At 38.1% G+C, this 288,358-nt stretch overlaps 5 protein-coding genes and 1 non-coding gene across 19 annotated transcripts; 3 read left to right on the top strand and 3 right to left on the bottom strand.

Annotated features, from left to right (window-relative positions):
- Window positions 1–12,983: 12,983 nt before the first annotated feature.
- RCHY1 (ring finger and CHY zinc finger domain containing 1) lies at window positions 12,984–28,780 on the bottom strand. Of its 2 annotated transcripts, XM_036852777.1 has the most exons (9): window positions 28,557–28,776; window positions 23,530–23,649; window positions 23,161–23,276; window positions 18,291–18,369; window positions 16,776–16,820; window positions 16,607–16,665; window positions 16,492–16,518; window positions 15,414–15,534; window positions 12,984–13,638 (listed from the first exon to the last, which is right to left on the bottom strand). In XM_036852777.1, the coding sequence occupies exons 1-9, from the start codon at window positions 28,644–28,646 to the stop codon at window positions 13,510–13,512; spliced, it is 786 nt and encodes a 261-aa protein (XP_036708672.1). In that variant the 5' UTR covers window positions 28,647–28,776; the 3' UTR covers window positions 12,984–13,509. The 2 variants fall into 2 exon arrangements, with proteins under 2 accessions (XP_036708672.1, XP_036708673.1); XM_036852778.1 differs by lacking the exon at window positions 16,492–16,518 and having other exon boundaries at window positions 28,557–28,780.
- An 11-nt stretch (window positions 28,781–28,791) lies between these two features.
- THAP6 (THAP domain containing 6) lies at window positions 28,792–46,502 on the top strand. 3 transcript variants are annotated; one of them, XM_036852779.1, is made up of 5 exons: window positions 28,792–28,881; window positions 29,807–29,909; window positions 31,682–31,889; window positions 34,822–34,947; window positions 46,160–46,502. In XM_036852779.1, exons 2-5 carry the CDS (start codon window positions 29,830–29,832, stop codon window positions 46,412–46,414), a joined length of 669 nt encoding a protein of 222 aa, XP_036708674.1. In that variant the 5' UTR covers window positions 28,792–28,881; window positions 29,807–29,829; the 3' UTR covers window positions 46,415–46,502. The 3 variants fall into 3 exon arrangements, with proteins under 3 accessions (XP_036708674.1, XP_036708676.1, XP_036708675.1); XM_036852780.1 differs by lacking the exon at window positions 28,792–28,881 and adding an exon at window positions 29,073–29,337; XM_036852781.1 differs by lacking the exon at window positions 34,822–34,947.
- A 35,772-nt stretch (window positions 46,503–82,274) lies between these two features.
- Window positions 82,275–115,106, bottom strand: CDKL2 (cyclin dependent kinase like 2). Of its 2 annotated transcripts, XM_036854000.1 has the most exons (14): window positions 114,690–115,106; window positions 112,147–112,345; window positions 107,933–108,127; window positions 104,721–104,899; window positions 103,191–103,303; window positions 101,863–102,002; window positions 99,568–99,656; window positions 97,598–97,733; window positions 96,294–96,592; window positions 95,600–95,693; window positions 91,276–91,399; window positions 90,940–91,046; window positions 85,399–85,485; window positions 82,275–84,393 (listed from the first exon to the last, which is right to left on the bottom strand). In XM_036854000.1, exons 2-13 carry the CDS (start codon window positions 112,312–112,314, stop codon window positions 85,420–85,422), a joined length of 1,710 nt encoding a protein of 569 aa, XP_036709895.1. In that variant the 5' UTR covers window positions 112,315–112,345; window positions 114,690–115,106; the 3' UTR covers window positions 82,275–84,393; window positions 85,399–85,419. The 2 variants fall into 2 exon arrangements, with proteins under 2 accessions (XP_036709895.1, XP_036709896.1); XM_036854001.1 differs by lacking the exons at window positions 82,275–84,393; window positions 85,399–85,485; window positions 90,940–91,046; ... (2 more) ...; window positions 96,294–96,592; window positions 97,598–97,733 and adding an exon at window positions 99,071–99,294.
- Window positions 115,107–128,159: 13,053 nt separating this feature from the next.
- Window positions 128,160–196,080, bottom strand: G3BP2 (G3BP stress granule assembly factor 2). Of its 6 annotated transcripts, none has more exons than XM_036852749.1 (12): window positions 195,872–196,039; window positions 144,387–144,505; window positions 141,950–142,031; window positions 140,997–141,170; window positions 140,372–140,462; window positions 139,549–139,651; window positions 138,855–139,035; window positions 137,765–137,863; window positions 133,504–133,606; window positions 132,139–132,267; window positions 131,459–131,577; window positions 128,160–131,122 (listed from the first exon to the last, which is right to left on the bottom strand). In XM_036852749.1, the coding sequence occupies exons 2-12, from the start codon at window positions 144,479–144,481 to the stop codon at window positions 130,853–130,855; spliced, it is 1,446 nt and encodes a 481-aa protein (XP_036708644.1). In that variant the 5' UTR covers window positions 144,482–144,505; window positions 195,872–196,039; the 3' UTR covers window positions 128,160–130,852. The 6 variants fall into 6 exon arrangements, with proteins under 6 accessions (XP_036708644.1, XP_036708643.1, XP_036708641.1 ...); XM_036852748.1 differs by lacking the exon at window positions 195,872–196,039 and adding an exon at window positions 149,808–150,016; XM_036852746.1 differs by lacking the exon at window positions 195,872–196,039 and adding an exon at window positions 149,615–149,738.
- Window positions 196,081–196,221: 141 nt separating this feature from the next.
- On the top strand, window positions 196,222–285,239 carry USO1 (USO1 vesicle transport factor). Of its 5 annotated transcripts, XM_036852442.1 has the most exons (26): window positions 196,241–196,477; window positions 222,597–222,683; window positions 222,761–222,825; window positions 229,844–229,920; window positions 231,864–231,875; window positions 241,362–241,462; window positions 242,208–242,310; window positions 242,510–242,565; window positions 247,010–247,130; window positions 253,868–254,046; window positions 260,199–260,339; window positions 262,169–262,257; window positions 262,654–262,808; window positions 263,421–263,632; window positions 265,286–265,306; window positions 270,830–270,940; window positions 271,284–271,402; window positions 271,556–271,737; window positions 272,004–272,125; window positions 274,628–274,766; window positions 276,876–277,039; window positions 278,015–278,104; window positions 280,567–280,665; window positions 281,954–282,061; window positions 283,436–283,651; window positions 284,200–285,239. In XM_036852442.1, the coding sequence occupies exons 1-26, from the start codon at window positions 196,412–196,414 to the stop codon at window positions 284,287–284,289; spliced, it is 2,925 nt and encodes a 974-aa protein (XP_036708337.1). In that variant the 5' UTR covers window positions 196,241–196,411; the 3' UTR covers window positions 284,290–285,239. The 5 variants fall into 5 exon arrangements, with proteins under 5 accessions (XP_036708340.1, XP_036708337.1, XP_036708338.1 ...); XM_036852443.1 differs by lacking the exon at window positions 231,864–231,875 and having other exon boundaries at window positions 284,200–284,769; XM_036852444.1 differs by lacking the exon at window positions 265,286–265,306 and having other exon boundaries at window positions 196,242–196,477; window positions 284,200–284,769.
- On the top strand, window positions 236,553–236,625 carry TRNAE-UUC. Its single transcript has one exon. It is a non-coding gene; the product is annotated as a tRNA-Glu (tRNA).
- Window positions 285,240–288,358: the final 3,119 nt, after the last annotated feature.

The following is a 288,358-nucleotide window of genomic DNA, read 5'->3' as shown; positions in this document are numbered from 1 at the left end:
GGCACCAAAATTTACATTCCAGCACTGGTGCTGCCGGCTACCCAGACTTCTACCTCCACCCCTGACTGCTCACCATTCCTCCTCCCTCCTCTCTTGCCCATTCCAAAATGTATAAGGACATAGCAGCAGATTACACTGGCCATATACTCTTGAAAATACTCCACCTTTACAAACCTGGCCCAAGGAATACAAATAGGCAGATATGAAATATTGTGGTAACAGACATGCTTAATTAAATTTTACAACTGTTCAAAGACTGTGCATTCTTGATGTTGGCTTGTGTCATTATTTTACAATAGACAATAAAATTTCTCAATGTCAGTATCCTGGGTAAGTTCTTACTTTTAAGTACCAGGTAGAAAAAAAAATCATTCTGTACAAAATATTCCTGTCACCAGAAACGTTGTAGCACCCTCTGCTGTCAGGAAACAAAGTTTAAGGTACTCTGGGTTCATTTTCCCTGCAGGATTCTCCAGCATCCTTGTACCATAGGCTGCCAATCATCTTACCCAGATGCAAAAGCATAAATCAGAAAGGGGAGGAAAATCATGGGGCTTAATTTGGGCAAGATAGTAAAGGTAAAGAATGAAAATCCAATCAGTGTATGTAGCTGAATGGTAATAAGTAGGAAAGGGAAAAGGGAGCCAGGTAGAAAATCTCAAGAGGTAGCAGATATCAAAGACATCATAATATAGCAATCTCTGTCTAAACTCTTTACGTAAGTAAGGTTAATCTCCACAAATAACCCATGAAACACAGAAAGGTTAAACAAGTTGCCCAGGGTCACATAGCAAGTAAATGGCAGAGCCAGGATACAAATCCCAGCGATCTGTCTCCAGAGTCTGTGTCCTTAACCACTCTGCTCTACTGCCTAAGAAATAAATATGACTACTGGGGGTAGGGGGTACGGGGAGAGTTACTCCTTTAAATGTAACAAGAATTATTATTAGATATTATTGCTCTTATCTAAAAGAAAACTGATTGTCGGGAAAATTACTTGCCCCAAGCTAAGCAGAGAAATTAGGAAGTAATCCAAGTCCCCTATCCATAATAAAACCATTCTGAAGTTTAGAAGATTCTTTCCCTCCTAAATTTAGGAACAATTTTGTTGTTTTGAGAAATCAAAATGTATTACGATGACCCCAAAAGTAATGTCTCTCATCACAACCTCACTAAAATCTATCAGCTGCTTTTACAAAGAGAATGGATTCCCCCTATAACAAGTTCAAGGTCTACACAACCAGACTGATTCATCCACCAACCAACCAATCAGCTGAGCAGAGTCACTCAGAGTGTTCCAAATCCAAAGGCTGGTTCACTTGCCAAGGGAGAGAAGAAAAATACCTTTCCTCATAAAGGACAAGGCAACCAGTTCCTGTCTTCCTCAGTGGAAAAATGAGTCTAACGGGTCTGGGGCAGAGTCAGAGGGATGTCCAAGGGGTTAGAGAGCTCTGGGCTGCAGGCTGAATGGAAAGGACCACATTCCTGGTGCTAGAAGAACCTCATGGCTGTGAGGCCCTCTAGGCAGAGCAAGGAGCAAGGCCCAATCCACCTGAGGCCATTTGTCCCTGGGCAGACTCCCAAGCCCTCCGCAGCCAGAACTCAGATGATAATGGTAGGGCCCAGACTCAGTTCCAGTCACTGGAGACTTGGGGATATTGCTACAGTTCACTGGGAGCACATGCTGGAGATCACCTCAATACTGCAAACAAGAAGGATATGAGCCTTGATGTCTACTGAGGGCCCAGTACACACAGGCACTATTTTTAGTGCTTTAGACTTTATCTTATTTAAACCTCACCACACGAACCCTATGAGGCTGTCACTACCACCTTTATTTCACAAAGAGTAATATGTCTGGGAAGTTAAGAACTGACCAAGGTCACATGCCAGTATGTGTTAGATTAGATTGACAGAATTTGAACTTCTGTCTCTCTGCTTTCAAAGTCCAAGCCATTTCTATTTTATCAGGCTGCTCACAACAACATACAATTCATGATATTGGGCAACTAACTCAGAGTTGTTTCTGGCCCTTCCCCAAAAATTTTAGACTAGCCTAAGAGCCCAAATGTTTGGATATACAAATACACCTAGATTGCAATGCTCACTATGACGTTGGGGAGTACAGCTTAGAGAAGACACTTCTTCTATTTACTCCTCCATGTTTCCCATCTTTCTCCCATATTCCTCATGTCTCCCTTCTCCCAACCCAGATCATCTCTCTTGGTCTGTATGTCTTGGGTTGGTGTTTATCAAAGGGGAACAACACTATTTATTCCGGCCTCCAATGCATGTGCATTATACAGAGCCTCAGAGGAGATAATGGTGCAGAAAATAACAAGAAACTTTCCCTTTGCAGGGCTGCATAGAAAGCTTGGGCAAGTAAATTGAAGTTTGCTGGGCTTCAGTTTGATCAAGCAAAACCAGAGTAGGCTGCACTATATGGTCTTCCAGGTCTAAAGTCTATGATTCCATTATTTTTTTAAAAATCTGTTTATCTTCACAGTGAAATAGCCCCAAAGAAATACATCAACTCACAAAGAAAAAGGTCAAAAGGAGATAGATTAATTCTAACAAATACTGCTCTTTGCCTAGAATATCAACATGATTTAATTAAAAAAAAAAAAAATAGTGCCCAGACTTACTCCAGCCAGCACTGCTTCACCCTCAAGATGACAGACTGGAAGGTAGGCTTTGCCTGGTGTCACAGCCCACCATCCCTGGAGGTCAGGCCAAATTTAGAGTCTATAACAGGAAGAGGTTATTTATCTCATCCTCTACAAGTTCCATTTGGCCCACAGTGTCTGACCAGATTCAGACTACCTTCCATCCAGTGGATGCCAGGACAGCAGGGCTATCTCAGGGTCTTTGCAACAGGGCTTCTCCATATTCTTTCCTCAGGTAATCAATCCTGCCCCCTTTGGAAGTATTAAGAAAGCCTCCATCCTTCTCCCCATGGCTTCCCCATTCACCCTACCCATCAGAGGGAGTTACCTGATAGTGGTGAGATTTGGGAGTCATTGCACATGCATGGTGAGATTTGGGGAAAAGCCATTGCACATGCGTGGTCTAAGCCCTTTCTTGGCTCTAGCCTTGTCCCCAGCAGGGCAGAGACTCCCCTGTGGAGTAAAGCCTGGCATCAGTGACTGTGTGGGTAAATTCAACTTAGAATAAGGAAGAGAAAACTCAATTTGGCCTTGGTTCCAAGCCTCAATCTCCTTTCCAGCTTTAGCAGCAATATCTCACTCCCATATTTACTTCCAAATTGATTCAGAACTTGATTCAGAACTCTGGAGGACTGTAACTCTCTAGTGCTTTAAGAGAAGGCACAGATCATATTAAGTTCAATATCAGGGACTGTACAATTTGCTCTAAAGGAAATTAGAATTCAACAAGGAGGTTAAAGTGTAAATAATCTAAGCAATGCAGACTGGAACAAATGCCAATCAGAGATTTCAAGTAAATGCTGTTGTGATGCCCAGTGGGAGGTGGCGAGAAGGGGGCGGGGGACCACAGTCCAGGGCAGTTGTGGATGGGTCTCCAAAAGAAATCTTTTTGATATTGTGACCAGACCGGGGGAGAATGTCCAGAACTGTCTTTTCCTTTCAAGTTTCTCCAGGCTCAGGCAGGCTCAGTTCCTCGGGGTCTCCACCACGTAAGAGGATGAGGAGCAATGGCTGAAATCACAGCAGCCCCTAAAGAGGCTAAAGGAATGTTTATCATACTTAGCTCATTCTGAATTCTGACTCTAGAAAAACAGAATGTGCAAGATGGTAATAAGGACAGAGTGAAAACTGGACAGAATAGCTGAAAGCGGGTGGGTGATTAAGGGAAGTTTTGACTCCAATTTGAGTATCATATTGTTTGCCTCTGGGGGAGGGGGGCAGGGGGAGTGCGACCAGCCTGATGCTTTGATCCTGATCAGAGATTTACAAGAGTAGATGTTTGGCATGCCTAAGCAACAAAATCTGGACAAGGACAATCCTTAATGAACTGGGGAATGGCAAGCATTACAGCCGGGACCCTGTGTATCACCTATCACAGAGTGGGCCTGTTAGTTTCCATCCATAGGAATTTAAGCTTAACTGCTTATTCTAAAATAGAGAACACGTAAGTCACAGGCCTACAAACCTCCCAAAGACTGTAATTTTGTGGTCCCTGTGTGGCAGAACCAAGCCAAAAAGTTGTCCTGAAGAGGCTATTTCTAAAGGGCTCACGACTTACTGAGCCACTTGAGGCTGTTAGAAATCAGCAAAAGCACTCCTGTTAACACTACCAGCCACATACCCACCTCTCCTATGCCAGAAACAATTTGAGGTCATTTACCGTTTTACTCATTTTTTTTTTTTTAAATAATCCAGCTCTAGATATTGTGCCTGGCACACACTTGGTGCGAAGTAAATGCCTGGTAAATGCGATAAATGAGTAGATGAACCTATCGATCAGATTCCAGCATGACTTGATTCCTGTCTTCTAGTTTGAGAAAGATGTGATACTATCATACTTCAATCAATATATCCTAGTACTAACCACTTTTGTCTTTTCAAGGAATTCTTATACATACATGTACACACACAAACTTGTATCAAATTCTTATATACAGTAACACTTGGTAACAATTTTTTTTTTAATGTCACTAGAAATTCAAAAAATTATTATGAACAAGGTGCTTGAAGACATGAAAAGCTCCATTACTATCCTCAGAAAGCAATACAGGCTTTTCTCACCCCCAAGCCCACGGGGTTAGTGTCTGCCACAGCCCACCTTGCTTACCTCCACCTCGCTTGCCCTCCGCAACGCAGCTGGGCTTTCAGTAGCTTTAGCTGTACCCCTACCCCAGCTTTGTGCTTGAGAAGCTTTATATACATACCTTCTCATATACAACGCTGAAATGAGAAGGGGAAAGACAAAAATTGAACAATAATAAAGGAAATGCTAAGTCCTTTTAAGGCTCATACAGGGTGCTATAGTTTAGAAAAAGGAGAGGTTAAAAAAGAGTTCTCGATGGTAATCAGCAGTAATGGAGAAGGCAAACTTTGAGCTGGACTAGCAAGAGGCAGGCCTTTGACAACTACATTTTTCTGAGAATGAACATTCCTGAAGGAACCACGTGTGCAAAGGCAAAGAGCAAAAATGCAAAGGCAAAGAGCAAAAATTCAAATGAGGTGTGTTTAGAAATATATGTAAATGAAAAATGAACAATAAAACTGAAAAGATAAAACTACAACAATAGAGAGCAGACAGCAGAAGCAAGAACTACAATCCTGCAGCCTGTGGAACAAAAACCACATTCACAGAAAAATAGACAAGATGAAAAGGCAGAGGGCTATGTACCAAATGAAGGAACAACATAAAAGCCCAGAAAACCAACTAAATGAAGGGGAGATAGGCAATATTCCAGAAAAAGAATTCAGAATGACAGTGAAAAACAGAATAAAGAAAAAAGAATGAAAAGAAATGAAGACAGCCTAAGAGACCTCTGGGACAACATTAAACGCAACAACATTCACATTATAGGGGTCTCAGAAGGAGAAGAGAGAGAGAAGGACAAGAGAAAATATTTGAAGAGATTATAGACGAAGACTTCCCTAACATGGGAAAGGAAATAGCCACCCAAGCAGAGGAAGCGCAGCGAGTTCCATACACGATAAACCCAAGGAGAAACACACCGAGACACATAGTAATCAAATTGGCAAAAATTAAAGACAAAGAAAAATTACTGAAAGCAGCAAGGGTAAAACGACAAATAACATACAAGGGAAGTCCCATAAGGTTAACAGCTGATTTCTCAGAAGAAACTCTACAAGCTAGAAGGGAGTGGCATGATATACTTAAAGTGATGAAAGGGAAGAACCTACAACCAAGATTACTCTACAAGGCAAGAATCTCATTCAAATTTGATGGAGAAATCAAAAGCTTCACAGACAAGCAAAAGCTAAGAGAATTCAGCACCACCAAACCAGCTCTACAACAAATGCTAAAGGAACTTCTCTAACTGCGAAACACAAAAGAAAAGGACCTACAAAAACAAACCCAAAACAATTAAGAAAATGGTCATAGGAACATACATATCGATAATTACCTTAAACGTGAATGGATTAAATGCTCCAACCAAAAGACACAGGCTTGCTGAATGGATACAAAAACAAGACCCATATATATGCTGTCTACAAGAGATCCACTTCAGACCTAGGGACACATACAGACTGAAAGTGAGGGGATGGAAAAAGATATTCCATGCAAATGGAAATTAAAAGAAAGCGGGAGTAGCAATACTCATATCAGATAAAATAGACTCTAAAATAAAGAATGTTACAAGAGACAAGGAAGGACACTACATAATGATCAAGGGATCAATCCAAGAAGAAGATATAACAATTGTAAATATATATGCACCCAACATAGGAGCACCTCAATACATAAGGCAACTACTAAGAGCTCTAAAAGAGGAAATCGACAGTAACAAAATAATAGTGGGGGACTTTAACACCTCACTTACACCAATGGACAGATCATCCAAATGAAAATAAATAAGGAAACAGAAGCTTTAAATGACACAATAGACCAGATAGATTTAATTGATATTTATAGGACATTCCATCCAAAAACAGCAGATTACACTCTTATCAAGTGTGCACAGAACATTCACCAGGATAGATCACATCTTGGGTCACAAATCAAGCCTCAGTAAATTTAAGAAAACTGAAATCATATCAAGCATCTTTTCTGACCACAACACTATGAGATTAGAAATGAATTACAGGGAAAAAAATGTAAAAAATACAAACACATGGAGGCTAAACAACACATTACTAAATAACCAAGATATCACTGAAGAAATCAAAGAGGAAATCAAAAAATACCTAGAGACAAATGACAATGCAAACACGACGATCCAAAATCTATGGGATGCAGCAAAAGCAGTTCTAAGAGGGAAGTTTATAGCAATTAAATCTCATCTCAAGAAATAAGAAAAATTTCAAATAAACAATCTAACCTTATACCTAAAGGAACTAGAGAAAGAAGAACAAACAAAACCCAAAGTTAGCAGAAGGCAAGAAATCATCAAGATCAGAGCAGAAATAAATGAAACAGAAACAAAGAAAACAATAGCAAAAATCAATAACACTAAAAGCTGGTTCTTTGAGAAGATAAACAAAATTGATAAACCATTAGCCAGACTCATCAAGAAAAAGAGGGAGAGGACTCAAATCATTAAAATTAAAAATGAAAAAGGAGAAATTACAACAGACACTGCAGAAATACAAAGCATACTAAGAGACTACTACAAGCAACTCTATGCCAATAAAATGGACAACCTGGAAGAAATGGACAAATTCTTAGAAAGGTATAACCTTCCAAGATTGAACCAGGAAGAAATAGAAAATATGAACAGACCAATCACAAGTAATGAAACTGAAACTGTGATAAAAAATCTTCCAACAAACAAAAGTCCAGGACCAGATGGCTTCACAGGTGAATTCTATCAAATTTTAGAAAAGAGCTAACACCAATCCTTCTCAAACTCTTCCAAAAAATTGCAGAGGAAGGAACACTCCCAAACTCATTCTATGAGGCCACCATCACCCTGATACCAAAACCAGACAAAGATACTACAAAAAAAGAAAATTACAGACCAATATCACTGATGAATATAGATGCAAAAACCCTCAACAAAATACTAGCAAACAGAATCCAACAACACATTAAAAGGATCATACACCATGATCAAGTGGGATTTATCCCAGGGATGCAAGGATTCTTCAATATATGCAAATCAATCAATGTGATACACCATATTAACAAATTGAATAAAAACCACATGATCATCTCAATAGATGCAGAAAAAGCCTTTGACAAAATTCAATACCCATTTATGATAAAAACTCTCCAGAAAGTGGGCATAGAGGGAACCTACCTCAACATAATAAAGGCCATATATGACAAACCCACAGCAAACATCATTCTCAATGGTGAAAAACTGAAAGAATATCCTCTAAGATCAGGAACAAGACAAGGATGTCCACTCTCACCACTATTATTCAACACAGTTTTGGAAGTCCTAGTCACAGCAATCAGAGAGGAAGAAGAAATAAAAGGAATACAAATTGGAAAAGAAGATGTAAAACTGTCACTGTTGCAGATGACATGATACTATATATAGAGAATCCTAAAACTGCCACCAGAAAACTACTACAGCTAATTAATGAATTTGGTAAAGTTGCAGGATACAAAATTAATGCACAGAAATCTCTTGCATTCCTATACACTAATGATGAAAAATCTGAAAGAGAAATTAAGGAAACACTCTCATTTACCACTGAAACAAAAATAATAAAATACCTAGGAATAAACCTACCTAGGGAGACAGAAGACCTGTATGCAGAAAACTATAAGACATTGATGAAAGAAATTAAAGAAGATACCAACAGATAGAGAGATATACCATGTTATTGGATTGGAAGAATCAATATTGTGAAAATGACTATACTCCCCAAAGCAATCTACAGATTCAATGCAATCCCTATCAAATTACCAATGGCATTTTTTACGGAACTAGAACAAAAATCTTAAAATTTCTACGGAAACACAAAAGACCCCGAATAGCCAAAGCAGTCTTGAGGGAAAAAAATGGAGCTGGAAGAATCAGACTCCTTGACTTCAGACTATACTACAAAGCTACAGTAATCAAAACAATATGGTACTGGCACAAAAACACAAACATAGATCAATGGAACAAGACAGAAAGCCCAGAGATAAACCCACGCACCTATGGTCAACTAATCTATGATAAAGGAGGCAAGGATATACAATGGAGAAAAGACAGCCTCTTCAATAAGTGGTGCTGGGAAAACTGGACAGCTACATGTAAAAGAATGAAATTAGAATACTCCCTAACACCATACACAAAAATAAACTCAAAATGGATTAGAGACCTAAATGTAAGACTGGACACTATAAAACTCTTAGAGGAAAACATAGGAAGAACACTCTTTGACATAAATCACAGCAAGATCTTTTTTCTACCCACCTCCTAGGGTAATGGAAATAAAAACAAAAATAAACAAATGGGACCTAATGAAACTTCAAAGCTTTTGCACAGCAAAGGAAACCATAAACAAGACGAAAAGACAACCCTCAGAATGGGAGAAAATATTTGCAAACAAATCAACGGACAAAGGATTAATCTCCAAAATATATAAACAATAGACATTTCTCCATAGAAGACATACAGATGGCCTAGAAGCACATGAAAAGCTGCTCAACATCACTAATTATTAGAGAAATGCAAATCAAAACTACAATGAGGTATCACCTCACACCAGTTAGAATGGGCATCATCAGAAAATCTACAAACAACAAATGCTGGAGAGGGTGTGGAGAAAAGGGAACCCTCTTGCACTGTTGGTGGGAATGTAAATTGATACAGCCACTATGGAGAACAGTATGGAGGTTCCTTAAAAAACTAAAATAGAACTACCATATGATCCAGCAATCCCACTACTGGGCATATACCCTGAGAAAACCGTAATTCAAAAAGACACATGCACCCCAGTGTTCATTGCAGCACTATTTACAGCCAGGTCATGGAAGCAACCTAAATGCCCATCGACAGACGAATGGATAAAGAAGATGTGGTACATATATACAATGGAATGTTACTCAGCCATAAAAGGGAACGAAATTGGGTCATTTGTTGAGACGTGGATGGATCTAGAGACTGTCATACAGTGAAGTCAGAAAGAGGAAAACAAATATCATATATTAACGCATATATGTGGAACCTAGAAAATGGTACAGATGAACCAGTTTGCAGGGCAGAAATTGAGACACAGATGTAGAGGACAAACATATGGACAGCAAGGGGGGAAAGCTGTGGGTGGGTGGTGGTGGTGGTGGGATGGATTGGGAGATTGGGATTGACATGTGTACACTGATGTGTATAAAATTGATTACTAGTAAGAACCTGCTGTATAAAAAATAAAATGAAAAAAAATGCTAACTGAATTAATAAAGATTATCAAAAAAACCAAAAAAAAACTGGAACAATACTGTAAAGATGTCAATGTGTGGAATCTGGGCTTAATCAAATATACAGTAGGGAACCTGTACATTATTTTGACTAAAATTATAACAAGTCTAAGTTTAGGAAAAGTAATCTGGCAAGATGGACGTGAGGGAGACAGAAAGTGAAATCAGATGGAAGACAACCAAGTAGGTATGAAACTATTATGGGAATGAAAACAGATGTGTAAGAACAAATTACAAAGCAGACCTGCCCAAAGGTGGCATGTAATACAAACGATTAACTGGACAAGCACAAGGGAAAAACATTGACATGAAAATGACAATAAGAAATAAGTCCACTTAGTAAGAAATAAATTCAGTGAAATAATACAAATGGCAAAAACTGTAAGAGAACTTAGAGATGATTTAAAAAATGACAGACTTTTGAACATCCATTTCAAGTTAATTCACTTCAAATTAATTTATTCACTACTGAACACCTATCAGGTGTCAAGCACGTATAAGATAGGATGTTGACTCCTTACTACTCACATTTGTTGTGATTCATAACCAAAATTTTTTTAATTAAAAGAAAATTAAATATGTGTACAATATGAAAATAGGTTTTAATGGAAAAAAAACAAGAATGAGTTTAAAAATCTATGACACCATAAACATACTACTTCAAACATGAGCTAAAGTCAATATCATACAGAACTCCACAAACTGGTTAAGAAGACTCTAGAAACTACAAGAGGTAAAAAGTGAACAACCTGATATACACACTTCATTAATGATAAAAGGGGCCAACAGGCTTCCATGCACCAAGAAATTCATAAACATACTGAGTTACTGGTTTTAACAGTAAGTACACTGTACATACAAATTCTGTGGCAAGGCAATCTGACTTATTTTAGGGACAGACAATTCTGCTCTACCTTATTTCAGGGACAGACAATTCTACCATACCACCATACCAAAGATCAGACTAAGCGTTTAACATTCCTACAAGCTTCTTTAAAATCTCTATGAACAAGAAAAGAACGAAGTTATCCATTAAAATATATTAAGAGTAGTCATCTCTGAAAGATAAGGTTTTTTTAACCTTCTTTTCCTCTTTCCTACAATAAAGATATTTTTGAATTAGGACAAGCCAAAAAAATTTTTAAGATTTTCCATTTTAAGTATTATGTACTGAATGCTAAGGAACTTCTGACTGTGAATGAGAACTGTTGAAGGATTTTAAGCATTGAATTGACATGTCATGGACAAACCCTTGAAGAAACCCTTGGTACATAAACTTCAAGGGCATCTGAAAACTGCTTCAAGCACATGACTGGATATCATAAACAAGCTTTTACATTACCAATTCTGCATCATTTTGGACAGATTTGCATCCTGAGTTGAAGACATAACTAATCAGATTTAGAGTTAAAAGAAGACATCTAAAAATGGAAGGTCTATCAAATCACAAGCTCCTCCATGACAGATGACTTAGCTATCAAGGGTAGTTTAGCAAAATGGAAGTTTGAGTCAAAGGCAGCATGGTATAGTGGGTTTGGGGTCATAGACCTGGATTTGATTCCCAGCTCCAATACTGAGCGCCTGTCACTAACTCAAGCATGTCATTTAACCTCTGAACTCCAGCCTTCTCATCTATGAAATGACAGCACCTACCCTACAGAATTATGGTAGTGATTAATGCTAATCACTAAGCCTGGCAAACAGTAGATGCTCAAATCAGAATTTTGTTACTATTACAATACTCACTCCTACTCAAAGAGCCAATGATTCTATGATTAAAAGCAACAGTATGATTTAAATTAGTTTAGCAGGATTAGATAACAGAAATAAAAAGTAATACAACTGGAAAACTAGTCTTTCCTTGTCTGTATACTGACTGGTAATACCTAGCAAAATATCCCATTCCTTCCCCAAATCAAGATCAGCACGAGTGCTCTGCCCAGGCGGAGGAAATGGACAAAGGGAGAGAACACAAGAGCAGAACATGGAAGACAGGAAGACAGGATACAATAAAGAAGATCTGGGCCCAAAACTGGAAATCAATACTGCTGCCTTGACTTCCCTGCCAGCCCAGTGGTCAAGATTCCATGCTTCCACTGCAGGGTGTGCAGATTCGATCCCTGGTCAGGGAACTAAGATCCCCACAGGCCACATGGAGTGGCCAAAACAAACAGACAAATATTGCTACCTTTGTCCAGGTAGAGATTTCAACAAAGAAATAAATGTACCAGAATTGTTAGGATTTTTAGTTAAAAGGCTATCTTTCTTATTCACAGGAGATTCAACTAGCTCAAAGCTGGAAACATAATTGGTGTTTAATAAATACCTGTCGACTGATATGTACACATTTTACTTCCTAACCTAAAGCTTTTTATAAACAGACTAAGTTGGATACTGGGACACTGCTGTAAAAAAAGTTCAGGTCATCAAACATTTTTGTGTACCATGTTCCTGAATTAAGAGGTATATTTAATTCCATCACGAGTCCCTGAAAAAGTTACATTTCATGTCCCTTCTACTCATCCATACCTACTTTCAAGCATTTAGAGAAGAAAGAATCCACCCCATTCACAACAAAGACAACCAGTGCATAAAGAAAAACAAGGAAAAAGCTAGTCAAGTGTGAAGGACACTAGAATGTAACACCATGAAGGCAGGGACTTTCATCTGTATTGTTCACTGTTATCTCTATAGCATCTAGAACCATACCCAGCACATAACAGTTGCTCACTAAATAACTGCTGACTGAATGAATAAATTATTCTTTGAAAAAATAATTTTGGACAACCAAAACAATTAATTTCAATGTTGATGGCTTTCTTAAGGCTCAGAAGAGTTCTATTATTTTACCTTTTTCCCAATTACTCTTATGGAAGATTACTTCAAAATAAAGAAAAGAGGATTGCTCTGAGCCAAAAATAGATAGCCTTGGAAAAAAACTTTCTATAAAATACTGTTTCAATATAATTTTATTAGCAGTTATTACATCAAAAGTCACATTTACAGGATCCAAAGGACTGTCTTAGAAAATTCTAAAGTATACGTAATTAGACTTTAACAGTAAGATAGAACATATTCTCATAGCACAGCCCTTAAAAAGTCAAGAATAATACTGAGAATTAAGTACAGTTCTATCAAGAACTAGAAATGAATTCTGTGTGCATAGTGGCACTTAAAACAAAGTTCCATGTAAGTATAATACATCTATGGATGTGAATTTCAGTGGTAAACATTAACTTCCAAACAACTGACACCAAAGGAATTTCCAATCAAAACACAAGCATGATGGCTTTCATTCAATGTAGAGCTGTGATAATTCTATAAAGAGACTGTGAATCCTTAAGTCCTATGATTTTACCCTGTGACACTAATACAAAACAAATCAACTCTAATGCACAGATTCTGACACATCATGATAAAAAGATAGCCTTTTTCTATATCAGAAAATGCTGAGTTGTCCAGTGCAGTATAGGCTGGTCATTGCTGATCTACTGAAGTTCTACATCCTCCAGACTGAGCAGTATTGTAGGACTCACAAATATTACATTTCATGCCTAATATATGGAACTGGACTGTAGATTTTCCATTGCAATCATTGCAGAGAATCTGAAAAGAGATGAATTAAAATTAAGTATACTAAACCTTATAGATAGAAAGTGGCATTGTCTGCTCAAAACAATTCCTCAAAAATCATACTTAAGATATGAAAACATACCTTTTATTTGTTCACTAAAAACTCTAATAAGAAAGTAGCTTTGAATTTAGAAAATGAAAATGTGGATTTGAGCTAAGAAGTCTTATTTTAAAGTAGTTCCCAAATAGTTTAAATAGTAGTAGCACAAAAATTAACATAGGCATCATAATCAGATCAAGACCTATACTAATTCAAAACAACACACAATTTCATTATTTTTTGTTGACACTTAGAATATTATCTTAGTTAACAAAACAAATTTTTACATACTTATAATATTTTTGCTTATTCTTTAATATACTAAGTTCCTAGCCTTCCATGCCTCAAAAATGAATTAAAGTCCAAAAGAATACTTTCTAAAGTTGAACAAAGAAAAGCTTTTGGCTCGTCCCTAAAATGACAATAAGATGCCACTTAGGAATTAATCTCTTCTAGTACTGAGATCCTGAAAAATAAAAAAGGTGTTAACCTGAAAAAAGATCAATAAATTACTATGTGAGAAAAGCATTAGCTTTAGAAGAGCCACACCATAATAAGTAGGAAACATCCAAATTTTCTCTAAATTATAATTTGGAAAGTAATTCTTTTAAGAATATGATCTAAATGTAGAAAATAGATTACTCGTTGCCTAGAGCTAGAGGATTAAGGAATGACTGCTAATGGCTATGGGGTTTCCTTTTGGGGGTGATGAAAATATTCTAAAATTGATGGTGGTTATGTTTGCACAACTCCAAGAATACACTAAAAAGCACTGAACTGGACATTTTAAATGGATGAGTTGTATGGTATGTGAATTATATCTCAATAAGGCTGTTATTTCAAAAAATGATCTAAATAGGACACAGCACACTACAGCCTCTAATAAAACATGACACTACTATCAGTATTACAAAAGTGATCTTTCATTGATCTTACTAACAATTCAATTATCCACATGAATTATGAAATGCTCCAGTGTGAATTAAACAGAAAATAATTTTTATCTGGCTTTGTTAAGTGGTTTTTATCTTTTTGTGTAGAAGTATTTGAAATGAAGATGTTTTGAAAATTTATATGTCGAAAAATTATTAAAGCACCAGAAAGCTATCTACTTTCCAAGTCTCACCTGTAACTGAATGTACTATGCTGAGACTAGATAGCAGCACATCTCAATTAATGGAGAAAAGATGATCATTCTCCACGAGGCAAAAGGCACAGAAATACCTCTTATATTTTAGATTACAGGCTAAGACCAAATAAAGTCTTAGACTAAAAAGGGTAATAAACATTAAAAACCAAGAAGTAATCATAAAAAAAAAAATCAGTAAACATGTTTGCCTGAAATAAAATTTAAAATAGTTAAAATTAAAACATAATTAAAATAAAACATCAAACCAGTAATCCACCTCTACTCAGTTACATTACCAACTGACTCTGCTAAGTGATATGTAAATTATTCAGAATAAAGTTTTTGCCTGCCATCTAGTGTTGGGAAGAATTTCACAAAGATATTCTTGGATTTTTTTTCCTGGTCTTTTGAGTTCAGAGTAACTAAAATTTAAAGATTATTCTGTCCTTCCCATTAATCATCACATTGGCACCTACACCCAAATAGTACTTTTTAGACAGATCTGAGCAAAAGGGAAAAAATACACATGAACATCAACAAGGAACCTGAAAAGTATTTTTAAGCATTGATTCTACTCACATCCACAGTCATGTTCTGATATTCTGATGGCATAGGAGTGTGTGCTACCTCATCATCCAGCTGTCTCCAGTACCTAGTCATATCGAAAGCAGAGTGCATACATAATGGACATCTGTAGCCTCTAGGAGAGATAAAAGAGTTATTTCCCAAACGTTAAATGGGGAGTATATCAACTCAGGTATACAAGAAGATGCATGCTAACTGGTACATAAACCATCCAAGACAGGTATTATTTTATATTTCAAGATCATCTTACAAATCTGGAAACTTTCATAATATAAAAGTTTTCAATTAAATCCTGTGTCATAGGGTATTTTTTAAACCTACTTCTTTTTCCTCAGTTCTCTAAAATGAAGAGGAATTACTCAATATTCTCTGTAGAATATACTCAATATATTTTAAAAACCAATTAAACTGCTTTTTAGCTAAACAGCCTCAATTTCTTAATCTATTCAAGCAAAGGAGAGATTGTATTCCTTAAAACTTATTCAGATCATATTATTTCCTTTCTAAAAATTCTGAAAAAGTTCCCTTCTATCCGGCTCTTAAAGTTTCTACTCATTAGTTTCCAAGACCAAAATACATTTACACAGTCTCCTCTTTCCTATTTGTATCTCACTTTAGCATCCTTTCCCCACAACAAAATCAGCATTAGATAAATCTTATCAGCTTTTTTTGACAGGTCATTATACTGGGCCAATAAAACAACTAAGAATTTTGAGCAACATGCCTCAGCATTTTTATTTTTTACAACGCTATGACTGCCTCTGGCAGAGACTGAGCTCCCCAATAAGTATAGCCAGAAAATGAGTTATCTGTCTCAAGTTGTGAGATGAGATAAGGCATAACAGAAACATGAGGACAAAGGTATAGTCCTATGCCCCCACCATGCTTTTTGCTCAATTTAACACCACCCATCTACCCAACCCATCTCGAGAGAAATATCTACCATGTCCAATATGGTGCAAGTAACTGCAAGGTTTGCCCATTTCCCCTTCCCCTCAAAAAAACGGGAAGAAAAGGAAAGAAAACAGAGGTCTTACAATTACAGTTTTTTTAAATCCCATGAAACACTCACTCTTTCAACATTTCTTCATAACACGTTCTGAAAAATATAACATTATTTTAATAAAGCAAAAAGTACCTCCACTATTTCCAAACATTTTTTAGGAAAAAAACCAAAGTTACTTTACCTGTGTAAAAGATGTCCACATGGCAAGACATGAGCGACAATACGGGATGTGTGAATGTCCTGTAAAAGGAAATAAATGTTAGTGCTTAATTACATGAAGACAATATAAATACCCAGTATTTTAAATTCAAGAGGGGATATTTCCAAAACAAAAAATATTTTAAGCTTACCTCCAAACATATTGGACAATTCTGCCGGGAAACATTTTCAATACACTGTTTAAAAGCAAAACTAAAATTACCAAAGCTTAACTAGATGGAAATGATATAACCATAGTATTAATAATAAAAACTAAGGAAACAATACCAACTTATTAAAGATAATAATGAACATTAATACACGTTTCTTATATGTCAGACAAAAATTGAACAGTTAACTCTCACAACTATGGCTTTGCACATTACCTGAAACAATGAAATTGCTCAATATGTCTTAATTATTCAAATTATCTTCATTTTATATATAAATAATAACAGTTCATATTATAGAGATTGTACTACATGCCATATGCCAAGTTCATTACCTGTATTACCTCAATTAATTCCCACAACACTAAATGAAACAGGTACAATTATTACCCCGTTTTACAGATGATGTATTTGAGGCCTAGAGAAGCTAAAGAACTCCCAAAATTATATGGTAGCAAGAGGTGGAAATATATTTGAGCTCCAACACGGTGCCCACAGGGCCTGAGTTCTTAACTTGACAAGACAGTGTCTGATTAGGTGTGAGGAGGTAACAGAAAAAGCACCAAGCCATGGATGATGCCCAGGCTTTTTAATTAAGCACCTGAGTAGATGATACGACCATTTACTAATATAAACAATAAAAAATAAGTGAGAAACAAAATAAAAATACCACAAGAGAAAATGAGTATACAGTTTTCTAAAGACAACACAGCAAGCATATCTTGCTATCACCCTAAACTCAAGTCGGTAAAACCAAACCCAATCTTTTATCTCCTACAAATTCACAATCTATTAATCAAGTACTTTAAGCCAGCACTAAAAACCTTGGGTGTCATCTTTATTCAGCCCCATTGTTTCTCCCTTATACTCGTCACAATATCCCCTATGTTCATTATTCATCTCACCACCTTAGTATTTTAGGCCAGTTATTATCTAGTATCTATTTTTAAAACACTCCCGTTAGTGTCTCCATTCTCTAAATTCTTAGATAGAATCAGTACTATAAACGATAGTTTATTAGATTTTCTCCTAAGTAATGGAAAATAATTTTTAACAGGCCTAGGATCATGACATAAAATTTCTACGTCCAAATGAAAAATATGTGTCTAATTATGAAAGGAATACTGAATTTTCTTGGAATGCTGTGTTAACAAAAGGTTACACTGCTCTGTATTTCTCCTGTACCACACTTTTTAAAAGTTATTCTTAAAACCAGTATCAATGATAAGAATCCATAAGCCAATTTAGAAGTTGTCTACATTATACTAATAACTGGTGGAAGTATTCTTACACACCACAGAGAAGAAAAGGAATTGTAGATCAGATATTCTAAGGTGTATACTTTAGAATATCTACTTAATACTGCTTAAAAATAAAAAGCGACATGATTGTACTGGGTAATATCTGAAAATGAGCATGCTTTTAAACAAATGAGGATTTGAGCTGTTTTCAAAAACACTGTAATACTTTTTAAATCATGCAAACTGAATTATATACCTTGTGCTTTCCTTGGAGATTTATTGTGAGGCATAAGTTACATTTCAGACAGTGGAAAAAATCTTCCTTTGGACCAATCCTTAAAAAAGCATGAAAACAAACACGTTTTTTACTACAGTGATAATCTGTTCATCATATATAAGTTTAGTTTCACTGTAAAGAAAGTTCAAACCACACTGAAGAATATGAGTAAACCCCTACCTCCCCAACAGCATTCCCCAAACGTAAAAGCACTATAAGCAGAATGGTACCTACCCTTCCATGTCTTTTTTTCCTATAAAGTTGCCCATATAAATATACAGACACACACACTTTGGGTTTTGTTTTTTACATAGATGGAGTCTTTCTATATATCCTGTTCTGCAACTTTCTGAAGAAAACAATTATTTCCTGAAGAGCATTCTATGTATGAATACATAGAACCACTTTATTCCTCTCCACAGTTTCATAATATTACATGGTATGGATATATCACAATTTTTTTAATATCCTTTTATTGATATAATTTACTATCTTTAGTTCATACAATGATACAATAAATATCTATATACAGACATCACTCAACCTACATGTTGATGACTTTTTATAAGATTCCTAAAAGTGAAACTATGGGGTCAGAGGGCATTGCATCATCAGCTCTGATGCTGCCAAACGGACCTCCAAAGACAGTACAGTTTATACTCCCACCAACAGTGTGCGACAGCACCCACGTTCCCCACACCCTAGCCAACACTGGTTACCTATATGACAGACAAATATGAAAAGTCATTTTAATTTGCATTTCTCAAATGATGAGACAGGGAGCATATTTTAATGTTTATGAACCATTTGGATTTCTCCCGTGGATTGCCTGTTCATGTGTTTGGTTCATTTTTCTACTGGGGTATTTGTCTTTCATCAATTTAAAAGAGCTCTTTTTGGTACTCCCATGGTGGTCCAGTGGTTAAGTCTCCATGCTCCCAATGCAGGGGGCCCAGGTTCGATCCCTGGTCAGGGAACTAGATCCCACATGCCACAACAAAGATCCCACACGCAGCAACAAAGATCCTGTGTGCCGCAACTAAGGCCCAGCACAGCAAATACATAAATGTTTTTTAAAAAGCTCTTATTTTTAACTGAAGTATATACTTGATTTACAATGTTATATTAGTTTCAAAAATATACAGCATAGTGATTCAATATTTTCATAGAGGACTTCCCTGGTGGCACAGTGGTTGAGAATCTGCCCGCCAATGCAGGTGACACGGGTTCGATCCCTGGTCCGGGAAGATCCCACATGCCGTGGAGCAACTAAGCCCGTGAACCACAACTACTGAGCCTGAGCTTTAGAGCTTGCGAGCCACAACTACTGAGCCTGCATGCTGCAACTACTGAAGCCTGCACACCTAGAGCCCGTGCTCCGCAACTAGAGAAGCCACCGCAATGAGAAGCCCGCACACCACAGCGAAGAGTAGCCCCCGCTCGCCGCAACTAGAGAAAGCCCGCGAGCAGCAACGAAGACCCAACGCCGCCAAAAATAAATAAAAATTTTACAAGAATTTTTTCATAGATTACACTCCATTTAAAGTTATTACAAAATAATGGCTATTATTTCCCTGTGCTGTACAATATATCCTTGTTCCTTATCTATTTTATACATAGATACCATTTTGCATCTCTTAATCCCTTACCCCTGTATCTTGCCCCTCCCCCCTTCTCTCTTCCCACTGGTATCCACTAGTTTGTTTTCTATATCTGTGAGTCTGATTCTGTTTTGTTATATACATTCATTGTTTTATTTTTTAGAGTCTACATGTAAGTGATAACATACAGCATTTGTCTTTGTCTGGCTTTTCACTAAGCATAATACTCTTTAGGTCCACCCACGGCATTGCAAATGGCAGAATTTCATTCTTTTTCTGTAGCTGAGTAATATTCCTGTGTGTGTGTGTGTATGTGTGTGTGTGTGCGTGTGTTTGTAAGTGATACTGTTATGAACAGTACCACTTGGGGTGCATGTACCTTTTCAAATTAGTATTTTTTTCGAATATGTACCCAAGAGTGGAATTGCATATAGTATCATATGGTAGTTCTACTTTTAGTTTTTTTGAGGAACCTTATTTAAAGGAGCTCTTCACATATCTTGGGTATTAATCTTTTTCACTTGCATATGTTACAATTATTTTTCTGGTATGTCATCTATCTTTTTTTTACATCTTTTGTCATACAGTCATTTTGATTCTTATGTAATAAAAAGACATATTTCCCTCTATGCCTTATGCTTCTGCCTCTGGTCTTGAAAAGACTTTTGAAACCTATAGGTCATGAACACATTCCTCTATATACTTCTAATGCTATGGCTTATAATTTTTATATTTTTCTTTCATCCATTTGAAATGTATTAGGTATAGTAAAGGTGAGACGGCTAGTTGTCCCCAAATTTCTCTTATACCTCTTCTTGCACAACAACAGAAACATTTAGCTAGGCACAGGGCTGTCCAGAATAAAAACTCTTTTCTAACTTCTCTGAAGGTATGAACAGAAGAGACAAATGAAAGTTCTGTCTCATGTCCTTAGGAGAAAAGGGTATATACCTTCCCTTCACCTATTTCCCCCTTTCCACTGACCAGAATATGGACTCTTCTAAACTATGTAGGCTAGAAAATATCTTATGGATGGCAAAAAAATAAGACGAACCTGGACTTCTGTTTAATTAACTACATGGTTCAGACGTTTCCATAAGAAATATAAACGTCTACCTTTTTCAAAGCACTTGTTATTTAGAGTTTCTGTCACAACATGCTAAAACCATATTCTAATGAATGCACAGTTTTAGTAATCAATTTTTTGTTCCCAAATGGATAATCAATTTTCCTAATGCCCTTTCCCCTGATCTGAAATGCCACTTTTGTTATAAATTCCTATGTATAAATATGTGAATGTACACACACACACTCACAAACACACTGTTCTTCCCTTTATCTATTTTGTCTATTCCTGTACAAAGAACACACCATTTGAATTACTCTAACTTTATCATGTTTTGATCATGTGGAAAGGCAATCCTCTCCTTGTTATTCTTCCTTTTCAAAATCAGAATCTGCTTAGCTATGTGAATTTTCTCTTCCAGGTGAAATTTAGAATCAGCCTGTCAAATTCCACAGGTAAAACCCTGCAGGGAGGCTTCCACTACTGCCCAAGACAGAATAAGAGAGACTGGATCTACCCTCCTGCCTAAAACAACCCCCACAAAACCCAAACAAAATATATGAAACAAGTTTCACTGAACATCAGGCAATGAAGGACAGTGATCTGTGAGATACAGGAAGCAAATTAAGTGAGCCCTACAGCTGCCCCAGTTTACTGCTTAGAGCACTTTCAGGCCAAACAAGTTGAAGGAAGTAAGGCAGAGCCAAAAAGACTTCCTGACTGAGAAGATGGCTGGAGTTCACAGGACAGAGTACCAGAGAGGACAGAGCTGCACAGGGGAGCCCCTCAGGTATTTAGCAGGATACACATCAGTGCATGCATGTGAGGAAACTACCCAAGGCCAGAGAGAGAACCACCCAAGAGAACTAGAAGGAACAGTGCTCAGCACTCAGACATGGCCAGGATCAGTGTTTACTCCCATCAGCCAGACTGGAAAACCTGAGAACTCATGGGATACTGGGTAGAGTACTCAGGAAGGTACTGAGTAACACCTCAGTAGTGAGGAATAATTATTCCTAGAATAAGCACACCTCCAGATCCATCTAACAAATTATAAAAGCAAGTCCCAGAAGTACCAAACTGTTTCCAAGTAACTTAACTGCATCTCAAAATAAAGCTCGTGAAGATTTGTAGGAATATGAAAATATCCCAACAAGGTAAAAATCACAGTGTCTGGTATCCAACAATGACCAGTGACGCAAAGCAGCAGGAAAACCCAACCAAAAAAGAATAATCCATCAATCAAAATCAATCCACAACTGACACAAATGTTAGAATTAGCAGAGGAGGACATTAAACCAATTATTATTACTATATTCCATACGTTCAAATAGTATAGACATGAAAGATATAAAAAAGACCCAAATCAAACTTCTAGAGTTAAAAACTAGAAAAAGTTGTTTGCTTATGATTGATACATCTTTTGGTATGTTTGTTATCCTTCCTTAAAAACAACTACATAAAAGAAAAGGAAGCGATTTAAAATTCTCCAGTGGGAACAAGGAGAAAGGATTAACATAGAATACTTAAGAGCTCCAGCAGTATTGGTAACATTCTATTTCTTAACATGAGTGGCTTGTTATATTAGTATACTTTAAAACATACACATGTTACATATATGCTTATGTATACATCTAACACTTCAGGATTTTTAGAAAGAAAAAAATTCCTGTATATCAACATGTCAATAGTACCTTGTCAGTGGGTGATTGGACTTCAGGCTGTTTTATCAATACTTTCATTCTTTCTACTTTTCTGTATTTTCCAATTTTTAAGTCTGTAGTGATTTTATCAAAACTTTTGACAATTTTTTTTAAACTAATCTTCAAAAAGGAAAAAAATCTACCCTAATTTTTTACCTTAATTGCCTACAAAACACTTCATATAAAAGCATATTTTCTACCCCAAAGTTAAAATTTAAATAGGCACACAATTGTTGATGGCCTAGTTAAATGATGAAGGCATGAAGAAACTTTTTAGAATAATGGAAATTTTTTTTATCTTGATTTGTGTTGGTAATAACACAGTATATATATTTGTCAAAAGTTACTGAACTGGACACTTCAAATGAATGCATTTTATAAGATGTATCTATCAATAATTATATTCCAACTAAGTTGATTTTAAAAACTACTGTTCCTCAGATATATCAGAAGCAATTAGAAAAGAATACATACAGTACCTACAAATTCCACAGTTTTCACAATGATACTGTTTCTTGTCTTTGTCAAACAGATGGCACATACTGCAATAATATTCTCCAAACAATGTGCTACATTCTTCACAAGTCTGTTGCGCCTAAAAAAAACACATGTAACTAAAAAATTAGAGTTTACCAAAACATTTTGAATTACTATTTAAATATCCAGAATTTTTATTAATGTACACACAGTTTTATCTTTACAAGTTTTTACACACTGAAATCCAAGATAAGGCTTACTTTAAGAGCTAAAGAAGTCATATTGGCAATACTGTTGATTAAATTTTTAAAACCACCTTAGGATAATTTTTTTAAAAAGAAAGAAAATAGAAATTTGTGATAAAATCTTACACGTTGGATTTTTTCACAGTTTATGCACTGCACTTCCTTTACTTTAAAGCGATCTAGCAGATGATCTTCACTGTTATCATGACACAACCGGCAAGAATAAAGCTTGTCACAGCATGGTGCCTAATCCCCAAGGGAGAAAAACAGTTACAAGAAGCAAGAAAAAACAAGTTTGCAATGCAAAAAGAAATTTCCTTCCTCCTACTCCTTGGAACAAGGTCAAAAGATTACAACCAATAGATCATTTGGTAAACTGACACTAAACATGACATTTCACTGTTTTCCCTTCAACATCTACATTTCTGTATCAAGTTGAACACAACCTTGTAGTTAAAGACAGAAGAACTGTGAAGGATGGAAGTTCCTAGATTGCAAAACTAATCCCACAACACCCTAAACTCATTCTCAGCCTAAATGGCAGGCAGGCAACTTCTACTTAGACATTCCAGATAAATTCATTTACCAACTTCAACCCCGAAGCATTAAATACTATAAAGATTATATTTTAGCCCTCTTAAGTTTACTAACCAACAACTATGTATCTGATACTTTAGAAGATGCAATAAACGTAAAAGACAGTCCTTGTTTTCAAGAGCAGCAAAGATTGCCAGTTGTCCAACAAAATCTACTGTCTCCTTCTTCCTGGGCACATGACTGCCCAGCTATACTACAGTTTCCTTGCTGTTACCTGTGACCAAATGACTAAGTTCTTACCAACAGAATACACACGGAAGAAATCAGGGCCACTCCTGGGCCTGTGTATTAAGAAACTGGGCATGCCTCCTCCTCCGTGGCAAAATAATACAATGGAAAAAACTTGTCCCTAGGATGATCATGTGAAACACAGCCTCATTACCAAACTGGATCATTCACTTGAATTGTTAGGTGAGAAGAAATAAACTCTTTATTCTTTAACTCACATTACTACTGGGTCCTTCTGTTACAGCAACTTAGCCTTACTCTAAGTAGTACATGGAGAAGTCTGCAGGCCAGTAAGGTAACCTGATACTTTCCAGTACACTGTGACCTTTCAGATCCACTCATTTCTGAAGACTTCCAATGCCATGACTTCCTATAACATAGCTCATTCCTTTCTTATTTTAACACTCAGCTGGCTCCTTTTCTTTCCAATATTAATCTTGTCCTAAATCTTAGTTATCTGCACATCCAACAGTGATAATCCCTCCAGTACCCTGAACTCTCAGTTCCCTTTCTCACTTCCAATGGCCTTGTCCTCCAACCCTCCTCAGCCACATATTCTCAGTCATACCACAAAACAGTGGTTCTCAAACATCTTGGTCTCAACCCCTTTACATATAGTCTTAAAAATTATGGAGGATCCCAAAGAGCTTTTGTTTATGTGAAATTATATCTATTGACACCTACCATATTATAAATTAAAACTTACAGGTTTTTAAAATATTTATTACTTATTTTTAAAATAATAGCAACAAACCAATTACATGTTAACATAAATAACATATTTTAATGAAAAACAGCTATATTTTCCCCCCAAATAGGTAGATTCTCATATGTGCTTCTGCATTCACTCAGTTTTGGCTGAAGTATATGAAGAAATTTTGGGCTCACACAAATATGTAGTTGGAAGAGGGAGGGGTATTTTAATAACCTTCTTAGAAAATTATGGATATTCTTCTGATACTACACCAAAACTCAACAAATCTTAAGAAAAGGTAGTTGCAACATGAAATCTGAAATTCATCAGTGAACTTTTCTCCCTTCCATTGATCTATCTTGCATTGTGAATGGACCTTTTATCCATCCACTGGTCATTTGGAAAATATCAGTTCACTGAATTACGTAGCTCTTCCCAATGTTCCCACATTTGACGTGCAATATCAAAAAATCACATTTGCTAACATCACTAACCATCTTATCAGAAAACTAAGTATTGTGACGCTTTCAAGCTCAGAGGCTAACACAGGTTTTCCAAAACTCTAATTTTTACATGAAAGCTTGAATTTTATCACTGCTGATTGCTTTCCTTGCAATGACAGTCTCACTTCCCTCCTAGTCGAGAAAATGTCCACCAAATACTCAAGTCTGAATAATCATAGTTCAAGTAAAAAAATGCCCCATTAAAAAAGAAACTCGTTCAGTTCATAATCCAATTGCGCAGAGCTTTTCCTCGTAACAAGCACCTAATGTAAGTCTGCAAAAGTGCCTGATGAAAACATCCCATTTCAAACATACAAAAAGACATGTATTCAACAGTTGAAATTTTATACAATTAATAATTTTACTGCTTTAATTCTATCAATGACATTCTTAAGTGAAACTGGCTTTTTTTTTTTTAACTATAGGTTTAGTACCGTTCAGTGCCACTGCCTTGATTCATGTGAAGGTGCTAGCAGTTTTAGTCATCAGTTTCACACATGCTGAAAAAGACAAAAATGTCTTAGCAGTACACAGTAGTCTTCTAATGGGCCTCAGGAATTCCCAGGGGTCCCATCACCCACACTTTAAGAGCCACTGCTTAGAACAAGAACTGAATCCTGTTTGTATCTTAATTGCAAGCATTAAATTCTCTAACCACTACCTCCTCCTTTTCCAACTCATTCCGCTTCTTCCCTTGCACACACCCTAGTTCCTTCCTTCTCTATTTACATACTTACCTACCCAGAAGCCCAACTCTGCTTAAATCCAATTCTCTCCTACTCAACCTGCATAGGAACACCTAAATATGGCTAAAGCAAAAGCACCCCCACACTGGCTGTTCTCACGTTTAAGTCATAACCCCTAATGAAAAGTGGGCTCTTACTACCATGCTTCCCTAGTCAATTCCTTCATTCTTCCACCGTCTACGACCGAACACCTAGATGATTATTTCGTATCTTCTCCTCTCTCTTCAAACCTCAAAAACCTCTTCTTCCCGCTACACTCTTGCTTATTTCACTATGAAAACAGAAATAATCAAAAGAGAACATTCTCGGGGCTTCCCTGGTGGCGCGGTGGTTGGGAGTCTGCCTGCTAATGCGGGGGACGCGGGTTCGAGCCCTGGTCTGGGAGGGTCCCACGTGCCGCGGAGCGACTGGGCCCGTGAGCCGCAGCTGCTGAGCCTGCGCGTCTGGAGCCTGTGCCCCGCAGCGGGAGGGGCCGCGATGGTGAGAGGCCCGCGCACCGCGATGAAGAGCGGTCCCCGCACCGCGATGAAGAGTGGCCCCCGCTTGCCTCAGCTAGAGAAAGCCCTCGCATGAACCGGGGACCCAACACAGCCAAAAATAAAATAAAATAAATAAATAAAGTAGCTATAAAAAAAAAAAGAAAAGTGCTTTAAAAAAAAAGAGAACATTCTCCCACAAACTCTGTCAACCTACTTGCAAATGTACCTCACACTGTCCTTCTGTTACAGTCTACAGTTCATGTTTTTATCTAAGGCCAACTCCTCTCCTTGTACACTGGATCCCATCTTCAGTTTGGCTACTCAGAGACAGGGCTCCTACAGTTTTCCCTCTTCCTCCTGCACAATAAATGTTCTCATTTTGGGGGGTCAGTTCTAAGAATATACATACATGCTGCAACACCTCCCATCTTTCCCTCCCATGGGAAAAAAAAAAAAATCCCATGATCCCACATTTCCCAACAACCACAGCCTCCATCTTTTTTTTTTTTTTTTGCTCTCTTTCACAGCAAAACTCCAACAATTGTCTATAAAGGCTACGTCCATTTCCACTAATCCCATTCTCTCTTGAATCCACTCCAATCACACTCTGTCCCAACCTCTCCACAGAAACTTTTCTCCTCAAGATCACCAGTGACCTCCTCCTTGCCAAACTTAAAGGCACACAGCAGCCTTTAATTTAGTTGATTACTTCCTCCTTAAAACTCTTCACTTGGTCTCTGGTATTTAAGGGAAGGGAGGGGGGGGCAAAAAAGCATTTGATACTCAGGGTCAACTACCTGAGTGCTATGAAACACAGAAGTATTTGTGTGATTTCTTGGGGGGCGGGGGGAGAGGAGAGGAGGACGAGGATATTGAATGCAGTTTTAGACCTGAAGTCTGAAACTCTAACACATCTCAATGAAATGGAATCACACGGATAGCACTCACTCTCCTTAAACAACACCTGGTGAATGACCACCTTTGAAAGAGCTTTATCCAGTGCAGTGGAGGAATGGTCACCAAACCACCGCCTACAAAAAAGGCTTCAGGTTATCCTTACAGGCCTCATACGTTTTTATGAAACAGGAACTTCTATCACCCATATTTTCTATGTGGGGCATTAACCAGTAGTTTTCTCAAAAGTACTGAGTTATCAAAGAGCAGAGCTAAAATTTGGGGGGTAGGGCTGTGGGACTCCAAAGCTCAAGCTTTCTAAGCAAAATATTTAAACCGTTTCTTGCAAGAAAAATTAATGAACTTTAATTGGATGGTTGCGAATTTTTAAAATTCTAGATTGACTAGGAATTTTTCTGAAACAGCTAAAGTAACAGTATATGCATACTAGACACTCTCCTATACATCGTTCCCTATTTAGTGGCAATTACATGACCAGCTTCCTATTACACACATACGTTTCCTCCTTGGCAGGCTTAGGCATACTCACTGACTCTCAAACGAAGCTGGCAAGCTGTAAAACTTACTTACGACAGGAGATGAAATCGTATTCTGATTCTCCACTCGCTTACCCCACTTCGCTTACGTCATCACACACCTGAAAGTGATCCTGGAGAAAAGCCGGCGCAGGCCTGAGGCTGCCTCAGTCTACTTCCAGCAGCGAGAGACTAAATAAATGAACCCACTGATAAAGTAACCAATGTGCAAGGCCAGGCTCTTCCCAAGCAAGACGAGCTTTGCTCGCAAAGCACAACACAAGAGACTAAGTGGGGCCTGTGGTCGCCTTGCCAAAAACGTTCTCTACAGCAGGAACCCAGTGAAAGGGGAAGGTATCCAAACAATAGCTTAACCTCAAACTTCAGCCCAAGCCTAAAACCGCCCTGCCTGCCCACCCCGCCCCCAGCCCAGCCCGGCGGAAGCTCGTAGGGGAAGAGCCCACTTAAGTCCTCACCTTCAGGCGACATCCTCTGTCATAGTGCTCGCAGCCCCGCCGTCCTTGCGCTTGACCGCGGGCGCCGTCTTCCCGCGCCGAGGCCGCCATCTCCTCCACCTGCCCTCAAATTCCACGGACCCTTCCACCAGGACGAAAGCTACGCCCTGAGAAGCATCGCCGCTCTACCCTAGCCCCTCCCGCGTACAGCTTCCACCGGAGCCAAGATGGCGGCTGGGTACGTGACCCGGGGCAACCGAATTTCCGGTTCCTGAGCTGACGGGACGGAAGTGAGGGGAAGCGCAATCTCTGTTGTCGGTGTTAGTTGCTGCCTTCGCCGCTAACGGTAATGACTCTTAGGTTGCCTTCCCTTTTCCCCCCTTCGCTACCCGCCCACACCCTGGGCGTGGTTCGGGACGAGGAGGACCGCAGCGGCGCGGAGACGCCGCTCTCCGGCCCCATCCGCACCTGTGACAGGGCGGCCCCTCCCTCTCCCGGCGGCGGCCGGAGCCTGGAGAAAGGGGCGGAGCTCGGCCCGGCTTCCTGGCTCTGAGCGGGTCAGGCGCGCGCGCCGCCGGCTGCTAGGCACCCAGGCGCTTCTCAGCGCCCCGAGCTCCTTTCTCACGTCCTCATCTCCTTTATTTCCTCTTCATACCTTCAGTATATATCCTAACATTTACTTTGTGCCAGTCACCAGCTACGCCGTGGGGATCAAAGAGAAAAAACGCACGCCCCACCCTGCACTCAGGGAGCTCACAGACTGGTGCCGAGAAAGATGTTCATCGGGGACTCTGAAATAAATGTAGGATTAGAGCTTTGAGAAGCGCTAGGAAGGAGACGTGTGTGCTCCCCGACAGCTAATCCTAGAGGGGATCTGACTTAATCTGGCTGTCAGGGAAGGTCTCCCTGGGGAAGCAACGCTTGGGCTGGGAGTTCAGCCTAGGTTAGGGTGCCAGGAGGAGTCAGTGTGCCAAGGCGTGGTGGCGAGGGAACAAGGTGCCTGTACGAAGCGGTGGGAGGGACATGTACCGGCCTCCTAAATGGAAACCGGGCGCCTCGGTGCATCGCTAAATATGACTTGCCTTATTAAAGAGCCAAACTCCTAGAAAATTGTATGAGCAGAGCTGCAGGTTTTGGAAGAAAATATTTCCCTTTGGCTTTCTAACATGATTTCATGTTACCTAAAATATACTGGAAGGTACCGGGAAAGGTAACTATGTTCCCCTTAGCTTTGGAGTTAACTAACGCTTACCCTTTTAATTTTCTTTCAGTTCTGGTATGAGTTGCTAAAACCATGGTGAAATGTTGCTCGGCCGTTGGATGTGCTTCTCGCTGTTTACCGAATTCCAAGCTAAAAGGACTGACATTTCACGTGTAAGATTCTGCTGTAGTTAAGCCAAGTACTTCTGACTGTTAGAAAAAGCAAAAGACAGTTCTACTTAAATCATCAGTTTTGCAGCCAAATGCTCTGCCCCTGAGCTATACGCCCTAGACGTTCAATTTTGAACTTTGGTTCTCAGGTTCTTTTTTTTTTTTTTTTTTAAACATCTTTATTGGAGTATAATTGCTTTACAATGGTGTGTTAGTTTCTGCTTTATAACAAAGTGAATCAGCTATACATATACATATATCCCCATATCTCTTCCCTCTTGCATCTCCCTCCCTCCCACCCTCCCTATCCCACCCCACTAGGTGGTCACATCAGGTTCTTTTTAAATAGCCTTTTGAGTTGAATTTGAAATGACAGTGATACTTTCACACTTTTATCATTTCGTTTAGAAGCTTAAGATACCTGCAAAGGTATCACAGGCTGATTAACAAAAATATCATCAACCTCATTTTTGCTAATATTATTACTTTGTATTTTAACATAACTTCTAAGAAGTTCAGTGTTGTTTACGTATAGCTTACAATCTGAAGGATCTTTGCCTAAATATATTCTGTCCTTTAGAAATAGATCAAGTTTATGTTGTAGAGAAAAAATATAAATTACAAGTTCAGGATGGTCGTGAACCAAGTTACAACCAAGATGGTCCTAATTTAAAATTTTAGTCATTCTTCTGACAGAATAGGAAAGGAGCAATAAGATTTAATAATTATGCATTTGCTAAAGGTTTATTTTGCTGCTTTGGGGCCAGGCACTGTGCTGTGTGCCAGAGAAAGACCTGCTAACTACTTTGCTAGGTATAAGGAAATCAAAAATGAGTATGTGTACCCTACCGTATTCCAAAAAGGATTTGAACCCGCTGGAAAAATTGGAAAAGATATAGTTATTGGCCTCCAGATCTCAAAATAATTCTGATCTCCAGAATTCCAAACTCTGCAGGTGTTCTCTGCATTCATTCACTAAGCATTTATACCCCTGTTTTGTATTAAATGCTGTACTAAGCAATTTTTTTGATGCTGACGGAAGAATGAAAGTGCAAGTGTCTCTGTTCATCTGGGATAAATTCCTCAGATAGGAAAAAGGCCCAAGTGCTATTCTTTATCATCTACAGATGAAGAAAAACCTTCAATTGTGGATCTTACTAAAAGGTGTTAAATGTCCTTTGAAACTTTTCTTCTTTATAGTATGATGAAAGATGTAAATGAGGGCCATATGCCTGCAGCATGTTTGGTGGAGAAATCTGACTCTGAAAACTGAAAGTTAAGAAAGCATGAGGGGGCTTCCCTGGTGGCGCAGTGGTTGAGAATCTGCCTGCTAATGCAGGGGACACGGGTTCGAGCCCTGGTCTGGGAGGATCCCACATGCCGCGGAGCGGCTGGGCCCGTGAGCCACAACTACTGAGCCTGCGCGTCTGGAGCCTGTGCCCCGCAACGGGAGGGGCCGCGATAGTGAGAGGCCCGCGCACCGCGATGAAGAGCGGTTCCCGCACCGCGATGAAGAGTGGCCCCCACTTGCCGCAGCTAGAGAAAGCCCTCGCACGAACCGAAGACCCAGCATAGCCAAAAATAAAAATAAATAAATAAATAAAATAAAAGTAGCTATAAAAAAAATTAAAAAAAAAAAGAAAGCATGAGGCATGATGGTTTCCTCAATATCCCAGTTCCCAAGAGTAATACCAAGAAGCAATTTAGGCACAGCCTTAATTCAAGTATATATCTATAGTGTTTAATTTTAAAATACTTCTTGTATGTTTTTCTAGATTCCCCACAGATGAAAACGTCAAAAGAAAATGGATATTAGCAATGAAAAGACTTGATGTGAATGCTGTAGACACTTGGGAGCCTAAAAAAGGAGATGTGTTGTGTTCAAGGCACTTTAAGAAGACAGATTTTGACAGAAGTGCTCCAAATATTAAACTGAAACCTGGAGTCATACCTTCTATCTTTGATTCCCCATCTCACTCACAGGTTTGTTTATGAAATACTGCTTACCATCATTACCCACTTTTTATGGTACTATTTAAGAAACTTCACCACACTTGGTACCATTTTTATTGTTTGCTTATTAATTTGAAGCCCATGCTTTAAGTTTTTAGATTTGTGAACTGCTGCTTAAGCTTTTGTCATGAGTTGTAGGAGAATTTTACCAGTATCCACTCAGAAATGTCTGTATATTACTAAGGTTTGGTGAAGCGGGCTGCCTTAGGAGTTGGTATAGCTCAAGATTCATGTCTGAAAACTGGAGGAACATGAGAGGGTTGGACTGAAGTTCCAAGCTGGCAGTGCACCTCACACTGCAGCAGAAGTCAAGAGCACAGCCTCTGACAGCCCCAAAGTATACTTTTAGAGCCACACACATTCAAGCTTAAAGCCTAGGTAGGACTAGAAGGTAGAAAACCAAAACAGGAGAAGGAAAGGAGAAGAGAGGTCAGAAAAAGACAAGTAAAGGATTGTTGAAGTAAAGTCTAGTTGAATTCTGTGTTTTTTCCTCAGTGATGTTAGTGCCGTGGGTGGGCTGCTTCACCCTCAGCATCTCACTTGACTTCGTATACCTGAAAGTGTATTCGCGTCCAGAAACTATAGAGACTGACTGATTCCAATGTGGAGAATTCAGGGAGAGCCTGTGGGTTCCCACAACAATAGTCGTGAACCTCCATTGAAAGGTGTCTCCTTCCTGACAGCTGGAAACAAGGGAAGTAGTCTAGAAGAGTGCCTGCTCCCAGGTGGTCTGGGTCACGTTCGCGGGTGTTCATACTGCAGTACCTGAGCTATCCGGTGGAGACTGCCTCACTTTCTTCCATATTAATAAGTGAACAGTATCTTGTGCAATTTGCTCTCAAGGGTTTGTTTCCTATAGCAGGGAGTCATCTGTAATGTTAAGAGGACCTTAAGAAATATGGACATACTAAATCAAATAAACCATAAATTACTAACTTTCAAAAGCTATTTCCTAATAACACATTTTTTATTATAGGAAATTAGATGATACAATCAAAAAGAAAATTAAAATTAACAATAATCACGTAATCCAGAAATAATATTGTTAACACTCTGATGTGTATCTTTCCAGTCGTTCGTATGTATATGTTTGTATATAAATTCATCTATGTTCATATATTCTTACAAAATAGAATTATACTGTATATCCTTTTTATTTTTTGCTTCACTCTTTCATTCTTTCAACATTCATATAGTGCTGGCTGTGTGCCAGGCGCTATTCTAAGCACTTTACATATATATTAACTCTTTTAGTCCTCAAAACAACCGTAAGAGTTAAATACTATTATTATTCTCATTTAACCACTTGAGAAAACTTAGGCTCAGAAAGCTGGAATACATTCCCCAAGTCACACTGCTGTTAAATGATAGAGGCTGGATTTGAACCCAGGCATTTTGGCTCCAAAGTTCACTCTTAACTACTGTTTTCCATGATGTTAAATATTTTTCCACAAGGAGGATTCCCTGGTGGTCCACTGGTTAAGACTCCATGCTTCCACTGCAGGGGGCACAGGTTCGATCCCTGATCAGATCCCGCAAGCCATGTGGCATGGCCAAAAGAAAAAAAAAAAAAGACATGAGGACAGTGTGACAAATGTCCTCTTAAAAATACATATTTTTTCCACAACAATGGCTTTCAAACTTTAGTCTACATAAGTATTATACAGGGAGCTTGCTTAAAATGCAGAATCCTGTGCCCCTCTCCCAAAGAATTTGATTCAGCAAGTTTGGTTTGGAGTCTAGGAATCTGCACTTTTTAGCAAGCACCCCGCATGATTGTGTTGCAGCTCAAGGGATCACGTTTTTAAGAGAAACCTATATGGAACATCAATTTTTTAACTAAACTTTATAGTGAAGTCAACATATATAAAGGCCCACCATAAAGCTTATACCAATCTGCTTCCCTACTAGTTATGCATAAAAGTGTCTGTTCACCCTAATCCTCAATGTAAGTTGTGGTTTTAACCTTTGGTAAAATTGATAGGCAAAAATGGCATCTTATTGTTTTAATTTATCTCTGAATATTAGAAAATATTAGAATATGAATATTTCTAATATGAATATTAGAAAATGTGTTTCTGCATTTTTTCATATGTTTATTAGATGTTTTTATTTCTTCTCCTGTGAATTACTTATTCAGATCCTCTTCTATTTTCATCTTTTTCTAAGCTGTTTTGGAACAACACTAGATATTGAGGCTATGAATCATTTAACTGCCATCTATGTTGCAGTTACTTTTTGTTATTTGTCTTTAGCTCACATTATGGGGTTGGTTTGTTTTGTTTTGATTTGTTTGAAATTCAGACTTTTTTTTGAGTAGTCCTATATTTTCTCTTGTGCTATCTGACTTTAGCCTTCCCCTTTAAGATTATGTAAATATTTTACACGTATTTTTCTACTTCCTCATTGTTTTCATTTTTACATAAATTTTCAGTATATAGAATTTCATTGTGACTTATTATACATAAAGGAAATAACTGTTTTTCATAATTAGTTCATTTTTTCATGATTTATAGCCTTTCTCCACTTATTTAGAATGCCACTTTTTATCCTAAAGGCTCTTATCTACATGATCTATTCAGATTTTTCTAAGAGAGTAGTACACTTTTTAAACTATTGTTACTGAGTAGGGTATTTTTAATACTTTGTAGGGTATATCTTCCCTCATTATCACTCTTTTTTTTTTTTTTTTTTCCGGAAAAATTCATGTTTCCAGATCAACTTTAGAGTTACTCTGGGGAAGTTCCTTTAAAGTACTCTCAGTGAATTTAAATTTTACTGACCTTTAAAAGCAATTTCCATAAAAAGAAATATATTAATTTTACTACATAAAGTTAAGAAGGTTAAAATTTTTCAAAAGGACAGAAAATCTACAATGATTGTTATTAACTATTCTTAACAGGGGAAAAGACAAAAGCTTCATTGTAGGAAAAACTTCACCCTCAAAGCCCTTCCAGTCACAAACCACAATCACCAGCTTGTTGGTGCTTCCTCGTGTATCGAAGAATTCCAGTCCCAGTTCATTTTTGTAAGTAAAATTACTTACTGGGCTAATGTTAATATTGTTAAGATGACCATGTCCTCTCCATTAGGATTAAGTTTTCAAAATCTTATTGAAAAACTAGGAGTTTAGGTGTTTGAGATTTTTTTTTTAATATGTAATATCCAGAAATATTGCTTCCCAGGGCCATTATACTTTATATATTTGCAGTAACGATGCACAGGTACTTAATCTTTTGTTACATAGTTCAAAGAGTGCTTTCACAAGGATATTTCAACCAATAAAATACAATAATTAATTCCTCCCTTTAGGTACTGTAGTTTCTATATGGAAATATCTAATTTAAAAAATAGTTATGTCTTCAGGTTTTCTTAAAGGACAGTCGTACACACACGGTATTGAAGCTTTATTCATCTCATTGCCTGTTGATGTTAGAACCAGGCCTGGAATCTGGATCTGTTTTACTGTCTTGATTACTATAGCTTTATAATAATTCCTGAAATCAGACAGTGTTAATCTTCCAACTTTGTTCTTTTTCAAAGTTGTTTTGGATATTCTGGGTCCTTTGCATTTTCATATGAATTTTAGAATTACTTAGTAAATTTCTACAAAAATCCTGGAGTTTTGACTGGGATTATGTTGAACCTACAGATCTGTTTGGGAAGAATTGACGTCATAATAAGACTATTTTAAGTCTTCCAACCCATGAATTCATTGTATCACTTCATTTATTTAGACCTTTAAATTCTCTCAGCAGTGTTTTGTAGTTTTCAGTGTACAGGTCTTTCACTCCTTTTATCAGATTTATCCCTAAATATTTTATATATTTGGATGCTATTATAGACAGTGTTGTTTTATTTACTGTTAATGTGGGGAAATAAATTTACTATTTTTTTTTATTTTTTTTTATACAGCAGGTCCTTATTAGTCATCCATTTTATACACATCACTGTATACATGTCAATCCCAATCTCCCAATTCATCACACCGCCACCCCCACCCCCCGCCGCTTTGCCCCCTTGGTGTCCATACGTTTGTTCTCTACATCTGTGTCTCAATTTCTGCCCTGCAAACTGGTTCATCTGTACCATTTTTCTAGGTTCCACATATATGCGTTAATATACGATATTTGTTTTTCTCTTTCTGACTTACTTCACTCTGTATGACAGTCTCTAGAACCATCCACGTCTCAACAAATGACCAAATTTCATTCCTTTTTATGGCTGCATAATATTCCATTGTATATATATACCACATCTTCTTTACCCATTCATCTGTCGATGGGCATTTAGGTTGCTTCCATGACCTGGCTACTGTAAATAGTGTTGCACTGAACATTGGGGTGCATGTGTCTTTTTGAATTATGGTTTTCTCTGGGTATATGCCCAGTAGTGGGATTGCTGGGTCATATGGTAATCCTATTTTTAGTTTTTTCAGGAAGCTCAATACTGTTCTCCATAGTGTCTGTAACAATTTACGTTCCCACCAACAGTGCAAGAGGATTCCCTTTTCTCCACACCCTCTCCAGCATTTGTTGTTTGTAGATTTTCTGATGATGCCCATTCTGACTGGTGTGAGGTGATACCCCAATGTAGTTTTGATTTGCATTTCTCTAATAATTAGTGATATTGAGCAGATTTCATGTGCTTCTTGGCCATCAGTATGTCTTTGGAGAAATGTCTCTTTAGGTCTTCTGCCCATTTTTGAATTGCGTTGTTTGTTTTTTTAATATTGAGCTGCATGAGCTGTTTATATATTTTGGAGATTAATCCTTTGTCCGTTGATTTGTTTGCAAATATTTTCTCCCATTCTGAGGGTTGTCTTTTCGTCTTGTTTATGGTTTCCTTTGCTGTGCAAAAGCATTTAAATTTCATTAGGTCCCATTGGTTTATTTTTGTTTTTATTTCCATTACGCTAGGAGGTGGATCAAAAAAGATCTTGCTGTGATTTATGTCAAAGAGTGTTCTTCCTATGTTTTCCTCTAAGAGTTTTATAGTGTCCGGTCTTACATTTAGGTCTCTAATCCATTTTGAGTTTATTTTTGTGTATGGTGTCAGGGAGTATTCTAATTTCATTCTTTTACATGTAGCTGTCCAGTTTTCCCAGCACCACTTATTGAAGAGACTGTCTTTTCTCCATTGTATATCCTTGCCTCCTTTGTCGTAGATCCGTTGACCATAGGTGCGTGGGTTTATCTCTGGGCTTTCTATCTTGTTCCATTGATCTATGTTTCTGTTTTTGTGACAGTACCATACTGTCTTGATTACTGTAGCTTTGTAGTGTAGTCTGAAGTCAGGGAGTCCGATTCCTCCAGCCCCGTTTTTTTCCCTCAAGACTCCTTTGGCTATTCGGGGTCTTTTGTGTCTCCATAAAAATTTTAAGATTTTTTGTTCTAGTTCCATAAAAAATGCCATTGGTAGTTTGATAGGGATTGCATTGAATCTGTAGATTGCTTTGGGTAGTATAGTCATTTTCACAATATTGATTCTTCCAATCCAAGAACATGGTATATCTCTCCATATGTTGGTATCATCTTTAATTTCTTTCATCAGTGTCTTATAGTTTTCTGCATACAGGTCTTTTGTCTCCTTAGGTAAGTTTATTCCTAGGTATTTTATTCTTTTTGTTGCAATGGTAAATGGGAGTGTTTCCTTAATTTCTCTTTCAGATTTTTCATCATTAGTGTATAGGAATGCAAGAGATGTCTGTGCATTAATTTTGTATCCTGCAACTTTACCAAATTCATTGATTACCTCTAGTAGTTTTCTGGTGGCATCTTTAGGATTCTCTATGTATAGTATCATGTCATCTGCCAACAGTGACAGTTTTACTTCTTCTTTTCCAATTTGTATTCCTTTTATTTCTTTTTCCTCTCTGATTGCCGTGGCTAGGACTTCCAAAACTGTGTTGAATAATAGTGGTGAGAGTCGACATCCTTGTCTTGTTCCTGATCTTAGAGGAAATGCTTTCAGTTTTTCACCATTGAGAATGATGTTTGCTGTGGGTTTGTCATATATGGCCTTTATTATGTTGAGGTAGGTTCCCTCTATGCCCACTTTCTGGAGAGTTTTTATCATAAATGGGTATTGAATTTTGTCAAAGGCTTTTTCTGCATCTATTGAGATGATCATATGGTTTTTATTCTTCAGTTTGTTAATACAGTGTATCACATTGATTGATTTGCGTATATTGAAGAATCCTTGCATCCCTGGGATAAATGCCACTTCATCATGGTGTATGATCCTTTTAATGTGTTGTTGGATTCTGTTTGCTATTATTTTGTTGACGATTTCTGCATCTATATTCATCAGTGATATTGGTCTGTAATTTTCTTTTTTTGTAGTATCTTTGTCTGGTTTTGGTATCAGGGTGATGGTGGCCTCATAGAATGAGTTTGGGAGTGTTCCTTCCTCAGCAATTTTTTGGAAGAGTTTGAGAAGGATAGGTGTTAGCTCTTCTCTAAATGTTTGATAGAATTCACCTCTGAAGCCATCTGGTCCTGGACTTTTGTTTCTTGGAAGATTTTTTATCACAGTTTCAATTTCATTACTTGTGATTGGTCTGTTCATATTTTCTATTTCTTCCTGGTTCAATCTTGGAAGGTTATACCTTTCTAAGAATTTGTCCATTTCTTCCAGGTTGTCCATTTTATTGGCATAGAGTTGCTTGTAGTAGTCTCTTAGGATGCTTTGTATTTCTGCAGTGTCTGTTGCAACTTCTCCTTTTTCATTTCTAATTTTATTGATTTGAGTCCTCTCCCTCTTTTTCTTGATGAGTCTGGCTAATGCTTTATCAATTTTGTTTATCTTCTCAAAGAACCAGCTTTTACTTTTATTGATCCTTGCTATTGTTTTCTTTGTTTCTATTTCATTTATTTCTGCTCTGATCTTTATGATTCCTTTCCTTCTGCGAACTTTGGGTTTTGTTTGTTCTTCTTCCTCTAGTTCCTTTAGGTGTAAGGTTAGATTGTTTATTTGAGATTTTTCTTGTTTCTTGAGGTAGGCTTGTATAGCTATAAACTTCCCTCTTAGAACTGCTTTTGCTGCATCCCATAGGTTTTGGATCATTGTGTTTTCATTGTCATTTGTCTCTAGGTATTTTTTGATTTCCTCTTTGATTTCTTCAGTGATCTCTTGGTTATTTAGTAACGTATTGTTCAGCCTCCATGTGTTTGTGTTTTTTACGTTTTTTTCCCTGTAATTGATTTGTAATCTCATAGCATTGTGGTCAGAAAAGATGCTTGATATGATTTCAGTTTTCTTAAATTTACTGAGGCTTGACTTGTGACCCAAAATGTGATCTATCCTGGTGAATGTTCCATGCACACTTGAGAAGAAAGTGTAATCTGCTGGTTTTGGATGGAATGTCCTATAAATATCAATTAAATCTATCCGGTCTATTGTGTCATTCAAAGCTTCTGTTTCCTTATTTATTTTCATTTTGGATGATCTGTCCATTGGTGTAAGTGAGGTGTTAAAGTCCCCCACTATTATTGTGTTACTGTCGATTTCCTCTTTTATAGCTGTTAGCAGTTGCCTTATGTATTGAGGTGCTCCTATGTTGGGTGCATATATATTTATAATTGTTGTATCTTCTTCTTGGATTGATCCCTTGATCATTATGTAGTGGCCTTCCTTGTCTCTTGTAACATTCTTTATTTTAGAGTCTATTTTATCTGATATGAGTACTGCTACTCCAGCTTTCTTTTGATTTCCATTTGCATGGAATATCTTTTTCCATCCCCTCACTTTCAGTCTGTATGTGTCCCGAGGTCTGAAGTGGGTCTCTTGTAGACAGCATATATATGGGTTTTGTTTTTGTATCCATTCAGCAAGCCTGTGTCTTTTGGTTGGGGCACTTAATCCATTCATGTTTAAGATAATTATCGATATGTATGTTCCTATGACCATTTTCTTAATTGTTTTGGGTTTGTTTATGTAGGTCCTTTTCTTTTGTGTTTCCCAGTTAGAGAAGTTCCTTTAGCATTTGTTGTAGAGCTGGTTTGGTGGTGCTGAATTCTCTTAACTTTTGCTTGTCTGTAAAGCTTTTGATTTCTCCATTGAATCTGAATTAGGTCCTTGCCTGGTAGAGTAATCTTGGTTGTAGTGTCTTCCCTTTCATCACTTTAAGTATATCATGCCACTCCCTTCTGGCTTGTAGAGTTTCTGCTGAGAAATCAGCTGTTAACCTTATGGGAGTTCCCTTGTATGTTATTTGTCGTTTTTCCCTTGCTGCTTTCAATAATTTTTCTTTGTCTTTAATTTTTGCCAATTTGATTACTATGTGTCTCGGCATGTTTCTCCTTGGGTTTATCCTGTATGGAACTCGCTGCACTTCCTGGACTTGGGTGGCTATTTCCTTTCCCATGTTGGGGAAGTTTTCGTCTGTAATCTCTTCAAATATTTTCTCTTGTCCTTCTCTCTCTCTTCTCCTTCTGGGACCCCTATAATGCGAATGTTGTTGCATTTAATGTTGTCCCAGAGGTCTCTTAGGCTGTCTTCATTTCTTTTCATTCTTTTTCTTTGTTCTGTTCCGCAGCAGTGAATTCCACCATTCTGTCTTCCAGGTCACTTATCCATTCTTGTGCCTCAGTTATTCTGCTATTGATTCCTTCTAGTGTAGTTTTCATTTCAGTTATTGTATTGTTCATCTCTGTTTGTTTGTTCTTTAATTCTTCTAGGTCTTTGTTAAACATTTCTTGCATCTTCTCGATCTTTGCCTCCATTCTTTTTCCGAAGTCCTGGATCATCTTCACTATCATTATTCTGAATTCTTTTTCTGGAACTTTGCCTATCTCCACTTCATTTAGTTGTTTTTCTGGGGGTTTATCTTGTTCCTTCATCTGGTACATAGCCTTCTGCCTTTTCATCTTGTCTATCTTTCTGTGAATGTGGTTTTTGTTCCACAGGCTGCAGGATTGTAGTTCTTCTTGCTTCTGCTGTCTGCTCTCTATTAAATAAATTGACTTTTGTGTATCGATCTTGTATCTGTCAAACTTGCTAAACTCACATATTAATTATCAAAGCTTTTTTTTAGAGGTTATCAGATTTTCTACATAGACAATCATGGTGTCTGTCATTAAAAACAGTTTTATGGTATTCCCTGGCGGTCCAGTGTTTAGGACTCCACGCTTGCACTGCCAAAGGCCCAGGTTCAGTTCCTGGTCGGGGAACTAAGATCCCACAAGCCATGTGGTGTGGCCAAAAAAAAAAAACAGTGTTAATTCTTCCTTTCCAATATGAATGCCTTTCATTTCTTTTTCTTGCTTTATTGCACTACCTTGAACCTCCAAGGTTATGCTGAAGAGAAGTACTAAGAAATGATCTTTATGCTTTGCTCCTGATTTTAGGAGGAAGTTGTTCAGTCTTTCACTATTAAAGATATTCATATGATATTAAATATGATGTTAACTGTAGGTTTTTCATAACTGCCCTTTATCAGATTGAGGAAGTACCTTTCAATTTTTTTTCTTTCATTTTTATTGAGATATAATTGACATATAGCCCTGTATAAGTTTAACGTGTACAGTAATGTTTTGATTTACACATATCAGGAAGTGATTATCACAGTGAGTTTAGTGAACATCCATCATCTCATATAAACAAAATTAAAGAAATAGAAAAAAATTTTTTCTCCTGTGATGAGAAGTCTTAGGATATACTCTCTTAACAACTATCATATGTAACATACAGCAGTGTTAATTATATTTGTCATGTTGTACATTATATCCCTAGTACTTATTTCTCTTATAACTGGAAGTTCTTACCTTTTGACTGCCTTCATCCAATTCTCCCTCCTCCTATCCCCTGCCTCTGATAACCACAAATCTGAACTCTTTTTCTATGAGTTTGTCTGTTTTTGAAGTATAATTGACCTACAACATTATGTTATTTCCTGTTATACAACATAGCGATTCCATATTTCTATACATTTCAAACTGATCACAATAAGTATAGTTACAATATGTCACCATACAAAGATATTACATAGTTATTGACTGTATTCCCAACACTTGTACATTTCGTGCCTTTGACTCATTTACTTTGTAACTGGAAGTTTGTTCCTCTTAATTCCTCACCTGTTTCTTTCCTCCCCACCCCCTCTAGCAATCACTTGTTTGTTCTCTGTATCTACAACTCTGTTTATGCTTCATGTTTGTTCATTTGTTTTGTTTTTTAGATTCCATCATACAGTATTTGTCTTTCTCTGTCTGACTTAAATTCACTTAGCATAATACCCTCTAGGTCCATCCATACTGTTACATAGGAAGTGCCTTTCTATTCCTACTTTGCTGAGAATTTTTATCAGAAAGGAATGTTAGTTTTGTCAAATGCTTTTTCTGTGTCTGTTGAGACATCATTTGGGTTTTATTTTTTAGTTTGTTAGTGTGATTAGTTACATTGATTGTTTTTATTTTTTTTTGGCCACACCACATGGCTTGTGGGATCTTAGTTACCCCACCAGGGATTTGAACCTGGGCCCTCGGCAGTGAAAGCAGAGTCCTAACCACTGGACCACCAGGGAATTCCCCAATTAATTTCTTAATGTTAAACCAGCCTTGCATTCTGGAATAAACCCTACTTCTTCATGATGTTATCCCTTTTATATATTGTTGGATTAGATTTAAAATTTTGTTTAGAATCTTTCTGTGTATGTTCACAAAGAATATTGGCCTATAATTTTCTTTCCTTTGAATGTCTTTGTCTGGTTTCAGTATCAGAATAATGCTAACCTCAAAGAACAAGTTAGAAAATATTGCCTTATTTTTCAATTTTCTAGAAAAGTTTGTATAGATTTGCAGTTATTTCTTCTATAAATATTTGGTAGAATTCCCCAGTAAAACTATCTGGGACAGTAATTTTCTTTGTGGGAACGTTTTTTAAGGAGCTTGTTATCTTCCAAGGGATTTGTCCATTTTATTTCAGTTGTCAAGTTTATTAGCTTAAAATTATTCAAAACATTTCCTTACTTTTCAATATCTATAGATCTGTAGTGATACCATCTGTCTCATTTCTGATATCAGTAATTTGTTTCTGTTCTCTTTTATTGCTGATCAGTCTGCCTAGAGATTTATCAGTTTTATTGATCTTGTCAAGAACTAGCTTTCACTGATTTTTCTCATTTTTCTTTTTTGTTGTTTTTATTTTCTACTTCACTGATTTCCACTCATCTTTACTATTTGCTTTTACTTATTTCAGTAAAATATGCTCATCTTTCTAGTTTCTTAAGATGGAAGCTGAGGTCATTGATTTGAGGCCTCTTCCTTTCTAACGTTAGCATTTAGTGATATTAATTTCTCCTTAAGTATTGCTTTAGCGGCATTCCACAAATTAAATGTGTTTTCATTTTCATTGAGTTCAAAATACTTCCAAATTCCATTTTGATTTGTTCTTTGATCCATGGGTTATTTGGAAGTGTGCTATATAGTTTTCAAATATTGGGGAATTTCCCCGATATCTTTCTATTATTAATTTCTAACTTAATTCTTTTGTGGTCAGAGAATATACATTGTGTGACTTGAATGCTTTTAATTCTTTTTTTTCAGACTTATAGCCTACAATATGGTCTGTCTTGGTAAACGTTCTGCATGCATTTGCAAAGAATGTATAGTTTGCTGATGTTAGCCAGAATGTTCTATAAATGTCAATTAGGTCAAATTGATAATGTTCAAATCTGCATTCTTAATTAATTTCTGTCTACTTGTTCTATCTTTTATTGAGAGAGAGCTGTTAATCTTCTAGTATAACTGTGGATTTGTCTCATTCTCCTTTAATTGTCAGTTTTTGCTTGTTACATTTTGCAGCTGTTATTAGGTACTAAATATTTAGTATAGGTACTAAATATTTAGTATTGCAGCTGTTATTAGGTACTAAATATTTAGTATTAGTCTTGATAAATTAACCCCTTTATTTTTAAGAAATGGCCTTCTTTATCCCTGGTAATATTCATTGCTCTGAAGTCTACTTTGTCTGATGGTAATATATCCACTCTAGTTCTCTGTTAGTGTTATTGTAGTATATCTTTTTCAACTCCTTTACTTTTGACCTGTTTGTGTCTTTTTATCTTTAAAGTGCTTTTTTCTGGGCAACATGTACTCTTGGGTCTTGATTTTTTTAATATAACCTGATAATTTCTGCCTTTTAATTGGATTATTTAAACTCTATTCTTAATGTGATTATTAAATTACTTTAAATTTTTTTATATCACATGACTTAATGTGATATGGTTTGGTTTAAATCTGTCATCTTACTTATTTCCTGTTCCATTTGTTCTTTGTTCTCATTTTCTTCTTTTTTTGCCTTCTTTTGGATTAACTGAATTTTTTTTACAATTCCATTTTATCTCCTCTTTTTCACTCATTAACCATAACTCTTTGATAGTTGCTTTTAGGTTTATAGCATCCATCTTTAATTTACCACAGGCTACATGATAAGTGATATTATTCCACTTAGCATATAGTATATGAATCTTATCATAGTATACTTTATTTCTCCTCTCCAACCTTTTCTGCTACTGCTATCATACATTTCACTTTACATATGCTATGAACCCCACACTACATTTTATTATTTTTGTTTAAACAGTAAATTATCTTTTAAAGAGATTTAAATAATAGTAAATCTATTATTATATATTATTTATTATGATAATAAATCTATTAAATTTATTATAAATAAATTTAAATTGTAAGTTTTATGTCCAGGTATCCTATTTGATTCTTTTTTAATATCTTTCATGTCTCTGCTTAACTTTTAAACATATATAATACAGTTTTAATAATTTTGTTAATTCCCTTGTCTGCTAATTCTAACATTTGTGAGTTCTGGGTTGGTTTCTATTGATTGGTTTATCTCTTATTATGACTCGTATTTTCCTGCTGCTTTGCGTGCCTGGTAAATTCTGAGTGCCGGATTTTACTTCACTGGATGTTGGATTGTGTTTTGTCCTGTTTTCTTGAGCTTGGTTATGGAGTTTGGTTATTTGGAAACAATTTGATCCTTTCAGGTTTTGCTTTGTTAGGCAGGACTAGAACAGTGCTCAGTCTCGGGCTGTTTGTCCTCCACCACTGAGGCAAGAATTCTGTTTACTCTACTCAGTGCCCCATGAATCTGGTCTGGCTGGTGGGAGTAGTGTCTATGTCCTGTGAGCTCAGGGCACTCCTGATCTTTTCTGGTCACTCTTTCCTCAACCTCGAGCAGTTTCCTACAAGGAAATACTTGAGGGGGAGCCTCTGAAGATCTCCAGCGTTCTCTCTCTATGTAGCTCTTTCCTCTCTAATACTTTGCCCTATGAACTGTAGCCACCTTGGTCTCCCTGGATACTTTGCACTGTTCCCTCAACTCTATCTACCAAGCTCTACCTGGGTTTCCTCCCCTTACACTGAGGCCTAGAACTCTCTCAAGGCAGTAAGCTGGGCAATCATAGGACTCACCTCTTTGTTTCCCATCTCTCTGCAGTATCTGCCTTCGTTGCCTGATGTCTGTTTATCTTCAAACATTTTTACATCTTTTGGCCTTGTGTTGGGGTTTTTTTAGATAGGAGTCAGTCCAGTCTGTGTTATCTCATCTTGGCTGAAAGCAAAGTCCTCTTCACTAATTTTAATATTAAGTAACAGCTTTTCAAAATTATTTTATGTTACATTTATAAGATATGTCAGTGTTGTTTTTGGATGAAGAAAAGTCTACCCAGCAGACATAAACATAACCACAATAAATACTGAGAACTTAAATTATTTCTTTAAAACCCCAAGACCAGAGTCCTCTCTAAATCCATAACACCCAGCCTGAGGACCTGCTTCGGTGCTCCTTTCCTGTCATACCTTATAAAGTGAAATATTCATCAAAATAAAGCAATTCAGTTAAAAGTTTAAAAATTTAAGTTTTTGTGATAGGTAAAACTTAAACTTAGCAGCTCCACGCTTAGGGACCAAAAGCTGTATAGTCATTGTGAATGTCATGCTGTTCATAAGCAGATACCTACCTCCAGGTGAGAAGTACTTCCCATCCACAGGATTCTGTACTCCTCGTGTATGCCTGGCCTTAGACAAAGAGGGAGGCCCTAGGCACCTGAAATAGTGTTCTACCCCCATCCTCTTCCTATGTTCTTTAAACCTTTTAGTATCACCAACTTAAAGATCTTCTCTAAGTATAGTAAGTGGAGAAATAGCTGAGGCCTGGTTATAATTTTTTATCTCACTGCTTGTCTGTCTGGTTTAATAACTTGGTGTTTATGTTTTTAGGAACATAGCTACAGTGTGATGGACAGTCCAAAGAAACTTAAGCATAAATTAGATCAAGTGATCAGCGAGCTAGAGGATACCAAGAAAAGTCTGCAGAATGTTTTAGGCCGACAAAGACGTTTACAAAAATCATTGAGGAAGACAATCAGGGAATTAAAGGATGAATGTCTCATCAGCCAAGAAACAGCAAATAGACTGGAAGCTTTCTGTTGGGAGTGGTGTCGAGAGAGCATAGAACAAGACTATATTTCATGAAATAATTTCATGTTATGTTCTACCTAAAATTGTTATTGGTACAGCTTTGCAGAAAATGATTACCATCATTAAATAATATCCGTCATTTAGAGTGCTTCTTTGGATCCTCCGCAGCATTACGCATTAGTGTTATTATCCAAAGGCTTTTTTTTTTTAAAGATGTGCAGAAATTTGTGCTGGTTCTCATGTTTTTGGGTGACTTGTGACAATTATGTTTTTATAGACCTAAACTAGTGCCAGGTCACTATTGTAAGATGTTAAAAGATCAAGAAGATTCTGTAGGACTAAGGAAATGATTTCAAATTAGCCACATTAGGCTGTAATAGTAGAAACTGGACACTTTAGCAGCATCAGATTTTTGGCTTCAAAGGAGTACCTTTGCTTATGTAGGTTTTATGGTAAGTATGTTGAATTGTACTTTAACTGTATTTTACCACAAAGCAGAATTCATTTGTAACACATGTCCATCTTGGATCCAATCCAAGGTGCTTTTGTTATCAGTAATACCAAAAAATCTTTTTACAGGGCATCCCATGGTACTGACCTTGAGAACAACATATGGTGCAGATCTTTTGGCTTTTAAAGTTGTTCAGAGCCAAGTTAAGAAGACCCCTGATGAGGTCTTGTTTTTTCGGTACAGTACATCATTTCTCCTCACTAGGAGTACTTTGATGTAAACCAGCATAGCTTTAACAAATTTTTAAAGAGGGTCATAAATCTGATTTTCAAATGGTTACTCTGACAGTTCTGAACAGTTTGTTTCATGACTGTTATTTCATCATAAAGGTTTATCTTCAAAATCTGAATGCCAGTAGTAACTGGATACTTTCAGTGCTGTTTTGTATTTTACAGAAAGTAGTGTTACTAACATTTTTTTAAAAACGAAATACAGAAGAAACCATTAAAAATAATGATGTGGCTCTTCTAGTTAAAATAGGAATTGGAGAGAGAGTTATAATATTTTCCTGTAATTAGGAGAGTAGATTACTATCCAAGAGCTTTTATTTAGAGAAATAGATAAGTAAACAGCAATTTTAGAATAGCTTCTTACTGAATTTACAAAAGAATAACTCTTAGTTATTTTCTGATTAATCCAAGGGTCAGAAATTTAGGTTTATCTCCTAATTTCTTAGTAAAAACAACTGAAATGAAGAGTCATAAACACTGTGAATCAGAATAAAATTACTAGCCCAAAGCCAAATTCTACTTTGAAGCATGTGTACATTCATGAACTTCATTCACACGTCCATGCTATAATAGTTACAATTAGAATATCAGTTATTTCAATGTGTTAACTAGAAATGAGCTGCATTTTTGGCCAATGTTCATTGTAATTTTATTTGTGTTATATTAATATCAGTAAGGATATGGTCACTTGAATTTTTTTATATTTAAGAATTTTCTGTTTTAATGCACGTTACATTTTTATGTAGGATTCCAAACCTTCCCTCTAAATGGGATTTTACCCACATTTGAAAGATTAGCATTATGCTAAGAAGAAATCACGGAGGTCTTATCTTTTTACTACCTTAAAAAAAACTCATTACCTACCCATTATTTATTTGAGTTATTTAATTTTGAATTCATAGTGGACACTCTAATGGGAAGTTTGGGTATGATCTTAAGTTTTATGGAGATTCTGTGATAGAGATGGAGACTCTTTCCCTCAACCTGTTTTTGAGTAAAAAAAAAATTAAAGTCAGTGGACAGTGGAGAAGACTAAGAGGATAGATCCAAGCACAGTATGTCCAAATCCTAGATCTCTACTGGCTGCTTAGAATAAATCAATCCCAGAAGACCTTTCCAAGAATCAGTTCCCAGTTTCTGCCACTATCGTCACAGTTGCCGCAGTCACTTCTACTACTAGTGTTCACAGTGAACTCAGCTTTTGTCTTCTTTTTCGTTGGTCTTAGTATCATCGAGAGAGAGAGAACTGTGGGCAAAGTATTGGTATCATCAAGAACCCAGAGCTGCCCACTTGCCATTTATTTTTATGGAGAAATCATGACCAATAGATAGAAATCTGACATAAGAGATAGGGTCCTCCCCACCTGCCACCCAAACAAATGCCTGAACATGGTACATCCCTCAGTCCACTGTTCCCAGAGGTTCCAGCTTAGCCTGAGAAGGAACTGTCCTGTGCAGAGCAGAGCCAGTCATCCCCCATCCAGAGGTTCCTTAAGCAGCCAAGGCCAACCTAAGGATATCACTTCGCTTTCAAGCTTGGAATAGCCTCTGGATCCTGGAACAAACCCAACCTCAGCACCAAATCAGGTACAAAGGACTTGATATGGCATTTTTCTCCATATCAAGTTTAAATTTCTGGGAATAGATTTTGGTTGCTAAAGATAATCACAATTATACCATAGTCATTCATTTGAGGAAAGATGAAATGTATTAAAAATATATGTTTAGTTTTAATAAAAAGATAAAATTATTATAGTAATAATTTGAGTGGTGAAGAATCCATTATATATTTGAAGAATAAAATTTTTTTTCCAGCAATGTCCTCTATGTGGTTTTTATACATTCAGTTATTCAATAAAATGAGCAGAGAAAAATCAAGAGTATGTATACAGTGGTTTTGCTTTAACTTCTGCTACATTTTTTTCCTTCACCAATAACTGTAATATCTTAGAGTCTGCTAGGTTAGGTGACCCAAGTAGCAGGCCTGCTTCCACCACAATATGAATCCGCCATAGACCTCTTTCCTGCTTTCAGCCTCGCTCGAAACTGGCAGCCTCGTGTCACCAGTATATAATTGAGAGCAGTATTCTTAGATTTGTAATATACTGCCGGCAGAACCCAGAGAGGCTTATTAGGCATTGTGCTTCCTTATTCATAGTGGGAGATGCAAGTTGTACTAATTTGTCTTTTACTTCAGAGGGCGTGTCCTAGCGTGCCCCTGGTCACTGGACCCTCCTCCCCCCAAATTTTACTCATGTGGTAGGCCCCTGAATTTCATGAGTTTTATCTCACCCTCTAGAGCATATGTACTTTATCAAGGCCTCAAATTTACTAGTCACATCTTGCTCATCCCATTTGATTAACATAATCCATCAATATAGTGAACTAAGTGATTTTCTGTAGAATATCTACCTGGATTAGGTCTCTTTCAGTTATAACAGAAGCAGGAGAGTTATAACGTAGGCTGTTAACATCGCTTTTTATTAATTCCATGTGAATGTGAACAGTTTCTGATCTTGTTTTTTTACAGGGATGGGAAAGCATGCACCCAGCCGATCACTGATCGCATACCATGTACCCAGAGCCATGTTAATTGACTCTAGCAAGATGTCACATCTGGCACACAGCCGTAGTCAGGGCTACTACTTGGCTGAATTTGCTTTAGTCTGCTGTCATCCTGCAGCAACTATCTAAATTTGCGGGAGCCAGAGTGGTGAATTAAATGGAGATATGATGGGGGCCACTGCTCCTACATCCTGTAAGAGCTGTAAAGGTGGCACACCCCACACACAAATCTGAAGCTGAGGGGTCTGAAAAAAAGGAATTAACATAGCAGGCCTGAGACTGCTGTCCGTAGAAAGACCTGATTGCAAGGTTGGCTCTTGGCTGGCATCTGGGAATTTGGATTTCAGAAGGGTTTCCACCATTCCCTAACTGATAAGAGGGGCTGTCTGTGCCTCAACAGTTTGTAGAAACAATGTGGTTTATGCCGAGCACATTTGATAATGTGCTGATATTGAGGAATATCTTAGGCAAAGAGTACCTACATGAGCAGCCCCCAGGAAAACTTGGACACTGAATCTTTCATGAGCTTCCCTGGTAGGCAGCATTTCCTATGTGTTGTCACAATTCCACGCTACAGGAATTAAGTACTGCACTAAGAGAGGACTCTTGGAAGCTTACACCTGATTACCTTCAGACTTGGATTCCTCAAACTTCATTTCACCATACTTCTAAGAACTGTCACATCTCCCTTTTGGAGATTTGCTCAGGAAAAACAATGGTACCCATGCTCCCACATCCCTCACCTTCCTCCCAGCTGTACTTCTGGTCATAGAATTATGCCTGATGCAAATCAGGAGCTGGAAGAGATGGGAGAAGAAAATGTCGGACCAGTACAAGGAAACCTCAGAAGCAGAAGCCAGATACAATCTGTCATCTAAGAACCGCATGGGGGTCCAGAGTGAGCACCAGGAGCAGCAGTTTAAGAGGAAATGCTGAGAACGTAGCACATTCAACAATTTCACAAGTATTTTTCAAGTTTCAGGAACTGTATGCCAGAAAATGTAGGCACTGGAGAACCAATGAAGAAAAGACCAGTTCCTGCCCTCAAGGGAGTTAGAGACTAGTAAGACGTTCCAAAAGTCATAATCCAGGGACACCAAGGAGTGCATTTCAGGAGGATGGGCTGCCTGATGCCTTTCTCCTCACTATGCCCTGCTTTATTAGTAGACACACATGCACAATAGAATTCATACCGCAACATCTTAAAGTATAAGTGCTTCAGTCTCAGTCTCATTCATTTAATATGTATCTTAGGCACATAAAGAAGTTTATAGACTAGCATATTTAACATCATAACCCATCGAGTGTGCAGCTTTCAAAGCCCCATACACTGTTGCGAGGGAAACACAGATGATTAGATGAAGGAATTCACAGCCTACAGGGACGCACATGTATGTAACACAAACACAGAGAAGTGGGCAACATGGCAGGACCGTGGCAATTAAAGTAGGTGACTATGAAATTAATGGAGCCTCCAAGTTCCAAACTGGAACTTAAGTGTGTCAGTGTGGGCACCTTAAAAGCTTCTGTCCCAGGGCCTGGATTCTGTTAGCACCTTCCTCAGATGTGAAAGTAGGAGACCCAACCACCTGGGGAGAACCAAACAGACCTGGGCTCAATTCTCAAGCCTGTCAGTTTATTACATATGGGACCTGGGCCAAGTTACTGAGCTTCTCTATTTACAAAGTGGGCAATAATACCTTCCTCACCCTGTTGTAGTGAGAATTATATTTAACTGGTTGTAAAACATAGACGATACAATGAGCTTTCCATACATTATTTTTCTTCCTTTAAATGCCATGGCAGGAGCATGGGAAAAGGAGATAAGAACAGGAAGAAGGGCAAAACACAAGAAGGGAAAATGAACTTGATAGGGAGGTAGGGAATAATAGTAGTACAGGCAACAGTGGCCAGTTGAGCTATTTGTGCCTTAAATAAACTTTCCCTCTCTGTGGCAGCTCAAAAGCAGGCAAGGAACATTGTCCCACTGAAAGGGAAAATTTTATTTAATCATATCCTCCCACGTCAACCCTGAAAAGTCATTTAATCTATCTTAGGTATGTCTCCATTCATTAATTTATTCATTCGATTTCATAAAGCACTTTAGACAGTGCTACTCATCATGTGGTTCAGAGACCAGTGTCCAAGTGAAGGAGCTGGCACCAGAAAGTAAATCAACTACATCACCAAGCCCACTAGTCAACATTTTTTCGTAGCAAGATTTTCTCCCTGAATGAAATGTGTTGATTTACATTGTAGAACGAGGAGCACCTTATCTCATTCTGGACTAGCTACTTTGAGTAGCACTGTCTCAGAGTACCCAGTCACTTACTAAATAGACAGTCTTTGAACTAACCTTAGCTGAGGAGTCCCCGACAGATTTGTGTCAGATAATAAATTTCCCAAATCCTTGTGGTAGGGCTTGTGCAGTTAAAAAATAACATCACATATGACTCAGAAAATCTGGCCTCATGCTTTTTAAAAGAGAAGTGTTTTATCAAACAAACATAATGAAGCATACAGGCTGTGCAGAATGCTAATCACAAATACTAGAGGTGAGCACCTCGTGGAGATGGGCGTCAGTTGCAGACTTGCCAGCAAAGTGTACTCAGCATAGAATTTAATTAGAAATGAAGGGTACTGGTGCCTATGAAAGAGGTAGACTTTATAATGGTACAAAGTGCTGCCAGGCTATACAGCTGAAGGGAATGACCTCTGAAATCCTGAGGATTTAAAAAATGTTTTGGGGCTTCCCTGGTGGCGCAGTGGTTGAGAATCTGCCTGCTAATGCAGGGGACACGGGTTCGAGCCCTGGTCTGGGAAGATCCCACATGCCGAGGAGCAGCTGGGCCCATGAGCCTCAATTACTGAGCCTGCGCGTCTGGAGCCTGTGCTCCGCAACAAGAGAGGCCGCGACAGTGAGAGGCCCGCGCACCGCGATGAAGAGTGGCCCCCGCTCGCCGCAACTAGAGAAAGCCCTCGCACAGAAACGAAGACCCAACACAGCCAAAAATAATAAATAAATATATATATTTTTTAATGTTTTGGCTGCCACTCTATGAGTGACTATGACTTGTGGGTGGGTCTTAAAAGTAGGGAATACCTTATTGAGATGTACATTTCACCTTTCTGTGGCTGTCACCATTATCTGGACATATTTTGTTGAAAAGATAGGAAATGGTTTTAGCCAGCAATGAAATGTGGCTATCCAAAGGATCAAACTCACCAAGGCCCATAGGGACTGGAAAATTTTAGAGTGAAATGAAAATGTATTCTATAATTTAAATCTAAAAACAATTTCAGCAAGTTATTTTTAAATGTACCTTATAGCAAAGACACTCTGCATGTGCCCAGAGAGGGCTATGGGAGGATTGTTTGTAAGAGCAGAAAATGGAAAGCAACCCAAATTCCACCAAGTGGTGAATCAATAAATAAAACTATGCTGCACCCATACAAGACAATAACAAGCAACAATACAAAAGAAAGAGATCAATCTATATGGATTGGCATGGAAAGAAAAGACATATTTTAAGTGAAAAAGAAATAATTTAGAAGGCAACACAAAATATTATCCCATTTATATAAAAATTTTTTAAAGCCACCTACAGAACAGTTTCTGAGTGTGCGTGTATGTAAATATATAGAAAAAGGAATGGAAGGATATATGGCAAACTGTTAAAAGTGGTTAGTTCTAGGGCTTCCCTGGTGGCGCAGTGGTTGAGAATCCGCCTGCCAATGCAGGGGACACGGGTTCGAGCCCTGGTCTGGGAAGATCCCACGTGCCGCAGAGCAACTGGGCCCGTGAGCCACAACTACTGAGCCTGTGCGTCTGGAGCCTGTGCTCCGCAACAAGAGAGGCCGCGATAGTGAGAGGCCGGCGCACCGCGATGAAGAGTGGCCTCCGCCCGCCGCAACTAGAGAAAGCCCTCGCACAGAAAGGAAGACCCAACACAGCCAAAAATAAATAAATAATAAAAATAAAGGAATTCCTTTAAAAGAAAAAAAAAAGTGGTTAGTTCTAGAGAAGGGAGCATATACTTCCTGGGGAGGCGGGGGGCGGGGGGCGGGGGGCGGGGGGCGGTGTGAGAGAGAGAAAGGAGAGGAAGGAAAAAGTCAGACAGGGAGGGAGAGAAAATAAAATGTCAACAGCATTCTACAAATTTAAATCAAAACTATGCCATTTCTGAAAAACCAGTAGTTGCTTGTTACCATTACCCTCATCATCTCCTGGAGACATTGACTAAAGTTGGATCCAAGTCTTAAATTACTACCATTTCCTGTAACTCCTGGATATTTCAAAGAACTCTCTCAACCCCCTGCCGGCTTTACTATTGCAATTTACAGAAACCACTGTCTGGGAAGGTATGATGACAAGATTTTAGTTAGCTTGCCTGTGACTGATCACCTAGCAGAACCCTAAAGAAAACCCCCTTCATTTCCTGTTGAGAAATTTCCCATTCAGCTTTCCAACTGACTCAATACCTCAAAAAACTAAAAAACAGGACTTCAAAGTACCGCTACCTGAGAAGTATTGCACACTCTCATAGAACTTTTCACAATTTTCATAAATCCTCACATTCTGCCTTTTCTTTGTTTTGTTTCAGATATCCAGGTTCTAGAGGAGATGTTTGTCCAAGGCAGAAAGTTATTATTTTTCAGTAGTAATGATAGCTAACATTTACATGGCACCAATCTCCACTGAAAGTGCTTAAATGGTATTAACTCATTTAACCTCCCAACAAACCTATGAGGTAGGTACTCTTATTATTCTCATTTTATAGATGAGGAAATTAGAAAAGTCAGGTAATTTGCTCATGGTCTCACAGCTGGTATAATGACACATTTTCTTGCTATTATACAGAGACACGTTGTCGACCCTGATCTACAAAGCCAGACCCAGAGGTTTCGATTCACTGAATGCTGAATTACTATTGAATATTCAAAACACCTGAAGGCCAGACTTCAATCATTCCATTCAGGAGCTCCTACTGGGGCAGTTAGAGGCTGAAGGATAAAATGTGAACTCACCCTATGTCTGAAGCTGGGGAAAGCCCATAGTGACTCACCGCCACAATCTGGATCTGCCTGATGCTACCGCCAAGCATAAACAGGGCGGCTGATCACGCAGGGTGAAGTCATCTCACCGCATATATAGCCAAGACATTCAGGTATCCACAGCTTCCACCTGCTCGGGAGTCTGTCTAGTCACCGGGTTTCTCTCAGCTCTCAGGAAGAATGCATGGAATGAGAAAAAGAGAGGTCTTAATCTCTGCAAATGCCTTACCCAACCACTGGAACTGACATAATTTTCTACTCCCTGTCTACTTTTATAGTTTGTAATCAAATACAAGAATATAAAAGTTAATAGCTCTTCTTTCCATTTAGCAAGCAGCACTAGACTTAGAATCTTTATTCTCTATGTGATTTGTTTCTGTAAGTCTATGTTGGGAATACTTTAAAATCCATTTTAGCATACCACATGCCATGCACTGTGTATGGCTTCAGGTATAGCTGGATCCAGGGGTTCAAATGATGTTGTCAGAATCTGATATCTCTCCACTCTGTTTTATCGAGCAGACTCTCTCTTCATGTAGGTATGTCTCTTCCCAACTTCAAGTCCAAAGGCAAAATGTGCGCCTCTTTTCCAGTCACTTATACAAAAGACCCAGGACTAGTTTTGACTGGGCCTGGTTGACTTGGCTTGAGTCAAACACCCACCCCTAACCCAATCGCTGTGACCATAGGAAAGCTACGCTGTGATTGGCAAATGTATGTTACAGACAATCCTGAAGCCAGGGAAAGTAGGGAAATGATGGTTCCCCAGAGGGAACTCAGGGTAATCAGGAGAACTGGGAAGGATCCTGGGCTGGGCAAGCAAAAACAGTGGCAATGGAGCTCAGAGCAGTGTTGTCTCTGAGAGGTGTGGTGGTGGGGACATAGCTTCAGAGTGAAGGTTTCTGTGTTAGTAAATCTCTTCATGTACATTTGTCCACCAGGATAAGGTATAGGAGTATTTTGGTCCTTGGTATGATGGTGATAGATAAAGATGCCTTTAAATGCACAATTTGGTTAACTGAGAAACATACAGAATCATTTCATCATTATATTTGGCCCAGAAATTAGATTCTATTCCTGATCTTGTGACAGAATATTTCTCCAACTCATTGTGAATCGGATTCATTCCCATTCATTCATCCATATGCTCATGCATTCACGTAGTCCAGAAAGAATCCACTAAGAGTCTGCCATGTGGGAAGCACTGGGGGTCACCCTCAAATCAATGACCCCCTGGAAGGCAAACCTCTGAAGCAGTGTCCCACCCCCTGTCTCCCTAAGGGCTGTCATTCTTCCCACCAGCCCTGAGAAGTAGGTCCATGGGGCTTTGACATTTCTGAGAGAATAAAACAAAAACTTATACACAGTGATTGTCTTTAACTTTTTATAATGGAAAGTTCCAAACAAAAATAGAGAGTGTAACAAGCTCAAATGCACCCATCACCCAGCTTAAACAATTATTAAACATGGACAATCTTGTTTTACCTAATGCCCCCACTCACTCCCCATCCTCTGATTATTTTGACGTAAATCCCAGACAATTTATAATCTGTCAATATTTCAGCATCCATCTCTGAAAGGTAAGGACTCTACTTTTTTTTTTTGACAGTCATTTATCATTATCACACTTACAATAATCACTTAATATCATCAAATATCCAGTAGGTGTTCACATTTCCCCAATTGTATTTTCTTTAACGATTTGTTTATTTGAAGCAGGATCCAAATAAGGTCCAAACGTTGTAATTGTTTGATATGTCTCTTAAATCTCTTTTAATCTGTAAATTGTCCCTCTACCTTTTTTTTCTTTATTTATTTTGCCTTGGAAAAAAAAATTGTTTTAACAAACCAAGTCTTTTGTCCTACAGTACATTGGTGAATTTTCAGGATAGTTTCACAGAGCTTTTACAGCAGCAAGTTGATGACCAGGGGATCAGAGCCCACCTAGCACAGTGATTAGAGCAAGAATTCTAGAGCCGTATTGCCTGTGTTCATATCATGGCTCTGCCACGTGCCAGCCACGTGACTTAACCTCTCTGTGCCTCAATTTTCTCATCTTTTAAGTGGGGATGACAATAGTACCTACCCCATTGGGTTATTTTGAGAATTAAATGGCTTAATGTATGTACAATAATTAGAACAGTGATGCTTAGAATACAGCAAATGATATATTATACAGGTGAGGAAATTGAGGGTCAGTGAGGCCGACTGGTCCAAGGTCTCACAGTTAATGGGTGGCAAGGCAGAGACTAGAACACTGATTTATCCCACTGGTTTAATACCGTTTCAAACCATTGATAAATGAGGGCTCTCGTATCTTGGGCATCACTCTGATCCTGAGTAGGATGTTATTGCCTTTCTGTTGTTAAATCACTGGGATGATGTTAGGAACCTTCTCCAGGCCTCAGCCTCTGATCTGCAAAACGGTGGAGTTGGAAATATGTCTCAGGTGCCTGAAATCCCTTTTAGGAGAAATCCCAGCAGAAGACGCCCTAGCAAGCCTAGCAGGAGAGTCATACAGGTCATTCCAGAAGCAGCACCTTCAAATTGACGCCAACCACAGAACTTATGGGTTCCCTGAAGGAGTATGTGCCCCATTCCTTCCGACAGAGAACGCCACCCCCAGGCCTCCGGGAAATAAGCCTCGCAGCGCCAGCCGCTCCTCTCTCAGCCTGACTCAGAGGGCAGGCCCGATACCAATCAATCACTCCCCATGCTACCTGTAATCCTGATTCACGGGAGCTTGCCAGATTATTCACACGGCCATTTAAGGGGAACGCCTCCTCCAGACAGCTTCAGCGGTTTCTGCAGCAGGAGACCAGCCTCATTGGACATAACTGTAGCTCGCCTTTGGTTCTCTAAGGCTTGGTAGCAAAAAGGGGACTTCATCCCAATAGGACTGCAGAGATGAGCGAGGCAAGGTGCAGCTGATCATCCCTCAAGCAGATAACCTGGGGGTCCTGAGCATGTGAAAGGCGGTTCTGCAGAGCGTCCCTTAAAGCTGCAGATGGACGGCTAGAGCAGTCCAGCCTTTCTGAACATCACTGGTCTAAACTACAATATACAAATAAATAAGACCGTCAAGACTTTCTCTATACACCAACAGTAAATATATAAGTTAGAATTTTCTGTCAAATAAGAATTCAATGAGGGACTTCCCTGGCGATCCAGTGGTGAAGACTCTGCGCTTCCACTGCAGGGGGCGCAGGTTCAATCCCTGGTTGGGGAAATAAGATCCCGCATGCCACACGGCCAAAAAAAAAAAAATTAGGAAAAAAAAAAAGAATTCGATGAAACTTTAAAAAATTTCGTTCCCTTTGAAGTTTTATTCCTGTATAAATTTCAGGACGATAGATGCAAACAGAAAAAATATATATACAGTTTTGCTTTTGTTATTTATTTTCATCAGCGTTTCAAATGAAAGGTCATCAGAAATCCAATACAGAAAAGAAGGAGGATCAGAAGAAATAATACAAATGTCCATCAACAAAAAGTTTGGTTAAATAATTTGCAATAAATCCGTAAAACAGAACACTGGGTAGTAAAGAGAGTATGTGGATCTAATTTTATTGGCATGGCAATGTGAGTAAGGATGCAAACACTCACCAACTAGGAAATGGTAAATTCCACAGGCTTGATGATAATCCTAGGCAAATTCTAGACACAGGTGATTAAATGGACGATTTGTCAGCAGTTTGGAAAGGAAGTAGGGAACAAGCTCAGTTCCTTAGATTCAGTGGCTCTGTTGACATCGTGTCCTGTGCCACATCTAGCTCTGGTGTAGGTGCTGGGGCTAAAAGATAAGGTTCCTGCTGTCATGGAGCTTCCAGTCTGGCAGGAACATTAAATATTAACTAAGGAATAACAGGAGAGGGTTTGAGTGTTACAATAAAGGAAGTACTGGGGGCTACGAAACAGAGAAACATAATTAATTTTATGTCAATTGGGGTGTATTACATATACTACTTTGCCCCCTGCATTGGAATCACATTGCCATGCCACGTTGAGCAGAATATTTTCCTGGCCATTGCAGAAGGAACAAAAGAGAACGCAGGTCCTGGCTTTGAAGGGCTGCTCGATGTAGAGGCCTTTGAGTGATCGAATGAGTTGGCAAGTGTAACCTCCTAAGAGAACAAAGAATTGGAGTCACTGTGATTTAACTGCAGCCACAACAACTCCCTTTCATGTGCCAGGCACTGTGGTTGGAGCTTTATGTCAATTACCTCTTTTATTCATCACAACACTCCTCTGAGGGAAATACTACAAGCCCCATTTTACAGATGAGGCATCTGAGGCTTCAAGTCACCCAGCTAGTAAGAAAAGGAACCAAGGTTGGAACCAGTTTGTCCTAATTCCAAGGTCCATGCTCTTTTTTTCTTTTTTAATTTATTTTATTGAGGTATAGTTGACTTACAAAGTTGTGTTAATTTCTACTGTACAGCAAAGTGATTCAGTTATATATACATTCTTTTTTATTCTTTTCCATTATGGTTTATCACAGGATACTGAATATAGTTCCCTGTGCTATACAGTAGGACTTTGTTGTTTATCCATTCTATATATAAGTTTTGCATCTGCTAATCTCAAACTCCCAATTCATGCCTCCCCCAGTCCCCCTCCCCTCTGGCAGTCACAAGTCTGTTCTCTGTGTCCGTGAGTCTCTTTCTGTTTCATAGATAAGTTCAGTTGTGTCATGTTTTAGATTCCACATATAAGTGATGTCATATGGTATTTGTTTTTCTCTTTCTGACCTACTTCACTTAGTATGATATTCTCTAACTCCAAGGTCCGTGCTTTTAAGCACTCGTGACCACCCACTCCCATTCCTCCAGCAGCTGACAGGAAACAAACCAGGCATCTTATGGGCAATTTGATGAATCAGAGGGGGCCTTGGAAGGACAAATCACTAAGTTAATCTCCCAAAATTTTCATGTTTGTTTAGACAGTGACCATGATGGCTGCTAGAGAAGATAGTTTTCTGACTCTGCTGCTCTTGGCTCCTTGACCAAAGCAGAGAAGAAGTCGTAATCCCTGATCTGAGATCTGTGAACAAGCTCTTCACACAAAGCCTTTAGATAATGTCCTCCCTGTCCTGTCTGGTTTTGTTAAGTAAGTAAGCTACACAGAGGGAAGCGGTGCTGAATATTTCCTGGACAGATTCTTTCTCTTGCTGAGGGAGACATATATACACAAGCAATGAGAAGGCACTAAGAGGGAAAGATTTGAAGGAATTAAAAGGATAGTAAGGGCGTGGTTGTCCACAATCCAACTCCAACCAAGGACAGATGAATGATGTTTGGCTGTCATTACAAGAAGCTCTGGCTGACAAATATTGTCTGGTATTTCCTTGCTGATTTCTTACCCTCACATCGCAGGCCCTAATCGCTGTGGTCCACCATGCAAATGAAAACTCCCTGAATCAGGCTGCGGGTGACCCACCAACCCCTTTAAAGCCACGTTGGGTTCAAGGCAGTGACTGCTTGGGGTAGAAGCCACGGCTCACAGACTCTGCTTCTCCTACTGGTTACTGGTCTGCTGGTTGGTGGTAACTGTGGCAGAAGATAAGGGTTTTGTTTTTATTCTACTGTGGGTCCAGTAATTAATAAGTTGTGTGAAAAGACAAAATTTGGCTCCATGATTATACATATCATGAATTGGAAATATTTACGTCAGCTTTCATCAGCCTGTGTGGTTAAAGAGGAAGAGGCTGAATGTTATCATCGGAAGGTCCTAGTCTCAGCCCTAGCTATGTGACTTTAGACACACTTAACTGCTCTTATATCCATTTCCTCAAGTGTGAAGTGACAGCATTAATGATGTCCATTATTATGGGGGTCATGAGGACCAAATGAGCTATCATTCAAGAAAAGCTCTTCCTCCTTCAAGCACTATATGAATACTAGTTATTATTGATATAGAGCTAACAATTTCCACCCTGAATTACAGCAATGTCCACCTCTTTATATGCCCAACGGCACGGTAATTTGCCCATGGTGGGTGTTCAGTCTCTGTTTATTAACTGCTTTAGTTAATCACATCTAGTCAGCTGTGTCTTGGTGCTGTGGAGGTTAGCCTAGACTTCTTTCTTTAAGATTCTATTAGATTCAATTTCTCCCCTAGTCCTTTCTCTTTCCTTTTCCCCCACTACAAAATTTCCAGGTGGCCTGAGCCAGAGCATTGGTTTGCAAACCCTGAGGACAGGAAAGAAAAGGGGGAGGGCCCCAGGAGTCAAACTGAGTCCTCCACCACTTTCACGTGGCCTGGGGCTTTGCAGGGGCTCAGTCAGACCCTAGTCATCCCCTAGCAAGTTCCCTGCGCCCATCCACCAAAGCTCACAACAGAACAGAAAGGGGCAGGGACATCAGAGGTGGTGGTGAGGCCACCAGAGATCACCTTGTCCAATCTCTGCATGAACTCAGGCGATCAGAGGGCAAGGAGACAGATTACAAAGAACACCTGCCCGATTCCCAAGACAAGACCTGCAAACATCACCCGCTAAAAGTGACATCTGAAAGTGGCACCATAAAACAGAACCTCACACTGGACACCTTTCCAGCAAGTCAACCACTCTTCAGGAAACCTTGTAAATACGTAGCTAAATAAGTTATAATGAGATTAGAGGTTTAGTCACATTTTTTTTAAAAAACACCATTAAAATGTGATTTCTGATTTAGGCTCACTCTTCCCCACTATCCCTCAGACTAGCCTCAAAGACCTTCAGATGCAGCTTCACTCTCTCCAGGCAGCCCTGGCTCCAGGCCATCACCCACTTACACATGCCCTGGCTCTGACAGACGGGGTCATGTGTGGGTCTCCAAACTCACCCTGTTCTCTGTCTCCTCCACAGCAGCAGCTATGGCTGCCCCCCTCCTGATTTCACCTCTGTTTATTGCAATTCTGCTTCACATGGTGACGTTTAATGTCACTATAGTATAACCTTCACATAAGGCTTTCTTAAGACACATAGCTTTAAAATTGCAATCTCCCTCTCTCTGACATCTTTGAATTCTTATGGCAATTTGTATATCACCCATGGTCCGTACTGCATTCTGCTCTGCATTATAGATCCACGTATTTGTAGCATCTCCCCACCTCTCAAGGGCAGGCCCCGTGTCTTTATCATCTCTGCATTTGTCACAGCACATAACAAAGTAACCTGCACACTGTTGAAACTACTAGACTTATAGCATAGGATTGAAAGAGGCCTGCGTAAACTTGTATGAACTGGGCTCCAATGTCTTTATCTGTAAACTTAGAGATTTGGTCAAAATAGCCAGTTATTCTGTGAGTCTACAAAATGAATTAAGTTGCAGTTACTGTGAGCAAATTAATCACAGGACTTATATTTCTTTTTGGTTCGACTCTAAAGGCACCTGAGAATTTTTGTGATACTCCAAGTGTAAAAGAAAAACTGCATACTTATACATCAAGTATAAAACTTACTTCTCTTAAAAATCAGGGTAGTTCACTGCAAACCAGCTATTGTCTGCCCAAATAACCACAGACTACAGATAATTATATTTTTTAGAAAAGGTCATCTCACCCTTACTTTTTTTTTTTTAAAGTACTAGTTGTTAACGTACGATGAATTTCATGTCTAGACTATAGTAAACCCACTTAAAATTGATGTCCAAACTCCAAGCAATATTTTGAGTCTTGATTATTTTATTATCCTTTAATTTTTTTAATTTGTTTTATTTATTTTATTTTTGGCTGCATTGGGTCTTCGTTGCTGAGTGTGGGCTTTCTCTAGTTGCAGCGAGCGGGGGCTACTCTTTGTTGCGGTGCGCAGGCTTCTCTTTGCAGTGGCTTCTCTTGTTGTGGAGCACAGGCTCTAGGTGCACGGGCTTCAGTAGTTGTGGCACGTGGGCTCAGTAGTTGTGGCTCGCGGGCTCTAGAGCACAGGCTCAGTAGTTGTGGCACACGGGCTTAGTTGCTCCGCGGCATGTGGGATTTTCCCGGACCAGGGCTCGAACCCGTGTCCCCTGCATTGGCAGGTGGATTCTTAACCACTGCGCCACCAGGGAAGCCCTATCCTCTAATTTTGAATGTAAGTTATCATTGCAATTTTTCTGGGACTGGTGGGACTTCCCTAGCGGTCCAGTGGGTAAGACTCTGCACTTCCACTTCAGGGGGCACAGGTTCGACCCCTGGTGGGGGAACTAAGATCCTGCATGCCGGGCAGCGAGGCCAAAAAAAATTTTTTTTAATTTTTTCTGGGACTGGAATGAAATACTGAGCTTCACAAAAATCTACAGAGTGGAACTTAGCATCTACACTCAACATCTGCCTCATTCAATTAATCAGCTATGTACTGGGCACGAGGCTAAGCCAGGGATTGTTCTGGGTACTAGGGACATAGCAATGACCAACAGAGTCAACAGGTCTTGTCTTGATGGAGGCCCAATAACAACAGCTAAGACCTACTAAATGCATATGTCAGGCATGTTCTCAGCACTTTACATATCTTATTTTAGACACTACAACAAGCCAGTGAGATAGGTAGTATTATTTTCTCCATTTTACAAATAAGGAAAAGAAGACTGGGAGAAGTTAAGGAAGCTGTCAATGGTCACACAATTATTAAATGGCAGAGCTCAGGGATCCTATGCCGTTCTGCCTCTCAAAATGTTTCCAATCTGCACTTAAATATTTGACCTACTTTGGTCTAATTATGGTTGCAAAAGAGCTCTTCGTGTTTGATATTCAGTATCTTTGGTGTCATGTCAGTATGTTACATAATGAGAAATATTTGCTTATTAATGATCACATTATCCCTGAGAGGTAGGAATGTGGTAACTTCTGAAATTATGGAAACTGAGATTTCTCTCAGTCCATTCAAGTCCACTGTAGGCACCGGGCTAGCAATGAGACCAGGTATACAGAATGATCAGACAGGTACTTCAGTGGAGGAGGAAGATAGCCGCTGAATAGTAATCACGTGACTGATGAATATGATGAAAGTGGGCTCACGGGGTGCTAGGGAGGCATATTGCCAGGGGCCTTAAGCCAGCCTCAGGGGAGGGAAGGCCTCCCTGAGGAAATGAGACACGATCTACCATAAACTTCTTTGGTTCTACTTCTCTCACTTCAAAGAGAAGTCTACACACTTCTGAGTCTATTTTTTCCCACCTATTTAATCCACTGGAATCTGACTCGGTTTCCTCCAACCCACAAAAACTACTTCAACAAAAATCATCCATGGCCCTGGGCTTTTAAAAAGCTGGTTCCAGAAGCCTAGAGCACCATTGTCAGGAGGATTTGGAGAGTAGCCTCAGTTTTAAGAAGTAGGAAAAGCACAAGGGGTGGGTGTTTTTAAAAACTGGAGTCCAGCTTACTGAGTGGCAGAGCCCAAGACCTAGCTAAGCCTGATCTGATAGCAAAATGTCAAGATGGAGCTTAAGAATAAGGCTAGCTTCAGACTTCCCTGGTGGCACAGTGGTTAAGAATCCACCTGCCAATGCAGGGGACACGGGTTCGAGCCCTGGTCCGGGAAGATCCCACATTCCGCGGAGCAACTAAGCCTGTGCGCCACAACTACTGAGCCTGCGCTCTAGAGCCTGTGAGCCACAACTACTGAGCCTGCGCTCTAGAGCCCACGATCCACAACTACTGAAGCCCACGTGGCTAAAGCCCATGCTCTGCAACAAAAGAAGCCACCGCGATGAGAAGCCCACGCACCACAACGAAGAGTAGCCCCTGCTCGCCGCAACTAGAGAAAGCCCATGCATAGCAACGAAGACCCAATGCAGGCAATAATATATACATTTAAAAAAAAATTAAGAATAAGGCTAGCTTCTCCCCTAGTGACTGGATTCTCAGCAGAAAGTTTTCATGTTACAAAGGTTCAGAATTGATCTGATTGTGTAGAGGAAAGAATGAGTAATATGGGATTTCATCATCTTCTGTAGTTTGAAATGTCTTAATCTAGTTTCAGCCATAAGATTTTAATACTCAGTAGCCTGGGTGGATATGGGAGAAAGGGTCAGTATTTAATTCAAGAAACAGACATCCATTCAAGCTGGCTTAAAAGAAAAAGAACAGAGCTGGAGGTGGGGTGATTATTATAAAGATATTTCCAAGGACCTTAAGTACAGCCAGCCCTCAAAAAGACCAGCCCTGAGAAAGTCAAGAGCCAAGGTTACTCTCATCATCATGCTGTTACCACATAGGCACTTGTCTCTTTTTCTCTTTGAGAGGCTTTCCCCATTTTACAGCTATGGAAATATTGGTTTCTCTGTTTATTCAACATTCAACTGGCCAATACCTGACACTCCAGCCCCCGCCCTACCCCTTCCAATAACATCTTCCACTAGCTGTGTCTCTTTGTTGAAATTCTTGAGTGAGAATCTGATTGGTCACTGGCCAGCCAATGAAAGAGTTGAGTGTCTAACAACAGTCCAATCAGCCATAGCCAAAGGAGTGTAGTACTGACCTTTCCAGGTATTATGGGTGAAACAGAATCTCTAGAAGGGGCTATGAATAAGCATACCCAGTACAACCAAGAAACCTGAATTCAGCTGTTTTAAAGGTGAGGGGAATCTAGCTCTCAACTTACTGTGAGGAATTCATTTTTCCATCATTCACATTCAGCAACCCTTTCCAGGCCTGTTTTGGTAAGTCTCTAAGGGAGTGAAGAAATAATTTCCTAAAGGAAAGCTTGCTTTTTCATAGCCAGTTTGATTGTATGATACAGCTAGAGGGAAGACCTTGACACTGGAGATTGATCCAAATTTCTTCTCAGAAATTAATGTCATCCTGGTCCTCAGTGCTCATTCCCCTGGAGCAAGTAGATGTTCCCTCCCTTCCTCTTCAGGGAATGATTTCACTGCTGGGGAAGTGAAGCAGGCCTTTTCTTTACATTACTTTTTTTCCATCAAATTTTCTTTCTTTATTTATAATTTATGCACAATAAAATGCACAAATCTTAAAGGTACATATCGATCACATTTTAGATATGTGTGTGTGTATACATATGTGTGTACATTTGTATTTTTGTGTATATATGTATGTATGTGTAAATATAAATGTGTGTGTGTGTATATCTATCTCCATATTCATGTAACAACCACCCAGATCAAGATCTAAAGAATTTACTAGTTACTTTTTCCACTAAATAACACCTACACTAACCCTAAGCTAACTATTTTTGACTTTTTTTACCATAGATTAGTTTTGCTTGTTCTTGAACTTCATAAAAATGGAATCTTACAGTATGCACTCTTTTGTGTCTAACTTCTTTGCTTAACATAACATCATAGGATACCTCCAGGTTGTTGTATTAGTAATTCTTCCTTTTCATTGCTGAGTATTCTTTCATTGTATGAATACACAGTTTGTTTATCCATTCTCCTATTGATGGACACTGGCATTGTTTGCAGGTTTGGGTTAATATGAATAAGACTGTTGTGAACGTTCTTGAACTAGTCTTTTGTAGATATAAGCACTCATTTCTCTTGGGTAAATTCTCCCGAGTGGAATTTCTGGGTCATAAAGAGTGTCTGTGTCTCATTTTACTGGCCTGGGCAGTTCTCTCAAACATGCTTTGAGACTCTAGAATTCTCTCGTCCCCGCTTTCTCCCCTGCCTCCACCTGAAGACTCTCCCCTCTGCTCCTGTCATCAGGCCTGTTTCCTGACTTGCGCTTTTCTCCCCACAGGACACGAAGAGGTATTCACCCCTCCTGGAGACTCACAAAATGATGCAGAGCCTACAGACTGCCAGATCTTTATACTTACCCCTCCTCCCACCACAAGGAACCCAGTGACGAGGAGCCAGCCCGTCACCAGGACACCCAGGTGTTCCTTCCATTTTTTCCCGCCACAGAGGCCCAGAGTCCACATTAGATTCCCATACAGACCTTTCCTCCCTCCGATGTGCTGCCTCCATTTTCAGTTCCATCCATTTTTTTGGCCGCACAGTCGCCTTCCTCTTTATTATTATTTCCCCAGAAGAAGACTCTGGAGAGGAAGCTCCTCTGAGGAAAGCAGAGAAAAGAGAGAAGCCCCAAACGTGCTGAAGTAAAAGAAGCCAAGACCTCAGGAAACACTAGAAAAAGATTTCTGTTTTCAGTTACTAAACGAAAACTATTGGGCTGGAAAATTAAGCATCTTAAACTCCACCGGCTAGAAATTGTTCTCCTTGTCAGCAGTGAACATATTGGTTTATAGGTTATTCATGTTTGCAAAATAGAAGCAATAACTACATTATTCTTACACCTTAGTTTTTATGATCACATAATATTTATGCAAGAAAAGTTCTAAAATAGGTGGTTCCAATAATTCCTATCATCCTGCAATACCAGAAGAATCAGCTCCATCTTCTAAATTACAGTGAAGAGCACTTAAATAAATTGAGATTGTTATGAACCAAATGGAGACATTAATGACACCCTATTATACTCACTGGAAAACTTACAAAGCAAGACGCATTTACAAAGTGAACTTTAAAAGAAATTATAAAAAACTGAAAGCTTTATTTTATTCTCTGTTTGGCAGTGGTTATTTCATTTTTAATGGAGATATAATCGACATACTATATTAGTTTCAGGTTATATAACATAATGACTCGATATTTGTATATGTTGCAAAACGATCACCACAATAAGTTCAGTTAACATCCGTCACCACACATAGTTACAAAGCTTTTTTCTTTTGATGAGAACTTTCAAGATCCACTCAGCTTTCTAACAACAACAACAACAAAAGAAATTATAAAGATTAAAACAAAACAAAGGTATGGGGAGTCTGACTATAGGTAATACTTTAAAGATATTATAAACTAAATTACCTAACCAAAAAACTCTTTTAACTGTAATATGTACTTCAATGTTATCTGTTTCAGCAACCGATGAAAAATAGTTTAAGTATCTCTCTGTTTCTCCCGTTATCATCATATAGATACTAGTTTAAATGATGGGCTTCCCCTAAAACTTTCAACATGATTCCAGGCTCAGAATTCCAATTAAAAGTTTACAGGGATGGGACTTCCCTGGTGGCGCAGTGGTTAAGAATCCGCCTGCCAATGCAGGAGACATGGGTTCGAGCCCTGGTCCGAGAAGATCCCACATGCCGCGGAGCAACTAAGCCCGCGAACCACAACTACTGAGCCTGCGCTTTAGAGCCCTTGAGCCACAACTACTGAAGCCCGCGTGCCTAGAGCCCGTGCTCTGCAACAAGACAAGCCACCGCGATGAGAAGCCCGCGCACCACAACGAAGAGTAGCCCCCGCTCGCCGCAACTAGAGAACGCCTGCGCACAGCAATGAAGACCAAACACAGCCAAAAATAAACAAATAAATTAAAAAAAAAAAAAAGTTTACAGGGATGTTCCTATAACTCTAGAACTCCACAGACACAAGTTCACTCAGCTATAGGAACCTTGTATTCTGAGGATGCAATATAAGCAACAAATCCCACAGGCTGCATTCCTTGGTGATTTCTTTAGCCAGTCTGTACAATACTGCCTCCTGTTTGTGCTACTCACCTTGCCTGTAACATAGGAACTTTGGTTTCTCATATGCAGTCAGTGGCTTACACCTGTTGCTCCTAAAATCTGTGTGCAAAGTTGCTGCTGCTGCTTCTACAAAGGAAAAAAAAAGGGAGGGAGGGGACATAAAGACATGAAGACGCTGGGAATGTTGCCTGGGAAATGGAGAGAGAGAAAACCGTCGTGCTCTGTTTCTTCACGATATTAAAAGATAAAAAGAAAAACAATATTTCCTTTACTCACTTCATAGCAAATTTTCATTCTAAGAACAGCCAGGCTTAAATAAAACCTGTATTTGAAATCCTCACTAAGTATAAAGTTCTATATTTTGTAATAAACTTGCTCTCTCTTTTGCTTTCTTTTTGGTTCGTGCGGCATAATCAGAAAACGGCCAACCTTGGGCAAACTTGAAGACAGCTCAGTGCTGTGTTTGAAGCTCACCTCCCTCCCTGGACCCCTCCTTCATTACGACAGGCTCACTTCTCACAGCTGTCAGTGAGTTCATGGCTCTCTACTGCCCAAAACCAGCTCGGCTCTGACTGGGCTTCCTCTTCCCAAACATTTGAACTTTTGCAACCCAAAATTTAACTGCTCTGCAGTCCAGTCCCTAAAGACCTTGCTAGGTGATATATAAACCTCAGGAAAACCAAGACAAACTAAAGAGGGAGTAACAGCTTCGGTGCATCTATTATAGAAAGTGGGCTACTCATGGCGTGTTTCCTAGTGAGAGCCTTTTTCAAAATAACTCCAGGTAAAATTACATCATTCCCACCCTTGAACATGCAGAGAGTTGCCTACATGAAAAGCAGCCCACAACTGCAATGAAAAACATATGCCTTTGTGACTTTGGGTTAGTAAATTTTTCTTTTAAAAGACAGTGGTACCTAGCAGGTTTATTGGCTCGGGGGGATAGTTTTCAAGCACTAATATGTCAAAGTGAACTAGTTTATCACATGTGTTCCTCTTAGCATGTAGGTGGGATTGTCTGCTTTTGAAGCAATGGCAGCCTGTTGGGAGTGTGTGATTTTTTTATGCATCTTTTATGATCTTTTATACACGCTTAAATGCATCTTTTGCTTTGTGGCAGAAATAGCGTATGTAAGTCTAAAGTTCTAATTATGCTAAAAAGGCATAACCTGAATAGAATCATCCAGCAAACCCAAATTGAAAACATTTATAAAACAACTGCCCTGTAATCTCCAAAAAATGTAGATTTCATGGTAGACAAAGTTTAAAGGCTATTAAAAAGACGTGACAACTAAATGTAACATGGTCCTGAAGGTGAGGAGGAACGGGATTGCCATAAAGGATACTATTGGGACAACTAGCAAATTTTTTATGTGAACCATGTTTTAGGTAATAGTCTTATATCAGTGTTAAATTTTTTGATATTTATGTAAGAGAAGATCCTTATGTAAAAATCTGTAGTATTTGAAGGTAAAAGAATATGATTTCTGCAACTCTCTTAAATTATTCAGGAAAAAAAAACTGTGTGTGTGTGTGTGTGTGTGTGTGAAAGAGAGAGAGAGAGAAAAAAAGAGAGAGAGGGAGGGAGGGAGGGAGGGAAAGTAAAAAAAGTGGCAAGATGTTTTTACAGTTGATGTATTTGGGTGAAAGGCATATGGCCTTTCTTTGTACCATTCTTGCAACTCTTCTGTAGTTTGAAATTATTTCAAAATGAAAGTAAAAAGACATTATTAAAAACAACACAGGATTTAACAATAGGGGTTTAGTTGTGGAGGAGGAAGTGGCAGTTCAGGACCTCAGGGGACAGACTGGGAGGTGACAGAGTTAGAAGAGACTGGGGGGTGGGGGACAAAGAGAAGGAAGGTTAAAAAGAAGACTAGATCTTGGGGGAAATATCCTGGGAAAAGCTGCATTGAAAGTGCTTCTTTCAACGTAATTACTAATCATTTTCTTCCCTTTGACAGCATAAATAAAGGTTTGAGTTCTAAACCACCCCCAAAATAAAACACAAAAAATTAATCTTGAATTTATCCATGCCTTAAAGATAAGTTAAAAATAAAATTCTACACGACTTCCCTGGTGGTCCAGTGGTTAAGAATCCATCTTGCAATGCAGGGGACGCCGGTTCAATCCCTGGTCGGGGAACTAAGATCCCACATGCCTCAGGGCAACTAAGCCCGTGCACCACAACTACTGAGCCCGCACGCCACAACTGGAGAGAAGCCCGTACACCACAACAAGAGAGAAGCCCACACACTGCAAGGAAGAGCCCCATGCACCACAATGAAAGATCCCACATGCTGCAACTAAGACCCCATGCAGCCAAAAAATAAATAAAATTTAAAAAATATAATCCTATTCCTACAGCTCACAATACCACCAACCTTGTAATGATTCACACATTGGTTTTAAGAGTTACAGGGCATGTAGACCGGTTGAGCTGGGACTCATGTTCCCTGATATTTGTGGAGGGTAGATTTTAATTGGGGAAGGAGGGGGAGTTTGTTTGGTAATTTGGGTCTCAATGGGAGAAATAAAAGGTATAAGATGGCACGTACTTCCACAACCACCACTTGGATTGAACTGGAGCTGAGTAGTCAGAGTCAGCAGCAGAAGCTGAGCAAAATGTCTTTAAAAGAAACTTTAGGAGCCTCTGAACACAGCAGAGCTGCTTTGGGGCCAACGTGACAAAGTGTCACACAGATCTGAGAAGGGGGCCCTTCTCCCCACCTCTGCACAGAACTCACTCCTTCTCTGGAAAATAGCCGCTACTTTTGGAAGGTCAGGAGACAGTAGCATTCTCGTACTAGGTGGTGGTTTCATCACGGTTGGGGGGTAGCATGGTGTGCTGTCCACCTCAGCAGTGATGAAGTGCCTTCTGGGGCTTTGTGGGCAGCAGGTGTCGACAAGGGACAGCCAAATCAGAAAGGAAGGCTATGGAGGCTGCATGGATCTGCTACTGAATGACTGGTTTGTGGCACATTCAAACACTGGGGTTTGCTAAGTTCCTGATTAAAAATGAAAAATTAAGAAAGAGCCATCTTATTTTGTAAATGTTACCCTATGGCGTTTGGAAAATTATTTGAGGAGGTGTGTTAGTTTGCTTGGACTGCTTTTACAGTATACCACAGACTGGGTGGCTTAAACAATAGAAATTTATTTTCTCACAGTTCTGGAGGCTGAAAGTCTAAGATCCAGACATCAGCAGGATGAGTCTCGTCTGAGGCCTCTCTCCTTGGCTTGCAGATGGCCACCCTCTTGCTGCCTCTTCACATGGCCTTTTCTCTGTGCCTGTGTGCCCCTGGTGTCTCTCTTGTGTGTCCAAATATTCTCTTCTTAATGAGGACATCAGTCAGATTGGATTAGGGCCCACCATAATGGGCCTGAATCACCTTTTCAAAGGTACTATCTCCAAATATATCACATCCTGAAGTACTGGTGGTTAGGGTTTCAGCATGTGAATTTGAAGGGGATAAATTCAACCCATGCAGCAGGTATCCAATTTTAATAGCAGTAACTACAAACTCTCAGAAGAGCTGCATAATCTAGAGAGAGCTGCCTCTGATTCTAAAGAAAACGGGGGTTACAATGCTCAGGCACTTATTTTATTGAAGTATAGTTGCTGTACAATATTATATAAATTACAGGTGTACGATATAGTGATTCACAATTTTTAAAGGTTATACTCCATTTATAGTTATTAAAAAACATTGGCTATATTCCCCGTGTTGTACAATATATCCTTGTAGCTTATTTTATACCAGTTGTTTGTACCTCTTATTCCCCTACCCCTATATTGCCCCTCCCCCGCTCCCTCTCCCCACTGGTAACCACTAGTTCATTCTCTATATCTGTGTGTTTGCTTCATTTTTGTTATAGTCACTAGTTTGTTGTATTTTTTAGATTCCACATATAAGTAATATCATACAGTATTTGTCTTTCCTGTCTGACATTTCACTTAGCATAATGCTCTCCAAGTCCATCCATGTTGCTGCAAATGGCAAAATTTCATTCTTTTTTATGGCTGAATAGTATTCCATTGTATATATGTACACCATATCTTTTTTATTTATTTATTTTATTTATTTATTCATTTTTGGCTGTGTTGGGTCTTCATCGCTGCGCGCGGGCTTTTCTCTAGTTGCGGCGAAGGGGTACTACTCTTCGTTGCGGTGAGTGGGCTTCTCATTGAGGTGGTTTCTCTTGTTGCGGAGCACAGGCTCTAGGGAACATGGGCTTCAGTAGTTGTGGCATGCAGGCTCAGTAGTTGTGGCTCACGGGTTCTAGAGCACAGGCTCAGTAGTTGTGGCAAACAGGCTTAGTTGCTCCACGGCATGTGGGATCTTCCCAGACCAGGGCTTGAACCCATGTCCCCTGTATTGGCAGGCGGATTCTTAACCACTGCACCACCGGGGAAGTCCCACCACATCTTCTTTATCCATTCACCTGTTGATGGACACTTAGGCTGCTTCCATATCTTGGCAATTGTAAATAATGCTGCTATGAACATTGGGGTACATGTATCTTTTCAAATTAGTGTTTTTGTTTTCTTCGGTTATATACCCAGGAGTTGGATTGCTGGAAAATCTGGTAGCTTTATTTTTAGTTTTTTAAGGAACCTCCATACTGTTTTCCATAGTAGCTGCACCAATTTACATTCCCACCAACAGTGTAGGAGAGTTCCCTTTTCTCCACATCCTCATCAACATTTGTTATTTGTGTTCTTTTTGATGATAGCTATTCTGACAGGTGTGAGGTGATATCTCATTGTGGTTTTGATTTGCATTTCCCTGATGATTAGTGATGTTGAGCATCTTTTCATGTGCCTGTTGGCCATCTGCATGTCTTCTCTGGAAAAATGTCTATTCAGTTCTGCCCATTTTTTAATCGAGTTGTTTGTTTTTTTGATGTTGAATTGTATGAATGCTCAGGTACTTTTATACATAAGAAAAAAATAAAGAAAACCACTTCTTTCCTTTTTCAAGCACAGAGCATATTTGACTAATTTTTATAATAAAATGTAAGTAAATATCAGGTTCCAATAGGAACTTCCTTGTTCTAAACAGCAGAAGGACCAAAGAATTGAGGAGTGGGAGGTACAAACGAGCAGACACAGCTGAAGCAATGTATTTGGGGCAATCAATTCTGTATACCTGAGCAACTCCTAGAGTTATCACCAAGTAAAACCACTGAGTCATCATAAAACAGCTCTAAACTGGAAACAGCACAAATGTCCACCAACAGTAGAAAGGGTAAATAATTATCATTTCATATCCTAGAATACAACATAGCAATGAAAAACAGCAGATTGCTGCTTCACACAACAACATAAATGAATTTCACAGTTTCCTGTTGAGTGAAAGAAGCCAAACACAAAAGAATACATACAATAAGATTCCATTTATATGAAATTCAGGAACAAGCAAAACCAACCCATGGTGATAGAGGTCAGAATAGTGATGACTTTTGAGGGGATATTTGCTGAGTAAGGGCAAGAGGGAGCCTGTTGGGAGCTGAAAATATTCCATTTCTTAATCTGGGTGATGGTTACACAGGTGTATACATTTCTAAAAATTCATCAAGCTGTATGTTTAAGATTTATGTATTTTACAATATGTAAGTTATATATCAATTGAAAATGTTTTAAATGCTGCAGTGCAGAGGAAATCAGTAAAGGTATGCTAATTATAACTGTAGTTTTAATTTGTTAAACAAGCTTTCAAATATTTCATTGACTGGTAGTTAGCAAGGTTATATTAAGTAATAGTTCACTGATAAGTCAGACATAGAAAGACAAATACTGTATAATATCACTTATATGTGGAATCTAAAAAAGCCAAATTCACAGAGAGTGGAGTGACTGGGGGAGGTGGGAGAAATGGGGAGATATTGGTCAAAAGGCACAAACTTCCACTTCTAAGATTAAGAAGTCCTAGGGATCTAATGTACAGTGTGGTGATTATAGCTAATAATACTGTATTATATATTTGAAAGTTGCTAAAAGAGTAGATCCTAAATGTTCTCATCACAAAAAAGAAATGGTAATTGTGTGACGGGATGGAGGTGGTAGGTAATGCTTTGGTGGTGACCATTTTGCAATAGGTAAGTGTTACAAAATCAACATGTTGTGCACCTTAAACTTACACAATGTAATATGTCAATTACATCTCAATAAAACAGCGGGGGGAAGGCACTATTTCACTGAAATATCACCTCATAAGAGTAAGCAAAAGGGACTTCCCTGGTGGCGCAGTGGATAAGACTCCATGCTTCCAATGCAGGGGGCCCAGGTTCTGATCCCTGGTCAGGGAATTAGATCCCACATGCTGCAACTAAGAGTTCACATGCCACAACTAAGGAACCTGCACGCCGCAACTAAGACCCAGCGCAACCAAATAAGTAAATACTAAAAACTAAAAAAAAAAAAAAAAAAACAGTAAGCAGAAGACTTTGCATATTTTTTAGCACAAAACAATATGTATTTATCTTTCCCAACTAAGGCAAATTTAAACCAGAAATTTTTTAACAGCCTCAAATATAACCCTATAGTTGGCTATCAAAAGAACCATAAAAAGAGAGAAACACACATTCCGAGCAGAAGGTATCTCCCACAATGTCGACATTGGAAATTTACGATAAGCATGAATTGGACAGTAGCAGTTCAACGATTTGTATAGAAGGGGCCATGTATACTAATACATCTGAAACCTCTTGACAGAGATGTCCAGGTCCTTAACAGTGGCCTGCATGACTCGGCCTCCCCACGCCTCATCCCCAGCCTCTTCCTCTCTGACCTCTTCTCACACTACTCTTTTCCCTTCTCACTCCACTCCAGACACACTGCCCTCCTTGCTGGTCCTCACACCAAACGCACTCCCTCCTGAGGACCTGTGCCCTGGCGGTCCCTCTGGCTACGGTGCCTTTGACCCAGATAATCCAGGTTATCCATACGGGTCCTCCCCTCACTTCTTTCAGGACCTTCATAAAATGCCACCTCTCATTTCCTGGCCACCCTAATTAAATGCGCATGCACAGGGCTTCCCTGGTGGCGCAGTGGTGGAGAATCTGCCTGCCAATGCAGGGGAAACGGGTTCGAGCCCTGGTCTGGGAAGATCCCACATGCCGCGGAGCAACTGGGCCCGTGAGCCACAACTACTGAGCCTGCGCGTCTGGAGCCTGTGCTCCGCAACAAGAGAGGCCGCGTTAGTGAGAGGCCCACGCACCGCGATGAAGAGTGGCCCCCGCTTGCCGCAACTAGAGAAAGCCCTTGCACAGAAATGAAGACCCAACACAGCCATAAATAAATAAATAAATAATAAAATTTTTTAAAAAAAATGTGCATGCACAGACCTACTTCCTCTTCCCATTCCTGGCTTTATTTTTATCCCTAGCATGAATCACATTCAATCATTCTATATGTATTCGTAGTTACCTCTTTTATTATTTGTCTTTCACATCAGAAAGTAAGCTCTTTAAAAGCAGTGATTTGTATCTATTGTGTTCATTCCTTTATCTCCAGGACTTAAAACAATCCTTGCATATAGTAGGGATTCAATAAATATTTGTTAAATAAATGAACTTTTAAGGCTCCTGGTATTTTAACCCTATTTGCTTCCAAATTAATTCCCACATGTCAGAGGAAGTCTCAGGATTTTAAAATCTTCTCCAGCAAAAAAAAAAAAAAACTTCTATTGAGGAGAGGAAGATAAGGTATAAACTTCTCTCTCAAATAAAACAGCTACTGGCCCGCTGGTGCATGCTTTCAAACTTCTCTGAAGAATTTTAACATGAGTCTTTCTCTTTTCAGTGCTGATAAATTTTTTCCCTTTCAGCAGTTCGTTAGAAAATAGGCCAGAATGGTAACCAGAGACAGAGACTCCTCCAATTTAATTGCTCACTTAACTTTGTAATTTTTTCAGGCTTTTATTAGTAGAATCTATCACTTTTTTAAAAATCTGAGTCCAATCCTCTTTGTAAAATCTCTCCAGGCTAGGTCAAGACATATAGATTTCCTGGGAAAGCTATTATTTGAGATGCCTCTTCAACCTGTTATTCTTTAAATATCTGTTCAACAGGCAAGGAGAAACTGATTTTCTGACAACAAAATTTATAGATATCTTGGCTTATGTTCTAAATCGGAGATTTATTACATGTTCTGCACATAGTAAACACTTTACTTTTTTTTGGAAATATCTTTCACCATGTTCCTTCACTTGGGGAATCAGATGCCCACCATCCCTGAGAATAGAGGTAGATTTCATATAGTCATAAAATTGTGTATAAAATGTGTTTTAAGTTTCTGTTTCCATGCTGGCAAAGTATTTCTCTTTTTCTATAGCCTCTTTTCAGTTTTCATTGGTGATTTTTTTTTTTTCAAATCAACATGTTGAGAGGTATATTGAGGACTTTATTTTTAGACACATAATGGATAACTTGTTTCCCCTAAGCAACATGCCCTACACTTTTGTAAATTCAGAACTCCAGTGGACTGACTGCTGACTTAACATACATATTAGCTGCCTGATACCAAGGTTGGAAATGTGCCTGGGGCTGTACCATGCAGACTCCCTATGCTGCATTCCAATATAATCAAGAAAAATAGCCAGAGCCAGTGTGGACTAATTTTCCAATTTCCATTCCTTGTGAGCATCAACTTACATTTTGCTGCTTGTAAATCACACTTGAAAACCATATTTCCAATTCATTCCAAAGATGTTCAGAGCCCTTTTTTGGATGAGCTCTCTTGGAAGTAGTCTGACCAGCCTTCCTGCCGCTCTGCATTTGCCCATCTGCTCCCATTTCATCGCTGTGAGGCAAATTTACTTTCATAATTCTTCAAGTTCTTTGTCTTTTACTCAGGATTCTCAGTGAAGTCCACAGCTCCTCCCCATTCGCCCCCACGCTCCCACCAGCCTAGCTCTCCTCCAGCCACTGGTTCTGCCTTGCTGACCTCTGAGTCACCAGCCACCTGCTGACAGTAGGGGAGCCCGGATCCAATCAGAGAGACAAAGGCCACGTGCGTTGGGTCTCCTCTGCTCCCACTATGCTTCCTGAACCTTTAGGACCGGACTAACAGAGAGTTTAACTATCAATGTCCACCAGGGTGCGCCACTCCACGGCCGGCACCATCTGACGGCCCGTCTATTACAGTTCTTCCTTGCCACCCCTGCGGTTCAAATAGATTACGCAGGGGTGCGTAATCTATTACGCACCCCTTAACACTGGGCCCTTAAAAACGGGGAAAGAAGACGGCTTATTGCATGGACAAAAGAGCAGATAATACCCCTCAGGTGAAATTCATCGCAGGTTTTAGCGCTTCTCTCCTTGGGAAAGAAATCGCTCACAGTGAATGGGGCTCTACTGCCCCCTCTTGGATCACGCTTGGCAGCCCTGGGCAGTCCTGGGCGGAGCCAAAGGAGTAAGGTGTCGTCGTAGGGAATTGGATGTAAGGGCAGCTGCAGCAACCCGCGAGCTCAGGCCTTTCATAACCCTCCTTAAATAACTCCTGTCCATCCAAACAGAGCTGACGTCTTCATTCCTCTGCCCTAGAAGGGAAAAAGTGCTTCTCTCGCATTAACTTATTTCCTCCCAAGACTCAGCAGAAGGAAGGGGATCTGACCACCTTACTTAGGATGACAAGCATAATTTAAAATACATTCTTCTGGCTGGGTTGCATTTCCCAGTTTAAAATAATTTTTGATCTACAATATACTTTGAGCCAAACTATATTATCTGAATCTGGTGTTTACCTTTGTTTTCACGAAGTGTGAAACACATCTACAAAGGAAAATCTCCAATACTCAAGCTAAAATCTGCCTCACTTTTTAAGACCTTTAGTATCCTTTATTCAAAGAAGGAACCCAAATGACCAATAAATATGTAAAAAGAAAAAATATATAAAAATATGTGTAGGGCTTCCCTGGTGGCGCAGTGGTTGAGAATCTGCCTGCTAATGCAGGGGACACGGCTTCGAGCCCTGGTCTGGGAAGATCCCACATGCCACGGAGCGACGAGGCCCGTGAGCCACAACTACTGAGCCTGCGCGTCTGGAGCCTGTGCTCCGCAACAAGAGAGGCCGTGGTAGTGAGAGGCCCGTGCACCGCGATGAAGAGCGGCCCCCGCTTGCCGCAACTAGAGAAAGCCCTCGCACAGAAGCGAAGACCCAACACAGCCAAATAAATAAATAAATAATAATTAAAGGTGCTAATAATAAAAAATTTAAAAAATTTTAAAAAATGAAAAGGTCATTTCAAAAAATATATATATATGTGTAACCTCAGTAGTAATCACGAAAATGTAAACTAAAGCAAGACAATTTTCACTCAGCAGATTGGTCCACATGGAAAATATTAGTAGTATTATCTAACATGGTCCAGGCGTGGGGAGGTACTTTCTCAGACACTGTTGGTGAGAATGGAAATTGGTATGGCATTTTTGGAGGACAATTTGGCAGAATGAGTGAAAATCTAAAAGGAAGCATATATCTGCAGCTTCAAAACATCCTTATCTGGTGAGCACTGTGACTGTTTCTCCAGCATCCATGTCCTGTATGCCTCCCCAGCTATGCGGAAGCCTGGTGGTTCCGTGGGTAGGCTGTCATTAGCCTAACCCAATCAGTATAATCCTGTTTCCTTTTGCTCTTGTTATTAATTCAGGCTAAGGAATTTAACAGAGACCCAAGCCAATCAGTGCAACCATTCCCCTGGCTACAATGCTTGATTCAAGGTGAGCAGTATCCAAATCTGGCTTAATAAGAGTAAAGTGAAGTTTTGTTTATGGCTGGAGAAACATGCTTCCTCCTCTGTAAGTGGATGAGAGTGCGTGTAGCTCCAGGAGCCTAAGCTCCCAAAGTTTTCATTATCTAAACAAAAAAAATTTTAATTGATTCCAGATCTAAGTAATCATGACCATATATCTATTTCAACAAACACCCATGGCTCTATCATTTATTGAGTGACACTGAGTAACCTTCTTAACTTTCAAAGCCTATGCAGTGAGTCCTCTACATACGAACCAGTTCCATTCCAAGAGCGCGTTCGTTAAGTTCTATTTGTTCATAAAGCCAACAGAGTTAGCCTAGGTGCCCAACTAACACAATCGGCTATATAGTACTGTACTGTAATAGGTTTATAATACTTTTCACACAAATAATACATAAAAAACAAACAAAAAATAAAGAAAACATTTTTAATCTTACAGTACAGTACCTTGAAAAGTACAGTAGTACCAGCTACATCACTGCTGCTTTTACGCTTGCTTCCAGACATCCTGGGCTTGAAATAAAGATACTGTACTACTGTACTCTATACAGTACTGTACAGTGAAGTACACAAAAGCACAACCACTTGTAGAGGATGCATGCACGTGACAATGTACGCCAGACACGTGAACTAACTTACGTGACTGGACACACGAACGCACGTTCACAACCTTGAAAGTTCAAAAATTGAAGGTAGAGGACTTACTACACTTTGCCTCTAAACCATGACTAACATTCCTACCTTCACAGGGTTACTATTACTATCGTCACGTAGAAAGCACAGAGCTAGATGGTGTGGAACAGAAATAGACAAATAAGATGTAGTTCCCAATCTTTAGAGACACAGAAATTTTGGTGGGGGCAGTGACACTGGGTATTGTTCTTGCCCGTGTGCCTTCAGAATCTGGCCCTGACTCTTCTGGAGGGTCTAGGAGCAATTTAATAAACAGCTTTTCTACTTAAAAAATATACAGTGGAGGAGACAGACAGGTAGGTATACATGTAAGCAAAAGGAGTGATGATCTAAGGAAGAAGACTAAACGCAGGTTCAGGAGGCAAGTAACCAATGGAAACACTGCTGTGGGATGGAAGGATTGTTTTAAATTCTAGTGGCAATGTTAATGGAGATCGCTTTCCAGAACTAGAGGCAAGGAGATAACTAAATGGAGATAAACTGACATTAAAAACCTGTTCTCTTGACTGATAAGAGAGCCTACCCTAGTGCAGGGACAGGAAAACATGCTGAATTGAAATATTTTGGTTTCATTTCCCTGACTCTTTTTTTTTTTTAATTTAATTTTTTTTTTTTAATTTATTTTTGGCTGTGTTGGGTCTTCGTTGCTGCGCGCGGGCTTTCTCCAGTTGCGGCGAGCAGGGGCTACTCTTCGGTGCGCGGGCTTCTTATTGCGTGCGGTGGCTTCTCTTGTTGCGGAGCATGGGCTCTAGGCGTGTGGGCTTCATTAGTTGCGGCACACAGGCTCAGTAGTTGTGGCTTGCAGGCTCTAGAGCACAGGTTCAGTAGTTGTGGCGCATGGGCTTAGTTGCTCTGCGGCATGTGGGATCTTCCCGGACCAGGGCTCGAACCCATGTCCCCTGCATTGGCAGACGGATTCTTAACCACTGCACCACCAGGGAAACCCGACTCTTCTTATTTAATTCACATTAACCAACAATACAGTTTTCAAAATTTTGCTAGAACCTTCCTCACTTCTACAGGAGATGATCTGGCATGCCAAAGTAGAACAAGTAGGGATTAAATAAGTCTATGTAATCGGGAGAAATTAAATTTCACTGAAAGCAAAGGAAAATGACATTTGGTGGATGGGTGTTTGTTTTGTTTTCTGTTTCTCAGCATATAATAGAGTCGATATCAGATATCCACAAACATATACAAACACAAAGCTCTAAATCACAAGTTACTTACAAGTGATGACGAGTGATTTGTGGGAAGGCACTTCTCAGAAAGACATGTTAAGAAATAGATAAGCTTTATGGTAATTACATTTTCAAGTTACTTCATGTCTGAAGCTATAAAGAGAGAAAATAAGACCCTTTAAAAAGCAATGTGAGGGCTTCCCTGGTGGCGCAGTGGTTGAGAATCTGTCTGCCAATGCAGGGGAAACGGGTTCGAGCCCTGGTCTGGGAGGATCCCACCTGCCGCGGAGCAACTAGGCCCATGAGCCACAATTACTGAGCCTGCGTGTCCGGAGCCTGTGCTCCGCAACAAGAGAGGCTGCAATAGTGAGAGGCCCGCGCACCGCGATGAAGAGCGGCCCCCGCTTGCCGCAACTAGAGAAAGCCCTCGCACAGAAACAAAGACCCAACACAGCCAACAATAAAATAAATAAATAAATAAATAAATAATTTAAAAAAACAAAAAACAATGTGAGGGGCTTCCCTGGTGGCGCAGTGGTTGAGAGTCCGCCTGCCAATGCAGGGGACACGGGTTCGAGCCCTGGTCTGGGAGGATCCCACATGCCGCGGAGCAGCTGGGCCCGTGAGCCACAACTACTGAGCCTGCGCGTCTGGAGCCTGTGCTCCGCAACAAGAGAGGCCGCGATAGTGAGAGGCCCGCGCACCGCGATGAAGAGTGGCCCCCGCTTGCCGCAACTGGAGAAAGCCCTCGCACAGAAACGAAGACCCAACACAGACAGACAGACAGACATACATACATACCTACATACATACATACATAAATAAAATTTTTTAAAAAGCAATGTGAGAACATAATTTTTCATTCACATAGAGGAGTGTTAAGGACCCATTTCTAATTCTAAAACAACACAAAACAATAGAGAAAAATCCATTTAGTCCAATTCTCTAGGACTAGCCTTAAAACCTTACAAGCAGTGATGCTGGTGTTTCTAATTCCTGCCAGTGGTTCGGTTATATAGAGGAGCATTTAGAAAACAAGTGAAGCACATTTTTCCGTCTAGTCTGACTCATAATTTAGTACAGATCCAGCCTTATATTGTAGCACAACTAAAATAAAGGAACCAATAATGAGAGAGTCACATAAGAAAACACGTGTCCCCATTTCTATAGGAAGTCAGCTATTATAAACAAGCAAGGATTCTCAATCAGGAGAACCAGGTTCTAAGCGTAAGTCTGTCACAACTTTTACCAGGTCATCTTTACAAGACATGCTACTTTAGGACCAGGTTGCTTGTATCACTGGCTGTACAAGAAAATTAACTTGCCACCCCTATACACAAAATTTCAAAAAGAGAATTAACAGATTATTTCAAACTTATTTGTTAAAACTGTACAGTGTTGTATACATTATTCATGGTCTCTTAAACAAATTCAAGTAAAAACCATGTATGGAGCTCAGTAAGATATAATATTTATTAATTTAAAAACATACATACACACAGCAAGCCCACTTCCCCCCACCAGTACATACACATATTTTCTATTAGTAAGTGGCTTAATCATATCCTTGTAGGTGAGACAAAATAAAGTAATCTTAAACTGAAAAAAGGGATTATTTTGGTTCAGTGTCTATGGCCCCAATTTGCAAAATCTTCTTTTTCAAGTTCTGCCAAGGTTCTAACCAGATATGATCCTCAAGTCTCAAGTTGGACTTATAGTGAAGAACTTTTAGTTCTTTAATTCTGAAGTTCACAAAATGTTTTAACAAACAAAAAATACCAAAGGCAAATGAGAAGGTAATTGATCTTGGACCCTCAGACACTGGGGTGATATTTTCACACTGATCTTTAAATAAAAATAACATTGAAATAAGCTAGAGAAACACTTGGCTTTTAAGTATTATCTGCTTTCCATGCTAGAGTCTGTTGACAATATTTTTCAGAGTAAAAATAAAATAATAATACTTTAATGTGAAGCCTACAAATACTTATACACTAGTTTTGTTCAGCATGTTAGCCACACCAATCTAGTCAAACACCTGGTCAGAGTGTAAAGATAGAGCTTCAAAACCAAGACCAAATTTCAGTTGAACCACCTATAGACTCTACATTGGAGCCCCTTATTTTGCTTCCTCTGGAATGTCCTACTCTTTTGAAAGCCCAAGTGTCTAAGGAAAGAATTTCAATATTAAGCTCCTTAGAGTAATAGAGAAAAGTGCTAGTTAAATGTTTGGGCTAAGTTCTAGCCAATGCCTTTTAGAAAAAACAACATATTGCTCATTGGTTAAGGCAAAAAAAAAAAGTCCACACAAGTTCTGGTCCCCTTAACAACCATCCTCTAAGATAATGAATGCAGAGCACGACTTACAACCCAGAAACCAAAACCTGCAGTCCAATTGGTTTCACTCTCCCACCTAAAAGTTGTGGACCAGTGCATTAGAAAAGATGCGTGGGCTGTAGGTAAATGATTTTGCACCTTGTGAAAAGCTTTGGGGAAGGCCTTGGAGGACCCAAGGAGACAGGAACGTCTCTAGGCTCTGTCTGATATCACCTTCAAACTATCAGTGGGACAAGAGTGAAGTCCTAACAGTGGATATTCCCTCCCCAAAACTTCTCCAGCTGGGGAGTTCCATAGCAACTGGCCCAGAAAAGAGTAATCAGCCCTAGTCAATTGGTAACCCAGCTTCCATCCCCAAATTTTGTAGGTCTACCTCTTTTTTTTTAATGAGAAGCACAGTACGCAGCTCCAAGGTAAACGTACAAAATTCTCCTTCACCACTCTTGTTCCAATCACGTTCCTACACACAAGAACATTAGCACCAGAATCTTATAAAACAGAGGACTATCCAACGCCAGAGTCATACTAGGTCATTAGAAATAAAAGGTTTCTTTGCGACATTTGCTTTAGTGTGGTTCTTAGAAGATCAGCAGAGAGGCCAGATTCCCACAACAACACTGATCAAACATCAACAATAATCACCGAAACCAAAGATATACATCTATCCATAGAGAGCAGTTACATTTCTCCTTAAAGCCTAGAAACAAGCAAGATTTTTAAATGTGTTTTATAGTTAAGTTAGGGTAAAGAAAACATTTTCTCCTACTGATCCTAGGTTTTTTTCATTTTCTTCAACTGATCCTAGTTTTTATCACCTACCACCACCAAACCACTCCCAAATAAATGTACGCATTTATACAAATAACACACAAGATTCAATGCATAAATAACATGACCTTTTAAATGCTTCTCTCTTTCTCCCTTTTTTTTTTCACTCACTTTAAATACACGATCTACTAATATTAAATACACATTCATGTAACAAGAACCCTGTCACTATTCTTTCATTGGATACATCTTGAAATAGCATCAGTGGACTTGAAAAGTGATGGGATAACAGTTGGGAAGGGACAGTTGTTCAATCTTCCTTTGAAACACATGGATGTCTTTGTCTTTTCTTCTGCTGCAAGGCCTTTCTCAGAAAATGTAGGCAGTTCAGAAGTCAAGGCTCAAAACCACAAATCTCTGCTTCTAGGATATCAGCACTTTTGTTGCACAAGGATGTCATCTCAAGTGCTAGGGCAGCATCTAAAAGCAAACGGGGATATATGCCACCAAATAGTTTACATATATTCTTTCTAGAAATTGATTTCTACCTCACTTGCTTTCTCATATTGTATATATTGACAGTATTGGTAGGTATTACATGGTCTAAGAAAACCTTAGATCATATGTATCAAAAACAAGATTTTAAAGACAGTCTTCAGGATAATTATCCACCAAAACTATCACGTGTAGCACAACATCTCCTTTTGTGTAAATAATGACTAATTTTGACAAAATAGATACAAGTTTTATAGAGCTTGCAGTTTATACAGTACATACAGCAAATACATTGCAATGACTTCTACTAGGCCCTTGGAAGGGACCTGTAAAAATGAGAAACTAAAACTTAAGATTTGTGCACATCACAGTAAATTCACATTTGATGTCACAGACATTCAAAATGCTTTGTGGAGGTTAACAGGTTAATTCCAGCAACACAGTTATAAGAATGCAGGATTTTATTTTTTAATGACTTGTGTGAACTCACATAGCAAATTATCACCCCAAAAGGTCTGATTTTTTCTCTTTTTTTTTTTGGTTTTAGTTTTTTAGTACTAAAAAGTTATACTTAAAAGGAAGGCAATCACTTGGTATGGTGCTGATCCCTCTTTATTAGGAAAAAGATTACCAAGCAATCATTTACTCTTTCTTGCTTTACAAACCCAAAGGGCAAATGACTGATACGGGAGATAAGTATATATCCTTCTGGAGCACTTGTCACCCTAAGTTCACATTACTGTGTCCAATAAAATACAGGAGATTAGTTTAAAAGCAAGAGATGCAAGCACTATGAAAAGGGATTTCATCCCAGAGACAAAAGCTACTCCTGTTTTTTTAAGTAGTACAACTCTTTGTCTGATAGATCAAGAGTTCTCATAGAGTCAATCATTGGAGAATGTTTCAGCTGTAGAATTTGTTGCTTCAGCAAGCTACAAAATATTTCCCATGAAAGGTCACACAGCTTCAAGGGTGAGAAATCAGACCTACCCAGCTCAGAACCAAAATGAGTCAGTGCTGGTGTTCCACTGGAGGCAAATTGGCCTCTGAATCATCTGACAGGGGAGATCCTGATACCTACAAGTTAATAATTGAGCATTATAGAGTCTCAGTAATTGTAAAAGTCCTACTTCCTCAAAATCGCAATTCTTGTTCAAATACCAGATGGATTAGAACTTGAGAACTATTCATAGCTCAAGTTGCTTACACAGAAGAAGATGAAGTAAGGGCTTCATCTTATTCTCTGACCTCTTTGTTGATACATATGTTAAAAGATACTTCTGATGTGCCAGGGCAATGTAAACCCACTATAACCCATGTCTACCTATCACCAAAATAAATGAATAAACAAAACAAAACAAAACCCTTTAGAAAAAATAGAAAAACAACTGAGGATTAAGGACAAGAGTCAAAACTTGGAGATGTATCCCTTCACAAGGGGGTAGGTTTCGAATTTTGTTTGTTTTTCACTTCTGTGACTTTGCCCAAAGGGCAAGCTCTAGTCTCAGAGTCGTAAAGAAGTGCAAGAAGCTAAAAGTCTGAAAGGAACCCCATCTTTATAGTCAGAGAAACCAGAAAAAGGGGTCCCTGCAGGGCAAAAAGTATTGAGGGGGGGGACTCTGGAGGGAAGAGAACTAGAGAAGGGGACCCTCTAATTCTATGTATAAACCCAAAGAAGTCTCAGTCCAGTTCCTGAAGTATGCATGCATGGGATAGCTCCAAACAGCATAGCAATTCTCTAAATTCAATTTAGAGAAGTGAATGAGATTTGAATCACTTGTACAAGCCTCCAACTAAGCCCTGAACTACACAAGTGTAGGACAGATGCAAACTAGGATGACAAAGACTTAGAGAACTGAGATTTAAACCACCTCTCACAGAAGGTAAGGCAGAATTTACAGTGTAAACAAAACTTGGGTGACTGCTTACTAAAATAAAAATTTCAACATTCTCCTGAAGATTATAACAAGACCCAGAGACTATACAATACAACGTTTACAATATCCGAGATGCAATTCAAAACTACTGGACATAAAAATATCCAGGAAAGTGTGATTCATTCTCAAGGGAAAAGGCAGTCAAAAGGCAATAATAATAAAGGCAATCCTGAGGTGGCCCAGATGCTGGAAATTTATACATACTTGAAATGAATGAAGGGACAGGAATTCTTAGTAGAGAAATAGAATTTCTAAAAAGGAACTAAGTGGATATTTTAGAACAAACACACATACACAAAAAAATACATTACCTGAAATTTTAAAATTAATAGCAGAATGGAAATGACAAAGTAGTCAAATAACTTGAGGACAGATCAATAGAAATTACTCAGTCTGAAAAATAGAGAGAAAAAAGATTGAAGAAAGTGAACAGTCTCAGGAACTTGTGAGAAAATACCTACCAAAAGGTCTAACATATATGTCATTCATTAGAACTTCAGAAGTTAGAAGAGAAAGAAATTAGGCAGGAAAAAAATGTTTGAAGAATAGTGACCAAAAACTTCCCAAATTTGGTAATAGAGATAAATTTACAGATTCAAGAAGCTTAGCAAACTCCAAAAGGATCCACTCAGAGAAAACTATGCCTAGACATATCATATTCAAACTAATGAACACAAAAGGTAAAGATTAGATCCTGAAAGCAGCTAGAGAAAATTGAAACATTACTTACAGGGTAACAATTCAAATACCTGAGAATTTCCCACCAGAAATCATAGAGATCAGAAGACAGATAAATAATACCTTTATAGTCCTGAGAGAAAAAGAAATTTTTTAAACCTACCAACTCAAATTCTATATCCAGTGAAAATATATTTCAGGAAAGAAGGCAAAATAATGTCATTCCCAAATGAAAGAAAACTAAAAGAGTTTGTCACCATCAGACCTGCTCTGCAAGAAACACTAAAGGAGGTCTTTCAGATTGAAGGAAAATAATACCAGAAAATAAAGCTGTAATCTTTAAGAATGAAGAACAACAGACACAGTAAGTAGCTAGGTAAACATAGAAAACTACTTTCTTCTCATAAAATACTTATGACTATTGAAAGCAAAAAGTATAACATAGTATAGTGAGGTTTTCAATGTATGTGAACAAAATACAAATGCAAACTGTAACATAAAGTTCAGGTGGGAGGAACGGAAATACATTTGCAAGGTTTCTACATTTTATAAGTGGTACGATATTTACTCTAAGTAGACTATGAAAGATTAGTTATGTATACTGTAATCCCTAGAGAAGTCACTAAAACATAATGCAAAGAGGTATCTCCAAAAAGCCAATACTAAAAATATTCAAATACAAAAGAAGTCTGGAAAGGGAAAACAGAGGAACAAAAAACAACTAATAAAAAGATAGAGCTAGATCCAAACATATCAATAATCACATTAATGTTAATGGCCTAAATATTTAGCGGTAAGCAGGATTCTAAAGATATTCCACTAAGATTCCTGTCCCTGGCTAGTCAATCAAACTAATTTAGCTGTTGCTGTGAAGGGACTTTGCACACACAATTAATGCTACTAATCAGCTGACCCTAAGATACGGAGATTATCCTGGTGGGCCCAAGAAATCACATGTGCCCTTAAAATGGGAAGAATGTCAGAAAGATGAGGCAGAAGGGGACGTAAGAGAGAGTCAAGGAGTAAGAAAGTTTCAACCACTGTTGCTGGCTTTGAGGATCATGGAATTAGGCCAGGAGCCAAGGAATGTGAGTGGCCTCAAGAAGCTGAGAACGAGAACAACTCCCAGGCGCCAGCCAGCAGGGAAAGAGGGACCTCAGTTCCACAACCACATGGAACTAGATGCTGACAACAACTTGAATGAGCCTGGAAACGGATACCCCCCCCCCCCCCCCCCCCCCCCCCCCCCCCCCCCCCCCCCCCCCCCCCCCCCCCCCCGAGCCTCCAGAAGGAAATGCAGCCCTGCTGACATCTTGGTTTCAGCCTATGAGACTCTTAAGGAGAACAGCAGCTGTGCCTGGACTTCTGACCTATGGAACCTATAATAAATGGAGATTGTTTTAAATTGGTAGTAATTTGTTAGCAGAAATAGAAAACAAACAGACATTCCAATTAAAAGAATCAGAATTGAGAGAATAGCTACCAAGGGAAGACCCTAATTTATATGCTGTTGGCAAAAGAAAACACTTTAAATATAAACCCAGATAGGTTGAAAGTAAATGAAAGTAGAAAGATATACTATGGAAACAAATAAGTGGAAGTAGGTTGGAGTTACTACTTTAATCTCAGAGAAAATAGACTTCAAGGCACAGAGCACCATGAGAGAAAGAGATATTTCATAATGATAAAAGGGACAATGTATCAGGAAGACAAAGCAAGTATAAATGTGTATATACCTAATAAGACAGATTTAAAATACATGAAGCAAAAATAGACAGATGTAAGAGAAAAATAGACAATTCCACAATCATAGTAAAAGATTTTGACAGCACTCTTTCAGGAACTGATGGAACTAAACAAAAAAATCATCAAGGATATAGAATGTCTAAACAACACTATCAACCTTAACTGGATTTCACATTTATAGAATACTATATCCAACAAGTAAAGAATATACATTATTTTCAAGAGAACAAGGTTCATTCACCAAGATAGACCACGTGCTGGGCCATAAAACACATCTCAGTGAATCTAAAAAAATCAAAATCATACAGAGTATATTCTCTGACCATATGGAACTAAATTACAAATTAATAATAAAATATCTAAGGAACGCCCAAATATCTAACTATTAAACAACACATTTCTAAATAATTACTGGGTTAAAGAAGAAATTACAAGGAAAAATGTTTTAATGTTTGAATGGAATGATAATGAAAATACAACATATCGAAATTTGTGGGATGAAGAAAACAGTGCTTAGAGGAAAAAATCTGAAGCTATGTCTGTAAGTACATAAGACGTGTAAGCATGTAGGGGGTGAGGGAGTGGAGACAGATTCCATGGATTAAGTAATATTTTACTTACAAAATCTATCTTACAGATTGTTCCAGAGGTACATAATAGAGTTTTATAAATGTGGAAATGTTTGTGTTAGCTACAGAAACAAAATGTAGTTCAGTGCATAGATGAATACCATAAAGTAAGACTGCAAGGCAGGTCACGGCCTCTGCCAGCGGGCCTTTTGCTTTCAGTCTCCTGTTCTCTTTCCACTCAGATTTTCCACACATAAGCTCGTGTTACGTTGGTGTTAATTTGTGTTTTTCACTACACCTACTTTCTTCTTTATTTTAAATGCAAATGGAAATTTAACAAATAAACTGAGAGTAAAAGCGCAGAACCAGTTTATAAATATAAAAGGATTAGTTCCGAACAAGAAATAAAAATATTGAAGAAGTGGGAAGGCAGCCAAAGCCTTTCTTCCATTGCATGAAACTAGATTGAGCTATGTCAACCCTGAAAAGCGATTTGAATAATAGTGTGCTCACAGAGAGCAAGTGGAAAATTCTGCAGCTTTAAAATCCATATTTAAGTTGAGAAGTATACAGGAATTTCCTGAGACTCTGTAGTCCCTAAATGTAAAATCTGTGGCAGTGATTCATCTTCACACAACAGGAATTTGTTTAGCTTTGATGATGTTGACCCCGAAATTGCTGGCAAGAGATAAGGCAAAAGCAGCAGCAGTCTGTAAATGTTGTTTTCAGAATCACTGGGTAACTGCCTCTGCAATTTGTTATCCTCAACAATATCATTCCCCTTGTTTGCAGAGCTCTACAAAATAATTTAAAGAGTAACAGTAGGAAAAAGCATCGGCATAGAGAAGGAGGCTTCACACAGGGGCTGTCTATGAAATGGAAATACTTAAACCATGAGGATGGAGAATTCCAAAACAAAAGTTGCCTAGCATCAAGCAAAGGTGAAAATCTGTTTGAAGAAGGAAAGGGAAAGTTCAATGATTCATATCCCAAGTTTGTAGTTAGTTATGGATGGCTCAGGAGATTAAAAAGTTTGCCAGTTTTCTTAGTGATATGACTGTTGTTGACATAAAAGTAGCAGAAACATAAATATTCTGAAGTGATAAGAGGAATTATAGCAAAAGACTATATGGAATAGAAAATCTTTAGCATGGATGGAATGGATTGCCCCCGGGGAAAAGTGTCAAATGGAGAATACATTTTAAGAGAATAAAAACTATTCCAGAGTTTCACTCTTTGAAAGGTAATAACTTTGGTATTAATGCAGTGAAATATCATAAACTACCATAAAGCCTATAGTTATATTAAAGCGATAGCTGGGCTACACACACACACACACACACACACACACATACACACACACACAATTTTTTAATCTATAAAAAATTAATCACTGTAAGCTGGGAAATGTTTATGTAAATATATATGTAATAAGGGTACTTAATGCAATGAACCGTAAAACAAAATTTAACAAGCAAAATTTTATAGATCCCACTAATAAACCTGCCCAGTTCTTAAGAGCAAACTCTCCATAGGACACTTTAAAAGGAAATATGAGAGAGACCCAAGTTCCATGCGTCCTACAGAGAGTATTTCTATACCTGATGTAATGCAGTATTGAAGGTGTGCAAGTCAATAGCGACCAGAGAGGGAATTCGAGATTCTGAAAGATTTTTGTTCTCCTTCTTTATTAGCCTGGAATTTCGAGCTAGATAAAAATAACCATAAACACAGTGAGAAAATCAGATGTTTTTGTTAGTTCTTCACATTCAGTATCTGTCCCTTGGTATGTACTTATTGTACATAAGTCTGTACATTTTCACATACTTAAATATGTAAAGTTACTATACATTTTTAATATTCTATTAGTTTATTTAACATACATTTTAAATAATGTAAACAAAAGGGCTGAAACAGTAAAAGCGTTACAAACATACCCATGCCTTCCAAGGCTTTTAGTTCAGGCAGATGATTATAGTTTAGTTCAGGCAAACGGACATCTCTCTTTGAGTATTCCCTTCTTTTCTTATTTGCCTGAAGTAGACTCTTTTCACTAGCAACCTAATATCATCAGAACGGTTAACACAAATGAATTAGCTTCCAGGTAAGCTTGCCCCCTTTCATAACTACTATGTTCATATCCTAAAATCTATAGAATTGAAAAGCTAGAATAATACAAAATTTGAAGAACACTAATAACATACAAAACAATTTCATCCAGTTATTTCAAACCTCTTCCTCTTTAAATCTATTAAAATTGCTAACAAGCAGATTGGTTGGTTGCTCTGAGTTTCTCCTACTCCCTCCACCAACCTTCAGTGTAAGTCCTGGCAAGCAGTACAAGGTTAAAAGATGGGCATCAGTGTCCTGGTCTTTCAGGCCAGCAAGGTCAGGTCTTATGACACTTGCTGGGCCCTTCAGCATAGTTGCTGTTGCCACGTGAATTTTGAATAGTTCATCTTGTCATGTATATCACATCTCCTAGCACATTTTACGCTTTCCCAATAATAGTCCTGTTACTCATTTTTTTACATCTGTCCTTGTCTTGCTCCTTACTGTCAGCAAATATTATTTTCCTAGAAATACAGTTTATTAAGTATAAAATTATAACTTCAATTATATTCCTAATCTTTCTAAGCACTATTACTTCATATTTCATAAAGTCTGGAAAAATAATAAAGAGAAGAACAGCACAGTAGCACTGCAACTCTGCACCTTTATGAATTTGACATTTTCCCAATCTGTTTCATTTGAGAATCACAGAAACTCTACATTCTTTTCCACATTTTCAAAACAGATGATACATAGAGAGATTATATGATTTACTAAAAGGAAAGAAACCACATATAGATAATGAAATCCTATGTATGTCCATGTATATCCACATATATGTATGTATACTGAAATATACACACAAAGAGTATAATGACAGTGTTAAGCCACTGAGATTCCAGATACCTCGAGTTTAATATTCTGTGAATTATACTACTCTGCCTCCCAGAAAGTCTTCAAAAGTCCTGTAGTGAGCTTTTGAGTGTCTTTCTTTTGGCTGTTTCTATTTGCTCCTTTTTTTTTTTTTAATAAATTTATTTTATTTATTTATTTTTGGCTGCGTTGGGTCTTCGTTGCTGCACACGGGCTTTCTTTAGTTGCAGAGAGCGGGGGCTACTCTTCATTGCAGTGCGTGGGCTTCCCATTGCGGTGGCTTCTCTTGTTGCGGAGCACGGGCTCTAGGCACGTGGGCTTCAGCAGTTGTGGCACATGGGCTCAGTAGTTGTGGCTCATGGGCTGTAGAGCACAGGCTCAGTAGTGTGGCACAAGGGCTTAGTTACTCCGCGGCATGTGGGATCTTCCCGGACCAGGGTTCGAACCCGTGTCCCCTGCATTGGCAGGCGGATTCTCAACCACTGTGCCACCAGGGAAGCCCCCTCTATTTGCTCTTTTAATAGAATGAGTGCTAAGGTTCAAGGTTCAAATCAGCTGTAAAATAAGATAATTAGTTTAAAAAAACTATCTGTAAGTATAAAACAATAAAATAAAATAATGAGTCCAAACTACTAGATTTATATACTCAAAAAGTAACACATGGACTTCCCTGGTGGTGCAGTTGTTAAGAATCTGGCTGCCAATGCAGGGGACACGAGTTCGAGCCCTGGTCCGGGAAGATCCCACATGCCGCAGAGCAACAAAGCCTGTGCGCCACAGCTACTGATCCTGCGCTCTAGAGCCCGCAAGCCACAACTACTGAGTCCGTGCTCCACAACTACTGAAGCCCGCGCGCCTAGAGCCCGTGCTCTGCAACAAGAGAAGCCACCGCGATGAGAAGCCCACGCACAGCAATGAAGACCCAACGAGGCTAAAAAAAAATAAATAAATAAATTTACCAAAAAGAAAAAAAAAAGTGACACATAAAATACATAAGAGATGATTATAATAATACATGTATTCACATCTCAGAATCAGGGCATAAAGCATGGGAGAAGGCTATTGATGTTCAACCTAGAAGTTGAAGAACGTTTAGCCTTAGTTCTTCCTCTGTTAATTTTCATTAAGAAAAGACTCCAGGGCTTCCCTGGTGGCGCAGTGGTTGAGAGTCTGCCTGCTAATGCAGGGGACACGGGTTCGAGCCCTGGTCTGGGAGGATCCCACATGCCACGGAGCAGCTGGGCCCGTGAGCCACAACTACTGAGCCTGCGCGTCTGGAGCCTGTGCCCCGCAACGGGAGGGGCCACGATAGTGAAAGGCCCGCGCACCGCGATGAAGAGCGGTCCCTGCACCGCGATGAGGAGTGACCCCCGCTTGCCGCAACTAGAGAAAGCCCTCGCACGAACCGAAGACCCAACACAGCCAAAAATAAATAAATAAAGTAGCTATAAAAAAAAAAAAAACCAAAAAAAAAAAAAAAAACCAAAAAAAAAGAAATTCTTATAAAAAAAAAAAAAAAAAAAGAAAAGACTCCAGTGGGTCTTCTCCCCACTAATCTTTACCTCCTTTCTTGATTGCCTATTCCAAAGAAGGATAAACAGAAATGAGATCTAAAATGATCACCCAGCATTGATTATGCAATGCCTGAAAGAAGGCTAATATCAACTCCAGCAAAATGGTATTGAGCCAGCTACTTTAAAAAGCCTTGCCGATCAAAATAATCTTCCAAAGCAGACCAGGAATGTAAAACACAAAAATATCCACAAATAAATGAGTAGGGTATATCAAAAAGGAAAGTATTATGGGTACAGAAATTATAGGCTAAGAATAGTTAAAAGAAAAACAATTGCAATCATGAGAGATATGAAAAGAAGGCTATATTTTTCAGCTCTGAGGATAATGGGAGAGGTAGAGAAGGGAAACTTGTGAGAAAAATACTCTTTTGGGAATACATCCATACCTCCCCTTCCCTGGCAGAAAAATCTATTCACCACGTTTCTTAAGCAGCTTCAATGCGTTAGACACTGTTCTAGGTGTGGGGCAGAGCAGTGAGGAAAACAAACCAAGCACAAATCCTTCCTTGGAAGTTTACATTCGGGGTGGTGGGCAGGGGGAGGGAGAGACAGACAATATATAAATAAGAGAATAGAGGATGCCGGGTAAGGCAACGGAAAAAAAAAAATTAAGCAAGGGGAGGGGAGAGAATAATAGGAGACAAAATGAGTTAAAATATTTGGGAAGACCTCACAATAAGGTTTCATGTAAGCCAAGGGGGAGAAAAAGCAAATTCTTTGGATTATCTGGGGAAAGAATGTTCTAAAACAGAGGAAATAGCAAGTACAAAAACCCATATGTGGGAGCATGTCTTGCCATGTTCCAGGAAGAACAAGGAAATCAATGTGGTTGGAATGGAGTGATCAAAACTGAGAGTAGCCAGGGGTGGGATAGAGGGATGAGGGAGTGAGTCACTCAGGGACTAATACGCCCTAAAAGCACTTTGGTCTTTACTCAGAGATGAGAAGCCAATGGAGGGTTTTGAGTGGAAGAACGACGAAGATTCAACTTAACTTTAAAAAGAAGCATTCTGGCAGCTGTGTTCAGCATAATAATGCTCCTCTGAACCTTCAGAAGACCTCTGAATCTTGACATGCTTCTACTACTGCAATCTGACACTGTTTTAATTTGTTGATTCTCTACTAAACCATGAGATTCCTGAAGAGAAAGACTGACTTATTCTTCTTCAGTGACTTAAACATAATAGATAATCAATATTTATTAAATGAATAAATAGAATATTTCCACCAGAAACCTGGTGTGGGTGAGACAAGACAACTTATCTTCTCATCTACTCTAAAAAAGAACTGATCACCAAGCATTAGGTTAAGAAACTTTACCATTACTGAAAAAATTAAAACAGATGTCATTTTAATAATAACATCGTTTTTTTATTGAAGTATAGTTGATTTACAATGTTGGGTTAATTTCTGCTGTACAGCAAAGTGATTCAGTTATACATATATATGTATCTTTTTTATATTCTTTTCCATTATCTCAGGATATTGAATATAGTTCCCTGTGCTACACAGTAGGATCTTGTTGTTTATCCATTCTATATAATAATAACATCTTATATTTAAATTTCCAGACTTCTGAAACTTAAACTTGTCTTTCACATTTATGATTTTGACACGCTGGGATGATATATCCATAATTAAGTTTCCACTTTATGATACATCTCCCAATAAAACTCTCAGTTCTTCACTATTATATTCACTATTAATGAAAGTCTAGAAATGACTAATGTTTGCTCTTCTGCCTCTGAAATAGTTCACTTACCGATGTGGTCACATTAATATTATAAACTCCTGATGGAGAATGTTTATTTGTTTTAACAAATGGAATACAATACTTCTTGGTTTTCTCATCCACTCTGTAACAAAAGCAATAAAAAAATTTGCGTTAGACCCAGCTGTAATTATTTTTTTCAAGCACAAAATCAAAAGACCCAATACCAAGTGACATGCAGTTTAATCAGAATTTAATGCCTATTCTTAAATATACAATGCTCATAGATCTGGTGAAACATTCTGTCCTTTACCACTACCCTCATGCCTCCCACCCAGCCTTCAATGCCAATAAATTACCTTCCTTTCCGCGAAATTCCCAACAGGAGCTTCTTCGTACAATTAAATGCCCATAGCCATGCCATGTGGCAGCAGATGCTCAAAACCAATTATCTCTTTTATAATGACAAACCCCTTTTGTGTTATTAGACTAAATAGCTATAGATTCTCTTCACCTTAAACAATACACCCCTATTTTCTTAGGACTCAGGTAAATTTTTTGATCAAATGCTAATAATTTTTATCACATTGGCCAAGAAGTCTTTTGAAACAGTAACCTGACAAGAATGAAAAGGATTCAGAAACCTGAGAGTAATAATACATGTGGCTGAGTTGATAAATATTTGCAATTTGTAAAGATGTCCTTTCCCTAAACAACATTTTGTTCTTATTTTCCTAATTCATACCTGTAACTCTGAACTCTGGAGATAGTTCCCATTCCAGAATTAATAGTGGGAGCCACTGCAGAAAGGTTGTACGTAAGTGGAGGAATTGCCATGCCTGGATTTCTTGTGTGGCCCATGCTGCCATTGCTGCAATCTCGGAGGCTTGTTGAAGGCACTGTTTTGATGTGGCTCATCCCATTGTCATTGAGACAGCTGGCATTTGAAGCTCGAGTGACTTTTTCAACTTTTTCTCCATCCATTTTTGATCCTTTTATTTTAAATGCTTTAGAATCCTTAATTTTGGGATCAGCATTTGTATCCTGTTACAAAAATGTTAATAACATTAATGATCTGAGGAGAATGAAAAATCACCTTTTCCTATAAAGTACTTATCAACGAAAGCAGAATTCCAGAGATATCACCTTTTTTTAAAAAATTTTTTGGCTGTGCCGTGCAGCATGTGGGATCTTAGTTCCCTGACCAGAGATCAAACCAGGGCCCCCTGCATTGGAAGTCTTAACCACTGGACTGCCAGGGAAGTCCGAGATATCACCTTCTTGTGCTCTAGTTTTTCTTATTCTACCTGTGGAATTATAATTAAACCCGGGATTCTCAGTCAGACATCTATTTCAAATGAAAATGAGACTCACACTAGCTCTGAGATATATATATATATATCAGATTTAATGATATACACACATATCACATTTATATTTCAGTGGAAAACAATGGAAGAGGACTCAAGCATGCTCGCTTTTGTTCTCATATATTTAGAGTCAGGGAACACAGAATTGAGGACTCTTTCTTCTTTGGGTTCACTTGAGAAAATGGGAGTGGGTTGGTGGTAGATTTGAATTATCTTACCAAGAATAGATTCTGGATAAATTACCAAGAAAAGTAAACTTCAAATAAATTGAGTACCCAAATCTCAATTTTTAAATGCTTTACTTTATATAAAATTCTAAAAATTATATTTTTCTCTCCTATCATTTAAGGCAAAAAAATGGTGTGTGCATGTGTTTGTGTCCATGTGTTTGCATGTGGGTGTGCACACATGTGTCTAAATGCTCTTGGATGCGTGTGATTTCCTGACAAGCCCTATTGCACAGACTGGCATACAGTAGGCACTCAGTACATGATATGCTAAGATTTTTTTTAAACAGGTAATGTCTACAGAAAAGATACATTTTTACAAATAAGCTAAAAGTTAACTTGTTAGCCACTCAGGAAACTTTTAAGATCTTCATTATTCCCTGCCCCACACCCCCCAATTTAAGTATATATTAAATTTAAAATTTGATACACATTAAAACATGGAAATTTACCTGTACCACAAGTGTTTTTCTCTCTTCACCCAAGGAATCATCTTTTTCCTTTTCCTTCTTTCTGTTTTGGGGTTTTTTAGATAAAGAAATGTTTCTGGCATCTCTTTGTACTTTTAACTGCAGTTCCTGAGAAAACCTACATAAAAATACATTTGTCAATAAAATAAGATTGTATGAGACAGATAAATCAAGAAAAAAAATGGTTTTCAAGATATTTATTTTTTAAAATTGAGTATTAAACTCAACTGTGTTATTCAAAACAAGAAATGAGGTAGTCTGCAGAACTGGGAATCCCTGAGAACATTTCAGGAGGTTCACGAGGTCAAAGCTCTTATCTTATTACGAAGGCGACTTCTTTTTCACCATGTTGACATTTGCACTGATGGTATAAAAAGCAACGGGGGGTAAAATTGCAGGTGCCTTACCAAGAATTGAAGCAGTGGCACCAAACTTTACTAGCAGTTATTGTATCCTTCCTAGCCACACATTCTCAGGTTAAAAGGTGGGGGGCAGTTTTGTTTAAGAATGTCCCTGATGGAGCAGTAAAAAATATATATATTTATTTAATTAAATCTAAACCCCTGAACATATCTTTTTCCACATTCTGTGTGACAAAATAGGAATATGCATAAAGTACCTCTGCTACAAATCAAAGTGCAATGGTTGTCTGAAGAAAAGCACTTGTGTAACTGGTTGAGATACAAGCTAAACTAGCCACTTTTTTCTTGGGACAACATTATTACCTGAAAGACTGACAGAAAATAAAATTATTATTATTATTCAGACTTGGGGTATTCAGCAGATATTTTCTTTTAAAAAAATGAACAAAGGAGATTGTTACTTCAAGGAAAACAACTGATAATATTTGCATCAATGATAAAATTCAAATTTTTATGCAAAATTAGAATCCTGTTCAACTTGTCTCCACTACCATGAACTTAGCAGATTCCTAATACTAAAGACTTTTCTGATGAGAGAGAATACAAATTTTTGATATTGTATAATGAAATGTCAACATTTTAAAGCTCTGCATAACTTAGCAAAACAATATTTTCCAAATGACTAATGCATCATGCTACAAAAGCATGCATGGGTAAAAGGTCAATTCAAAGTGCAAGGTAGGTAAGTGGATTTTAATGTAATGGGATAAGAAGTTCATTGATATGGTTTCAGATTCCACAATGCAAGCAACGTTAAAGAAACTACCACTGTCAGTTTTGGTATAGAATCAAAGAAGAATACCCACAGTAATCTAAAAGGGCTATTAAAATACTCTTCCATTTTCCAACTACATATTTGTGTGAGGCCAGAGTTTCTCCATTTATTTCAACCAAAACAACATATCACAACTAATCGAATGCAGAAGCAAATATGAGAACCCAGCTATCTTTTATGCAGCTAGATAGTAAATAGATTTGCAAAAATATAAAGCAATGTCATTGCCACTCATCTCACTACTTTCTGTTTTGTCAGCTGCACTGATGCCAGCAGCTGGAACAGCACAGGAGACCATGCCAGCCGCTCTGGCACCTACAGGTTTGGCACATCAAGGTCTCCAGCACATCAGCAGCGTCAGCAGTGTCATAGGACTGGGTGTGGTATGAGTTCAGCAGCAACAGGAGATGGCACCTTTGCAAATGCATCAGCACCCAAGATGATGGCATCACACAGCTGGTAGCAACACAGAAATCAGTGACCTGAGTGTTAGATGTCACCGGGGGAGACAGAAAGAAAGCATGAAGGGACTGCTTCGTGAAAACCAAGAGCCTTAATTTACTGAATACAGGGGACCACTCTTAGGAATGCATTATTGCTAAGGGTGGATGGAGGTAGGGTGGTAAATATTTGAGCTCCTGTAATAGTAGGTGGGTAGAGTAATAAGAGAAATACTGTTTGTTACTGTTATGTACTGTTATGGGGGCCTTACTTTAACTCTAGGTTGATATGACCTAGAAAACACAGTACTGTACCTCTCAGCAAATCCATCCATATGAAAGAAATCATGGTGCAGGAGCTCAGCACAGAAGGGCCTTTTGTCTGGGTCAATATGTAAGCATTTCTGGGAAACCAAGGAATACATACAGTTCATATCAAAGAAAAACTGCCTACGTTTACATTTCTAAATATAGAAAATTCCTTTTCACAGTCAATGAATTTTAAACATCTATAATAAATGATAAAGAATAAAGCACAAATCTAGACAATGACCACCAATGATTGCTAATACCACAAAAAGAAAGAACACCAGACATTCAGTGTCTCTGGACAGAAATATACAAACCTCTTATGAAGTAGTCTTGCCAAAAATCAACCTGACTCTGATCAAGCTCTAGCTCTGCTGTGAGTTTATACAAAATACAGGACACAAAGGGACATATTAAACTACACTATGTGGAATATTCTAAGGGACAAACAACCTATTTTCTTTAACAGATAAATGGCAAGGTTTAAACAAAAAACAAAGAGATGAAGAAGAGCTTGTAAATTAAGAATCTTAAAAGACATATCAACCAATTGCGAACTCTAGTCTTCATGTGGATCCTAATTCAAACTATAAAAAGAAATGATGAGAAAATTAATGAAATTTTGAGCACTTATTAGACATTTTATGATATTAAAGAATTTTTGTGAATGTTTAAAATTTAAAGTACTTACAGAATGGAAGAGAAAGAACCTACTCTGTGCTTATTACTGTGCTAGATACTTGACATAGATGATTTTATTTTATCTATGTTCTTTCATTTTATTATAGATTTTATTACATCTTGTTCTGATTCATTGGAACCACTCAGCCAGTAAGAATAGAAGGGACTCAATAAGTAGCTTTAAATGAATAAGAAAATTCTACAAATAATTAAGCCATTTATAAGTGAAATAATATAATATCTGGAATTTGCTTCAAAATACTCCCCCCCAAAAAAAGTTGCTGAGTGTGTGGAGAGGATAGATGAAATATTTTCCAAATATTATTAATTGTTGTAGCTATTGACTAGCTCGTGAGGATTCATTATACCACTGTTTTTTCTACTTTCTTTTCTATGTTTGAAATTTCCTATAATAAAATGTTTAAAAAGTTTTATGATTCTACCATAAGGGACATGAGTTGGACAATATTGTTTTACCTTTATTCCCTTTAAATCTCTTCACAGACAGATCATAAAGCTTGTCTCAATGAAAAATATTTGTATCTGTTAGATTATGTAGAAAAGTAACAATGTATTATTCTAAGAACTTGTTATAATTAGTTATAAGCTTACTAAGCTTTTTTTTAATGAGTTATTCAAAGAAGTAAAAAAGCAAAAAATATCTTGGGTAAATGTTATGTGACCCTGCTCTTTTAGAGATACTTAGTCTATCAACACTTTAGGACAATCCTAACTAATAAGAAATTTTTGAGCTAATAATTCCAAAAGGTCCACTTTTAGAGACAATTTGATCCAGTGAGAATCTCCCTAATATCTTCCTCAATCAAATACAAGGCAAAGGTGATGATCATTTAAAAATTAGCTTCAGTGAATCTAGTGGTTAAGCAAAAGCCCCTTTTTAACAATACACTACAGGCCATGAGCCTATGCCTTAGACTTTAATATTTTCCTGCTTCTCTACCCTTCTTTTTTTTTTTTTTTTTTTTTTTTTTAATTTACTTATTTATGGCTGTGTTGGGTCTTCGTTTCTGTGCGAGGGCTTTCTCTAGTTGCGGCAAGCGGGGGCCACTCCTCATCGCGGTGCGCGGGCCTCTCACTATCGCAGCCTCTCCTGTTGCGGAGCACAGGCTCCAAACGCGCAGGCTCAGCAGTTGTGGCTCACGGGCCCAGTTGCTCCGCGGCATGTGGGACCCTCCCAGACCAGGGCTCGAACCCATGTCCCCTGCATTGGCAGGCAGACTCTCAACCACTGCGCCACCAGGGAAGCCCTACCCTTCTTTTTATTTTCTTACCCTATTTTTCTTCTCTTTTCCACTTACACAAGGCTTGCATTTTAAATGTTAAACATTAAAAACATATCATTATGAGAATGTTTTCACACTTAAGACTTGCCAGATAATATGAAATGGTTTCTTAAAACAAGCAAAATTTTCAGGTCTGTATCTCTGAACTCCCTCCATCCCCACACCCACCAAATAAAACTCTTAATGGACAAAAATTTAAATCATCGGAGGAAACTGTTGTCCTGAAAGATCAACTGGACAAGAAAAAAAGAAGAAAAAATCAAATCTCCATAATGTAAATTCCCTGTCAGAAAGTGCAAAGAAAAAGTACGATTACCTTTGCTAAATCTATCACAACTTCAGGGAGCCTGGGATAGCGTCTTTCAAGAGGAACCGTTTCTTTGATTTCGGGCAACCTTACTCCAGCAAACACAGGATTTTTATAAAACAGCTCCTGATGTCTTGGAATGAGATTACCTGGCAGTGAGAATGGCACACATCTCTGTCATTACGCATCATGGGACAGGTGGTGTGGAGTAGAGATGAGGGTAACACAGCTGGTAGAGCGGGGACTCTCTCCGCATGCAAAACCAATCGAACACGACAGTGCTCTTATTGTGGTGGCGCCTGGCAGTCTTTAGGTGGCTTTGACATAAGTCAACGCGAAAGAAATTAACATTCTTATCTAAACATACTCATTCAGAAAAGTTTACACGCTACTATACATAGAACTGAAGACGCAAGGGAGCATAGGAAAAGCACAGGTAAAGAACATTGTATAATTTCTTAGATATAAGTACCAGCACTGCATTTCTAACTACAAAGCATAAAGTGCTGACCAAAGATGAAAATATTAATAGTCATATGGTGAGAATCTAATCTAGATAAATAAGTTCCACCCTTTGAGAATTTAATTTTTGCCCAGTGTATCTGTATCTAAGGGCTGATTTGATCACTTTTATCTTTTCTCTCAACTTTAATACCTAACCTAATATAAAATATATATGAAAATTCTGCAATAAGAAACCATTGTATTGTTTATTGAACTTCTAACCTGGAAACTAAAATCTAAGAGTTAAATAATCCTCAAGTAATTACCCATTATTTCCATTTTACAAACTCCATCACCCAACAGAAAGTTGATATTTCAACAAATGTAAGATGACTTTGATAGTCTAGCTTTGAAATTCTGTCCAAAGCACTAGCAACAAAAGTCAGAACTGCAGCAAGATTAAATTACTTTGGAAGTCCCTGTGTCTCTCAGTTTGAAGATGAGAATGAGGGTAATAGTCATATAACACCAAATGCTTGCTGACCCAAAGATAATATGATCATTTGTATTCTCTCTACATGTGATTGATTGAATGCAAAAGTGCAGAGAGAATGTACAATGTTTGCTCTTTTCTTTAGGGGGGGAGTTGGCAGGAGGGCAGGTGAGAGCATGATTAGAACCATATGTCAGATAGACAAAAGCCAGACTGAGAATGACTGAATGAATGAATATATATAAAGAGAGAGATAGATGAGGTTTTCCTACTTGCTCTCTACAACCATTCAAAACACGTGTCATCTTTAATGTACCAACAACTTGTAAAATAAATATAAACCAACAAAAAGACAGGGAAAAAAATCACTAAAATTTAAAATGCAGGTGTATAATCTTACCCAAACACACCATAATATGATATAGCTGATCGATATCAGAATCTCCAGGAAAAAGGGGTTCCCCCATGAGCATTTCAGTTACCAGACAGCCAATGGCCCACACATCAACAGCCCTGAAAGAAAAGCAATGTGGTGTAAAACCTGGCATCCTAATATGTTTACTATGACTGAATCTGTTCTGCATATTACTATTTGGTATTCTTGGTACTGAAAAAAGTAGTAGTAAGCCTTAAATTACTCCACAAAACACATTTCCCTATAAACTTAAAGTACTAACTTCCAATTTTACATAAATCAAATTTCCAGAAACTTCAATCATGTGACATGAGGGAAAAGACCTCCGAAGAGTCAAAACAGTTGTTAAGTATACTTTATTCTGAAAATAAGCCTTTTGGGTTTCCATTCAGTGGCTATTCATTTTTTGTTCACACATGATTTTGACAAGGTTCATCAGTCTATCCCACTATACGCTGAAAACAGCATACCAGAAGGAGATGGATGTTGCAAACACAAACAACATGGAGAACTGAAAGCTAATAGGGAGAAATAGAGAAACTGTCTTAAAAATTGGTCACAAAAACTTAAAGAATATTCCGGCATCATTACCATAGAGACAACTACCTTGAAATTGCTTAACGCCATAGTGGAATTATAACATGGTACAAAAGTGACAGTATGGCAGTAAAATGAGAGCTCAGAGTAATTAAGAAAATATTAAATGAAGTGTACTCTGAAAACAGAGAAATTGCAAAAAAATATTTTAGAATGATTTCTATCAAAATCAGTAAAACTTCCAATCCCTTCCTCTTTGAAGAATTCATTTATGAAGACGATTTATGTTTTTAAAACTATTCACACAGTTCCGTTTCTACCCTCACCCTTGCCCACGCTACTTTGCCTCACTGCAAGTGTCAGACTTACCCGGTCAATGCTACCTCTCTTTACAAGTGATAAATATACCTCTTTCTAACTTACTATTAAAAACAGACCACTAACCTTGATTTCCCTACCTTTAAAATGATTATACTCACGCCAACTTGTTTCACAAGAATGTTTAAAGGGGAAGCACCAAAAATGTTTACAAATAACTTTATAAAGTTCTCTAAACTGAAAACTTCCATTCAGTGTTAGAGGGATCTTTCATCATACTAAAAACATGTTCATGTGGAACCTAGAAACATGGTACAGATGAACCGGTTTGCAGGGCAGAGGTTGAGACACAGATGTAGAGAACAAACGTATGGACACCAAGGGGGGGAAACCGCGGTGGGGTGGGGATGGTGGTGTGCTGAATTGGGCGATTGGGATTGACAGGTATACACTGATGTGTATAAAATTGATGACTGATTAAAAAAAAAAAAAAAGAAATGGGTAATGGAGTTGAATAGACATTTCTCCAAACAAAATGTACAAATGGCCAATAAACACATGAAAACATGTTCAACTTCAAAAAAAAAAAAAAAGTTCCATTTTATCAAGAAAAGAGAGTTAAATCTGCCCTCCCCACCGCCCACCTTGCTGATGTCTTACTTGCCATACTTGACATCACCAACCAATAGTTCTGGAGCTCTGTACCATCGGGTTGCCACATAATCAGTATAAACCTCCCCAGGAGCTGCCAGTGTCCGTGCAAATCCAAAATCACATAACTTGACAACACCAGACTGGGAGATTAATATATTCTCTGGCTTTATATCTCTGTGTATGATCTAAGACAAAAAGCAGAGTATGACATATATTGGCACATCAAGTTAAGCAAACTAATTACTTTTGAGCACCTGTCATATGCAGGGCACTGTTTTTGTCCCTATAATAAGTACAAATAAAAGTCTATAAAACTGTTCCTGGCTTTAAAGAACCTGGGACCTAGTTGGCAAAAAAAGAACATTTATGCTTAAAATTTTATTTAAACGATCAAAGATATTGGATGAAATATATATTATTAATTACCAAATCAATTGCTCTGATAAGGACTGCTCTCAAGACTAAGAGAGTAAAGCTGTCATTGAAGACGGGGCTGGTCAGGGAAAATTTTTGTGGAAAAGGGTGGGCTCTAAGACAGGTCTTTAACACTAGTGTGACCTGGATAAATGTAGAAATGAAAGGGCAACCCAAGTGAGGGTAACAAAAAGAGCAAAAGAGTGAAGATGGGAATAGATCAGGAGATGCTGGGGAAACGTTTTTTCTGGAGTAGACGTTATGTACTAGGTTATGCCTCAACTGCCACCCTGGGAAGTCTGAGCTTGTGTCAGGGCCATGGGAACCCATGGAAGTGACATGACCAACAGGGTGTTTAAAGAAGATGTTGGCCATGAACAAGGTAAAGCAGAGAGGGGGACCAGAAGTGGGGAGAACAGCAGTGGGACAACTAGGAGGTGATAAGGGCCTAAACTAGTCTGGGGCTCAAAGGAATGGAAAGGAAGAGGTACAGTGTAGAAATATTTTAAATCAAGAATCAACAACTCTGCTACTACCTACACTGCACATCTAAAAGAACTGAGAGCAGGGATTTGAACAAATATTTGTACACCAATGATCATAGCAGCATGATTCACAATAGCTACAAGGTGGAAACAACCCAAGTGTCAATCAACCGATGAATAACAAAATATGGTATATACACACAATGGCATTTATTAAGCCAAAGAAGGAATGGCATTTTGTTACATGCTATACCATGGATGAACCTTGAAAACATTATATTAGTAAAATAAGCCAGACATAGAAGGACAAATATTGTATATTCCACTTACACAAGGTACCTAGAATAGGCAAATTCATAGAGACAGAAAATAGAATAGAGGTTACTAAGGGCTGGTGGGAGGGAAAATGGGGTTTTTACTGTTTGATGGTTACAGAGTTTTTGTTGAGGATGATGAAAAAGTTTTGGTTATAGACAGTGGTGATGGTTACACAACACTGTGACTGTATTTAATGCCACTGAACTGCATATTTATAAATGGTTAAAATAAATATTATTTATGTATATTTTACCACAATAAAAAAAAAGAGGAATAAAAAAAAAAAGAATCAACAGAATTTAGGAAGTAATCTCAGATATTTTACTTAAACCTGGGAATCTAAAAGAACAGTGGGTCCATTACCAAAAATACAAAAGTCTGGAAAAAGTTAGGTTTGATTAAGAATAATTAGTAGTTTAGTTTTAGCCATATAGGCTTTTAAGTGGATTTCTGAGTACCCAAGTGGAGGCACTCATCAAGCAATTATAAATGTAAAGAGGCTAAAACAAGGTCAGTTGGTTATGATTTCTAAAAGAGAGACTATGGAAGGAGAAAACAGGACACTGGGAGACAATGTTAAAAATTCTAGAGCTGGGCAAAACAAATTATTAGGCCTAGTTCTCTAATATAAGTAAACTGCATTTTGAAATTTTAAAAAATATATTTATTGTAAACTCAGAGGACCAGCATCCTAATTGGCATTGCTGAGCATTTTGCATAAGCTACCAATTTCTATTACATCCTAGACATCCATGGTAAAGGTCACAGGGCCAGCCCCACATCTACCATTAGTATTTGTCACTTTTATAATCACACAAAAAATGTCACTTAAAATATTTTGTAAAACTGGCAGAATCAATGTGTTAGTTATTCATTTTATACTTTGTGTCATTTTACCTAGAACTGCTTTTCTTTTTTTTTAATTAATTAATTTAGTTAGTTAGTTTTGGCTACTTTGGGTCTTCGTTGCTGCGCACGGGCTTTCTCTAGTTGCGGCGAGCAGGGGCTACTCTTCGTTGTGTTGCGCGGGTTTCTCATTGCAGTGGCTTCTCTTGTTGCGGAGCACGGGCTCTAGAGCGCAGGCTCAGTAGTTGTGGCACGCGGGCTTAGTTGCTTCCCGGCATGTGGGATCTTCCCGGACCAGGGCTCGAACCTCTGTCCCCTGCATTGGCAGGTGGATTCTTAACCACTGCATCACCAGGGAAGTCCCCTAGAATTTCTTTTATATGATTCTCAAAGGATATAAAATTGTTGTGATAGACAACAGAGTAATACCAGGGATTTTCATATTTCACAACTAGGCAAGAGAATCTGAACTAACAAATAAATGGATTCTTAGGTGTATGTATCTGCCAAAACTCATTACTTAAAGTTTGTGCATTTCACTCAGTAAATGTTACTTCAAAAAAAAAAAATCTGCAAACTCTAGTTAATGACATGCAGAGCTGAAGTATTTAGAGTTGAAGTTTGCAACTTACTTTAAAAAATGCATAAATAAGGGCTTCCCTGGTGGCGCAGTGGTTGAGAATCTGCCTGCCAATGCAGGGGACACGGGTTCGAGCCCTGGTCCGGGAAGATCCCACATGCCGCAGAGCAACAAAGCCCGTGGGCCACAACTACTGAGCCTGCACGTCTGGAGCCGTGATCCGCAATGAGAGGCCGCAACAGTGAGAGGCCCGCGCACCACGATGAAGAGTGGCCCCCGCTCGCCACAACTGGAGAAAGCCCTCACACAGAAACGAAGAACCAACACAGTCAAAAATAAATAAATAAATAAATTTATTTAAAAAATAAATAAATAAAAAAAAATAAAGACTTAAAAAATGCATAAATAAGACAGATTAGTAAGTAGATAAATAGATGAACAGATATATAACTACGTCATAAAACAAATATAGCAAAGTGTTCACAAGTATAGAATTCAGCGGTAGGTATATGGGTGTCCATTGTACATTCTTCTAACTTTTCAACTTTTTAAATAATTGTTTAAACAACACTTACATTGTGACTGTGACAAAATCCAATGCCATTGATAATCTGAAACAAATACTTTTGAGCTAGCTGGTAGTCTAGTCCATTTGGAAAGAGCTCCAAGTCATCAAGAACTGTATGGTCAACAAATTCAAAGACTAGGTACCATCGCTTTTTTTTCTTACACACTTCCAACAGATTCACGAGGTTTTCATGCCTCAGTTGCTGTTATAAAAAGAAAAATACAGAATAGTTTTTACAAAATCAAGTAACTAGTAATTAGTCACAGTCTAAAAGAGATCTTAGCATGAGAAAAACATGTAAATAAAATGCATAAACGGTATAAATTGTGAAACTATATTTTGGTTTTTAAATTAGAGTCAAAAGGGCTTCCCTGGTGGTGCAGTGGTTGAGAATCTGCCTGCCAATGCAGGGGACACGGGTTCGAGCCCTGGTCTGGGAAGATCCCACGTGCCGCGGAGCAACTGGGCCCGTGAGCCACAACTACTGAGCCTGAGCGTCTGGAGCCTCTGCTCCACAACAAGAGAGGCCGCGATAGTGAGAGGCCCGTGCACCGCGATGAAGAGTGGCCCCCACTCGCCGCAACTGGAGAAAGCCCTCACACAGAAACAAAGACCAAACACAGCCAAAAGTAAAAATAATAAATAAATAAATAAGAGTCAAAAGACCGGGCTTCCCTGGTGGCGCAGTGGTTGAGAATCTGCCTGCCAATGCAGGGGACACGGGTTCGAGCCCTGGTCTGGGAAGATCCCACATGCCGCGGAGCAACTGGGCCCGTGAGCCACAGCTACTGAGCCTGCGCGTCTGGAGCCTGTGCTCCGCAACAAGAGAGGCCGCGATAGTGAAGAGGCCCGCGCACCGCGATGAAGAGTGGCCCCCGCTTGCTGCAACTGGAGAAAGCCCTCGCACAGAAACGAAGACCCAACACAGCCAAAAATAAATATAAAAATAAATAAATAAATAAGACCTGGTGCAACCAAATAAATATTTAAAAAAAAAAAAAAATCAACTCCTAAAAAAAAAAAAAAAAAAAAGACCATACTGCTCTATTCTCCTCTCAGAGAACACAATAAAGCCAATGAGAAAAAGAAAGGTAGGTCCATCTTTGATGAAACTAAGAAGGATTTATGACCCCTACCCACAGCAAACGAGGTGGCACTGTCAAGGTCAAACAGGAGTCTAGGAAGATACCAAGAGATCATCTGTGGCTACAAAGTTGGCAGAGCAGAGTTTTCCAAAGTTGGTGACATACCCTGAAAAGAAAAACAACAACAACAACAACAACAAAAAAACCTTCTTTGGTGTAATGAGAACAGGGCTCATAGACTGTCAGTGAAACCATCCCTAGAACTGAATGGCACCAGGGAACAGGAGGGGAGGGGTTCTGAATAATCACATAGGAACTCATTTGCTGGAAACAATCTGTCAGTGAAGCCAAGTGGAAGGCAAAACAATTCATTATGAACAAACCTGCAACTACAAGTTTCAGAGAAATTAAGGATAACATAAGTCAATCCCACACTCAGCCTTGTGTTGTAAGGAACATTGTTGTGAACCATGGTGGATTCCTGCTAGCCTGGAACAAGACCACAGGTTTTCCTGAAAATGAACCTCCTACAGATAGCTGGTCCAGGAGGGGCTCACTTTGTTACAAGATAAGAAACAATCAAAAAGGAACCGATCCAGTCTCTATTCAAAGATACTATAAGAAAAGAGAAGGAAACACAAATGGCAGATGAACACTCACCAGAAAATGTTGCCTCTTTTTTTTTTTTTTTTTTTTTTTTTTTTTTTGGCCACACCATGCAGCTTGCAGGATCCCAGTTACCTGAGCAGGGATCGAACCCGAGCCCTCGGCAGTGAAACCACAGAGTCCTAACCACCGGATCGCCAGGATTCGCTGTTGCCTCTTTTTTAAAGGGGAGGAAACTACTAGAATACAGTCCTCAAAATCCTCAAGGAAAGAAAGAAAATTTATACCCAAAAAGATTGTCATTCAAGAAAAAGACAGCAGAGAAAATTTTCTGAACATGAGCAGTAAATCCATTAGTGTAGGACTAAGTGTTATACAAATGTGGGTATCACAGTTACAAAATAGAAAGTGAATATTTAAAACCTAACAATGTACAAATGATACTAGTAACAAACTTAGGAGAAAGAAGACAAGATGCAAACAAAATAAGAGAGTATGAAAAAAAAATAAGAGAGTATGTATGTGGATTTCCTTGTCAATGGGACAGAATTATATTTTTGACCTGAAATTTTTAATTATAAGGTCTAATTATATTTACAGGTTTAATGGTAAGCACTAAGATAAAGAAGACAGCTTCTAAAATCAGATGGTGGATGAATGGGAGAGAGGAGGAAACAGAAATATAATAATTACTTTACAAAGGATTAACTATATTATATAACTCTATAGTTATAAAGGTAACAAAAAGTACAAAATAAAACCTTTCCAACAAAGTATAATTTATAATTGTTATTTAATATTTTATGTAAAAGTTAATCTTCTGAAGACTCAGGGAAATCATTGTAGATTAAAATAAGAAATAAAGATTTGCATTTATAAGAAAAAAAAAGCCTTTCCAAATTACCAAAGGAAACACATCCAATGTTTAAAAAGTAATTAGGGACTTCCCTGGTGGCAGAGTGGTTAAGAATCCACCTGCCAATGCAGGGGACACAGGTTCGAGCCCTGGTCCAGGAAGATCCCACATGCCGCGGAGCGACTAAGCCCGTGCGCCACAACTACTGAGCCTGCGCTCTAGAGCCCGCAAGCCACAACTACTGAAGCCCGTGGGCCTAGAGTCCATGCTCTGCAACAAGAGAAGCCACCGCAATGAGAGGCCCGCACACCGCAAGGAAGAGTAGCCCCCGCTCGCCGCAACTAGAGAAAAGCCCGCGCGCAGCAACAAAGACCCAACGCAGCCAAAAATAAATAAATAAATAAATAAATAATTTTTTTTAAAAAAAGAAAGAAACTCAGGAATAATTGATAAATAGTGGAAAGGATAAATATTAGGTATTTATTCGAAGGAATAAAATCTTACATAGCATATACTCAGATCACAGGGCAACTGAGTCAAAAGTAAATAACCAAGGAGAAAAACCTAGAAATTTTCCACATGTTTGGCAATTAAGGAAAATGAGAAAATATTTTGAACTGCTAATCAAAATTTCTAGGATACATACCAAGCTGTTCTTAGAAGGAAAGTTATAACCTTAAATGCATATATGAGAAAAAAAAACCTAGAAATTAAAGAAGCATATAACTCAGAAGTTTAGGAAAAAGAACTGCAAAATAAACCCAAAATAAGTAGAAGGTATGAAATACAAAAGAACAAAAATTAATGAAACAGAAAAGAAATACACAACAGGGAAGATCAACAAAGCCAAACATTGGTTCTTTCTAAAGATAAATAAAATTGATAAACTTCAGGTTAGACTGATGGGGGGTTGGTGGCGGGAGGGAGTTAACATAGCAGGTCTGAGACTTTTATCCCTAGAAAGTTGGCTTGCAAAGTGAGCCCTTGTTCGCTACCTGGGTACTTGCATTTCAGAAGTGTTCCTTTATTTCCAGAACTGATAAAGTGGCTCACTGTGCAAACAATATGGTTTATGCTGAATACCTGCATTTCCTCTGAGAGTCTGGGATTTTGTTATGCGCCAGGCAGGGGGTACCTCTGTGACAAGGCCCCAGGAAAATTCTGGGCACTGAGTCGCTAATGAATTTCCTTGGTGGACAATATTTCACACGTGTTGTCATAACTGATTGCTGGAGGAAATAAGTGCATCCTGTGTTAATCCACTGGAAGAAAAGTGACAGGTTTCCTCTGGAATTCACCCCATGTGCCTTTTCCCTTTGCTGATTTTCCTTTATATCTTTTCTCTGTGATAAATCATAGCCAAGAGTACAACTGTTTGCTGAGTGCTGTGAGCCCTCCTAGTGAATCATCAAACCTTGCGGTGGTCTTAGAGACCCCCAACACAGTTGTTGGTAGATAGATAGATAGATAGGCAGATAAGAGAGAAGCAACAAATAATGTTAAAATCATGTTTATATTCATGAGATAAATGAATATGTATATGTAATCTTATCGTTTACTGCCAAAAAAGAAGAAATTTATACTTTAAACCAAGTTATGCATTTTTTTAAAAAAATTACTGTCACTTAAGAAACAACTCATTTTTTTCTCAATTCAAAATATGTGATAACTTACCTTTAGTAACTTGATTTCTCGCATAGCAATTTTTTTAACCATTTTGTCATCATCACTTTCTAAGAACTTCTTAATGGCCACAATTCTTCCACTATCTTTATTCCTACACTTCATCACCATTCCATAGCTCCCTTCTCCAACCAATCCTAGGTTCTCATATTTTTCCATTTTAATTAAAAACCAGTAGGAATTTTTCTTGCTGTGGAAACCAAAACATAGAGTTAATTATGTTGAGTATATTAATTTCCTTCACCCTCCCAAATTAATTCTTCCACACCTGTTTTCCATATTAGAGCAGACACTGCATCGATGGCTGTCCTGTGTAATGTTTCTGCATCTAAGTTATGTTTTCAAAATATTCACATACAGTTCATAATAGACAAGGCAAATGGAATTGAAGCCATTAACTTCAAATTTAAATGACTAAATGTCATGTTAATGAAATTTCAATGTATTTTTAATTAAGATAAAGCAATACTTGAACCATTATACAAAACAATAACAGTTTACTTTAGAAAAACACAATTCCTTTTCACTTTAAGGTGAAAAAGGCACAAGTGAGTCTGGTTACAGTGAAGATAAAATTTATTTTTTTACATCAGGTTTAAAAGATCAAAGTTGAGGATCTTTATGTGCTTTCTAGTCTATTGGGAAAAATATTACCAAGTTAACACTAACAACTTCTGATCAACTATTTTTCTTTACTTTTATTACCATAGGAATTAAATTCCTATATTGAACATACAAAATAACAGCAATGACATCACAGTATGTAAGCAGATTTTTAATAATTAAATGTTAGTGTACCAAATACAGTATTTCAAAAATCCTTCTAATGATTAATCACGATAAGTATGATTATTTGAATTTTGTGTTTAGAATTCTTTTACATCCCATTATATGACATTTTCTGGATGAAGGCAATCCTAACAAAATTTTTCTTACTTTACTAATAATTGGTGAAGGACCAGCAATCATTCCACTACATATTTTGGTAAAGCAAAAGACTTTTCAGCCCAGATACGGTTAGATTTTAATTCATAAGTTTTGATCGCCATGAAATATAAAAGCTAATAAACTACAACTTCAAAGTTAAATTTATTTTTACAATCTGATTGTGAAATTAAATTCCAGAAGCAAAGAATAAAAAATGTTTCTGTTAATCCCAACGTGGTTCTAAAAGTTTTGGGAGGAAAAAAATAGGCTATTGGTAACTATATATTCAAATGATGATTCATAGTTGAATTTTTTTTTAACCTGACAATATAAAAACATTCATTCAAAAAACTTGGAAAGAAAAAAAATTCTTACCTGTAACATTAGTAGTGTACCTACGGCAACCTAAAATTAATTTACCCAGATTGTGAATTGTGATGTTTTCCTTGCTTCCCTATTGGTACACTGATGACAAAGACACAACAAATATCCTCTTTGTTCTAGCAAACTGTGATAATCCAATGTATACAATACATTTTCAACAGTTTACATTTGACAATTTAGGGGATATATATATATATATATAATTATTATATATATATAATAATATAGTGTATATATATATAGTTATATATATATAGTATATATACATGGAAAGTCAGAAGACTGATCTTCGGGAGGGAAAAAATAAATAAATCCCAGTCAACACCAACCCAATTATTTCATTATTTTACTACCAGCTTTGATAGTAGGTTCTACTATAAACTGTTTACAGAACAGTGTCTCTGACACTAACTTTCTATACATTTGACATTTTAACTTCCATTTAACCTCTATTAACTTTTTTTTTTTTAAACATCTTTATTGGAGTATAATTGCTTTACAATGGTGTGTTAGTTTCTGCTTTATAACAAAGTGAATCAGTTATACTATGAACTATTTTTAAATAAAATGTCAGTGTTTGAAAAAAATTTCTCAATGTAATTCTCTCTCTCCTTTCTTTAATTTTTTTTTCCTTCCACTAAAACAGCATATTTTATTAAGGACTAGACTTTAGGCTTATCATACCAAGGACAAAAATAGCTGGAATCTATAACCTGGATCATTTTAAAACATTTGCAATTAGTGTCCTCAATATTTGGAAATGCAAAGTGAACACAGTTAAAATTACCTTAAGCATGTCTAAGAGGTTCTGAAGCATGTCACAAGCTAACATTCTGCAAGTTGACTACTCCAAGTGTATTCTCCAACCAACTGCACATTTGGTCACAGCACACTGAACACACCTGCTTTTTCAAGTGGCACTTCCCACAAATACTTTAAAAGTATCAAGGCTTAAAAAGCCTCTTGTTTCCTGAAACAGTTACTCATAAACCATAACTTCTCATGCCTTCTACTTGGGAATGTTAAGGGTTATACAAACTAAAAGGAAACCTGGCCAATTGGCAATGTGGTAGTTCTGGACATGTGCCATGGAAGCATATGGTTCTCATACTAATAATTTAGATAATAAAAAAATGCTATTTTTTATTTTGTTAAAGACAGGTTGAAATCTCTTATAGATAAAAGAACGAGATAATAGAAGCTTTCAAAAGTATTATACTTACTGTTTCTTTTAAATCCTTTGGCGTGGAAATACCCAAAGGTTTTCAACTTGGAAACAAAATTGAGGTGAAATGCATCTCGTTCGCAGGTCTAAAAGATGCTGACTAGCAAACTAGCAATTCTACTGCTGTCGCGATTTCTTCTGCAGACACAGTGAGGGGTCCCAGGTGAAGCAGGCAAGGAGGCCGACTGGCCTCAACCCACCGCAAGTTCACACTCAGGAGGACCGCGGGTCGCATGCTGTCGTCGTCAAGGCAACGACCTCACTCTGTCCCCAACCATAGGCACAGAGTCTCCAGAGAGAAAAGGCCGGGGTCTAAATGCGTCCACGGCGGGCACCAATACCTGTTAAGGCCAAGGCCTGTAGGGAAGTTAGCTGGGGTGCTAGGGCACCGCCTCCCAGCTCCTAAGGCTCCCGGTCCCTGGAGTCTGTGAACCTGCTCGGCTCTAGCTAGCCCTGGGCCAAGGCTTGGCCACCAAGCTGCAAGGGGCGGATCCTCACCCGCCCGGGCCCGCCCCCGAGTGCGCCAAGCCTCCCGTGTTCTGATTGGCTGGGTTCTGTCGTCGAGATCTCTGATTGGCTTAGCGCCAACCACCCATCCAGTTCACCTGGGGCTTGGCTCAGGTTCTGATCACTGATGCGCAGACGCCAGCATCAGCACACACCTACCTTCTCAAGTAAGGAAGCACCTTTCCGCCTTCACCGGGAGACCGCTCTTCGCGACTGAGGACAACAGGCGATTCTGGTGCTCACGGAGAGGCTAAAAGTGGTGGTGGTTTTGTAGGATTGGGTGAAAATGGAAGGGGGTGACCGTGCAAAGAGCGCCATGAAGCGTTTTTCAAGCTCCTCGGCTGGGCCGGGGAGTGGGCTCTGAAGCCCCTCAACCGGGAAGGTTCGGGCTTGACGGCGATTCGACGCTTCCTTTCCGGTCTGGGCAGTGGGGTCAGTCTGCCAGGTAGGAGATGAGGGTGACAGTCTAGGAGGTGATAAGTAGGCGAGGCAAGGTGTAAGTAGGTAAATGATGACAGAACTGGCGTTAGAAGGGACCCTGGGGAGGACAGCCTGGGCAATGAAAGTGAGGGAAATACTTGGAGATAACAGAAGGGGAAGAGAGGACATGAATGAAATAAGAGGAAAAGGGCTAAGACGGTTGGGGAACTAAAAGACTTGAGCAATACTGGCGTATGACACACAGCCAAATAGGGTGCAGCTGGGGATGCGATGTTTAAGGCACAGACCAACTCAATCCATGATTAGGCAAGACGGGTAGGTCAGAATCATGCACATGCTGAAGTCACACAAGAAACAGGGCTTTCCTCATTTTCAAGGAATTTGGGGTTTAAGCCATACCTCTGCAGTGAGGAAGCCTTAAGCACTCAGTTATTTTCATGTTAAATCATAAAAACTAACCATTTTATAATTCTATTTGGTTTCCATAATACCATGATCCAGTTAGGAGAGTGTCCTGGATAGCAGGTATTTATACCCATAGTCAATATTAAGGTATTAATTCCTTCTTGTATACAAAGAAATAAACATTCTGGTTTATAAATAAGCTTTTGTGAGTTTGCTTAGAATGAATTAATCTTCCAGTGCCGGATCACCTTGATCAAACTGCTTAAAATCCAGTTCCTGAAACTGTAATAATGAGGACCAGACCTGGGACCTGGGTATGGAAAGAATATAATTCTTTAGTCAATGCAAGATGTAATTAGCTCTATCCTTAGGTGTGACCACGTTGGAGGGAGCCATGACCCATTTAGTTATCTCTATAGGCTATAATAGAATATGATGAACTTCTTTTATATGAGAAGCAGATTCCCTTTTATAAAGTGGCAAATCTGGGTTTGTTAGGCCTGAAGCTTGAGAAGAAGAATGTAAAAATATGTTACTTTTGTAACTTTACAAAAATATTCAACAACATAAACATTTTAAAGGTACCTCTAAGCAAAAGGCCCTGAAGTTTAATATAACCTGTTTATATCCCACAAGCAACCAAAAGGATAAAGACTAAAAAACTGGATTTGGTGACTAGATAATGCTTGAGAAAACAATTTCAGAAAGAATTGAGTTTGAAAGCCAACTGTAAAGGAGGCATAGGGTATTCAAGAATTACACATCCCTGGTGGCCCAGTCCTGCCCCTCAGCCCAGGCCTCCCCCGGGAACCAGGTTGTACCATGTAGGGAAGCGGGGATCTATTCACATACCTCAGGTAACGGAGGTGTGCAGATGGGGGAAGGGACTGCGCAGATCAAAGGCCGGGGGGTGGGGTCATGGGGATCTCAAAAGGCTTGAGGATGGGGCTGCTTGGGGGGATGGGGAGGAGGCAACCTGGCAGGGGACAAGTGGGGGACCCAGCCGGGTTGAGCCCCTGGGCCCCAGGTCTGTACAATACGGTTTGCTATAAAACTCAAATCTTCTGGGGGGTGGGGGCGGGGAGGCAGAGAATTACACATCCTGGGTAAAGTCATCTATTGATACATGTTTGGTGAAGAGGAGGTAGTATTAGGTAGAAGCAGGATTGGGTTATTGTTTATTTTAAAAAGAAATTTTAAACAAGAAAATCTTTGTAGGGAAAAGGAACGGAGAGGGAGGGGCTTTAAAGAGGCAAGAAAAGGAATAATCAATGAAAAACCAAGGACAGGTAGTGAAGAGAAGGTAATAAAGTATGAAAAGGACTTAGCCTTGAAGAAGTTTCTAGAAAAGAGGGAAAACAGAAAAGTGTAGGACAGACACATTAGCTGGCTTAGATCTTCTCTGTAAAAAAAATTTCTGCAGAAAAAAAGATAATGGTGAGATTGAGGCTCAAGGATATGTGAGCAGAAATTCCTTGAAATAGGTAGTTATGAAAGAAGACATTTTGATATGAAAGGAATACGAAATAGTAAAATGTGCCCACTTGAGCATGGACACCATGAATTTACAGTGAAACCAACTGACTCTGTTTCATAGGACTTGGCATCCTCAGGTTCAAGAATGGAGAAAATAGACGGTACATAAGCTACTTAGAGAAGTGGTAGTGCAAGGAGATTAAACAAAAAAGTTAAGAAATCAGGGATGATGGAGAAAGCACAATTGAAATGGTTTGCCGTGGTTCCAGCTAGATCAGAAGACAAATTATGACAAGTAAACTAATAAGCTGAAAATACAGGGGCACTGAGAAAATGGAGCTCATCATAGGCATGAAGAGTAAGTTTAATGGGAGTGAAATAGGAGAAAAAGTTACTGTCAAAGAAAGCAAGTTGTGAATTTGAGATTTTGGAAATGGCACAAGATGATGATGATGAGTTCTAAAGAGTGGAATGTTTGGCCATTCCTTTGGGTAGCTGAAGTTTATTGAAAAATGTCATTGGAAGTGAATTCAAAGAAACTTGAGGTCGCAGTGTGAAAAGTCATAACCTTTTCCTAAAAAATCGTAACATGAACAAGTGGGACAATATAGAAAGAGGTTGAAATGCACATTTTAATCACTTAAGAAAGTGAAATGTTCTAAAAATCTAAAGAAAACACTGTGGGAGTGTATGAGATTGGCAACAAGAAGAAAGCCTGAGAGATGGCAAAGAAACAAAGGTTAAAAAGAGACTAAGGACCATATGACCCAGCAATTCCATTCCAAGAAAAATGAAAACACATGTTCATACAAAAACTTGTACATGAATGTTCACAGCAGTACTGATATTCATATGAATTGATTTCATAGTAGCCAAAAAGGTAAACTCAAATGTCCATCAATTGATGAATGGATAAACTGTGCTATATCCATACAATGGAATATTATTCCCTCTTAAAAAGGAACAAAGTACTCATAGATGCTACAACATGGATGAATCTTAAAAACAGTATGCTGGGATTTCCCTGGTGGTCCAGTGGTTAAGACTCCACGCTCCCAGTGCAGGGAGCCCAGGTTTGATCCCTGGTCAGGGAACTAGATCCTTCATGCTGCAACTAAGAGCCGGCATGTCACAACTAAAGGAGCCCACATGCTGCAACTAAAGGAGCCCACATGCTGCAACTAAAGATCCCACATGCCGCAACTAAGACCTGGCACAGCCAAATAAATAAATAAATAAATATATATGTATATATTTTTAAAAGTATGCTAAGCGAAAGATGCCAGACACAAAAGATCACATATTATGTGATTCCACATATATGAAGTGTTCAGCATAGACAAATTCATACAAACAGAAAGTAGATTAGTAGTTACCAGGGACTGAGGGGGAGATGGGAATGAGGAGTGACTACTAATGGGTATGGGGTTTCTTTTTTTGGCACACTGCATGGCTTGCAGGATCTTAGTTCCCCGACCAGGGATTGAACCCGACCCCAGCAGTGAAAGTGCCGAATCCTAACCACTGGACCGCCAGGGAATTCCCTGGGGCTTCTTTTTAGGCTAATGAAAATGTTCTGGAATTACACAGTGAATATAGGAAGATAAGAAGTACATAGCCTGCCTAGAAATCTTTTTTCAGTAAATTTATACATTTTAGCTTAGAGTAGCCCAATTCTCTTTCTCACCTTAGCAATCATCTCTGTTAAGTAACTCTTGGCAACAATCATTCTTTACATATCTGGACATCCCCCCAAAAATGTGCTTCAGTCAGTTTCTTGCCAAAAAAACAAAACAAAAAAACAAAAAAAAAACACCACTTAGGTCTCATGAGATACTGATTGATCATGGGTTTTTGGCACACTTCAGTTGAGTTACCAAGTGAAAGGAAGGGCCATAAAATCTTCAGACTACAAAAAAGTAAGGTTCTTTATTTTCACTATATTATTGAGCATACAGCTATGAATACATTCTGACATTCTGTTAAAAAAATGGACTGACTCATTTTGAAGTTCTTGTTCTTTGATGGAAGGACATTTGCCTTAGAAGAGAGAATTCTGTTCTCAATCTAGTAATTGATTCATTGACCTCATTACTACATTTAAAAGTGATTAAGACAATCAGATTTGGGGTGTGAAGAAAAAAGAACCCTCCTACACTGTTGGTGGGGATGTAAATTCGTACAGCCACTATGGAGAACAGTATGGAGGTTTCTTAAAAAACTAAAAATAGGGACTTCCCTGGTGGCGCAGTGGTTAAGAATCTGCCTGCAAATGCAGGGGACACAGGTTCAATCCCTGATCCAGGAAGATCCCACATGCCGCAGAGCAAGTAAGCCCATGCGCCACAACTACTGAGCCTGCACTCTAGAGCCCACGTGCCACAACTACTGAGCCTGTGTGCCACAACTACTGAAGCTCGTGTGCCTAGAGCCTGTGCTCCACAAGAGAGGCCCCCGCTCGCCGCAACTAGAGAAAGCCCGCACGCAGCAACGAAGACCCAACGCAGCCAAAAAAAAAAAAAGCTAAAAATAGACCTACCATATGACCCTGCAATCCCACTCCTGGGCATATATCCAGAGAAAACCATAATTTGAAACAATACATGCACCCCAGTGTTCAGTGCAGCACAATTTACAATAGCCTGGACAAGGAAGCAACCTAAATGTCCACTGACAGAGGAATGGATAAAAACGTTGTGGTACATATATACAATGGAATGTTACTCAGCCATAAAAAAGAATGAAATAGGGCTTCCCTGGTGGCACAGTTGTTAAGAATCTGCCTGCCAATGCAGGGGACACGGGTTCGAGCCCTGGTCCGGGATGATCCTATATGCCGCGGAGCAACTAAGCCTGTGCGTCACAACTACTGAGCCTGTGCTCTAGAGCCCACAAGCCACAACTACTGAGCCTGTGTGCTGTAGCTACTGAGCCCATGCACCTTAGAGTCCGTGCTCTGCAACAAGAGAATCCACCCCAGTGTGAGAAGCTGGCGCAGTACAACATAGAGTAGCCCCTGCCCGCCGCAACTAGAGAAAGCCTGTGCACAGCAACGAAGACCCAACACAGCCAAAAATAAATAAATTGATTTAAAAAAAAATGAAATAATGCCATTTGCAGCAACATGGATGCACCTAGAGATTGTCACACTGAGTGAAGTAAGTCAAAGACAAATATCATATGCTATTGCTTATATGTGGAACCTTAAAAAAATGGTACAAATGAACTTATTTACAAACAGAAATAGAGTCACAGATATAGAAAACAAACTCATGGTTACCAGGGGGGAAAGCAGGCAGGGGGGAGGGATAAACTGGGAGACTGGGATTGACAAATACACACTATCTATAAAATAGATAACTAATAAGGACCTACTGTATAGCACAGGGAACTCTTCTCAATACTCTGTAATGGCCTATATGGGAAAAGAATCTAAAAAAGAGTGGATATATGTATATGTATTACTGATACACTTTGCTGTACAGCAGAAGCTAACACAACATTGTAAATCAACTATACTCTAGTAAAATTTTTTTAAAAAATCATGGAATACTATGCACCTGTAAAAAAGAATGAGCAGGCACTTTGTTTACTGATATGTAATGACCTCCATGATATATGGTGAAATAGTAAAAGTAATGTGCGTTTGTACAGGGGGCCACCACTTATGCCTAAAAAGAAAAAAATGTATATTTGTATTCTCTTGGATATAGAAAGATCTCTGGAAGGGTGTACAAAAAAATTAGATAAAAAATGGTTGCCTCTAGTTAGAATTTTGTGGTGGTGGATGGAGGAAGGCTTTTCACTTACAAAACTGTACCTTTTGAAGTGTATTCCATGTGAGTTTTCCCCATTAAAAAAAAAGTAAAATTTTAATGGAAAAAAAAAAAAAAGACAATTAGATTTGGAAACCTAAAGTACAATACACCACTTATTTGGTCAAGTTCAGCATACACCATATTTTATCTGTCAGTCACCAACACAGCTATATCATAACAATATAAACCTGGGAATCCATTCCTCAAATGTTAAAAATAGTATACATTCTGTCTGCACTGATAACAAGCCTCTTATAAACTCTCCCTTGATGTTCCCTCTTCCTCTAGCCTCTGCTGCATTCCTGTTCGTATTCATAGCAAAACTACAGAAAAAAAGTCTGTTCGTTTCCTACATCCTGTTCTCTCTTGGGCTTTCATCCTTATCACTTCACTGGAATAGCTCTTCCCAGAAGTCACTGAGACCTACACAAAGCCATCTGTGGCAGAGATTACTAGCTACTCACAGTAAACTGGTTCCTTTTTTCTCTATGTATAGCTTGCTTATTTTCTGAAATCTCCACTGCAGTTAGGGGTGATCATGCGACTGAATTCAAGCCAATGGAATATGAGATGTGTACCGTCCCCAGACCTGGCCCATGAAAATCTCCGTTCAAGATCCTCCATGTTGGGGCTTTCCTGGTGGCGCAGTGGTTGAGTCCGCCTGTCAATGCAGGGGACAAGGAGCTCTGGTCCGGGAGGATCACACGTGCTGCAGAGCAGCTAGGCCCATGCGCCACAACTGCTGAAGCCCGCGTTCCGCAATGGGAGAGGCCGCCGAAGTGAGAGGCCCACGCACTGTGGTGAGGAGTGGCCCCCACTTGCCGCAGCTAGAGAGGGCCTGTGTGCAGCAACGAAGACCCAGCGCAGCCAAAAATACATAAATAAAATTAAAAAAAAAAAAGATCCTCCATGTTCCTTTTCCCTCCCAGCTAGCTGTAATGGAGATGAGTATAATGTGATCTTGAAGCCACACTGTGAAGTTAGTAGAGCCTTCATTCATCTGGGTCCCTAAATGATTAAGTGAGGGGGAGCCAGACTACTGACCTCTTCATGACCACTCCCCCTTTTGTTATATGGGGGGGGGGAAGCTACTGTGTTTGAGCCATTAGACATTTTGGGGTCTGTTTATTTTAGCAGTTAGTCCACCCTAATTAATTCACCACCTTCTTTGACCTCTCAGCAGCGTGACACAACTTTCTATACTTTCCAAGACAAATTCTTGAAACTTAGCTTTCCATGACACCAATATTTGCCATATTTTGTCTGTTTTCTTTGCATGGTTCTCCTGTTCTAGAACCCTACATGTTGGGAGTGTCGGAGGGCTCAGTCCTCAGCCTCCTCTCTTCTGTACACTCTCTGTCTAGATGATCTCCTCTAACTCAATAGCTGCAAAGACTTCTGCTGACCAATCACAGCACAGAGCTCTCCTCAGAATTCCAAAAGCATACCATACTGCCTGACATTTCTTCTTGGATATTCAATTGGCATATGAAACTTAACATGGATATAAAAGAACTGTTGATCTTCCCTCCACATTTCATTCCTGCTCCTTCTCTATCTCAGTAAGAGTACTGCCCTCCACACCAAGTTGCATAAAAATCCTAGGAGTCATCCTTGAAAATTATCTTTCCCTCACATTCAAAATCCAATTCATAATAAAGTGTTGTAGGTTGTATCCCAAATTATCTTATTAACTGACCATTTATCACCATCTTCACTGCTCCAACCCTAATCCAAGCGACCATCGACATCACCCAACAGCCCTTCCTGACTGGTTCCCTGCTAATTCAGATCACATCATTTCCTTGCTCAGATCCCTACAATCCCAGTTCGAGAGTAAACTCCAACTACAAGGCCATCCTCGATTTAGCTGTTACGTATCTCTTGATATCAGCTGCTTACTATTGTGGCCACACTGGCGTTAATGCCCTTGAACACTCCAAGCTCCTTCCAAATACAGGGCCTCTGCATTTGTTCTATTTGGAACGCTCTTCCTCCTCAAAGCTGCCATCTCTTCATTTCAGATCTCACATGTACCTCTTGAGGCCTTTCATTACCACCCCTGGTAGTGATTAAGGAACAGCCCCATCTCTAGTTACTATTACATTCCCTACTAGTTCTATCCCCCACTAGCCAGGTGCTACTGGAAAAGTAACTAACCCCATTGTGCCTGAATGTATCCTTCTGTAAAATAAATAGTACTCCTCACGGGATTGCTGTTGGAACTAAATGAGTTGTATTATACCCAGGACTAATCAGGACTGAAATTACTTGTTGCTTCCCTCCCTCGAAAACTACAAGCTTCCTGAGGGTAGGCTGTATTTGCTGTATTGCCAACCAGCACCTAGGGAGGTTTCTGGCACATATTAGATGCTAATATTCACTGACTGCTATACAAGTCTTTCTCACTTCCTGTACACATACTGGTTACTTTAGTGCTGTCTTTGAAACATCACTACTCCTTTCTGATAAGTCACCATCCAACCGAAATGTCTCACATCTGTTTTCTATTCCAAGTCACTATCCTCGTCACCATACGCCAGGCAGAGCTTTGTTTTTACCTCTCCAAGCTTTAGTTCACCTCTTCAAAAACATACAATAAATAGATGAACTTAATAGGGTTATCAGATTAAGATATAACATATGTGAAATGACAAGCCCTCAAAAATTATTGCTTTTTCTCAGCTCAGACTCACAGTATTTAACAGCTATTTGATTTCTGTTTCAAGTCTGCACTCTGCCTCATTGCTTAACGCTGTATTTCCTGAATGTAGTAGTTCCTGAATTAATTTTAGGCCTGCTAATGCTGGAGGCTGTGATTTTCCAATTTTCTGAAATAAAGCCAGGATAAAAATACGTTGCAAAGATTAAACTTTTAGTGCTTAAAACCCATTTTTCCTAAAATCACTCATCTTTTAAAGTAGATCAACTCTTATAGCTAATCCAGTATTTCAAATCATTTCGTACTAGTGTAACCATAATAAACTTTCTGAGCCTGTCTCCCTGACTGTAAAATGATAACTACACCTTAGTTTGCCTAAATATGAAATCAGATGTAAAGCTACCAGCAGTATGATTCACAGTATATCCTCAAATATTGGAGGAAAATCATTTGAGAGATAAAAGTGGGTGTAAAGATAACTATTTTACTGGTTACACTATTTTAAAGTGGAAATATCTGATTTTCATTGATTTGTACATTTATGTTAACTCTTCAGAACTTGAATCATTCTCAGTTCCTTTCAGACACGTAAATTCAGCTGCCAAAAAATAACCTAAATCTATTTCCCTCCCTCAGATATAGTAGTCTTGAACTACCACAACAGGTTCGTTTCCATTCTTATCCTCCTACCATCTAGCCTCTACATGGCATATCATTCCTATGCTTAATTCTCTTTAATGGCTTCATACTGCAATTAGAAAGAAATCCAAATAAACTGCTTATGCGGGTTAATTACATGATCTAGTCTAGTTCACCTGTTAGCATTTTGCCCCCCCCGACCCAAATCCACCTATCCCAGCTTCTTCTCATTACCCTCTAAGTTTTTCCAATTTTATAAGCTTTACATGTTATCTAGTCCCTCTGAGTGGAGAGCTCCTATGTTTCATGTCAACTCTAGGCATCTAAAGTTGCCACTGAGTTGCTTTATCTTACTTTACAGCGCATTTACAACTACTCTTCTCCATTGTAAAGTACATAAGCTCAGACAGAGGGAGACCAATGGACTTGTCTTGCTCATGTATCCTCAACATCAAGAACAGTGCCTGGCACACAGAGGTGCTCAATAAACACTTGATAAACACCATTAAGTGGTCTGTCTTCATTAAAGCAATGTTTAATAGTATAAAGGAAAACACACACACACACACACACCCCAAGGTATTTATAGGGATCATCTACAGGCTGAATTGTGGATGTTCATTCTTTTGGATTCTCTTTACTTTCTATGATGTGCATACCATGCTCTTGTGTTGTTGTAAAATAAAATATACATAAAACTTGCCACTCTATATACTGTTTTTGAAATTAAAAGGCACAAGTCACAATTACATACCGTCCTATACAGCTTCCTCTTTTCAAGTCCATTTCACACCAAAAGCCAAGAGGTTCCAATAGCACTCCTGCCTCCCCATCATGAAACCTGGTTTTTTATCAGTAATTTGTTCCACATATCACTTTATTTCTCCAATTATGCAAGTGAACAACTTCAGATTCTTAGATACCACCTTTTCCCTCACCAAGACCTGGCTGTTTTACCGCCTAAGTCTCTCAAATTCTTTAGGTTTCTAACATCACTCTAGTCCAAGCTACTACAACCACTCTACTTTCATAGCTCTTGACTGAACTCCTACAGCATCCTTTCACCTCATTTACTCATTGCTTACCTCCTTCAATTAACCCAGAGACCCAACTTATTGAACTCCAGAGATTTCAAAGTAGAATTACCTTCCCGCCACTCAACAAAACCTTCAACTTCCTATTGCTCTTGGGATAAGGACCAACCTCCTTATGGTCTGCCCCCTAGCTACCTTCTTAAATATGCAAACACTCACTTTTAGACCTTTTTAACCTGAGAGCGGGGAACCTTGTTCATTTCATCATTTATCAACAGTACCTACAACAGCACCTGGCACTCAGAAGCTCAATAGTTAATGAATTAAATGAGCCAGTGAAAGTTAATCAGAAGAGCATGAACAGATCTTCCTGCAGCCTGAAAAATGGATAGAAGGGAGACAAACAGAAAATATTAAGTAGAACAGAGACTCCAAACATTTCTAGGTTAAACAGGTCAGAAAAATAGAGATGTTCATTATCAGCGAACCAGGTGTGCATGTCACTTAGAGAAAACACATTGTTTTGGACTTTCGAATTTTGAATTACTGAAGGACTTCAAAAGGGGACAAGGCAAAAAAGGATTAAAAAAAGAAGTGTTTGAAACACAGAATAGTGAGGCAGTAGAAATTCAACTGAGTGAAAAACAGTATCAGGTAACACTTGCTGAGTGCTCAGTACATTGTTTTAGGTGCTTTATGTATTAACTCGCTGAACCCTCACAATCATCCACCTCATTTTACAAATGAGTTAAACAGGAGCTCAGAAAATGTAACCACTGAGTGGTGGAGTTGCCATTCAAGGCCAGGCTGTCTCCAAAGCCCTTCTCTTGACCATCACACTATATGGAATCTACTGAATGGACAATATACTGAAGCTAAGGTACTTCCTGGCCTAAATGAAACCATTCAGAGAAAATCTGTGGGGAAAGAGACTGAGGACAGATGTGTGTGTGTGTGTGTGTGTTGGGGGGATAATAGTGGTTATGGGGTGATAAAGAGTACAGAAAACAGGAGCAGTTAAAAGAATATTATTAATGTCACAAAACAAAGCATTCCAAGTAGGCAATCAGCTTTATCAAAACTCTGAGGAGATCAAGGACAGGAGTGGTAATCTTTTCTGTGAATGTTTAATCCTAAACCCACATTTATAGTATTTTGTCCAGTATTTGGTAATGCTAAAAACAGACTTCATTTCCTATTATTCTGAAGTATAAGGTGTTTATATATACTACATAAATAGACTGGAAGATTTCAGTCTTTGTCAAAAATACCCAGAGACTTCATTACTTAGGAATGCTGACTTAATTATGCAAAATTTTTTTAAAACAATTACTCTCTATATGAACCCACTGAAATCCATCACGAAGGGAAATCTCTTTCAGGACATAATAAATAATTCATTTATCCAGTAATTTAAAATAATTTAGAATTCTGGCATTAAATTGATCAAGACTTAATAATTAGAAAGTCTTATGAACACAGAATAAAATCAAGTCTTCATCTGTAGTTAAATATAAATGATGAGCAAGCTGTCTTAATTTAAAGGAAAAATATGAACATATATCCACTAAATTTTCATTCACTTTATACAAAGACTATATCATATAACACAGTTAAATGTAGCACCTTGTATGGGTAAAACTTTCAAATATTTTGTTCCATATAAATTTCCTGGACCAAATGATATTTTGCTCCTTCAGATCTGGTTCTGCTTGCAATATTAGTGTCGCATATACATTTTACCCCTTCTAAAGATTTTTTCCACAGCCATAAAATTAGATGTTATTATAATTAACATTGAAAGGAATTTAATATACATTTATAAAAATCTTAAGTCTTACTGCCCAGGAGTATTTAAATAATGGTTGTGCTGGCTTTTCTTCAGTACAAACCTGTGAAGACCGATTTAAGGAATCTTCATAAACAGTGTTATAAATATATCAGGAAAAATTCACTTTCATCACCCCTTTTAACAAAGTTCTGAAATTACATATGCCTTATGACTTCATTACTCATTTAAAGTATATATTCATAACTATGAGTCTTCTTTCCTTTTTAATATTCCTTTAGAGCTTGACAAATCTGTTCTAATTGCTGAATTGGGTCATGTCCTTAACTTCAGATAACCTCAGTCTTCCCATCCCCTTTCTCTTTTCCTTCTGAGATGAGGTAGCAATCCTTTGGAAAACCCAAGATTTTTATAAAAAATAAATGTTTAGTTGTCTGCTTTACATCATTCTCACCTTCCTTACCACTTATTATTCTGTTCTAACATTCTTTATCTTGTATACCAGCTATCTAACTGAACTGAGATAGGGGTCTCTAACAATGTTCAAGTCTTACTTAAATGATTTATTTTATATATCAAATTTCACAAATAATAGTTGGTTTTAGAATAATTCCTTATTTTTACTTAGGTTGTGTGAAATGCAATTGGGAGAAAATATTCTGGAACACAAACCTACAGATTAAATTAGGGACATAGATAAATGCTGCAGACATCAGTAGTTTATTGTTTGTTTAGTCCAAACACATTCAAAATGGAAACTCAAAGAATACTTTCCACCTGAAACAATTAAACTAGATACTACTAGCATATAATGCTTAACACATTACAGCAATAAAGATGGTAATCCATTGTCTTCTATACCTACTAAAGCCAAGATGGTAAAGCCAATTTGGTTGCAATAGTGTCATAAGGATAGAATAGAATATTACCATCCAGAAAGAAAAAAAACAAAGAACAAAAAAACAAAACAAAACAAAACAAAAAACAGCAAATAACAGTAATGGTAGATGAATACTTTTACTCTGGTTCACTGAAAGGGGACAAAATGTTAAAAGTCCACAGTACTGCAGGTGAACAATCACCATGTAAACTTCTCCATGTGATGTTTTAATGTTTTACTCATGGTATGTAAAGACTGAAGCTGAATGGCTCTTTGCTTTAATTTTCCATTACACTTAACATTTGTCATTACTTTTGGTGCCAGAAGTTTTCATGGGTGGCAGGGCAATATCTTGGATTGGAAATTATATATATATATATATATATAAAATGGGAAGGAGAAAGAAATGAAAGAGGGAAAATATGCTACAAAAAACAAAACACTGACAAGAAACCACTCATTTAAAAGCAGTTTGAATAAAGGCTTCAAAACTCAAAAGTAATTTTCTGGTAAGAACTTCAAGTACTATACATCAGAAAGTGTAAAAATATTTCAAACAGGAAAAAAATCCTTAACCCCCCAAAATGGAAACTGAGAAATCTGTGTCCCCAAAATATACGCAATAGTGCAAGACTTTTCCTCGAACATGGAAGACCTCATTCAAGGGGGAAAAAAAGGGACAGATTTAATTTTACTTATATCGCCCAGTACATGAAAAACAAAATATGTGCATCATTTGCTAGTTTACTAAACAGCAAACAGTTCCATAATTCAGAACCAGTTTGCTATTATGTCAAGTGCATTTTTTGTTTGTTTTTACTAAGATAGACTGGAGAAGTCTTCCATGTTAACAAGCAGCTTTAAGTGGTCACACTTATTTACCCCACTCCTAGCCTGAAACATCCAGAAACTAGTAGGTACTAAATGCTCCAAGCATAAAATTGGATATCCTTTGTCATACTTGCGGTTTACTGGAACTTGCTATAAAGACAGACAATAATCCAGCAGCTACAAACTTTGCTCACAGAATTGTTTAGAGATTCATGTAAAAATAAAAGATGTCGTCCCAGACTTAAATTCAGAGCCACTCGGGTGCTGACATCAGTTCAAGAATTGTGCAAAATGAATGACAGTTCCCTGCCCCCCAAATAGAAAATGCAAACACTTAAGAGCTGCTGTTCTTTTCTCCGAAAATTGCAGTATCCTCACTCCAGGTTTACTTGCCATTTATGGAATCTGACTGCTTTTAAAATGTCACTAAAAATGTACATCAAGTTGATTGACTTTTCCAGCACCTCTCAAGTGATACGCTTCAACGTTCACATTCAGGCTAACAGAAAAGTCAACAAGAGACTTACTCAAATAACTGACTTCCTCCTTCCCCCTCCCTCCCAAACACACAAGACTCCCCCTCCCACAGAGAACACAAAGTTGTTAACTGAAGAACAAGGTAAATAATATGCTAGTCAATTTTACTGATTTTAAAGATACTGCAATTTTTATACACTTCAATGATTTTTCAACATTTTGTAGCTGTTTGGCTTTGCAGCACAGCAATTCATACACTATACTGTACAAAATTACCAGCAAGACTGGAATGATGTATTAATAGAAGGCACCATCATGCTTATTACATTACCAGAGAACAAAATACAGTAAAGACAATTTTCACTGTACACAGCTTAAAGAAAGGAAAAGGGGGAGGAGGAGTGTTCTGAGCAGCCAGCCATCCCTGTGCTGAAGAGGGGCAGGTAGAAAAATCTTAGATATGGAGCTACGAAATCTGGTCTACTATTCAAGACCATAGCATTTGAAGTTCTGATTTTTGTTATTTAGTTCATAACTAAATGATTTCCTTCTGGAATATACTTGTAGTCTTGTTAAGGTTTATGTGTACACACGCTGGTCACAGCAAGCAGGTAAAAATGCCCTCATCATTTCACAACTATGCGCTACTGGAAAAAAAGATGAAAGGTTTTTTCCCCTGTTGCCTCCTTTGCAGATGTCAATGTTAATGAGTTCAGAGTACCCATTAGTGCATTTTGATGAGTGCATAACAAGTTTCTGTTGGTTTGTATTTTTGGGGGGAGCCAAGGAAAAAGGCAAGATTCTCCAATTGCACAAATTGCACTATTTGTGTTTCCAACATTAATAGGCAGAAACAGTAACACTTAAACAAAATGTGCAGCAGAGGATTTTTTTTGACTCAAAGGACCTGAATTCAGTTGGGCATGTCCTTTTTAAGTTCATTTTGTTGCAGACAGTTTAAGATATGGTCATTTCTCAGTCCTTAATTCTCCAAGTCTAGATTTATAAATTAACAATGCGAATCCTGTTGTAAAACTGGGGAAATAATGTCCACCTCAATTTAACTGATAACTAAAAGATGCTTTTCACATCAAAGAAATGATCAAAAAGGCTGTGTCACATTCCAAAGCCAAAAAAAATTAACAAGAATGCAAACACGATGAATAATGTACCACTGCCAAGACTCTGCCAACAGTGGAGCCTCAGCGACGCTGTCCTGTGAAGCGGCCTTCCATCTGCCCGGTTCCTCTCCCGGAGCCAAGTTTCTGTGCCATGCCACCTCTTGGAGGGGGTCCTCTTCCATCCCGGTCCCGCATCATTCCACCGCCCACTATTCCACGGGGACCACCAGGACCTCGATCATTGCGCCTAATATCCCTGCGATCATCACCACCTCGAGTTTCTCGCTCTCTGGCAGCTCTTGTCTTTTTCTCTTCCACATTTAAACGTACTTCCCCTCGAAACATAATTGGCTTTACAAGGGAAGAAAAAATTTTACATGGGCAGGTTAGACAATAATAGTAATGTATATCATACATAAGTAAGAAAATCCAGGGAGACAAAAAAACTTTTCATAAAATTCTCAATATGCAATCTATTCCAACCTTCATTACCAGAGCAAATAATGAAATAAAGTTAAAACAATCCATGCTTCAGACTTTAAAACTACTAACAAATCTTTATTCTTTGCATAAATACCATTTCATAGTAAACTATTTTTAACTTTACCATTTAAAAAAGACTTTCTAAGTAATACTAAATACAACAGGAATAATAAAGTATTGAATTATGCCCTTTAAGTCACTTACTTTTGCAATTAAGATTCTCTGAACTGGTTCAGAGTCATCAAAAACCACAAAACCAAAATTTGGAAGCTTTCCCCCAACACCCTTGGTATTGATGCGAAGTTCCACAACGTTTCCAAAACCTGTGAAAATATACATTACACCAAGGGTTAAATATTTTAACAGAATATTTTGTGACTTTAATTGTTCAGGATGAAATACCTTCATCTCCTTGATCCACTTCAAAACAAAAGTTGCAAGCTGCTATACCCAGTGACAATTAAGGTACATTCACTCTTACAGGTCATTCACTTAAGATGCCAACAAAAACTAGCCTGTTTTGTTACCCTTCTGCATCTTTATTACTCCTTTCAAAAGGGAAGTTACGTACACAGTTTCAGAGAGACAATGTTATTTTCTATTTCTGACTTGAATTTGCCAAATGAATCCCATTTCCAAATCTAAGACTGATTCATCCAGCTCTTTCTTCTAACCTCTACAGAACCAGGCCAGTCAACACTCAGTACAGTCACTGAGAAACATCTGGTATAACCTTCTACTCCCTTCTGATCAAGGTGATTAGTACCTAGAGGTATACATAGTACAGAGAGGTAAATGTTTTTTTAAAAATCCTCAATACATTATGAAAAGAGTTCTCTTCTCCTCCTGCTTCATTTTACAATAAAGCAAAATAAACTACTTACTCATGAAGAACTCTTTCAGTTCATTTTCATCAATATCATGTGGCAAGTTACCAACAAAGAGTTGATGACTATCTGGATAGCGAATTATTCTACGGTTATCAGCTTCATTCTGTTCAATATCTCCTCTGCCTGAGAAAAGGAATAGAGCAGATATTAAAGTTTACAATGTCATACAAAAACTAGCTCAAAGCAATGAATGTAAAAAAAAAAAAAAAAAACAAAAACAACCTGATATTCCTGTTTTAGTTTATTTAATAAGATAGTGAGCTCCTTGAACAGAGGTGGAAGTGCCTATTATTAGTAGGTTAGTTAGAAGAAAACATGACACTGACTAGATTGCTGAAGTCCCTTCTTCTAGGTCTACTGATCTGATTATATGAAAGCCAAATATTAGCAGTACAAGTATCCTCCTTAACCAAACTCCTGCCATCACCCAGAAACCAAATAGATTTCAGATAGTGAGGTATACTTGTACTAAATAATTGTTTAGTATTTTGACATTCACAAATTAATCTTTGGTTGTATGAAATTATAGCCAAATCCATAAATTTAATAGCAATAACATCTTATTTATATAGCCTTTTATACATGTAAGAGTGCTCTTATATGTATATATATAAAATCTTATTTGATCTTCCCAATGACACAAGGAACACAATGAGGCATATAAAGAAAGGCATCACACAGGAAAAATTTGTGTAGTAACTGAATGGTGCAAGAGAAGCTCATGATTTAAGGGTCTCACCCAAGATCATAAACTCAATCAGTGACAAAGCTAGGATAAACCCCAGCTCCCATGACTTCTTAATAATAGCACATCACTTATTTTACTTTTGTGGGAAAAAATTACATTGTCTAAATTTGATGTATACTATCTCCCACCTCCTCCCAAAAGCAATCTAAACATACTTATAGAATTCAAATAGAGGTTCTACATATATTAGCTAACAATGGAAACAAGTTAAAAATCATGGCAACTTACTTAATACCTAAGACAATCAAAATAAGAAGAATCAGGGTGTGCTTACTGTTTATCTGTGAAGAGATAAGAGTGCTAAGTAAGAGAGTAGGTTATTGAGACAGCTCGGTTTTGAATTCTTAGAACCAGTGACAATAACCAAATAAAATGTGTCTCAAAATTCTTTTACACCTTCAAAATACATGTCTCTATGGCATGTCAACTAATCTTCCCCTAAAAGTTGTTTTGCCCAGGCTATGTTTAGCAGGTTACTTAAGCCTTTAAGCAGTTTGGTACTAAAAGGATTTGCATATAAAACACATTATAATTTTTTTTTTAATTTTTTAAGTTCGGTCTTCAACTTTTCAGGTGCTAAGTGATGAAGGCCACAGAAGGGGCTGACTCACCTGGTCTTGGTCCTCTAGGAGGGAAACCAGGTCGTTCTCTAGGTCGCTGTTCACGCACACGAGGTGGCTGAGACTGTACTTCTGGTTTAGCTTCCACTCTCGGCTAAAATACAAGGGAAAAAACACATTATATAGAAACACATTCCACAGGAGAAAAACAACTAAAAAAACAACCAAGGCATAATGGTCATTTTAAGTTCAGAATATTTTTAACGTAGTGTCCTATATATGTGAAACATAAATTTTTATAAAGATATTCTGTACCAATCTAGGACTGTAGGGTAAATTTTATTTTCTCACTCAAGGCTGTAACTCACAATAAGCTGCTTTTTATTTACAACCATATTTTTTCAATAAAGTTACATCCACATTGAGATGGCATAAAAGGTATCGCTACAAAATTCAAAAATGCAAGATGAGCCACTCCATGTAAATACATATAGAAAATAAAAAGCCATCTTTATCTTAGGAAGACAAGAATATATGACACATCCTTTCTAATTATCTAGTATGCTGCCCTTCAAATTTAATAGTGCTCAGCAATATCTTCTAAACCCCATCCCATAATTTTTTTTAAAAAATCAATATTTTGATAGTTCAAAATATACAATTTAGTGTACTCTAGCATCTAAAAATACTATCTTGAAGTTAAAATGCACATAAAAAAACAGGAGAGGAACGTGTTGATAGCATCTCAAATAGTCAAAAGAAGTCCTTTAGCTCCCTACTGTTCTTCCTAATGGGGGAGGTGTGCATTTATTTAAGGACTGACCCCAACCATGTTTCTTAATTAATTCTTGGGGGTGGCAGGGGAAGTAATAGTTCATTTTAAGGTACCCTCCAAAAGTTTCTGCTAACTGCTAAATTAAACACATTAATTAAAGTAACTATGCTAAAAATAAAATGACATCTGCATCTACTATTATTACCTTTTCTTTAATACATTGGCATTTTCAGTATTCCCAACCTCTTCAGGCTGTGTCTATTGCCTAAATATTTATGGTCCGAGGAAGACACAAAATAATATGCACCTGCAAAGGATGCTGAAAACCCTCAGCAGGAATATGAAGAATGTGTCCTCGAATCAGAAAGCTAGTAATGTCAGTCCTATCTTTATGGCGGATCATCTCTGAGTACCTCAGCCCAGGCAGTGGCTCAAACTCCTTCATAATTTATATTAACTGGGATGTTATAATTTGCAAGGACACATTTTGATACAGAGATATGTTTCTTTCAAAAACAACCATTTATTATAAATAATTTCACCTACTGTAACCAAAAGGTATATTATCTCCTACCCTAGCAGTTTTTAACAGATTTGCCTGTCTCTCCCAATTGTTTTTCTTCCATATAGATCTCCCATTTCCGTCAAAATGAAGTTGCTTTCCATGTTCTAGAATTTTGCTAGTTAAAAAAAATTTTTTTAATGTTTAATTTTCCCAGGTTTTTAGTATGTATTTATTCTTACAATGACCATAATCTTAATTTATTTCTACACCAGATAAAGAACCAAGCACAGTGTCATCAAACATAGATGTTCAGTAACTATTGGTTCATTTAAAATTAAATTACATTTTTAGTTCTCTAACACAAAACATGTAGGAGAATGTTCTATGCCTGACCAGGGGACCTAAGTTACAGCCCTGAGACCACTTCTATCTGTATTTAGAATTTAAGACTACATAATAATTTGACCGAAAATGTGATGCCTGAAAAAGGTAGTTATTTAGAAATTTCAGCTAAGCGGGGCAGGGCCTAAAAGCACAACTTACTTCAGTATGAAAGTAAAACAGAATTAAAGGATATTCTCTAACAAAGTCTGATGAAGCTAGTATGTTTAATAAATTAATAAAAATAGCAAATGTACACCTTTTAATTTAAATGTCTCAGAAAAACCTCGACTCATTCAAACCAAGAAAAAGAATTCTGGCTGACTGATTCAGATTCTTTTCAAAGCAGATTACTGAAACAAAAATAACTGCAAGTAACAAAACAAAAAAGTTCTTCATTATCCTTTAAGGATTTAAAATTAAAAAACACAAATTTAAGTAAGTGCCAACATCTTACAAATAATCCATACATTAATTTAGCAACCTGACTTTTAGATATTAGATGATGCCAATATAGGAAAAATAAGACCCCCCCCCAAAAAAATCAAAATTTCTTTCAGTAACTGATTACTGTATGTCAAGTAAGCCAGCTGTACACTTACAATTCTTCAAGCTCAATTTCATTAAAACTATTTGCTCCAAGGAGGTAAAATAAGTAAGATACCACAAACTACTTTAGGGCCTTACAATTAATTGCATGCAACCAAAAAGTGTGCTCACATGACAAATTCCACAAATGAAAATCATATAGAATATGAAATAAACATGAAACCATCAAATCAACTCAACAGCAGGTAAAACCACAACTAATATGTATTTCAACCGCACATAAGCTATTTAAATGAACTAATCGACTTCCAAGAAATTTACCAAGAAATTAACTTACCTACTTCTAAATTAATGCCTACCAATACCCTGGAATTAGATTTAATTCTCTTTTTATTAAAAATCTATGCTAAAAGTGTTAAGGAAATTGATACTACACCAAAGTGACAAGGGTTTATTAAATCAAGTGGAAAAAAATCACGAATTCATTCTAACATAGCTTAAGGAGATCAGAAAGTTCTTTTAAAGTTTAAATTATAAATGTTTAAAATTTTGTTTTAATAAGGGGGTAGGTTGGGAAACAGTCTCTTACAATTTTTTTTAAAAACTTAAAAAAAAAAAATTTTTTCCCCCTGGACAAGAGCTTAGGATCTAATATAATGTAATTTAGACATGGCTTAGACACAGCACCCTTCTTCTTTGATGTAAACAGAGATACATTCCCCTCCAAGGGCTAAAGAAACCTATAGGCTTCCATGAGTGTCCAACTGCGTAAATTCGAAGCCCTACTATTTTATTTACATAGCTATCTGACCTTGGGTGAAGTACTCTAGCCCTTAATTTACTTATCTGTAAAACAGGAATAATAACATTAACCATACTCATAGGGTGGTTGTGAGGATTAGATAAGAATAAATATTAAGTGCTAGTGCTTTGCACAATGCCTGGTGCCACACTAAAGGTGTAAGAGGTATAAGCTACTCTAACTTTTATCTAGCAGTGAGTTTAAAATAAATGTGGCCAACTCTCTGAAATCAAGTAACATCCAAAGGATTCCTAATGCAAATCTGATAAGAAATCAAGCATTTCAAAAGAAAATCCGTAAGTCACTTATTGAGTCTTCAGATGGGTAGAAAAGCACAGTCAATACCTGGCAAATTAATTTTCTTCGTTAAGACAGAATTCTAGTTTGTGATCTGAGGTAATTACTCAATATTTCCTGAATATCTAGCTGAAAAAAAAAAAAGGTATCACGAGGTCATGTATTCTATTACGTAGCTGATTATGCGTACAACACCAGAAAGGCTGTCTAATAATTACTAACTACTTTTGAAATCTCAAAGTTTCACTGTTTAGAGCATATAAAGAGGTATATAAACACAATTTTATGTGCACTAACCATTCTAAATGTAAATTTTCTAGTGGAACGAAGTTTGATTCAAAATGTAGGGGAGAGTACTGGACACCCTTTAACTGTGCCTATTAACTTTAGAATTTCGTTGATTCTACATTACACCTAATAAACTTATTAGGTAGCCAGTGTCTTATGTTCAATGTTTTTGAAAGCTCTGAAATGGGTAAGATGACAAACAGACAAAAAGCAGAATACTAGAACGATCAGTTAAGGTGAACACTACAGTCATAAGTTGGTACAGGCTTCAATTAAATGGTATGAACCACTTACAGACTGAGAGCTTAGGCAGTGTATTTTTTAGAGTTTTTTCTATTTTTAAAAAACAGTGATTCTTTATAATGTCATACTACTTTGTGCCTTTCCAAATTTCTTCCCTAAAATATTTTTGCTAAATAAAATTCTAAATTTTTAAAAAGGATATTTTTTTGGTTATTTTAAGAAGGCTTTTAAATGACAATATATATTGGTAAAACTAACTTAATCTGTATTTCACACACCCAAACCCCAAATACCACCTATGTAGATGATGAATGGAGATTTGGCATTTAAAGTGGGTGCACTGACACTTAATACAATTTTTTTTGTATATTTAATCCATAGTTTCTGATTGACTCATTTTAAAAAGTATAAAAAAGATAAGCAATTGGCAATGTAACAAGGATACAATCCAATGTGTTCACAGATTGGTTACCTGTGAGACTGGTGCTTTAACATGGGGTGGAATTCCAGAGGAAGAAACAGTACCACTAGGAGGCAGGTTTTTACTGGTCACTGAAGCCCAGGAGAAAGCCTGCAGGAAATGCAACAAACCTAGACTACTAATCATGGAAAACCACCAACATTCCTATAGGGAAACTTCCAAATATATATTTTCTTTTCATTTCTAAACTATTGTTCTATATTGGAGGACTCCTAAAAGAAAGGCACACACACACATGCCAGTCTATGTGCCAGCTTTCAAAATCTCATTATGCAAGATTATTTGACTGTTTTGTCTGAACTACTAAATAAATCCACAAGCAAGTTCCTATATGCTCTAAGGAGATGAGCAAGTGGCAAACAAAACCACTAACAACTACACATGCTAGAAAAATAAGAACCTAATAGAACCAATTTCTTTCCCCTTTTGGGGGAAGATAAGGTGTTGTGATGGTGTCAAGGGGAGAGGGGAAGGATAGGAAAGAAGAAAGTACTAGCTGGAAAGTTTAACAGACATTCACAAATTGAACAAGGAACCTCCTTCTCTCACTACGCAAATATACTTTAACCTTCTACTTTACAGAAAGATAAAAGGTGTTTTTAGGTAAGTTTAAATGATACACTATGGGTGTCACTCATGTTTCCAAGATAGTTTAATTGGTGTAGTAAGGAATTTGTTCCCATTTAAACCAGAAATAAGTTGTATCACTTCTCTTAGCAATAGGCCAACTTGTTTTAAGTTGGGAAATTACATGACTCCTGTTGCATCCGTGCATAGAGGACTTAATACAGAATGGAAGAGCAACTCTCAGCTTTAGTACATGGACTAGAAGATACTAAACACTGCACACACACAAGGATTAATCTTAAATTTTACCCTGAGGGGTGTTTTTTAGGGGGTGAAAATACAATAAAATTTCCTCAGAATTACCAAACAAAACCCCACAGCTTCTTTCATATACATAAAAACAGCATAGCTTACTATTAAACAATTTAAATAACAGAACAAAGGTCGTGCTTCATTAATGGCACCAAATAAGAAAGTGTTATGTTACAGGTCTAAAGAGTTCCTCTGCTCTAACCTTTGGTGGTTCCTGTGGCAGAGAAACAGGTTCAGCAGGAGGAGGAGAAGTAGACTTCTCCTCTAACTCTTCCAAGTTCTTCTCCTCCACTTGCGGTTTCTGCTCTTCAGTCTTTGTTTCAGATTCTGGCTCAGGTTCAGGTTCATGAGAGGATTCTTCCAATGGCTCCTCTATGCCATTACTACAATAAAATATTTTGTTCACTTTTCAGTATGAGTGAAATGATCAATTCAAAAAAAAGAAAATTCAGCATTTCTCTAATTTAATGGGCATAACTAGTAATAAGCTGTTTTAAAGCAAAAGTCCATTAAGAACTAGAAGGCAGAGGGAATAATACTCTCAAGCAGCATTTCTTTAACCTAATTTAAAAACTGGATTACTAAAAATGTTTACTTTAATACTAACTATAAACAAACTGCATATTTAAAAAATAAAATGCTTACTCTGTGTTGTCCCAAACACAATGCATTATCAGCAAATGATCAGTTTTAGGGCAAAGCAAGTTCAATTTTTGAATTAAATACAACAATGCTTTCCATATAGAATTTACTTTGCATATACACAGTAAATTCTCAAATGCTGGTTTCACAGCTTTAGCAAAAATTTACTTTCAACAATAATTCTAGAAACAAAAACCAGCTTGCAACTACATTATAGTTTAGACCAAATTTGGCCTTGCAGACACTATTCTTACGTCACAGGGTGAGCTTCATAGTAACCACTGTTAGCATTTTCTTGCACAGGTTCTGGAGATGGTTGCCTTTCTTCTTGTTCCTCTTCTACTTCATCTTCTGATTCTGGAAATACATAATATACCACATCTCGTTTTAAGAGGCTTTAAGACACAATTTGATATACGTATTTTTAATGTTTAAAGAAGTCATATGATATTTCTTACAAAGGCACTTAATTGCGGTATTCCTTGTTCTCTTAAACTGAAGAGCAAGCAAGATGAATTTTGGAATTTACTCTATTTTTTAAAAAGGTCTATTAGTAAAAGGGAAGGGTGGGAAAAAAATGCTATTAAAGTCATAACTCAGTTTCCTTTGTCACATCGATTCAATGGAGGAATAATGGTAAAGAAAAGGAAACAAGCTGATGTATATCAACGGAAGATCAATTAAATAATTATGGTATAGCCAAAAAAAAAAACAAAAAAAAAAACAACCAGCCAACAAAGATATATTAAGTGAAAAAAAGCAAGCATTGAGTCAGTGTACTTCCACTTTTATAAAAGTACTGGTCAGTAAGGAATACAACAAATTTCTATATTAGGCACCAAACTCTTGGTTATCTATACAGGATGAGATTGAGGGAAATTTTTTCACTTCCTATGTATGATTTTTATATAATTTCATATAATGAACTATTTCTTTTATAACAACAACAAGAACAAAAAGGAGAAAAGGGAGTTTGACTCAGTTACAACAGAGGCAAATTTCTTTAGTTTCACACTTTCCATGTCCTTAAAGAGCACTGATACTGACAAAACCCTTGTATCTTCAAAGTAACCTCACCTTCATCAAGTTCTGGTTCAGAATCACCAAATACTTCATCTTCATAACGAAACATATCATTGTGAACATAAAACTTATTTGGAACAGATCCCTATAGGAAAACAACATCCAAGTATTCCATAAATACCCATAAATGTGGTATTACATAAAAAGAACAAGTAAACACAATTTTTATTCTAATAATACAGAAATGATATAGACTGAATATAATTTTCCAAAGTTGAACATGCTATGATGTTAATATAAAGTAAATTACAGAAGATCACTCAAGGAATACTGAAACTCAAGAAATGGCTACTCAATATAAAAGAACCAGGACCAATTAACAAACAGAAATTTTCCATTTTGTTTAACATGTGACCTATAAAATAATAACGTAATTTTAACATTATTTCTATAATCTTAATCATCTGTTTACACATTAGTATCAGGATCTCATTTTTACTTCTAAATAGTCAAAGCACACACACAAAGCTCAAATAAACTAATCAACAGGTCCAATACAGGTCCCTCAAAAACAGCTACATGCACACCTACACCTGTAAGAAGAAACTGGCCACTTCAAGCAGCTAGTAACAGTAATATGAAATCACGTAAGTAAAAATTAACTGAAATGAAAACTTACTTCAGGAGCCAGAACAAAGGTTTGCATAAACTTCCTCTCTGGCTGTCCACTATTAGACAGCAAACCCATGACCTGGACCACTACTCCATCACTCAAGGTCGCATGAGCATCCACATGACGAATTTTAGTATGACATTCGCTGAAGTTCAGAGATAATACTTTGTGGTGTATATCCTTTATTAGGAGAAGAAGGTGGGGTGGAAATACAAACTCATGATACTGCATTACCTATTCAATACTACAGACTTTGATTTCCTCGCAACTCTAGAATATTAACTACTTAATCTCTCTGCCTCATTTGAATTCATTCCACCACGCTATGCATTACTGACAGACTAATGTTCCTAGAACCACTAGTTTCAACATGTCACCTCTCTACACAAGAAATCACAATGGCTGTCTCATATTATAGGCTTTGTGCAGCTTTCTCCCACTGTTCCGTATTAAGTATGTCATTCACGTAAACTGTGTTGACTACTCCTTAACCTCGCAGCTAACTTTACTGCTTGTCTGCTGATGCCATTTCTCCTACTTTCAATTTCCTCTTGTTTGGTAAGGCCAAATCTTATCATTCAGAGTCTACTGGAAGTTCCACATCCTCTACAAAGTCATAAGGAGTATATACTCCTATGCACTCCTGTAACATAAAGTTTAGCCCACATTTCTATAAACGTTATACACTGTCTCAACTATTTCATGTATAAAACACACCAAGGATATTAAAATGTTCCATTTTCTCTTTTGTATCCATGCCAGTGTAATACCCGTGCTTCGTACAAAATTGATGTTTGTAAGAACTCAAAGCACATTCGATGATTACTGTAACATAATTCTAGTATAGCTGATTACATTCAAGAAGAAATCCATGGGCACAAGAAGCTATTTTCCAAATCTCTATCTTACCTCAAAAAAAACCTAAAGTAATCTAAAATGCATATGAAATTGATACTTACATTTTGGCCATAAACTGCCTCCTGGGGCTTTCCACTAGCATCTACTCCACCATGAACATAAGAAGAATTCCTGCCATAAAACCTGTAAAACCATTGATAATGATTGACATTCAGTTGTGAAGAGAAGTGTAAGAGGCAGTAGAGTTCTGGTGTCAAACAGACCTAGTTTCCAGGTCTGGCTCTGTCACTCATTAGCTATGTAATCTTGAGACTTACAGTCCTCAAAGTTCAGTTTCCTTGGTTATAAAACAGAACAAGAGTAACTTCTCCACAGAGTTGTTCTAAGGATTAAATGAGTAATGACACAGATTTCTTAGTGTGCCTGGCACACTAAATATACACTCAGTCATTAGCTATTCTCATCTAATTCTTACCATATCTATATTTTGTTAAGTAGAAAAATGAGATATTCAAAATATATTCTAAACACTGATGCTGTAGTTAATTTACCCATTTTTTTCCCCATCAGATACAAAAACTATACAAAAATTATCTAAATTTGTTTGGGAATCAGATACCGTTTAACATCCATTCTACTGAGAGTTCCAAATGATTACTAATTCAAAGGCTTAGGTTAAAAGTTTAGATATAAATTAATTGAAATAATTCAGAGACTAAGTTAAAAAAAAAAATCTACATTATTTTGGCATCTAATTTCTCAATTATACTTTTATACTTCTCTTAAGTACATGATAAATTAGTGTTTCTCTGGTATTACCTAAAGCAATTAGAATTAATATCTTCCTAAATTAAGGTTATCAACATGCAAAGTTAATTTTTTCGTAAAGAGAACTCAGCTCCTATCGTAATAAAACATGTAAGACTTCCTCCATGCCAAGCAATGTTCTCAGTGCACTGTATACATATTGATTCATTTTACTCTCCTAACAACCTCAGGATTAAGTGCTATTATCTAAATGAACAAACTGAACTTCAGAAGAGGTTAAATTAACTCCTCAAAGGTCACACACCTATCAAGTCGGGGCAGCTGGCTCCAGAGTCCATGCTTTTAACCATTACCTATATTTTTAAGTTTATACTATTTTCTCTCATGTACTACTGGCAAGCATGTAAACAGCTATCATTCTTCTGGAGGACAATTTGGCTGTAAGTGTGTATAAGAAAAGCCTTAGAGATAATCATACCTTTGACTTAACAATTCTACTTCTAGGAACTTAACCTAAGAACATAACTAGAAAGGTGCACAAAAATGCATGTGTAAGGATATTCATTAGTGTTAATAAGTGAAAAATTAAAAACAAACTAAATGTTCAGTAACAGGGAAATCTGTTACATAAGCTAAGTATAAAACAGAAGTTTGTGCTGTTATTTGAAATGATGGTAGAGAGCCTTGTTTTTCCCTGTTTAAAAAAAAAAGCTAAAAATGCTAATGCCTACATTGTGAAGACTAAATTTCAGATAATAAAAGGCCTTATTAACTCCATTCTCCCTCAAACTCACATACCCTGTCAATAAGAATGTTTATTTTTATAATAGAAAATGTACAGGTATTCCTTTTGATTGGGGGGATGGGGACGGGAGGAGGTGGTAGTTATATAAAAAAGTCCCCTGGAATAACATAGGGAATATTACACACAGGTTTAACAATGGAGGGGCATAATGCAAAGTAAAACTTTAGAATGCCCAGCATGATTATAAAGAGAACCTATAGATAACAGAATAAGTCCTTTTAACAGTCTTTCCCACATGAAGTGACAATGGTATATTTATCCTTAACTCACTTGGCTAGTGTGTTCTACAACAAATGCTTGCAGAGCCTAATCCTTACAAAGGTCTCACTTATCTTCCACCTGCTAAAATAAACCAGGTAGAACAAAAATTACAAATACTACTCATAATATAAATCAATTTTATTTCAATCTCTGGGAAAAAAGAACCTTACAGATGTCCAACTCTTGCCAAAATAGTAAACAAGGCTACTGTTGCTGTTTTACCAAGGAATACTATCTTGTGGATCAATCAGAAGGAATTTTCACAAGTATGATCAGTTAACTGATTCATTTCCTAACATTGCTACAGACAACTCAAAAACAAAAAAAAAAAACCAAAAAACAAACTTAAGCCTGTGATTTCAATAAAGACTGGAACCCATTAGTTGGTCAAGTCTGTGGTTTTTATAAAAAAAAAAAAGAAATATAAAATACCAAGAGTATGTAATTGTGTATATGTGTGTGATGTGTACAGATGTGAATGTGTTATATAATGGGATATAATGTGAGGTGTTTTTCTTACTGTAGATTTGAGTCAAAAATACTTGAAGAAGACTGGTTTTAAGCCATCAGACTGTTAAAATACTGGGCGTGCTTTGCAAAGGTACTGTCAGGACATGAGAAGACAGGAAAGACAAAATTTATATGTAGTCATAGTCAAGAAAATAAAACCAAATAAAAATATAAAATATGCAATTAAAATTTACCTGTGTAAATATTCTGGAGCTTTATTCAGCAAAGTATAATATTGCCTCACAAACTCCCGCCCTACAAGCAGGGGACTGGGCTTCTCCATAACCATTTCTTTGCTGCACAATGTCAAATGCTAAGGGAGCAAACATAAGAATAATAACTATTAAAAGTCATCTTTGTTAAATTCCATGAAGTAAATCTTCTTAGCCATTCAAATGAAAATAAAGAAAATATCATTTATTAAAAACTGACTACAACAGCAAAATAATAAATTCCAAACAACTACTACTGATAATCTCCAACATCTGCCATCTCCCCTTTGTCTCTATTTCTTGATCTCCCTATCCTTCAATACAGGGGGAAGTAGCATAGTTCTCTTTCTAATTCTGAAGAGTCCAGTGCTGTCTCAGACTAGGGGCACCATAATAAAGTCTTCCCAGTCATAGTATCTTTTTCCTTTGGGGACCATTATCTCTTACATTCTTGGATTCAAACAGTTTATTTCTGAAAACTAGGCAGAGGGCACAAATCAGGACTTGGTGATTACATTTATCATAGACAGTACTGATTCTTCTCTTCTTTGTACTCTCCTTTTAGGGATTAATTTCACTGTTTTCAAAATGATAATGATTATGATTAAAAATCAGCAATAACCTCAACACTCAGATAATGGTTTTTTACATTCGGTGGATGTCTTTCCAACCTTTCTTGCTATTAATTACCTAACTACATGCCAGGAACTGTTTACAGTAAATGGGATAACCTAGTGAACAAGACTCTAGCCCTCAGGAGTATATAGTCTGTCATGGAATATAGACAAGCAAACAGGGAACAGAATAGGTTAGGTGCTATGATAAAATATCTCTAAGCCCAAAATCTCAAAGATAAGGTCAAGGAAAGCAAGTACAAAATAAAAATAGAAACACCACCTTTCATCATTTAAAGTAAATGATTTATATGTTTATAGCCCCCCAAATAGTAAAAATTGTAACATTAGGAATTGGAGAAAAGGGAAGGGAAAAAAAGAGAAAATTTGAATATTACTTGTTTAAATACATATATATACACTATATACGTGTTGTGTATCTACTGGGTAAATCAGGATGCAGTTAAAATTCCTGTTAACAAATAAATTTCAACGTAGGTTTCTTTTTCTTTTTCGCAGCACCACGTGGCTTGCAGGATCTTAGTTCCCTGACCAGATATCGAACCCACACCCTAGGCAGTGAAAGCGTGGAGTCCTAACCATTGGACCGCCAGGGAATTCCCTCAAAGTAGGTTTCCTTTAAACAAAAAATTTCACAAAGATAGCCCACCATAATCATTACAATTGTGATGCTGTTTTTAATAAAAATCAGATACCAGCCATAGTGGAGCCTACAGACAAAACTCTACAATTCTAGTGACTCCCAACTCAACTTTTACATAATGCTCTATTAGGTTCCCCGTTTCTCCTTTTTCAACTGTCTTGCAACTCTCAATCGATATTAAAAAAAATCTGTTTACATTTTTATATAATTCCTAACTCCTTTCAAAAATAATTAACTGCTTCCAGTGGCAGGGTCTGGGGAAGGCACAGTGGCAAGAAGCCCTTGAAGCAGCCCAAGGAGATGGAAGAGGACGATAAGGCTTTCAAGCAGTAACAAAAAAAGGAGCAGAAGAAGCTGGAGCTAGAAGTGAAGGCCGTGGGGAAGGGTCCCCTGGCCACAGGTGGAATTAGGAATTCTGGGAAAAACTAAGCTGTTCTTATGCCTCAGGTGATGGTGATCCTTACTTCCATTGCTATTTAAACACCTGAATTCTCTTCCATAACATCTGTTGCCACCTCTAGCTAGAATGAAATCTGTTGCCACCTCTAGCTAGAATGAAGGGTTGGCGTGGAGCCTGTGGCACATTTTTTTTCTTAAATGTTCATACAGTGACTCATCTCTTCAGTTCATCCTTAGCCATTTCTACCTTAGCTGTGAGGTCAAAGTAAACTCATCCCAGAATCCTGCCAGTCTGCTCTTCAACCTTTGTTCTACCTTATATTCTGTACCACCTACAATCAAACCAACTCATTAAAAAAAAAAAAAAAGTTAATCCACAAAGCAGAATCAGATACTGTCATTTCAGGTGCCATTAGTTCCCCCCAAACCGAAAAACCTCCAATAAGGATGAACAAGTTCTAATGCATAAAAGTACTCTCAGGACTTCCTTGGTGGCACAGTGGTTAAGAATCCACCTGCCAATGCAGGGGACACGGGTTCGAGCCCTGGTCCGGAAAGATCCCACATGCCGCGGAGCAACTAAGCCCGTGCGCCACAACTACTGAGCCCGTGTGCCTAGAGCCCGTGAGCCTAGAGCCCGTGCTCTGCAGCAAGAGAAGCCACCGCAAGGAGAAGCCCGTGCACCGCAACGAAGAGTAGCCCCCGCTCACCACAAGTAGAGAAAGCCCACACGCAGCAACGAACACCCAATGCAGCCAAAAATAAATAAATTAATTTTTAAAAAAAGAGCAATGCATATCTATTTAGAACAGCAACCTTCAATTTGTTGTGGCACACCACAGAATGAAAGCATCACAAACAAGATCTAAGCACCAGTCACAGAAATAAAAAATGGTAGCTGTGGATTAAGCTTTTTCTCTCCTCAGGCCCCAAAGGTAAGGCGGCAAGTTTTGAAGTTCAGAAGCTATTAAAAGTGACCAAGCATTAAAGAAATGGAAATGCCGCCCCACAAAAATTAAAACGTGTATTTATATTATGCTTTAAGGTTCAACAAGTAACTACACATTCCTTTACCTCCGTGAAATAGATAGGATATTAGCTTCATTTACAGAAAAGGAAACCATGATGTTTTGAGAGCCTAAGGAAAGGAGTTCAAGGTCCCTCAGTTATAGTTATGAGAGAGGATTTGAAATCAGGTCCCCTCCCTTTAGTGATGTTTTCATTACACTTGCTTAAGAACCACCGCTTATGAAGAACCATCAGGGATGCAAGAATATAAAAAAATTTAAAGTCTAACTGTTAGCTTATTTGATACTGTAGGGAGGCGCCAAAAGGCAGAAAACAGTAACATAACAGGAAATCCAAAACAGTCATCCTAGCATACTACAATAGTATATCAACATAGAGTAAAATATCTAGAAATTAAGTTAAAAATAAGCTGAAAAACAGCAGTCAAGAAACTGATTCTATTGTTTCTGAAGCCAGTCCAGAGTTCTGGGAGATAGAACTTGTTTGTTCTGTCAGCCCTTAAATGTTTCCCAGTGGAGAGTTAAGTCAAGTTTGTCAATTAAATTCTACTGAATTTAAGTTCAGAAACAACCTAATCTGTAACTATCAAAACCAGCCTTGAAAAGGGGTCATTCCTCACCTCCATACGCACTCAGTGTAAAATATGTGGGAAAAAGTCTTATTTAAAGCAACCTAGAAAATCCTGATAACAGGCAAACAGCAATAATTCTTCAGGACAAGGAAACTGTTAACCTAAAGACACTATTGGTATTTATAGATTTTCAGTAACTGATATGGAGATTTTCATTTCTGATCTCTCATAAATGAAATATGGATAATAAATATATCCTACTACCAAGAGTGCCAATCCTATTCAAACTCAAGAGCTGTCTGCTAACAAACTCAACTGCTCACCTGCTAACTGAACACTCACTCAATTCGACTATCAAATTATTAAAGACTTATTTTCTTCTCCTTCCATTTTTGATCCCCATCCACCCCACAAGCATTCTGGTTCTTTCCTCTTGCTACTTGTTCACCATTGACAAACATCTCAACCTCTGAATATTCAGCAACCTGAACCATAACAGCTCTTAAATAGTAAACAATCCATTTGAGGTCCTTATCCTCCCTACAATTCGTGGACAACCTTTCAGAATTAAACAGCCTCTAGTGATTAAATCATAACACAAGTATACACATGAATAATCCTGAATATTTAAGAAAATGGGAAGATAGTATCATCAAAGAAACAACACAGAATTCAGTACTAAGAATTTCAAACTAATCATACAGTCTATTTTTTGAGACCAGGAATTTTGGACATCCAAAGGACCCCTGGATACTAATACGGTCAACTGTTTAGGAACTGTTCACATGCCTAAGGCTATATTAACTGCCAAATATGGAGCTGGACAAGGAATTCCCATCTTCTTCCCCTCTAGCATACGGGGTTCCCCTAACTGCAGTTAATGATTCACAGATCCAGGTACATGCAATGCTAACATTTGGAAGACTAACACGAGATGTTAAAACCAGTATTTTAACACAAGTTATTATCACAACAATCATATGGGGGGAAAGAGGGAACAACTTTGCTATTATTCCAGCTTTGGTGCATGTGGGTTCTGTGGGTTTTTGTTTTTGCTTGATTTTTAAGACAGCAAAGGTACTGCCCCTCCAAAAAAAAAAAAAAAATCTGTTAAGAAAGTAGGCATACATTGGAGGAAAAAAATTGATCTATGCGGAAAATTGTAGACGCATATCTATACTTGCCCCAAAGCGGCACAGGGCCATCTTAAATCTGCCTTTAGAGATGCAAGTAAAATTCGATCAGATTCGACTAACAATATTAACACAATCTACGGACGCTAAGTTCCTCCCCTTGACTATCCTTCCCACCCTCCCCAAGAAGACATGGGGGAAGAGGAAGAAACCCGCTCCCCAAAGCACTCAAACATCTCTTCTATTCCTGGGTCAGCAAGAGATCGCCTACATAAAAAGGGCACGGAGAAGGCGTACGTTATATACAGCCCAGGTTTCCCAGCTCTTTCGGGATAAACCCGCGGGGGGGTCAGGGACCGCAGAACACCAGGTACTGGGCAAGCAAAGCGAAGGCTGCCTTCAGACCCGGATTCTGTTTCCGTGCACCGAAATGGTGCCCGGAGGCCGCTACTTTCGCATCTGCGTCGCTTCTGCCTCCGCCGACACAGCTTCTTTTCCCCTCCCCCACGGGCGGGGCGGCGGCGGCGGCCTCCCCACTGCCAGGGAACCAGGAATAAGAGCCGCAAGAGTCTGGGACGAGGCTGGTGGGCTCCACACCCGAAACATCCTCTCGGGCAAGCCCACTCCCCCACGTCCCGTCCGAAGCCTCCATCAGCGCGCCTTTGGGAGCAACTGCGTCCCCTCTCCCGGCTCGCTACCTCATCCCCAACCAACCTCGGCCCCACCTGTGCCCTCGGAGCCCTCCGTTCGCACGACGCGCGCCGGTCACCTCCCTCCCCATGCGGCCTCCCATCCCTCACCTGAGAAAAAGGCTCGGCTTCTCTCTTGCACACACAGCAGCGTAGGCAGCCGGCAAGAACAATGTCTCTCTCTGCAGCTACACCTCCGACACCGGAGCTCATGCACTGGACGGTTGCCTCGAGCCGCGGCGCGCGACGGGAATGTCCCCTTCCAACCACCACACCGACCGCCTTTCCCGGCCCCCATACACACCTCCAACCAACAGCGGCGGCGGGTACGTCGCGCGGAGGTCAGCAGGAAAGTCGCCGAGGACCGGCTGCAGCGGATTCTTCTCGCTCGCCGCCCTCTCCCTCCTCCGACAAACCTCAAACCTCGGAAACCGGAGAGCCACGAGCTGGTTCCCCTCACTACCACCTCTTCCCGGGCGCCAGGCACTGCGGCGAACGACAAGGAACACGGACGTCCCGCCCCCTTTGCCACCGCCCCCTCTTATTGTTTTACCCCTGCCGAAAGGGCTGGGGGACCCCCCAGCACGGCTTCAGCCAATCACGCATCTCCTCCGCGAGCTGGACCCAACCTTCTCGCGTCCCTCTGCGGAGCACGCGCAGAACGCCGCCGCGCTCACGTACTCTCGCGCCCGGAAAGCCGGGGAACCGGAACCGGCGTGAAGCCGGAGCGAGAGTCCGCTGATTTGACGTCACAAGTAGGCTGCCTTTCTCCTGCCCCAAGGCTCCGGCCTCTTCGCCCTTCGAGAGCGCACCCGAACAGGAGCCGGGTCGCTGCAGCGCTGTGCCTTCTGCGCTGTCTTTTGGGTACTGATTTTTCTGGTCCTTTTATGTTATTAAGAGGAAGGGAATTTTAGTGATTTTTTTTTTCTCTCTGAACTAGGTGTCTGCAGGTTGCTGCTCTAGAGAGTAAAAATGCAGCCAGTGGTTTCAGCTGCTTGCACCCTAAACTCAGCCTAGGAAATGGAGGTTTTTAAGCTCCACCGATAAGTTCAAAATCGTTCAACGCTATATTATGGGGCCTACTGGGTGCTAACTAAGTACTGGGATGTAGAAAAAATAGGACGTGGCCTCCACAGAGAGAAAAAACAGTTCTATTTCTTTGTGTGCTGTTTAGCGTTAGGCGTTGCTAAATACATACTAAGCATTTTACATGCTAAAGCAGCTGAAAGCTGAAATCCCAGGAGATAGCAGGACTACAGACCTGTCGTAGATCTAGGCCCAGACTTGGCCGCAGGGGCGTAGCTGGGAAAACACTAGACACTGACTCTCATGACCTTGATTCCTGGAAAAAGCCCCATCTCCTTACAGTCAAGGAAGCCACTTTGCACCTTAGTTCTGGCAGTGTTTCTCAGAGACTATCAAGACAGCTGAGGAATTTTGGAAGGAAGGGCTGAGGAAATGGTGAAAGGAATAAAAGGCAATTAGGAAAGGAAATGCCCATAGAAGAAACAAAACGCAGGCATATACATTTCACCAGTTTTCTTAACAATTCTTTTAGAGTAACTTTAAGGTATTTTTCACGTGTGAAAACTGAGGTTTACGGGGCAGTGCAACATTTGAACCTTCAAAATCTACACTACTTTTAACTTATGCTGCTTAATCATATTTTGTTATATGCAAAATATATGGGCAGACTATCACTCTTATGAAATGAACTTTGACATGTTTTTCCTTAAAGTATCATAATACAGTACATGAAAACTGCCCTTCAAATCTAATACTTATGTGCCAGCCACTCTTCTGTTTTAATTGTTTAATCCTCACAATAACCCTATAAAGTAGTTAGGATTTTTATGCTAATTTTACACAGGAGGAAACTAAGGCTTAGAGAGGTCGAGTTAACTTGCCCAAGGTCACACAGCTACTACTCCGTTGGAGCTGGGATTCAAACACAAGCAGTCTGCCTTTACACTCCATGCTATGGAATACTCTCCTTGTATTAATTGTCACAACTTACTTATCTCTTCTGTTGATTGACATTTCTACTGTTTCCAGTGTGACGCTCTTAACGCACAATGCTGTTATTCCTCACTAAGTACAAAAATTTCTCTAGAGCAGTGAATCTCAGAAATTAACATGCATCAGAATCACCTGGAGAGCTTGTTAAAACACAATGCTGGGCCCCCTCCCAGGGTTTCTGATTCAGCAAGTCTGTGTTGAGGCCTGAGAATCCGCATTTCTAACAAGTTCCCAGATGCTGCTGCTGCAGCTCTAGGAACAACACTTTAAAAACCACTGATCTACACCATGGGTTGGCAAACTTATACTGTTAGGGACAGACAGTAAATATTTTAGAACTTGAGAGCCATAAATGGTCTTTGTTACATATCCAACCCACCCATCCCCGTTTTAAAATCCTTCAAAAATGTATTAATAAAAGAAATATTCTTAGCTCTGGGGCTATATAAAAACAGGCCTCAGACAACCCCTGTCCGAGGGTACATATCCATTGGTGGAGTTATTGGGAAAAACGACTTCATTATCTTCAATTTTATTAAAATACCCAAAACTGTTTTCCTAAGTAGTTATTTTTACTTCCTAAATGTCTCTTAATTCCGTGCCCTCTAAATACTTCTCCATACTTATAGCTTCTGCCCAGGTTCAGGACCGTTTTATCTTTCCAGAATGACTGCAGTAACCTCCTAAGGAATCTTCCTGCCCTACAAATATAACCTCCATTAAATACCCCCTCCCCTGACAGACAATAAGGCAGGGAGAGAGAAGTAGGAATGTATTCATTCAGTGGCTCAAGCCAAAAACTTTTAAGTCACCCTTGACTCTGTCTCACACCACACAGCAAATCACCAGTAAATTTCTGTTCCCTCTACCTTCAACATTTATTCTAGATTAAACACTTATCACTATTACTGCTATTATTATTATTCCCACAGCAACCAGATCCTTTATAGCTATAAATCAGATGACATTCTGATGTCATCCCTCCAAAGGCAACTCAATAAAATCCCAAGTCCTTACCGTGCAAGGCATCCCATCCCTAATTTAGTTCTTACCATTACTTCTTTTCTTACTACTTTTTCTCTTATACACCTCAGCCCTTCCTTTGACATTTCACATCCTCACCCCAATGTGTGTCTTAGATGTGAACCTTTATCAAAAGTTTGTGAAAAATCAAAATAAACTGCATCTACTGATTTCCCCAAGTACTCATACTGAAATATCTCACTCAGGCATTCTAAAGGTGAGTTAGGCATGATTTTCCCTTACACAAACTACCCTTCATAGAATTTCAGTTAACCTTATACTGCTTAAATAGTCTACTAGCTTGTCTAAGCTGTATTCTGTGGTTATTTTGTAATCTCCCTATATTATATATTTCCTAGGTTCTCTTCTAGGTTGTTTTTTATAAATAGTGTAACTCAAATGGTAACCTACAGGTTGTCTGGCAGAGTGTCCACTCAATAATAGCTTCCAGGATTCATTCATTCATTCACATTCATTCCTCGATTCACTTATTCAGTGGCCACCATTGAGTGCCAAAGTATCAAGCAGATCACTAGGGTCAGGATGAGACAAAAATAATCAAAACATAGTGCCTTCAGGGAATTGGGAGAAAGGGAGAGAAAGAAAGCAAGAGGAGAAAAGAGAAAAACAAAAAGATAGGGAGAGAGACATGGGAAAAGAGGGAGCGGGAGAGTCGGAGAACGACAGGAGGGGGGGCAATGACAAAACTGAATAGAAGTTTGTACTTCTCCTTCATAACTTTAATTGAATGTTTGAATTTATAATTTAATATCTGATATTTCCCCTCTCGTACACACACACACACACACACACACACACACACACACACACACACACACACACACACACACACACACCCTGAAAGTTCCACAAAGGGATACTGTTTGTCTCTCCGATCCAGCCCCTGATACTGGCTCACTGAAAGTGCTCCCTAAACTACTTCATAAATTGGCTGACGCAGCACTGTGAGGGAGGGCACCACAGTCTTCCTCATGCGCTTCTAGTATTTTTGATATTTTTACCCTAACTTCTAGAACAGTATATGATTTGTTTATTGTTATTCTTTCTTGATGAATAATAATAGTTTTTAGACTGCAGATTTTCCCTTGCCTATAGTTTAGGCCCCATCCCATAGGTTTTACTCACTACTATTGTATTCTAAATAGTTTGGAAGTATAGTATTTCTTCTTTGATTCAGTTATGGTTTAGAGAGAGTTGAGATTGTCTAAACAGTTTGGATTTTTAAATTTAAACATTGTATTTTTACTTGTTTTAGTGCTTGTAGTCTGAGTGTGGCATGTACGTTTCTGTGCTTTGTGGAATTTGTTGTGATTTTCTTTTGTGGCCTAATATAGGTACAATTTTTGTAAGTTGTCTATAAAACTCTAGTCTATTGAAATCTTCTTTTACTGTCTTTTAGTTTCTTTTTTATCTTTCCAATCGTTTCTACAGTACATTTTTACCTTTTTATTTTGAAATAATTTCATAGATCCTAAAAGGTTGCAAAAATAATAAATGAATTCCCATTGCCTACATTCCTCAAATGTTAATATTTACTACATTTGCTTTATCTTTCTCATTCATTATCTCTCTCTCTGGCTTTTCTCCTGTAGGCTGTCAATTCCCCGAGGACACATTTCAACTATTTTTGCCTCATCCTGTGCCTAGTACTGTGTTTGATACACTGGCACTCAGTGGTGGCTACTGAATGAACAAATCCAGGCGTTTCAAAGAAACCAGTAAGTGGTTATTACGGATACTCTGTCAGACAACTGGTAGATTGTCATGTGACCTCTATCCATAAAAAAGCATCTAGAAGAGGCTCTAGTTGCAATTTTCTTTGGACATGATATCCCTTTACCCCTCAACACTTCAGTGTGTATTTCTTAAAAGACAAGGACATTTACTTCTATATCCACAATACAATTATCAAAATCAGGAATTAACATTTTTACAGTACTATAATCTACAGACACTCAAATTTCATCAACTGTCCAACTAATATCAAAAGGAAAAAATTGTTTTCTGGTCCAGGATACAATTCAGGATTACAAACGAATCTAGTTATCATGTCACCTTAGTCTTCTGTAGTCCAAAGTTTTTTCTCAGTCTTTCTTCTTTCATGACCTTGATATTTTTAAAGAGTACAGGACAATGATTTTAAAGAATGCCCCCTGAATTTGGTAACCTCTGTTGTTTCCTGATATTTAGATCTAGATTATGCATTTTTGGCAAAAATACCAGAGAAGTACTGTTCTGTCCTCAGTGCGTCATATGGAGGCACGTGGCGTCCACGTGTCCTATTACTGGTGATGTTCCCGTCACGGTTAATGCAATGGCTGACGGGATTCTCCACTATACAGTTCTGTTTTTCCCTTGGTAATTAATAAGTATCTTGTGTAGTCTGGTACTTTGAAACTGTGTACCTACCCCATTTATCACGATAGTTTCACCCAGTTTTAGCAGCCATTGACGATTCTTGGCCGTATCAGTTTTTGTTATGGTGGCTATCTAATTGTGATTTTTCTAATTCCATCATTCTTTCCACATTTATCAGCTGCAGTTCTACTATAAGGAAGACCTTTTCTCCTTTCTCATTTTTAAAAAATCTTTTATTTATATCAGTGTGAACTCATGGATTTCTACCTGATCATCCATTAACATCAACATTTGTTTTCATGCTCACATTGTCCCCATTTGGCCCGTGGAAGCCCCACCAAGTTAGCGCTCATGCATTATATAATTTAATTGTGCATTATTTATTACAAAAAATTGAACTAAGATATCTTTTCAAACAGTGAAAAAGAACAAAAAGTGACAAGGGCCTAAGAGAAGTCAGTGGCAAGTAGAAAAGAAATTTATAAGTATATAGGTGGCAAAAGTGTGATGATTAACTAGGTATGGGCAGTAAGGGAGAAGTCTAGGATAGGATGCTTTGCTGGTTTTGTCTGGGTGACAAAAGAGACACTGGAAATATTCACTAAGAAGGAGACTACAGAACTTTGGTATTTTTCTATCCATATGCTTGTATAAAATATTATACTGGGCTTCCCTGGTGGCGCAGTGGTTGAGAATCTGCCTGCCAATGCAGGGGACACGGGTTCGAGCCCTGGTCTGGGAAGATCCCACATGCCACGGAGCAACTGGGCCCGTGAGCCACAACTACTGAGCCTGCGCGTCTGGAGCCTGTGCTCCGCAACAAGAGAGGCCGCGACAGTGAGAGGCCCGCGCACCGCAATGAAGAGTGGCCCCCACTCGCCGCAACTAGAGAAAGCCCTCGCACAGAAACAAAGACCCAACACAGCCATAAATAAATAAATAAATTTTAAATATATATATATATTATACTAGTTACTTCGTCCAATACTTTCTGATCTAATGCCACTTTAGAAAGATCTCTGACCACTGAATCTAAAGGAGCCGCAGTCACTCTCCATCTCTTACTCTGCTCTACGTCTGTTAATAGCACTTAGCACTACCTGACATTATATTTATCCTTTGATGGGTTTGTTTGTTTATTTATTTATTTATTGTTGTGGCATGCGGACTTCTTAGTTGCGGCCTGCAGACTCTGAGTTGCGGCATGCATGTAGGATCTAGTACCCCAACCAGGGATTGAATCTGGGCCCCCTGCATTGGTAGCACGGAGTCTTACCCACTGGACCACCAGGGAAATCCCATGATGGGCTTTTTTAAATTGTTGGCCTCTCCAATAAACCAAGTTCCATAAGAGCTCAGATTTTGTCTGTTTTGTTCAATGCTATATCTCTGCCACAAAGAAGACATTCAAAATCAATTAGTGAATAAATAAATGTGTGTGTGTTTGTGTTTGTGTGTGTAGGGGGGCAGAGAGAGAGAGATACGATCATAATTAAACATTGCTTTGCAGGATACTACTTTTTTTTCTCTTAAAAAAGAGACATCATTTTATGTTAGTACATAGTAGGTCCACTTAATTTTTTTTCCAATGGTTACATAGGTGGGGAATGACATCCTAAGCTTAGAGGCAATATACTAAATTATAAAGAAAGTTATGAGAATGTAATCAAAATAAATACAAGCTATGTAATTGCACATTTCTGCCACAAATTTGAATCAAAGGACTAGCAAAACTTGATAAGAAATCAGTATGAAAACCTAATCAATAAACATGCAAAGTATGTCCCATTTATAGAAAAAAGGACATAGCATTAAACATATATGAAGAGCTGTTAAACGGAAACAATGGCAAACCATAAACAAACTGGCAAATATTTTAAAATGAAAACATCCAATATGCAAAAAAAAAAAAAAAGCTCCTTTGTAGACTTCTGTTGTAAGTAAACATTAATTCATCCTTTTAAAAAAGCAATTTGGCAAGATATATCAAAAGCTTTAAAATGTTTGTGCTTTTTGAGTCAATAATTCTACTTCTGGGTATTTATCCCTCTTAAGATATGCCCAAGAAATTCATTGTGATGTTACTTATTTATTATCATTTAAAAACTGGAGGCATCTTAAATATCCAATAATAGTGAATGGTTAAATAAACTATGACACATATCCTTGACACATATACATCAAAAGTTATAGATTTAAATATTTAAGAATATATTTTTATGTTACATATTTATATTTCAATCTTAAACATGTTTATGAATCAATCTTAAGTTAAAAATATGGTTGATAGTTTTTTTTACAAAAAAAAAAAGGAAAAGAATCAGATCCAATCACCATTAGCAGGTGAATTTTTAAAAAGAAAATCATTAGAAATATATTAACTGATTCCTGATTATTATTATAGATTTCAGCATAAAATACTTCTCTGACATTCTACTTTAAAAGGCTTTTCCTCTATACCCTCTCATTTGACCATTTTCAACCTTACTGGATCTTAAAGGATCAACCAATACCATTACCAGCATTTTGCTGATGATGTAGGTGTTTAAGGGATGACTTTACATGCGTGCTTAAGGGCTACGCGCTCTATATAAGTAAGGCAGGACTCAAAACTATGAAGACTAGGCATTGGAAGGGAGTCAAATCCAAATCCTTCAAGGATACTCATTTTTCTTAGTGTCTTTACTCATCACAATTTTAACCTTTCAAGACTTACATAACATTTAACCTTTTGAGACATGCATTACAAATGTCTTGTACCTGCTACCAATTCAGTTAGTAAGGATTATGCTGCCAGCAGTGTAGTCTGGGCTCTGGAGCCAAGCTGCCTGGATTTGCATTCCAGCTTCATCTCATCACTTATTAAATGTATTACCTGGGTATATTTCCTAGGTATATTACTTTGGGCAGGATGCTTAACTTTTCTGTGCTTCAGTGTTTCTCATCTGTAAAATGGGGACAATAATATCTACCTTATTAGGGTACTGTAAAGATTAGATTAGTTCATAGAAGTAAAACATTTATACCATGCCTGGCACACGGTAAATGCTCAATGAACAACAGCACTTCATGTTTGGTGCTTGAAAAGGGATATGCACCAATTGCTTTCAACTGATTCCTTTTTCACTGACTGCTTGCTGCTTTGCTTGGAAGTAACAACTTACAGCTGTATATAGCATTTTTTAGTTTTCAGAACACTTTCAAACACATTATCTCATTTCACTTTCACAAGCAATTCACAAAGTAGGTAAGCTGCACAAGGCTAAAAGTGGCCAATTTAGAAAGAGACCCCAGAGTCCCCCGTGGCTCCTGCCACTATACCATATCCCACCACTAAATGATGAACCTCCTTAGCCTTAGAGCAAATATTCCTAATTGAAAACCTGTTACTTGAGAATTTCAGGGCTGTCTTGGTACAGCTGGCTCTTTACAAAGCTTTTATTTATTTATTTATTTATTTATTTATTTATTTATTTTTGGCTGTGTTGGGTCTTCGTTTCTGTGCGAGGGCTTTCTCCAGCTGTGGCAAGCGGGGGCCACTCTTCATCGCGGTGCGCGGGCCTCTCACTATCGCGGCCTCTCTTGTTGCGGAGCACAGGCTCCAGACGCGCAGGCTCAGTAGTTGTGGCTCACGGGCCTAGTTGCTCCGCGGCATATGGGATCTTCCCAGACCAGGGCTCGAACCCGTGTCCCCTGCATTGGCAGGCAGATTCTTAACCACGCGCCACCAGGGAAGCCCCTTTACAAAGCTTTTTGATGCAAAGAGAAACCTACTCCCAGGAGTAGGATGAACCCATTCCTTTTAGAGCAGGCGTGGAGAAAGACTATAACGGCCTGAAGAAAGAATCAAATGTTCATTTCTCCTGAAATCTTTCCATCCATTATCTTTGTGAGACTGGGACAGGTAGGGTCTAAAGAGATATCCTTCCTCTTCATTTGGGCGTTTTATGTGAAAATGTCACACATCCAGAAAGGTACATAAAACACTTGCACAGCCTGCCTATTTGTTGTTAAGTATAAAATGTAAATAAATGAATGACTGCTATGGGTGGTGGATTTTAGCAATGTAGCTGGTTTTGATCTTATCTATTAAAGTCTTCAAGTAGGGGAGATTCTAAAAGCTCCCAAGCTTGAGAGAATAAAGATTGCAAACTCTGAGATGACTTCTTCAGAATTTAGAGACAAAAATCTCATCATAAATCAACACCCAAAGAATTAGGTTTGGGATTACAAAAGTAACCCACCCTGAATAATGGTTTGTAAATTCTAATGGATTCTATCCACTGCTCAGAAAGTTATGATGACAGCTAAAATCACCTCAGGCTAAGTGATCTAAGAGATAACAGTAATTCTGGCAAGTGTAACAAGTAAAGATAATACAAATAAAAGAGAAGTCATCTGCCCTGAGTTGCCAGGAGTCCAGAAAATGATGGCTTTGGAAAGAAGCTTCATCAACATTTATCTTGCACTGTTCAGGGTAGACTATATTTGGCAGACATCTAGCCATCCCAGGGCTACAGCTTGTGTTTAATCCTTCAGGCCTTACAGTCTGGATATGAGATGCCTTTAGGTTATCCAATTCTCACTAAGCGCTCTGACCCAGAGGAGAGGCCCTGGTCAGCGGGTATTCTATTTATTGGCAAGGCATATCTCCCTCTGTGAAATGGCATTCTGGGGTCGTTAATCAGTCTCCAACGGATTAAGTTAGTGTCAATTCCTATCCCTGAACCAGATTTCCTCATGGAGGGGAGAGGGGACTAGAGAGGTTGTACCATGAGAAACCACAGCTGAGGACCAAATCCTCTGCTTAAATATAGGATGAAACACATGGGATCAAATCCCATTTTCTTCACTGACTAGTGTTGTGACACTGGTAAGGTTAGTTCATTTCTTTGACCTTTAGTTTCCTCATGGATAAACAGCCAGCTTTAGGGGACTTCCTTGGTGGTCCAGTGGTTAAGACTCCATGCTTCCACTGCAGCGGGCACGGGTGCAATCTCTGGTCGGGAAACGAAGATCCTGTATGCCGTGTGGCACAGCCAAAAACAAACAAACAAACAAACAAAAAACCTAGCCAACTTTAGGGTTGTAGGGAGGATTATTTATACTGTTTAGCACAGTGCCTGGCATGGTCTGATTCCTGTTGTAGAACTGAGGCAGATGTTCAACAACGGGGGACCCCAACACAGCACTTCATAAAGTCATAAACAGACACTAGCCCAAGACCACCCTCCATCCTTCCACTCTCCATTTCTCCTCCGGGGTCAAATACTTGGTTTGACAGTGCAAAGAAACCAGGGCAAAAGACTTTGTCTTAAGTAGACAAATTCAGGAGGAGGAAATGGATACCATACCTTTGAAAGCAATTTGTTCCACTAGTCTCTTTTAGCAACCAGGCTATGGAACTATTCACGGCAGTAAAAAACCAACTGTATGCAAAATGGAATACATTCATCAGCAGACAGAAAACTTAAACGTGGTAGAGCAGTTGTGAAACTTCTTCTGATTGGAAAAAGGTGATCATAAAAAATTAGGTAGCTGATACACAGTGAAAGCATTCTGGCTTTCTTCTATCTTAAACAATTGAGAGCAAAACACAGCCAATTCCTCATGCAAAGTGTCTGCATCAGCCCTTAATTCCACCCACACATTTCCAGGTGTGACCACTTCCTTGTAGGTTCTTGACTAGCTAAGCTCAGGCTTCTGGATCCATGGCAGCAGAACACTTCTCCAAGCTTTACCTCCTTAGGAAGCACAAAATAGGTTTATTACTAAGGCAAGAATCTTCCTCAGAATCAAGATTTGCCCTACCCTTCCGGTCAGACCATCAGCCTGGCTTTTTTTTTTTAATATATCTCTACCCTCCTCCTTCCGGATTGTGGCTCTGACCTATGCCTTGTTGACTCACACTCTCTGGGTGAGCCCTGGCTGTGGAAATATTATACATTTCCTGGCTCATGGCAACTGGCTCAAAACTGACAGGAGCTCCCAGTGACATTCTCATATTTAGCTGAGCTTCAGAGATCCCAGGTCTGATCCCTAACTCAAGAGCCATGACCCCAAATTCCCACGCTGTTGTTGGTGACCCGAAAAGGGAAAGACAACTTAAAAGTTATTGACCACTATCAAACATTTAGAGAAGAGGTAACACCTATCCTTCTCAAACTCTTCCAAAATATAGCAGAGGGAGGAACACTCCCAAACTCATTCTACGAGGCTACCATCACCCTGATACCAAAACCAGACAAAGATGTCACAAAGAAAGAAAACTACAGGCCAATATCACTGATGAACATAGATGCAAAAATTCTCAACAAAATACTAGCAAATAGAATCCAACAGCACATTAAAAGGATCATACACCATGATCAAGTGGGGTTTATCCCAGGAATGCAAGGATTCTTCAATATACGCAAATCAATCAATGTGATACACCATATTAACAAACTGAAGGATAAAAACCATATGATCATCTCAATAGATGCAGAAAAAGCTTTTGACAAAATTCAACAACAATTTATGATAAAAATCCTCCAGAAAGTAGGCATAGAGGGAACTTACCTCAACATAGTAAAGGCCATATATGACAAATCCACAGCCAACATCGTCCTCAATGGTGAAAAACTGAAACCATTTCCACTAAGATCAGGAACAAGACAAGGTTGCCCACTCTCACCACTATTCAACATAGTTTAGGAAGTTTTAGCCACAGCAATCAGAGAAGAAAAAGAAATAAAAGGAATACAAATCAGAAAAGAAGAAGTAAAGCTGTCACTGTTTGCAGATGACATGATACTATACATAGAGAATCCTAAAGATGCTACCAGAGACCTACTAGAGGTAAGCAATGAATCTGGTAAAGTAGCAGGATACAAAATTAATGCACAGAAATCTCTTGCATTCCTATACACCAATGATGAAAATTCTGAAAGAGAAATTAAGGAAATACTCCCATTTACCACAGCAACAAAAAGAATAAAATACCTAAGAGTAAACCTACCTAAGGAGACAAAAGACCTGTATGCAGAAAACTATAAGACACTGATGAAAGAAATTAAAGATGATACCAACAGATAGAGAGATATACCATGTTCTTGGATAGGAAGAATCAACATTGTGAAAATGACTATACTACCCAAAGCAATCTACAGATTTAGTGCAATCCCTATCAAACTACCAATGGCATTTTTCACAGAACTAGAACCAAAAATTTCACAATTTGTATGGAAACGCAAAAGACCCCGAATAGCCAAAGCAATCTTGAGAAAGAAAAACAGAGCTGGAGGAATCAGGCTCCCTGACTTCAGATTATACTACAAAGCTACAGTCATCAAGACAGTATGGTACTGGCACAAAAGCAGAAATATAGCTCAATGGAACAGGATAGAAAGCCCAGAGATAAACCCACACACATATGGTCACCTTACTTTTGATAAAGGAGGCAACAATACACAGTGGAGAAAAGACAGCCTCTTCAATAAGTGGAGCTGGGAAAACTGGACAGCTACATGTAAAATTAGAACCCTCCCTAACACCATACAAAAAAATAAACTCAAAATGGATTAAAGACCTAAATATAAGGCCAGACACTATCAAACTCTTAGAGGAACACATAGGCAGAACACTCTATGACATAAATCACAGCAAGATCCTTTTTGACCCATCTCCTAGAGAAATGGAAATAAAAACAAAAATAAACAAATGGGACCTAATGAAACTTAAAAGCTTTTGCACAGCAAAGGAAACCATAAACAAGATGAAGAGACAACCCTCAGAATGAGAGAAAATATTTGCAAATGAAGCAACTGACAAAGGACTAATCTCCAAAATTTACAAGCAGCTCATGCAGCTCAATATCAAAAAAACAAACAACCCAATCCAAAAATGGGCAGAAAACCTAAATAGACATTTCTCCAAAGAAGATATACAGATTGCCAACAGACACATGAAAGAATGCTCAACATCATTAATCATTAGAGAAATGCAAATCCAAACTACAATGAGATATCATCTCACACCGGTGCGAATGGCCATCATCAAAAAATTCTAGAAACAATAAATGCTGGAGAGGGTGTGGAGAAAAGGGAACCCTCTTGCACTGTTGGTGGGAATGTAAATTGATACAGCCACTCTGGAGAATAGTATGGAGGTTCCTTAAAAAACTAAAAATAGAACTACCATATGACCTAGCAATCCCACTCCCAGTCATATACCCTGAGAAAACCATAATTCAAAAAGCGTCATGTACCACAATGTTCATTGCAGCTCTATTTACAAACCAGGACATGGAAGCAACCTAAGGGTCCATCGACAGATGAATAGATAAAGAAGATGTGGCACATATATACAGTGGAATATTACTCAGCCCTAAAAAGAAATAAAATTGAGTTATTTGTAGTGAGGTGGATGGACCTAGAGTCTGTCATACAGAGTGAGGTAAGTCAGAAAGAGAAAAACAAATACTGTATGCTAACATATATATGGAATCTAAAAAAAAAAAAAATGGTTCTGAAGAACCTAGGGGCAGGACAGGAATAAAGACACAGGTGTAGAGAATGGACTTGAGGACACGGGGAGGGGGAAGGGTAAGCTGGGATGAAGTGAGAGAGTAGCATGGACTTATATACACTACCAAATGTAAAACAGATAGCTAGTGAGAAGCAGCCGCATAGCACAGGGAGATCAGCTCAGTGCTTTGTGACCACCTAGAGGTGTGGGATAGGGAGGGTAGGAGGGAGATGCAAGAGGGAGGAGATATGGGGATATATGTATATGTATAGCTGATTCACTTTGTTATAAAGCAGAAACTAAAACACCATTGTAAAGCAATTATACTCCAATAAAGATGTTTAAAAAATAATAATAAAAGTTATTGACCAAAGGACTTTTATGCACAAGAAAGCAGATCCAGATAAAGTGTGTTCATAGGAGCAATAATGTTGGAAGCAGAGTTGTTTCCTAAGCAACCCAGAGCTGTAGAAAATCCAAGGAACTTTCAGCCCCTTAAGTAAAAGAGTAATAAGAGGGTTTGGAGGCTTTTCTTAAGCAGAGATGGGAAAAGATTTAAGAAGCACTAAGAAAGACTGTTTCAGATGTAAGTAAATGTAATGGTTTTTTTTTGTTTCTTGGGGTTTTTTTTTGGCCGCGCAGCACAGCTTGTGGGATATTACTTCCCTGACCAGGCCTTGGTGGTGAAAGTGCCGAGTCCTAACCACTGGACCACCAGGGAATTCTCAAATGTAATTTCCTTAAATGTCTAAGCCAGAAGTTTTTAAGCTGAGTCTATGCGCATTTTGAGGGATGGAGATAGAGGATGTTTATGAAACCATGAACATTTTGTATATATGTGTGCATGTGTCTTTTTTTGCTGGAAAGGTCCATATTTCATTGCCTTCTAAAATATATCTATGTCCTAAAAGGTTAAGAACCAGTGATCTAAACCATGTTCTTCTTCAATGTATATCATGGTAATAATGAGTTGTTTATTAAAATGAAGGCTTTACAATATAAAGAATGCTATTTTCATTCAAAAGCCATATTTAACTAAAATTCCATGCTAATCAATGACCTCAGCTTACCCTACTAAAGGATGCTGAACTATTTCCTGGTTTTGATAGTATACTACAGATGCAGGATGTCAAATTGGGGGAGATGGGGTGAAGGTTGCACAGGAGCTCCCTGTACATTTCTTTGCAACTCCCTATTAATCTATACTTATTTCAGAATAAAACAGTTAAAAAAATTTTAAAGCATAAGTTCTGGAATCTGGTGGAGTTTGGTTCTTAAACCCAGCTCCGCATTTAAAACTTGTAGGATGCTGGGCAAGTTATTAAGTTCTCTGAATCAGTTCCTTGTCTGTAAAAAGGCACAATTGCAGTTTCTATCTCACAGAACTGCTGCATATTCAGTTCTTAGCACAGGTATAAACTATCATGATTTCTGTTAGGCCATATGGTCATAGCCCAGATATCACCCTTCACTAGGTGACAGGTATACGGCTTTCAGACATGGTTCTGAAAGGGGAAATAAACTGTCTCATTTGGGGTAGTCTTGGAAACCCAAATCCATAAGGTGAGTAAACAGCATAAACAAGGAACTGCTTTTTGGAAATTAGAAGAGAAAATCTAGGGGTTAGTAAAGGAAGGGACACACAGAGACACAAAAAACAACAGCAGGGAATGAGACAACTTTTTAAAACGTGTATTCCAGTCCATATTTGCTCAGCATCAATGGTGTGCTTAAGGACCCTTAGAGTTAGATAGAATCTTCATCTAAATTGTTTCTGAGTAATAGTAGACAAAATAATGATAGTGTGCATTTCACAAAGCCGTATGTTTTCCATTAAGGATTAAACTAAACCTAAAGTTTGGAAATGGGCCAATATTACGATTTTTAAAAGAAAAATAAAAGGACAGTTATATAAGTCATCATTTTAACTGTCATTAATAGTTTGCTTTCAAGGAGTGTATCTGCTAAGGTTTAAGACAGATTTGCTCAGGGTGCAGTGAGAACAAACAGAAGGGGCGATTACATTTGCAGCAACATGGATGCACCTAGACATTGTCATACTGAGTGAAGTAAGTCAGACAGAGAAAGAAATATCGTATGATATCGTTTATATGCGGAATCTAAAAAGAAATGATGCAAATGAACGTATTTACACAACAGAAACAGACTCACAGACCTAGAGAATGAACTTATAGTTACAGGCGGGGTGGGGCAGGGGGGATAGTTAGGGAGTTTGGGATTGACATGTACACACTGCTATATTTAAAAAGGATAACCTAACCAACAAGGACCTACTATATAGCACGGGGAACTCTGCTCAATGTTATGTGGCAGCCTGGATGGGAGGGGAGAATGGATACATGTATATGTATGGCTGAGTCGCTTTGCTGTGCACCTGAAACTATCACAACGCTGTTAATTGGCTATACTCCAATATAAAATAAAAAGCTTAAAAAAAAAATACAGGGTCGCTCACAACTTTCAGGGCATTACCTGGGCCCTGGAGAGTTGCTGGGTGGGAAGTACTGTGGAAGAAAAAAAAAAAAAAAAACAGAAGGGGCAATTACGTCAAACTGGAGGTTCAGAATTCCTGGAGCAGATGCCACCTGAGCTGAATCTTGAAGGTGAAGTAAGAATGAGCCAGTGAAGAAAGTGCAGTGGTTGACAACAGCTGGCCCCGGCAGAAGGAAGAGCAAGCACAGAGGTGCAGCAGCGGTGACAGGGCTGGCAAGATTAGGCAGTTTGGTGTTACCACAATAATGATATCAAGGCTGGGCATGATATCTCAGAAAGGATGGGCGTAGGGTAAATAGCATTTAAAGAAACATTTTCTTTAAGCTTTCCCACTGTATATAAATCCTAGAAAAAATATTTGCACAAGCACTTTCACCCCAGAACCTATTTCTGTGGTGGGCAAAGATGACCATCATGGGCAAAGACGTCTCAGAAAAGCTGGGCTTAGTTTCCATGAACTCTGCGTTTCCTCCCTATTTTTCACTACAAACTGAGAAAATATAGAGTTTTTAAGCATTTAAGAGCAGTCCTTTTTCCTTCCCTTGGAACAGGCAGGGGTGTGATGACCTTTCCTATAAAATGTGGGGTCTTAAGGGAATCACAGAGTAAGCTGGAGCTACACTTAGTCATAGAAATCTGTAGAAGTGATTGGTTTCTGCCAGTTGGCTTAGGGATACATATTTCACATCATTTTTGGAAATTTCTGGTCTGAGGACGAAACATCATTGTTAATTTTATGGACACAGGGAAGTAGTATCTAGTGAAGGAAGCACATTTATGGGTTACTATGTTTGTTGTGTGTATTTTAAACGTCACAGAGCCTCCATTTTCAATGCTTCTGATCTGGTTTGTCTCAAATCAAGACACTGACCTCATACCCCAGTTGCTCTGTGATATTCTAGATAAGAAAGCACAGCCCAAGACCCACATCCCTCCCCCTGCTTTCAGAGCCTCCCTAAGGCATCTGAAAATTCAAATACATTAGGAAAGACCTGATTCACAAAGACCTGCTTGTGCTTTATACTGAAGGGCAAACCTTGTTGGTACATAAAATGAAATTCCACAGAGAACAAATTTCTGTGCAAAGTTCTTCGCCATGTTTAGCATGCATTCTACTAGCTTGTTTGAGTGTGCAAGGAGAGAAGAAATTGCTAAGGAAACTAGGAGCAAATCATATGGCACTTCCTAACACTTGCAGGTATAAAAACACTACTTCATCCCTAGCCTTATGTTTGGTCTTAAATATTCCTAAGTGAAGAAAGGGGTTGGTCTACAGTATTGGATATTAGATGTGAAAGAAAAAAAAATTATATAGGAGGAAAAATCATAGGCAGTTCCCAAAGACATGCCAAAATAAAAGATCCCAGGAAGAAAGACCTAGATAAGGAATTCAATTTCTTATGTTTGTTAAATGTTTATAAACATTAAAGTTCATTCAGTTCAAGTTTACCGACTAGTCCAACTAGCTCCGCAAGCCGGAGATGCTTTCACTTGCCCTCAACAGTTTCAGTCTTCTGAATTTAAATTTCCAAAAAAATCCTCCAGGACTAGATTATTTTCATACTGACCAAAGGAGGCGGCTTATTCAATAAATCATCTGAAGAATACTTTAGAGTCTCAATGAATCTTTCCAAATAATTTGTTCTGCAGGAAACTAGGTGAATTTAACATCAGAAGATCACCATGGCTACTGGCAAGTATGGATCTCACAAACATAATGTTGAGTAAAAGAAGCCGGAAACAAAAAAGGACATATTCTGTAAGTCCACTGGTACAAAATTCAAAAGCAGGCAAAACTAACCTATGCTTGTATAAGTCAGGAGAATGGTTACCCTTGAAGGAGGGGGGCACAAGGGAAGCTTCTGAGATGCTGATAAGGTTTGTTCTTGACCTGGTACTGGTTACATGGTGAGCTCAGTTTGCAAAACTGTATTGAGCTGTAGACTTATGGTTTATGCTTTCTTTCTGTACACATGTTATGGTGTAATAAAAAGTAAAAAATAGATAAAAATAACAAGGATCAGCATGGGTCCTGCATCAATGAAGCACCTGGGTTAAAAATCAACATTTGGGTCAAGAAAAGGAAAATCTATAGAGAAGAAAGTAGATAAGTGGTTGCTTAAGGCTGGTGGTTGACAGCTAAAGGGTATGGAGTTTCTTTTTGAGGTGATGAAAACGTTCTAAAATTGACTGTGGTGATGGTAAAGCACAACTCTGAATACACTAAAAACTATTGAATTGTACACTTAAACAAAAATGAAAACAAAAACCAATATTTTATACTTTCATTGCTCAATTCCACTGACTGGTTCCTACTTATTCCCTCAACTCCCAGACTGGATATCTGGTTGTACAATGAGTACAGATGTACATTTCCACTGGAAGGAAGAACTAATTAAAATAATACTACTTGAGTTCCACTGGCCTCCTTGACCCCTATCTGTTTATTACTCACTGCTTCCTTTCTCTGTGAGCAATGCTCAGCAGGAGTCAATATTGTGGGAAGGACTCAGGGGTTCTCCACCTTGGCTGCACACTGTTATCACCTGGGGAACCTTGAAAACTACAATGCCTGAATCCTACCACTAGAGATTCTATTTAATTGGTATGGGGTGCCACGCAGGCACCTGAATTTTTTAAAGCTCCCCAGGGATCAAACTCCAGACAGTGATATATTGCCTAAACACACAGACACAGAGGCACACACACACACACACACACACACACACACACACACACACACACACACACACACACACACACACACACACACACACACACACACACACACACACACACACACACACACACACACACACACACACACACACACACACACACACCCCTCCCCAGGTGATTCTAATATTCAGCCAAAATTGAGAGCCACTGGTATAATGGTTTCCACAAAGAATTGAAAATCTAAATTCTCTGCTATTTTTTAGCTGTATGACATGAGTAAGCTATTTGATCTCTCTAAACTTTGGTATGACTTTGAGACATACCTAGCACAGAGTAGGTTAGTCGCCCTTCCTGTTTTCTTTCCCTTCAAAAACTAGAAAATTCTGTCATATTTTTAAAAGCTGTTGTCTTGGGACTATTCTGAAGCGCCATTCTGATCTTCAGTGTCTTGCGTCTAGTACTTGCTCAGACTTCTTCACCCAAGTCACAAACTTCTTGTCCTCTGGCTCTCTGTTCCCCGCACTTGTAGATCGAGAATGTGATCCCTGCCTTGGCTGACCTCCCAGGATTTGGTATCTAGACCACATGTCAACCCACTGCTGATTCTGGTTTCCCCTACTTGCTGCTGAAAAGCCAAGCATGCCACACAGCAGACTTTGAGTTTGATCTTAAAGGTCAGGTAGGAGTTAGGATTTAGATCAATGGAGAGAATGGGGTTGGGCAGTCCAGCTAATGGGATGCAAAGGACAAAAGGAAGAGCCAGGAAAACACAAGGGATCAGGGAACATGGAGGGGCTTGGAGGGGTTTCTGGAGAGTAGAGGTGCAAACTAGGAGCCCGCAGGCCAGATCCAGCTCACAGCTGTTCTGCTTAGCCTTCACAGGGTTTAAAAGGTTTTTGAATTTCTTACTAACATTTAAAATTGGGAGATTTCACACCAAAATTTAAATGTCCAGCTTCTCTTGAAAAAGGTAACGATTTGACAACATTGGACCCACAGTCCACACGGAAACAACGGGGAGATGAGCTGCCGCCGCTCCCTTGGGGTGGTGGGCATCGTCCCTCCAGTCTTCTGCAGCCCCCACTGCCGCCGGCTTCTCCTCTTTATATACTGACCTGCCTCTCTAGGTGATCAATAATTATTTAGCCAATGAATGAATTAGAGTGGGAGGGAGAGAGGCAAAAGAAAAGGAAGAGGAGGAAACAGAATCCCCCTATTAATAATACTAAAGAGTTATATCAAATCCTCACACTGTACACCTTAAAGTACGCAATGTTGTATGTCAATTGTATCTCAATAAAACTGAAAAAAAAATGAATGAAAAAAAAAATACTAGAGAGTATCTGCAGAAGACCTCCAATAGCATACCAGTAAGTGTGGATTATATGGCTTGGGGTGAAAGGTAACCGAAGGCATTTTCCCATGCAGCAACACGATAAAGCGAGTATTTGAAAATATTTTAGGTACAACTTTAGTAAATAAGCCCATATGTCAAAAGAGTGCTATCTTGACTTTATGGGACACTAGCAAAGCCTGGCCCTCCAACCTTTCATATGATATGCAGTTGACAATAAATAATAAAAATAATGCTAATAAAATTAATAATTGTAAAAAAAATCTACTTTAAAGGTAAGTATATCTTTATACCTCACCAACTTCTAGGAACAATTTTTTTTTTAATATTTATTTATTTATTTGGTAGTGCCGGGTCTTAGTTGCAGCAGGCAGGCTCCTTAGTTGTGGCATGCGAACTCTTGGTTGTGGCATGCGTGTGGGATCTAGTTCCCTGACCAAGGATTGAACCCGGGCCCCCTGCATTGGGAGCGTGGAGTCTTAACCACTGTGCCACCAGGGAAGTCCCTCCAGGAAGAATTTAAGATGGCACTAGAAGGTAGGATGAGCTGAAGTATGAGGTATCACATCCAGAAATAACAGTTGGAGGGATTTCCAGAAATTATTAGCATGAAGTAATAAAAGCATGAAGGAAGCTGGAGCAGCAGGACACAAAAGAAGGCAGGACTTTGAGAAGAGGTAATGGTCAAGATCTATGAATGTCCAGAATAGCCCTATGGCTTAAGGCCCAGTACCCAGGAGATTCTGCCAGAGAAGGTTAGGACACAACACTTGTGGGGTTGGGAAAAAACAAAACAAGATTTGATTGTCTGGGAAGGGACATGGGAAAACTAATCAATATTTTCAGGGCCTCAGGAAAACAGGCTTCAGACCTAGAGGGAAAGTGAAGTTCTTTTTTATAAATTTATTTATTTTATTTATTTATTTTTGGCTGCGTTAGGTCTTCGTTGCTGCGCGCGGGCTTGCTCTAGCTGAGGTGAACGGGGGCTACTCTTCGTTGTGGCAGGCAGGCTTCTCATTGCGGTGGCTTCTCTTGTTGCAGAGCACGGGCTCTAGGGCTTCAGTAGTTGTGGCACGTAAGCTCAGTAGTTGTGGCACACGGGTTTCGTTGCTCCATGGCATGTGGGATCTTCCCGGACCAGGGCTCGAACCTGTGTCCCCTGCATCGGCAGGCGGATTCTTAGCCACTGCACCGCCAGGGAAGTCCCGAAAGTGAAGTTCTTGAAGAGAAAAGACAAGTAGCATCCAGGTGCCCTCGAGGGAAGGTTGTGTGACTGCAGCCCCTCTCAGGTACCACAGGTTCAATTCAGGCCTGCCTGGTTTACAGCAATCAGACTCAATTCTAAGAGTCACCAAACTGTTATCCTTTTTGGTTGCTGCCATGACCATCTCCTGAACTGGGTGGGTCCGAGCCTGGAGGTGCTGGGTACTAGTGTCCAGGGTCTAAAGTTCAAGGCAGGAGTTGGGCTCAGAAGTCCAAAGTAAGCCAGGTCAACCTGGACATCCCCGGAAATTAGCTAGAAACGTGGGTCAGGAGCTCAGGCTTGAAAATGGAGCTTTTGGGAGCAAAAGAGTTGAAGCTGAGGAGTGAGTGCTAAGAGAGAAGCACAGGTGACTCTCAAAGCCTACAGAGGCGCCACAATTAAGGGATGAAGGGAGAGGAGGCAGCGACCACAGCAGTCAAAGATACACACAGAGGGGCTTCCCTGGTGGTACAGTGGTTAAGAATCCACCGGCCAGTGCAGGGGACAGGGGTTCGAGCCCTGGTCCAGGAAGATCCCACATGCCGCGGAGCAACTAAGCCTGTGCGCCACAACTACTTAGCCTGCGCTCTAGAGCCCATGAGCCACAACTACTGAGCCCACGTGCCACAACTACTGAGGCCCGCGCACCTAGAGCCACCGCAATGAGAAGCCTGCGCACCGCAGCGAAGAGTAGCCCCCGCTCAGAGTCGCTTAGCATCGCAAAAGAGAGCAAGAAGTTTAAAGAAGGGAGCCAGTAACAGTCACTTGCCAAAGAAAGGACACACAGGACAGAGAATGAAATAATGTCCAGGACCTGGCTGGTAACCTTCCAAAGAAGAATTTTCAGAGAAAGGGGTGGAAACCAGATCGCAAGGAGTTACGTACGAGTAGGAAGTTAGAGGCTGCCAAACAAATCAGTTGGTATTTATGGTAGTAAGGTTTGAGTCATGTTTGGCTGTGGAGGTGCTAGCTCTGACAAGCACACGCTGAACTGCCGCCCTGCCACCCCCTTTTATGTCTGGAACTCTAAGATATCACCTGGATCACCTAGTCTTACCCAGTCCTAATTAATAACTGTACTGGTTATATTTCTTATTTTTTGACGTGGAAGCCAATGGCTCTCTGATCCCGTCTCTGGTTGCCAACAGTCCATCCCAGAGTGGGCTGTGTGAAACAAAGGACCGTGGGGCTCACCCCTTTGAGAACAGGAACGGGGTCACCAAGCAGCAGACTGACTATGAAGAAGGGGATTCGGTCTTCCCCTCCGCTTCGTATTTGTTTTTACTTCCCAGTGCCCAGAGGCCTTGGCAAAAAAACACTGAAAAGTGTAAATGACGCAGGTGTGGCAGACAATTGCCAGTCTTGTAGCAGTTGTTCCCAATCATCAGTGTCGTCATGGAAAGAGGACTAAATCAGGAGTGCGGGCACCAATGGGCAGGCTGCTAATTTTGTAACTGTAATCCTTTTACACAGTCCCCTGTCCACAGGCACGCAAAGGGTAACATGAAGTCGAATTCACAGCATTTTCCGTATGCTCAAATATACTTGGTTTAAGCAGTCAGAAAATGGTCCTAATAAAAACAAGTTAAGAAAAAGGGAACATGACTTCCTTAAAAGGTACAAAAACATATACTCAGACTCTATTTTCATCCCCTTTAAAAAGACAAGTGAATTGAGCTTTTTTGTACATGGCACCAAACCCAGAAACCTTAGATAAAATAATCTAAGAAAATTTAAATCGTAAAATTAATGTATTTTGCTGAAATATTCGTGGATGAAATGATATGATGTCTGGTATTCAATACAACAAATAATTTAGGGGAAGTAGGTAAGAGTACAGATAAAATAAGGTTAGCTTTGAGTCGATAATTATTTAAGCTTGGTGATAAATATGTGGAGATTTAATATACTAATCTCTCTCTTTTTATTTGTTTGACATCTTCCACAATATAAAGTTTTAAAAAGTAACACGCTTTTGTTAAGTCAGATAATACCTTGTAAACAAAGTTGAAAAGCAAGCAATAACCTGGGGGGAAATATGCAAAACGCTGCACTGTTAGGGTTTATAGCCTTAAGACAAAGAGTTCTTACAAATGAATGAGAAAGACTAACAACTAATAGAAAAAAATGTCAGGAATGGGTAATTCACAAAAGAAGACATACAAAAAGCTAATAATCATATGAAAACATATTCAACTTCACTAATTCTGGGAGACAGAATAATGGCCCCCCCAGGGATGTCCGAGTCCTCATCCGCAGACCTGTGAATATGTTACTTTACATGGCAAAAAGGGACTTTGCAGATGTGATTAAGGATCTGAGGATGGGGAGACTGTCCTGGATTATCTGGGTGGGCCCAAAGCCATCACCAGGGTCCTCAAGAGAGGGAGGCCAGAGGGTCCGCGTCAGAGAGAAGGCAACGTGAGCAAGGAAGCAGAGTCAGTGAAGGAGATGAAACAACGCTGTGTTGCTGGCTTTGAGGATGGAGGAAGGGACCATGAGCCAAGAAGTGCAAGTGGCCTCTAGAAACTGGCACAGGCAAAGAAACCTGTTCTCCCCTAGAGCCTCCGGAAGGAAGCAGCCCTGCTGCCACCTTGACTTCAGCCCAATCACTGTGCCTGGAGGAGAACACACAGCAGTGCCAGCTGACCTCACTGGCCTACAGACTTCCAGCAGGCCCTCAGTGACCCTACCTCCACCGCCACTGCGATTATACGTTTCCTACCAATTTGCGCTCCTAAACGACTATGTCACGGCTTCTCTGCTCTCCTCAATTTGCCAACTTCCCCCACTTACCTTCCCAATGCATTCCCTTTGGTGGTGCTGTTTGTTAGAGGGACTTAATCCCACAACACAGTCAAGAGCAACCAAGACACTTGCAAACCCTCCCACCCATGTACCAGCATCTGCACCTCACTCCCTGTCCCCCTGCTGCTTTCCATACACTGTGCGCCCACCTAAGGCTAATCCTCCCCTCTCACCTACTCAAGAGCACCACTGCTGCAGTTCTCTCCATCATCACTACTTTTTCTCTCTCCACTGGATCCTTCCCATCAGCACATAAATGGGCTTTAAAACAACAACAAACTTCCCCTACCACATTCCCCTCTAGCTACCTCTCCATTTCTGCTTCTTAGAGTACAATTCCTCAAAAGAGTTTTCTATAGTTGCTCTCTCTAATTCCTCTTCTCCCCTTTTTGAGCCCACTCCAGTTGGCTCCATTCTCAGCACAGATCTGCACGGTGGGAATCATTTCCATTTACAGAAGAGGGAACTTGTTCAAAACCACATGTCAGTCCACAGCTGACTCTGAAGGCTGGGCCCTTCCTATTCACTGCTTCAGCCTGCCTCTCCCACTGTCCTTTCTTATTTTCTCCTGCAAGTTGGACCACCCAGCCAACCTCCTATAACCCTGGCCTTGTCTGCATGCCTTATAAAGTGTTTATAAGATTTGATTCTAATTAGTTTATGAACCACAACGTACTATATTGATTTTGAAACTAAGGTATTTCAGATTTTATCTGCCTGTGTCATGGCTTACACTGAGATAATGTTTTCACCTATAGTTATTGCTTTTAGGAAACGTTTCATGAATATTTCCCTAAGCTACACCAGATTTGTAAGTTTACGCATTATTTTCATTTTCACTAATACATACTCAGTACAAAAATGTAGAAAACGGGAAGCAAAAATACATCAGCCATAATTACACCACTGAATACAAATACTGTTAGCTTAGCACTTTTATTTCCTTCCAGGTTTAAATATGTACGTTTCTTGCCTAGTTATAAGCAGAGCAAATATGGAAAAGTAATCTTGTATTATCCATTAAAATATGCAAAGAAATCAACATACATAAAAACAGGAGTACTTAAGGACATATGATATAAATGTTTAATTGAGCATGGAAAAAAACAGGACAAAATGTTCATCAGTAAAAGAATAGTTACATAATTTGTTTCCTCTTCTGTAAAATCGAAATAATACTAGTACTTTATGGGACTGTTGTAAGAACCAAATTAGGAAATGTTTAGAAACCATATGATATATTAAATACAGCTGATCAGAAAGCATATTATTTGTACAACAGCTTATCTCCTCAACCCTGTATTCTCTAATTCAGTCCTGTCTAGCTCAGGTCAAACTCCTCTAACCTGGCATCACTATTCTAGAAAGCCTCATTACTCTTTCGATTTCTAGGTTCCAAAGAGATGAGGTCATTCTGTCAACACAACAGATATCAAGGATATTTATTCTTCTGTGTCCTATTTCTCCAAAAGTTAAGGTCTGCTGCATTAGTTTGTAGGTACTGAACCTTTTCTCCAGCTTTAGCCATAATTTACCAATTCTAACCTTTCAGGAGTTAAGACTGCTCGGCATACACCTCTGTTTTTTTCCTTTCTCTTTTGGTGGCCACTTCCTCAAAGTTTTCATTCACTTCCTCTCCCTGGGGGTAGCAAGCTCTTGGTCTTTTTGATCCTGTATTTAGTTTCCTTGTCCATCTTTGGCACATCACAAAATCAGGTATAAAATAAAACTCCCAGCAAATAGAACAGGGCTAGTAAGATAAATATTTCTTGAATGAATGAGATTATTTTTTATTGTCAGAGAAAGAGGTGCAGAAAATATACTATTAGAGTTTATTAATGCCACCCCTTAAAACTGGGAAAAGATTAAATAAAATTGGCCTAATAATTTTAAACCATTTGGTTTGAATAAAATTGTTTTCTTATCCCCCTTAATTTGCTAAAAGGAATCTTGTTGAGTAAGCAATATTTTACACTTGAAACAACGGTGTCATCTGGATCCAGTAAGTAATATCCTAGTCACTATGTTTGTTTTTATTTGTTTTATATTCTAGCCCCTTGTTTGAAGGTTTCTGGGCTCAAATACAAATACTGATATAATTTGGGAGAACAGTTTCATCCAATTCTCTCCTACCCACTGAAATACTCTAGAGTAAAAACACTGTGAAGGGGTCCAGAATATGTCACTGTGGCATAAAAAGTATTTTCAGCAGAAGGCATTTGAGTTCCTGAAATCTCTTATCTGTCTGAAAGCAGAGCCTCCCAAAATAACTCAAAGCACCCAATTGTCAGAAACCAACCAAGGAACATTCTTATCACCAGAGATCTTGAGAAGTCACCACACCACAACGAAACAAACACTGTCACAAAAACTATCATATCTCCCATGATACTCCTCAGGGCCCATTTACCTTTCCAAAAACTTGTTTTCTCATACATGCCCTTTCTCCCCCTCCCCCTCCCTTATTAAGAAGTCTTTTGTTTTCCTGTAAATGCCCTCCTCCCCTCCCCTTTCCTCCATTAAGACGGTATATAAGCCCCCAATCCTAACTGCCCCTGTGAGTCACATTTTCTGTGAACTCCTGAACACACATTAATAAAAACACGTGATTAAATTTTGTCTTTTCTCCTGCATATCTGTTCTCTGTCAGTTTAATTCAAAGGCCCCCAACAACTGAGCCTAAGAGTGTATAGCAATTCTTTCTCCCTGACAACCTGATGATCAAGTATTTCCAATACTTCATTGCAAACACTGAATTTTAAATCTCCACACGGGCCCTGCTATAAGAATAAGCATTATTTATGGTTATATCAGCAGAAGTATATTTGGAAGCTACAAGCAAGGTGATTACTGCCCTGGACACCCCTGCCCACCAGGCCTACCCTGGAATTTCGAAATAAGATTGGTATCAGACACAGCAGAGGTATGTCAATGGCCCGGAAGAGACTTCTAAGTGTTTCCATGAGGTAAATCTGGACATAACCAGCCTGAATGTGTAAATAGAAGGCATCAGTGAGAAGGTCAGTTGGTCAACCTTGGAAGGATAAAAGAAAAGCACCCAGGGCCCACCCCAAGGGGTGATTCCTACAGCATCCAGGGCTAGGGCCACTATACTGGCACAGTAATGCCAGCATAGCAGGAAGAACAGTCTCCTAACTTCCTCAGCTGAAGGGCAGTCCTTAAAATCACCCACATGCTTTTGTTCCAACAGAGTAGGCAATTAATAAGTAAATGCTGTTTACAGAAGGAAGGAAGGAAAGAGGCTCCCACAAGCAACCTTCTGATTGTAATCTGGCTTCCTTGTAACTTCCTGTGGGCACAAAAAGTGCTGACAAGGAGTCTCTTCCTCCTGACAGTTAACATATCTTCCTACACATTAACAAATGAACAAACTTAAGGTCGGTGCAAGGTTCAGTTAGCAGAAGCCAGTTTTCCAGGGTTTCAAGCAATTTACGGTCCAGCTGTGAGGACCAGGCACTCAGAGACCTGACACAGCACGAGGGAGCAGCCCCCAGCCCCCAGCCCCCAGCCCACAAGACTACACCTGTCAGTCCTCCCATCCACAGCACTTATCAGTTATGCAACTTCCTCCCCTGGCCATCCTTTCATTCCACAACTATTTACTAAGTGTCTACAAGAGCCAAACACTAACCTGGATGGAGGCCTGTGAAACAGACAAAACAGGGCCTCCTGTAGACTGAGGTCTGCTGAACTGGACATACAGATTAGCCAGCAGGGAAGTTTAACACAGTGGGATGAAATCTATAGGAGAGGCAGGTGGGAGCACCAGATTCTGGGGGGTGGGGAACTGAAACTGAAAGACGAGTAGGAGCCAACTTTGCGGATGGGAAGTGGTCTAGGTGGAGGGTAAGCCGGGGCAAACTTCTGGAGGTAAGAACAGTTAGGAACTGAGGCTGTTCAGTGAAGCTGGAGTTTAAGAAGTTGGGGCAAGGCAAATGTGAAGCCTGAGGGACTTATATAAATCAAACATTTTGAATTTTATCCTGAAGGCAATGGGGAAGTACTGAGGTATGTTAGCCTGGAGAGAAACCACATGTGGTTTTCTTAAAAATATCACACAGGCTCCAGCAAGAACAAAGGAGGGGGCAGGAGGAAGACAGGAGGCAATGGGTGCCTTTAACTAATATCTTTGGCAGCTGGCCTAATAACTTACCTTTCGTTCATAATTCCCTCCCCTCTTTCGCTATTCATTTGACTCATAAAATGTTTTTAAGGTCACTTCATTTTCTTATTATGGATTACAAGTTGGATTACAAGATGATTTTAACCTAAATATAATTTCATTTTATGGCAACGCCTCTTGCCTATCTCAGAGTAAATGCTTCTCTTGATAAATATATTTTGGATCTTAGACAAAATGCCCTTTGTAATTTTTCTATGAAATTTTGTTTTTTATTTGTTTATTTTTTACCTCTTGCCCTGCCCAGAGATCACCTAAACTCATTGCCCAATTTAGGGAGGAAGTGCCCGGAGGGGATGATCCCCAGGGAGGGGAAGGTACATTTAACTGCCTGAGGTCCCCACCTGCAGTTCCTCAAAGATGCAAATGGCCCACCTGAGGAAACAGAACACCTACACCTGCCTGGGCAGCAGGAGGTAAAGGCCCACCCAAAGAAAACAAGAGGCCAAAGCCTCTTGGTAAATCGTTTTATTCTCAAAAGTAAAAGCACAGAGGCAGAGCCTGAAGGGGATGGATGTTAGTTTACCATTTCAACAGAAGTCAAGATTATAGACTAGAGCCAAATTAAGTCACCTTCGTACTTTCTTATGGATTTGCCTACAGCTAGTTTCCAGGCCGTTCCCCTGCAGTGATTAGCTATAAAGCTTATTTAGAAAACAAAAGCCTTGTGCAGAGCAGGACAGCCAGAGAGCACTTCCCACCCACGCTGGGCCTGGGGAGAGGGGTCCCCTGAGAAAAAGTGGAAGTGGGGGCAGGCCGGCCAGGGAAAAAATGGTGGAGCAGATGCCAAGGCTAAGGAGTGGCAAGTCCCTGGGACCCTGGAAATGTTCTTCTTCAGCCACTTATGAGAGCTCCCACCTTAGCACCGGCAGGGTCCTTAAGAGCTGGTAGAGGGTGAACAAGGACCTATGATACAGCACAGAGGACTATATGCAATATCTTGTAATAACCTATAATGGAAAAGAATCTGAAAAAAGAATATATATGTATATGTGTGTGTGTGTGTACGTGTATATATATATATATATGTATATATATATATATAAAACTGAATCACTTTGCTGTATACCTGAAACTAACACAACATTGTAAATTAACTATACTTCAATTTAAAAAAAAAGGTTAAAAAAATGTTGGTAGAGGGTAAAGGAGCTGTGGAAGAGGGCTATGAAGGAGGAATGAGCGTGAGGGCTTCTCAGTACCTAGACCATTGGATATCAGAAAGTCTTACTGTCCTTGAAACTCACAGATGATTGTAAGAGCAGCTATCATTTATTGAGCTAAGCACAGGAATAGTGCTTAGCATAATAAGTACTTGCTATATGCCAGGTCCTGTTTAAGGTTCTTCACATATGCACGGCACGCATACATACATACACACACATATATACATAAACACACACACACACACACTCATTTAATCCTCAAGCAGTCCTATCAGGTCAGTTCTATTATTATTTCTATTTTATAGTTGAGGAAACAGTCTCAGAGAGGTTATATATGTAACAAGATGTAATTCACAGGTGAGTCCTTTGGAAACTCTACTAATATCCTACTTACCCTTGAACTTCAGCTATTCTAATACACCTAAATATTGAGGCAGTATTGTATATTTTTGCATAGTGTTGTAGACTCTAGCTTGATTGGGTTTGAATCCCAAGCTGTGCCTCTTGCTGGCCGTGTGACTTCGGCCAAATAATCACAGAATGGGCATAATAATGGTAGGTACCCTACTGACCACCTAAGGGCAGTTACAAGGATTCTGTTGGCTAATACCTGCAAAGTCCTTAGAACAATGTCTGGAACACAGTACATACTCAATAAAAGCTGGCCCCTACTAAAAGTCCACATTAGATCACAAGGAGCAAATCAGAGTGCAAAGTACTATCATGCATAGCAGTGGGAACTGAAAGCTAACAACCTTAACAGCAAAAGGGAAAGGTAGAAGCATAGATAACCAAGTATATATGTGGAAATTATGCTCTTCTCCCATCGTTTGATGGGAGGAGAGCAGAATAAAAGATATGTGCATGACATGTGGCCCTTCAGTCCTGCACATTCACAACCAGGTTAGGGTGAAGGAATGGACCTGAGATAATATCTGTAACATTTCAAACAATCATCAAATTGATGAAAGAGGATGCCATTCACATTTCTTCTATAAAGGATCATTATTGGTTAGTTTTATTAGAATCTTAGGGTTTAACAAATCAATTTAGAAAAGTGTTGATTGGCCTTAGACTTGCCAAATATAAATTTCATAAAATTAAAATAAACTTGTATCGTTCAAATTTTATGACATTTATTCAGAGCAGAACTGGATTTAATGAGAGTAGAACCTATTATTCAATATTAAATATTGAATCTTGAGAATAAAGATGTAAACATAATCCCAATTGAATGAATTAGCTAATTGGTTTTCTTAGCTATTACTATCAATACCTGTGTTTTGGCCAATTTATACATAAAATAGAAATTTATTTCATAGTAAATTCAAATGCATATGCAACAAACAGACCCTCTATTATCAAGTACATGAATTGACAAAATGAGTTAGGAATGTGCTGCGTGTTGCAATGGCTACCCTGCCGGGGATAGGTGTTGTCTGAAGGGAGGAAGTATCCTCAGTGCCAAAGCAGAAAACCAGGCACTGTGAGGGTGGATCTAAGCAAGGCTGTCAGGGCCTCTCCTTTGCCATGTCTCTCCCCTACTAGACTTGACTGTGAGAAGGGACCTTGCATTTTGTTCTGCCCAACCCCTAGCACCAAGCCTGGTAAATGATTCCTCAATGTTGGGATTAAAGAGGGCCCAATCTTCATCAATAGTCCAAGAGCCAGGAAGACAGGATCAATACACTTTCCTTATAAACCAGATTATAAAGATTGGCATCACTCTCACTCTCGGTGTTTATTTCCCTGTGGTTATCTCCTAGCAGATAAAACACAGCTTTAGTTAGGCTCAGCTGTAGATTTGATTCACAGTCAGTGACGGGTCCACAGCCTTGGAGGGGAAACAGTGCCTCCTAGAGGCCAACATGTTGGTGGCAGGAGTAATTTGTGAGAGACCTGAGGAGGTACATCCTGGGGACACAATGATGATATTATGGTCCAGTTGATCCCTCTCCACTGGGATCGTCTCCTTCAAGTATAAAGTTTGAAAGTCTGTGGCTCATTTTTACTTGAAAAGTGTCATTTTTTTTTTTTACAGAATCATCTATTCGAAACATTGCTAACCTGTTAATCACGATTCCTTTCAATTCCTTCAACTTCAACTTGGTGCTAAAGTCTGATTATTTGTTTCCCCCTACAAATTCTATGTTGAAATCCTAGCACCCAATGTGATGGCACTGTAGGTGGGGCCTTTGGGAGGTGATTAGGTCATGAGGGCTCCGAATGGGATTAGTGCCCTCATAAACGAGGCCCAGAACCTCCCCTGTCCCTTCTGCCTTGTGAGGACACAACAAAAAGACAGAGGTCTGTGAACCAGGAAGTGGATCCTCACCAGACATGGAATCTGCCAGCACCTCGATCTTGGGCCTCCAGCCACCAGAACTGGTAGAAAATAAATTTCTGTTGTTTATAAGCCACCCAATCTATGGTATTCTGTTACAGTGGCTCAAATGAAGTAAGACCCTTGGATAATAACAAACCAGCTCTGATGACCCTTGGCTTCAATTTTATGATAGGATATAAGCTAAAGTTGGCTAGTTCAGTTTAACGGGGAAAAAAAAAAAAAAGCTTATTGAACATACCACCACATACCAGGTACTAAGCACTAAGCTATTATTGAACATCAATGGTAACTTATAACTTATATAAAAGCCAAAGTGTAGTGTGTGTTTGGACCACTTCTTGAGTTGGTGGATGACTCAATATGAGAAACCAAGAGAGCAACCCCTTCTTGTCTACATAGGTTCTGGCAAGATCACAGCTTTGTCTCAGACTGGAAACAACTGGGAAACACTGTTACTGGGTGGACCTCTGTAACCCATTGGTTAGGGTTCTCCTTCTAACAAATTATCTACTTCTCCAAAGTGGGAGAGCTTACCTGAGGGAAGTACTGGGGTTAAGCTATGGCAGTGGTCAGGAGCAACCAATGACATGCCCAGGGACAGATGTGGAAAATCAGGAGAGGGCACAGGCTCTGCAGTCACAAAAATCTCAGCTCAAATCCCAGTAACTGAGCTTTGTGACCTTCGCAAGTTACTTAACCTCGCTCTTTCAACCGTTTCCTTTTGCACAAAGGGGATGAAAGTAAGGAGGTTGAGACAGTTAATGAAGACAATATATGAAAAGTGTGTAGCACAAGAAATTGTTGCCAGTAATTGTTGTTGTTAGGAAATAATACCAACTACCACTAAACTCAAGTAAAACTGAACAGTCCAAAGGGTCTGTGCAACAGGATGCACCAAATCTCCTGTCCTCCCACCTCCCTTACACTCTGTAAGCCAAGATAAAGGAGAACATAAGCAGCAATAATGAGGGAACATTTATTAAGCACATCTTCTAACCGGACCAGGATGGACACCTGACCCAAGCTGAGCCAGTCAGATTCCCAGAGTCATCCTGAGTCAGTTACTGGGAGCTGAGCTGTGAGGTTACATTGAGAATGCGCTGGGGTCCGGGCAGTGGCCAAAGCCACTTGCAAGCCTGGAAGCAGAGAGGCCGTGAGTCAGCACAGAAAGCGAGAGAATGGAATAGACTCACTGAAAAAAGCACAGACGAGATTATGAAGCCTGACATATCTAGACACACACACACACTACCTGCATGTCGACTCTCCAGTTCTCATGAGGCCAGGCTGTACTTCCTACAGATTTCCTTGAAGATTCCCCTATATCCTTACAAGAGACTCTTCTTTGACCTGAGTTCTTTGGAAGACTCAGGATGGACCCCAGACTCTCACAGAACTTCTTCACAACCTTACATGACGCAATTTCAGAATAACAGGAATAGAAGCACCATCATGGTTGAGGTGAAAAGTGAACCAGAGGGAGGATGGAGGATGTAGAGATAGAGATGAAAGTATAAACCTTGGTATCTACATGTTTTAAATTTTGTTATTTTCAGAGACCCAGAGGTCTCTGACAGTGAACTGTCATTTAAAAGTGTGAGCTGGGCTTCCCTGGTGGCGCAGTGGTTGAGAGTCTGCCTGCCAGTGCAGGGGACAGGGGTTCGAGCCCTGGTCTGGGAGGATCCCACATGCCACGGAGCAACTGGGCCCGTGAGCCACAACTACTGAGCCTGCGCGTCTGGAGCCTGTGCTCCGCAACAAGAGAGGCCGCGACAGTGAGAGGCCCGCGCACCGCAATGAAGAGTGGCCCCCGCTCACCGCAACTGGAGAGAGCCCTCGCGCAGAAACGAAGACCCAACACAGCCAAAAATAAATAAATAAATAGATAAATAAATTTATTAAAAAAATAAAAGTGTGAGCAAGAGGCAAGCTACTGAATGAGCAGAGAACTTGCATTTGCATCTCAATGGGGCTGTTCCTGATCTTTACTACTTTTTAAAAAATGTACTCATTCATTCGTTCATTTATATCTTAATCATTTTGTGAAAGAGATGATACATCCTAGGAGTATTTGATAATGTGAGGGATTTAGAAAGGTCACAGATATGTATCTCAGGAATGTCCTGGTTCTAAGGCACTCTTTAAAAAGAAGTACTTGGCTATGAAGGGAAGGAGGCAGGGGAGGTACCTAAACCTGGGAAGACTTCTGGATCCCCAAGACAAACTCATACATGTTAAGGGTGAAATTTATTTCCTACCACTGTTCTCTCTTCATCTGCTTTGCCCTTCGTAAATTACCTCGTGCCACAGGACCCTCATAGTGCTTACTTGGAAACCCACTCAAGAGTACCCTTCCCGGATAGTACCTAATGGGCCTCTCGCAATTAAAATGTTCATTCTAGCAAAGCATGGCTCTCATTTAGCTCCTGAGGTATATGACAATTAATTCACACTAACATATGAAGGACAGTTAAGCATGATGAGGATGTACTCTTTTCATTGATATTTGCATTTTAAAAGAAGATGTTTGTTAACCCAAAAGGCTAAGTCCTTCATGGCATACTTTTATGCATTGTAAACATCTGTTAGGAAGGTATTTTTTGATCCAAGGGTCCTTCCAGGACCTTTTAAATCACACTGTCTACCCCCATTAGAATATAAGTTTCACGAAAACAGACACTTTTATCTGTTTTCAATCATTGCTGAATCTCCAATGCCTACAACAGTACATTGCATAGTAATTGCTCAGTTAATGTTTGTGGAATGAATAAATGATGATGCCAGGATTCATATCTATCTGGCTTTAAACTGTAATGTTCTTTCTACTATATGAAACTCTATCTCTTTCTTAAAATTAATCTCTTCACCTACCTTACAGTATAAGAGAAAAGAAGGAAAGAAAGAATGAAAGGGAGGGAGGAAAATAGATGGTACCAAGATGGATGAAATGAAATTCAAGTTCAGGCATCAGCTGCAACATGGGGCTCCTTGGGTTTCTCCTCAAAAGCAAACTAATAGTTTTGCCAGGGGCTCCAGATGTTTCTCTTCCGAAACTGTTTCTACTTAATACCTTTTCTAAGCTTGTTATTATTTGTGATTATTTAGAGGAAAAAAAAGGGCATGTTTATTTAAAGAAAATTTATTCAGTAAAAATTATGGAACAGTTGAAAGAAGAAAACATGCCCCATATCCTTCCACCGAAATATAACCACTCTGAATTCACATCTTACTACATCTCTTTCTAGGCTTCTTCCTATGTATATATTTTAAATACTTACCCAATTTTAAAATTTATTTTATTTAATCTTTTTTTTTTTTCTGGCCACCCCACGAAGCTTACAGGATCAGCTTGCGGTAGCTTAGTTCCCCAACCAGGGATTGAACCCTGGCCCCCTGCAGTGGAAGTGCAGAGTCCTAACCACCGGACCGCCAGGGAATTCCCCATATATTTTAAACTTAGCTATTATCATTGAGTATATACAATTTTGTATCCTGATTTATCACTTTTCTATCATCATTTTTTATTTCTGTCATGTACTGATATTATTATTCTCCATGATGTTCAGTGTAAAATTCTGAGTTAAATGAAGTGACATTTTCTGCTGCCAACTGGTATTAAAATTTTATGTTCTTTCATACTGATTCTGTGACAAGGGAATTTTAAAATTCCAATTCTTAACGTTGGCAGGAGACAAAGGAGTTTTACAATTCTCTCTTTCTGTTAAATATTTTTAAAACTGCAAAGAATCAGTAAAACACGGGGTTGTATTTATCTATAATGCTGAGCAGACACCCTTATTCTCTAACCATTTTCCCCTCGAAGTCTTTCCAGATTATGATTCCTGGAGGAATTAATAGCCATTACCCCAAAAGAGAACAACTGCCTTGGACTACATGGAGAGGAACACACCCAAATATAAAGATATTTAAGTCAGGTTTTATTATTTAATATATACATAATGTTATCTTCATCTAGTAAACAGGACCATTTTACAACAGTTGTATACAGTTTTATATATTAATATACTGTAGAGGTAGTTTTAGTCATATAGCTGAAAAGATTTAAGAGAATACAGAATTTCTAAAGCCAACAAAAGGAAACTATGGTGTAGGGACCAGACTAGGGTTTGTAGACCTGTTCTGCTATTTACTAGCTATGTGACCACAAGTGATCAACAAAACAAAACAAACAAAACCCTGTTCCCACAGGTTGGGGAGGGATATTTTAAAATATCAACCATGTTACAGGCTCCTTGGTAGATGTTTTTACAAAGACCATTTAATTTAATCCTTACAATGATGCTATTGGGTTGGCAAGGTGTAGTAAGTTTTTATTCTCCCCTCTTTACTTAAGAGAACCCCAATTTTACTGGGGGTAGCAATATGCCTATACCAAAACAGAATAACATAATAATGCATTTCCCAGGCTCTCTTGCAACTAAGGCTGGGCAAAGTTCTTAACAAAATAGGTAGAAGTTGAAAGATGGAGCTTCCTGGAAAGGTTTTTATACGAACAGCAGACTGGCAACTACTATTGATTCAGGTAAGAATTATCAATGGATGCTAAAACTGAAGGGTGAAAGTTTGATGAGAAACAGGATATTTATCAATATTAAAGCATATCCCCCCAATTATACTTATTAACATCAAAGGGAAAAAAATAGTTAAATGTACAGTAGAGAAGTTTGGCAGACAACACCTTAAACAGATGATCAAAATTAATATCGCTAATAGTGGGACAAATGTTATGTACCTCCTGAGACGATGCACTGTGAGAAGGGCAGCACTTCTGCGATATTCCTGGCAAAGATGCCAAAGATGCACCATCTGAACTTAATCGGGAAGATTAGACAAACCCCAATTGAGGGGCATGCCACAAAATAACTGGTCTATCCTGTACTATTCCAAATACTGAAATCATAAAAGACAAAGAAAGAGGAACCGTTCCAGACTGAAGATGACTATAGAGACAACATCAAAATGCAGTGTAATCCTGGTTTGGATACTGGGCCAGAAAAGAAAATAATTGGGACTCCTGGCAAAATTTGAATAAGGCCTGTAGATTAGAAAATTGCAGTGATATCAGTGTTAACTTCCTGGTTTTGATCACTGCACTGTGTTATTTAAGAAAATGTTTTTGTTGTTAGGAATTAGACACTGAAGTAAAGGGACATCATGCCTATAAATTCTTTTCCAGATGATTCAGGGGAAAAATATATATATTTAGAGAGAAAAAAATGATAAAGTAATTGGGGTAAAAATGTTAAGTTTGATCTGGGTGAAAAATATTTGGGAATTCTTTGTACAATTTTTGCAACCTTTCTTCAATTCTAAAATTAGTTCAGAATAAAAGTTATAAGAGTAAAAAGAGTGGGGAAGAACAGATAACTTGTTGATAGACAACTTTTGACCTTGACCTTTGCCCTTCTTTCTTTCCAGATAAGGATGCAACTACAACCAGCTTGTAACAAAAAAGATGAAAGCCTCAAGCCAAGTATCTGCTTAACAGAAAGAGTCCAGCTTACATCCCAGACAATTTGTTTTAAGGCATTCTTTGGTTTTCTGTTGCAAGGCAGAAGGTAATCAAAACAGATATAGCAAAGTTAAGTTTAATTTGCCCAAGACTACACCATTCAAAAGTGGCAGGACTAGAATGAAAACCCAGTTCTGTTTAGGTTTGCAAACAAAACATGCCATTTTGACCTATACCATGCTGAAGCCCAGGCTTCGCTCTCTATGAAATGGGAATAAGAATTTTAGCACTCCAGAATGAACCTAGAGTGGGAGAGAACCTATAGCAGGGCCTGGCAGAGAGGACAGAGACTCAGATGTTTGCTGAATCAGTAATTCAGGAAACCAAGCACATCTGTTTTCAGTATTCTGTTATACCGTGCTATTTTTAAGTACTGAAGAAAAAAAAAAAAAAAACCCTGTATTTTTGTGGGTGTAATACTCTAGTTGCAGATATTAGTCAGCAGTTTCATTCAGTTTCTTGGATCTCTTTCACCACTCTCTCCCCTTCCTCTTCTTTGCCTCTTCTCTCCTTCACAGAAGCCTTTCTAACCCCCTCTCATTATCAATCAGCTCCTGCAACTCCATCTCCTACCCCACCCCACCCCTCAAAAAGAGGGAGGGGCTGAGTATGAATTTTGGGAGAAAAGCTCTTTGAAAAAGTGGTTCATCCCTCCGGGGAAGGCAGGAGTTAGCCCCGGAGAAGGACCATCCTTCCTAAAATGGCAAGGAAAAATCAAAAACAGGGAGCCTAAGTCTCTGGCCAGACCCGAGTAGCTACCTATAGGCCAAGATTCCAAAAGCTCCAGGCAGAAGACTGAAAGGTACAGGAAGGCACTGTACTCAGGTCCAACCAACCCATCAGATATGCAACTCTCCTGAAGTTGAAGGACACAGCAGAACTTAGAATCACTAATTCTATTAAAATGAAATGTGTTAAATTTGTAGTTTCATTGATTTGTTTTAAATGGTTACGAATTTTGAGCTTTTAAAAAAAACAAAGATCTTGATATTTATTATACCATGAAATAAGTACCCAAATACCAGTATAGTCATTTTGCTCTGACCCAGAAACCTGAACCAGACCTAGTTAGCAGTGCCCTCACAGGAAGGAGACTGGCTATGGCAATGACCTATTGAGACCTCGGATTCTGAGCTATTTAGGACTCACTATGCACATACCTGGGAGAGAGGGAGCAGCTTAAGGACTTGGTTGTGGGTCACTTCGGGTCTCACAAACTGTGGCCCTGCCCTGGAAAGGCCATGTGTGTATGCGGGTATTGGAGGTAGGGAGAGGGTAGTGGGAAGCGTAAGCTGGAGCTCTTCTAGTTCTTTATACTACCCACGACTAGTATGGTGTTTGAGATCCTGGGCAAGGCAGCATCACGAAACAGTCAAGCTAAAGAGAAGACTTCTCTCCTCTGCCTCTCTGTGCTCATAATCTTCTCATCTTCCATTCCTCTGCCCATGGAAGCCTGAGCCGCGGGCAGACCATTATGTCCACACCCAGCTCCCTCTTCTTTCCTCAAACTGCATGCCAGTTCTGGACCCTCCACCTAATATCTGCGAGTTATTGAGCCTGCCCCAATTATTCATACAGTGTGTTTGCCATCACAGGCCATTGGTTGCTCATAGTCAACATCATTAAAGAACTGGAACTGGGGAGAGAGGGGATCTTTGACATGTGGGCTGGCTTTGAAAAGTTCTGGTCCAGGTCAGTTACCATCCTGCTGGCCTGGAGGCCAAATCTACATTGACCGGCTGTACTCTGATCTCAAGAGAGAGCCTACAGACTCCCCTGGTCTTGTACTCACCTGGGCCACAGACTCAGGCAAATGAGACAGTCAGCTGCAACCTGCTCTGGGTCATGAACTGCTGATGAACGTGGCAATGACTCCATACTAAGTCATCTTAAGCTTCCAGGGAATCTTGGCATCACCTAGTAACGCGAACTTCAAAGGACCTAGTCTAGCTGTGCAATGGGGCAGTAAAATCTTCAACCCCATCCTGGCTATTCAGGACCTGCCTGTTCAGCTAGTTATAGAGGTTGGGGGAACACAGTGGGTGTGGAGAGGTGACAGTCAAATTCTCTACATGAGGTAAGAGTGCCTGGGCCTGGAGCTGATAAATTTGTCCTTTAATAAACAGTCTTATAAAAAGTCCGCTGGAACTGAAAATGGGATTTCCTAGTTAAGGTGTTTCATAAGTAAGCAATTCTCTTTATTTTATTTTCCAAAGAATGGAAACACACCTGGACTGTACTTTTTTAAAAGAGGGTGTAGATATGGCTTTGCTTGAAGATATAAATACAAAGCAATGTAAAAATTTTTTTTAAATTTTATTTATTTATTTATGGTTGCGTCAGTTCTTCTTTGTTGCTGCGCGCGGGCTTTCTCTAGTTGCAGCGAGCGGGGGCCGCTCTTCATTGCTGTGCACAGGCTTCTCACTGTGGTGGCCTCCCCTGTCGTGGAGCACTGGGCTCCACGCGCGTGGGCTTCAGTAGTTGTGGCTCACGGGCTCTAGAGCACAGGCTCAGTAGTTGTGGCGCACAGGCTCAGCTGCTCTGTGGCATGTGGGATCCTCTCAGACCAGGGCTCAAACCCATGTCCCCCGCATTGGCAGGCAGACTCCCAACCACTGCGCCACCAGGGAAGTCCCAAAATTACTTTTATTAAATAATGCAACATGACCTTTTGAACCTTTCACAGAGCAACAGTACTGATGCGAGCAAATGCTTAGTGGCACTGCTGGGAAAATATTTTTCAAAAAACACTGGCAAGCAGTCAAGTCCATCAGGGGATATAGTGAGCATCTATCCTATTTTTCCTATCCTGATAAACTTTCTCCTGGAACAGTAGTCTAGCTCTCCTTTGAAGAAAGTCCCTGTTCCCCTGTTATTATGCCATATGCTTTGAATTGAGGGGAGGATTCCCACTGCTTGTTTTAGAGGTGGGCGTGTGAATCAAGGCCAATCAGAGCATCTCACACACAGGGCTATAGGAATTGGCCCAACACAAAGGCACATGCCCCAATAAGATCCAGTGAGTCATAAGAGGACTTTTGCTGAGATTCTAAGGAGAGAGGTGAGGAGTCTTCCTTGATGAACTTGGTCCTGGGAGGTTATAGGACTGCAGGAACTGACAGCCAACTTGCCCTTGTACAGAGCCAGAGAAAGAAACCAATATAAAGAGCAGAGTCCAGATATAATGAAAGCCCAGATCCTGGAGAGATTATCTTGATGCCCCAGATCAAGCCATATCTGAAGTATCAGACTTTTCCGTAACATGAGCCAATAAAGTTTGAGTGGAGTACTATTATAGGGTAATATCATTAAATGTTCAGTTGTTAAGAAATTGATGATATACACCAAAGATATCTGAGTCTCCACTCTAACCTTTGTCAAGTACTTACTCTGCTTCATGTACTAAAGTACTAGGCACATTAAAGCTATTATCTAATAAAATTCTAACAACAACCCTATGAGGAAGATACTATTATTGTTCTTCTCAAAACAGGTAGAGCAGAAATTTGCACCCTGGACTCTAGAGCATGTGAAACTACTTGACTGTTCCAAGTGCTTGCCTTGGTCATGTTTCGCATCTCCTGAGAGAGGTGGCTGTCCAACATTTTAGCCTCTGAATCTTTTTGTTCAAATGACGCAGGAAGTATAAACAAATGAAATCAATCAAATGGAGCAGGATGGGGGCCCTCTTTCTTGCACCCTCCTCTTCCAAGGAATTCCTAGGGCTTTAAAAAATATTTTTAAAGCATTTCATGGAACACAATAAGAAAGGATGAAGAATACCTCTTCTTGTATGGAGCAATTTCCAAGATATATTGAATGGGAAAAAGTAAGGTGTAAAACAGTGTGTACAATGTGCTACATTTATTTGTGTTATTACAAGCGAGAGAGTACATATACATATATGTATATCCGGAAGGATAAACAATAATTGTCTATATTAATTGCCTGGGTGGCCAAGGAATAGTAGGGAGACTTTTTGCTAAATACCCTTTTGTACTTTATATTTTAACCATATGAATGTATTACCTGTCTTAAAGAGGAAGAAGAAGGAGTCTACGATGATGACAATAACTGCATTAGTGTAACGAATTTCAAACAAAAGTGAGCTTGCCACTGGGAGGTTGAGATGGTTCTCCCAATGCGCTGCTATCTGATCCTAAAAATTTAAGTCCTTCCACAGACGTTTGTCTTTACATATGACTCAGTGTTAATTACTAAGTTGGTTACTGAAAGCCAACAAAATATTCATAAACTAAAATTAGTTAGTATAATTTTCTGAGGACCCTGTTTCAGACTCTATTGAGGAAGTCTGGCTGCCATGCAATGCAACAACACTGCAGAATTTCTGCTTCCATGCATACAAGCTGAAAGTGGGAATTTCCTCATTTGGGGAGTTCATTCATCCATTAAAGAGCTACCAAGTGCTGTCTATGCGTCAGATACTGTGCTTAAGCGCTGAAGATATAGCAATTTACAAAAGGGCTAAAATCCCTACCCTTAAGGGTTTACATTCGGGTGATGGTGGGGAAATATACAATAAACAAGATTCCATTAATGCTATGATGAACATTTCTTCACATTTTATGAAACCTAAAATTGGGATGTGTCTTTTGGTAGATGGCATCTTATAGTCAGCAGCGTTTTTGGGTTTTTTTTCTTTCTTTCTTTCTCTGAGGTGAACTTGATGGCATCCTAAGAGAATAATGTATCAGACTGATAAGTGCTACAGAGGAAAATAAGCAGAGCAGAGGAAGAAGGAGTATGGGGAGGTTGCAACTTAAAACAGTCAGGAGAGACCCAAGTAGCCTTTGAGCAGACTTAAATAAGGTGAAGGGAGTGAGGCATTTCTCTATGTGGGTAGAGTAGCAAACAACCAAAACACAGGAAGAAACAAGCACAAAGGCCATGAGAGGAAATCAAATTTCAGAAACACAAGCAAGCCAGTGTTGCTAGAGTAGAAGGAATAAAGCAGGAGGTAAGGTCAGAGAGACAACAGAGGGACCAGATTACACAGAGACTTGTAAACCACCTTTCTACTTAGTGCATGATCATTGCGTTGAGTCTAGAGAGGTCAGATAGCATAGTACAGAAGAGCACAGGCTTTGGAGTTAGACTGCCAATTTATGTCCCAGCTGTGCCACTTCCTAGTGGTATGACATCAGGCAAGTTACTCTCTGTGCCTGCTTCGCCATCTGAAAAATGGGGCTAATAACACTACCCATAAGGTTGTTGTGGGGATTAAGTAAATCATTTTATGTAAAGTCCTTGAATAGATAGTCTAGCAAAGATAGAGCACAAATGTGTTTGATACTGCTAGTATTGATTGGTTATGAATTTCAATTGCTGCTTCATCATTATCAATTTATTTTGCTGTGTGTTGTTTGATTAATGAATAAAATTAATACATAATGTTATCGACAATATTTTTGAACCCTGATTTTCCAGTAACTAGTCTTTAAAAACCTGTATGTGATATATTTCAAACACAAATTATCACCTCCACTCGTCCTCCTAAGTAGGTATGGACAACACCCCACCCTATCACCACCACCCTCAAACAAAACACAATCTTGTGCAATGATATTTCATTGTTAATGTTGAGTTTGCCACTAGAAAGTAAGAAAGGATGGGGAAAGTGGGCCACTGAGGAGAGCGACTGAACTAGGGGATTGTAAGGAAGCAATTCTAAAAGTGGATTTCAAACCAATAAATTTTGTTAGTTGCTCTGTTGTCAGAAAAATCATTTTAATTTACCCAAGTTAAAATTTTGGATTATACGTATTTTAATGATTCATGACATTCTTATACTGAATATTTAGACTTAAGAAAGGGAGAAGTATAAGGGCGTTAAGTCAGGCAGTCACAATTTTTTCTTGTTTTTCTCTTCCTTTATTTAAGAAATGGTGCTTGAGCATCTGCCATGTAAAAGGAATCATGCTAGATCAGTAAAGGGTACAAATAGGAACGAGACGTGGTCTCTGACTTTTCTCTATAAAATCAGTGGAACTGGATTTGCATGTAAATCTCCTTTCTCTTTTCAGTCCATTTCATGGCTGCTCCCCCTTCAGACGCCCGATTGGGGGAAAAATTAGGCACTGTACCCTCTCTGCCTCCTCTTTTTCCTGGAAGCATCAAGCGGTTCTACCCCTTCCCAGACACCAGGAGAGAGGCAAGACTGTGAGGTCAAGGGGAAATCTGGGGGCTCCACCCTCATTTCCTCTGTCCCAAACTGTCCATTCCTCCTGCCCATAGTCCTTCCCGGCCAGTGGAGGCTGTTAGGGAAGAAAACAGGTCAAATGAAGGGAAAACTCATAGCACGCTGTTAGTGACTTACTACATTCACCAAAATTTAAAACAAAGCAGGGCATTTTGAAAAGGGTGGTGTCTTAAAATAATTCTGCTAAGATGTCAAGGCGCTGCTTTTTATTACCAAATAATACATGTGATAGACATCCATGAGCCCCACTTGACCTCAGAGCTTTATCTCTGATAATGGGGAAGAGTGGGGCACAGGGAGGAGGGGAGGAGAGGCTCAGGGAGGGGTAAGGCTTAGGGACTGGGTGAAGTTCTTTGCACACATTACTTGGTAATAAAAATGCTGAGCATTTATTGGTTACTTTTTTTAGGCTGCAATGAAATGCCCCCATGGAAAATGTCTGAAGCAAAATGTCAAGTGTCCAGTTTTAAAGCAGAGGACAATGCTTAGTGTACAGTATTTTTGGCAGTATTATCCCCACTGTTCTCCAAGTCACCCAGGCTTAAAACCTTAGCACTAGGAAAGGAACATGCACCAGAGCCTTTGAGATATGTGTTATCTGCAATCCCACCTTACAGATGAAAAAAGGACCTTTTTCCTCAGCATTATATTCATATATCCTTTAATGTTTTGTTCATGTATCCATCAAATACCTTTTATGGGACAATGCTAAGCCACAGAGACATAAAAATGAATAACATAGTCGTGCCCTTAACAGTCCGGCTCAACAGGCATTTATTGAGAGCTTCCCACATATCAACAACTGCAAAGTGCTAGCATATACATACGTATCTGGATTTCAGGGAGAGCTTTCAGAAGATGCCAGAGTTAAGTCTTAAGGAAATATGGGGCTTCCCTGGTGGCGCAGTGGTTAAGAATCCGCCTGCCAATGCAGGGGACACGGGTTCGAGCCCTGGTCCGGGAAGATCCCATATGCTGCGGAGCAACTAAGCCCGTGCGCCACAACTACTGAGCCTGCACTCTAGAGCCCGTTAGCCACATCTACTGAGCCCACGCGCCACAACTACTGAAGCCCACAAGCCTAGAGCCCATGCTCTGCAACAAGAGAAGCCACCGCAATGAGAAGCCCACGCACCGCAACAAAGAGTAGCCCCCGCTCGCCGCATCTAGAGGAAGCCCGTGAGCAGCAATAAAGACCCAACACAGCGAAAAATAAATAAAAATAAATTAAAAAAAAAAAGTCTTAAGGAGCTAGCAGGAGTTTCCTTGAAGTGGAGGGAGGGGAAGGGCATATCCAGGCATATATCCAGAGTATGAGAGGGAGACAGAAGCTAGAAAGACAGGCAAGAGCCAGAACATAACAGGCCTGTACACCAAGCTAAGGAGTTTGGATTTTATTATGGAGAGAATGGGCAACAGCTGGAGGACTTTCAGAAGAAGATCAACACAGACAGATGTTTTGTTATTGTCAGGCTCACCCAAGGGTGGACTGCAGACGACTGGAAGGAAGCCAGGGTGTGAATGCAGACAAACCAGTTAGGAGGCTATTGCCGTAATCTTGGTGAAAAATGACAATATAAACTATGTCAGAAACAGAAAGCATGGAGAGCAGAGACCTATTTGAGCAATATTCTATAAATAGACATGACAGGATTGACTACTGAACACATGGGGGTGCAATCCAGAGTTTCAGATTCCTCCCAGCTTCCTCCTTCTAGCTTAGGCAATTATTTGGCTAGTGGTACCAAAGAGCGTGTCAGGGCACGCAGAAAAAGCACATTGATTTTGTTTTCTTTAAGGGAGGCTGGGGAATCTGAGACCTGTGGGGCATCCAAGTGGAGACGTGTATTAATCAATTAGCTAACTAGACCCTGCGCTTTTTAGGTTCAAGATATTTATTTACAAGACTACTCCATAAGCGTGTGGACCTGGCACTCTCATTTCGAAAGAAACAAGGCATACCGATTTGAAAAATGCCATTTTTCATGCTAAAAAAAAAAAAAACACACTGAAAATGTAGGGGTTTAGAGTTAATAACAAAACGTCATGCTACTAGCTGCCGAACTGACACGGCAGATCAATGTATTTTCTCTAGTAAGTTAAATGCAGGGTTCGAGTGGTTTCCTCCCCACACCACAGGAAAATAGCGGTGTACCCGGTATTTAGATCCAGGAATTCCTTTTAGCAGGTTGGAAGAGCAAGAGCTGAGAAATGCGCCCTCCCGTGGCAGTGGAATGAGGGGGCTCTAGCACCCTTTTTACCACCAAACAAAGCCCTGTAAAGAAATGCAATTTGCGAGGACGAGAAGGCCACAACGCCGGTACTGCTACACCGCGAAACCAAAAGAACCCTCCCAGGGGCCGGGAACCCTTACCTGTCAGGTCGGCCGAAGGAAAATTTCACTTTCGACTCAACAAAATACGACCCCAGATTTGACAGCTTGCAGTAAGTCCGCTCGGCGACAATTAAACACCCTGAAAGCCAAAAAGCGTACACTATCCGGATTCTCTCCAGCTGGCAGGGCAGGGTTCGGACCACGTGGGTGGTTGAGACCAGCCCGAGCGACCAGCGCAGGGCTGGGGTAGGAGGTGTGTCCTTGCGGAGGGAGGCGGGGCCTGCGCAGTGGGCGGGGCTTGGGCGGACCCGGGCTACCGGCCTCCTCTCGCCTACTTTCCCCCTTGCCTTCGCCCTTCGAGCAGCCACGTAATGCCACGTCCCCGCGCATGCGCATTTCGACAGGTGGTGGAGGCTGTTTCCGGGCTTAGGGGGCAGGAGCTGCAGCAGAGTAAGAGGCGGTGGTGGCGGCGGCAAGAGAGCGCTGAGTGCGGGCTTGGGGGCCAGGCCCTGCGGAGGACAGGGGAAGTTATCTTTTCTTTCCCGACGGGGCCGGTGGAGCCGGTGGCTGAGCGGCAAGATGAATTTCCTCCGCGGGGTTATGGGGGGTCAGAGTGCCGGACCCCAGCACACAGAAGCCGAGACGGTGAGAGGAGCGGCGGGTCCGGGACTTGGGAAGGGTCCGGGTAGGAACGGGGACGGAGGACTCGGGGGCCCGGAGGTCACCTCCCGCGCGTCACCGTGGGCCGGGAGTCCACATGCCTCCTCCTCCTTTGCCCCTGTGCCTTCCTTCCTCTCCTGAAACCCTCGAGTTGTTTCCTCACGCCCCCAGCGAAACCCGCAGCGCGGCGGCTCGGCCCTGCTGACAACAGCTCCGCAGGCCGCTTGGTGGTGGTCCGCGAGTGGTACCGCCCGGGAAGTCATCGATCCGGGGCAGGGGTGGCCCGACCTGTCTCCCACGCCCCTCGGGGCCGCGGGCCTGTCCCTCCCGTTTCGCCAGTGTCTACCCTGGCGGTGAGGAAAGTCCAGCTCCCTCCCTCGCGGTTTGGAATGGGGCTTTGGGGAAGACTGCAAGAAGGTTTAAAACCCAGCTGTTGACCAGAGCAGTTGGCTAAGAATAATACGATAGTTTGGGCACAAAGCTGCCTGCCCCTGTCCCTTCAATTGGAGACAGGTCGTTCTGCCAGGTGTTATTAGTTCGGACCCCGTTTTTCAGTCTTACCCAAATATTTGGGAAATACTCCCTCGGACGTTGTAGGGATCTTTCGCGCTCAAACTGCTTTGGAAACACATTTCCCTTCCATTCACCCCATTCAGAAGTCTGAACTCGTGGTAACAGGATTTGCAGCGTCACTTTAAAAAAATTGTTAGCTACTGCAAACAGTATTTGATAAGTTGGCTCGATTTTAGGTTTAGGATAAACTTTCTTCGAAGTTTGGTTAAGTGTCTATTAGAAATGAGTGTATATGACTTTTTTTAAACTAAGCTTTTAATTTGAGAGTAATTTTAGATCTACAAGAAAGTGACAAACTATGACTTTTGGGGGGGGGGCGCTGCGTTGGGTCTTTGTTGCTGTGCGCCGACTTTCTCTAGCTGCAGCGAGCGGGGGCTACTCTTCGTTGCGGTGCACGGGCTTCTCATTGCGGTGGCTTCTCTTGTTGCAGAGCACGGGCTCTAGGTGCGCGGGCTTCAGTAGTTGTGGGACACGGGCTCAGTAGTTGTGGCGCATGGGCTCTAGAGCGCAGGCTCAGTAGTTGTGGTGCAAGGGCTTAGTTGCTCTGCGGCATGTGGGATCTTCCCGGACCAGGGCTAGAACCCGTGTCCTCTGCATTGGCAGGCGGATTCTTAACCACTGCGCCACCAGGGAAGTCCAAGTTATGGCATTTTAAAGGTAAACTTTGGGTAGTATTCGCAGACATTACTGGGTTGTCTATGAACATAGATCCCACGTTTTGTGTTCTTGAGATCCTGAAGGGTAAACAATAGCTTTCATTTGTCAAGCTCTTACCTTGTGCTGGGTACTGTGCTCTTTATAGTTCACATTCTCCTTAGATCCCTAACCACCCTGAAAGATAGGTGATAGTATCCTCACTTTACAAATGAAGAAATGAGGCTTAGAGAGGTGAAGTAACTTGACTTAGGTCACACTGCTAGTAATGGAGCAGGGATTCAACCAAAGTTTGCCTTACATCAAAGCCTAGGCTTTATTGCTGCTGCCCCATATTTTAATACTTATCTGGGAATTTTGGAAATTTATATAATTATTAAAATTAACCTCACAAAATCTGAGTTAGAACTGTTTAAAGCAGAAGCTGAAAGCTGGTGAATCTATCTTCCTTCATTTGAAAATCAGGAGATTTCACATACACACACACACAAACTGATATTTGGCTTCTCTTGTCCATTCCCACCGTGGCTTCAAGGCAGCTGAGTTGTGCTCTTAGAAGACCATGCTCTCTCCAGGTTACCATAGTCACAGCCCACCCCTTCAGCTTTTGTTCATGTATTTTATCTGTCTGATATTTTTCTCTGAGGCACCAAGTTTTATAGTGTGGTTTATTAGGGCTTGCTTTGGAGTTAGACCTTGATTTGAATCCTTGCCTTCCACCCCTAATTGGATTGAACAGGCAAGAGATGGCTAAAACCTTATGAGTAAAATAAGGAAAATGCCTACTCTGATGGGTGTAATGAAGATTAAATGAAATAAGGAATAGAAAGAGCCTAAGACTTAGTATGTGCTTAATAAAGGCTAATTTTTATTACACGTGTTAAGGGAAAGAATACTCTTTTTGTTATAGTTAGTTTTGGCACAATGACTTCTGTGATGTACAGTTAACTGGGTATAGGATTTTAAAGCTGAAAGGCCCTTTGCAGATCATCCAGGTGGAACCCCCTTATTTTACAAGTTAGGAAACTGAGGCACAGAGCACTAAAGCAACTTGCACAATATTGCAGAGCTGAGACTAGAACACTTTGATCTTGCCATAGTGAATGGAACAACATAGCTTTTACATCATGATTTCAAAGTGAAACTTGAGTATCAGATGTGTCTCTTGTATATATAAACTGAAAGGAAAGTTGGGGGGGGGTCCTTGTTCTTGCCTAACTTTGAACGTGTATACTCAAAATTGGAGAACTAATATGTCTTCTGATGAGAATTAATAGTTTATTCTGAGTTACAGTATGAATAAAATTTATTTCACCATCTCATTCCATCAGGAAGAATAATTGGTATAAGGAGTCATGGCTCACTAACTTAGAAGTATTTATAGAGCATCAATAGAGTGTGTTGGTACAATATTAGATCTTTTAATTGGTGATTTGAAGTGACCTGGATATTCCAGTTGCCAGAGTTTAGAATATCTAACTTCTGCATTATCAGCTAGTATTTTGTAGGTTTGTCCATTCCTGCACAATTAAATTATTTCATTGTAGTTTTCCATCTTTTTTGCTATTCTCATCTCTTTGCAGTGGAAAGCCTCTTTTCATTGTCTAAATTCTACTTCTCCTTTAAATCCATCATCGATCCCTTCCCTGATTTGCACCCCTTACTTCTTTCCCCCACCAAACTGCATAGAATCTCTTTCCCCTCTGAGCAATCTTCACAATTTAAGTAGATTGCGGATTTCTTAGGCTCTTTACCATTTTCTACCCTTTAAATCTGTGCCATCTCTTCTGGACTCTTAAGCGTCTTTTGGGCAGTGTTCATATATATTTTATTTTTATTTTTAATTAATTAATTTTTGGCTGCGTTGGGTCTTCGTTGCTGCGTATGGGCTTTCTCTAGTTGTGGTGAGCAGGGGCTACTTTTCGTTGTGGTGCGCGGGCTTCTCATTGCAGTGGCTCCTCTTGTTGAGGAGCACGGGCTCTAGGCCCATGGGCTTCAGTAGCTGTGGCACGCGGGCTCAGTAGTTGTGGCGCACAGACTTAGTTGCTCCGCGGCATGTGGGATCTTCCCAGACCAGGGCTCAAACCCGTGTCCCCTGCACTGGCAGGTGAATTCTTAACCACTGCGCCACCAGAGAAGTCCCCATGGATATTTTAATCTTTGTTTTTCCATAGTAATAATAAATATTTGTTAAATGAATTAATTATGGTGTTATGAAAGAAATCACAGATCTGTAATTATAGCAGCTTACCAATTACTAGGTGCTGAAACAATACTTTTTAAAGACTGTAGGAATCAAAGTTCTGGAATGATTGAAATTCATTACGTCAAACTTTTTACTTAAAGGATTTTTCAGGTTTGCCGTGCTTTGACTGCTTTCCTGCTTTTTCTTAACTAAAGTGCCTGCTAAATGAGTTGTATTATTGCTTGCATAGTACCTAGCTTTTTATACTTAGTTAAGAGTAACTTTGGACTGGTATTAAGATGTTCTTTAGAAACAAAATAGTAAATATTTGTGTTTGTATCATATGATAGTCAATAATTCTATAAAGTTTGGAATATTTTAAGTCTAGAATTTCATTCACATTAAACCTTTCCTGTTTTAGAGTCAAATACTTTTTAATTTGATTTCTCTTTTTTACTTTAGTAGAGAAAGGCACTGATTTCTGATGATTGTAGCCTCCTTAGCCTTGGCATACTTTGTTAGGTCCAAATAAACACTAATTATAGTAAAAATCCTACTCATTCTTTTGAGTGCTGAGACATGCTTAATTTTCCATCTACCTTCCAGCTAATATCTTTTTTTAAAGCGAGTTTCTTGCAAATTCCAAGAAAAGTGTTAACTACATTCGGTGATAAATCATGGAGGGGGGGTTCTCTTCTCACATTGTGTCCCAAGGCATGAAAGTTGCAAAAGTCCAGAAAAGATATGCAGAATTACTCTACTGTTAAGGTATCTCTTTTTCGATCAGACTTTGGTCAGCTGGCTTAAAAAGCAAAAGGGCTAACAATATGGACACAGCTGTAGTTTCTTTTAATAAAAATTGTTATTAAGGAATGTGCACTTAAATTTAGACATAGTTTTGGTTTAGTCAAGCACATGAGATACCACGTTACTATAAATGTGTAGCCTGACTCCTATATCTGGATTCCTGTTTCATATTCTACATTAATAACCAGGTCAGTGTAGTAACTGGTATGTGTTTTCTCTCTTAGCTCTCTTACAATAAAAATGTCAGAGAAAGCCTTAATAATGATTTGTGTTTTGATCACTTCTATACCCAACCAAAGATGTCTCTTATATTCTTTTTAAGTAGTGTCTATTGAAAACTACATGGCTTTTTTTTTTTTTTTTGATTGATTGATTGATTTTTGGCTGCGTTGGGTCTTCGTTGCTGCTTGTGGGCTTTCTGTAGCTGCAATGAGTGGGGGCTACTCTTCGTTGCACTGTGCGGGCTTCTTGTTGCGGTGGCTTCTCTTGTCGCAGAGCACGGGCTCCAGGCGCGCGGACTCAGTAGTTGTGGCTCCCAGGCTCTAGAGCGCAGGCTCAGTAGTTGTGGCGCACAGGCTTAGTTGCTCCGTAGCATGTGGGATCTTCCTGGACCAGGGCTCGAACCCGTGTCCTCTGCATTGGCAGGTGGATTCTTAACCACTGCGCCACCAGGGAAGTCCCTACATGGCTCTTTTGAAGGTTTATTATGTATAGATTATTTGTATAATTTAAAATTTGCATACCAAAGCATGTCCCAAAGAAAGTGAGTAGATGTACTTGAAAGGGTTCTGTTACTAAAGAAGTGTGTACTGAGTGATGGTCAAAAACAAAACAAAAAACCTGATACTTATACAAGGTTTATTAAACAGGCACTGTGTTATGTTTTCAAATATTTTCAAGATGGAGATATAATGTAAGCTGTGTTTGCCAAATCTAATTGATGATATACATTCTTTCCTCCAGGAAACCTTGTAGGTCTAGTGTTCTGAGGAACACATTTTGGTTACTATTGTTCTAAATGATATATTTTTTTAAAGGAATGCTACATTTTGGAAGTCCTTCATTATCATCAGTTTTATGGGGTTCATGAAGTGTTGCCCATTTGGCTGCCTAAAAGACAAAGTAATTCCTGATGCTTTATGGTTTGAGAAGTAATTGTAATCACTTCTGAATTATCTTTTAGGAGAGAATGTAAGAATTTCTTACATAAATTTATTTCTCTTTTTATACATTTATCTCTTATTATTTATACTGTTCTGTCTGATTTTTGTGTTGTAGATATCATAGTAAAGACAAGCTTATATTTTTATACCTCAGGAAGAAATGCCATAAACATTCTTTGTATAAAAAGTTAGTCATCTTTAATTTGAAAACTTTGGTAGTGTTAGACTTTGAGATGCTAGCATTTGTTATTTGGTAGAGAAGTTTCATTATGATGCCTTGCTTAAAAGGGTGTGCTTTTGGAAAACATAGTTCATTTCTGAGAGAAAGCATGGAGAATAAATGCAGTATGTTATGTCAGCTGACTTATTGGTAATTGTAATGGAAATAGATTGTGTTAGGTTTATGGATTTATCTGCAGAGAGACTGTAATGTTCCTACTTTTTTTTTTTTTTAGATTGTAATAATTTAGGTCATCTGAAGATAAGTCTGGCTTTTGCTTTTTTTTCTTTTTGGAAAATCTTCTCAGTAGTAGAGTTTGAGTTAAACCAAATTTCTAGCTCTTTTTTGTATTTGAAAACAGTAATTTTTTTTATTCCATTAAAACAATATAAATGAATTGACTGTTGATTAGCATGAATTATTTTAGTCCTATAGTCATGGTTGGAGAAGTTCTCTCCAAAAAAGTTATAACTATGTTTTAAGCTTCATGAAGGCAAAGTTATATCAAATAAGTTGGTATTAGGTGCTTGATAAATATTTGTTGAATAAATGATTGAATGGTTGAATTCAATTTTTTTAAATTGACATTCCTGAGTTTCTTTTTTGCATGTCAGTTAAATAGTTACTGAATACTAAAGAAATATGGATTTCTATTAGGAATTGTGAGAAAATATTGCAAACTACATTATGTCAGTGTCCTTTAAATGTGGCTCACCCTCCTAGTTTTATGCCATCTTCTTTTTTTCCCCTTTTACTTCTCAGGGGTTTTTTAGTTTCACATTCCTCATCTCAGGTTTTTCTTTCCTAGTCACTCCTATTCCCATTGCTTCTTTTTTGGTCTCCTTTGTGTATTACTGAATAAAAATAAATGACACTATTAGTAAGCAAAACAAACAAACATTAAATTCAGATTATAAGGTAATTCTGATTATGCTCAATTTATCAATTATTAATGGAATTTTTTGTCCTTTTCATATTTTTCTTAATAAGTGGAATTGTGAATCTCACATGGCAATTACTGAAAACAAGAGTCCTGAAACATAATCACCTGCATGAGGTTATACACATTAGTTTACTAATTAGCTTTTTATTTTATTACACACAATTGCAAACAATACTAGTAAAGTTTAAGTCTTCTTTGACTACCATCTCCAATTTCAGTTCTCTTTCCTGAAATAACCACTATTCTTAGTTTGGTATAAATCTTTCCAGACCTTTATGAATAATCATGCAGTATAGAATTATATATTTGTATGAGCATATTTATCTCTCTTTTTCACAAATGATACACTGTTTGTAGTGTTCTACAGCTTATCTTTTTCATTGATTGATATGTCTTAGGGATCTTTGCATGTTAAAACATACAGCTACTTTATTAGAAATTATTTAAAATATCAGATTTTTAGTTGCTTTTCTTAATTACACTGTATCCTCTTCTAATAGACTATAAAAGCATCTTGATAACAGGATCCATATCTAATTCATCATTGTATTTATCTCTGATTAACTCTAATACCTAGTTAGCATAGTATGAATTAGTTGAAATACTGCTGTCTCTCAAGTTTTTCCTTCTTATCACACCTTTCTGATCCTTTTAAATAAAATTAACTCTGGGTTAAATTTTACTCGTACATATTTTTTCTCTTTAGAACTGTTTTTTAATATGTAGTATTCTGTTGTTTAATGCAAGAATCACAAACTCAAATCCCAGCAGTGTCAGTTGGGTAGCATCATTGTTCAGTGAAGCAGGTCGGGTTAGAGAAGAGACCAGAGGTCTGGGATGAAATTGGAGCCTGCATATCCTGCCTTGAGAGTGTAGCTAGTGCTCAGCTTCAGCCAGTTGTTGCAGAGAGCCAATTTAATGGCTTTGAATCCCGTCCCACCACATACTAGTTCTGTGAACTTGGACAAGTCACTTACCCCCTGTGCCTCTGTTTCCTTATCTCTAAAATGTGGATAGTAATAGTGCCTATCAATAGGATTTTGGTGAAGATTAAATAAATTAAAAAGTATAAAGAATTTTAGAACATAGCTGGCACATAGTAAGTGCTATACATGCCATATTTTAACAGTTCTGTAATGCACTTTAGCATTTAAACATCTCTGAAATCAGGTTGCATCTTGTAATTATAATTGGTGGTATTTCTTTTTTCTTGGCAATACATTTAAAAAATGGTAGATCTTATAATCATTGGCTTCTTAAATTGTATGAAATACAGTGTTAGCTACCATTAGCTATCAGGCTGATGTTTTTCTAGAAAAGGTAGAAATCTGGAGTTTTATGTGAAGTCTTTTGATTTTGAAATGTTGGCTTAAAAATTATTTTAAACACTGTATAGGCCAAATAGATTTTTTCAGAGGTTTATAGCAAATAACTACATTATTACTTAGTAGGTAAAATTGAGTATTTTTAACATATTCAAAGTTTTGAGTATTAAGTAGCCTTAGAATTTATCTAGTTTATTCTTCCATCTTGTAGATAACGAAACTGACTTAGAAAGCTTGTATTTAAGATACAGTCAATCCTTGTTATTCGCTGATTTTATATTTGTGAATTCACCTACACGCTAAAATTTGTTTGTAACCCCAAAATTAATACACGCAGCACTTTCACACTGATTTGTGGACAGATGCAGAGTAGCAAAAAATCAGAGTCACTGATGTGTGCATTCCCAACTGAGGTCACACAAAAAGATATTCTGCCTTCTTGTTTCAACTCTTATACTGTAAACAAGTGTCCTTTTCACAGTCTGTTTAGTGTCATGTGTTTTGCATTTCTATGCTTTTTTAAAAATTTCGCTGTTAAAACTGGCCCCAAATGTAGTGCTGAACTGTTGTCTAGTGTTCCGAAGTATTGTATAAGAAAGCTGTGATGTGCCTTGTGGAGAAAATATGTGTGTTAGATAAGCTTACCTCAGGCATGAGTAATAGCGCTGGCAGCTGTGAGTTCAGTGTTAATGAATCAAGGGTATATATTGAATAAGATGTCTTTAAACAGAAGCACACGTTAAACAAGGTTATGTATTGGATCCATTGATGAAAATGTTACCAGAGACTCACAGGAACCTAGCGCTGTATTTCCTTTAGGCACAGCAGTTCAGTGTCTGCTAGTTCAGTGTTCATGGTGACTATAGAGCGTAACTATTACGAATAACAAGAACCAACAGTGTTCAGAAAGTAGATGAACAGTGAGTTAATCGGGTGGTATGTTAGAGCAGGTAATAGAATCAAAGCAAAGTCTAACATATTCTGGAAATTTCTTTAAATGTTTGTGTTATTGAAGCAGTAGTTGAAAACATGCTTATTATAAATAATTCAAATCAGTGTATAGTCTAAAGTTGCCCCTTTCTTCCTCTTTTCACAATCTTATTTCCCATTACCAGGAGTAATCTCTAATGAAGTTTGTTGTACATCCTTCCAGAGTGTTTTCTTTGCATTTACCAATATGTTTGTTACACAAATGAGTTTCTTTATGAGTGAAATAGTTATATTCATAGCTATTTGATTTTTTAAAATTTTAACAGTAGGTATTAGAATTTTTCTATTTACTAATCAATGAACATAGGTTTTTTTTTTTTAGAGAGTTTTTAAAAATGTTTGTAAGTTTCTTTGTTTCAAGCAAATAGACAGAAGTATCTTTTCCTGTTGTTACCTGTATTCTATTCTGTAACCTTACATATCTTGACTGTCCAGTTGACCTTTGAACAACACCAACGCTCTGCACGGTAGAAAATCCTCCTGTAATTTAATTTATAGTTGACTCTGTGTATCCACGGTTCCTCCGTATCCTCATATCCTCGGATTCAACCAACCGAGGATCACATAGTACTGCAGTATTTGCTACTGAAAAAAAACCGAGTATAAGTGGACCTGCGTAGTTCATAACTGTTGTTCAAGGGTCAACTGTATTTATATCTCTGTTGATTCAGGCAGAAAATCTGGGAAGGTTACTTGTTTGAAGTCTACAGAATGGTCATCTGAAATGTGGTGCCTTGGTAGTATGCTGTGATAATGAGTACTTTGGTAAAAGGCCTAGGGACAAATATTTCTGATTTTTTACTAAAGTAGACTGGATTAATATTTTCTGTATTACAACTCATTCTTTTGATCAATAATGGCAGCAAAATGTTAACTGAAAAGGAGCAGGATGGCATTGAAATCTGTGGGATTTAAACTTGTACTTCCTTTCTAATGCTCCCATCATGTAGGTAAGGGTGTTGAGGACTAGGACAAGAGTCTGTGACCTCAAACAAATAGTAAATTTACAAATTTGCTTTAAACTACTAAGTGTCCTCCTTGGTTGGATTCTGAGAGAGTGAGTGAGTTGCTAGCAATAAAGTCTCTCACCTCAGGATCCCATGTGGGACACTGAATAAACATATCCTTCAACTCTAAAATACTGTCCTTTTTCCTTCTGATGGTAACATCCTCATTCACTCTGCTTCCCTACTTTTCCACTTGCTTCATTTTTGTTACCAATTACCCACACGTCCGCCTATATCCAAATCATTGCTTAACTTGGGACCTTCTGACCAGCTGTGCTGTCCAAAGTAGTACTTTCCACCCAGTCTCTGTCTTATTTCCCTAATCATTTCCCTCAGTGCACTTATTATTTTCTGTATTTATCTTGTTTTTAATTTATTCTGTTGTCTCCTTGCTATTATAATTTCATTTGAGTGGGTACCTTCTATAGTGATTCACTGCTGTTTCCCCAAAATTGAATTTTGCAGGGCCCAGCAAGATATTAAGCACTTTAATAGTATTTCTCAAACTGACAGTGGTGAAGAACCAGTTGGATTGTTTTTTTTTCCCCCAATTTCCAATTCATCACAGACCAATACTTTTGTAAAATATAATAAAAATGAATTTATAGGAAAATGAAATGACAATACACACACACATACTCATGGACATACAATATACAAGCCCAATTTTTGTTTTGTTTTCTAATTAAACAACCATAAAGGTATCCAGTTGTTACAGAAGTTTCTAATGCTTAGTCCCAGTTTCTTTTTCTTTTTAAATTATTTATTTATTTATTTTTGGCTGCGTTGGGTTTTTGTTGCTGCACGTGGGCTTTCTCTAGTTGCAGCGAGCGGGGGCTACTCTTTGTTGCCGTGCACGGGCTTCTCATTGCGGTGGCTTCTGTTGTTGTGGAGCATGGGCTCTGGGCATGCGGGCTTCAGTAGTTGTGGCACATGGGCTCAGTAGTTGTGGCTCTTGGGCTCTACAGCGCAGGCTCAGTAGTTGTGGCACACGGGCTTAGTTGCTCCACGGCATGTGGGATCTTCCCAGACCAGGGCTCGAACCCGTGTCCCCTGCATTGGCAGGCGGATTCTTAACCACTGTGCCACCAGGGAAGTCCTCTTTTTTTGTTTTTATTGAAGTATAATTGACTTATAATATTGTAATAGTTTCAGGTGTACAACATAGTGGTTTGGTATTTTTGTACAGTACAAAATGATCACCACTGTAAGTCTAGTTATTGTCTGTCACCATGCAAAGTTATTACAGTATTATTGGCTATATTCCCTATGCTGTACATTACATCTGTATGACTTATGTTATAACTGAAAGTTTGTACCTCTTAATCTCCCTCACCTATTTTACTCATCCCTCACCCCCCTGCTTAGTCCAATTTCTGAACTTAACCTTGTCACAAACCACTGCTCTCTGGTTGCACTGACCATGGCCCCAATGAGGGTAGCAGCACTCTAACATTTGTTGAATGAATGAATGAATGAATCACCAACTTCAAGATTACGGCACTGAATTCTTCAGACGCTATTACTCCTTTGACTTTACCAAAACCAGAATATTCTGAGATATAGAAAAGTGATTGCAGATTCATATCAAACTTCAGCTAGCTTATTCAGTGATGCTTTTTGATTCTCTTGATTCTTTTTTTAAATGACAAAAGAGACATTTGAATACATGCTTAAGGAAAAGCTGTAGAAGTATATAAAATGAAAAGTGAAAGTGCTCCATGAATGGGCATTTAAGGTCCTTCTGTTTTGTTTCTTTTTCTATTACAGTGCTGCAGTGGTTGTTCTTGTAATTATGACTGTACATGTGCATATATTGCCTTAGGACAAATTTCTAGAAGTTGAATTCCAAACAGCAGCTGTTTCAGGCATTTTATTCTTTATTCTCAAGCCTCTTAAATTCATTTCTTTCAAATATTCTTTTGTCTTATCTATCTCTGCAGCCCTTCCCCATTGCCACCACCCTAATGCCCTTTTTTTTTTTACCTTATTTCTTGTCTGTTATAATGAGCTGACATATTTTTTCTGTAATCTCTTTCTGCTCCAGTTTCTCCTTATTATCTCAGCCAGATTAGTTCTTTAAAAGTGAGTATATTAATTTCTTAAGTACTTATATATAGTGTGGACTTTTTCGTAAATACTTGGTAGCTTTTGATTATAGCTTTCCCGGAGTAAAGCTCCAACTCCCTTAGAACAAGGGACTACCCTGGCTGGGCAGTTAAGTCCGAGGCTTATGAGGGTCCTTACTGGGCTGTAGTGCAAGTGGAAGCTATTCCCAGGAACTACATTACAATGTTCCCCTGTTTACAAAAAAGAAAAAAAATCTTTCAGTCCCTGTAGTTTGCAACAGGTGCTCAGGCTCCCATTTCTTTGCATAAGAGGCAATGTAGGATAGTAGAAAGTGTGTGGGCTTTAAAGTGAGACAGCTGTAGCTCAGTTATAATCTGAACTGTACCACCAAACTGGCAGGGTATTTTGGGGTGCATTGCTTTATCCCTGAACCTTAGTTTCCTCTCCTGTAAAATGAGTTTATTAGTTTAGGTATTGGATCAGCTGCTATAACAGAGGTCTAACCAAGATAAAAGTTTGTGTCTTTGTCCAATAAAAGTCCAATTAGAAGGCAGTCCCTAGGATAGGTTAGTTATGTTCCTCAGGGTGGTCCAGGGGCCCAGGTGCTGCTTTTTATCTTGTTCTGCCATCCCCTAGGATGGTGCCCTTGTTTGAATTGTTGAAGGTGCTTCATTACCTGCAGGTTCAAGTTCCAGGCTGAGGGAAGAAGAAAGAGGAATGAAGAACAAATAGCTTCCTTTTAAGGACATGACTTGGAAGATACAAAGAACTCATTGGCCAGAGTGTAGTCACTTTCTATGCCCAGGTGTAAGGAAGGCTCGAAAAGTAGTCTAGGTGGACAACCTTTGCGCCCAGCTAAAACACAGAGGGTTCTAATAACTAAAAGAAGGAAAGAGTGGATAATGAAGCACCATCATATTGCATTGTGTTGGTTTTTTAAGTCAGGAATAAATGGAATAATGGTCTTTGAAATCTTCAGTTTCTGAATAAAAATTAAGTGTACTTGTGCTGCAAAATTTTTTCTTGGTAAATGTCAACTGAAAAATATAGACCTGTGTTTGGCCTAAAACATGGCTAAGTCTTTGTAAGGTTTGGAACGTATATAATATTTTCCTTTCATTTGGTTTCCATTGTCTGTAAAAGGTTGCAACATAGCACTTTATTATGGAGAGATCACTTATTCAGAAACTTCAGCTGTGTGGAATATTATCAGGAGGTAGTATGGCCTTCGCATAGCAAAAGTGGAAGTTGCAAAGTCCATGTACTCAATCTTGATTTCAAGCCTGAGTAATTTAGGGTTTTAGACATATTACTATCTAGCCTAATTATCAGATTTCTCACTCAGTAGCCGATTAAAATCTGCAAAATTTGAATGGTCTTTTAGAAACGTATATGATGGAAATGACAGCCAAAAGCCTGATAGGATAGAAAATTAATACAAAGGAGTCATAGAAGTTTGGTAATAATAAAGTTTGTTAAACATTTATTGAGCATTTATAGGTGCCAGGTACTCGGCAAAAACTTTTATATTCATTACTTCATTTAACACCTAAGACATCCCTATTTCTGATATTGGAGAGGACTTAGGTTTAAATGCTAAGAAAGCTTATAATTATGTTCTTTGTTTAAGAAGACAGGGAAGGTTGTAATTAGTTTTAGATTGCTATCAGAAATCACTAAAATGAAAAGACCATTTTGGTGCCTGACAGAAAGTATCTGAAATAGCTTAATTATGGTTCTGGATAAATAAGTTGTTCTTATATTCATTTTTGACTCTTATTGGTTTGCAGTGTGGTAATTGCCTTAAGTCACTAGAGAGAAAGTTCCGATTAAAATCCCCAATCAAGTGTGTCAATTATATCTCAATAAAACTGTAAGAAAAAGAAAAAAAGAAAAAGAAAAATAAATAAATAATGAAATAAAATCCCCAATCGGGAAGAATATGTACTTGCCACTAAAGCCCAGGTTTAATAGATTAAAAAACATGTTTATAGTCTTTTTTTTGGCCGCATCACGTGGCTTGCAGGATCTCAGTTCCCTGACCAGGACCTGAACCCAGGCCACGTCAGTGAAAGCCCAGAATCCCAACCACTAGGCCACCAGGGAACTCCCAGCATGTTTATATTCTTAAAAATAGTCTTGATACATATTTACCCAAACTCAGGAATGAATGGATTTTATTTCTATAATTGTAAATACTACACTTTAAAATAGTGATTAATTTTTAAGTTCCATTTTGCAACCTTCTAAAAAACATTAGTGATTTGCTTATTAATCAGAGTCAACTGAAGCAGAAACATATAATTTGAAGTCATTAGAAATCTGTTTTTAGCTAACAGTTTAATCTTATATAATCCTTTTTCCCCCCACATTATTTTAGATTGATCATCATTCCCAGAAATAAATATTTAAAATTATTGTAGGGAATTCCTTGGTGGTCCTGTGGTTAGGACGCGGCACTTTCACTGCCAAGGGCCCAGATTCAATCCCTGGTCGGGGAACTAAGATTCTGCAAGCCACATGGCGTGGCCAAAAAAAATAATAATAAAATAAAATTAATTTAAAAGGAAAGCTTTCATATTTTAGAAATCTCCTTTGGTATATTATTTTAATAGAACAAGTATATATATGTATGTGCATAATATAAAAATTGTTCATAGATATATAAAATTTATAAACTCAAATTAGACCAATTTTCTTATTTGGACTATAAAATGCTATTTTCTACATTAAAATATGTATAGACAATTATAAAGTAAGAAATCATTTTCTATGCCGGGCATTCCTTCCTTATATTGTCTGGTGAACTACTGATCCTTTAATTCTTGATTCAAGAGTGTCATCCTTAATATACCATTCTTAAACAGTATCTGTCTTAGTCTATTTGGGCTGCTGTAACAAAAATACAATAGGTTTGTTGGGTTAAGCAACAGACATATATTTCTCATAGTTCTGGAGGCTGGGAAGTCCAAAATCAAGGTGTTGGCAGATTCTTTGTCTAGTGAGGGCCTGCTTCCTGGTACATATACTGCCATCTTCTCCAGTGTCTTCATGTGGCAGAAGGCATGAAGGAGCTCTTTGGGGTCTCTTATATAAGGGCTCTAATCCCATTCATGAGGGCTCCACCCTCCCGCCCTAATCACCTTCCAAAGGCCCCTACCTCCTAATACCATCACACTGGGGGTTAGGATTTCAACACATGCATTTTGCAGGGAAGTAAACATAGCAATTTCACTTTCAGATAGAATTCACTACTTTTTCTTTTGTGCACCTGCTTTATAAGCATATACTTATATAACTTTAATTTGTTATTGTAGTTTATTTACACAACTGTCTTCCTGTGCAAGCTCTTTGTGGCCAGAGACCATATCTTACTTTGGTTAGCACAAGAACAAATACATACATGCTCAGTGTGTATTTATTCACTGAGTAATGACTGTGCATTCTAGCCTAAAAAAAAATTGGACTTTATAGGCAATAGGGAGCCATTGAGGATATTTTTATTATGTTAGTTTATTTTTATCAATTAAGAGCAGATTTCATATTATTTTGATCAGCAAAGATAGAATCTTTTAAAGATGAATTCAGTCAGTCTTGAAAATATCCTAGAAATTCTGATAAATCATAAACCAGTTCACTTTATTCCATTATTACTCTTTTCTGCTTATAAAGGTAATACTTGTTCATTATCAAAATTCAAACACCAGAAATAATGTAGAAAATGAACATTTCCAGCAACCCACTAAAAGACAGTAGTATGGTACGTAGTCTTAATTTCTTCTATACATGTTCACATAGTATTTTTTTTTCTTTTAAAAATTATTTATTTCTGTGTTCCTAACTTTCACTCTAGCAGTAGAATCACATTAATAATTCTTTTTTTTAAATTTTTATTAGAGTATAGTTGATTTAAAATGTTGCATTAGTTTCTGCTGTACAGCAGAATTAATCAGTTATACATATACATATATCCACTCTTTTTTAGATTCTTTTCCCATATAGGTCATTACAGAGCATTGAGAAGAGTTCCCTGTGCTATACAGTAGGTCCTTGTTAGTTATCTGTTTTATATATAGTAGTGTGTATATGTCAATCCCAATCTCCCAATTTATCCCTCTCCCTTCTTTCCCACCCCCTGGTAACCATAAGTTTGTTTTCTACATCTGTGACTTTATTTCTGTTTTGTAAACAAGTTCATTTGTATCATTTTTTTTAATTGCACATATAAGCAATATCATATGATATTTGTCTTTCTCTGTCTGACTTACTTCACTCAGTATGACAATCTCTAGGTCCAACCATGTTGCTGCAAATGACATTTCATTCTTTTTTATGGCTGAATAATATTCCATTATATATATACGTGTACCACATCTTTATCCATTCCTCTGTTGATGGACATGTAGGTGGCTTCCATGTCTTGGCTATTGTAAATAGTGCTGCAGTGAACACTGGGGTGCATGTATCTTTTCAAATTATGGTTTTCTCTGGATATATGCCCAGGAGTGGGATTGCTGGGTCATATGGTAGTTCTATTTTTAGTTTTTTAAGGAATTTCCATACTGTTCTCCATATGGTTGGACCAATTTACATTCCCACCAACAGTGTAGGAGGATTCCCCTTTCTCTACACTCTCTCCAACATTTATTGTTTGTAGATTTTTTGATGATGGCCATTCTGACTGGTGTCAGGTGATACCTCATTGTAGTTTTGATTTGCCTTTCTCTAGTAATTAGTGATGTTGAGCTTTTCATGTCCTTTTTGGGCATCTCAATGTCTTCTTTGGAGAAATGTCTATTTAGATCTTCTGCCCATTTTGTGATTTGGGGTTGTTTTGGCTTTTTTGCTATTGAGCTGTATGAGCTGTTTGTATATTTTAAAAATTAATTTTTTGTCAGTCGCTCTGTTTGTAAATATTTTCTCCCATTCTGTGGGTTGTCTTTTCATTCTGTTTATGGTTTCCTTTGCTGTGCAGAAGCTTTTAAGTTTAATTAGTTTATTTTCATATTTTCATTGTTTATTTTTATTTTCATTGCTCTAGGAGGTGGATCAGAAAAAGATCTTGCCGCAATTTATGTCAGAGAGTGTCTGCCTATGTTTTCCTCTAAGAATTTTATAGTATTCACATAGGTTATTAATGGTATAGTTTTAAACCAAAATGAGCTTATGCTAAATATACTATTAACTGTTTTCTTTTTTCACTTAATGTATCTTGGACATCTTTTCATGTCAGTGCATATGGATCTGCTTTACTCATTTGATTAATTGCGTAGTGTATGTGTACTATATGTTAGTTAAATGTTTTCTGATTGGTGGATGAACCTTTAGATTCCACCTCCCCCCCTTCTTTTTTTCCCCAATAAACAGCATAAATTTATTGCCCACAGTTCTGGAGTCTGGAAGTCTGAGATCAGGGTGCCAGCATGGTTTGGTAAGGGCCCTCATTAGGGTTGCACACTTCTTATTTATTATATCCTTATGTGATGGAAGCTAGATTTATTTTTTAGCTGTTAAAAATATTGCTACAAAGAACATTCTAGTATATAACATTGTGTATCTGTGGGCATTTTGTTTTGTTTTGTTTGTTTTTGGCTGCGTTGGGTCTTCGTTGCTGCATGCAGACTTTCTCTAGTTGCAGCAAGCGGGGGCCACTCTTCGTTGCGGTGTGCGGGCTTCTCATTGCAGTGGCTTCTCGTTGCAGAGCATAGATTCTAGGAGCACAGGCTTCAGTAGTTGTGGTGCATGGGCTCAGTAGTTGTGGCTCACGGGCTTAGTTGTTCTGCAGCATGTGGGAATCTTCCTGGACCAGGGCTTGAACTGTGTCCCCTGCATTGGCAGGCAGATTCTTAACCACTGTGCCACCAGGGAAGCCCCCTGTGGGCATGTTTTAAAGGATAAGTTCCTAGAAATAAGAATGCCTGGTGGAAAGGGTATGAACATTTTAAGTTGTAATAGTTTTTGCCAAATTGACACTTTTTTAGGTTACTTTCCGTCTGATAGAATATAAGCCAGTTCATTAATCTATGTCTTTCTCTATCCTGTATAGTTCTGTTTTTAAAATCATTTTATTGAAGTATATAGAAAAGTACACATCATATACATAAACCTCACAACCTGAACATACCTATGTATCCAGCTCCCAGATCAAGGAACAGGACATTACCAGCACCCTAGAAGTCCCTTTTGTGCTTCCACTCACTGCCCACCCCCATGAGCAACCACCATCCTGACTTCTGATAGCTTAGATTAGTTTTGCTTGCTTTTCTTAGTTATAAAAATGGAATCATATAGTATTACTATATGGTAGTACTATTTTAATTTTTGTGAGACTGATAGATGAAAAATAACATCATTGCTGTTTTAACTTGTATTGAATATTTATCTTCATAATGCCTAAGATTATTATCTTTGTGTATATCTCAAAGCTTTTTTAAAAAATTAACAAGGCTCAGGACTTCCCTGGTGGTCCAGTGGTTAAGACTCCATGCTTCCAATGCAGGGGGCGTGGGTTTGATCCCTGGTCCAGGAACTGAGATCCCACAATGCTGCACAGTGCGGCTCCCCCACCCCAAAAATTAACAAGGCTCAAATGTTAGCATGTTAGAACACAAAATAAAAGATTGAAAGTGAAAGCAAAGCAAACCCCCAAACTCTAGGATTATGATCATCTCCCTCCAATATTCCTAAAGCTAAGTGTTTCCCCCAGATTAAATAGCCACCTTCAACAGATAATGATTAAAGAGCTTCTGGACATGGAAGTTCATATTCTGACACAAGTCTCTCTGTACACCAACCAAAAATGGGGCTGATCCTAGAGTTCAAGCATTGCAGGACTAGGACTAAGTACTCTAAGCAAGATGGGAATCTCAGATTCAGAACCAGTGCTTGAGGTCTAGGGCTAGGAAAACCCAGGAAGTTACTCCCTATTTTCTAGGTAGCTCTAACTACCTAGAAAAAAATTTATCAAAAGATGTACAAGACCTGAGAAGCAAGAAGGACTACAGTCCTGCAACCTGTGGAACAAAAACCACATTCACAGAAAGATAGACAAGATGAAAAGACAAAGGGCTATGTACCAGATGAAGGAACAAGATAAAACCCCAGAAAAACAGCTAAATGAAGTGGAGATAGGCAACCTTCCAGAAAAAGAATTCAGAATAATGATAGTGAAGATAATCCAGGACTTCGGAAAAAGAATGGAGGAAAACATCGAGAAGATGCAAGAAATGTTTAACAAAGACCTAGAAGAATTAAAGAACAAACACCTAGAAGAATTAAAAAACAAACAGAGATGGACAATAAAATAAGTGAAATCAAAAATACACTAGAAGGAATCAATAGCAGAATAACTGAGGAAGAAGAATGGATAAGTGACCTGGAAGACAGAATGGTGGAATTCACTGCCGCGGAACAGAATAAAGAAAAAAGAAAAGAAAGAAAAGAAATGAAGACAGCCTAAGAGACCTCTGGGACAACATTAAACTCAACAACATTCGCATTATAGGGGTCCCAGAAGGAGAAGAGAGAGGGAAAGGACCCGAGAAAATACTTGAAGAGATTATAGTCGAAAACTTCCCTAACATGGGAAAGGAAAAAGTCACCTAAGTCCAGGAAGCGCAGAGAGTCCCATACAAGATAAACCCAAGGAGAAACATGCCGAGACACATAGTAATCAAATTGGCAAAAATTAAAGACAGAAAAATTATTGAAAGCAGCAAGGGAAAAGCGACAAATAAGATACAAGGGAACTCCCATAAGGTTAACAGCTGATTTCTCAGCAGAAACTCTACAAGGCAGAAGAGAGGGGCATGATATACTTAAAGTGATGAAAGGGAAGCACCTACAACCAAGATTACTCTACCCAGCAAGGATCTCATTCAGATTCGATGGAGAAATCAAAAGCTTTACAGACAAGCAAAAGCTAAGAAAATTCAGCACCACCAAACCAGCCCTACAACAAATGCTAAAGGAACTTCTCTAAGTGGGAAACACAAGAGAAGAAAAGGACCTACAAAAACAACCCCAAAACAATTAAGAAAATGGTCATAGGAACATACATATAAATGATTACCTTAAACGTGAAAGGATTAATTGTTCCGACCAAAAGACACAGGCTTGCTAAATGGAGACAAAAACAAGACCCATATATATGCTGTCTACAAGAGACTCACTTCAGACCTAGGGACACATACAGACTGAAGGTGAGGGGATGGAAAAAGATATTCCATGCAAATGGAAATCAAAAGAAAGCTAGAGTAGCAATACTCATATCAGATAAAATAGACTTTAAAATAAAGAATGTTACAAGAGACAAGAAAGGACACTACATAATGATCAAGGGATCAATCCAAGAAGAAGATATAACAATTATAAATATATATGCATCCAACATAGGAGCACCTCAGTACATAAGGCAACTGCTAACAGCTATAAAAGAGGAAATTGACAATAACACAATAATAGTGGGGGACTTTAACACCTCACTTACACCAATGGACAGATCATCCAAAATGAAAATAAATAAGGAAACAGAAGCTTTGAATGACACAATAGACCGGATAGATTTAATTGATATTTGTAGGACAGTCCATCCAAAAACAGCAGATTACACTTTCTTCTCATGTGTGCACGAACATTCTCCAGGATAGATCACATCTTGGGTCACCAATCAAGCCTCAGTAAATTTAAGAAAATTGAAATCATATCAAGCATCTTTTCTGATCACAATGCTATGAGATTAGAAATCAATTACAGGGAAAAAAACATAAAAAACACAAACACATGGAGGCTAAACAATATGTTACTAAATAACCAAGAGATCACTGAAGAAATCAAAGAGGAAATCAAAAAATACCTAGAGACAAATGACAATGAAAACACGACGATCCAAAACCTATGGGATGCTGCAAAAGCAGTTCTAACAGGGAAGTTTATAGCTATACAAGCCTACCTCAAGAAACAAGAAAAATCTCAAGTAAACAATATAACCTTACAACTGAAGGAACTAGAGAAAGAAGAACAAACAAAACCCAAAGTTAGTAAAAGGAAAGAAATCATAAAGATCAGAGCAGAAATAAATGAAATAGAAACAAAGAAAACAATAGCAAGGATCAATAAAACTAAAATCTGGTTTTTTGAGAAGATAAACAAAATTGATAAACCATTAGCCAGACTCATCAAGAAAAAGAAGGAGAGGACTCAAATCAAGAAAATTAGAATTGAAAAAGGAGAAGTTACAACAGACACCACAGAAATACAAAGCATCCTAAGAGACTACTGCAAGCAACTCTATGCCAATAAAATGGACAACCTGGAAGAAATGGACAAATTCTTAGAAAGGCATAACCTTCCAAGACTGAACCAGGAAGAAACAGAAAATATGAACAGACGAATCACAAGTAATGAAATTGAAACTGTGATTTAAAATCTTCCAACAAACAAAAGTCCAGGACCAGATGGCTTCACAGGTAAATTCTTTCAAATATTTAGAGAAGAGCTAACACCCATCCTTCTCAAACTCTTCCAAAAAATTGCAGAGGAAGGAAAACTCCCAAACTCATTCTATGAAGCCTTCAACACCCTGGTACCAAACCAGACAAAGGTACTACAAAAAAAGAAAATTACAGGCCAATATCACTGATGAATATAGATGCAAAAATCCTCAACAAAATACTAGCAAACAGAATCCAACAACACATTAAGAGGATCATACATACACCATGATCAAGTGAGATTTATCCCAGGGATGCAAGGGTTCTTCAATATACGCAAATCAATCAATGTGATACACCATATTAACAAATTGAAGAAGAAAAACCATATGATCATCTCAGTAGATGCAGAAAAAGCTTTCAACAAAATTCAACACCGATTTTTTATAAAAACTCTCCAGAAAGTGGGCATAGAGGGAACCTACCTCAACATAATAAAGGCCATATACAACAAACCCACAGCAAACATCATTCTCAATGGTGAAAAACTGAAAGCATTTCCTCTAAGATCAGAAACAAGACAAGGATGTCCACTCTCACCACTATTATTCAACACAGTTTTGGAAGTCCTAGCCACGGCAATCAGAGAAGAAAAAGAAGTAAAAGGAATACATATTGGAAAACAAGAAGTAAAACTGTCACTGTTTGCAGATGGCATGATACTATATATAGAGAATCCTAAAAATGCCACCAGAAAACTACTAGAGCTAATCAATGGATTTGGTAAATTTGCAGGATACAAAATTAATGCACAGAAATCTCTTGCATTCCTATACACTAATGATGAAAAATCTGAAAGAGAAATTAAGGAAACACTCCCATTTACCATTGCAACAAAAAAATAAAATACCTAGGAATAAACCTACCTAGGGAGACAAAAGACCTGTATGCAGAAAACTATAAGACACTGATGAAAGAAATTAAAGATGATACCAACAGATGGAGAGATATACCATGTTCTTGGATTGGAAGAATCAACATTGTGAAAATGACTATACTACCCAAAGCAATCTACAGATTCAGTGCAATCCCTATCAAATTACCAATGGCATTTTTTACGGAACTAGAACAAAAATTCTTAAAATTTGTTTGGAGACACAAAAGACCCGGAATAGCCAAAGCAGTCTCGAGGGAAAAAAACGGAGCTGGAGGAATCAGGCTCCCTGACTTCAGACTATACTACAGAGCTACAGTATTCAAGACAATATGGTACTGGCACAAAAACAGAAACATAGATCAATGGAACAAGATAGAAAGCCCAGAGGTAAACCCACACACCTATGGTCAACTCATCTATGACAAAGGAGGCAAGAATGTACAACGGACAAAAGACAGTCTCTTCAATAAGTGGTGCTGGGATATCTGGACAGCTAGATGTAAAAGAATGAAACTAGAACACTCTCTAACACCATACACAAAAATAAACTCAAAATGGATTCGAGACCTAAGTGTAAGACCAGACAGTATAAAACTCTTAGAGGAAAACAGGAAGAACACTCTTTGACATAAATCACAGCAAGATCTTTCTTGATCCACCTCCTAGAGTAATGGAAATAAAAACAAAAGTAAACAAATGGGACCTAGTGAAACTTCAAAGCTTTTGCAAAGCAAAGGAAACCATAAACAAGAAGAAAAGCCAACCCTCAGAATGGGAGAAAATATTTGCAAATGAATCAACGGACAAAGGATTAATCTCCAAAATATATAAACATCTCATGCAGGTCAATATTAAAGAAACAAACAACCCAATCCAAAAAAGGGCAGAAGACCTAAATAGACATTTCTCCAAAGAAGACATACAGATGGCCAAGAAGCACATGAAAAGCTGCTCAACATCACTAATCATTAGAGAAATGCAAATCAAAATTACAATGAGGTATCACCTCACACCAGTTAGAATGGGCATCATCAGAAAATCTACAAACAACAAATGCTGGAGAGGGTGTGGAGAAAAGGGAACCCTCTTGCACTGTTGGTGGGAATGTAAATTGATACAGCCACTATGGAGAACAGTATGGTGGTTCCTTAAAAACCTATAAATAGAATTACCATATGATCCAGCAATCCCACTACTGGGCGTATACCCAGAGAACCATAATTCAAAAAGACATGCACCCCAATGTTCACTGCAGCACTATTTACAATAGCCAGGTCATGGAAGCAACCTAAATGCCCGTTGGCAGATGAATGGATAAAGAAGTGTGGTACATATATACAATGGAATATTACTCAGCCATAAAAAGGAACGAAATTGGGTCATTTGTTGAGATGTGGATGGATCTAGAGACTGTCATACAGAGTGAAGCAAGTCAGAAAGAGAAAAACAAATATCGTATATTAACGTATGTATGTGGAACCTAGAAAAATGGTACAGATGAACCGGTTTGCAGGGTAGATGTTGAGACACAGTTGTAGAGAACAAACGTATGGACACCAAGGGGGGAAAGCCACGGGGTGGTGGGGATGGTGGTGTGATGAATTGGGCGATTGGGATTGACATGTATACACTTATGTGTATAAAATTGATGACTAATAAGAGCCTGCTGTATAAAATAATAAATAAAATAAATAAAATAAAATTCAAAAATTAAAAAAAAAATAGATCTACAAGACCCAAGTAGAAGAAGTTATACTCATACTCAGGAAAACTTTTTTTGGCCTAAGAAATTCTTTAAACTGAGATTTATCTCTTTTCAGGAGATATTTATGTAGTTTTTTTCATGGTAAAAGCAAAATTATAGTAGAAAAACTATCAACCAATTATTTAATAAAGAGAAAGTTTTAGTTTCATTTTGGAAAGTCAATATAATTACTATGAAGTAAATACAGTTTAAGGTAGGAATAATTTCAAAATGTTAGTAGTTAGAATGAATTAAATCAAAAAGTAAAGCTAAGCTCAGTTAACATACTGCATTTGCAGTATGAAGAAATGCAAATCAGTATAGTAAAGACTTCTAGAAATCCTGCAGTGCAGAAACATATTTAATTTTGTATAACCTTGTGTTTCCCACTGGTTCTGTGATCATAGGAAGTCTTTTGATATCTTCTGGGACACCGGAAGTCTATAGAACATAATTTGGAAAACACTATATGTATTTAAGCCATTAATTTCAATACATAGGATGCAAAAGTTTGTGCTATGCCAAAATCATATTTATAGAATCTTACTAAGAACTGTCATTAAGGAATAAATAATAACAAAATAGTAACAAACTGTTAGAGCTATAAAGGACCTGAGTATAGTGGTTTAAAAAACTGTTCTTTATCAGATGTTTTCCAAGTATTTTCATCTATTCTGTGGCTTATCTTTTCATTCTCTTAACACTGTCTTTTGAAGAACAGGAGTGATGAAGTCCAAACTACCATGTTTTTCTTTTATCAATTACACTGTTAGTATGTGTCTGAGAAAACTTTGCCTACTTTAAAGTCACAAGGATTTTCTCCAGTGCTTTCTTCTAGAAGTTTTTATAGTTTTAAGTTTCCAAATTATTTTTTAATGCAATTTTACATACACACACAGTTTGGTACTTTTGCTACAGTGGGCTCACAATTTACATATAGTTTTACCACTTGCTCTTTTCCCCCCACTATTTATTTATTTATTTATTTTAAATTTATTTATTTATTTTTGGCTGTGTTTGGGTGTTTGTTGCTGCACGTGGGCTTTCTCTAGTTGCAGTGAGCGGGGGCTACTCTTCTTTGTGGTGCGCGGGCTTCTCATTACGGTGGCTTCTCTTGTTGCGCAGCACGGGCTCTAGGCACGCGAGCTTCAGTAGTTGTGGCATGCATTCTCAGTAGTTGTGGCTTGCGGGCTCTAGAGCACAGGGTCAGTAGTTTTGGCGCACGGGCTTAGTTGCTCTGCAGCATGTGGGATCTTCCCAGACCAGGGCTCGAACCCGTGTCCCCTGCATTGGCAGGCGGATTCTTAACCACTGCATCACCAGGGAAGTCCTCCCCACTATTTATTAAATCACAGTATTTTCATGTCAGTACAGTTAATTTTTTTGAGTAACTGCATAGTATTCAACTGAAGAATGTACCACAATTTATTTAGTTTTTCTTCTTTTGATGGACAGTTGTTTCCAATTTTTTCCTATTGTAAATAATGCTGCAAGGTTTATTTTAAAGTTCAGTTCAAATTTTAATTCCTGCAAATTTATTAAAAGCTTGGAACATTTCACCTTTCTAGATTTTGAGGCACACTTTAAATTTTTGATAAACAGTTCTGACTTTTCTCGTTCAAATATATAGTGGAAGCGTTAGGGTGAAGTTATGATGTAAACAATGATTATTTACAATTTTCTTTTATTAACTTCCCATCATATACCATAACCCTAATGGATTATGCAACCCTCTTGGTTCAAACAGCTGTAATAGGTATGTTTAGAAAGCTCTGGTTCTACTGATTTCTCTTAATTCCTGAATTTATATGACTTACTTTATTTGACTTCTCTTCCACCACTTTCATTTTTCAAGTCTCTGTGAAAAATCTATTTGATCTCTGTAACAAGATTATAATACTACCTAGTTATTTCGATTTGTGTAAAGACTATTTCCATGACATCCCATTTATTGATTTTTTTTTCCAAAATAAATGGTATAAATTTGGGGGAAAATTTCATGTTTCTTTTTTGTTCTTTTTATTCTATTAATGCTATTTCATTTTTCCCTGACAGATTCAAAAGCTTTGTGATAGAGTAGCTTCATCTACTTTACTGGATGATCGAAGAAATGCTGTGCGTGCTCTCAAATCATTATCTAAGGTCTGTAACACTTTATCAGTTATTAAGTTTATTAAGTTGGATATTAGTTACTTAAATAACATTTTTCTTTTGTGCAGAAATATCGCTTGGAAGTGGGTATTCAAGCTATGGAACATCTTATCCATGTTTTACAAACAGATCGGTATGTCTCTATTTAATGATTTTTCTCCCTAATTTTTCTTGAAATTTTAATTAATTTGTTTTAGAGTCACTATTCCAGAAACGATTGACATATTAAGGCTATTAAGTTTTTACTTTCAGTTGTCATTTCAGTAAACAGTTATTGGATACTAGGTGCAAACCACTGTGCTAACTAAGCATTAGGACAGACATAATCTCAACCTTCAGGGGTGAAAGTTTTCCATTATATAAAAATGTAATGAAGTTACTGCTAATTAAAGGCTTAAAATTTGGAGTTTGAATTGACCAAATGAATCTGTTGATTTTCATTCAGATATACTATAATGTACTGTTCTCTAATATAATATGAATATTATGGTATATCAGTTATTCAGACTTTCTTTTTTGGGGGAGAGAAATAAACTGTACTAATAGAATGATGTCTTAAGGGAAAAATCACTCAGCCTAGTTTTTGCTCTTTCAATTTCTCTTTAGGAGAGTATCTGCATCTTTGGTTTTAATTAACAACTATACATGAATAATTTTCAAATTTTACCCCTAGTTAATAAATATATCCTAAAGCTTTAGCTGTTCAACAGACTTTTCTACCATATCAAGAGCTCTCAGAGGTATCTTAAATTATAAATGTTCAAAAGTTAATTTGTCTCTAGTTGTCCTACTCCTGTTCCACCACATCCCCGCTACCCACCCAATCCACTTCAACTGCCTTTTGACCCAAGTTCATCCCAGTTAGCACCTTTCCATTAAAACAGGAAACTGGAGGATTTGTGCTGAACTTATCCCTCTCCTTAACCCATTATGCACATCCAGACAAAAAAAAAGCTGGAATCCGTGAATTTTCTTCATTTCCATTGTTGGGCTTAGTTCTGGCTCTCAATATCAATCACTTAAGCCATTTTCATAGCTGCTGTATTAGTTATCTATTGCTGCATAACATATTACCTCAAAACTTACTGGCTCAAAATAACAAATATTTATGTCACAGTTTCTGTGGATCAGGAATTCAGAAGTGGCTTAGCTAGGTGGTCTGGTTCAGGGTCTCTCATGAGGTTGCATGCAAGATGTTGTCCAGTACAGTCATCTGAAGGCTTGACTGGGGCTGGAGTATCTGATTCCAAGATGGCTCACTCACACTGCTGTTGGCAAGAGGCCTCAGTACCTCACCTTGTTGCTCTCTCTGTAGGGCTGCTTGATCATCCTCATGATATGGGAACTGGCTTCTCCCAAAGCAGGTGATCCTAGAGAGAGAACAAAGCCACAATGCCTTGTAGGACTTAGTCTCAGAAGTCACATATCATCAGTCCCATCACATTTTATTTTATTAGAAGCAAGTAAATAAATACAGCCTACACTTAAAAAGAGGAGAATTAGGGTCCACCTTTTGAAAGGAGCTGTATCAGAGAGGTTTTTTTGACATATTTTAAAACCACCACCACCTCAAACTGTATTCTTTGCCTCTGATCGCTTTGTCCTTCCATTCATTTCAAGAATTTCATTTCATTTACATTTCTGTCTGAAATGTAAATCTTCTATCACTCACCTATTTAATGTATTTCACAGCTCCGTGCAGTGTGAAGTCCAAGTTCCTCAAACAAAGCAAAGCATATAAGCTTTTTAAAGATGAAGATGCTGCTTGTCTAACCTCATAACCCCTTTTGTAATTATATTTCAGCAATGCCCAGCTGCTTGTTCATACCAGTTAGAACCTTTTCTATCCTCCTCAGTGTAACCCACATTGTCTACCTTTCAAAGCCTACTAATTCTAATGTGTTTGAATAAATCCACTGGATATGTCAGGACTGTCTGTTTTATTAACACCAGAGTGGGCAACTACAGTAGGCAGAATAATGGTTCCCCCAAAGATATTTATATTCTACCAGCACAACCTATGAATGTTACCTTAGATGGCAAAGGGGCTTTGAAGATATGATTAGGTAATGGATTTTGAGATAGGGGAGATTATGCTGGGTTATCCAGGTGGGCCCAGTATAATCCTGAGGCTTCTTAAAAGTAGAAGAGGAATGCAGAAGAGGAGGTCAGAATGAGGTGATATGAGAAGATCTCAGCCTGTCTTTGCTGGCTTTAAAGATGAAAGGAGGCCTCTAGAACTGGAAAAGGCAAGGAAATGGATTCTCCCCTTAAAGCCATCAGAAAGGAAGGCAGCCCTGCTGAGACCTTGATTTTAGTCCAGTGAGACCCATTTCAGACCTCTGACTTCCAGAACAGTAAGGTACTATATTTGTATTGTATAAGCCACTAAGTTTGTGGTAATTTATTACAGCATCAGTAGAAAACTAATAAAGTAACCCAAGTCAGTTACCTGCTTTAAACAATATTCCAAGTTATGAGAAAATGGGCCTTAGATCAAAAAAACTTCAGTGTGATTATTATACATACATATAATTTTTCTTTTTTATTTCATGTGTCTTTATACATTTTCTCACTGAGTCTTATAAAGTTGGTAATGAAACCACTAACATCTTGATATGGAAAACAGAATCTACCTCTATGTAAAGTGGCCCTTATTGTCATTTTTAGTGCACAGTAGAAAATAAATGTGTAGATACTCTAGATATAAAGGTTAAGAAATATATTTTTTAAAACATTTATAGCACATTTACTATGTGCCAGGCACCATGTTTGGAAATAGGGTGTACCATATAGCCTGGTGAATGTGTGAACTAATAATTGATCATGTTAGAGGCTGATGGGTGTTTTATTATGACCCTTAGGCAACAAACAAAGCCAAACTTCTCTGAGCCTTCTTGTGTTTCATTCCTTCTCTTGTGCTAAATTCCCTTTCCATTTGCTTCCAATACTTATCTGTTATCTTCTGTTCTCAAAATGTTCTGTGAGTGTTTTCTTAACTTCATTGATTGCAAAGGTCTATATTGTGCAGCCGTCTCTTTCCAATTCTCATCTTCATTACTCTTTTATGCTTCTGCTCTTGGCCTAACTAACACTCTCAGAATCCTTCAACTGAATCCCCTTCATGCCTGGCTACATCACAGAGAGTTGTGTTCCCTTTCTTGGCCTGGCTTGAAACTCTCCATCTGTCCACGGGTCTGCTTCTCTTATAGCCGTCTTGAGGAGAGACTGCTCATTCTCCCAAGTCCCACACTCAGGGCCTGAAAGTTGTCTGATGGAAACTGGTGTTTCCAAACCATGACACCTCAGTAGTCTTTTGGGTTTTTTTTTTAAGTGTACATTTCAACGGTTTTAGTATATTCACAAAGTTGTGCAACGATCACCGCTATCTAATTCCAGAACATTTTCATCACTTCAAAAGAAATTCAGTATCCATTAGTTGTCATTGCCTATTCCCTCCTCCCCCCAGTGCCTAGCAACCACCAACCTCCTTTGTATCTATATAAATTTGACTGTTTTGGACATTTCATATAAATGGAATCATACAATGTGTGGCTTTTGTGTCTGGCTTCTTTCACTTAGCATAATATTTCAAGGTCCATCCGTGTTATAACATGTATTAGTATTTCATCCCTTTTTTGTCTGAATAATATTCCATTGTATGGATATACCATATTTGTTTATCCATTCTTCTGTTGACAGACATTTGGGATACTTCCGTTTATTGGCTGTTATGAATAATGCTATTATGAACATTTGTGTACTCATTTTTGTGTGAACATATGTTTTATACAAAGGAATGCAATTGTTGGGTCATGTGGTTTAACTTTTTAAGAAATTGCCGAACTCTTGCATGGAGGCTGCACCATTTTATATCTTCATCTGAAGTGTATAAGGGTCCAGTTTCTCCTCACCAACACTTGTTATTGTCCCTTTTTTAAAATGGCCATCCTAGTGGGTGTAACTCGGCATCTTATTTTGGTTTTGATTTGTATTTACCTAATGACTAACGATGTTGCATATCTTTTCATGTACTTATTTACCGTTTGTGTATCTTTTTTATTTTTTTAATGATTATTATTATTATTATTTTGGCCCTGAGGCATGAGGGATCTTAGGTCCCTGACCAGGGATTGAACCCGGGCCACCTGCAGTGGAAACGTGTAGTCTTAACCACTGGACCACAGGGAAAGTCCCCTTGTATATCTTTTTTAGGGAAATGTCTAAGTCTTTTGCCTGCTATTAATTTGGTTACTTGTCTTTTTATTATTCAATTGTATGTATACATTCTGGATACAAGTCCCTTAACAGACATATGATTTGCAGATATTTTTTTTCCCATTCTTTGGGTCGTCAAAGGACACTTTTTTTTTTAAATTTATTTATTGTATTTATTTTATTTTATTTTTGGCTGTGATGGGCCTTCGTTGCTGCACGAGGGCTTTAGTTGCGGCGAGCGGGGGCTACTCTTCATTACAGTGCACGGGCTTCTCATTGTGGTGGCTTCTCTTTGTTTCGGAGCACGGGCTCTAGGCGCACGGGCTTCAGTAGCTGTGCACAGGCTTAGTTGCTCTGCCGCATGTGGGATCTTCCTGGACCAGGGCTCGAACCTGTGTCCCCTGCATTGGCAGGCGGATTCTGAACCACTGCGCCACCAGGGAAGCCCCAAAGGACATTTTCTTGATAGTGTCCTTTGAAGGACAGAAGTTTTTAATTTTGACAAAATGCAATTTATCTGTTTTATCTTTTCTTGCTTATGCTTTTGGTGTCAAATCTAAGAAACCATTGCCTAATCCAGTGCTTTGAATATTTGTACCTGTGTTTTCTTCTAAGAGTTTTATAGCTTTAGCTCTTACATTTAGATCTTATATCCCATTTTGAGTTAATTTTTGTATATGGTGTGAAGTAGGGGTCCAGCTTCATTTTTTTGCATGTGGATATCTAGTTGTCCTAGCACCATTTGCTAAAGAGATTGTTCTTTCCTCATTGAATGGTCTTTGCATCCTTGCCAAAAATTAATTGAAATAAATGTTAGACTTTATTTTTAGACTCTCTATTCTGTTGATCTCCATGTCTGTTCTTATGCCAGTGCCACAGTCTTGATTACTATAATTTTGTGGTAAGTTTTGAAATCAGAAAATGTGAGCCCTTCAACTCTGTTTTTCTTTTTGAAGATTATTTTGGCTGTTCTGGATACGTTGAATTCCCATACAGATTTTATGATCAGCTGGCAGCTGGGATTTTTATAGGGACTGTGTGAATCTATAAATCAAGTTGGGGTATATTACCATGTTAACAACATTACATCTTCCTATTCATGAACACAGATTACCTTTTCATTTATTTGAGTTTTAGGTAATTTCTTTTAACAGTGTTTTGTAGTTTTCAGTCTTGTACTTTAGTAAAATTTATTCCAAAGTATTTAAATCTTTTTTATGTTATTTAAATGGAATTGTTCTTTTAATTTTATTTTCTGATTGTTCATTGCTAGTATACAGAAATACAACTGATTTTTTTTTAAATTATTTATTTATTTATTTTTGGCTGTGTTGGGTCTTCGTTTCTGTGCAAGGGCTTTCACCAGTTGCGGCGAGCGGGGGCCACTCTTCATCGCGGTGCGCGGGCCTCTCACTATTGCGGCCTCTCTTGTTGCGGAGCACAGGCTCCAGACGCGCAGGCTCAGCTGTTGTGGCTCACGGGCTTAGTTGCTCCGCGGCATGCGGGATCTTCCCAGACCAGGGATCGAATCCGTGTCCCCTGCATTAGCAGGCAGATTCTCAACCACTGCGCCACCAGGGAAACCCTGATTTTTTTTTTATATTGAGCATATGTCTTTCAATTTTGCTGAATTTGTTTACTAGTTCTAATAGGTTTTTAGTGGATTCCTTAGGATTTTCTGTGTACAAGATCATGTCATCTGGGAATAGGTGTAGTTTTAGTTCTTCCTTTCCAATCTGTATGCCTTTTATTTCCTTTTCTTGCCTAATTGCTCGAGCTAGAACCTCAAGTTCAATGTTGGATAGAAGTGGCTGGAGGAGACATCGTTATCTTGTTCCTCATCTTAGGGGTAAAGCATTTAGTCTTTCACCATTACATATGTTAGTTGTTGGATTTTCATTTTCAGGAAGTTCCCTTCTGTTCCTACTTTCTCAATAGTCTCTTAAAAGATGTCCCTCAAAATTTCTCAAAAACAAGAATGATAAATAATAATAATTTTAAAGACCCACTTCATTTGAGATTTATATCCTCTGGTTGTGACCCCTTTTGTCCCTCATCTTTGCTTTCACTCCTAGTCACTTCTTCATATTCACTGGATCTTTCTGACCTGTATCTCACCCTTGCTTTTCACTCTATATGCCATCATCCTCCATCATGCTTTCAAAATTTGTCTGTTTATCAACAACTAAAAAATCTTATACTTCCTGAAACAAAAGAGAAAAGAAAAAAAGAAAAAAATCTTACACTTCCTGACATTATAAATAGTACATGTTTACCATAAGATTTTTTTTTTTTTTTTTAGAAAATAAGATATAAATCAGGGAAACAAATTCTAGAGGTCCAACTAGAGATAACACTGTTATGTTTATATAAACATTATATGTGTTATATAAAGATTATATATATATTATAAAGCATATATGTAAACATACAGACTTATAAAATTACCTGGCTTGTACTAATTTTGCTGGTTTTAAAGTTGGGTTTATTTTACAAATTTATTTATAAGGTTTTCTTAAAATATATATAGACACACATGAATGTATATATATATTTTTTGCTAGATTGGATCATTCTGCACATTAATTGTTAATATTCAGTTTTTTCCTACTGGCACTAAATCAAGGGTGTTTTAATTACCATGTCATTAAACATTCTTTAAAAATACATTTTATAACTGTTGCTATAGGTATGGATTTACCACACTTTTTAAAAAAATTATTAGACATGTAGGTTGCTTCTAATTTTTCACTATTATAAATAAAAATAAACCTTTATACATCTTTACAGTTTGCACTCTGATATTTTCTTAGGGTAGGTTTTCAGAAATGGGATTAATATTTCCTACAGTCTTGTTAAATAAGAGTATAAAATGGTCATAACAGCTATACTCTAACTAGCAGTGTATAAGTATAATAATTTCTTTCTTCCAGTTCGGATTCTGAAATAATAGGTTATGCTTTGGACACACTATATAATATAATATCTAATGATGAAGAAGAAGAAGTAGGTAAGTTTCTTTTACTGTGTTCTCTGTACATAAAATCAACTGGATTGTGCCAATTTTGCAGGTTTAAGGTTGAGTTTATTTTATAAATTTATTTATAAGGATTTTTTCTTTTTTTCTTCTTTTTTTGTTTTCTGCTTTTTGGTTTTTGTTTTTCATCAATAAAGGGAAGACATTAGCTTAGTTCCAGAAAAATATCTTTAAGATGATTGCTTTGTATGTGATTTGGAGATGGAATTAGATTCTTCTTTTTTAAAAAATATTTTTCCCTCTCTTTGTATTGATTTTAGTTGAGCAGAATGAATATTAGTATTCTCTAGATTAAATAATCATTTTTGGCTATTGATTAAAAATCAGACTATTTTATTAATATGTTACCTGGTGAGCAATATGAAGTTAGAGGGTTTTTCCTGATATATACTTAAACTTTTCACATAAGACTTACGTTAACTTATAAAGAGCAACAATTTTTTAAATTTAGAAGGTTTTGTCTTGTTTTGTTTTGTTTTGGTGACGCCACGCGGCTTGCAGGATCTCAGTTCCCAGACCTGGGACTGAACCCAGGCCACAGCAGTGAAAGCCTGGAATCCTGACCACTAGGCCCACCAGGGAACTCCCAGCATGTGAAATACTTGACTGGAAGTCTATACATTTTGTTCCATTTATTGTAAAAACATGCACTGAGTAACATTTTACAATGCTGTTGAAGAGTGCTTCCATCATATCACATTGGCTGTTGTAGTAGGACACAGTGGGTCTTTCATTTTTCTAGACAATCAGAAGGGCGATATTCATGCATTTTATGTCTAATTTAGATGGAAGTTATAGGGTCTTCCAAAATCTGAGTAGACAAGGCATAAGGAAATGTAGATAATATTGAGTTTGCACATATTTTATTGAAATAACAGTAGAACAGAAATATATGTAGATATTAACTTCACAAAATACCAGTAGTAGGAACATTTGAAACTGGGCTGTGCTGAATAGTCACAATTTCTTAGACTTGAATATCCTTTTTCTTAAATTTTTATTTCTCTGTGATACCTAGCTGACAATTTAACTTTATTAATTTCTTTAGTAAAAAATCTTTAACAAACATAATTTGGTTCCCATGGAAAAAGAGGCTGTCGGTCACATGACAATTCTTAAATACAGTACACGCAAGAACACACTTTGAAGATAAAGATACTTATTTCTCCTAGTCATTTCTCAGATGAGAAAATTAGATACAATAAATACACTTGTTAGAAAACATTAAAGAAAAAGACTCTTCTTAGTTGTTTCAGATGGAAAATTTAGCTCTTTTCTAATTTGTAGTGATACTTTTTGTGTTTTGAAAAACTATATAGCATCAATTAGGTAGTTTTCCTTTATTATAAATTTGCAATCTAATAATGTTTAAAGTCTAACTTTTTGCTTCCCTTAATGTATTTGGCCTCCTTATTTTTAATTCAACATCTAAAAATGATTCTTTGGATGAAACAGGATAAACGATTCTTTGGAGAAACAGTAGTAGAATCATTTCTTCTAGGAAAGATTAAAATATGAAGTTAGGGTAATAGCCTGAAAGAGTCAATTTTTAAAAATCTAGATATTGAGAAATACGGCCTTCAGTTCTGTTATTGATACTCTCTCTTTACTGCTTCATCAAAAGATAATTCTTAGCTGCCATAATTAACTTCATTTTAGAGTTCTTTACCTTGAGGATATTTTAATAACCCTTCAATTTATTGATAAATATGTCTCATAATCCTACATTTATAGCATATGCTGTATCTCTATTAGGATATCTCAGATTTGAGTAAAATGAGTATGAGTCTCTTCTTTCAAGAGATTATATTGTTTATTTGATGTTTTTAAGCTCTTATTTATTTTATTGTGAATACTATTACATAAGAAAGTTTTTTTATCACCCACTTTTTATTTATTTCTGTCTACCTTTTCAGATGATATTGAAGGTAAAAGATTGCATTTAATATGCATGATGCTTTTAGGCATAATTTCTGATAATATAAAAGGACACTGTCAAGTGAGTTTCTTCTGGCTGGTACAAAAAATCTTGAGATTTGTTTCACTATGTAAGAATTTCTTCATTAAAGAGGAATATTTGATAATCTTATATTACTATTTATTGTCTCTATGGCTACTAAATCTATTTTCCAGAACACAGAAAATATTCTAGTGCGTATTTTAACAAAATTAAGCTTTTTCTCTGGTAGGACAATCTATTCGAATTACTTTTTATATACTTCCTGGGGAAAAAATTTTGAGGCAGTTTATTTAAAAATAAAAATAATATTTGAAAATGTATACATATATATGTATACATATAAATTTTACCTATATTCAATAAGAACTGGAAGGTATTCCAGTTCAGAGAATACTTGTATGTTGATATTGTCCCTTTAAAATAATGCATGCACAATAATGTCTGGTTACTGACATTTTTTATATTAATTTATAAAACTCACCAATACTGTCTTTCTTTTTTCTGGTGGTCCTTTTCAAGTTCCATTTACTTTTAACATTGATACTTCTTTTCCTCATAATTTAAGTAACCACATTTTATTTTGTTTTACCATTTTTCGTGAGATCCTTAACTTTTTAAAATGAGGAAGGAAAAATCCTTTTCTAAAGTAGGTTTAAAATGGTACATAACAAAATTGCCTATACCTAACAAGAAACTAACAAAGAAACTAACTTATTAAGCTGTATAGCATTACCTTTTGTGAAATTTGAACCCCTTGTTTGAAAGCAGATAATATTGAGCATTATGCCTTGACTCTTGTGACAATGCTATTTCCTTGTTGAGTAGTACAGATCAGTAGTCATTGTTTCTATTATTATTTCATCATATTTGTATAGAGCTTTAAATCTTACAGTGCTTTTATGTCCATTATCTTATTTGATCCTCATAGCAACCTGTGAGGTAGGTGACATTTTTGTCTTTTCTAAAAAGATGAGGAAATGAAAACCCAGTGATCATGTAACTTACATAGTATTGTCTAGTAAGTAGGGTAACAGGATTTTTTTTGATACATATTTTTGTATTCCATAGATTTCTGATTTAATAAATTATGGCCATTTTTCTGACTAGATTCTTTATTAAATCTTGTAATTTATATAACTAGTTTATACAATGCAGACAAATGTTAAAAAAATATAGGTGTACTTGTTTAACTAATTGACCACAGTGTAAAAGAAGGTTACTTGATATTCCCTCACTCTGAGATAGGACTACTTTTATTAGAATATCTCTTTCTATAAAGCCATTTTGTCCTCCATAATATGGGTTATGAACTTGATATGGAGTGGAGTTCCAAAGAGAAGGTCCAGAATGTTTTTTAATATTGTTTATACCACTGGAAAAAATATAACTGTAAATACATATGAAGAATAAATGTATATACAAATATTTAGTTAAAAGCCAGTTACATAAATAGGCCTGAAATGTTTCCAGAGGTATATAAGGACTTTTTAAAAAGCAATCTTTAATTTCATGTACCTGTCATAGGTTTATTTTCACTATAATATCAAAGGGCCATTTTGTTCTTAATTTTTCATTTATCTTACAGTAAAGGGACATTTACTTTTACAGGTTATGATAAGTATACCAAGTAGTATATCAGCTATAGGATGTAAAAAATAGACTTAGCTCTAGAATTTTTTAAATATATTGGATGAGAAAGGATGGTTAGTTGTCTCACACCTTTGCTTTCATGTGAAATAGATACAATATTTCATGAATCTAGTTTTGGTTTACAACCTTTAGATATAATTAGTGTAGTAGTTTTAGCTTAATTTACTTCTACGTCAAAATAGCTTTGTATGTTACTTTAATTGCTTAGCAAATTTTTGTAGGACTCTACATTAAAATTCAGAAGTGCTGTCTTAAGACTATAACTTAAAGGAAGTAGAGTATATCTCACTAACACTTTTTTAGTTGACAATATTAAACCAGAAGGAGCTGTAGATTCCTGGAACTGGATCATATTTTACTAGTTCAATTCAAAACATAGATCTTAATTATATACTGCTAAGCTATAGTATTTTATACAGTATAGCTACAGAATAAATCCAATGCACAGTATTAAGTCTACTTCCTGCTAAGTTATTAGCGTGTGCTCAATGCATACATTGAATTAAGCTTTTTCTTGGGTTAAACCTATGTTTCTTAAAGTATAGCACAAAAGACCTAGAGTTCTCTGTATTAAAAGGTGTCTATGGTTAAATAAACGTAACATAGTATATCCCGCTCTGAAACTTCACAAAATTTACATTAGTATAGTAAATACTGAGAATCCTGCAGGAAAGAAACCTGTTCAATTTTGTTTAATCCAGATACATTTGTACACCTGCACTTGCTTTCATGAGATACCTGTTAACGTGCCACACAATCCTGCATTTCGAGAAATACTAACCAAGGCTTAAACCCACAGCTTAATTGTTTGTATTTATCCACATAAAAATATTTCAGCATTTTTTAAATATTTCATAGGAAGAATCCATCAAGTCTGTATATGGTTTTCCTCCCTTCCTTTATTTATTTATTTATTTATTTTTGGCTGCGTTGGGTCTTTGTTGCTGTGTGCGGGCTATCTCTAGTTGCGGCGAGTGGGGGCTACTCTTGGTTGCGGTGTGCGGGCTTCTCTTCTTGCGGAGCACGGGCTGTAGAGCACAGGCTCAGTAGTTGTGGCTCACGGGCTTAGTTGCTCCGCAGCATGTGGGATCTTCCCGGTCCAGGGCTCAAACCCGTGTCCCCTGCATTGGCAGGTGGATTCTTAACAACTGCACCACCAGGGAAGCCCTTCCTCCCTTCCTTTTAAGATTAACTTACAAGTTTTTGAATATTCTCCCAAATGTCAATGAATTTTATTTTGAGCTCTTCTCTAGAAGTCACAATCTTTGGGCCCAAGGGCATTATCTGTCTTATAAGCAAGATTGGCCACTTAGTATTTTAAATAATAAATAAGTTCCTAATATTAAAAATTGGGAGGTTTTGCATCAGTTTTTAGATTTTAAACTTCTCTTTTTAAAAAATCTGAAGACCGACAACACCTGGGCCTGCATTCTCCCACGGCAGAGTCAGCTGGAGCTGAGTAACTGCTGCTTTCCTTAGATGGGGCACGTACTCTCCATCCTGTCTGTAGTCTTGTACCTGGCCTGCTTCATTCACATACATTACTGTCTTGCCCCTGTAGTTGAGTTTATACTCTCTACTGTATCCACACTACTCAAATAAAAACCATTGTAAAATAAATTATATTTCAAAAGCATTTTATTAATTATATACCCAAGAGTTGTTTCATGCAATAAATATGAAAATATGCAAATGCAAAATAGCCCTACAAAGCATCGCAATTAGGTCATTGCATTGCTGTGATAGTACTTTCTAGAGGGAAACAGTTCTAAGGTGGAGACAGTTAAGTTACTTGCCTTTTCAACATAGATTTCTCACATATTTGGAGAGCTATTTTCTTCACATGTGTGGGCCACTTTTTGTAGTTTTCTTTATCTGCTTTTTTAATCTATAGAATTTCATTAGAATCTGGCTAATTATTTGTTCTTGGTACCATCCGCCACAGAGCCATGGTTTGTTAGGGTTCCAGGGTAGGTAAAAACAAGATAGGCTCATTAGCCCAGTGAATCTTGTGAAATTTTATTGGATATAGGGCATTTACCATACCATGGGAATCAGGGCTCTTATTCATAGCTGATTCCAAAGAGGGAGATTTTCAGAAGATTTTATTAGCTCCCAAATTTCCATATCTTTTCCAATTTCTTTGTCATCTCCCTTTCCATCATCATGTCACCTTGCAAATAAAATGGGAAGGGTGTGCACTCTTGCTACTTACCCAGTCTGAGTTTTTTTCCAACTCCATGGTAAATTCAACTTTGAGCATTGAAAACAACAATGTACCATGCAAAACTTTACATTCAGAGGTGTTTGAATAATTAGGGCACAGGATTTTATCTGCTCCCAATGGAACAACAGGAAATCTTTTAAGCAGATCAATGATAGATATCGTCCCTTGAGTCCACGCTAGTTATGTTTGAGTATTAGACTTCCTTCTGATTAATATTAGACCTTTGTAGCATCAAGCCTTTGCCACCTTAACTTAATACCCTTGACATAATAATTGTGCAGTAACATGTAGATAGCTTTCAAGTGTACTTTTTTTCATCCCTTCATGCCCCCCTCTATCTGTTTTTCCTGAAATAATGGAAATATTTCAGTGGAAATAATGACTGCTTCCCTAAACAATTCTTCTGAAGCCACCATTAATCTAAAAAATTAAACTTGAAGGGCAAAAATTAATAGTTTACTAATGTTAAAAATGCAGGAAATTTATTTTTATTTGGCATCCAAACAACCATAAACTCAAGTAACTACTTATTTTGGGAGATTGCATGCAGCTTTTATGAGAAAGAGATATAAGGTAAAATATCAGTAACAGGATTCGCTTAAAGACAAGCATGTTTCTGGGAATATCATAGGATATACGTTTTTTTAAACATCTTTTGCATCTTGGTGATGATACTCATTAATAGTAACCTTACAAGAATCTCAAAATTTTTTTGAATCATCAAAAGAAGATTGTTATGTTCTGTATAATTTTAAAACTTGAGGGAATTCCCTGGTGGTCCAGTGGTTAGGACTCTGCACTTTCACTGCCGAGGGCCCAGGTTTGATCCCTGGTCGGGGAACTAAGATCCCACAAGCCGTGTGGCGCAGCCAAAAGAAACAAAACTTGATAATACATGTAGATATATAGCATATAATAAATCTTAGGACTGTGGTTCTTAAGGGCAGTTTGGCCCCTCCTGCCACCTAGAGGACATTTGTTAACATCTGGAAATATTTTTGGTTGTCACAACTTGAGGATACGTAAGGGAGTGCAACTGGTATCTTGTGGGTAAAGGCCAGGAATGCTGCTAAACATCCTAAAATGCATAGGGAGTCTCTCACAACAATGTCATTGTCAATAGTGCCGAGGTTGAGAAATCCTGCTTTAGAGACGATGATGTTGCTGGTGTGAGTTGAGCACTTATTACTCACCAAGTACTGTGCTACATGTTTTATCAATCCTTATTTCTAATCCTCAAAGAAAACCCTGTGTAAAAGAAAATTGTTCCCATTTTACAGGTAAGGAAACTGAAGCTTGATATATTTGCGCTGTTTGCCCAAAGTAATGTGACTAAATGGATGAATATGGGCTTAATTGGTCTGACTCAAAAACCTTTGTGAGCTTCTTCCTTTTTACTGTATTGCCTCTCAAGAAAGTATTTGACTACTCCATACCCTAGCCATTCTGTTCATAAACAAATTACTTTTGCCTGTGTTAGCAATTTCTCTTTTCTCTTTTAGCAATTTCTCATGTCTCTTTCATGTTAAATTCAGAGGTAGTACTTGACAGTTAATTGCTCCTTTCTCTTTGAAACACTTTTCCACTCATTTCTCAGTCTCCACTGTCCCCTGATTTTCTTTCTGTCTCACGGCGCTACTCTTTCTTTGTCTCCTTTGCTGTTTTCTTTCGTCTCCCCAGCCTCTTAACATTGGAACATCCCAGGGCACGGATTACTTTCCTTCTCTGTTCTTTCCTTTGGTGATCTCATCTAGGCTTGTGACTTCAAATATAGTCTGTATGCGTGCCTCTCAAATATATGTGTCCAACCCAGACCTCTCCACTGATGTCCATAATTGTATATTCAAATACTTACTTGATATCTCCAATTGGATTTCTTTTCCCCACACACAGCTTTATTGAATTATAATTGAAATATAATAAATGTACAGATGTACAGTTCATGAGTTTTGACATGTATAAACCCATGAAACCATCACCACCACCACGAAAATAATGAACATATCCAAGTTTCCTTGTGCTTGTTTGTAATCCATTCCTCCTCCTTCTAGCCCCATTCAATCATAGATCTGTGATCACTGTACATTACTTTGCATTTTTCTAGAATTTTATGTAAATGAGATCATACAGTATATACTCTCATTTTGGTTTTTTTGGTCTGACTTCTTTCACCCAGCATAATTATTCTGAGTTTCATTCATGGTGTATATCAATAGGTTAGTTCTTTTTATTGCTGAGTAGTATTGATATTTTGTTGTGTGAGTATATAACAATTTGATAATCCATTCCCCTGTTGGTGGGCATTTGGGTTGTTTCCAAGTTTTTAGCTGTTACATTTGAAGCTTCGTACTATGTACAAGTCTTTTTGTGGGCATGTATTTTCATTTCTCTTGAGTAAATACCTAGGAATAGAATGGCTAAGTGATAGTAGGTGTATACTTATAAGAAACTGCCAAACTGTTTTTCAAAGTAGTTGTACCATTTTACATTCCCACTGGTGGTGTATGAGAATTCTAGTTCCTCCACATCCTCTCCAGTACTTGATATGGTCTGTCTTTTTAAATTTTAGCTGTTCTAGTAGGTGTGAAATAGTATCTCATGGTAGTTTTAATTTGTATTTTCATAATGAATGATTATATTGAACAACTTTTGATGTGATTATTTACCATCCATATACCTTTCTATTCTTTGGTGAAGTGTTTATTCAGATCTTTTGTTCATTTTTTACTGGATTGTCTTCTTATACTTGAATTGTAAGAGTTCTGTATATATTCTAGATATAGGTCCTTGTGATATATATTTCACAAATACTTTCTCCCAGTCTGTGACTTGCCTGTTTATTTTCCTAACATTGTCTTTTGAAGAACAAAATTTTTAATTTTGATTAACTCCAGTTTATCAATTTTTTTTTTTGTATAATTTGGGCCTTTTGTTTCCTATTTATGAAACCTTTGCCAAACCTAAAATCACTAAGATTTTCTCCTGTGTTTTCTTTTAAAAGTTTTATAGTTTTAACTCTCATGATTAGGTCTGTGAGCCAATGGGTCTATTTCTGGACTTCCTATTCTCTTGGTCTCTATGTCTATCGTTCTGCCTACGTGACATGTGTTGGTTACCCTACCTTTATAATATATCTTGAAATTATGTAGTGTTAAGTCCTCCAACTTTGTTCTTTTTCAAAATTATTTTTGGCTCTTTTTGGTCCTTTACACTCCCATATCAATTTTAGAATCAATTTGTCAATTTCTACAGAAAAAACTTACTGAGATTTTGATTGGGATTCTGTTAAATCTACAGATTGATTTGGGGCAAACTGACATTTTCACAATACTGTGCCTTCTAATACAAGAACACGGTATATATATTATTTAAGTCTTCTTTAATTTCTCTCAACACCATTTTGGAGTTATCAAAGTAAATAGGTCTTATACATCTTTTATCAGATTTATCCCTAAGTCTTTAATACTTTTTGATGCTGTTTTAATTGGTGCTGTTTTTAAAATTTGAATTTCTAATTGTTCATCACCAGTATATAGAAATGCAATTAATTTTGTATACTGACCTTTTATTCCACTTAACTTTGCTAAATTCACTCTCTAGTAAGTTTTTTGTAGATTCCATAGGATTTTCTGCATAGACAAACATGTCATCTGTAAATACAGTTTTACTTCTTCTGTTCCAGTCTGTATGCCTTTTATTCTTTTTCCTACCCTATGGCACTAAGATCTCCAGTACAATGTTGATTAGAATTGGTGAAAGTAGATATTCTTGCCTCTTTCCTTATCTTAAGTGGAAAGCATTCAATCTTTTACCATTAAGTTTGATGTTAGCTATAAGTTTTTTGTAGATGCCCTGTATCATCCAGTCTTGTGACTTTAAATATCATTTTTATGTTTATCATTCTAATGTATATGTCCAACCCAAACTTATCCACTGACAGCTATGCTTGTGTTTATCCAACTGCTTACTTGATTGATATCTCCACTCACATTTTTATGTGTCTCAAACTTAACACATCCAAAACTAAACTTATGATTTTCTCTCTACTCTCCACTTGCTTCTTCCAGTGTTTCCAATCTCTGTAAGTGGCAGTGCCATCCTTCCACTTCTTTAGGCTGAAACCTTAGAACCACCTTTCCTTTTTCTTCCCCCCCCTTCTCATACCCCTGTAAGGAATATGCCAACAAATCTTGTTCCTTCTATTTTCATAAGAATTAGGACCAGTGTCTAAGTCACTTTCACCACTTACCTTGATTATTGCCTCCTAATCGCTCTCACTATTTCCCTCTTTCCCTGACATCTTCTTAGCACAGCCAGACTAGTCCTTTTAAAAGTAAAGTATTTTTTGTTTAAGTAATGTAGTTTTAAGGTTCAGAAACAGTGGATTCTTTTACTGATGCAAGAGATGATAAAAGAAATATTTCTTAGGGTTTCTGAAGGATAAACCTAGCATATTAATCAATATGCTAGAAATTAGGTTTTATTAAAAACCCAGAATATTAAAATATTTCTTTTCTACTTTTGGTCTCTTCTTTTTTCTCTTTTCTCTACAAATAATTAGATGACATTATCACTGTCACTGCTGGATTGTCTTGCTTTTCTTGTCATCTGCTGGGTTTTTTCCATTTCTAAAGTATATTAATATTAAAATCTCACATTTAAAAAAGAACTATTTGACAGATAATAAATATGTTTGATCTTAACTGCCAACTCCTTTGGTTTATAGTCACTTCCTGGAGCAGTATGTGGAAAAGGCTTAGCTGTGTCTGGAATGGGTAAGGGGATGGGGACTAGTGTATTTGCCATCTCTAAATTGCATTTATAGAGTAGGCACATTTTAAATGATAATTTGCTTTGGCAATTGTTGCTTCAGTTTTTAGTGATCCTTTACATTTTTTTGACAAAGTACATTGAAACAACAAATACCTTAAAGACTTTTAAGTGTTAAGGACGAATATAAAATCTTTTAAAGAATAAGTGAAAAATTAAATGCAAATTCTGGTTTTATTGCCAAATGACTATGAGATATATATGTTGATTTGCTTGAAAGAGATACTGAAAAATCTGTAGATGATTGGTTTAATTTTAAAATTAAATTATTTGACATAGTAACAGAGTCAGCAAGGACTATATGTTCAGTAATGTTTGGGGGGGAGGAGCTTTTGAGGTATAATTTACATACATTAAAATTTCTTCTTTGCGGTTGTATGGTCCTGTGTGTTGGGCAGATGTATACAGTAGCATAACCACTATCACATTTGAGATAGAATATTTCCATCACCCCAATAAGTTCCCTTGTACTCTAATTAGAAGTTTAACCTAAAAATGACCTTGAGAAAATGTGAAAATCTAAATGTATTTTCTTTGAATATCATATTTAAACATTTAAAGAATAAAAATTTATTTAAATGACCTTGAAAGTTATTTTAAGGATATGTCTTTCTAGCATAATTGTGATATCACTTCCAGGCACACTGTTCCAAGAAAATTATCATTTCTGCTTAGCTTTTTCAACAAAAAGGATACTTTAAAATAACAAAGCATCATATTCAAATACTTTATCTTTGAATATTACAGAAGAAAACTCCACAAGACAGAGTGAGGATTTGGGAAGCCAGTTTACAGAAATTTTCATTAAGCAGCAAGAAAATGTCACTCTTCTGTTATCTTTATTAGAGGTAAGTAAAGAACCTTGCTATTTTTGTCATCTTAATAAGCTTCTTTTGTTGCCCTTTTGGGTGTTATTGAGGAAGCAACATATAGATACCTTTTTTAAAAAAAAAATAAATTTATTTATTTATTTATTTATTTTTGGCTGCGTTGGGTCTTCGTTGCTGCACGCGGAAGCCTAGTTGTGGTGAGCAGGGGCTACTCTTTGTTGCAGTGCACAGGCTTCTTGTTGCAGAGTCCGGGCTCTAGGCACGCAGGCTTCCGTAGTTGTGGCTCATGGGCTCTAGAGCGCAGGCTCAGTAGTTGTGTCGCACGGGCTTAGTTGTTCCGCGGCATGTGGGATCTTCCTGGACCAGGGTTCGAACCTGTGTCCCCTACGTTGGCAGGTGGATTCTTAACCACTGCACCACCAGGGAAGCCCCTGTATACCTTTTCAAGATAGTGAAATTTGTTGTATCATTACAAGAGATTCACATGTGTGTTTTAAGAACTATGTAGTCTCTTAGAATACTGTCTGCTTCTTATTTCCATTTTTACAAAGTACTGTTACATCTAGTCAATAACAGTTTAATCAGTTTGATCAATTTATATTAACTCTTTTCTTTTTATTGCTTTTTATTTCTTAAATTAATTTTTTAAAGTTTGCCAAACTCTTTGTTTGTTTATAGTTTTTGGTACCATTCTACTAGTTGAAAAGTTTTGCTTGAAAATGTGAATTACAAATGTTAAATATTTTAAATTCCTATATTGTAGGAGTTTGATTTCCACGTCCGCTGGCCTGGTGTGAAGCTTCTTACTTCTCTTTTAAAACAACTAGGGCCTCAAGTGCAGCAAATTATTTTAGTCAGTCCTATGGGTAAGTGACTCATCTTCCTTATATTATTTTGATTTAAAAGTGAGGATCATAAAAAACAAAAACAAACAAAAAAATAAAATTGAGGATCATTCCTAAAGGGGGGGGGACTGAAATGATGTGTTAATAAATTGTTTATAATTTGAATCACTATTTGTGTTTTTGATCTGCCAGTGTTTTTCACATGCTTATATGTTTCTAGGTGTTTCAAGGTTGATGGACTTGTTAGCAGATTCCAGGGAAGTTATACGTAATGATGTAAGTCAAGTTTGAAGAAAAGTCTAAGAATATGCAGCTTTTTTTCTCTTTTTGCAAATGAAATCTTTGTTGACCCTTATTCAGAGTCATAGAAGTTAGATTTGGAAAGTTGGGGTAATGGTTTAGACCTTTTGAAGTTATATACAAGGCCACATTATTTCTTTGTTTCCAACCTATTCAGACCTCTTCAGTATTTTGGCTTAGACAAATGACTTTGCTATTCAAATTTATGCCTTCCACACGTTTAGGATTTCTTCTATTCTTTTCTGAAAGGTTGTACTGACACCAAATTCTACCTCCAGAAAGAGCAGAGGAAATATCCCTAGACACTGAACTGCATAAACTTAACAAAGTGTAACATTTGGAATCATCACCCTTAATTGATTGAATACATATTTCAAAGTTTTTCCCTTGTAATCTCTATTTAACTATAGAGGATGATTTGCTCTGGAGTTAATTTTTCATTCTGATTTACTTTAATATTTACATATACATTCGAGTATTTTATATTGATTCAATATTGTTTTGTTGCTTGAACATTCTTTTCTGTTGTTATCTACAACTTGATCAAAACCATAATACTTTAGATAGCAATTGGAAAAATCTTTAAAACTAAAATTTAGAGCTAGGGGATCTTCTCAAGCTAATTCAGTCTCCATATTTACACTGAGAAGCCCAAGACTCACAGAAACCAAGTGATTTGTTCTTTGTTAGTGATGTCTTATTCATCTTTGTGTTTGTGGTACCTGGCCCTGTACCTTTCTCATCTTAAGTGCTAATAAATACCATTTGGATTGCTTTTAGTCTCACAACTGTTTCATGACAAAGCAGAGACAAAACTGAAATGCTCTTGACTTCTAATTCGCATAGGCAGTTTTTTTTTAGCTTTGCATTTAAAATTTTGTAGTACATATGTCAATGCAGTAATATAAGTGGTGAAATGATATAGTAGTATAACTCATGAGAAGGACAGTTTTTATTCTTTAATATTCTTTTAAGAATTGTATACCTATCTATTAGGAATTTCGAGTGTCTTCTCTTGACTAAAATATTAGTATGTATCTTAAACCTGAATTTGGTATTCTGCTCTTCTCTTTCCTTTAACTCTCTACTCTTTGTTTTCTCTTCCTAACCTTTTTTCCTCAGTTTTTATTTGAGACAGATAAAATGATTCACTATGTTGGCTTTCATTACTTTTACGATTAGAGATTAAGTTATATTTTTGCTGTAATGTTTAGGTTTTGGAGTTTTACAGCCATCTTTCCTTTGGCTTCACAGATTCATTTAAATTCTTTGTGGAGACTTACTATCGAACATTATGCAGTAAAACACAGCATAATACACCACAGTTGACTCCAGCAACCAGAGGAAACTAACTGGCACCTGTGGCAGTTACTGGTGGCACTCTGTTACTGCCCAGAATAACACACTGCTTTCCCCCCCTCCTTTGTATCTTTTTCTTTCTTTATCCTTCTTTTAAAATTCTGTTTTCATTTCCTTCTTTTTAATATTTCTCATTGCATTCAATGACAGTTATTAACATTGACTAACCTCCCTGGGAGCCTGTTGGTAAAGATTTTTAGACTCAGTTTGTTTTATATTTGAAACATTTATTTTGATCTGGATTTAGAGAATTAGTTGGTCATTTATCATAGATACAGTGAACTATCATATTTATTTATGTTACTTAGGGCTTAAAAATTAGCAAGAAAGGTCGAGAAAACTCTAGGAAGTAACTACCAGCTCACTTCTAAATGATAGACAATAATTCCATTCTTTAATTTTTAGTTTTTTATTATGAGAAATGTAAACACACACGAAAATAGAGAGAATACAGACAAACCCATCCCCTAAACCCATTAATTTTCAAGATTTTATTATACTTGCTTCATCCACTCCTCCCTTCACCACTCTCCTTTATTTTTGACTAGAATATTTAAAAGGAATCAAACAATCTGTATAATTTCACTGTTACATACTTCAGTATACATGTCGTGTGTGTGTGTGTGTGTGTATTTCCTTATATAACTACAATGCCATCACATTTAATGAGATAACAACTTTGTCTTAGCTCTCATTAAACAAGATAACTATTCTGTACTCAAGTTTCCCAGTTGTCTCATGAATGTCTTTTACAGTTGGTTTCTTCAAATCAGTTTCCAGACAATGCTCTCTCATTACATTTGATTGTTAATGTCTGTTAACTTTCTAAAGGACTTGATTAGGTTCTGGTTCACCTCTTTGCTTTGATATTTCCTAGATGATGCAGTGTACTTAATTTTGCAACACATCAGGAAATGTAATATCTGGCTGTCTCACCTGTAGTGATCAGTGGGTTTGATTCAGGTGGTGACAGCCAGATCCCTCCATGGATCCCTTCATCCATTACATCTGATCATTCATTAATGATCATTGCCTGAATCAGTTATTTTGTTAAGAGTTTCAAAATGATGATTTCTATAATTCTGTCATTCTTTCACATTTATTCGGCTGTAATCTTCCTCAAAGAAGAACTTTACTTCATCAACCAGTATATTTTATTACCCTGAATTATAATTCATAGATGAAAGGGAGGATAAATAACTAAATCCCTTTAATTACTGGTTTTTATTTTATTTTATTTTATTTTTTAAAGCAACCCTAGGGGTTGAGCTATTCTTTTTTATTTTTTTAATTAATTAATTAATTTATTTATTTATTGGCTGCATTGGGTCTTCTGTTGCTGCGTGCGGGCTTTCTTTAGTTGCAGCAAGTGGGGGCTACTCTTCGTTGCGGTGCGAGGGCTTCTCATTGCAGTGGCTTCTCTTGTTGCAGAGCACAGGCTCTAGGCACGCAGGCTTCAGTAGTTGTGGCACATGGGCTTCGGTAGTTGTGGCTCACGGGCTCAAGAGCGCAGGCTCAGTAGTTGTGACACACGGGCTTAGTTGCTCCGCGGCATGTTGGATCTTCCCAGACCAGGGCTCGAACCCATGTCCCCTGCCTTGGCAGGCAGATTCTTAACCACTGTGCCACCAAGGAAGCCCTACCAGTTTTTAAAGTAAGGAATTGGTGCCCACTTACTTTCAATGCCCAATGAGTATACTTTCATTTCTAGTAACATTTTAGTGGATGTGTTTGATTAGAGGAATATGTCTCTTAATAGTCAGGTAAAAGAAACTGATATGTATTGAGAACTTAGGTTCTATAGGAGTTATTTTATTTCCTTTAGTCCTCATAAAAACCCTATGACAAAGATACCATCCTTGTTTTACACATGGCTATACTAAGTCTTACATTACATAAGTTACATACAGAGTTTATGTAATTTGCTTCAAGTTGCACAGCTAGTAAGTAGACCTTTAAAAAACCCACTGTATCGAACTCATAACCTTAGTGTTCTTTCCACTGTATTTATTCCTCCCTGTGTTAGCAGTTAAACTTAAGTTAACATTAAGTAGGAGAATATGACATGTAAAAATAACCACTTTTGCTTTCTCTCTCATCTTAATGTTGAGACTGGACAGTAAGGGAAATGAGTAGGAAAAGCCCAGTAAGGCTGTGGGCATTTTTTGTCTTATATGAATACTTATTTGCCCAGTACTGGCAGCCAACAGCTTATTTGACTCTTTGGAACTTTTGAACTACTTAGTTGCTCTTCCTCTTCCTCTAAGAAATATCTGGTTTTTTTCATTAAGTATTTTCTGTCTCTTTGACCATTATGGTATTGTTGGGCTCCTGTGGGCTCATAAAATACTTGTTGTTTGACAGTGAAATAAGCAGAAATGGTTAACAGTGAATATTTCTTGAATAATAAAGAGGTTGCAAAATATATAACCTAAATCTAGCTCAACAGGAGCTGGGAAAACTAAAAATCAGAAGCAAAGACTACTGAGAATTGTCTCATACTAGGCATGGTGTTCATGAGGCATGAATTCTCATTCTTCTTTTTTTCTATCAACTTAGAGTCAAGTTTTGGGAATTTCCGGGCCAGATAATTACAAGAATATCTGAACTTTCCCTGCTAAAATGTGGTGATGTTTATTGATTTATATTATTGATTTCACAATTTTTTATTGTTACTATTGTGAAGCATGTACAGAGGCATTACTGAGACAGATATAATCATGTTCAACTCTCTTAGACCACAGTGAAAGCCAGGTAATGAATGATTGATGAATTGATGAATATGCAAGAATTGTTGTATGTTTATATTGTACGGTGAAAAGAGAACTAGAATTAGGAATTGGTAGACATGGGTTCCAGTCAAGGATCTGTCTTTTGAGATTTATATAGCTTAGGGAGGTAAATTGCTCACTTTCTCTGTCCTTGTTTGCCCTATCTATAAAGTGAAGGAGTTGGACTTGTGAAATTCCTGCCACTTCTAAAAACTCAATGGTTTTTAAAGTAATTTTAAATGTCTTGTAAAAGTTGTATTCCACTAAACATTATCTTTCTTCTCCATAAGGGCGTCTTACTACTACAGGCACTAACAAGAAGCAATGGAGCAATCCAGAAAATTGTTGCTTTTGAAAATGCTTTTGAGAGACTACTTGACATTATTACCGAGGAGGGGAACAGTGATGGAGGTATAGTATGAAGAGATTGATTTGGAAAGATTCCTTTTGTTCTCACTGACTTGTTAACTTTTCAGGAATGCAACTGAAGGGAGAAATGAGGACATACATTTTCTTTGTTGTTTTGTTAGATGTTGAGAGAGGCTTCCCTGAGGGAGGATGGATGCTTTATATTCTTTCTTTCTTCCATTATGGTGTGTTGAATATGGATTTCTTTTTATTTATACTGCTTAATATTTGTTAAACTTCCAGAATCTATTGATATCTTACATCATTTCTGGAAAATCTCAGCTATATCTCCTCAAATACTGCTCCATCACATTTTTTCCTATCTTTCTGAACTCAGATTCAGTTCTCTGTCATATGATTAGATTCTCACTTTATCATCTTACTTTCTTGTCTGCATTTTCTGTCTTTTTATCTTTTCAGGCTTTCTTCTGGATTATTTCTTCTGACCTGTTTTCTATTTAAACAATTCTCTCTTCACCTGTATTTGATCAGCTTTTGAATGTGTCCATTGAGTTTTGAATTTTTCTTTTCTAGAAGTTCTGCTTGTTTCTTTGGCAAATTTGCTAGGTAATTTTTTTATAACTTCATTTTCTCTGCATGTATTTTCAACTTATCTTTTATTTCTTTGAATATAAGAAACAATTACTTCACGATCTCTGTCTGATAATCGCAGTATTTTAAGTCTTTGTGGGTCTGGTACTTTGCTCTGCTGGTTCTTACGCATGGTACAACATTTGCTGTGTACATGGTTTTCTTTGACTATGTTTTGTGTCGTACTTAGCAGAATTACTTATAGGAATTTGAATCCTAGAATGAAAGTAATTTCTTTCAGAGAAAATGTGCTTGTTTCTGCCAAGCCCTGGGGGTGCAGTTTGTCTGGGATCACGTCATTCCAGATCGAAGGGTTGATATTCCCTGGACTACTCAGGCAATGCAAACCCGAGCTACAAAACCTATGAAGACTAGTTAACTTTTCATTTTTTGCACCCTGAGGATTTATCCTTTTTTTTTTTTTTTTCCTTAGGATATATCCTTTTGAGGTCCCATTTTATTAGGTGAAAAGTTTTCTGTTAGATTCCTTCCCTACCTTGTGTATACCCTTGGCTTTGGTTTGTTTTCCCTCTGTCCCATGAGACTGTCAGAATGAAAAGTTTAGATTTATCAAGATTGAGAAATGTACTGCCAGCCAAAAGGTACTTTTATACTTAACTAGCTGTATAGATATCCATTTTCTTGTCAGTTTTAGCCTGCTGTACTATCAGTTCTTCATTGCTCCTAGGCTTTTTTTTTTAATTCAGCATTTTTGTTGTTTTTAATGAGAAATTGATCAAAAAACCTAGCACTAGAGTCAGAGGAGAAAAATGAGTTTATTTGCATTCACTGAACTGGGGTTAGCAAGTAGTGTAGTATAGTTGACAGTTGGCGGCTTACTAATGTGGGAGGCAGGGCCAGGCTGGAGATAAAGATTTGAGAGTCTTTATAATATAGGTAAAACAAAATTAGATAAACGAGAAAGATTAGATGAGTCACTTCGAGTAAGTGAAGAGTGAGAAGGGAAGTGCTAGGACAAACCCTAAGGAATACAAATTGTTAAGAGATCACAGAGGAAGAGGTATTGGTAAAAGAGACTGAGAAGAAACAGGCTGCGAGGCAAGAGGAGAACCACACTTAGAAGGGTTGGGGGAATTGGTAGCACTGTAAGAAGTCACTATCAAGATAGGACAGAAATGTATCTGTAGGACTTAGAACATGGACATCATTGGTGACCTTGGGGACAGCATTTGTGTTTAGTGGTTGCCTCAGAATCCAGATTGTAGTGTCAGAGGAGTAAATTAGAAGAGGGAAAATAGAATAGCAGAGAAAACTCATATCAGGAATTTGGTAAAGTCAGGGGAGAGCCAGGTGAACAGAACTGGAGGTTGACAAGGAACTACTTTTCTCTTCTTAAATTTTTTATTGAGATATGAAATATTTCAAACATACAGAAAACAATAGAAAATAGTATAACAAACACTTGTGCGCCTACCATCCAGTTCTTTTAAATAAAGTATCCTTCTGAATATAATCTCACAACTTACTGTTTTGGTTTTTTTTTAATTTTTATTTATTTTTTTCCGCCACACGGCACGTGGGATCTTAGTTCCCCAACAAGGGATTGAACCCACACCCCCTGCAGTGGAAGCTCGAAGTCTTTACCACTACACTGCCAGGGAAGTCCCACAACTTGCTGTTTTTTATTCAACCTTGTGTTTCTGAGATTTATCCATGTTGATATATATTACTCTAGTTCATTTATTTTAAGTGCTATATATTATTCTGTATTATGAATATACTATGATCTATTATTTTCTGATTGAGTTGACAATTAGGTTGTTTATATTTTTGCTAATATAAACTGTTACAGTGAATGGTCTTTATGTATTTACTTGTGTATTAAGTTTCTCTATATACCTACAAATAGAGTTGTACTTTTTTCACCATTACCAGATATTGTTGAATGGCTCTCTTAAGTGGTTTTATCAACCTGTACTCCATCAGCAGTGTTTTCAAGTTCCTGTTTCTTCACATCCTTGTCAGTCCTTCCTTGCCAATTTGATGAATGTGAGATAATATCTTATCGAGATTTTATTTCGTTTCTTAAATTAATGAGATTAAGCATATTTTCATGGGAGTAGTCACCATCTATTTTTGTTTATCTTTTACCCCTCTGAATAACCTTCTTGCCCATTTTTGTATAAGATTGTTTTTCCTTTTCCAGTTGGTTACTGGGAGTTCTTTATGTATTCTGGATACTAATCATTTGTTGATTATACATGTTTCAGTTATCTTCTATTAGTTTGTTTATAGTGTTTGTATTAAAGTTTAAAATTTTAGCATAATAACGTGTTGGGGTTTTTTTATAGTTTATGCTTCTATGTTTTGTTTAAGAAATCTATCTCTACCTCAAGGTCATAAAGAGAGTTTCCGTCACTTTCTTATACTGAAGCCTTTTAAAATGTGTCTTTTACATTTAATTAATAGGGATTTTGCATTTGAATGATGTTATAAGATTTGTGATCAAATTTCCATACGTGTGAAGGTCTGTTTCTGAGTTCTCTGTTATGTTCCATTAGTCTATCTAGTTCTACACTAAAACCACACTCTTTTAATTACAAAAGCTTCATCATAATCTCCTATCTATTAGAATATTGGAAAAATTTCCTATCTTGGCCCTCTTCAGAATTGTCTTACGCATCTTTCCCTTTTATTCTTCATATGAATGAAACTTATTTGCTAATCAAATTATCTGAAAATCCCAGTTGGGATTTTGATTGGAAATATATTGAGTTGTTTGGGGTTTTTTTTAAGTTATTATTTATTTATTTTTGGCTGTGTTGGGTCTTCGTTGCTGTGCACAGGCTTTCTCTAGTTGTGGCGAGCAGGGGCTACTCTTAGTTGCGGTGTGCAGGCTTCTCATTGCAATGGCTTCTCTTGTTGCGTAGCACAGGTTTTAGGTGCGCAGGCTTCAGTACTTATAGCATGCGGGCTCAGTAATTGTGGCTCGTGGGTTCTAGAGCACAGGCTCAGTAGTTGTGGCACACGGGCTTAGTTGCTCCGCGGCATGTGGGATCTTCCCGGACCAGGGCTCGAACCTGTGTCCCCTGCATTAGCAGGTGGATTCTTAACCACTGCGCCACCAGAGAAGTCCCGGAAATATATTGAGTTTAAAGATTAAGGAGAATCATCATTGACTTTTTCTATCCATGAACCCAGGTATATCTTTTAATCTATTCAGGTGGTCTTTTATGTCTTTCAGTAACGTTTTATAATTTTGAGCACAAGAGTTGTATATTTTTTTTTATTAGATTCATTCCTAGGTGTCTTATACTTTTTGTTACATGTGAATGGGATCTTTTTTTATTACATTTTCAAATTGGTTACTACTTGATTTTTGTATATTGATCTTGTATCCAACCATCTTATTAAACCATTAGTTCTCCTTGGACTTTCTGTGTAGATACAATATTTTCTACAAATAAGTGTAATCTTTTTTTCTTTCTTTTCAGTTCTTATACCACTTTTCTTTTCTTTGTCTCATTGTACCGATTAGAATCTCATGTATTGCTGATGGGAATGCAAAATGATACAACCATTTTGGAAGACCGTTTGGTGGTTTCTTACCAAGCTTAACATACTCTTTTTTATTTTTACTGATTTTTGGCCATGGTATTCTATTTATTTATTTATTTATTTATTTTTGGCTGTGTTGGCTCTTCGTTTCTGTGCGAGGGCTTTCTCCAGTTACGGCGAGCGGGGGCCACTCTTCATCGCGGTGCGCGGGCCTCTCACCATCGCGGCCTCTCTTGTCGCGGAGCACAGGCTCCAGACGCGCAGGCTCAGCAATTGTGGCTCACAGGCCCAGCTGCTCCGTGGCATGTGGGATCCTCCCAGACCAGGGCTCGAACCCGTGTCCCCTGCATTAGCAGACAGATTCTCAACCACTGCGCCACCAGGGAAGCCCTTAACATACTCTTAACATACAGTCCAGCAATCACACTCCTTGGTATTTACCCAAATGAGTAGAAAACTTATATCTACACAAATCCTGCACATGAATATTTATGGCAGCTTTATTCATAATTGCCAAGACTTGGAAGCAACCAAGATGTCCTCCAGTAGGTGAATGGATAAACAAACTGTGGTACATTCAGACAATGGAATATTATTCAACGATAAAAAGTTATCAAGCCATGAAAAGTCCTGGAGGAACCTTAAATGCATATTGCTAAGTGAAATAAGACAGCCTGGAGAGGCTACGTACTTTATGATTCCAAGTATATGACATTCAGAAAAGACAAAACCATATGGAGACAGTAAAAAGACCAGTGGTTGCCAGGGATTCGGGGGTAGGAAGAAAGAGGAATGAATAGGTGGAACACAGGATTTTTAGAGCAGTGAAACTATTCTGTATGATACTGTAACGGTGGGTACATGAAATTATTACATATGTTGAAATCTATAGAATTTACAACACAAAGAGTGAACCCTAATGTAAACTATGACCGTGAGTTAATAATGTATCAATATTCATTCATCAGTCTAACAAATGTACCACACTAATGCTAAGTGGTAATAGCAGTGGAAACTGAGACGGAGGGAGTATATGGGAATTCCCTTTATTTGTTGCTCGGTTTTTCCGTAAACCTGAAGCTGCTCTGAAAAATCAAGTCTGTTTTTTTGGAGTTTTTGTTGTTTTGTTTTGTTTTTGACCCTGCCGCACGGCTTGTGGGAATCTTAGTTTAGTTCCCCAACCAGGTATTGAACCCAGGCCCTCAGCAGTGAAAACGCAGGGCCCTAACCACTGGACCGCCAGGGAATCCCCTAAAATCTGTTCATTTTTGAAAAGCAATTAATTCTTATAATCATGCAGCTTAACTAGTAGGAGCAAAAGTGTGCATGTACTACACAGAGGAACCTACTCGCTGTGAGCATCCAGCCTCTTTTTTTCATATGCTTTGCAGAGGAAACAGAGCTCATTGGTTAGGAAGCCTGAGGAGTGGCCAGATATCTGTAAGGAAAACCAGGAGGGAGTTGTTAGTGTTTTAGAAACCAAAAGAAGAGGAAGTTTCAAGGAAGAAGCATAAAGACAACAATGTCAGGTGCTTCTCAGCAATTAAATAATATATTACTGATTCATTCAACAAATGTTTAGTAGTGACCTGCCATGTATACATCTGATGTCTCTCTCTTTTTTTTTTTTTGGCCTCACCACGTGACATGCGGGATCTCATCAAACCTGCGCCCCCTGTGGTGGGAGCGCAGAGTCTTTTTTTTTTTTTTTTTTAATTTTATATTTATTTATTTATTAATTTTGGCTGTGTTGGGTCTTCATTGCTGTGTGTGGGCTTTCTCTAGTTGCAGCGAGCGGGGGCTACTCTTCGTTGCGGTGCGCAGGCTTCTCACTGTGGTGGCTTCTCTTGTTGCAGAGCACGGGCTCTAGAGCGCACGGGCTTCAGTAAATGCGGCGCGTGGGCTCAGTAGTTGTGGCTCGTGGGCTCTAGAGCGCAGGCTCAGTAGTTGTGGTGCACGGGCCCAGTTGCTCCGCGGCATGTGGGATCCTCCTGGACCAGGGTTTGAACCCGTGTCTCCTGCATTGGCAGGCGGATTCTTAACCACTGCGCCACCGGGGAAGCCCCAGAGTCTTTTTTTTAAAAGCCATTTTACTTTCTTCTTGGAATGCTTTTCTGCATCCCACCCACTTCATGTGACTAATTCCTGCTTATCTTTCCCATTGGTGTTTTTTTTTTTTTTTTTTTTTTTTTTGGCCGCACCATGCGGCATGTGGGATCTTGTCTCTCTATCTGCTGAGGATACAGAGAGGTAAGTAGGATATTCACAAAGTCCTGTCTTCATGAGTTATAATCTAGTGAAGACAGATACTACATAATAATAAAAGGAGCAGGCTACTGTGAGAGTGTGTAGCTGGTGATCCTAACCTACTCACTGGATCTCGCTAATCATTCCCGAAGAAATGATGTGTAAGCTGGATTTGAAGAAAATATGTGAGTTACTGAGGTGAGTGGATAGTTGAAAATAGAAGTCAGGAGATCACTGGGGGACCTGAGAAGGCACAGGCTCACTGCCGTGCACACTGAAGAGATGCTGAGCATTGAGATTTTTCTTTTGAAAATGTTTGAGGATTGAATTTTCCTTCAGGTTTTATCAAAACCTTAACATTCCACTTTACATTCTTTCCCCAGGTATAGTAGTGGAAGATTGTCTGATTTTGCTTCAAAACCTGTTAAAAAACAACAATTCCAATCAAAATTTTTTTAAAGAAGGCTCATATATTCAACGTATGAAACCTTGGTTTGAAGTTGGAGATGAAAATTCAGGCTGGTCCGCACAGAAAGTGACTAATCTGCACCTAATGCTACAGGTATACTGTCCTTAGACATAAATGTGATAAGAATTTTGACAGTGATCCTTTCAAAGAAAAGAAAATGGCTTGTGTTTGATAAATCCAGGATGTTGAGTTGGTTTCAGATGGGCTTTTAAAGGAAAAACAAAAAAAACAAAAAAACCCTTTTAATGTGGAGATTTGCAGTTAATACGCAGAGATGGAGATCCCCCCACACACCCCCATCAGTTAGCTTTAATAATTATTAACATCTGGCAATTTTGTTTCATGTTTTATCCCCCTCTCTGGCCTTGCAGGATTATTTTAAAGCAAATCCAAACATCCAGTTTCCTGATAGGTTTTGCACTAGAAAATAACAGGTTAGCTTGTTGAGTTGAATTTTTAAAATCTACTATCTTCAATTAAGGTTCTAATATCATAAATTTTAATACTCAGAATATTAAGTTCAAAGAAATTCATTCAGTAAACATTTACTGAGAGCCAGGCACTGGATGCTTGGAAATGAATGGTAATGCCCCTGCCCCCAAAGATTAATAGTCTTGAGTTTTAAATCTAATACAAGTTAAATTGACAAATCATGTGTAATTTTATTTACACTTTATGGTGAAAGCTTGGTGGTGATAGACAGTAAAGCGAAGACAGTAGGATCCCAAATGAATTCTACATCAGAGAAAATGGCGAAGTTTTTAGAGTATTTTACTTACTTATCCCTTTATTGAATTCCCCTTCTCCAGACCCTTAAGCTTATACGGGTCTCCCACCTTACTGACTCTCTAGTGATTCCTGTGGGTCTTTGAGTGTCTCTGAATTGTGCCTGCATCTCTGAAGTTGTGTTCCTCAAAACTAGATGGTTAATCAGACTGGTAATTAGAATCCACATATTGTTGCATGCTCTGGGAGTTGCCTGCATAGCGTTGATTGATAATTAGGGTGACCATATGCCCCAGTTCACCAGGCCAGTATTCATTTTGTAATTACTAATAGTGTCCTCTTTCACTTCAAAAGTGTTCCAGTTTAGATAATAAATTATATAGTTAGCCTATTTAGAATATGCCTAAAAACTGTTAGGAAAATATTTTACAGGAGAACATGGGCAGAATCTTTCTATTTATACTCCCATCTTCATTGTCTCTGTTTTTACATGTCAGTATTACACATTTCAAGGCTATTAGTTTTTTATGTTTTAGAAATAGTGTCCCAGTGGTAAGCTTGATATTTTTGCTCAACACTGCTTTCTTAATAAAGGAAATTCCTCTAGAAAAGTAATTTTCAAAACGTGATTAGAGAAAATGAAGGGATCTGATGATGTGCAAATTACATATATATTTCCTGCCGGAGTGAAAATTTAAACTGCTTGAGCAGCTTACTCATGTTTTATAGCTTAGGGTACTATGTAAATAATTATTTTTGAAGAAAGTCTCACTTATTAAAAAGTAAAAGTACTATTTTACCCCCTAAAATAATTTAGAATAGAGTGCTGCATATAAACAGAAAAACACAGTATTCTAGTTATATAGTAAGTTAGTTCTTTCTGTAAGTATTCTTTACTTTTAGAAAGTGAATAAACTAGATACTAATCTTGAAGAACATAAACTTCAAAATAAAGAAACTGAGTTTAATTCACTTTAATATATTCTCCACTCAAAGATTGAGTAGTTGATGTAGTCATAGCTTCACAGGCCACAGGTTATCTTCTGCTTTTCACCCTATTAGAGGGCTCTTTCTTGATAGCTTTATTGCTTATATTTAGAGTTGCTTGTATTTCAAGTTCTCTATTATGGACCAAATGAAAATGTATTATAAATGATGATAAACAATCCTTTTTGGATAGATATTTCCATTTAGAATTACTCATCATTACAGTTACAATTATGGAATTCTAGGCCACTAAAAATTGAAATTGATCCACTTGAGGATAGTTCATTCAAATTTTGCAAATTAAATTTGGGGGAAGCATCTTATTGAAAAATTTTTTAGTTGTAAAACATTTAAATTTTTTCTTGGAATGATAATTTTATGACTAATTCTACCTACAGGAATCCGTTCTATGCCGTTTTTTGGATAAATGCTGCCAGTGACTCTCAGAAAGCTCATTACCTTATGAGAGACTCCTTTTCATTATTATTATATTTGTTACGGTGATCTGCAATCAGTATCTTTGATGTAACTATTGTAATTGTTTTGGGGCACCACGGATCACACCCGTGTAAGATGGAGAACTTAATTGATAAATGTGTGTGTTTGACCGCTCCACTGACTGACTGTTCCCCGTCTCCCTATTCCCTGAGACATAACAATATTGAAATTAGGCCAGTTAATAACTTTACAGTGGCCTCTAAGTGTTCAAGTGAAAGGAAGGGTCGCATGTCTCTCACTTTAAATCAAAAGCTGGAAATGATTAAGCTTAGTGAGGAAGGCATGTTGAAAGCCTTCATAGGCCAAAAGCTAGGCCTCTTGCACCACTTAGCCAAGTTGTGAATGCAGAGGAAGAGTTACTGAAGGAAATTATAAGTGCTACCCCAATGAACACATAACGATAAGAAAGTGAAACAGCCTTATTGATGATATGGAGAAAGTTTTAGTGGCCTAGATAGATGATCTAACCAATGACAACATTCCCTTAAGCCAGAGCGTAATCTGGAGCAAGGCCCTTAACTCTCTTCAATTCTGTGAAGGTTGAGAAAGGTGAGGTAACTGCAGAAGAAAAGTTTGACACTAGCAGAGGTTCATGAGGTTTAAGGAAAGAAGCCGTCTTCATAACGTAAAAGTACAAGGTGAAACAGCAAGTGCTGATGTAGAAGCTGCAGCAAGTTATCCAGAAGGTCTAGCTAAAATAATTAATGACGGTGGCTACACTAAACAGCAGATTTGCAATGTAGATGAGACAGCTTTCTACTGGAAGAAGATGCCACCTAGGACTTTCATAGCTAGAGAGAAGCCAGAGAGAAGTCAATGCCTGGCTTCAAAGCTTCCAAGGACAGGCTGACTCTCTTGTTAAGGGCTAATGCAGCTGGTGACTTTAATTTAAAGCCAGTGTTCATTTACCAGTCCAAAAATCCTATGGCTCTTAAGAATTATATGCCACATCTTTTCTGCCTGTGCTCTATTAAATGGAACAACAAAGCTTGGATGACAGCACATCTGTTTACAACATGGTTTACTGAATATTTTCAACCTACGGTTGAGACCTACTGCTCAGAAAAAAAAGATTCCTTTCAAAATATTACTGCTCATTGACAATGCACTTGGTCACCCAAGAGCTCTGATGGAAGTGTACAAGGAGATTAATGCTGTTTTCATGCCAGCTAACACAGTGTCCACTCTGCAGCCAGTAGACCAAGGAGTGATTTTGACTTACAAGTCTCATTTAAGAAATACATTTTGGGGGCTTCCCTGATGGCACAGTGGTTAAGAATCCACCTGCCAATGCAGGGGACACAGGTTCAAGCCCTGGTCTGGGAAGATCCCACATGCCGCGGAGCAACTAAGCCCGCGCAGCAACGAAAACCCAACGCAGCCCAAAAAAAAAAAAAGAAATACATTTTGGTTTCTTTGTTTTTTAATATTTATTTATTTGTTTGTTTGGCTGCACCAGGTCTTAGTTGCAGCATGCGAGATGTAGTTCCCTGACCAGGGATCGAACCTGGGCCCCCTGCATTGGGAGCGTGGGGTCTTAACCACTGGACCACCAGGAAAGTCCCTAAGAAATACATTTTGTAAGGCTGTAGCTGCCGTAGATAGTGATTCCTCTGATGGATCTGGGCACTTGAAAACTTTCTGGAAAATGAAGAACATTTGTGACTCATGGGAAGAAGTCAAAATATCAACATTAACAGGAATTTGGAAGAAGTTGATTCTACCCGTTATGGATGACCTTGAGGGATTCAAGACCTAAGTGGAAGAAGTAACTGCAGATGTGGTAGAAACAGCAAGAGAACTCGAATTAGAAGTGAAGCCTGGAGATGGGACTGAATTGCTACAATTTATGATAAAACTTGAATGGATGAGGAGTTGCTTCTTATGGATGAGCAGAGAAAGTGGTTTCTTGAAATGGAATCTACTCTTGGTGAATATGCTGTGAAGATTGTTGAAATGACAACAAAGGATATTACAAAAACTTAATTGATAAAGCAGTGACAGGGCTTGAGAGGACTGACACCAATTTTGAAAGAAGTGTGGGTAAAATGCTATCAAACAGCATTGCACGCTACAGAGAAATCGTGAAAGGAAAAGAAAGCCGATGCGCTAAACTTCATTGTCGTCTTATTTTAAGAAATTGCCACAGACACCCCAACCTTCAGCAACCACCACCCTGATCAGTCAGCCGCCGTCAGCATCAAACTCCACCAACAAAGACATTGTGACTCGCTGAAGGCTCAGATGGTGGTCAGCATTTTTTAGCAATAAAGTATTTTTTTAATTAAGGTTTGTCCACGTTTTTTTTAGACATAATGTTATTGCACACATAAGGGACTACAGTATAGTGTAAACATAACTTTTATTTGCAATTAGAAAACCAGAAAGTTTGTGTGATTTGCTTCATTGCGATATTTGCTTTATTGTGGTGGCCTGGAAGAGAACCTGCAATATCTCCGAGGTATGCCTGTATTTTTTAAAAAGCAGGAATAGAAGGGTAATAAATTTAAAACAAAAACCAACAAATGAAAACCACCGACGTCTAACTAGAAAGGTCCAAGAACAAGAGCCAATGTGTAGTCCTAAAGCCTCTCTCCTGTGACGTCAGTTTATTTTTTTTTTTATTTTTTTTTTTTTTAAGATTTATTTATTGATTTATTGATTGATTGATTGCTATGTTGGGTCTTCGTTTCTGTGCTAGGGCTTTCTCTAGTTGCGGCGAGCAGGGGCCACTCTTCATCGCGGTGCGCGGGCCTCTCACTGTCGCGGCCTCTCTTGTTGCAGCGCACAGGCTCCAGACGCGCAGGCTCAGTAGTTGTGGCTCACGGGCCCAGTTGCTCCGTGGCATGTGGGATCTTCCCAGACCAGGGCTCGAACCCGTGTTCCCTGCATTAGCAGGCAGATTCTCAACCACTGCGCCACCAGGGAAGCCCCGACGTCAGTTTATTAATGAAGCCTCTTTGAGAATGTCTGCTAGGCCAGACGTGGAAACATTAACTATTTTAATTCTTCATAATTTACTGATTTAACTACTGACTGAGTTTTTCCACAAATTCTAGTGATTGCCAGTCACCTTTTTATTCACCAGCAGTAAAAATAGCACTTTTCATACCCATTTTATTTTTTATATTTTATCTTCCCCCTACAAAAACGTCCCCTTTCTTAGTGAAGTCGTTATCTATCATATGCACCAACTATAGCAATAAAACTGTTTTAGTCTCCTCTGTTATATCATTGATTACTTCTGTACATTTAGGGTAACATTTGTATAGCACCTTGTCATTAATAAAGTATTATCATAAATATGCCATTTGATCTTGATATATATATATATATATATATATATAAGATTTTGTACACACATACATATAACTCTAGTTTTAAAATGTAAGGTATATACAAATTTATTTTGAAGATGTAACTGTGCTGAACAGTTGTTTGAGATAACATTTTTCATGTCTCTAAAATTTCATGTTCGAGGTTAGACTAATCATAGCATCATAGAACCTTAGGGATTTAATTAGCATTAACAGTCAATGAGGCTAACCCCTTGCCTAATGCACAAATCTTCAGCCATGTCTCCAGTTGTTCATTTTACCCTCCCTTTAAATATTTCCAGTTTGGGGGGAATTTTATCACGCCTCAGGCCATTCTATTTTCAGACCTGCTTTATGATTAGGTCTTTCATCCTTACTTCCATAAGAAATCTACCATCCTCTTACTTATTCATTTTTTGAATACGGACTGTGTTACAAATACTGTGCTTGTTGTTTGGGATACAAAAAATGACTGAGGCAGTTTCTACTCTCTGGGAGTTCACAATGACCTGAAGGAGATAAAATTAAGGAAATAGCATAATGTGGTATGTACTGTAACAGAACTGTGGCCATGAGAGCATGAAGGAAAGAGCTCCTAGATCTGGCTGAGCAGTTGAGGGAATCCTTCACATAGGTTTTCTGTTCATATAGATCAAATTTGTCTCAAGACTTTTCAAATCTTTAAAAGACAGATTTTGTGTTCTCTTTCTTTCGCAGCTTGTTCGTGTACTGGTTTCTCCAAACAACCCTCCCGGTGCTACCAGTAGCTGCCAAAAAGCTATGTTCCAGTGTGGCTTACTGCAGCAGCTTTGCACTATCCTAATGGCCACTGGAGTTCCTGCTGATATCCTGACTGAGGTAAACCAAATAAAGGCAGAGGCTACTCTGTGGAAGCTGAAGTCAGGAAGCCTAGGAAGAATTAGATATCAGCTGAATGAAAAATAGGAATTGTTAACCATTCTTGTATGTTAAATTCCTTCTTGACCCTATAAAATATTAGCATAATGATGACAGTATCAATTCCAAAAGGTGTATTCATTCCTCAAGTTTAATAATATATAAATAATGTTAAAGCTTAGAAGATTTCTCATTAATTTTATTGTATTCAACAGGAGTGTACAGTATGATTTATGTTTTTAATTTTGAGCAGAGTATGACTTAGTCAAGTAAGATTTGAGTCTTATTCGTAGAATAATAAATTCTTTTTCCTTGACATATGGCATTTTCTGTTTCCTGCCTATTAAGAAAAAGAAGTTAGTTTGAAGAAAAGAAAGGTTTAGTTTATTTAATTTTTTTCTCAAATTAACACATGCATATTAAAAGCACAGATACTAGTAAAAGTTTTATAGCAAAAACTGTCTTTGGACTCCCTCCTCCCTACCCTAAGCCCCACTTCCCCCCTATATAACCCTCCCACTTTACTTCCTCTTTGTCACCCCAGTAATTTGTATTTAAATCAATAATCAGGGTTTATAGTTTTATGACTATTCCAATACTATTTCCTGCTAAGCCAAATAGAGCCCCATATCTTTTTTTTTAATAACCCTTTTTCTTTCCTGAGTTATAATAGTATTCTTTTTTCATTTTATGGATTTTCTATATATCTATACATATTAACACTATCATGTGCTTAACGCATTGTTCCCCATTCCAGACCTTCTTCTGGAAGCCCTCCATCCTCCTGCTCCAATATGGGCTGCTTATTCTCTATTTCTGCCACACATCTCTTATCCTGGGACTTTCATTCACCATCCTCCAACAATCCTTTTTCCTCTCTCTTAACTTGGGGATTCCTTGGTTATCTGGATTCTGTGTCTTTTTCTCCCACCCCTTGGTTCATTATCTTATTTTATTTAACTTCCTGAGAGAGGGCAAATGGCAAGGTAATTTGTTTTTAGCTCTTTCATGTCATTCCCCCACCTGCAGTATGACTCTAATGTTTGGTTAGGTATGGAATTCAGAATTGGAAATCATTAACACTCAACTTTTAGAACATTATTCCAGTGTTGCTGTTAAGAAATCTGAAGCCATTTTGAATCGTCATCGTTTTTGTGTAACCTGCTTTCTCTCTCTACAATCTTTCTTTGTTTATGGTTTTCTGAAATTTACTGGTGATGTGCTGTACTACACACCCCACCCCACCCCCAATAATTTTTGGGCCCCTTCAAGCCAGAGACATAAGTACTTCAGTTCTGAGGATGTTTTACGTATTCCTTGACCATTTCCTCTTTTCTGTTTCTGCAACTCTATTAATAGATTGTTGGACTTTCTGGATCCAGTTTGTCTTTTTATTCTGTTTTCTTGGAGGTTTTTTCAACTTCATCCTTAAATTGAATTTTTAATTTGTTACGTTTTAAATTTGTTCTCTGATTTTATTTTTAAGCATCCTTTTCTTGTTTCATAGAAATGGATTCTATCTCATAGGAGATATTAATTATAGTTTTTTGAGATTTTAAATGCATGTGGTCAAGTATTATTTTTAGTTAGAGGCCTACGCTTAATGTTTTAAAATGTTATCTCAAGAAAGTGTTACAAGACTATAATGCTGTCACTGATTTTTTTGGTGTCTAAGTTTTGCCGTTTAAAAGCAAAAAGCAAAAGAATATAACATTTTCTTCTTTTGAAAACAGGTTTTTTCCCTTGACTGACTTTCTCTAAATTCTCTCCCCCATCCCCATTCATTACAGACCATTAATACTGTATCAGAAGTTATTCGAGGCTGCCAAGTAAACCAAGACTACTTTGCTTCTGTAAATGCACCTTCAAACCCACCAAGGTAGGAAAAGGGAAATACTGAGATCCCACAGAGGAAGTAAAAACTTACTTTGGGATTTTAGGATATCTCATATACACATCTTATTCTTTTAAGAAGTTCAGTCATGTGTTTTGAAACAAATTATCTGACAAGATAAATATGTTGGTATTTTAAGAGTTTGTGGTCTTTGGAACTTATGTATTTGGGCTCAGGTATCACTTCCTAGCTATGTGCCTTAAGCAAACAGATCACTTCATTTCTCACAGCTGCAGTTATCTTTTCTGTGAAATGGAGATGAAAATAGTTACTCGCTTGTGTTCTGGCTATGGTTTTTCAGTCAATAAAAATGACTAGTTATTGATTTGTGTACCTGGATTGCAATGTTTCTTTTTGTTCTTTTCTTTTTAAATGCAACAGACCAGCCATTGTAGTACTTCTTATGTCCATGGTTAATGAAAGGCAGCCATTTGTATTGCGCTGTGCTGTTCTCTACTGTTTCCAGTGTTTCTTATATAAAAATCAGAAAGGACAAGGAGAAATTGTGTCAACACTTCTACCTTCCACTATTGATGGTAAATAATTTAATTCTTTTTTTTTTTTTAATATTTATTTGGTTGCACCAGGTCTTAGTTGCGGCAGGCGGGCTCCTTAGTTGCAGCATGCATGTGGGATCTAGTTCCCTGACCAGGGATCGAACCCAGGCCCCCTGCGCTGGGAGCACAGAGTCCTATCCACTGCACCGCCAGGGAAGTCCCGTAAATAATTTAATTCTAATTTCAGTTTTAAACTAAGTAATTGTCTTTTAAGCTTTTAATGGTAAAATATATCATAAGTGTGTAGTAGATATTTAAATGTAGAATATTAGAATGTAATAGAATATTTAAAATATTGCATTTCCTTGAATTTGTTTTAGAAATGTAGTTTTTAATTAAGGTAATAATTTCTGGAGTATTACCATCATCGGTTTGTTGCCTAAAGTATTCTAATATTTCTTTGTTCTGCAACTTTTCTTCCAAAGTACTTTTTTGTCATCTTTCCATTTGTTTTTGAAAAAACAGACTTTTGAAAGTGTTACTTAATACTACTAATTAACGAATTTTTAAGTAGCATTTCATACTATTTTTGTGTGTTTGGAAAGCAACATAATTAATTTTTGCCTTATTATCTGCCTGCCATCTTTGTAGCAACAGGTAATTCAGTCTCAGCTGGTCAGTTGTTATGCGGAGGTTTATTTTCTACTGATTCACTTTCAAACTGGTGTGCTGCTGTGGCCCTTGCCCATGCTTTGCAAGAAAATGCTACCCAGAAAGAACAATTGCTCAGGGTTCAACTTGCTACAAGTATTGGCAACCCTCCAGTTTCTTTATTGCAACAGTGCACCAACATCCTTTCACAGGTAAGGTAGCCAGCAAAACTTCTCTAAGTGGGGGGGGGAGGGGGAGGAAGTTTCACTTTGATGTCAGTGATACAGGGATTTAAGGATGTCCTTAGTAGATGTAGATGAAAAAGGAGAGAGGCAAGGACTGCTCATTAGCTCGTCACCAGAATCGGTTTTGTGGAGAGAAAGCAATAAATATTCTTACAAGAATGGTTTTGCCAAATTGTGAATAAGGTCTGCATCATGATGGGAGCACATGTTCTGGACAGAAAGGTGTTTTTTTTGGATTTGTTTTCTTTTTATATCATCCACACAATTCTTGCATGTCATTTTCTGTTTCTGCTTAATAGCTGAATTCGGGTCATTTGTGAGCGGGAATAGAATAGAGTGGTTCATAGCTGTGCACCTTGCTCTTTCTCTTCCCAGAGCAATTGATCTTCCTTTCAGAAAACAAAAATAAAATACCACTCCAATGCTTATATAGTTAAACAGTAAACCCCCTGATGTCTGTGAGCTCTCAAATCCTCAAAATGCCAAGGCATATAATTTACCTAGTAAGATGTAGGTAAACAACTTAAAATGTTTGCATTCCTTTAGACTCCTAATGAAAACAGCGAAAAGCTTCATTGAAATGTGGATGCTAATGCATTTAGGAATGTCCCTTACTATTATTGGATGATTTGCCCACATGTGCCAGCCTTGCTGTTAAACAATTCAGGTTCATGCTTTAGCAAAACTGTAAAGTCATAGACATTCAGAGTCACTCAAGGAGAGTAAAAATGTACATAAGTCTAAAATTGGTCTGTCCACTGGTATTATCCTATCCCTTCCCCCTGATATGCAGAGTCCTTCTTAATTTTTAATTTTGCCACACTTGTTGAATTGTTTTATTGTGACCTTTTAGAGAACATCAGTGCTATCCGTATGAAGTTATAAATGAAACCTTGAAAATTAACAGTACTGAAATGGGGAGTTGAACACTTCCTTTGTTGCTTAGAATAGGTCTACTTTGATTGAAAGCCTATTTTATCTTTATCATTTGTCTCTTAGTGATTTTTTAAAAGTACCCAAAGCATTCATATCCTTACTTATTTAATACTTGTCATTCTCTTGTTGCTGTGTGTGGAAACAGCTATTCATTTCTTTTTTTTTCTTAATTTTTTATTGGAGTATAGTTGATTTATAATGTTGTGTTAGTTTCACATGTACAGCAAAGTGAATCAGTTATACATGTATCCATTCTTTATTAGATTCTTCTCCCATATAGGTCATTACAGAGTATTGAGTAGAGTTCCCTGTGCTATACAGTAGGTCCTTATTAGTTATCTATTTTATATATAATCGTGTGTAACAGCTTTTCTTGAGCCAAACAAAAATTAACTGCCCAACAGTCATCACCACATACTTCACTGTAACATTGCAATTACAATTAATGCATAATGAGAAATCCTCAAGATAGTGGTGTGTTACCAGTCTAAGTAATGACAATGCTATAAAATTATCTGTTCTCCTCTAAAATGTATATACATTGTTATATAATAAAAGATTAGAACTATCCTGTCCCAAATTATTGGCCTGGGTTTCTAGAGACTGTATTTGAGGGATTTTTCTAGATTTACATTTTTCTAAAGCAGTAATATTTATGAATAATTTTTAATGTATAATTTGCAGGGTGATAAGATCGACAGACGGGTATGTATTACTTGTTGGGCTTAGGCATTTTCCTCCTACAGCAAGCCTTTTTCTTTGTCTTGGGTTTTGCTGATTGGTTTTTTTAACTGCTTGTTTGAAGTTGTATTCTACTCACACTTGTATGTGTCAGCAAGTTAATCTCTATCGTGGCTCTCCAGTTTTTCTCCGTGGGGTATTGTAGTGGTGTTATTAAGGACTATGGGAATGAGAATCTGAAGCTATACTTGTGCTTCCTCTGGGGATGCTTGCACTTTCTGGAATTCCTTGGTTTTGGGTTTTTTGGTGTGATTTTTCACCCAAGCTTGCTTCTTTATTTCCAATGAAACCATTTCAAAGGTAGTAAAATTTAGGATTAAGAATTTTGTCTTTAATCAGTATATGAAAGAATGTGATGACTTTTATATTACTTAGGTTATTGAAAATATACAATAGTAAGTATAATTTTGTAATTTGAAAGAGTTTAAATATCTTGAGTTATTCTGGATGTGACCCATATGCTACACTACCATTGGGGATTAGTTTTTGATGCGTGTTGGGGGAGAGTGTGATTTGTGTTTGGTTTTGATTTGTTTTCTGGAGTATTTGGCAAAAATGGCATGTACCTTAATTCCATATTTGGAATTTGTGTTCGTAATTTGTGTTCAATTATGCAGTGTGGATAGTAATAACTGAGGTCCTATTAGGAATTGTATCTTTGTGTATGAGCATGATTTAACACATGTTAATAACTCACACACAGACATATTTGGCAGCTTTAGCTGGCAGAATTTTTTATATTAGGTAAAGTACTTTGTAAGTATACGTGTCATTCATTTAAAAGGGAAATTTTTGGAGGTATAATTTATATACAGTAAAATGCACAGACCTTAAGTGTTCAATCTGATGAGTTTTGATGGTTGAATATACTTCTGTAACCACCACCCAAAACAAGATATAGAGCATAGTATTCAGAAACCCAAAAAGTTCCATCATGTCCCTTTCCTATTAATTACTCTGTCCTCAGAGGCCACCACTAAAAAGTGAATCTGATCATAATATCCTAGAACCTCATTTTAATACTTAAACACTGGAAGTTTAAACTGTTAGCTTTTCATATTTTTTAAATGAACAATGCAAAAATACTAAACTTGAAATCCACAGAGTAGGAGTATGAGGGATTTTTATTTAGAAAATATAATTGGGGCAACATAGTAGCTTGTTAAAGGTGATTCAGCTTCGTTTATTTTGTCTGTGGTTCTCTTCCATCCTGTAAAATCTTTGCTTTTGTCAGCGGTTCACAAACTCTAGGGGACTGAGAAGAGATAGGTACTTTTTCTTGACTTAAACCTGTAAACAAACATGCAAACAAATGTGTTTGTGTAACACATAAACAAAATGAATAGTTTTAGTCAGAAAGTGAGGTGTGGCATTCTTTTCCTTTTTTTTTTTGGCCGCGCTGCATGGCTTGTGAGATCTTAGTTCCCCAACCAGGGATCGAACCTGCGCCCCCTGCAGTGGAAGCGTGGAGTCCTAACCACTGGACTGCCAGGAAATTCCCAAGTGTGGCATTCTTTTAGCTGGTCTAGCTGTTTATATTGTAAGGAATCCATCAGAAAGTGAGAGAGCACTGAAATAGAATGTTTTGATAGCTTTTATTGCTCAATTTCTAATTTTACTTGTTTGGAGGGATAGAGCAGCTTGATCAGGGTTTTGTTGGATTTATATTATTATCAACATTTTATGATAGTATACTGGACAAATACTTTAACATTTTTGCACTCTCTAATAGTTTATTTTTCTTTTCATTTTGGAAAATTTCGAAAAATAGAAAGTAGAAAGAGAATAATGTCCCTTATTCTACTACCCAAAGGTAACTACTGGTAAAATTTCAGGCTTTTTTTTTCCCTATACTGTTTATTTACATAGCAGTGATCATACATTAGATTCTATTTTGTATTCTGCATTTTTTCTTACAAGTATTTTCCGTGTTATTAAACACTAAATCAACATCACTTTATATGGTTGCACAGTATATATTTCACTAAGTAGATATACCCTAAGTTAGTTAACCATTTGCACATTTAATTATCTCCCATTTTTCCCTGTTATAAATCATGGTTTGATGAACATCAGAATAACGTAGTCTGCACAAAAGACCATTATTACAAAGTCCTCACTTTGCACGTTTACAGTATGCATGGATTTCTGTTAATGCAGCAAAGCAAGGACTTGCCTGCATTTCACTGATGTTTAAAAAAAATTATCCCAGCAATTGTATCGTTTTTTTCTTTTCCCAGTTCAAACTTCCGCCATCTATTTTAAATTGGGGGCATTAGTTCTGCTTTTAATATGCTACTAGGTAGAGAGTCGTAGAGTCACAGAGTTAGAAATGATGGTAATAGTTTATAACATTTGTAGAGCACTCACTGTGTACCGTGCACTGTTCTCTAAGTTCTTTACATGTATTAACCCATTTATAATCCATGAGATAGGTATTAACTCTTACCCCTGTTTAAGGATGAGGAAGAGAAGTTAAGTAAGTTGCCTGAGGTTTCATGGCTGTTGAGTTTTAGAACCAGGATATGAATCCTGGTATCCTGGCTTCAGAACCTATCCTCTTAACCTCTTTGAGATCATTTAATCCAACCACCTCTGTTTACTAAATGAAGAAGTTGAGGCCCATGTAGCGTATTGAACTTGTCCTAAGTAAGGCTGTAGAAGATTTGGTTCTTCTAATTCCCAACCAAATGTCATTTTCACCGATACCATACTGCCACTCGTAGAATTAAAACTTTAGTCCTTTAAATTTGAAATGGGTAAATACATGGTTTAGAAATCAAAATGATACACGAAGTCTTGGCCCCAACCCTGTCCTAGTTCCCCGCCTCCTGTTACTCTTTTCTTCTACATCTGGAAGTGTTTTTTCTGTATATGCCCTGATCTGCACCTTGGTGTTTTGTTTTGTTTCACTTAATAGAATCTCGCACTTCTCCTTGCAAAGTAAAGTAAGATTGCGGTGTGCTAGGTGCTCTGTTCCGCCACAGCCTCCCAACGGTGTGTTGTCACACTTGTACTTTTGCCAGTCTGCTGATAGGTGGAAAATGTTATCTCAGTGAGTTTTAATTTATATTTTTCTTACTAAAAGGCTGAATAGTTTTCTATATATTAATGCATCATTTGAAGGTTTTTTCATTAAACTCTTTTATCATCTGCCCATTTTTCTATCGGGTTGTTAATCATTTCTTCTTTATAGGAACTCATATTAAGGAACTTAACCCTTGCCTGTGATAAGTTACAAATATATTTTTCCTGATAGGATCTTGGTGTTTTGTTTTGGATTTTTTTTTTTTTTTTTGGTATCAGACTTTTATTTTATCGCTTCTACATTTTAAGTCATACTTAGGCTTTCGCCACTTCAAGATGTTAAGGAATTTGCCAGTATTTCCATCTCATACTTTCTGGTTTCATTCTTGCATTTAAATCTTTGTTCTCTTTCTCTCTGAATCGTGTGAGATATGGATCCTCTGCTCTTTTAAACTGCTCTCTAGTTTTGCCAGCATCTTTGAAGTCTGTCTGTAACCACTGATAGTTATATTCTGTCTTTTTCACATACTAAATTTCCATTTGTAGCTGGATCATTTCTGGATTTTCCGTTCTCCTTGATTTCTGTCTGTTCATGAGGTAGTATCACCTCATTGCTCTCTTTCATTTTTTTACAGTTTCTCTAGTTATTCTTGCTTGTTTATTTTTCCATTTGAACTTGAAAACCAGGTTGTTTCGTTCCAGAAAAAAAAAAGAAAACCTGTTGATATTTTTATTTGGATCACATTAATTTTACAAATTAATGTAGAGTCAGTATCTTCATGATCTTGAGTCGTTCTCTCTAAGAACATGTGTCTTTCTGTTGATTGGTGTCTGCTTTTGTGCTCTTTAGAAGTGTTTTTAAACTTTCCTCATTTAGGTTTTATACGGTTTTCATTAGGCTCATTCCTGAGTACTTTATCTTCTTTTGTTGCTGTAGTCAACAGGGTGTTCCATTCTATCTTCTACCTGGTTCTAACTAGTTATGTTTGACTGTGCTCTTCTTAACCTTCAGTTAGATCCCAAAGGACCTACTTTTCAAAATTGAATCTAGTTCCATTTTTCTTTACTCAGACATCAGCCAGTGATTTGATAGAATGCCCTTGTATATACAATGTCAGTATATTTGGTACCTGCAAATGGTATTCCAGTAATAAATTTTTTATGTATAACCAGGGGAAATCAACAAAACATTCACATTTATAACTTGAGTAATTAGTTGTAAATTCTCTGGCACATAGTCAGTTGAGAATAACTGTATATTTTTAAACTTCAGTGTACTTGGGTAACATGAAAATATATTGTGGACAGTAATGATATAAAGGCAAGGAAAAAGTAAAAATAATGCCTTATGTAAAAACTAAATTCATGCTGATTAATGCTTACTTGGCAAATCATTTGAAGAGGTCTAATTTGAATTTGTTTAATTAATTATTAAATATACTTGAAAAAAGATTATGGAAAGGCCAAGATACTGACATCAAGATTCATGAAATTAGAACTGTCTGGCTGAGTGATAGAAATTTTTCAAAACACAGTAATGGTTACTTTAAATCCATTCCTTGTCTAGATTTTTGAATAATTGCATTTTGGATATTTTCTGAAATTACTCCCAGAGCGATGCATTACTGTGCTAATTTCCATTATTTTGTTTCAAGCAAGTTTTGTTTTTCTTAAACAAAAGTACAGGTTATGTAATATAATGTGGGCAATGGCAATATTTTGAGCTAAGAGAAAAGCTCATATAAGAGATACAAATGTGTTGTATTAAAATTTAGGAAACTGTAATGTTGATGGACATGCTAGTTTTCAGTATTGTTTAACATACTTGGCAGCAGTATAGTTAGTGGTTTGAGGCACTTAGCTAGTTTAAATAAACCTTTTTCTCCTTCATTAAGTTTGTGATTTCTCATTATTTGGCATTTCTCAGGGGGTTTGTAATATGGTTTATTTACTTTCTTGTTAGAGAAATATATTCGTTAATGAAATTTGACTAAATAATTCAGGAGATTATTTCTTTGTATTTTTCTTGATGTTTTTTGAAGGAGGTAGAATTTGTCCCCTTATGAGAAAATTGTTTTTAAAATTCCTGTTGAAACATCATAAATTTGCCAGCAAATTTATGTATTTGTAAAGTGTTTTAGGACTGATAAAATTTTTTAAGCATCCACATCATATATTTCTTCCTTAGCATATCAGATTTTCCATTAATAGTATTTTAGATAATCTGGTATATGCTTATGAGCGTGGATCAAGTCTAATTTCTGCTCTCTGTTTATTTTGGGAAGTGCAGCCCAGAGAGTACACAAGAATGCATTCTCTTGTTCAATTTTTAAAATCCAGATTCCTGACACATCTTTTATAAGATGTTAAATATCTTTTTATGCAGATGGGGAGGGATCTTAGGGCAACTTTAAGTCTGAAAAAAATAAAACAAGATTTCTGCCACCTTGTTTATTGCAGGGAAGCAAAATACAGACAAGAGTTGGATTACTAATGTTGCTTTGTACCTGGCTTAGCAACTGCCCCATTGCAGTAACACATTTTCTTCACAATTCAGCCAATGTTCCCTTTGTATCCTTTATGTTTTAGTAAGATACATGTAAGTATTTACCTTTTTTAATCTTTTCTATTTCTTCTTCTCAATTAGAGTTAGCTCCATGCCCCAAATATTTGAATCCTCTTTATCTATGTTGCAACTTTTTAAACTGTTAAGGTGACACCGATGCTTACTTAAGCTGTGTGTGTGTGTGTGTGTGTGTGTGTGTGTGTACATGTACCATTGTTTTATGTTTGCTCGGACTGTGTATAGAAATTTTTGTAGAAACTCTTACATGAAATACATGTCAAATTCAAATTGTAAAACAAAGTACTCTGGATATTATGAACCATTAGTTTTTCTTAACAAAGATTTCAGCTTACAGGACAAATTGCAGAAAATCTTGGAGAGGAAGAACAGTTGGTCCAAGGCTTATGTGCTCTTCTGTTGGGCATTTCGATTTACTTCAATGATAACTCACTTGAGAGCTATATGAAGTAAGTAAGGGGAAAATGCCAGGGGAAAATGACTTGCTAATGTCATCAAGAGATAATGATAAATTTTTTCTGCCAAAGTGTCATGTAGACCAAGCTTTTATGTTTTGTGATGACTTTTTTTTTTTAAGCATCTCAATATGCTTATCTCTGTAGAGAGAAACTAAAACAACTGATAGAGAAGAGGATTGGCAAAGAGAATTTCATAGAGAAACTAGGATTTATTAGCAAACATGAGTTGTATTCCAGAGCATCTCAGAAACCCCAGCCGAACTTCCCCAGTCCAGAATACATGATATTTGATCATGAGTTTACAAAGCTGGTAAAAGAACTTGAAGGTAAGACAACAAAGTTTATCTTGATATTCATTAGAAAGTAGTGCCTAGGATTATATTGTATATGTATATTCTGGAGACATGCAGGTTATATGATAAGCCTAAAAGTATTTTTTTTCCTAGCTCTTGGTCTGTGGCCCATTTAAGGACTTTTGGCATTCAGTAAGATTGGAAAGATGATTTCTTATCTCTCATGCAGTTAGGCCATATGTTTTTACTGACTAAGTCTTAATAATAAAACAGTATTTTAAATAAGTCTTCTTTTACAGGTGTGATAACCAAGGCTATTTATAAGTCCAGTGAAGAAGATAAAAAAGAAGAAGAGGTGAAGAAAACACTAGAGCAGCATGACAGTATTGTGACTCACTACAAAAATATGATTCGAGAGCAAGTACGTACTGATAAATCGTATACAACCTCTGTTATACTAAAAGTATAGATACTTCTCTACTTTAGGGAGGAATTTCTCTCGGCATTTCCAAATGCAAGAGGATACACAAAGTAAAACTCATCGTTTTCCTAAATAATTCAAAAGCATCCGAGTATTCAACAAACTGAGAGCTTAGTATGTGCTAAGCAAGTCTAGTGGTAAAGGTAATCGAAAGTATGTGGCAGCATTGAGAGGCACCTAATTTAGCTAGGTAGGAGCAGGAGCTTGGAGAATACAGAGAAGCTGAGTCCTAAAAGGATAACTATGAGTAAGCTAGGCAGAAGCAGAGAGAGGGACGAGAGGTGTTACTGGCATGGACACAGAACACTCGTTGGCTGTATGAAGGAGAATTTGAGAGGCAAGGCTAGAGGGAGGGAGCCCAAGGAGGAGGTGGTGGTAGTGGGTGGAAGTTGGGAAACTGACAGTTGACGATGATGATAGCGGCTGCTGTTTTGTGTACTTTGTTCTAGGTGCTCACCGAATACCGTTAAACGCCATCTCATTTACTTTTCACAACATCCCTACAAAGTAGCTGACATCTGCAGTTCAGAATAAATGAGGAATCAGAGAGTTAGAGAATTTAAACTTGTCCAAGGTCACTCAGTGCTTGGTGGAACAGAATTCAAATACATGTGTGTTACTGGGACTCTAAAGCTCACACTGTGTGGTGTAGAGGGGACGGTCCTGAGAAATGTGGAAACCAAAGAAGATAAAACTGACAGGACTTGGTAGTGATCGGACGTGGGGACGAGGGGGTAGAAAGGGTCAGATACGATCCTTAGATCTCTGTCTTGCGCACCTGAATAGATGACATTAAATTAGATAGAACAAGAGGGAGCTGATTTACTAGAGTGCGTCATGATGCGTTAAGTTGAAACTACATTTTCAAAATCATCAGCTGACATTTTCTTTGCAGGATACCGATGAACCCCACACTTGCGTAGTGAACCCCACACTTGCGTAGTGTTGAGCACCTTAAACCTTCCATTACATTCCTTCGGGATGTTTCTTGATTTTCTTCTCTCATTTAATTCCTCACTGTGGTATATATACCGTTATTGGAATGGAATCCTAGAAAGTGCTGCAGAATTATGGTGTTAAAATTCCAGAGTCATGAAAACAGTACACGGGGGCATCTCATGTGGGGCAGGCTGCTACCGCTTCCCTGCCCTGCCCTCCACCCCCTGCTGGTTGTGACCGCTTGAGGCAGGTGTGGCTAGTAAGAGCTTTTGTGTAGAGCCTTCTAAATGAGAGCTGCCTATGTGTTCTTCTCTTCCCCACAATCTGTATTGTTGAGAATGAAATTCTCAGAAAGAATAAAAATATACTAGTGGTGTATTTAGCGTTCAGTCTGAGCTTTTCAGTTTATAAGCACATTAGTAAATTAGAATCATCTTTGAATGATCCAAATTTGAATCATTACACTACCCATGGTTATTAGGATTTTTCGTCTGTCTTAGTACAAATTTGGAGTCATTTCCAGATGGTAAAATGTAATTTTTAGAGCAATGGGAAATAAATACTTGGAATGTGATATTATAGCCTGCACTTGGAGCTGATAAATATGGTTGATTTGGAAGAAGAAAAGAGTGATTTGACACAATTACTATAATCACTTTTCTTTAGAAATGTTAATTTTAAATATTCTCATCACTTAGAATGCCATTTGGCAATTAGGCAACAAACATCGAGAGCTGTAAAATGTTTATATAAACTTTGAATTACATTTGATAATGCATCCTAAGGAAATTCTCCAAAATTCAGGAGAACAGTTATATGGACTAAAATATTTATTGTAATGATATTATCATTTAGAAAAATGGAGAGCAACCTCAATGTTGCTTTTGAGTATAAATTACATTGCATCTACTGATTAATATTGGGAAATTTTGATTGAATAGTAAGCAAATTAAAGGTTACAAAATGTATGTGGACGGATTATGACAAGTTTAAAAAACCTGGGTTGGAAAGAATTAGAAGAAAATGAAGGCATAGATTAAATTCTAACTAGTTACACTAGGGTGATAAGAGATGAAACCTCTTTTTTTAAGAATTCTAAATGTCCTGCTATATGATTGTCTTTTAATGTTAAAAGTAACAGAGGTACATACATATATATACATATACTAAGCTTCTTAAATAATTTGGTATAAATATCTTAAATAGTTTGATGGACTATAAAATGAAGTTTTTAAAACTGACCTCCCCCCACCCCCAAACCAAAATTACAGTGAGATTGCAGACTGTGCCATATAATGGGGCCTTGAAATCTTACAGTTCTGCTGCATGTTAATTGGCCTTGGTGCATATATTAATGTGTTATTGCTTAATTATTGAATGCTTTTGGAAATATTGAGTAGTTTAACATCCTCACCCAAAATAATCTCTAAGTTTTAATTTGTTCATCCTCTTAATGCTAACTACTCTGAATTTAAAACACTTCAATTATGTTTTGGTTCACAGGATCTGCAACTTGAGGAATTGAAGCAGCAGATTTCTACGTTAAAATGTCAAAACGAACAGCTCCAGACAGCAGTCACACAGCAAGTATCTCAGATTCAGCAACACAAGGATCAGTATAATCTGCTTAAAGTACAGCTAGGTAAGTGTAGCTAGCCATTCCTGCTGTAGTGTCCCCAGGAGCTGGACAAAGTCAGACAGATTATTCTTGTGGACTAGTCTTTCTGTAACCTTAAATTAATCACTGTGACAAACATGTAAGTCAGAGTTTGAAGTCCAAGCTCTCTGCTCTGTGTTTGATTATCTGATCCATTGATTCTCAACCTTAGCTACCTATACATTAAGATCCCCTGAGATTTTTATTTTTTTAATACCAATACTGAAACCCCACTGAGGTTTCTAATTTAATTAGTTGGGGGTTGGGTCCAGGCATCAGTGATTATTAATTTCAAGCTCCTCAGGTGATTCTAATGTCTAGCCAGTTGAGCCAGCCAGTTGACTGGTCTAACCTTTCCATTTTCTTATCTGCAAAACGGAGCTGATAGTAGCACCTGTGTCATCTGATAATTAAATGAAATAATATATATAAAATTCTAGTTCAGTGCCTGGCACATGCTAGGTGCTCAAATGCTTGTAAATAGTCTCATTCTATACTGCTTATGATTGGAATGCTAGCTACTTAGAAATATAGTTAATTTTATTTATATGAAGGTGACCAAAATTTTCAGAAGAAAATATCTTTTACTTCCTCTATTTATGACAATAATTTGTCAGTTCTTTTAGTCCATATAGAAAGCTATTCCTTTGTGAAGTTTTTAAAAAAATATTTATTTGGCCGCACCGGGTCTTAGTTGCTGCATGTGGGATCTTTAGCTGTGGCATGCGAACTCTTAGTTGTGACATGTGGGATCTAGTTCCCTGACCAGGAGTCGAACCTGGCCCCCCTGCAATGGGAGCGCAGGGTATTAGCCCCTGGACCACCAGGGAAGTGCCCTGTGAAGAATTTTTAAAGGATTTTATTTTTCCTTATATTAATTGACAGAATTGGAATTTCAACTACTGTAATTCTTTTTTTTTTTAAACATCTTTATTGGAGTATAACTGCTTTACAATGGTGTATTAGTTTCTGCTTTATAACAAAGTGAATCAGTTATACATATACATATATCCCCATATCTCTTCCCTCTTGTGTCTCCCTCCCTCCCACCCTCCCTATCCCACCCCTCTAGGTGGTCACAAAGCACTGAGCTGATCTCCCTGTGCTATGCGGCTGCTTCCCTCTAGCTATCTATTTTACATTTGGTAGTGTATATACGTCCATGCCACTCTCTTACTTTGTCCCAGTTTACCCTTCCCCCTCCCCGTGTCCTCAAGTCCATTCTCTAGTAGGTCTGTGTCTTTATTCCCATCTTGCCCCTAGGTTCTTCATGACCTTTTTTAGATTCCATATATATGTGTTAGCATATGGTATTTGTTTTTCTTTTTCTGACTTACTTCACTCTGTATGACAGACTCTAGGTCCATTCACCTCACTACAAATAACTCAATTTTGTTTCTTTTTATGGCTGAGTAATATTCCATTGTATATATGTGCCACATCTTCTTCATCCATTCATCTGTTGATGGACACTTAGGTTGCTTCCATGTCCTGGTTATTGTAAATAGAGCTGCAGTGAACATTTTGGTACATGACTCTTTTTGAATTATGGTTTTCTCAGTGTATATGCCCAGTAGTGGGATTGCTGGGTCGTATGGTAGTTCTATTTTTAGTTTTTTAAGGAACCTCCATACTGTTCTCCATAGTGGCTGTATCAATTTACATTCCCACCAACAGTGTAATAGGTAAACTACTGTAATTCTTAATCTTAGATCACTAAACCATGCAGTTTAGTCTTAAGACTATGCTATTTTTCTTCCCAGAAACCCTGAAAATATCAGTTCATTATTTTTATCAATACACTATTTTTCGGAACTTCCCTGGCGGTCCAGTGGTTAAGACTCCATGCTCCCAACGTAGGGGGCATTGGGATCCCTGGTCAGGGAACTAAAATCCTACATGCCGCACCTACGGCGTGGCTGGAAAACAAAACAAAACAAAACAAAACACTATTTTGCAAAGATGAAATGTGCTTACAAAAATCCTACCAAAGTAATTATTAAGGAAAGTATGTATTTATTTTATACTTGAATCGTCAATTCAAAAAATGAAAAGTTTCATGCTAGCTTTTCAAATTTTATGCCTGTCTAATAGGAAAAGACAATCAGCATCAAGTTTCTTACAGTGATGGGGCTCAGATGAATGGTATTCAGCCAGAAGAAGTTGGTAGGTTGCGAGAAGAGATAGAAGAATTAAAAAGTAATCAGGAACTTTTACAAAGCCAACTGGCTGAAAAGGACTCTTTCATTGAAAATTTGGTAAGTGAATGTTGACATTTTTTAAACAGGAAGTCAAGAATAATTCTTATTATCCAGCTTGTTTATTTTTCTGGATCCCTTAAGCTACAGTATCATATTAAGGTTTTAGAATATGAGCTCTGGTGTCAGACTGTCTAAAGCTTCAGTGCTTCCTAGCTAACTGAATTTGAGCAACTTAGTTAACCTCTTTAAACTTGTCTCCTGAGCTATAAAACGGTGGTGGTGATATCTGTCTCATTGCTGTGAGAATTAAATGAGATGCTCTGTTAAAAGCTCTTTCACTGATTTTTTTTTAAAGGTAGATTTTATTAATTTCTTTAAAAATCTCTATTTTTTTACTTTCGGCTACGTTGGGTCTTCGTTGCTGTGCGTGGGCTTTCTCTGGTTGCGGCGAGCAGGGGCTACTCTTCACTGTGGTGCGCAGGCTTCTCATTGCAGTGGCTTCTCTTGTTGCAGAGCACAGGCTCTAGGCGCATGGGCTTCAGTAGTTGTGGCACACGGGCTCAGTAGTTGTGGCTTGTGGACTTTAGAGTGCAGGATCAGTAGTTGTGGCACACGGGCTTAGTTGCTCCACGGCATGTGGGATCTTCCTGGACCAGGGCTCAAACCCATGTCCCCTGCATTGGCAGGCAGATTCTTAACCATTGTGCCACCAGAGAAGCCCTGTATAAGGTTCTTTTAATACATGGAAATCACTCAGTAAGTACCTGCTTTTATGCTCTTTCTTCGTATGACCTCAGTTAAGTGCCTAGATTTAATAAATTACTTGGTATGAGTATAAATTTATTAGCTATGGAAAATTTGTAGACAATATGTGCTATGTTGAAATGTTATTTTGGGTATAAAATTTAAAATGTCAAGGTGAAATTTTTTGGTAAACGTATACCAGACATAGCTTATATGTGTACAGTTTTGGTTTTTTTCTGTCTCTTTAAACTGAATTTATTTCATAGTTTATTTCTGTGCTCTTTGTAGAAATCGTCCCAACCATCACCTGGCACAAATGAACAGTCTTCAGCAACAGCTTCAGCAAGAGATTCTGAACAAATTGCAGAATTAAAACAGGTCATTTTTCAGCTTGATCCAAGCTCTGTTTTGTCTTGTTTTAATTATAATAGCATAACAGCACTGCAGTTCCATTAATCTAGAACTGCTTTGTCAGGTGTAAGCAAAATTTGATAGTGAAGACAGCCATTTGAAAATCCAGAAACTGTTTTAATTATATGGTAATGGTATTTTGCTTTATATTGTGTTTTTATTTTTCAGTGATGTTCTTTTTAACAGATCTCAGCATCTTACCCAGATTATTTATAGATTATCAGTAAACTAACAAGGAAACTTTAAATATATTTATAAGCCACAAATATGAAGATATAAAGTCTTATGCCTAATTTTCATGATAACTGGTTGATTAAATGTATTGGGCATTTAAGTCATTCTATCCAGAAAAATGTTGGTTTTTAGAATTGGAAAAGGGAAAAACAGGAAGTAAACTTGTGTATATCTCAATTAGATGACTCTAGCTAAAAAGCAAAATAAACTTTTTCTGCTATAGTAATTTATATTGTTTAGAAAAGCAAATAAGCCTTTTCTTCCTTCCATCCTCCCTTCCTTCCTTCCTTTCTTATAAAAGGCATATATGTTTCTTTAAAAAAAAAAAGTGATACTAAAGAAAGAAGTGAACAGCCTGGCCAAGCTAGGACTAACTTCCTTCTCCCTCCAGTAGCCAGCTGGTCCTCACCCACTGACATGTCTGATCTGATGGGAATGACCAGACAGAGAGAAACAAAATGTCTTATTTTGATAGTGTCTTTGTACCCCAGAGTAGATTCTACAATCTACTTAAATTATATTATTTAAAAATAATAATAATAATTTGTCATTAACAATTTACAACTCTCCAATATGTGTCCATAATGTTTCATTCTTGTGAGGAAGAGTAATATCTATTTTGATTTAATTAATTCTAGAACTATATTAAAATTAAAGGGAATTAAGTTATTAATATATACCCTTAGTTTGTAAATCCCAAGTAAAAATTTTTACTTTTTGTGTTTCCCAAAGATATATTTTAAATTTTATTTATTTATTTATTTATTTGGTTGCGCCAGGTCTTAGTGTGGCACGCGGGCTCCTTCGTTGCGGCACATGGGCTCCTTAGTTGTGACACGCGGGCTCCTTAGTTGCAGCATGCATATGGGATCTAGTTCCCTGACCAGGGATCAAACCTGGGCCCCCTGCATTGGGATCGCAGAGTCTTACCCACTGCACCAGCAGGGAAGTGCCCCAAAGATATATTTTAAATGACAGTTTTGTTTTTTATAATATGTAGTAAAATATGGTATAAAAAGAAGACCAAAAAGGTTCATAATTTCCATGTTTACATGACTCATTTTGATAACCGAAAAAAAGCAATCAAAGAAAAGGCGTGTATGTACATGATAGAAAGTTTTAAGAGAATAAAAAAGCTTTTTACATGACAGCATCCCTCTACTTACCACAATATCTCCAGACACTGCCAGATATCTTGGGGGAAGATAGGCCCTAGTGGAAAACCACTGTTACGATTGCTTTATTTTCCTGTACTTTTTCTGGGGGGGAGGGAGAGAGCAAGAAGTTTGGAAATTTCAACATCTATAATACATAAACTTTCAATTAATTCTGCCACTTTCACTACAGTACCTTTTTTTTTTTTTGGCCACACTGTGTGGCATGCAGGATCTTAGTTCCCCAACCAGAGCTCGAACCTGTGCCCCCCTGCATTGGGAGCGTGGAGTCTTAACCACTGGACTGCTAGGGCAGTCTAATGCTTTCATCTATGTTTGGTGGCCCCCTAGTCTAAAACCATCCTATTTTGCCCTTTTCAAATAATATACCTTTAATCTTCCACCAGGAGAAAAGGAAAAGTTACCTGATGCATGAGATTAGGACAGGGATTTGGTGGTCTATTCCTAAGCCGGCTTTCAACCAACCCTGCTGTTTTTGACTCCATTTTTACTCACACTTTCCAAAACATCCCAGGCCCTTTGGTAGTTATGCATTGTAAGTCAGGTAGCAGCATGGCTTTCTAAAAGGTCAGCCTACGTTTCAGCTCTCTCACATGTGCTGAGTCAGTTGCCACTGTCGTTTGCTTTCTGAAATTCCCCAATTTATTGCTCTTTTCTCTTCTCTTACTCTCTCTGTCCTTGTGGGTTTCTCCCTCCTGCCCACCCTTCCTCTGTCCCTCTCTCCCTACCTCCTTCCCACCTTCCTTTCTCTTTCCCTTCCTCCCTCCCTTTATTATTTTTTACATTGGATCTCACAAGGAAGCAGAGGTGAACATGTTTAATCTACACGTTTAATTCTCCATCTTGAACCCACCAAGTTCAACAATAGTTCTTCCACTTAAATTTTAAAACTTGGAAGTTGTGATTTTAGAGAGAAGGGCCAAGAAAGGAAATAATTTTTTATTTCTTGCTGTAAATAGACATTTCCTTGATGAAATTAATGCTATTTAATGTTACAACTTAAGTATTTTTGTCTCTTAGGAACTGGCAACATTGAAGTCTCAGTTAAACTCACAGTCTTCGGAGATCACCAAACTACAGACAGAAAAGCAAGAGCTGTTACAGAAAACAGAAGCATTTGTAAGTTAATTATTGTTTTGTTCTCAAAGGTAGTAAACACAAGGTTGAAAGGTTATTTATCAGCCACTATGGAAAAGAAGCAGATTTGTCAGATAGCACCTTCCATTCAGGTTATCCATTAGCCAGAGTTCCAGTCACATAGGCTTCTTGGCCATGAGGACAGCCATATTATAGTCAGACTCACCAGGTCAGTTTAATCAGTTACTTATGGTTCATTTTCTTGGTATTTTATATTTCACCCCATCTTTGTCTCCTTCAGTCTAACCTGGCAGGTTTTCTGCTGGTATAAAATTGTCAGAAACCTTGTTGGTGACCCATGCAGTTCACAGGGTTCCAAGCCATCAAGCAGGGTCCTCCTGGATCCCTCCTGGGGAACCACGTCTCTATTCCAGCTTCTACAGAGATGGTTGATTGTGTCCACGTGTCACACGAGTAACCGCCTCACAAATGGCTGTCCAGCCACACCCTTGATGTTTCACTAGAACGTGCTTTGTCATTTATTGCAATAGGGATAGGCTGAGAGTCTTCTGAATCTTCAAGCTCTGATTCCCTTTTCTTAACAGCTCCTCCTTCAGTTGACCTCTGTCCTCTCACATTTCACTGTAAGCGGCAAGGAGAGACCAGCCACACCTTCAGTGCTTTGGCTAGAGGTTTCCTCAGCTCAGTAGTTCATCACTCGCAAGTTCTGCTTTTCACAACACTCGAACACAATCCAGCTAAGTTCTTTGCCACATTATATATAACAAAGATCACCTTTCCTCCACTTTCCAATAGCATGTTCCTCATCTCTGAGAGCTCACCAAAACCTGGAACATCCATACTTCTACCAACATTCTGTTCATAATGATATATGTTTTCTCTAAGACCATAGAAGCTTTCTCTATAGAAAGCTTTATGAGCCCTTACTGGAATCACCTTTAATGTCCATATTTCCATCAACAGTCTCTTCAAGCTAATTTAGGCTTTGTCTAACATGAACCTCAAAATTCTTTTAGCCTCTGCCAGTTCCAAAGCCCCTTCCACAGCTTGAGGTATTTGCTTACCCCAGCCTTCCTCATACTCTGATGAGAGCTGATGCCACGCCACTCCTGACTCAGCCTCCTGCTCCACTGAAGGGGCGACTTATCTATGCAGGGAAAGCACTTTATTGTGGGTAAATACATGAAGAATTAGACTTTCTGTTATTGGAAAGAAAATTTCCAAATAGCTAGGAAATTAAATCATCTTTGGAATCTCGTTTTGATTGTAACTGTAAAGAAACATCTTTTTTTCCAATTTCTACTTTCAGGCAAAATCAGTTCCTGTACCAGGAGAGAGTGAAACTGTAATAGCTACAAAAACTACTGATGTAGAAGGAAGACTATCCGCATTATTACAAGAAACTAAAGAATTAAAGGTTGGTTTTGGTGAAACTTTTATTCATTGCATATTATATGAAATGAACTCCGGAAATTTGATTTTATTTCACTTAATTTCTCAAATTCTTAGATTTATGAAGAAAGTTAATGGAGTGTAATTTTATCTCACAATACGTCCATTCCTATTTGGATGGCTAAAGGTGGCACAAGTGAAGGGTTTTTGTTTTGTTTTGTTTGTTTTGGCTGTGTTGGGCTTCGTTGCTGCGCGCAGGCTTTCTCTAGTTGCAGTGAGCGGGGGCTGGTCTTCGTTGCAGTGCACAGGCTTCTCATTGCGGTGGCTTCTCTTGTTGCGGAGCACGGGCTCTAGGCACATGGGCTTCAGTAGTTGCAGCACACGGGCTCAGTAGTTGTGGTTTGCAGGCTATAGAGCTCAGGCTCAGTAGTTGTGGCACACTGGCTTAGTTGCTCCGCGGCATGTGGGATCTTCCCAGACTAGGGATCAAACCCGTGTCCCCTGCATTGGCAGGCAGATTCTTAACCACTGTGCCACCAGGGAAGTCCCACAAATGAAAACTTTTAAATGCCATTTCAAATAGTGGTATTAAATATATAAAATAAGAATGTATATGAATGTACTTTGAAAGTAAAAACAGATTTTAGTACGAGTAAAAGATAGTTAAGTTTGCTTATCAATCTTTAATCACAGTAAGAAACGAGGAGTATAGATTTGGCTAATACACAAGCCACCTGTAGGTTTTCCATAGGCTGAGGAACATAGGCATATTAAATCCTGCCAGCCTTTTGTGTGACAGAGAAATCAAAATAGATAACATGAAGAAAGTAATGAGGTAACAGTAATAAAAATAAAAGGTAGGAATTAAAACATGGAAAAAGGAAGATAATATATGATTTTGCCTTTTGGATTGTGGTCAAATTATTTTATTTTTAAACCATTGATTTTACTTGAAGCTATTTTTCTTTTCCATTTAATTGTATGTGTGAAGTTGGATAGAATTTTATTTTTAAACTTGAATTCTAATTCTGATGGCTAACCAGGCTTCTGCTATAAAATGTTTTGTGTCTTTCTTTATTCCTCTGATTATCTGAAATGGTAGGATTTTTTTGAGGAATAGGTAATTAATACTATTTTTGGTTCTTAAACTCTATTTTTCACAGTAACCATCTTTGATGTATAGCCTAACATAAATTCTCATGTTACTAGATGAGTGTGTGTGTGTGTGTGTGTGTGTGTGTGTGTGTGTGTTTTAAACCTCCTGTTCCCCCAACCCCTAACCCCAAATTCTTCAGGCTAGACAAGCGCAGCAATTTATCAAAGAAGGAACATATTTGTTAAAACCCTAGGAGAGTGAATACTAATTTTAGATTAGTGATTTTCACCTTTCTTTTCCTAGAATGAAATTAAAGCTCTGTCTGAGGAAAGAACTGCTATTAAAGAGCAGCTGGATTCGTCTAACAGTACCATTGCCATTTTACAAAATGAGAAAAACAAGCTTGAGGTGGACATTGCAGACTCTAAAAAAGAACAAGATGATCTCTTGGTGCTGTTGGCTGATCAGGATCAGAAAATATTTTCATTAAAGAATAAACTCAAGGAACTTGGTCATCCAGTAAGATTGCAGTGTTTCCAAAAATGATTTATATTGTGTTTCTTTATGATGTATTTTTAAATATTGTACTGTGACATGGGAATGTTGTGCCTATATATCGATACTACAGGCAGAGATCTGTAGGTACGTGAACGTGGTATCATCTGCACTGCTCTTATGGTATTCAGTGAATTGACTTAAGACACAGGTTAGATGCAGTTTCCAGCGTTTGTTAACTGTTCTCTTTGGGGTTCTGAGCCTAGAAAGTGAATTGATTTGATTGCTCCTGTGGTCACAAGACTCTCGCTATCCAAATGTGTCGTCCTCTTTTGCCGTGTTGATTCAGGTTTGTGTGTAGAGAGGTGTAGCCATCTGGCAGCAAGTTAACCTGTGTATCTCGTCTCATGTTAAAGATGACAGGGAGCCTCAAACATTAAATCAAGGAAATCAGATGGCCTGTAATGTACTTTAATTTCTGGAGTAAAGAATTTATCAACAGAGTAGATATCATTATGTGTTGAATGTGAAGTGAGCAGATCCTCAATGTTAAATGTATATTTTCCCTTTAGGTTGAAGAAGAGGATGAACTTGAATCCGGAGACCAAGATGATGAGGATGATGAAGATGAAGATGACGGCAAGGAACAGGGTCATATCTAGCGTTACAATCTCTAGGAATGATAGGGGTTACATTGTAACTTTGAAGACGGAGTCTTAAGACAGTGCTTTGGTTTGCCTCCACGGAAAGTAAAGATTTAGAAACCAAGTGGCAGACATTCACTAATAAAACTATTGATGTATTTTTAAAATGAAGCCGCCACCCATGTTGATAATCCTGTTATTCTAACTTTATGTAGAACACACATCTTTTATCGAACTGAACTATCCCAAAATATAATTTGCAAAGAGCTTCAGACACCAAAAATATAATATTTTCAGGCATGAGGTGGCAATGCTCTTTGCCTTTTAGTTCATTGGTTATATAAGTTCTGTATTTGTCTGCTATTTTTACTTTTCAGAATTTGTGACTTTAAATACTAACATGATTGATTTAATGTGTGTTGGAATCATTGTTTCTAAATTCAGTATTGGAGTTCTTAGCTGATGATTTCCTTTTAAAGGAATGGATTTACTTAAAGGCAAGATAGCATTATTCTGGGGGATAATATATCATCAGCCCTCCATCCAATGTGACTCCTAAGATGAGTAGATTAGGACAGTTTAGAATGAGTGCCTTGACACTTGATATGGCTGCATTCTGTACCTCAGTGAAGAAGAAGGATATTAGCGCACAGTGAAGAGGATGGTGTTTCTGAGAAACTTCTGCAACAGTGTATCAGCATGTGTTTGGTTTTGGTTTTATTTTTAAGCTAAACATTAAAACAAATTACAAGTTAACAGCTCATACAGCTCAGAATTAGTATTATTGTTTGATTATTATAAAACATATTATGTTCCTAGTTTTAAAAAGATCCAAACTATGGTTTATATAATTTATTGGCATTTTTGCTGAATAGGTTTAAGTCAGATAATAGATTTTTAAAAAACAATGAAGCAATGTGTCAAAATTTAATGTTTTCGTAATAAAAATAGATATTATGTTCACTTAATCCCTGGTCATGGTTCCCTTTTTTAGATTCTGAGAGTAGTAGTCTTTGTACAAGATGAGGCAGAAGGAAGGGTGAGAGGAGTCCTTCTCTTACTAAAAGGACTTTGCTAACTGCGTGATAACAGCAATCTTATCATTTAAAGCTAATAATAAGGATTCCATAAGATTGGAGAGGGCTAATTGGAGCAAAAGCAGAAGTTGGAGAAGGGTTTGGATGTTTCTAAATTGAGCATTGGAGTTCTTTCTTCACAGTGATTTCTATTTAAAGAAGTAGGCTTTCTTAAAGGCAAGACAGCAAGAGTTGGGGCATTATGTATATCATCTGCCTTCTGGCTTCAGGAATAATTTGAGCAGTCCATTAAGGGGCACAGATTTTGAAAGAAGTATCTTCACATGTCTCGAAAGGGGAGATGGCTGTGTGTTACAGAGCACCCGTGAATACTGCAGTGCGCCCCTGCCTAATCCCACCGCTGCCACGCCATCCTGAGATGGCATCTGCCGTCAGAGAACCACATGATTATTACCGGACCAGCTCAGACCGTGTGAAGTTTTCCTAAACTTGACACCACGTAGTGAACATTTCAGGCGAATGTTACAAGGATAAGGAAAAATGTGTCAGGAGTAAGAATAATACTTCCAGAAATAATGGAATACCAAAGATCTTCAGAAAGAAACATCTGCAAAATCAGTGATAGTTTGCCAAAGTTCAGTCACTCAGGCTGGCTTGGAGTAGAGAAGACACAAGAAGGCCTCGAAGCTGCACGGTCCAGCCTGGAGCCCAAACGGACACCTTCCTAACATAGCTATAGTTTTTTTGGGTTTTGTTTGTCTGTCTGTCTGTCTTTGCCTGGATTGCTTCCGGAGCCTCCTAAACTGGTCTCTGCGCCTCCAGCTGGTTGCTGCCTCTGCAGGCCAGCCTCCGTATTCACCGCAATAAGCTTTCTGAAATGCAGATAGGAGCCAAAGAGATCGCAGTTGCCTCCTGTTTGGAGCCCTTAGCCATGTGGATAAGACTCTCTGTGCTCTACCACTCTCTAGTTTAGCTCCCTTCAAGTATATTTTAGAACCGTAGCAAGATATTTGCTATCATGGCATATATCCTGCTTTTTCATTTCTCACTTTGCTTTTGCACATGTTCTTTCCTCTGCCCATTTGTCAGCCCTCACATTAAAGGCTACTTCCATGTATTGAGAGCTACAACAGTGGAGCAATCATGAAGCACAAAACATATTTGTCCTTATTTGAAGTTTTATTCAAGTGTAGTTTACACCTCTAGCACATTGGAAAGAAAAGAATAATCATCCAAGGTTACTACAAAAGATAAAAGTAACAGCTCACATTTTACAGTCTTAAGTTACTACTTTGAAATTATGCTGAGAGAAGATCAAACCCTTGTTTGAAAGTTTTTTTTTTTTTTGCAGCCAGGTAAGGGCCTCATAATGTTCATCAGAACCAAAATCTTTACTGTTACAGCAAAATGTATTAATTCATTCAATGAATATTTACTGAGTATAATGTGCTGAATACTGCCTGTAGGCACTGGGGATATGAATGAGACAAAGTCCCTTCCTCATATAACTTACGTTCTGGAGGAGAAAACAGTAAATAAGTACATAAGACAATGTCAAATGCTTTGTAGCTTCTGGAAAGGAGCTTGCATTAACCAGAGGAGTGATTAGATCTGATTTGTATTCATAGATTACTTTCGCCACTAGGTCGAGAATTGTCTATGGGGAGGAGGCTAAGAAAGAAAGCCAGGGGACTGGGTAAGAAGCTATTGCCCCCATCTAAGCAAAAGCAAATGTAGTTCAGACTACGCTGTAGGGGTGGAGGTGTCTAAAAGTGGTAGGATTTGGGATACATTTTACAGGTAGAGCTGAGAGGATTCGTTGATGAATTGCATGTGTCTGGGGAGTAGAGGAGGAAGACAAGAGTAACTCCTGGGGGAAGGCGGGCGGAGCAGGTTTGGGGTGAGATCTAGAGTTGTGTGTTAGGCTTGCTAAATCTGAGACCCAAGTAGATAGGTTTATACAAATAGATAGATGCTCAGTAGGCAGTTTGGAGCTCATTAGGGTTGGAAAAAAAATAGTATGGAGATGGAATTTTAAGTCCACCCAGTAGGATAAGTTCTTACGGGGAGTGAGTGTAGAGAGAAGGCAGCCAAGAACTGAGCCTTTGGGCAAATTCAGCCTTCAGTGGTGGGGATGGATCTTAAGAAATATTAAATGAGTAATGAAATAATCTTACTCCAGAGCAAATTTGAGCCTTGGAATTAAGGGGAGAAATGAGCAAGCTCTGACCTTTAAACTGATTTCCTACTGCAATTTTGGAAAATGAAAACTTAATTCTTTTCAAACAGCTTTAATGAAACACATTATTCTATTAATGTAGACTAGTTCTTTACTAGTGAACCTAATTAAACTGTGGGGTTTTTTGTTTGGTTGGTTTTTGTTTTGTTTGTTTGTTTGTTTTGAGGAATCTGCCCTGCTAACCAAATAGAAGATATTTATCTAAAGAAAATATCTGTTTACAATTACATTATATCCTTTGAAAGGTTTTATTTTAATGCAAGTTATTTTATCAAATTGTGCCTTTTGCGGGTTAGTGACTTGCTTCCCTTCCAGAAACTCTAAAGTTATTCTTGCAGTTTTTCTATGTCTACAACTCAGAAACTTTAGGATTTTCTATAACCTTTCAAAATGAAAATTAAAATGTTTCCAGAGAGAAAAACATTAAGGTATGACACATATCTATCTTAAATGGTTTCCTTTCCTGCGGATTGACTCATTTTGTCTAGACATAGGTTTTTCCATATTTCCTCTAAGCAACCATGACTAGTTGTTTTAGTTTGAAAAAGCTTAAACATTGACCTTGCTACAGTTATATGTTACTCTTGATTTTGCTCCTTACAAAAACATGAGATCACTTTGAATTATGTTTTTCTACCGTGAGAATGTAAACAAGTGAGTTCCAGTATCTACTTTGCTAGTCTTTTTTCAGCTCTGCTTTTAATTCTAGATTTATTTAAATAAATGTATTATTCTCTGAATCTAGTGGGATATCTAAAGGGGTAAAACTCACCATTTTGTGACTCTTAACAAGTTCTGTCACCTCTCTGTG

The sequence above is a fragment of the Balaenoptera musculus genome, chromosome 5 (assembly GCF_009873245.2).
Source record: "Balaenoptera musculus isolate JJ_BM4_2016_0621 chromosome 5, mBalMus1.pri.v3, whole genome shotgun sequence".
Classification (NCBI taxonomy): domain Eukaryota; kingdom Metazoa; phylum Chordata; class Mammalia; order Artiodactyla; family Balaenopteridae; genus Balaenoptera; species Balaenoptera musculus.
This window is presented reverse-complemented; position numbering and strand designations above follow the sequence as displayed.

Bases quoted from the DNA above. Each gene is read 5' to 3' on its own strand.
- THAP6 (XM_036852779.1), top strand. From the start codon at position 29,830: ATGGTGAAATGTTGCTCGGCCGTTGGATGTGCTTCTCGCTGTTTACCG. The intron at 31,890-34,821 runs GTTTGTTTATGA...TATTCTTAACAG, and splicing joins ATTCCCCATCTCACTCACAG to GGGAAAAGACAAAAGCTTCA. The intron at 34,948-46,159 runs GTAAGTAAAATT...TTATGTTTTTAG, and splicing joins TCCAGTCCCAGTTCATTTTT to GAACATAGCTACAGTGTGAT.
- RCHY1 (XM_036852777.1), bottom strand. From the start codon at position 28,646: ATGGCGGCCTCGGCGCGGGAAGACGGCGCCCGCGGTCAAGCGCAAGGA. The intron at 18,370-23,160 runs GTACTGTATGTA...TGCTTTTTTAAG, and splicing joins GAAAACTGTGGAATTTGTAG to GATTGGTCCAAAGGAAGATT. The intron at 13,639-15,413 runs GTGAGTAGAATC...ATCTCTTTTCAG, and splicing joins ATCAGAACATGACTGTGGAT to ATTCTCTGCAATGATTGCAA.
- USO1 (XM_036852442.1), top strand. From the start codon at position 196,412: ATGAATTTCCTCCGCGGGGTTATGGGGGGTCAGAGTGCCGGACCCCAG. The intron at 247,131-253,867 runs GTATAGTATGAA...TTCTTTCCCCAG, and splicing joins GGAGGGGAACAGTGATGGAG to GTATAGTAGTGGAAGATTGT. The intron at 282,062-283,435 runs GTTGGTTTTGGT...TTCTTTTCCTAG, and splicing joins AAGAAACTAAAGAATTAAAG to AATGAAATTAAAGCTCTGTC.
- G3BP2 (XM_036852746.1), bottom strand. From the start codon at position 149,716: ATGAGCTCCGGTGTCGGAGGTGTAGCTGCAGAGAGAGACATTGTTCTT. The intron at 142,032-144,386 runs GTAAATTTTAAT...ATGGTTTTACAG, and splicing joins GCTCCAGAATATTTACACAG to GTTTTATGGCAGGAATTCTT. The intron at 133,607-137,764 runs GTAACCAATCTG...CTTGTATTTTAG, and splicing joins TTAAAGCACCAGTCTCACAG to CCGAGAGTGGAAGCTAAACC.
- CDKL2 (XM_036854000.1), bottom strand. From the start codon at position 112,314: ATGGAAAAATATGAGAACCTAGGATTGGTTGGAGAAGGGAGCTATGGA. The intron at 99,657-101,862 runs GTAATCGTACTT...TTGGTTTCCCAG, and splicing joins TTGTGATAGATTTAGCAAAG to AAATGCTTACATATTGACCC. The intron at 91,400-95,599 runs GTAAGTGAACTA...TGATGATATTAG, and splicing joins ATATTAATGTGACCACATCG to GTTGCTAGTGAAAAGAGTCT.